The sequence below is a fragment of the Rhinatrema bivittatum genome, chromosome 16 (genome assembly GCF_901001135.1).
Source record: "Rhinatrema bivittatum chromosome 16, aRhiBiv1.1, whole genome shotgun sequence".
Lineage (NCBI taxonomy): Eukaryota > Metazoa > Chordata > Amphibia > Gymnophiona > Rhinatrematidae > Rhinatrema > Rhinatrema bivittatum.
Genome location: NC_042630.1, coordinates 39,076,948 through 39,362,418, shown reverse-complemented (window position 1 = coordinate 39,362,418; position 285,471 = coordinate 39,076,948). Strand labels below are relative to the sequence as shown.

The 285,471-nt window shown below is 49.6% G+C and overlaps 3 protein-coding genes across 15 annotated transcripts; 2 read left to right on the top strand and 1 right to left on the bottom strand.

Moving 5' to 3' along the window:
* Positions 1-82,804: 82,804 nt before the first annotated feature.
* On the top strand, positions 82,805-162,410 carry DUSP23 (dual specificity phosphatase 23). 7 transcript variants are annotated; one of them, XM_029580537.1, is made up of 4 exons: positions 82,805-82,878; positions 145,153-145,212; positions 159,806-160,091; positions 162,002-162,410. In XM_029580537.1, exons 3-4 carry the CDS (start codon positions 159,825-159,827, stop codon positions 162,191-162,193), a joined length of 459 nt encoding a protein of 152 aa, XP_029436397.1. In that variant the 5' UTR covers positions 82,805-82,878; positions 145,153-145,212; positions 159,806-159,824; the 3' UTR covers positions 162,194-162,410. The 7 variants fall into 7 exon arrangements, with proteins under 7 accessions (XP_029436397.1, XP_029436396.1, XP_029436395.1 ...); XM_029580536.1 differs by lacking the exon at positions 82,805-82,878 and adding an exon at positions 124,804-124,877; XM_029580535.1 differs by lacking the exons at positions 82,805-82,878; positions 145,153-145,212 and adding an exon at positions 145,453-145,609.
* Positions 84,931-118,972, bottom strand: LOC115078000 (serum amyloid P-component-like). 2 transcript variants are annotated; one of them, XM_029580530.1, is made up of 4 exons: positions 118,896-118,972; positions 118,655-118,752; positions 108,004-108,076; positions 84,931-87,563 (listed from the first exon to the last, which is right to left on the bottom strand). In XM_029580530.1, the coding sequence occupies exons 3-4, from the start codon at positions 108,065-108,067 to the stop codon at positions 86,899-86,901; spliced, it is 729 nt and encodes a 242-aa protein (XP_029436390.1). In that variant the 5' UTR covers positions 108,068-108,076; positions 118,655-118,752; positions 118,896-118,972; the 3' UTR covers positions 84,931-86,898. The 2 variants fall into 2 exon arrangements, with proteins under 2 accessions (XP_029436390.1, XP_029436389.1); XM_029580529.1 differs by lacking the exons at positions 118,655-118,752; positions 118,896-118,972 and adding an exon at positions 109,203-109,412.
* A 20,422-nt stretch (positions 162,411-182,832) lies between the features above and the next one.
* Positions 182,833-283,192, top strand: IGSF9 (immunoglobulin superfamily member 9). 6 transcript variants are annotated; one of them, XM_029580346.1, is made up of 21 exons: positions 182,833-183,099; positions 189,701-190,147; positions 192,749-192,943; positions 214,732-214,884; positions 220,059-220,210; positions 226,359-226,476; positions 234,687-234,828; positions 244,328-244,473; positions 247,644-247,786; positions 247,926-248,066; positions 252,431-252,547; positions 252,880-253,030; positions 253,605-253,716; positions 253,911-254,086; positions 255,671-255,924; positions 257,381-257,465; positions 258,364-258,534; positions 258,979-259,024; positions 260,050-261,630; positions 263,757-263,902; positions 281,285-283,192. In XM_029580346.1, exons 2-21 carry the CDS (start codon positions 190,090-190,092, stop codon positions 281,500-281,502), a joined length of 4,305 nt encoding a protein of 1,434 aa, XP_029436206.1. In that variant the 5' UTR covers positions 182,833-183,099; positions 189,701-190,089; the 3' UTR covers positions 281,503-283,192. The 6 variants fall into 6 exon arrangements, with proteins under 6 accessions (XP_029436206.1, XP_029436200.1, XP_029436205.1 ...); XM_029580340.1 differs by having other exon boundaries at positions 253,605-253,728; XM_029580345.1 differs by having other exon boundaries at positions 182,834-183,099; positions 192,752-192,943; positions 253,605-253,728.
* The last annotated feature ends 2,279 nt before the right edge of the window (positions 283,193-285,471 follow it).

Genomic DNA, 285,471 nt, shown 5'->3' with positions numbered 1-285,471 from the left:
CATCAGAGCCCCATGCAGGCATTGAACTGATACATGTAAAGCATGAATACAGCACGGAGGGCTGAAAAGGAGATCTCCATCAGAGCCTCATGCAGGCGTCACACTGATACACATAAAGAATGAATACAGTTCGGAGGGCTGAAGAGCGGATCTCCATCAGAGTATCATGCAGACGTCACACTGTCACACGTAGAGCATGAATACAGTACGGAGGGCTGAAAAGGAGATCTCCATCAGTGCCCCACACAGGTTTCGCACTGATACACATAAAGAATGAATACAGTACGGAGGGCTGAAAAGGCAATCTCCATCAATGCCCCACGCAGGCGTCGCACTGATACATGTAAAGCATGATTACGGATCCCCATGCAGGCATCACACTGATACACATATGGAATGAATACAGCACGGAGGGCTGAAGAGCAGATCCCCCTCAGAGCCCCATGCAGACGTCACACTGATGCACGTAAAGCATGAATACAGCACAGATCGCTGGAGAGTGGATCTCAGTCTAGAGGCTCGTGCAGGTTTCGTTCTTGGCGTTACTTGACGTATCATGTCCGTCTGACACCTTCTCTTATATTGTTTAAGGGGGTTTGGTATCCCTGGTGTCGTTCTCAGTTGGTTCATGTCGTTTTTATCTGAGCGGCCCCGGCAGGTAAGGATCATCAGTAAACACTCTCAGTGTACATCTGTTCCTGCAGGAGTCCTTCGAGGCTCCGCGTATCTGCCCTACTTTTTAACCCCCGTTTGCAGGTTGTTGGCAGGGCTGTGCCAGGGACAGAGAATGCACTGGATGATATTCAGTTCCTCATCCACATTCAGTCTGGTTGGTCTGACTCAGTAGAACTACTTGAGCCCTGTTTGTCTACCATCAGGCAATGGCTGTTTTCATAATAAGCTGTTGCTTAATGTTGCCAAGTAAGAGCTGATTGTTATTCAGCGCCCGTAGGCCGGTCCTCTGCCTTCATCAGTTACTATCGATGGTGTTACATTGCCTGCCCTTCCCTGCATGAAGAGTTTGGGGGAGCTTTAACGTTCTGGCACCACGTTAGATCAGTTGTTTGAGCTGGATTTTTCAAAGTTCGTGTTCTTCACGGTCTGCGGTGTTTGTTAGGCCGTGCTGGAAGCTGCAGTTCTTCCCTCACCGGACCCACCGTGATGCCCGTCTACATTGGACTCCCGGCAGCCTCCTTGAAAGCTTTTACCATTATGGCAGAGCTCTGCCGCGCGGTTGGTTTCCGGGGCGGTGCGACTGAGACCGCATCGCCCTGGTTTCGGGGGGAGGGGGCCTCCATTGGCGTTCCCCGTCCGACGCCGCGTCCGTTTCCTAATTGCAGTGACGATCTGTAAGCTGGTAAACTCTGACTCGTTGCCCTGGTCGAAGGGGGTCACTGCGTCTTTACAATCCTACACGAGCTCCCAGGTCTTCCCGGAGAGGCTTACTGGACATACCCTCTCCGCAAAGAGCGCCCCTGTGCTAGGAGTCCTCTTCCTGAATCCGTGCGTCTTAGGGAATCCTTAAAAACTTGTAAAGCTCTGCTAAAAACGTTTCTTTTAAAGCAGGCTTAGGTAACGTTTTCCCAGAGGATTCAGAACGTTTCTGTTTCATGCGATGTTTGCGTTTATCAGCAGAAATGGTTTTTAACCAGTTGAAGACGTTCAAGCAGCGTTATGGAATTGTATTTTTTTATTTTTTACTGTATTCTTGTGATAGTCATGCCCATGTTTGTTTTAACGTTTTAGTGTTCTGCGTATGTTGCTTGTAGATTAAGTATGTGAAGTTGTGCAACGTTTAGTGCCTCAGTGTAAGTGATTAATACATTTCAATAAGGTCTTGTACACGTAGAGCATGCATACGGCACGGGCAGCTGAAGCCTGGATCTTCATCAGAGCCCCATGCAGGATTTATATTGCTATGTGTAAAGCTTGAATACAGCACAGACAGCTGAAGAGTGGGCCTGTATAGCACCTTAAACAAGGATGCCACTCACAGGTATAATTCCTGCCCAGAAGAGCTTAAAATCTAAGTGGGTGCCTGCCGTGCAAGAAGTTAAGATGACTCGTCTGGGTCCCAGTAAGTGGCGGGAGCTGATCAGGCTGCCTTTGGACTTTCAGCTCAATCAGAGGCAAGCTTCAGTGGGGTGCTCCCTACATCCATCTAGCGCAGCTATCACAGCACTAAATCTGGCCACTTGTTGCCGGCTGTCGTGCAGCAGCCGGAATGCCCTCGCCTCCGTTCTCACCTCTCCTGCAAAGGCTCTGGACTCTGCCTCGCCGGCAGCATCTCCAGCCCTGGCTGGACCAAAGAACACAGGCCGGAGCTGACAGTCAAAGCCGGGTCTCCTGCATGCTGGCACGCAGCATGCAGGAGCCGGGTCTCCTGCATGCTGCACGCAGCATGCAGGAGGGCCCCTGGCTCTTACTCTAGGCCCAGGGCGTCTCCCTCTTTCTCCATAACACGAACCGTTGAAGAGTGGCCTAACCATGCTGAGAGGTGTGCTCTAGGGTGACAAAGAAAGGAGACCAAGGAATAAGACCAAACGGGGAGCCAGCCAAGCCAAGAACCAGGGAAGGTGCTGGTCCCGAAAAGGAGGCAGGAGGGAGAGGAGATGGAACTGGCCTTGAAGGGGTGGGAAGGGGGCTCCGTGGCTGTTGGGAAGTGACTGTCGACCTCAAGGAGGAGATTCCCAGGATGTCAGGAAATGGAAGGCTCATTACATAGGGAAAGGACTGTGGTGAACTCACATTACAGAAACAGCAAGGAAATGTAGAGAAGGCGAGGGAAAGAGAGGGAGAGAGGAGAGGTAGGGAGAGGGGCGACAGCAACTGAGAGGAAAGAGAGGGGGAGAGAGGAGAGGTAGGGAGAGGGGCGACAGCAACTGAGAGGAGGAAGGGTGGGGAAACAGGAAGGCGAAAGAGAAAGGGAGGGAGACCGTGATGGAGGGAGGAAGGGAGATGTAGGATGCGAGAAGATGGAAGAGAGCGAGAGAATGACAAAGGGAGGAAGAGAGGGAAGGAAGGAGAGAAAGATGGGGAGGGAGCCTTAGAGGGAAGTAGTAAGCACACAGAAAGTGGAAGGGGAAAGCCGGATGGGAAGAGAAACAAAGAGACAGAGAGAGGATGAGCAAGAGCAGCAGCGGGCACCCTAACAAAAGGGAGGGCAGAGAAGGAGCGAGAAATCTCGCTCAGCCTTCCCCAGCCGGGGATGAAATCGATCGCGGACAGGTGTAATTAATAGCTTTTCGGAAGTGCCATGATTAAATCCGGCCACCATTCCCAAGGAGCAGAGAGCTCCGTGTCCCGGACGCAGCCCACGGGATCGCTGCTCGGCCTCGGTTCAGCCCGGGCCTCCCCCCCCCCCCCTGTCCGTGCACCGGCAGGAGGTGGGGGGGGGGAGCTCATCCACGCCGGACCGCCGACCTTTTTATTGTGCAGACGGCCGGGAAAACTAAAGCGATGGCAGCAGAATTGCCCCGCTGAGCCCCGTCCCTCTGCCAGAGGCCACAGAACCAGCAGGAGAAGGGACAGAGCCAGCGGGAGACCCAAGAGAAAAGAGCAGGGAACCTGATAAAATCCTGGCAGGGAAAATGACAGTGGACACGACGAGTGCTAACGCGGGACAAATGCCATTCAATCGCTGCCTGGATGCCAAGAAATGACCTCCTGAGCAGCAAAAAAAAAAAAAAGACCACCTACTGGGTCAGAACCTATCAAAGGCCTGTCCTCAAAACAAAGATAGGTTTAATGCTATAATTCTTCACTCTCTGCTCGTCCCAAATAATATAATGGCAGCTCATTCAACCTAAAGAGGAAGGCCTTCCCCAATACGCGTCGTGCGTCGTCTAAACTGGCTCTTTCATACAGTTTGCTGCTGTGGTTGCCTGCTCTCTGCCTCATGCTTGATCGGGGGGAGGATTGCAGTCCATCTGCAAGCTTCTCCTAGCTGCCTCGGAGGCTGACTCTGGAAGTCACCGCAACCCACCTCGGGCCCGAGCTGCTCCCACCCCTCATTCCTCGAGCAGCTGGCCAGGTCGCAGGCCTCTCTTTATTTCCTGGGACTCCATTACATTCTCTCTTCCCGATGCTAATTCTCCCCCAATCTTCTTATTTCCTGCTGCAAACCACTGCCAACGCCAGATCCACCTTCCCCATTCCCTACGCTCTATATCTCACCTGCCCACCGGTTTCCTTCCTGTCATCCAGTCTCCCTGACAGTAACTCATCTCATCTCACCCTTGTTTCTGTCGTCACACCTACGTATTCTCCTGCTCCTCCTCCTCCTCTCAGCTGGGGATATCAACCACGGCACTGGCCCTCCTAGGCAGCTTGCACCCCCATCAGTGCATATCCCCCTGTTACCCCTCCAACCTGATCATTATTCCCTTTCTCCAGCTCCCTGTGGAAGGCCGGCTCTATTTCCCGCAAGCTTGCCTATATTCATGACCTCGCTAGCTCTCATACTCTTCATCTCCTTGCTGTGTCTGAGGCCTGGCTTTCCCCCGAGGACTCTGCTTCAGTTGCTGCTCTCTGCCCTGGACGTTAGCTTTTCTCCCATACATCTCGCATAGCAGGCTGCGGTGGTGGCGTTGGACCGCTGCTTCTCCCCCTCCTGTAGGTTTCAGTCCCTTTTTCCACTTCACTTGCACTCTCTCTCTTCCTTTGAGGCCCACTCCATCCCCCTATTCAATACCTCTCCGAGTAGCTTTCTTCTATTGACCCCCTGATAAATCCCCCTCATCCTTTCTCACAGACATAAACTCCTGGCTTTCCTCTTCCTTGACCCATCTTCCCCTTCCCTTATTCTTGGCAACTTTAACTTCCATTTTCATGACCCTTCTGACTCTTATCCCTCAAAATTCCTTTCCTTAATCTCCTCATTTGATCTCCAACTATTCTCTACCACCCCTTCTCACAAGCATGGCCACTCCAACTGCTGTCTCTCAGACGTCTTCACCTCACTTTTTCCTATCTCAGACCATCATCTTATAACGTTCACAATAAACCATCTTCCCCCATAGCCTCATCCAGGCGCCACCAACACCTTCAGGAATCTCCGAGCTGTCGACCCTGGTATCCTCTCCTTTCCTCCACTACGTTGTCTGGGTCACTTGACGAAGCAGTTTCTTCTTACAGCACTATACCCTCCTCTGCTTTGCACACTCTTGCCCCTCCCCTTATCCATGCCGTAAGGCACTTCAAACCCCCAGACTTGGCTCACCCCTAGAATTTGCTTCCTACGTTCCTGAACCCACTCTGAAGAACATCTCGAGCTAAAGTCCTATACCCATGCAAATTTTATACATTTCAAATTCATGCTGACCTTCCAGTCTGCTGTTGCACTTGCTAAGCAAGATTACTACATCCTTCTGACAAACTTTGCATCCAACCCTTGCCGTCCCTTTGCCACACTCACGTCCCTCCCCCCTTCACTCTCTGCCCAGGCTACTTCTATTGCAAAATTAGTCTCGAATTCTCAACCAGTTCAACCCTACCTCCATCTCCCCCACTTTTTCCCTTTACCCTTCTCCTGGCCTCCGGCACTCTCTTCTTCTTTTCTTAAGTCACAGTGCAGGACACTGCCCGTCTTGTTCCTCTGATCCTGTCCCCACCTGATTCCTCAGCTCCATCTCCACTGCAGTCATCTCTTCCATCTGTCACATCCTCAATCTATCACTCTCCACTGCTGCTGTTCCTGCTGCCTCCAGATGTGCTGTAATCATACCACTCCTTAAAAAAACCCTCACTGGATCCTACCTGTCCTGCCAACCATTGTCCCATCTCCCTTCTAACTCCAAACTACTTGAACGTGCTGTTCGCTGCTGCTGTGTTGAGTTTCGTCTTAAGCCGTTCTTGATCCACTCCAGTCCGGTTTTTTCCCTCTAATTTCAGCTGAAACAGCCCTTGCCAGAGTCTCCAATGACCTGTTAATGGCTAAAGCCAAAGGCCTTTACTCAGTCCTTATCCTCCTTGACCCATCTGCTGCTTATGATCATCACCTCCTCCTTGATACTCTGTCTTCACTTGGATTTCGGGACTCTGTCCTGTCTTCGCTCTCCTCTTACCTCTCCCATTGCACGTTTAGCGTTTCCTCTGGTGGTTCCTCCTCTACTGCCATTCCACTATCAATCGGTGTCCCTCAGAGCTCCATCCTGGGCCCTTTTCTCTCCTCACTATTTACTAATTCCCTTGGTGCTCTGATTTCCTCTCATGACTTTCAATACCATCTTTATGCTGATGACTCCCAGATCTACCTTTGTACACCAGAAATTTCACCTGAAATCCAGTCCCGGATCTCAGCCTGCTTCTCTGACATTGCTGCCTGGATGTCCCACCGCCGCCTTAAACTCAACATGGCCAAGCAGAGTTCCTTATCTTTTCCACCCCTCAAAGCCCACCTCTCCTCTTCCCCCTTTCTCTGTTTCTGTGGATAACATGGTCCCCTCAGCCTGTAACTTTGGAGTCTTCTTCGACTCCTCTCCTTGTCTACAAATTCTTGTAAAATGTGCCATTCCTTCCTCTATAACCGCCAAAATCCATCCCTTCCTTTCTGAATGCACTACCAGAACCCTTATCCACTCTCATCACCTCTCTCTTAAGACTATTGCAACCTGCTCCTCACAGGTTGCCCAGTGAGCCATCTCTCACCATTGCAGTCTGTCCAAAATTCAGCTGCGCAATTTATCTTTTGCCAAAGTTGCTATACCCATATAGCCTCTCTTCTCAAGTCACTGCATTGGCTTCCTATCTGCTCCTGCACACAGTTCAAGCTCCTCTTACTCCTCTTACTTGCACTGTGTAGGTCAAGTAGCACTATGGACATTTAAGTCGTACTAGTCCCAAAACACTGATGGAAACTTGATCTCTTTGATGATGTCACTATGCATGTTTCAGGGCAGGCAGGAGCAGTCATTTCTGTCACCATTGGCAACAATAGGGAGGATCTTTAAGATCCTGCATTTTGGATACTGACCACCTCTTGAGTTGCCAGCAACAGTCAGCTGTTTCCAAACCTTCAGATTTTTCCATCTTACTGGACAGAGGCAATTACCATCAACAGTAAAACAAAGAAAATATAAAAACTGACAGCTCTACCAACTGCAATACCACAGAGCCTACCAGATCTCCAGATTTTCTTCTCGCTTCCCCACCACCAAGGATTGTCCACTCCCAGGCTTTCTTGCATGTCCCCAGCACCTCCTCTGGGAGGATGTTTCCTCCACCCACCACTTTTCTCTGTAGAAACATTTCCTTGCATTACTCCTGAGTCTACTGACTTATTTTACTCCCCTGTCCTGTCTTTTTCAGTCTCCCTGGGCCTGATGTGACAGCCTTGCTGGCAATGCATTGTGGGCATTTGAAATGCTTGGAAACCAAGATGGCCGCCTTCCTGGTCCCCCATTTCATTGTTCTTTAAGTGTCCACACTTTTTTGTCAAACGAAGCACAATAGATGAGAAACCAAAAATAGAATGCAAGGAGGGGTTTTTTTTGTATTCTATGTTTTGCTGTTCGTGACACTTTTCCTTTCATTTTTTTTAAGAATATTTTGATTCGAAGTGACTGGAATTTTCTCAGCCAGCAGCATATCCCATAACTTAGCTTCTCTCAGCATGATGAATTTAAACCTCATTCTTTTTAATCTTAATGAGTGACCACCCACCCCCCACCCCCTGCGGTTCTTCTGTAAAGTAACTTTCACCGCACTGTGTGCTAACATCATATCCAGTGTGGGCCGCAGTCTCTGCTACTCTTACTAATTGGATTCCAGATGAATCTAATTCCATACTTAGGTAATCTGGAAGCTGATTAATTTTTTAATATATGGTAGGCAGGCGGCCCCAGTGTGCCACTGCTCAGCAAAGATCTGCACTTTAATAACATGCATTCCTTGGCCTCTTAGAATCATCCATCCATCATGTCAAGAGGCTGAAGCAATAGATCAAAGCATTAAAAGTTCTCCATGTCCTCCACCCAACCGCCAGCCAATCAGAGCCTGTGGCCTTTTCGCCTCTTCACTGTTCTAAAGTGATCTGGGCAGTCAACAGCCGCGAATGATCATGCCTGGGCTACATGGCCTTGAATGGAGATGGGGGAAGGACCAACCTGCACATTCTGAGGTGGAATGCCAGAATGGCCAAGGAGATGGATCATTGGCTGCGGCAAAGGCAGGCCGGAAACGAATGGGGCTCTCTATAGCAACAGCTGTGACCCAGTTGTGCTCCAGGCCTGGGTAGGAATTTACAGATCCTCTGCATTAAATTCCCTTCAACATAAAGTAGTTCATAGTAGCAAGGCCACCCTGGGCTTAGCTCTGTATAGCTCCTGTGTTATCTTCTGCACTTAATGCCATGTTCTGAGGTTATCAGGTGCAATGTCCATGTTCAGGGCTGGCCCTTGTAAGAAGGCCAGGACTCTTTGCAGTCGTGGTGCGGGGCGGCGGTATTCCGCTCCGTGGCAGGTCTGTGGAGATAAATCTACCGCCCTCTGAGGGGTTGACCAGCTGGCTCTGTTTCTTCAGGGTAGGTTGATCCATTCCTGGGTTTACCCCCCGTCACGTGCATAGCCCTATGGTTTAGTAATGGTGTGTCCCAGGAAGTGGGACCCCCCCCCCCCCCATGTGATTGAGTCCAATGTATGTCAGCAATTGGTTCCGGATTATTCATTCCTCTCGGGAATGGAGAGCGATCGGGAAGAAGAGAGTGGCGTGGGGGATGTGCAAGCTGTGGGCCATTGGCCTCAGAATGGGGCGGGCCCTAGCCCTACCGATTTTTATTGCGCCAGGTACCCCGGTCCTTCGGTCTCTCGGCCAACTTTGATCAGAGCGGCTGACGCCGGTACCTCGCAGGTAATGCTGCTCTGGCGCCGATCTCGCCGTCAAAGTTGCGTGAGCTGCGAGCGAGAGCAGCGAGACTTAGACTGCGAGAGCAGCACTGGAGTAGCGGCGCCGGTGCGGCTCGGAGACCCGCATGGCGCTGGCATCCGCTACTATGGGGATGGATGAGAAACAGCTGAAGGAAACCGAATGGGAGACCGGTGAGACGAAGAGTAGAGCTGGGAGGCAGGAGGAAGGCTGAAGGAATGACTTGGAGGCAGGTTGGCGGGGAATTCTCCAAGCCCTGGAACTTCTCCTTTCCTCTTCGTCCACATAGCTCATTCCAGATCCGCCATCCTCCCCAGCAACCATCTGCCCCTCTCTCCTCTCCCTTCTCCCCTATCCCTAGTCTTCTCCCTCCTCTTTTTCCTTATCCTCTCCCCCCTCCCGCCTTCATCTCCTGGTCATATCATCCTCTCTCTCTCCCCTCATCCCTGTTCCTCTGGTGGGGGCAGGGGAGGTGAAAGAGCGGGAAGCTGCACTCTGGGTCTGGAGGAAGGAAAGGGAGGGTATGCGGTGGTACTGGGCAGAGGGTGGGGAGTGGAGGGCAAAGTCGTGCCAGGGGTGCGGCTGCTTGTGTTGTGTTGGGGCTGTCATGCTCCCATCATGGTTGCTGGCATGTAGTCTTGCTTCTTGTGTTTTCCCAGTAGGAGGTGTATTGGTGACCTAGAACCCGATGCAATATTTGCAGTGCTGCCTTGCCCTAGATGGTGCTGTTGTTCGAGTACTGGGAGTTAATGCTGCTATGGCCTGCAGAGCTTGAGTTTATATTAGGTTTGCCTACCATGACAAGAAGGAACCTCACGTTTACGCGAGGGCTTGCTGGGGGTGAGCTCGGTCTCTCAGATTTACTGCTAGTGCCCTTCTTTATGCTTGCATTGTGCCAAACAGCCCCCTCCGAAGCTTGTGAAAAAGAATGACATTAACTGTAAACGTAAAGTATGGAGCTGGGGGTGGAGTCGGGGGTGGAGCTAGGGCGGAGCTTGGTTGGCCCCACCCTTCCCAACCAAAAAAAAGGCGCTCCAGGGCCCCTGCTGTGTGGCCGCACGGGTCACCTTGCACAAGGGGGCGCCCAGCTCCCGCGGTGCCAGGATGAAGAGGGGGCTAACGGGGGGGCATCGCGCTGTCGCCCCGGTGCTCAGCCATCCGAGTTGGGATCGCGCTGCTGCGTGGTTTTCCTTTTGGGAAGAAAGGCTCTGACAGGATTTGGAGACAGTTTCTCCCCGAGGAAGGTGGACGCTGCACCTCCCCTGCTGCCTGAGGTCCATATCCTCCCACCCACCCCCCCCACCCCTTTCTATCTGCCGGAGGCACTGTCGCAGGAACTTGCACAGGGCCTGTCACGATGCATTAGCTTGATTTCCCCCCCCCCCCCCCCCGAGGCCTTGCACGAAGCAGGGTTAAAACCAGGACTGGATCAGCCTGAAAAACACCGAGGCAAAGCACAATCCAGACCCCCACCTGCTGTGGTTCGGCACACGCCCCCCCCATCCCCCAACATGTCACCCTCACCCTGCAAAGCTCCTCTGCCCCTTCCACCACCACCACCGCCTAATCTCTCCCTCCCTGCACTGCTGCCCGCTCACTCTGTTACTTCCGCCATTCATCTTATTCCAAATTCACCTTTTCTTATTGCCCCAGTGGATTTTAGTTCTTATAGCTATTGTTTACATTAAAAAGGGAATCTGGGCCATAAACAAAGGTCTCCTCAGCTTCATATTTTGGGTGTTGCAGGACACTGCCCTATCCTCCGCACAGGTCCTGCAGCAGCTGTCCGTGCTGTATTCGTGGTAGTTGCAGCATAAACTTCTGGCATGTAGACAGCAGGCTAATTGCTTACTGGTTTGATTGGTCACTCAGGGTTGCAGCAGCCTTCGTGATTGGGTAAGCCAGATGCTAACACCCCAGCAGACGTGCTCCACCGCCACCCTCCGTAGCACAGGGGCACACAGCACTGGGCAGAATTTGGGCAGACTGGAAAAAACGTTTTCCAGACCTGGAGAAGAGCGGTTGGCGTCTTTATTATGCAGATTATGCAGAGAAGGCCCTGGCAGGCGCTGACCTGCTCTCGCATTTGCCGCTCTCATTATCAGAGCCAACATCTGCCTTCATTGTTTGCCTGTGAAATGATCACTTTGGTAGTCTGAGATAATTAAGGTTTCTTTCCAGGTTTGGAGGGTCCTTTTTATTTATTTATTTTTTTTCCCCCACTGTTAAATGTCACGGATTTCTCAGAACTCCCAATTCGCTTCCAGATGATTAACTCACTGAGGCCGGGGCTGACCGGCTGCTGCGTGCACATCTGGCATCCCCAGCGCCGGCTACGCGGAATGGCAAGGCATCGGGGTTATCTGGAGCCCGGCCCCTGGCAAGGGCAGCGGAGGAGCCCGAGGTAGTGGTAAAGGGGGAACCACAGGACAGAGGAGGGCAGGAGAAAGGAAAGGGGCATTGGAGCGCAGCCTCCTCCGCCCCCCTGGAATAATCCCAGAAGCCGGTTTCACAGTTTAGCCCTGAAGACTTATCGGTGAACTGCAGGAAAACCGTGACAAATGCAGGTCCTTAGAAAGGCACCAAGAGAGAGGCGCACAAAAGAGTTACTGTTTGTCTACTTTCTTGAAAAGATTTTTTTTTTTTTAATGAATTTAGTACGGGGGGGGGGGAGAGAGGGGAAATGTGCAACACTTGCGCACACTGCCCCACCACAGAATAAACACAGCATGGACAGCAGCGGTGCAAGCCTCCCGCCCTCCCCCCACACCGCGCCACCACAGGACACGGACAGCACAAGTGGCAGCAGTGCAAGCTTTCCACTCAGCACTGGGTCTCCGATTTGACGCTTAAGAGGCCACGGGGATGCACCATGTGTAACCACAGCCAATCTGTATTCTGCCCTCCAGCAGCCTTTAGGTTGCAGCAGCTTTTATGCTAGTTTATGCTCAAGTGCTGGATGCTCTCATCTATAACCCAGATCCCATTGCCAGATGGGGAGCTGACCAGGCGTTGCTGTCAACCAGTGCTAAAGAAGGCTGCGGCAGAAAAATGGTGACGCTTTATGGCTAAATAACAGAACAGCTTCCTTGCAAAGAGTTTAACCGTTCTTCCTGGGGGGAAGACTTAGGAGAGCAGGCCTTGTCTGAACCCTCTTGGATCCGAGCAGAGACACTGTGGACATGCGGCTCACACCTTACCCCGCCAAGCATCATATTGGATCAGACAGTATTTCTCTGGTACCTGGATGTACTAATGAGGCCCCCACTGCTGTGCTTCTGCACTGCCGAATAATTTTGCCTCTCCAGTAAGGCTGGAAGATCAGAAACGCAGGGAAATCACACCAGCCACGCATGGCTGAGGTTGCACTGCCACCGTGTGGACAACCCTGGGATTGCTGCGTGCCTGTAAGATGTCAATTACTGGAAAGCTCAGTCAGACCAAAGCATACATAAAAGCAGGAGCTGCTTTTGTCGATTGGCTGAGGGGGCGCTCAAGTGGATTTTCAGCCGCCTAAAATTGCGCACATAGGTTTGTAACAAGCACACACGTGGTTGCATTAAAAAAAAAACAGCAGCGTGGAAGGGAGGGAGGGGGCTCGTGCGGAATCCGCACACGAAGCTTACAGTTTTCAGAAAAGATGCGGGCATCCAGCCTATCGATAATGCGCAGAACTAACACCATCATTCTGAAAGGGGTAAAGTTAGGAGCACAGATCTGACGTCACGCTCACTCGACATTCAAGCGCAGTTTATCCCGGGGAGCTGGTGTTTGGCTCCTTCTTGGGTGCTTAAAAATCCACAGGGGCCTTTGCAGTTAGACGCGCCGCTGAAAACCCCTCTGATTCCATCTCGAGCGCAAGCTGTTCGCAGGAGAGGTCACCGGGATCAGACTGACCCAGTGCTGCTTCTCCCCTCACCCCCATCGCTGCACTCTGAATTCCCAAATTTCTTGAGTGATGCCAGTGGGCTTAGGGGGTGAACTGGGTCGGTGGCAGCCCTAGCGAAAGGGCAGGTCCTTAATTCACTCGCCCATGCACTAATGTGAACCCGATAATCATTGCTCAGACTTTTCTTGCTCGTGGCCCGTTGTACAGGCTCAGGCGGTCACAGCCCCGCCGCAGCCGGTGGCATTCTTTGGCAGGGCACCGCGGCGGTTTTGCCCCTGGGCCCTTCTACAGTCCCAGTTCTTGGGACTTTCCCTTTCCGGCCTTCCCCTCCCGCTGTGAGGCAGGGCTGAAGCTGCCTGGCTTTCCTGCAAGCTGCCGAGTTCAGGCTCGCCCAGGCCCGGCGCTGCTTGGGTTAATACTGGTTGTATCATAAAAAAAAACGTGACTCCCCCCTGAATGTGCTTCCCACACACTCAAAGTATCGGTTACCCTGCGAGTCTCACTCATGAACACTCGTCCGGTCTGCACTCCCTTTTCGGACGTTGTAACACTAGATTTTGGTTCATGAGGCTCCTCTCGATGTCCCATCCACAAACGTTCCCCTTAGGGATTGTAATTAAGGGAGAGATACAGTTTATATGATACCTGCCTATGACATGTAGCCCTGGTCTAACCTTGGAGACCGTAGATGTATCTTCATTGTGCTTGTGGCCTATACACACAGCCCCCCCCCCCCGTTCCCTGCGGCAGATTCCTCAAGATTCTGTGACACCTCTGTGGCAGATTTGCATAAATTTGCCTATAGATTCACCTCTCCCACGATGCAAGAACAGTGATTTAGAACATAAGGCTTTCTCTACTGGGTCAGACCAAGGGTCAATCAAGCCCAGCATCCTGTGTCCAGCAGTGGCCAATTGAGGTCGCAGGTACCTGGCAGGATCCCAAGGGGGAAGATAGAGTCCAAGCTGCTTATCCCAAGAATAAGCAGTGGGATTTCTGCGGCTCCACCTTAATAAGGATTAATGGACTTTTCCCCCAGGAGCTTCTTCAAACCTTTTATAAAGGCAGCTGCACTAGCAGTATCATATCTTTCCCTAAATATAAAGTTTTATATCTTTCAAGATGCAGACCAAAAAGTCAGTTTTTTTATTGAAAACATTCACATTAACCAATCTTTAAACTGTAAACAAATAAATGTTCCAAGTACAAAAATCATCTGTTTTCCAAGGCATGTCAGACTTTTAACTGTGAAAATTCAGGTTTGTTTTGAACTGTGATGCAGGGCAGCCGTCCTTCTTAGATTGTCCTGAGAAAGTCCTTGGTGTCTTTCTGAATCCGCAGGCTGAACGTTGCCCTGAGCGTCAGTAGTTGGTCCTGCTGGTAATTACGCAGAGCGATATGTGCGCGCAGAGTGGCGAATTTTCAAAACCAGGAACGTAAATGTCCACGCGCGCATTTCCGCCTGCTCGGGTGTTGCGCTTGTGCCTGCAGGGGTGCCTGCTGATTTTCAAGGTGGACTTTGCCCCGTCTGACCCAGCATCTTCCCTGACCGCCCGTTTCCCTAGAACCCGATAAGGAAAGCGAACCCTTTGAACGTGGGTTTTATTTTATGCGCCCCCTAGCTGGGATTACAGACGCAGTTCCCGAGGGTGCCAGCGTAAGGTGTGCGCGTACGCTGTCCTTTGGAACATCACGTGGTCTCTGTGCAGGTAAACGGATGCATGCTGTGTAATAGCGAATGCGCGTCTACCCCTGTGACATGTACACGTGTAGTAACTGAGAGCCTCACAGTCTCCCGACGAGGCGAAGACAGGCACAGTGAGGCTACATGTGTGGGGCCTTTACACTAGTCCTATAATATCTATATAACTCCATCACATGGTTAGTGTCCCTATCCAGGAGAGCTTACCTTCCAAGTTTAAGAGTAAGTGACTTGCTGGGGGTTACACGGCGAACGAACAAGAGGAGCCAGGGTCATTGTTCTGTGGCCTCCAGCAAGTACTGCCCGTATCCAGGATGGGGAGAGGGGAGAGCGAGCACGACCTGTCTGCATGGAGGCATGTCATAGGAGGGAAGGCAGAGGCTTCTGGAGAGAGGGTGGCTCTGTCTCTTTCATTCCTGAAATTGGGTGTACTTTAGAAAGTCTTGGGTGTGATTTCTGAAGGGCTTCTGAAGGGAGGATGGCTGTTTATTGTTACTCAAACTTAATCTACAGCCTAGATAAAGATCTAGATGGTTTACAATTAAAAAAAATACATAATTTCACAAATATACAAGCTAAAGGACACACTTCAAGACAAAGCAATTCACAAAAAGCATCGCTACTCATCCCTGCATTTCATTGAACAATAAACATACAACAGAATAGCCTTATTGTAGAAGGGCCTCTCCTAACTAATGCTTACAGAACTCATAGTGGACCCATTATTGATGGTCAAGACCTCAATAGCCACCAACAAAGATCAGCTTCATCACAGAACGCCTGAGAAAACATTCAAGGCTTAACTTCAGTTCATTCACTTCACTTTGGATATCCAAGGCTAAAGGCGTCCCAGAGCCAGGAAGCTCGGGAATGAAACCTTGACTGTCGTCATGTGTTCCAATCTAAATCTCTACTGGAGAAGGTACTCTTGACAGGTCTTCCTGCGAGGAACCCAGTGCCCTCTGGGACTGATGAGGAACCAGTAGACCGGCCATAGTACGGGAGACCTGAGCGTAAGCCTGTGAAGGCCGAGCACAGTAGCTTTCACCTGATTCTTGGGCGTGCAGGCGACCAGTGGAGGTCCTCCATTAACGGTGTGCTAGGGTCATACGTTTGCATGCCCCAACCATCGGCCTAGCAGCCGTGTTTTGGAGTAGCTGTAGTCTTTCCTCTAAGAGGAAAAATCCAAAATCCAAACCAAAAAAATATGCCCACCCTAATTCTTAGCAAAAAATGTTATTAAATATATTATCTGACCTTCTTAAAAAGGCTAAATCAGATAATGTGCATCATACACAACTTCTGTCCAATCAATGTGCCTTAAAGTTTAACCAGAGGTCATTCGGTATTCCTAGCCTTACCTGGAATTATGCAGTGTGTTTGTTTTTTAATCATAGGTTTGAAACACATTTTGCTGGAGGGAGCCCTGTTTTTTTTCCTTTTACGTCTTTGAACCCCTGAAGCAGAAATGGAAATTCCAAAGCGCTGATTCGGCGTCGGGGGACTCACAGCGGGTGTCTCCCGCGATGGCCACGGGCTTCCCTGCACCTGCTGATAGAACTTCAGTCTACGCCACAGAGACGTGAATTTTCAATTTGTGACTGATCCGCTTTTGCTAGAAGATATTTTGTATGCATTAAAAAAAAAAAAAAAGTGAAACCAAAAAGAATCTTCCCCTTGAATGACCTAAGAGGAAACTTTCAGGCATATCGATTGGACGGAAGCTGCGTACGATGAACGCAGTCCCAAGTCGGCCTTTTTATGATGGTCACTGTAATATATTGAAGAATATTTTTCGCTAAGAATTAGGGTGGATATATTTTTTGTTTGGCTTTTTAGCTGAGTCAGTGGAAGACCCAAGGACAAGCTATTATAATAATCAAGGCGGGATGCTATTAAAGCAAGCACCAATAGCTTTAAATCTTGCTTACACAGGAAAAGTGGAAGTCTTGTATCGTAAAACTTAAAATTCCCAGCTGCAGTTTGTGGGGCCATGGCCAAATCTGAGTCAGTCTGAGCCTCCAGGAGTGGGATTTCGGAGGAGGACATGGTTCAGTGCCCCTCCTGGGGACCCGGATCCCTCACGGGCAGCAGATGTAACTGCCAGTACAGATCTTGCTGATTAATTGCAGAAAGGAGGGATATTGGTTGCAGAACTGCCACGTGCTGTACGTGCATCAGTGTGATGCCTGTATGGGGCTGAAAATCCACTCTTCAGCTGTCCATGCTGTATTCATGCTTTACGTGCATCAGTGTGACGCCTGCACGGGGCTCTGATGGAAATCCACTCTTCAGCTGTCCATGCTGTATTCATGCTTTACGTGCATCAGTGTGATGCCTGTACGGGGCTGAAAATCCACTCTTCAGCTGTCCATGCTGTATTCATGCTTTACGTGCATCAGTGTGACGCCTGCACAGGGCTCTGATGAAAATCCACTCTTCAGCTGACCATGCTGTATTCATGCTTTACGTGCATCAGTGTGACGCCTGCACGGGGCTCTGATGGAAATCCACTCTTCAGCTGTCCATGCTGTATTCATGCTTTATGTGCATCAGTGTGACGCCTGCACGGGGCTCTGATGGAAATCCACTCTTCAGCTGTCCATGCTGTATTCATGCTTTACGTGCATCAGTGTGATGCCTGCACGGGGCTCTGATGAAAATCCACTCTTCAGCTGTCTGTGCTGTATTCATGCTTTACGTGTAGCAGTGTGACATCTGCACGGGACTCTGAGGGAGGTTCACTCTTTTGCTGTCCATGCTGTATTCATGCTTTACATGTATCAGTGTGACGGCGCTCTGATGGAGATCCATGCTTCAGCCGTCTGTGCTGTATTCATGCTTTACGTGTAGCAGTGTGACATCTGCACGGGACTCTGAGGGAGGTTCACTCTTTTGCTGTCCATGCTGTATTCATGCTTTACATGTATCAGTGTGACGGCGCTCTGATGGAGATCCATGCTTCAGCCGTCTGTGCTGTATTCATGTCTTACCTGTATCAGACATTGTGCTACCTGCATGGGGATCTGATGGAGATCCACTCTTCAGCTCTCCGTGCTGTGTGCATGCTTTATGTGGATTATTGTGACGCCTGGGTGGAATTCTGATGAAAATCTGCTCTTTTGCTGTCTGTGCTGTATTCATGCTTTACTTGTTTTAATGTGATGTCTATATGGAGCTTTGATGGACATCTCTCTTCACGTTGCTTGTGCTGTATTCACGATTTACCTATACCACTGTGATGCCTGTACAGGGCTCTGATGAAGATCTGTTCTTCAGCTGCCCGTGCCGTATTCAAAGCTGTATGTACATCAATTTGATTCCTGCACAGGACTCTGGTAATGATCTGCTTTTCAGCCGTCCGTGCTGCATTCATGCCTTACGCATATCAATGCAGTGCCTTCTTTTAGTTCTGATGATGATCAGCATCGCAGCACCCCAGTTCACACCTGTGGGAGTGGCTAAGCAGGAGAAGAATTGAATTTCTTTCATGGCTCCCCAGGATTTTATTCTGCCGGGTCTGCTTCAGTTATCCTTTGCCATGCACTGAAATGAGAGCCTGCGATCCTCCCATCCCTCGGCGCAGCTCACTGTGCTATTCCTGCTTGTTTGATCAGGGTGTTTGCAGAAGCTCTTCACAGAACTGGTGGAGCAGAAGCTCTCATCTTGCATTCGGTGTTTGCTCTGGGCTCCCACAACCCTCCCAAGCACTTCCTTATCCAAACAGGCTGGACACCAAAATCAACAGCCACACTTTCTCTCCGCCAGTCGCGCACAGCAAAGGGAAGCTAGTCTGGGAGGGAACGGGCCCTCCCGTGCTGGGCCGCGGCAGGGACTAGGCCACGCTGGGATCCGGCCTGCCGCCGGCGCACTCTGCGTTCCCCTGGACCTGGCGTGCCGGAGAAAAAGCTGCTGACCGTAGCTTTAATCCGCGCCCGAGTAAAGAGAATCCCTCGCCCTGAAAGCGGACATTCTCAGGGGGGGGGTCCCTGAGGAGCAGGGAGGCGACGGGATTTGGCCGAGATGACAGCGGACGTCGGTGGCCGAAGCAGAGCCCAGGCACGGGTCTCCTCATTCTCTCTGCCTCCCTGTCACTTTGTGGAGCGTCTCCGTCAGAAGCATCTTGTGGTCCGCCCAGTCAGTTACCTGAAAAAGAAGTACAGGTTTCTGCCTTTTCACGGAAACGGTGTAAACAAGCAGCACAGATTATGCTGGCGGGAAAGAAAGATATTCCGTTTTCAGCGACCACCCCCCCCAAGGTGAAGGCCTCCGTAGAGTTCCCAGGAAGTGCTGAGGCATAAGAAGGTATAATCCCGACCACAGCCGCTCAAAGACCTGCTGCCCAGTCTGAAATAAATCTCTCGGAATCCCCATCCCCTCTCTCGGGCTTCTCTAGTCCTGTGTGACAGGGTAAGTAGTCCCAGCTCCCATCCCACACATAACTTTATAACCCTCTGTCATGTCCTCTCCTCTCCAGGCTGGAGTCCGAACCTGCTTAGCCTTTCTTCATAGGAGAGCCCATCTATCCCATTCATCATTCTTGTTGCCCTTCTCTGTACTCTTTCTAGCCTTATGCTGTCTTTTCTTATGAGGCGTGGCACGCAGCGTTCAAGGCCCGGTCTTACCGTGCATCAGTACAGAGGCCTGATTATGTTCCTGGTTTTGCCTGATTATGTTCCCGGTTTTGTGCTCCATTCCTTTCTCATCTAATTCCTCACACTGTCTGCTTGCTTGGCCGCCGCACAGTGAGCTGAAGATCTCAGTCTGTTGGTCCACAGTGACCCCCAAGATCTTCTTTTTCCTGGGTGGCGACTCCCAATGTGGCACCCAGCATCGCGTACCCGTGGTTAGGATTAAGATCCCTGCGGGCATCGCACTGCCCTTGCCCACATTAAATTTCATCTGCCGTTGTAGGTGCCCCCAGTTTTCCGGTCTCGCGGGGTCCTCCGGCCACGCCTCACGATCAACTTGTGTTTTAACCACGTGGAATAATTTTGTGTCATCTGCAGATTTAATCACTTCACTCATTGCTATCTTTTCCACGTCATTGATAAACAGATTAAACAGTGCAGGTCCCTGGGGAACTCTACTATTGACCTTTCTTCGTTTGGAAAACTGACCATATAGTCCTACTCTCTGTTTCCTGTCTTTCAAACAATTACAAATCCAAAATAGAACACTGTCCTCTATCCCACGATTTTATTTTCCGAGGAGTCTCTCATGGGGGACTCTGTCAAACGCCTTCTGAAAGCTCAGGTACGCTATATTGACTGCCTCACCCTTATCCACATGACTTCCCTTTCCCAAAACCATGTTGGCCTTTTCCTGTTAAGCCGTGTCTATCCATATGCCTGCTAATTCTGTTCTTAGAGTTTTATTTCATTTTACCTGGCACCAAACTCAGGCTTGCTGGTCTGTAGTTTCTTGGCTCATCCCTAGAGTTGTTTTGTTTTGGGTTTTTTTAAAGATTGGCATTAAATTGGCAAGTCTCCTGTTTTTAAGTACAATGGCAGATTTTAATAATATGTTACAGATTAACAGGAGCAGATCTGCAATTTCATATCTGAGTTACCTCAGCACTCTGGGATAAAGGCAGCCATATGGTTCTCAATAGGCACCCATCATGCAGGTGCCTAGGGCAGCAAACATTTAGGGGTGGCAGTCTGACTAAGAGTTGCTGCTTTCCCATTCTGCTGAATCTCATTTAGCAAAGAACAGCCCCCTGCTACTCTGAAACAGAGGAGGGAGGGAGCACCAAAAGTGCTTGGAGACAGCAAAATCCGTCCCTAGGTGAATACCATCTGGTCCTGGTGATTTGTTCCCATTTAGCCTGTCATTTTGCTCTAATGCATCTTCCAGTTTCTGTGACTCATCACTTTTAGAAAGGTACTGGAATGGTTGTTTTCCCCAACATCCTTTTCAGTAAAGGTAGAAGCAAAGAGTTGACAATAAACAGAACAACAGTCACAATCTGAGGGGATAAAAGAGTCAGAGTATTTGTTTGACCTGGAATTGTCTTCAGCTGACTAATTGAAAGCTTAACAAGTCAACCAACGTTTTGGGCCTTATTTAAAATAAGTAATGATGACTCAATTGGAAGGGTGTCCAAACGTTTTGCACATCCCATGTTCACGGTTTTATTATTTTCAGTCAGCAAATGAATAGCAATTTTGTATTAAAAAATTGCAGAAAGGTATTGCTTTAAGAGGTTGTGGCAGCTTTTTGTTCACTTAGAGATTCATTGAAACGTATAGTTTGATCAGCGATGCCTAAACCATTTTGTAACCAGTGGGCAGGCATCCTCGCTGAGGCCTCCAAGGGCTTTCATTTCATGAGCTTAAGATGTCCTCTGCTTCCATACCTTCCATAAACTCCACTCTCTTCTGAGATTCCCTGTTGTGGGAGAGATGACTCTCCACCCGGAGCACTTTCTAACAGTCTCTGAAATAACCAGTACTAAGCACGCTGGATATAGTTCCAACACAACTTTATTGATAGTTGATATTAAAGTGAAGTGACTGACACGTTACAAGTCCTTGTTCACTACCGTCCATTGCATAATCCATTCCCAATAAATCCATGTCTCTGCAATGTTGATAATATCTGAATTTTCTTTCCATATCCCTTCCCAGTTTCAGAGGCAAAATGGTGGATATGATACTTGGTTTGGCCTAGATAACACAGTTCATACCTTAATCAAGATTTATTTATTATTAATTTTTATATACCAAAGTTTCATGAGAACATTATCACATCGGTTTACATTAGTTAACAAATATTCATTTAAAAATATTTGCATTTCCAAAATGAAATGAAGAGAAGCAAATACAAAGTTTCATAATAAACTAATAAATAAAATAGTAAAATAATTAATCATAAAATGTAAACAGTTAAAGAAGCAGAACAGTAAGAGCAGAGATAATACAATTAAATAAATATTTATATTAAAGGGGAATATAATCGTTAGGTTAAAGCTCTTGGAAGGCTTGATTGAACAGAACAGCCATGTTTTAATACCCTTTTTAAATATTTTAATGTCCGATTCCATCCTTAGTTCCTGGGGTAGAGAGTTTCACAGCTGGGGCCCTGCAATGGAAATAGCCCTTTCTCTGACATTATTTAAATGAGCAATTTTAGGAAAAGGTATTGGTAACATCCCTGTACCTGCTGATCTTGTAATTCTTGATGGGATATGAAAATGTAATGTTGAGGTTAACCATTCCATCTTTTCATTGTAGAGGGTTTTATGATTGAGCCCTGTATTTAACAGGCAACCAATGAAGGACCTTTAATATTGGCGTAATATGATCAGATCTTCTAGCTCCTGTCAAGATGTCTTGAGTAGACTTCTTTCTGATTCTCCAAACTCCTCCGTTTCCTTGGTGGTACCTGGATAGCACCTCCCAACTCCTCTCCAAAATAGCTTGTTGATATTTCAAGCGTAGAAACGAAAGGTATGCAGTGTCAGCGCGTAAACAATGTGTGTCCAAACTGGGTGCACGTTTTTTGAATGCGCGCCCATCCACCTGTCCTGGGTGCTTCATGCAATAGGCAAATGAGCTGCCGCGCTAAAAGGGACACGAAATAGGTAATTTGTGCGTCTCTAGCGCTCTGCATTGGGCGCCCAGGAGAAGTGATTGTGTGTCTAGAACAGCCTGGCCAGAGCTCCCTCCCCACCACCGGCAGGGCTATTCCCGATTGGTCCTTTTCACTGACACTTGTCAGTGAAAAGGACCAATCCCCTTTCAGGACAGCCTTCTGAAAGGGGATTGGAACTTTCACTGACCTGTGACAGCGAATGGACCAATCGGCAGGAAGTGAAGGAGTGAATAAATTAATATCAAGTATCCGACACTTAATATTAAGGAATTTACTCCTTCACTCCCTGCCGGCAGGGGTTCCGATTGGGCCAGGCCTTAGGGATGCTGCGTTCTCTGTTTCCCCTATGAGGACCCACAGAAAGCAGGATTTTTTTTTTTTGTTAAGCCTTTGAGCGGGACATAATTCTGCTTTCTGTGGTTCCTCCCATTTAGTATCGCTAGGATACTAATAGGAGGACTCACAGAAAGCAGGAGTTTTTGTCTTTTTTTCGTCAGCCCTTGAGCGCCGCATGTTCTAACGCCTGCTCCCGGGCAGGCGTTAAATTTGCAGTGTTAAAATGGGTGCCCTGGCCGCGTGGCAATTTTTTGCAGCGGTGGGTAACAGCTAATAGCCTCATCAGCATGAATTTACATGTGGAGTGCGCTATTAGCTACGCGCTGGTTTGGACGCGCGTTTTGGACGCACTGATCCCTTTATTGCATGAGGGGTTTCGGACGCGCGTCCAAAACGCACGTCCAGGATGTGTAAAGCGTGCCCTCAGCTGAGCGCACTATATTGCATCGGCCAGAATATATGACTTGCACTGAAACAGCAGTCTCCCGTATTCTTTCTAACATTTTATCTCTTCTCATGCAGATAAAATCACCTCATCTTTACCATCATTTATACTGTATTCATATGTAACCAACATTCGTTCATCACACATCCCCTACTGTGTTTCCTAGTAAAGCCTATTAAGGGATCTTGGTGAGGTCCCTCTAGCTTCAAATGCAAGGGGGAGATAAAATCTTTTCCAAACTGCTAGAAATTTTTAACATCTCTCTTGTTTCCCTTCATGGATGATTGTCAACATATCCATTTGCCTGAGTTCATACATGACTGAATAGCACAGTAGTTCATCCAGTAATTCTTTTTTATATCCATTTCATTAATGTGCACTGACTGAGGTCCCAACTGGGTCCAGGTTAATTGCTTATTGTTTTATATTAATGCTACTTAACCTCTACCGTGACATTCTATGGGTGATTGGTTCTGTAGTACAGGGCTGTAATTATCTGACTCTACATTTAAGAGAGTGTGATGTCGGAAGCAGCCTCTAGAGATTATAAATGCCCATGGGAACTTAGAATACATGGCATCATACGGGGATATAAATATGGTATGCTTTTCAGAGATGTGGTGGAAGGAGGCTAACCAGTGGGACACTGTGATACCAGGGTATAAATTATGTTGATGTGATAGGGCAGAGCGAATTGGTGGAGGGGATGCCACGGTATGTATAAGATGGCATAGAGTCAAGCCTGATAAAAATCCTGCAGGAAACAAATGCGGTGTGGAATCCTTATGGAGAGAAATTCCATGTGTGATGGGTAAGAGTATAGCAGTGGGTGTATACTACTGGCCGCCATGAAGAAACAAACTCTGAAATGCTATCCAAAATTTAAAAAGCAAATAACTTTGGCAATAGCATAATAATGGGAGATTGGCGCTCCCTGCCAATTTTGAAACTGTTCTGCATTCAGTGCCTTTTGATAATTCTGTTGCTCCCCCCCGATGCAGCCCTTGGCGAAACACGGGACCGTGTCGGGGGACGCGGTCTAAACTGTGGTGTGATTGCAAGTCAGTGGAGTTGCCGCTTGAAAAAATGAATAAAAATCATCGTGCTCCTTAGAGCTTTTTGAACTATCTTGTGGTTTGGACTAAATCCTTTCTGCACTCTTGTGTTTAGATTTCAGTTACCCCAGTATTGACTTGGTAAGCGTCTCATTGGGACCTAGTAGAAAGGTTAAGTTTCTAGATGCCATAAATGACTGCTTCATGAAGCAGCTGGTCCTAGAACGGATGGGAGGGGCAGCTGTTCCAGATCTAGTCCTCAGTGGAACGCACGATCTGGGCTGAGGGGTTACTGTGCAGGGCCACTAAGTAATAGTGATCAGAATGCAATCAAATTTGACCTAATCGCTGGAGGGTGAATATTAAGTAAAACTACGGCAGTAGCATATAGTGTTACAAGGGAAGACTAGAATGAGGAAATTAGTTAGAAAAAAACTAAAAGGAGAAACTTCAAGGGCTAAAAGTTTGCACGAGGGAAGGGTAATGTTTAAAAATACCGTTTTGGGAGGGAGCTGGTGTTGGCAGGAAGCGTGCAGAGTGCTGCAGGAAGATCTGCTGCTGCCCGGACTGAAGGAACGGGAGCTGGAGGTGAGGAGTCCTCCCACTGGTGTCTTCACTCTGGGACAGGATTCTCCACAAGGCCCATAGCCCTATGAGCCCCTTACGGGGAACCCTGGGGGCAACTGGAGCACTGACTAGCTGCAAGTACTGTGCACACTAGGACTGGGCTTGGAACAATTAGGGCCTGATTTTACAAAGCAATTGCACGCTTAAAATTCTCACTTTAGCCGTATAAGTGAGTTTATGAAAATTGTTGCAATATATGCCTTTGAATTGTCCATAGGATAGTCACGTGTAAGGGCGCTTTACGCACGTAAATGGCTTTTTAAAATTGTTACAATAGTATGTTACATTTACACATGCAATTCCTTTTAAAATTAGCTCCATAGTGAATAAGAAGCCCCTCCCTTTCATTAGATGGGCATCTATGGATTCCCAGGCCTTCACTACAGATCCTTTGAATTTTGGGGTGGATTCTTCTACTAGCCAAGGGCGGTTTTAGGAGATGTATCAGTAGTTGGAAGTACGGTGTTATCTTCTTTTTGCCATGAAATGCGTAATCCTCCTTTACCACCAATGCAAGCCGGGTCTCTCCCTGCAGACTTTGCTGCTTCTAGGCACTTTTGGTGTTTCACACCCCCACTTCCTATAAGGGTTTGTTACAAGGTAGCAGAAGGCTGTTCTCTGCTGAAGTAGATTCAGGAGTGTTGGAAGGTAGCAAGTCTTAGCCAGCCTGCTACCTCTAAAGCTTTGCCATCCCAGGCACAAACATGATGGGTCGAGGAAGATCTTGTTTACCATAAACTGGAAGACTGCAGGGGAATTGCGCAACCCCAAGGGCATCACTAGTGTCCGTCACAGGGGTTGAAGGCGGTCTTCCGCTCACCGCCCTCTCGGATTTTGATCAGGTTGTAGGCCCCCGAAGGTCCAGCTTGGTAAATATTTGCGAGCCCTGAAGGCGGTCAAAGAACTCAGAGATCAAGGGACAAGGGTAGCGATTCTTTTTGGTAATAGAGTTAAGGCCACGATCATCAATGTAGGGATATAATGTCACGTCCTTCTTCCCTACGAAAAAGAATCCAGTCCCTGCAGCTGAGGAAGAGGGGCAAATGAAGCCTCTGACCAGGTTCTGTATGGCACAATTGTAGGAATGATGAGGTGGCAGGATCTCCACCTGCTGTTTACTGAAAACATATGCAAATTTTCAGTATATTGGGGTGACAGACCCAGAAGCTCTGTGGTAACTGTCCAAACCATAGGCACTACAGGGGAAACTTTGGCAAGCCATTGTTCATGACAGCTAGGGTCCCCATCTGGCGATTTGCAACGTGGTCCTATCAGTGTGGGATTGATGTAGCAGGAACCATGGCAGAGCCAAAGTAACTATGTTGACAGCCTTGGGTAACACATAGAGACTGATCTACACTCTATGCAGGATCCCTGTTTGCAAGATCAGTGGTACTGTGGCTCTTGAGATATGTCCGACAAAGGTTCTCTGTAAACAGAGGAGATCGAAAGCGGAGTGTCCAAGGAAACCATCGATATATTGTACAGTTGGACCAGAGCCTCGTGTATAAAGCTGCCCCCAGCACTGGTATCCATGAAGGCAAAAGCACTGGCAAGGATGTTTCCAAGGGATAGGAGTATTGGCATTAACAGTTGTGTAGATGTGCATGGATGACCTAGGGTGGCCTGGCCCACCAGGTGTAGCTCCTTGAGTTTCCTGGTTTATTCAGGTAGTGGCTTGTGAAGTGCCCAGATGCAGAACAGTATAAAGGGCAGGTTCAGGATAGGGCATCTCTGCTTCTCTTCTGCATATAGCTTGAAGTGATCCACCTGCATGGCTTCCAATGTTGGAGGTCTCATTTCCAGAGGAGAGCGGGGGAATAAAGGACGCTGGAAATTTGAGGCAAGGCAAATGGGGCAACCAGCCACGCCTCTCTGTTTGGCCCATTCCTGGAACCTCAGGTCTAGCTGTATGGCTAGGCTAATCAGGCCTTCCAAGGTGTCCGGCAGGTCCCAGTCAGCCAGCTCGTCTTTAATGCGCTCCAAGAGTTCTTGTCTGAAAATCACAGTCGGGCTCTCACTGCCCTATCGAAGTTCAGAGGCCAGAGTGCGGAAGTGCATTGTGTACTCTCCCATAGACTGGGAACCTTGCCTAATTTGTAGGAGTTTAGATGCCTTGGAAGTCATATGTCCAGGCTCATTGAATATTTGCCATACTTCTTGCAGGAAGCAAGCCAGAATCACCAAGAGCAGGCCATCCCTTTCCAAAAGAGGTGAGGCCCAAGCCAGTGCATTGTTGCTCGACAAGGAGAGAACATAAGTAACTTTGATCCAGTCTCTCAGAAACAAGGGTGCCTGCACTTTAAATTGCATCTGACATTGGTTGAGAAAGCCTCTAAATTTTAATAGATCTCCATCGTACCTTGAGAGTGGAAGCAGGTGAAGCGTGGGAGTTGCAGGCCACAAGACAGATACTGGAGCTGGAGCAGGTCGGGCCACAATGCCCTGAAGGTATCCAGCCATAGTATTAAATTGATCCTGCTGCTGCTGGAACTGGTGTACTAAGCCGGCGATGAGGAGAGTCCGCCAAGCTCATGGACTCAGAAATCTGTGAAGGGTAGAGGATGTGTGAGCTCTTAGTGCTGTGGGGTAGTTGATGCAGCCTCTAGGGCAAACCCCTGAAGCCTTCATTGGCAGCTGCCGAGCCTGCCCTGTAGCGGGACAGTCTGGAGCTTCACCTGTACCAGCCACTTCCCCAGTGGGTTGAGCTCTTGGGTTCTGGTGGCCGGCAGGACTTAGGCAGGTCCCTAGGATGGTGAAGAGAACAACAGTCTTAAAGCACACTGGGGTCAGGGTAGGCAGCAGACCAACAGAGTCAGACAGCCACGGTTGGGACAGGCGGCCAGCAAGCATGGTCAGGTCCAAGCAAGGGGTCATAAGAACATTAGAACATGCCATATTGGGTCAGACTAAGGGTCCATCAAGCCCAGTATCCTGTTTCCAGCAGTGGCCAATGCAAGTCACATGTACCTGGCAAGTACTCAAACATTAGATAGATCACAAGCTACTATTGCTTATTAATTACCGTAATAGCAGTTTATGGATTTAACCTCTAGGAACTTATCCAAATCTTTTTTAAACCCAGAAACACTAACTGCTGAAACCACATCCCGTGGCAATGATGTCCAGAGTTTAACTATGTACTGAGTGAAAAAGAATTTTCTTCGATTTGTTTTAAATGAGCTATTTGCTAACTTCATGGAGTGCCCCCTGGTCCTTTTATCTGAGAGAATAAATAATCGATTTATCATAACTGGTTCAAGTCCTTTCATGATTTTGTAGACTTCTATCATACCCCCCTTCAGTCGTCTCTTCTCCAAACTGAACAGCACTAACATTTTTAGCCTTTCCTCATAAGGCAGCCATTCCATGCCCCATACGTTTTGGTCACCCTTCTCTGCACTTTCTCCAGTGCAGCTATTTCCTTTTTGAGATGCAGTGGCCAGAATTGTACACAGTATTCAAGGTGCGGATCTTGCAGAATTTCAGCCTTTTAAATGATTCAACATACTCAGAAATGTTCAGTGCATTTTGTGTTTATACTATTATAATTTACAGCTCTCGAAAGTCTTTTTGACATTTCAAAATGGCCGCCGAGGTTTTCTATCCTGTCAGGTAATTTTAGCTTTGAATATCATTACTACAGTTCTCTATCACGTCGGCCTTCTGATTGACAGCTTAGTCCTTTCAAAATGGCGAAACAATGGCAGTCTTTCCGCTGATACCGGAAACGAATGCCGCCAAGCCATTATGTTGTAAGCGGACAAATTGAGTGCATGAAAGTAAGTTTGTTCCAGACTTGTTTTAAAGTTTGATATTCTCTAAACATCATGAGTTATTTTAAAGTGAAGTGTTAAAAATACTTTTTTTCATGAATCACATCTGAACCTGTTTATATTTCAGTAAATGAGCTCTTGAAAAAGGATTGTTTCGACGTCCGAAACACAGTCCCGTGTCGGGCAGAATTTACTGGGCTATGTGAACAATGTGGCTTCCATTTACAAAGCTAAAAAACATGACTGTTAAGCTTCGGCATTGCGATTTATAAGAGCACATCACAGGTGGCATTCACATGAGGGAATTTGCTAGTTAAAAATATAACAAAAATTATACATCAGTATTGATCAATGATTAAATATAAGGTGGAGTGTGAAAGTGAAACTATGCTATGCGATGAAGCCTATTATGAAGGTCGATGAAGCCTAGTATGCATATTCACTTTAAAGGTTCTTGGTGAAGGAAATATTAATTTTGACACTTTTTGTCGTGAGTAAGCTGTTTAGTGGACCCTTGGGCCAACCTGTGTGAGACTGAGGAGAGGTGTACTATAGTCTCTAGTGATTGACAGGTCGGGAGGCGGATACCAGGCAAGAGCTGGACGTGAGCTTCACCCTGGAAGCCGGTACTCCCCCGGGAGGAGCCCGTAGGAGCCCGGCCGCTGGGACTTAGGCGATTCACCCTGGAAGCCGGTACTCCCCCGGGAGGAGCCTGTAGGAGCCCGGCCGCTGGGACTTAGGGGATCACGGAAGCTGGAGCTGGAACGGCAGGCAGGAAACAGAAGTCAGGCGGGAGCTGAAGCAGGCTGGGACTGGTTACTGGACCCAGACAGGAACTGAAGCAGGACTGGCTACTAGAACCAGACAGGAGCCGAAGCAGGACTGGCTACTGGAACCAGACAGGAGCTGAAGCAGGGCTGGCTACTGGAACCAGACAGGAGCTGAAGCAGGACTGGCTTCTGGAACCAAGCTGGAACTGAAGCAGAACAGGTTACTGCAAGCAAGCCAGACCGAAGCAAGACTTGGGCACAGAGTGAAACAAGTCTCAGGCAGGAACGGAGTTGCTAACGCAATAGCACACTCCGGGGCACGGCGCAACAGAGAACCGCAAGGAACCCTGTTGCAAGGCAAAGTCCTGGGCTCCGCGACGGCCTTACATAGGCCGCGGCGTCTGACGTCACGGATAGGGCGGAGCCTTCAGTGGTGGGAAAAAGCCTTCATAAGCGCGGCTTGCGCACGCACGCCTAGGGAGAAGGCGTCCAGGCAGGGCTTCTCGGTGGCGTCCCCCCTGCGGGGATGCCGCGAAACAGGCCGCAGACCCTCGGAGACGGGCCGGGACCACGGAGCTAAAGGCCTAGTCGCGGCTGCCGCGACTGGGACCGCAACACTTTTGGTATTCTTTGCAACTGTGGGTGAATATTTACCATTGGTCCTATTCAGAATTATCATTAATTCAAGGTCTGTGGTTTTAGTGTTGGTTTCCAGTAATTTTCCACGGATTTCTGTTGTTTCCATGATGTGGACAAATGTCTTCAGGTATTCGGAAGAACGTGTAACTCAAGCATTACAGGGGGCATTACTACTGGATGATACTCCATATAAAATAGACAACAAATCCTGGAAGCAACTAGCTGATCTTCAAAAGCGTTTAGTTCGGTCAGAACTTCAGTCTGCTATTCTATTACAATACATTAAAGATGAAAATTCCCAGAGGTTTACGCATTAATTTAGAGCCGTCTATTTATGCGGAGAATGAAGATTTCATGACCAGGTGGATTGTAATATTGAACAAATGTTCTTTGGACATTATGCTTCTCCTCATAAAAACCACCAATAAACTATCTGAGGCGGTTAAGATTTCGTGTGAAGAAATAACATCTTTTCTTCAGACTCAAGAATCACTGGAGGAGTTTAACAAAAAATTACACGAACATAGGCAGATGATTGAGAAGTTCCGTATTGATCTTAAACAGAGCAAAATAGCCAAATTAAAAAGAGATGAGAAGGATTATTCCACCGGTTACATCTATGCATGGCAACGTAGAACTATGAATAAACCTAGAACAGTGGCTTTCACCGGATCATCGGACGACTCATCAAATAGCTCTGACGAAGACCAAATGACAATGTCTGTTACCAACAACGCCTACAGAGGTTATGATAAGCGTCAAGGTAATTACTGCCCCTTTAATAGAAACCAAAGACGGAGACATTTTCGATACATTCGTCAACCACCATGGCCAGACCCAGACCAACGACCTCAGACGAGGGCACAAAGCCGACATCAAATGTGATTAATCTTTCGGGACATTTTTTGACAGCTACGCAGTTAGAGGTATTGGACAAAGGATTGTCATACATACCATACCATCATTATGATGCGTTTCAATGTCGCAGAGATCTTTTTCAGTTCGTTAGAAAACTGCAGATGACACTTTTTTCTTTTCAACACAAACTCCGTCATTAGATTGTTCGATTGTCCATCCCAAATCAAATTGGATCCCCCCTGGGGCAGTGGACCACCACATAAAAACATATATGGATTTAATTCTTGAAGAAGTCCGTTGAATAGAAATAGAAGTTCTCCATCATGTCGGCCTTCTGATTGACAGCTTAGTCCTTTAAAAATGGCGCAACAATGGCAGTCTTTCCGCTGATACCGGAAATGAACGCCGCCAAGCCATTATGTTGTAAGCGGACAAATTGAGTGCATAAAAGTAAGTTTGTTCTGGACTTGTTTTAAAGTTTGACATTCTCTAAACATCATGAGTTATTTTAAAGTGAAGTGTTAAAAATATTTTTTTTCATGAATCGCATCTGAACCTGTTTATATTTCAGTAAATGAGCCCTTGAAAAAGGATTGTTTCGACATCTGAAACACAGTCCCGTGTCGGGCAGAATTTACCGGGCTATGTGAACAATGTGGCTTCCATTTACAAAGCTAAGTAACATGACTGTTAAGATTCGGCATTGCGATTTATAAGAGCACACACATCACAGGTGGCATTCACATGAGAGAATTTGCAAGTTAAAAATATAACAAAAATTATACATCAGTATTGACCAATGATTAAATATAAGGCGGAGTGTGAAAGTGAAACTATGCGATGAAGCCTATTATGAAGGTCGATGAAGCCTAGTATGCATATTCACTTTAAAGGTTCTTGGTGAAGGAAATATTAATTTGGACACTTTTGGTATTCTTTGCGACTCCCAAAATATTGCCATCTGAGGCGGCTGCTGCATCCTGTCTCATTATAAAACCGCCCCTGGGTTTCAAAGGTAAAGTATCCCCATATGATATCCAGGGATTTGGCCTATCTCGTAGCAGCTGTGAGTAATTTTGAATTGCCTGTCTTTTAGTCTTGCACCTACTGGAATTCTTTGAGCCTGACTGAAAAACCGTTCTGTGTCTTGGAATGAAATCGTTACCCCTGCCGTCTCCTGCCAGTATCTTCAGCTGGAATCCGATATGTTCCAGTCCTGAAAACCTTTACACAGTCTGCACCAGACAAATAAGGAATGGAGCCTGTAGGACATCTTGTGGTCAAAAAAAGCAAATAGGATGTTAGGAATTGCTTGAAAAGAAATAGGGAATAAGAAGTGAGAGGACAGAAGAGTGGGCTGGGAAGAAGAGAAGACAGGGCCCAAATCCTGCAGGTGAGCCTTCTGACCTTGGGCAAGTCACTTTGCCCTTCAGGTGCAAACACAGGGAGTTATGTGCTAAGGGTTTTCTCCCACTATGGGAACAATGCTTAGTAAATAGATTGTAAACCCTCTGAGGACAGGGAAATACCTACAATACGGGAATGTAATCTGCTGTGAAATGTCTCAAAGGGCGGAACATAAGGCCTCTGTAGTGATCCATGCTGCAGCCACATCTTGAGTTTTGTGCACAGTTCTGGTCGCCCCCATCTCTGGAAAAGATACAGAGAAGGGCAACTAAAACAGAGGCTTGGGATCATCTCCCTTATGAAGCTACTGAGAGGGGATGTGATAGAGGTTTGTAAGATCATGAGTGGAGTGCAACAAGGCATTAAAAAAGGAATAACGCCCTGCATCCCAACCAATCAGATCGCTTGGAATCTAATGGCACATTCCTTACCCCTTAAACTGCAATGTGCAGTCGCCCAGGACGCGAGGTTGCATGATTTATGTAGAGCTGCACTTTTTAGACTCAGTTCTTCATTCAAAGACAGGGTGATCCTCGCTTTGAACTTTTTTTTGTTAAGCGATAGATTAACCTGACTCGTGACATAAAATGCCACACAATCTCAAAAGTGGTGCAAACACTATTAAAAAAAAAAAAAAAAAAATCCTAAATCAATCAGTTTCAAAAAACTTCCAGAGAAGCTGAGTGACAAATGGAAACCCTTGTCAAGTGCACTTCTGATTGCACTTGATTCATAACTTCAAAGTGACCTTTAGCTCATCCTCGTGTGCTGGGAAAAAGCACTCTGCCATACCTTCATAGTGTTTATACCTAAACCAACCAACTCTGCTTCCAAATGCAAAGCCTATCAATGGTTCTGACTGAATCATTTCATGATAAAATACAATATTGCCGGAATAAAAATAACTTAGACTACAATAATATTGGCTCATAGCTTACATTTTTTATTTTTTTTTTACCATATCCTAGACTATTTTACCAATGTTTCATTCTGTACATTCCCCTCGTTTCGGCACTGATGTGGCTTTACTAGGGGAAATGTATAAGAAAGCGTTACCTACATCTAAAACCTATTCACCTCTCTGATGTGATAGGAAGGGCAATAACACTGAAATGTCAACCAATCGGTGCCCGCTCACTCCCAAAATGTATCATTCTGACTAGAAAAAAGTAAACGAATAAAAATGTTGCAAACCAAAAGTACCAACCCCAAACAGCCCAACAGACTTCTAAACAAAAGGTACTTAATAACGACCCAGCGTATTTACCGGTCTTCTGTCAGATTACATATACACAGCCTTATGAACTGCTCGGACCAAGGGACATGTCATCTCCTAAACCGTTCATGTTGACCAAATGCGACTCATTTCAACAAGAACCCTGATACCACATGGTACACCACAACCAATCCAATACCAAAGCAAAACCAGTGCACACACAGTGCCACACATCGAAGGCCCCAAGTATGGAAAAGGAGACCGGATATGAACATGTTTCAAACCTTGCCAGCCCCCGATGTCGTGACTGACGGAGATAAGCAATGTGTGTCATTCGTTGTTATCAACTCACTGAAGATGCCAGCGCAATTTCCAAATTCAGTTCTCTCAACGTTAGGGTCTGCCATTTATAAATATAAGGGGGTAATTTTCAAAAGAAGTGATGCCATATGCCATTATGCGAGTAAAGCCTAGGGGCAATTCAATGGCCTATATTGTAGCAATTTTCAAAAGCCCACCTACTCGAGTAAATGCTTTTGAAAATCAGGCCCATCTTGTTGTTTTCTCTGTCTCAAAACTTGGGAGCTGTCACCCCTGTGTATACGATTATCTGGCAAATAAAAAAGCGTGATATCTTCGATTGCACGGTTATGTGACATCCAATGCTATGCTAACTGGGCTTGATGTTTCGATGCGTGAATGCAATTCCTGTCTTCTAATATTCGGTGCTTGACTACATGCTTGGTTTGTCCAATGTGCATCATATTGCATGGACAAAGAACAGCATATACTACTTAGGAAGAATTACAGTCAAAATGACCAGGGGTTATGTATGGCTTTTATTTTTCGGGACAATATTTAATTTCTTTTTGTATCTGCTATTATTGGAAGAACTGTTTTGGCATTATTGAACTGTTTTCTGCCTCCTGCATTGCAGAACTGCTTTATTCTGCCTATCCAGAAATTTTCATTCTTGTTTTGGCATGCCAACTGTTTTTTATTTAGTTTGATCCCCTGGGCCTCACAGGGTAGCCTGTCCCCCATAGCATTATTTATTTATTTATTTATTTTTCTATACCGACATTCGATTTGACATATCACATCGGATTACATATAACAAGATGTCTAAGGCCAGCCTTATAATGACATAATACAGTGTAACAGGTTAATTGAATAACTAGCTAAGTACATATAACTGTCCGTGTGACCCTTAGAAGCTGCAACGAGTTTGTGAGTACTCTGCAGTGTGGCACCCTATGAATGGGGGGAAAAGTAAGTTCATTATCAAAAGATACAATTTTTAAGGCACTTTGCTAAGCAATTTCTAATGGCTACTGACCTGTTTGCATGCTGTGTCTTGAGACTTAGCACTCTGTACTTATAAAATAGAGAGAATCTAACACCGAGGGATTCTACCTGCAGAGCTAATGCAGGATTGATGGGGGTAAAATGCTGCTGCTCTCTTCTCTCACTCCTTGGCTTTGTTCTTCTATTGTAAAAAAGCAATAGGGGTCATTCACTAACATGAGATTTGAAATAGCCCATTGCACCAACCTCCAATTCTAGAAAACATCTAGAAACACTAAACACCACGTATCTGAATTGCCTGGTGACCCTGGTGTATGCTGCCCATCACGCCAAATGGGAGGAAGCAGCAGGAGACCTCAGCTTCACTCATTCCAGCTGGAAGTGCCGGAGTTCAGCCCACCACCACGGAAGGAGCACAAAAAACCGGCTGTCCTAAACCAACTCCCAACCAACTCACCAGTTATGTGAGGCCAAGGCACCACTGAAAATGAACTTCTACTTCTTGGCCACTGGCTAAGATCCAAGCATAGTGTCTAAGCTAGGAGCCAAGAATGATTCCTTCTTGACTTGGGTTGAGAACCTGTATGATGGATTGAATTACTCATCTTTCCAAATTCGAGCTCACAATGAATTACAGTCAGGTACGATAAATAGTTCCCTGCCCCAGAGAGCTTACAATCTGACAGGGTCATTCATCAAATTGCGATGGGCCGTTATCGTGTGCGTTAGGGCGTTATCGCACATGAGAACTACTGCATCGCGATTTGAATATTTAAATTAGGGAAAGGGGAGGAGTTTGGGCAGGGATTAGGGAAATTAGGGGCCTGTAGCGCTGCAGACGATAATGTATCGCACATTAGCGCCCGCAGTAGCGCCGGAAATAGTTTATGGCTATTTCATTGGCGTAACAGGGGCGACAGTGTGCGGCGTGGCCACAACCGCTGCAGGCGAAAACGCCTGCTCGCTGTCACCCCAACCCCGCCCCTTTTTTTGTCACGGCGCATCATTCCGCTATATTTATAGCGGAATGATGAATCCAGGCCTAAGTCAGTACATGAGGCAATGAAGGGTAAGTGACTTGCCCAAAGTCACAAGTGGCAGCAGTGGGAGAAGTGGCATTTGAACACTGGCATTCCCTGGTTCTCCGCCTGCTGCTCTAACCACAAAGTCCCTCCTCCATTAGGAGGATGTGAGGAATGGCCACCTGACCCCATTGGGGACACAATTACATTATTGATCATGGCCAAAGCAGGAGAAGTAATCATCTTTGGTAGGTCTTCTTTCTCAGATACTAATCGTACTATACAATCAACACATATAATGGTGTTCAAGTTTATTCAGAATAGTTAAATCTCAAGCAGATTGTAAAAACGTACAGGAGGACCTTGTGAGACTGGAAAATTGGGCATACAAATGGCAGATGAAATTTAATGTGGACAAGTGCAAAGTGATGCATATAGGGAAAAATAACCCATGCAGTAGTTACATGATGTTAGGTTCTATCTTAGGAGTTACAACCCAGTAAAGATCTAGGCATATAGTGGATAATACTTTAAAATCGTCGGCTCAGCGTGCTGTGACATTCAAAAAAGCAAACAGAATGTTGGGAATTATTAGGAAGAGAATGGTGGAGATATGATACAGACCTTCAGTTACCTGAAAGGTTTTAATGATACACAATCGTCAAACCTTTTCCATTGGAAAGAAATCAGTAGAACTAGGGGTCATGAAATGAAACTTCAGGGTGGAATGACTCAGATCCAATGTCAGGAAATATTTCTTCACAGAGAGGGTGAAGACAAAAACAGTGAAAGAATTCAAAGGACACTGTAGATCACTAAAAACTAGAGGCTGGAAAGGAAGAAAAGAGTGCATGGGGGTGACTTGCTGGTGCGTCGGTTACTACCCTTAACCAATAAGCATTCATAATGCAACACAATCAGTGCTCTCTGCTTTATTAGCAGGGTCAAAAGGGAATGGGATTCAGACAGTAACTGAGGGCTCCAACGTTTACAGTTTGGGGAAACAAGCATAAGGGTAACTTGCTGGTGCGGTGGTTACTACCCTTAACCAATAAGCCTTCATACTGTTGATGCAACTCCATTACTGCTCTCTGCTTCCATGGCAAGGGGTGACAGGGAATTGGATTCAGACAGTAACCAAGAAGGCCCTGACTTTTACAGTTTGGGAAACTGATAAGTATGGGGGTAACCTGCAGGATGCGACAGATACTACCATAAGCTTGCTGGGCAAACTGGATGGACTATTTGGGCCTTTTCTGCCATCATTTCCATGTTTCTCTGCATCGCTCTATGGTGAGACCGCACCTTGAATACTGTGTACAGTTCTGGTCGCCGCATCTCAAAAAAGATATAATTGCGATGGAGAAGGTACAGAGAAGGGCGACCAAAATGATAAGGGAAATGGAACAACTCCCCTATGAGGAAAGGCTGAAGAGGTTAGGGCTGTTCAGCTTGGAGAAGAGACGACTGAGGGGGGATATGATAGAGGTGTTTAAAATCATGAGAGGTCTAGAACGGGTAGATGTGAATCGCTTATTTACTCTCTCAGATAATAGAAGGACTAGGGGGCACTCCATGAAGTTAGCAAGTAACTCATTTAAAACAAATTGGAGACAATGTAAGGAGAACGCTTAATTTGATTCATCTGAGCAAGAAAATACCTGGGGATACCATTCGTATGGCCCTAGATGCCGAAAAAGCTTTTGATCTTGTTGAATAGAGTTACCTGTTTTATGTTTTGCCAAAGTTTGGGTTTGGAGATCATTTTATATCCTGGAATAAAAGTTTATATTTTCACCGACAGGCACAAGTAAGTGTCAATGGATGTGTTTCTGCCGACTTTTCCTTAGAAAAAAGTATTAGACTGGGGGTGCCCACTTTCTGCACTCCTTTCTGCATTAGCTTTAAACCCCTAGCTGCTAAAATTAGGACTAATGAAGCCATTAAAGGGTTTGCTTCTTTAGATGGGAGAACACAAAATTGCACCATTTGCAGACAATATATTACTTTATGTGTGAGATCCTCTAACCTCTCTACCTATTATTTTGCAGTCTGTTGCTTGTTTTAGTTAAATTTCAGGATATAAGCTTCATCTGTCTAAAACTAAAATACCGGGATGAATGTTTGGAGTGATGCTAAGAAATCGTTAATGCAAAATTATCCTTTTCGTTGAGCATCTAAGGCAATTACTTATGTGGGAATTTATATTTCGGGGAACTTAGAAAATTTGTATTATCTTAATTTTGACCCCATGCTGAAGAATCTCAAACAAGACCTAATAAAGTGGTCCCCATATGCCATTTCGTGGCTGGGTCGTATAACTTCAATCAAAATGAATGTTTTCCCCAGAGTATTATTTTTATTAGAAATGCTGCCTATTAAAATTCCAAATGCCTTTTTTTCCCCTCCCTAAATGATAAGCTATCATGATTTATTTGCAAAGAGAAGACGCCAAGGTTATCTCGTTAACATATTGTGTGTTCCAAAGGATCGAGGGGGGGGTTTAATTGGCCAGATTTTAAATACAGCTAAAAAAATATGTTGTTATGGCCTTTGAATCCATTAGATCAACGATGGGCATCAATGGGAACCGCTTGGGCTAGAGCCCAGGGTTGGAGGCTGTCTGCTTAGATGTCCAGTAAAGCTTCGTCACGAACACGAGGGCTCCACCCTTTTAGTGGACCTATTTTATCTTTTTGGTATAAAATTTTAGAGACTGCTGGTGTTTCTTCATCTCTAGCACCTTTATCACCCTTCTGGAATAATCCAGATTTCCCTGGTCTCTTCAATTTAACGCATTTCTCTAAAGGGAATAACTTAGAATTTACATATGGGAGGCCAAGTTTTTTGATAAGGGGGAGATTACGATTTTACATTAATTGCAGGCTTCTGGGGGCGGGGATGCCCTTCCTATTTCCCAGTATTTACAGATAAAAGGCCTTTCGGCTCGCCCAACAGTAAAAGGTCTCTGTGGTCGAAAGTTGACCGTGTTTGAGCAATTGGCCACTGCCCCTTATCAGGGCCGAGGTCTTACTTCTAAGTCCTATAAATTATTGTTATCTGGGGAGAGTGAGGCCCTGCAGAGGATCAGATCTAAATGGGAAAAACTGGTGAATGAGAACATCTCAGATGAACAGTGGGGACACGTATTTTTCTCGATTATCAAAAGGTAGTCCTAGTTGTGTTGTCCACCAGGAGTCCGGTTATACGGTTTTGCATCACCGGTATTGCACTCCTCAAAGACTAAGAAAAAAAATTAGGTTTATTGGATTGTGAAGCTTGCGGGCGGGAGGATGCCCCAAAGTACAGATGTACCGGACTGAAGCCCTCTCCTCGATGTTCAAGTTCATAAGCATTCGTCTCCCCTTGGATCCTCTTGTGATTCTTTTAGGATCGCCCCATGGAAAATCATTGCATAAATAATCATGTGTTGGTGGCAGCGAGAAGGAATCTAGCCTGCCACTGGAGGTCTTCTTCTGTTCCCCCTACGGAAGAATGGATACGTCTGCTGCGGAGGGCATACACGAGGGAATCAATTACTTTCCAATTATGGGATTTCTATCCAAATGAACCAAAAATCTGGGAGCACTTTTTTGCTTAAGGTAGACCTGTTCCTTCAAGAAATGGATTGAATAACCGGCAGAATTTAATGCAGTCTGGTTAAGGGCTCAGGCTAATATTTAATTTATTCATGGTTTTTATTAGATATGTACCTTCAGCTCGCTCTGTGTCAGTGTGTACTTGGCAATGAGTTTGACTTTAAAAGGAGCAATGAGAGGATTAGAATACGGTGGAAGAAAGGTTAAGAGTTCTTGGGCTATGTTATTTATGATATGGCAATTGCTGAATTGTAAATATGAGCTAATCTGGCAAGCCTGTAAATTTTAATAATAAAAAATAAAATTAAACAATCACTCAGTGCATAGTTAAGCGCTGGAATTCATTGCCAGAGGATGTGGTTACAGCAGTTAATGTAACTGTGTTTAAACAAGGTTTGGATAAGTTCCTAGAGGATAAATCCATAAACTGCTATTAATTAATAAGCAACAGTAGCTTGAGATTTATCTAATGCTTGGGTACTTGCCAGGGACTTGAGATTGGATTGGCCACTGTTGGAGACAGGATGCTAGGCTTGATGGACCCTTGGTCTGACCCAGTATGACTTATGTTTTTATGTTCCTGTTCTTCCAGAGCCACCAAGATTAGAAATATAGAAATTCACTGTTTAAATTGAATAAATGTGGGGAGAGCATGCATCTTGGTCTTTCAAGGGATGTGAAAATAAAGAGAGGAGGTTTTTTCCTGCTGATGTTGTGTCTGTAACTGTTGACGCCAGTACACATTCATGGTTAACCTAATTTCATGTTTTGGAATCGCAGCTCTACACATTACTTGCACCAGTTTGCTATGATTTACTCTATCAAATGCCTTGTCATAATCAATAAAGCAAACAGATAGATTTTTCTTTTGAAGCATCCTCTCACCTATCATTCGCAATAAGTAAATACCATCCCTTGTTCCTCTTCCTCATCTAAATCCCCGTGGTCTCCATCTCTGGGCCGTTCAGCCATCAGCGTGAGTCTGATTTTTTTTGTGATCTGTCCATAACCCCGAGGTCACTGAGGACATTAGCTGCAGAGAGAAAGCAGCGCCACAGCAAACTGGGAGAGAAGGAGAATGGCCTAGCAGGGGGAGGGGCTGGCAGCAATGGGCAAGAGGGAGAGGAGCTGAGGGTTCTAGGGGTGCGGGGAGGATTTGGTTGGAGTTTGAAAAAAAGGGGAGGGGAAGAGAAGAAAGGTCCCCCCCTTACAGAAGAATTGGAAGAAGGAACTTTATGTCAGAGAAACTGTAAACCCAGGAGAAAAAGGAGTCATGGACACACTTTTAATCCCCCCATCCCAGTAATTCACAGCTCTCGCACTCATTGCACCTCAGGATCCATTGCTTGGGTCTGTGCCTTTTCCTCCTTCCTCTCCTCTGAGGCCCTGAAACTGAATAGCACAGGAGGGGCAAACTGCAGAGTTCTCAAAGCTGCCGGACAACCCTCAGCCACAGGCGGCCTCCGATCTCCCGTTACCAGCCACCTCCTTCTCAGAAGGGACCAGAGCCGTGAAGGAAGGAGGCCTCTTCTCCAGCCCTGAGGCAACCTGTTTCCATTTCAGTAGGAAGGGAAAGGGGAAAGAGGCTTCCATCCAAAAAGGAAAAAAAAAAAGGAGAATCAGCTCCCCCTCCTCCTTCGGTGAGCTCCCCGGTGATCTGCCTGCAGAGCTAATGCAGGAAAGAAAGGGGGTAAAACATCTCCAGGGTCTCATGGGCTCTCACAGATCTCCCCTCTCACTCTTTGGCTCTGCTCCTCGATTCCAGGACTCACTAGCATACGACTGGGAATGGCCCATTGCAGTAGCCTCCAGCCCTGTGCTGTGAAAAGAAGGTGGCATTCCCCGGGCTTGCTCTGCCCGGGATGTCCCTTCTACAGGGACAGGCAGCTTCCTAGGGACCCTTACACACTGACCTGGAGCCTCACAGAAGCAGGGGCCAAGGAAGCCCCCCCCCAGTCATTTATTGATTTTTATTTAAGCATTCTTCCATGTCTGCTTCCCCACTTAATATTAAACCACCCAGAGCAGTGCACATGGCCACAGCAGTGGCAAGTTAGAACATCAAACACAAAAAAACACCACCAGCAAAACATAAGAGTTAAAAATGAAACCCAGCATAAACACCAACCAAACAACCCACCAGCCCCCTTTCATTTCAGACATCAATATACACAAGATGAACAGAAACTCAACAACCCAATGTCCCCCTGGCTGACTCCATCCCTTCCACCTCAGCCTTCCCACAAGGTTGCCAGTTGTGCTCTGTCTTTTAAGAACTGTAGCGTTACAGCCTAGCACAGAGCTCGTAAGTATGAGGAAAAAAAAGTGTGAAAGCTTGCTGGGCAGACTGGATGGGCCGTTTGGTCTTCTTCTGCCGTCATTTCTATGTTTCTATGTCTCCAGCAGATGGTGCAGATGCATGGACTGGTGCTGAAGCTATGCGAAGTCCTCTTCCGGGAAGGATATAGGCCCAGATTCCCGGTGGAGCATATTGTATTGGACTGATTCTCCTCCCCTCCTTGAGAACTGACTCAGTTGGGGGATCTGAGTTCTTGCAGCAATGGGTCAAGCACTGGATGGTCCCTAATGACTTTTCCTTGGTTTCCAGCAGCAGGAGCTACTGACCGGGCTTCTAGGATAACAGTCTTTGGGCTGATTTCTCTAGTAGCATGCACTACTAGGTCATATGTCTTCAGGTTCATTTCAGGCTAATTGGTAGAGCAAGAATCTAAAAAGAAGGAAACAAAAGCTTGTACCACAGCATCTTCCTGAGCTGCCTCCCAGTCTCCTATGATGCTATGCCGGATTTGGACTCATTCAGGGGTTTGAAGGTTATCACCCTCCCCTCTGTCTCCCTCCACTAGCTTCCAGTTTTTGCTTGGAGGGGGGGGAGGGAGGTGAGGCACCACAGCTAAGTCATAGCAGCTTAGGTTATCAGCCATTGCATTCTGTGGAAGGTCAGCACAATGTCACAAGCAAAACTGGACAGGTTAGCCAGTTCAAGTCCTGGCCCCTGCTGGGGAGGGCAGCACTATGGTGCACATGGAACCGGCCCATTTTGGCAGGATTAGCAGCTATTTTACTTCCATTTTGAGCCAAAAAAAAAAAGATAAATCAATCAAGCATGCCAGGCTGTTTACCTCTCTCTTCCCTCCTATAGTTGAATGGAGAAGTTCCATAGGAGGCTACAGATTTACCATCAGGCACAGCAGATTTTCTGCACAACTCCAGTTTGCTATGGAAATATTATTGCAGCAGGTGACCTCCAAGCATGTTGGAGCTCTGTCCCACCTTTTCTGCTAGTTAAGCAACAGAAGGAATAATCTCTATAACCGACTCTTTACCCCTCCACCCTAAGGAGGCTCCTTAGAAGGGCTTTTAAGGCCAAATCAAGCTTGTTCTGCTGAAAATGACTGCAGCCTGTTTAAAAAAAAAAATCCTAGAGTGGTTCTGCTTGACCAGCACCTTTGGGTTCTTTCTCAAGTGCTTCCCAGGCATTATGCAAGTTCCCACATGGAAGAACCACAGACCAACCTCAGCGATGTTAGGGCTGCTAGATTGCTTCTTTAGCTGGAGAGTCCTAGGTAATCAGAAGAGGAGATAGATGTGTCCTCTCAGAAAGGGGGATAGTGCCTCAGTGGGGAGGCTATTCAGATAGGAGCTGGTGACCCTTAATTCCGGTTATCTCCTTCAGCTCTTGGAGGAGCAATGGGAGACAATGTGTAGGGGCATCCCATATTCTTGGTTGCTCGGAGGCTTCCCTCCCCACCCACACCAAGTGCTTCCTGTCTACATCTGATGGTTGGACATGGAATTTCTCGCTGTGGCACAGCTCATTCCAACCTTAAATTGGTCAAGACTATGAGGGATCTATATTCCTTCCCAGGGAAGAGAAAGATAGGGCTTTGGATCACTAGAGCAGAAGCTGCCCTCATCTTTTAAGACCACAATTGCTGGAGAAAAGCAAAATGTTGAGGGATCCCCATACTAGAAAAAAACAAGGCACGCTTAAAACATTTTTTCTCTATATGTTATGCGAGCCGGCCGTGGCAGACCCGCGGCTCGGCCCCTCACCTCTTTCAAAGTGATCCAGCACCCTGTCCCTCGTCTCTGGCAGCTGTGGGCCGCCGGCTCTGTCCTCGGGCTGCCCCTGGGGCCTCCGGCTCTGCTACAGCTCCTGATGCTCCGCGTCGGGCCTCTCAGTGTGGCCCGCGGAGAGACGCCGTCCCGACCAGTGCTGCGTCCCTCTCTAGGTGTGTGCACACACACAGCTAATCCTTTTATAGGGTCCATGGCGGGAACCTGGCCGCGCCCCGGATGATGATGTCGACTGAGCTCCGGTATATAAGCCCGGGCTCCGCTCTCTCAAATTGCCTTTGCAACAGGTCCCCTCACTAGTCGATTACGCGTTGCTTCTTCTGTTCCTGGTTCCCGATCCTGATTGCCTTCGTTCCTGTTTTCTTGTTCCTGTGTTCCTGTTCCTTCGTCTCTCCTCCGGATTGCTGACTTGGTTTGAACTCTGCATTGCCTGACAACGCAGTTACTTCTCTCCAGTCCTGGACTTCTGCTTCGTCTGACCATCCTTTGACTCTCTCCTCGTCCAGACCTCAGCCTTGCTTGCCAGTGCTTCCAGACTGCCACCAGCCCTGATCCCAGCTTGCTTCAAGACGCCTCTTCAGCCTTTGTCCTGGACGTGGTCCATTCAGGCTTCGGCCTGCTTTTGCTCGGACGCCCTCTATCAGACTGTGTTCCTATTGGCGCCCGGGTCTCCTGGACTCTGCCTCATCCAGAACAGACTGATACCTACACTAGTTGCTGCCTCTGGGCTGACTTCGATCCACCCATCGACGACAACTAACGGAGGCCACCTAAGTCCAGCCGGCTCTGGCACCCAAAGGCTCAACCCACAGGGAACGAGGGCTGGTATTGGTGAAGCGCCAGCCGGCCTCTGTCCGTCGGCCCTCTCTGCCTGGCGACGGTGGGGACCCGTAGGATCCCTCCTATGGGTAGCGTCAACCCCACCTTGGCCCAAGGGTCCACCTCCGGCGCAACATAGTCTCTCTCACCAGGCTGCTATTTACAATGTCTTTGTGACTCAAATCCTCTTATGCTGGTCCAACATCCCTCAGTGGGATGCCATGGTGACCTTTCTGACAGGTAATGGAGGGGTGAGGTCTTGAACATTCCTACACAGGGACCAACAGCTCCAGATGGATTCACAGCCGGTGAGTCTCACATGATGGAGATCAGTGATGCTTGGAATTCCTTTTGGTCAGACCCCTTATCTGGCCTGGCTAATGCTAGTTCAAATTTATGGCCATGCCTCTTAGGAACAACCCCACAGAGCAACTGCCATTACAATCTCATCTTTTTTGTCCTCTCTAAAAGAACTGTCTTTTGGTGTAGTCCTGGAAGTTTAGTGACCAAAGTTTAGAGGTCAACTCAGGGTGCTTAAAGGAAGCTCCTCTCCCCTCCCCCCCTCCCCAATCAATATTAATCCTAGTTTGGGGCCTTTTCAGAGTCTACGAGCAATCTGCTCGGGCAGCTCTCTCTTCCTCAAAAGTATTCCAGGTCAATAGATTTGGCTGGGGCAGTCGCCTTGTTGCAAGCTGCTGGGTCCTGGGCATGCTCCTTCATGGAAGGACTTGGAGTCTTCCGCACTGGGTGGTTGGTGGGAGACTTCCCTCTCCTCTTAGTTTAGTCCTCAAAGACAATAGTATTAGGCTGGTGTTGTCAGTCAGGTTTGGGGGCCCCATCACTTCCTTGAAAAAAGGTACTATTTATTTCAGGTCTCCTAGTTGATGGCGGTGAATTTTCCTAACCTTGTGGTCTCTATGGAGAATGACAGAACTTTTTCTTAGGTGATTCCCCACACAGATACACAGGGGCATTTCTTCTTTTTAGCTCCTGGGGTTATTACCAGATATTTCTCAGGTGCATTAAACAGGAGCCCTCACTGGCAGCTATGAGGCTCTTCCCTTGTGCTACCTGATGGTCAAGGAGTGGTAAAGGGATCCCTATGCATGAGGGAATCTTGTTCCTTTTTTAGTCAAACATCTGACTATTTAGGGCCGAGGTGCAGTAGGAAAGCCCAGGATTATGCAGGTGTAGAAACTCTGTTGACTGATAATTTATCTCGAATAGCAATTAGTCCTTCCCAGTCTCTGGGTATAAAGACGTCCTAATGTCTCCGAAGAAGAAAATCAGCCGTATGGCTTTGGAAATCATGGACTCAAGGCCTCACTCTCTGTGTTCAGTTCTTCCATTCTACATCCACCAAAAACATGGTCCGTTCTGCAGGTCCTAGGCTCTAGGAAAATGGACCTGAATGTAGTACCTTAGGTACAGACCCATGTGTATCTCACTCAATTCACTCTCCCCTCAAGGTGATATTCATTAGCCCAAGGTCAATAGACTATTTTCCCTCTCTTTAGAACGGTATAAGGAGCCTGAGCTGGTGGTTTTTCACAGTTGCTTCCTGAAGGGAATGAATCTTCAGTCTCCTTCATGGTTCTTTTCTATTGTAGACATGAACCTTATAGTTTGAGAGGGCCATTATGATCCAGGGTAACTGAAGCAGGAACAGGAATCCTAGTGGAGAGTCTCTAGTCCAGATCTAGGCAGAAGGCCAGATCCAACTATCTAGCATTCCAGAAATCCTGGCTTTTAGATCAGAAGGCAGCCCAGGCATAGCGGTCAATGTAAAGCCATTAGCTGATATGAGCAAATTGAAAGGAATAGTAGCTTTCAGGAACTCTGGTAAGCTAGTCAGATTTGGTCTAGGATGGAGTTCCCTTTCAAGACCTAGCAGCAGTTCATATGGCCAACGCTGTCATCATACCGACCAATGTTTTGAACTGACACTTTTGAGAGCCTGCAGTGTAAGGACCAGAAGAAGTGGCCTTTGCCCTGCATTGGGTCAATTGACACGGTTCCAGATCATCCCCATTAAGTTCCAAGATGAGAAAGATCTTCAATTGAAAAAGGAAAGCAGGAACAAGAGGGTTTGGATATCCTGGTAGAACCATGATCAGCATCCAGTCTGCAATGTGAGCGTTTGCCCGGACATTCTCTGGACTGAGTTCTGAAGGTGCAAGCAGGGATGCTCCTTCACCCTAGTCAGAGGATTCTTCCCTAGAAAATTCCTACCATTCTCATTTACAATCTTCACTGTTACAAGAACCAGGTTATATTGCAAGAATACTTAATGTCAGCAATTACAACCTTCGGTGACAAGAAAAGCCAGTTTACTAAAGAGAAAATATTTCCCATTGAGAAGTCCATTCCTTCAATCTTGTCTTTCCACCAGAGGAAATTGGGATGAAGACATAACTTGCAAATCTCACAGATGGCAGAGACTGGCTCTGGCTCTGGCTTTCTACAGGAGATGTACTCACAAAAACTCTTGCTACTCTCTCAGATTAGATACTTTCTTCTGAGGATTCAAGAATATAAGTCCCTCACTGCAGGAGGTCTTCTTGACTTGGAAATAAGCTTAGTTTTGAAGGGATTTGGCACCCTTCTTCTCGAGCTTCATAGGGTAGCACCTCTTTGAATTGTCTTGTTGAAGTCAGACTTCTTGGTGGCCTTTGATAATTTTAAAGGACTATGTATCTCTGCTCCTAAAACGCTCCATTTTAGAGGATAGTGTTTCACTTCTGTTGGAATCAGGCTTTTCTCACTTATGAAGGTGAGAAAATCAGGTGATGTAGGCCAGAACAGGGACAGTCACTTCAAGTCCATTGTAGGTCACCTTTGAGATGTTTGTAGGTAACCAGTTTCTTCTCGGCTAGGTCTTTGGTCTATTAATGTGTCTTGTTAAAGCACATTGGTCTACAAGGCATCAATTTCAGGAGTAATCGAGGACAGATGCATGTTGACTCACTCCAGCAAGAGTTTGCAAGTCTCAGAGGGCTAGTGACCTAGGGTACTGGAGTCCTCATAGGCAGAGTCAGAATATGTCTTTCCAGAAGATAATGGCAGGGCAGCGCCCATGCCTTCATTGCATCCCTACTTTAAGCACCTTAATGTGGGTGTGCAGGCCGAGAGAAGTTATGCCTTGGAAGCAGGAATCTAGAGAGCTATATTGACTTCCTTCTGCCCGGTATAGGTGGAGCTTTGATACGTCCCATTTGTCTGGGCTGGTCAGGAATGGATGATAAGAAAGGTGAAATTTAAACTTATCTGTTAATTTCCTTTCCTTTCATCCTGCCAAGCCATGCCAGATCCCACCCAGGGAAGCCACAGCAATCAAGGGATCTCAAGCTGATAAGTTCAGAAATCTAACAGTCAATTCATTGTTGGTTACTCTGAAGGCAGCTGGCCTAATTGTGAGCTTGGTGTGTAGATTTTCAGTGTGGAGATTCTTATTCCTGGGTTAATAACCAAGTTTGTTGACTGTACCAGGTTTTGGTTGTGATAATGATTTGGAAACCAAAATAAACAATTGCCTTGCCTTGGGTTGTCTGACATAGGATACTGAAGAGCTTGAAAGCAGCATTTAACGCCTGTTGGAGAAGTGGACCCTAGTGCCAAGGGGTGGTTGATACTGCTAGTGAGCAAGCCCACTAGGCCCACCCCATCAGCTGGTGGAGAAACCCTGTGGCAGGACCAACTGGAACTTCTCCTATACCAGCCCTGTTCCTCGCAGATTGAGCCCTTGGGTTCCAGGGGCCTGCAGGACAGGTGGGTTCCCAAGGCAATCCAAAAGAAGAATCCAAGCAGATGGCAGATAGTAGAACAGGTAACAAACCAGAGGCGAGGGCAGGCAGCAGAACAGGCTGTTGCAGAAGTGAACCCTTGAACCAAGGTGGAGTTGGCGCAACCCACAGGGAGGAGCCCTGTACGTCCCCACTGTCAGCAGGCGGAGCTGGCTGGAGCAGAAGCCCAATAGGAGCTTTACCAATACCAACCCTCATTCCCATTAGGTTGAGCCCTCGGGAGCCGGGGCCGGCTGGACAGGCGCGGGCCTCTGTGGAGATGTAGATCCGTCGCATAAAGAGTTTTACAGGCCAGCAGAAGAGAAGCGGAGTCAGTACAAGCATGGTCAGGGCAGGCGGCAGACAGCAGAGACTGGTGCAGGTTGTGGTCAGAGGCAGGCGAAGTTTGTGCAGCATCATGGTCCAGGCAGAGCTCAAGCAAGTGGATGAGCAGGCAGTGGTTGAAGGGCAGGTGGAAGTAAAGCAGCATCAAAATACAAACCAAAGTCAAAGCCAGGAGTCGAAACCAAAGTGCGAGGAGAAGAGGAACAGGAGGACAGGTAAGATGCTGAAAACAGACGAGAGAAGGCAGACCACAAAGACAAGAACTCAGGAGAAGATCAGACTTGCGAGGGGACCAGGAACAGGACACAGGAAGTCAAGATGATACATAATGGAAACAGTAACACAGAGGAAAGGATCAGGAACCAGGAACGTAGAGGCAAACACTACTCCCAATGAAGACAGCCTATTGCCGAAGCATCTGAAAGGCATCGGAGGGAGCCTTAAATAGGGAGCTGCTCCTAATGTCAGCAGAGGGCGCCACGGGGAATTTCCCACTGTGGTCCCTTTAAATGGCAGCATATTTGGTGCACACCTAAGGATGCCCAGGGCGGCTGGCAGCAGTGTTCCTCAGGCCAGCGCGTCTGGCCTATTCAGGCATGGTGGCCTACCGCGCTTCCGTATGGGGGGGGGGTCTGCCTCGAGGTCGGAGGATCCCACCCACAGCTCAGGGCTGGAGATAAGAATGGCTGATTGTGGGTCTGTCCCGCAACCATCCAAACGCAACACAAGCCAGAGGTCAAGGCAGACAGCAGAAGGAAGGAGGCCAGGAACAGGATCCAGGAAGTCAGTCCAAGACAGACAAGACAGACAGGACCAACAGAGCAAACAAGGAAGAAACAAGCACGAACTGGAATAAGAGCAGACAGACAAGGAACTGGACAACAAACAGCATAGAAGAGCAAGGGGCAAGGCAAGAAACTACAACAAGGAACACAGAACAAAATACAAGGCAGGAACAAGACAAGGATAGCGTCACGCACTGGAACACAAGGGCACAAGGAGACCTGTTGCTCAGGCACTGGCTGGTTGCAAGAGACTTCCATATTTACTCCTGGAAGATGTAACATCATCAGCCAGTGCCACAGGAAGTCCCAGCTAGGGGACCTATAAAGGCAATCCTGAGTTGGAGGAAGTTCTATCCTGGGTCCTTGGAACAGCAAGCTGCTGGAGGCAGAGGTGAGAGGCATAACAGGCCTCAGGCTTTTTGGGAATTTTTTTGTTGAAGTCCTTTAAGAGTTGGGGTGCTTGGAAGTTGGAGGCAGGCTCCCATGTATTCTCTACGGGCCCATAGCCCTTCCAAGCAATGAGATATTGTAGGTCTTTGCGGAACCTCCGAGACGCAAGGATTTCCTGCACCTTGAAGTGGGTGTCCTCTTCAATGAGAAGTTCAGGTTTTTGAGGCAGTGCTCGACCTGGCCAGGAGAGGACTGCAGGTTTCACCAGGGAACCTTGGAAGATGCTGTGTATGCGAATAGATAGGTGGGCCCAGTTGCGATAGGTGAGCCTATATGCAACTGGGCCCACCTATCGCACATTGGGAAAAGGTCCCACAAATTGAGGGTTAAATTTCAGAGGGTATTTTCAGCCAACCAGGAGGGGAAGTCAGGGGCAGGGTGCCTTTTCTTGTCTGTTTGAATTTTGGCTTGGTGAGCAGCTAGGTCCAGGAATTGCTGGATCTTAACCCATAGGTCTTACAGGGTGGCTGCTGGACAGGTATCTGATGTGGGGATTGGTATGCAGATGGCTTCCAAAGATAATGTAAAATGTTGAGGATCCAGTGGCACTGCTGATGTGGTTATTATGGGCGAACTCCGCCCAGGGAAGCAATGAGGCCCAATTATCTTGTCTCTGGTTAACGTAGGAGCAAAGAAATGACTTGAGGCCCTGGTTGACTCATTCGGTCTGGCCATTACTTTGGAGGTGGTAAGCTGAGGTGAAATCAAAGATGATATTGAACTTCCGGCATAGGCCATTCCAGTATTTAGCTGTGAATTGGACCCCCCCCCCCCCAGTCTGAGAGTATGTGGTGAGGGAGTCCATGAAGTTGAAATACGTGCTGTACAAAAAGCTTGACAAATTCAGGGGCTGACAGGAGTTCAGGCAATCTGTCGACAATCACCCATATAGTGGTGTGGCTGCTGGAGAGGGGCAGGTCACAGACAAAACTCTGTGGCCACATGAGTCCAACGTTCTGTGGGAGACGGCAGTGGTTGTAACAGCCTCTAAGGCCATGCACAGTCAGGCTTCTGCATAATGCCTGTGGAGCAGGAACTCACATAACGCTGTACATCGGTCTTCAAGTGAGGTCACCAATAGTGACACAAGATCAATTCCACAATGCGGGCAATGCCGGGATTTCCAGGTAGGCAGGAGGCATGAGCCAATTCGAGAACCTTTTGCTACAAGCACAGAGGCACCTTCTTCTTACCGGGCAGTGAGGGTGGCTACCACTACAATCTTAGCTGGGTCAATAATAGGTTATAAGGGTTACGGTGCCCCTTCTGTATTGAATGACCAGGAAGATGCATCAGCCCAGCAGTTCTTTTCAGCGGGACTGTATCATAACTTGAAATCAAACCAATGGAAAAACAGAGGCCAGCAGGCTTGTGTGGGATTCAATCTCTAGGCCTGTGCAAGATGCACAAGGTTTTTGTGGTCCATACAGATGGTAACAGAGTGCTGGGCACCTTTCAACAAGTGCCGCCATCCTTTGAGGGCTAGCTTAACTGCCAGCAGTTCTCAATCTCCTATAGTATATTTTTGTTCTGCTGGGGAGAACTTTCTAGAGAAGAAAGAGCAAGACAAAAGAACATTGTTTTTGTTATGTTGTAAGAGGACAGTGCCTACCTTGAAGGTCGACTCATCTACCTCCAGAATAAAAGATCTGATCGAATCAGAATGATGAAGGCACGGACCTCGAGTGAATTCCATCTTAAGTTGCTCAAAAGCTCAAGTGGCTTCTTTGGGCCAGATCTTGCTGTCGGAACCTTTCCTTGTTAAAGTGGTCAGAGGGACTACCAAGGAGAAGTAGTTGGGAATAAATTGTTTGTAATAGTTGGCGAATCCCAGAAAACATTGCAAGGCCTTGAAAGCAACGGGATGGGGCCACTCCACAAAGGCCTTTACTTTGGCAGGTCCATTTTGAGCCCTTGGCAAGAGATAATATACCCTAAAAAGGAGAAATCCTCTTTCTCAAATTCACATTTTTCTAGATTGGCATAGAGGTGGTGATTGTGCAGTCTCTGCAGAACTTGTTTCACATGGTCGTGGTGAGCAGAATGCGTCTTGGAGAAAATGAGGATGTCGTTCAAGTATACAACCATTTGGGAGTAGAGAAGGTCCCTGAAGATTTCATTGACCATTGATTGGAACATCGGGAAGCATTGGCCAAGCCAAAGGGCATCACCAGGTATATGTAATGCACGTCATGGGTAATCAATGCTGTCTTCCACTTGTCCTCTTCTCGAATCCGGATCAGGTTGTAAGCTCCTCTGAGATCGAACTTGGTAAAGACTTGTGCGCCCTGCAGGTGGTCAAAGAATTTTGGAATCAAGGGTAGCGGGTAGCAGTTTTTCCTTATAATGGCATTGTGGCCGCAGTAATCTATACAAGGATGAAGGGACCGTCCTTTTTGTCAACAAAAAAGAATCTAGCCCAGCAGGAGACAAAGAAGGGTGGATAAATCTCCTATCCAGGTTTTCTTGAATATATTTAGACATGGCTTCCGTTTCAGGTGCCAACAGCAGATAAACATCCGCTGGGTAGCAATTTACCAGGAAGCAGGTCTATAGGACAATCATAAATTTGGTGTGGAGGTAACGTCTCAGCATGTTTTTTGCAGAAAACATCCTGGAAGTCAGAGTAAGAGCTCGGTAGGCTGGGCGTCTGGGCCAGGGTCACCTGGCCTAAAAGTTCCTTCGGTCTAACCAGAGTGAGACAAGAAGTGCCCCATTGGGATATCTTTAGGTTGCCCCAATCAATGACTGGTTGATGCTGCCTTAACCAAGGTACACCCAATATAACTTGATTAAGCGCACTCAGGAGGACATAAAGGTGGATTTCCTCATGATGGAGCAGGCCAGTTTGCATTTGTAGGGCTACCATAGAGCAGGTCACATGGCTGAATAGGACCTCCCCTGTGACAGAGGACACTATAAGCAGTTTAGCCATAGGATCCATCGAGATATGGTGATGGCGTACGATGTCCGCAGCATTGAAGCTTTCAACCGCACTAGGATCCAGAAAGGCTTGCAGCTGGATACAGGATCCTTCCCATATGAGGGTAATGGGAGCTAGCATCTGTGGGGAGGAGCTGGAACAACCTAGATTGGCTTTGTTGTAATTAGTGAGGTTTGGGTGGACCCTTGGACACTGTGGCAGCTGACCACACCCACGGGGGGAAGTCCCGTGAGGGGCCACAGGTCAGGCTCAGCTCTGGACACACAAACACAGATGTTTCTTTATTTAGACAGTTTGAGAAGCCACCAGAGGCAGTAGTGAGTAGAAGATGTAGCCCGGCTGGGCTAGTATTCCCCAGGGCGCTGGAACAGCGGTTCCTCCGGTAGCAGTGCTGTAGAGGAGAGAACTGAGAAAGTGAGTACAATAGAACATTCACAGAGTCCCAAATATGGAGAAGCCCCGAGATAGGGAGAGCTGGCCCTCGAGGAGCGAGTACCAGATCCCTGGGAGCAGAGAGACTCGTTGGCAAAGTACTCACACAGCAGTTCCATGTAGGAGATGGCACTGGCGCTGGAACGGAGGCAGGCCCTTGAGGAGCGAGTACCTGGTTCCAGGGAGACAGCTCTGAGGAGTGGGTGATAGTAGTACTCACTGATGGTGTCTGTAGTGCTGAATGAGAGAAAATAGGACAATTGCGTGAGATAGATGTGCTGAATGTGGGAACATGGGAGCAGGTGAATGGGACAGGTGCTCTGAATGTGGGAATATGTGGCAGGTGTGTATGACAGGTGCACTGAATGAGGGAACATGGGGCAGGTGTTGGGACAGGTGTGCTGAAGGTGGGAACATAGGGCAGGTGCATGGGACAGGTGCACTGAATGAGGGGGACATGGGGCAGGTGTTGTGACAGGTATGTTGTATGAGGGAACATGGAACAAGTGCTGAATGGAAATAGGGGGCAGGTGCATGGGACAGGTGTGCTGAAGGTGGGAACATAGAGCAGGTGCATGGGACAGGTGTGCTGAAGGTGGGAACATAGGGCAGGTGCATGGGACAGGTGTGCTGAAGGTGGGAACATAGGGCAGGTGCATGGGACAGGTGTGCTGAAGATGGGAACATAGGGCAATGGGACAGGTGTGCTGAATGAGGGAACATGGGACAAGTGTGCTGAATGGAAATAAGGGGCAGGTGCATGGGACAAGTGTGCTGAAGGTGGGAACATAGGGCAGGTGCATGGGACAGGTGTGCTGAAGGTGGGAACATGGGACAAGTGTGCTGAATGGAAATAAGGGGCAGGTGCCTGAGACAGGTGCACTGAATAAGGGCACATGGAGCAGGTGCATGGGACAGGTGTGCTGAAGGTGGGAACATAGGGCAGGTGTGCTGAATGAAGGATAGACAGCAGGTCCTTGGAAGTCCTGTCTCCCTTCCTGCGTGCGTTGCCTAGAATAACCTCTGCCTCTGGTTTGATTTTTCCCACGGTATTGCATTCTGCTGCATCACACTCTGACAGATCCTCCACATCTGTACAAAACAGGGCCCCTGGGTCAGGAGAAGGACAGGAGAGCCAGAATGGTGGCTCCATAGAGGGCTGTAGAGAATAATTGCAAAGCCTTGCTGCTTAATAACAGCCGCAGAGACCATGAACAAAGCTGCGCTGGTTAGAAAAGAAAGTCAAGCCCCCGTGAGAATTTACCTTCTGCTTTTATTAACTACTGTCTCATCGGAGCCTGGGGACACTCCAGTCTCCAGCATATTATTACCCCTGTGCCAGAGGATCTTCTGCTCCCCTGCTAAAACTACCTTCCTAATCAAATGCTGGCTTTTGATTACTCTCTAATTATGATCAGAAAGTGTACAGACTCTTGTGCTAACAAGACCCTAGTGAGGGCTGGCACCCTCTCCAGGCTCATTAACTTGCAGGAGGTCTATTCCCTGTGTGTCTGTGTTTCTGTGCACCTGAGATTCATTTGTAAAAGTTAAACTTTGCAAACTGCCAGCCTTTTCCTGCAGCATTCAGCAGGGGGTATGTATTTATTTTATTTATTTGTAAGTTTTTATATACCGAGGTTTGGCGAGAGCCTTCACTCCGGTTTACAGTTAAAACAACGTTTTACATTAAACATTCGTTACAGAGAAAAGGCAGTAGATAAACCTTTGAATTCTGAACATTAAGTTCAAATACAGTGGTATTTACATGGAGAATCAGCAAGTGCAGTAAATAAGCATTTGAATTCTGTACATTAAGTTCTAAACATAAATAAAGTGGGGTTTAAGTTCTATACATAAATAAAGTGGTATATACGTTAAAAATTAGGAGCGTACTGAGGAATCGTGTTTATATTGCTTATAGTGGACTGGGTGATTTCCTATATAATGAGATACTATAGGGATTACGCTATCTTGGGAGGGTTAGGCGTTTCTAGAGGGATGATAATATAATATGATTCTCTGCATGGGGTTGACGGGGGATTCTCGACAGGGAATCATGATGGAAGATAGTATAATATGATTCTCAGAATAGGGTGCACCAGGAGGGGTATGATTATGATGTAGAGTGAGGGTGTGTTTATTATTTCGTATGTGGTTGGTGGTTTCAGAGGTGCTTGGTGAAATATTTGGGCTTATTGATGTGGTGTATCGTGGACCGTGTTGATTATCCAATTCCATCTTTGTATCATGGGGCCGTGTTGATTATCCAATTCCATCTTTGTAGGTTTGTTTAAATAGCCATGTTTTTAGTAGTTTTTTGAACATTTTTGTATTGCTTTGCAGTCTTAGATTTTCTGGAAGGGTATTCCACAGTTGGGGTCCAGCTATTTAAAAGGCTCTCTGTCTTATAGTGGTGAGTTTGGCAAGTGTGACTGGGGGGATCAGAAATAGGGCTTTATCTGTTGATCTGGTATTTCGTTGCGATTTATGTTTTTGTAGAATGTTATCCAGGCAGTTGACTTCATTATTGTGCATTGATTTGTGCAGGATGGTTAGTGTTTTGTACTCTAATCCGTTTTTCGATGGGTAGCCAGTGAAGTTCTTTTAGTATTGGTGTGATATGATCCATTTTTTTATGTCCTGTGAGTATTCTGGCAGTGGCGTTTTGTAATATTTGGAGTGGTCGTGTGGTTGTTTGGGGAGGCCTAGTAGTAAGGAATTGCAGTAATCGAAGCTAGTGAAGATTAGGGATTGAAGTATGGTTCTGAAATCTGGTGGGTTGAGGAGATGTTTTAGGTGTTTAAGGATAAGTAGTTTGTGGAAGCCTTCATTAATTTTCATCGCTATGTGGTGTTTGAGGTTCAATTCGGGGTCGATCCATATGCCTAGATCCCTGATGTTTTCTTTGGGCTTGATGGTGGTGTTTTCTATTAGTATGGTTTTGCAGAAGATTTCTCTGGTTTGTTTGTTTTTTTCGAGCAGGATGAATTCAGTCTTGTCCATGTTGAGGCGGAGTCTCATTTGAGTTAGGAGGGTTTTTATGTTGTTTAGATATGTAGCTGATAGTTTGAGAGAATTTTCTACGTTATTCGATACAGGGATGACTAGCTGGACGTCGTCGGCATACATAAAGTATGTGATTCCGATACTTGAGAATAATTGGCATAACGGGAGGAGGTAAATATTGAAAAGGGTGGCAGATAGGGCTGATCCTTGAGGCACTTCGGTTTCTAGAGACATTGTTTCTGAGTTGGTGTTGTTGATGTTGACTTGGTATGATCTGTTATGTAGGAAGGATGTAAACCATTTCAGGGTTTTGTCAGCCAGGCCAATTTCGTGTAATCGGTTTAGTAGGTTTTTGTGATCGACAGTGTCGAAGGTAGTGGATAAGTCTAGTAAAATTAGTATGTAGCGTTGTCCGTTATCGAAACCTCTTAGGATTGTGTCTGAGAGAGAAAGTAGTAAGGTTTCCGTGCTGTAATGTTTTCGGAATCCATGTTGTGTTGGTTGTAGGATGTTATTTTGTTCTAGGTGTTCATTTAGTTGTTTGAGAACTACCTTTTCAGCTAGTTTTGCTAGAAAGGGTAAGATTGAAATGGGTCGGTAGTTGTTTAGGTCATTTGGGTCCAGGTTTTTATTTTTCATAATTGGTTTGATTGTGGCCATTTTTAGGCTGTCTGGGATTTCTCCTTCCTCAAGTGATTTGTTAATGATTGCCATGACAGTTGGGTTGATGATTTGAGCTATTTCTTTTAGGGTTCGAGTAGGTATTTTGTCCAGTTCATGGCTGGCTGGGTTTAGTGTTTTTAGTAGTAGCTCAATCTCTTTGGAAGATGTAGGTTCGAATGTGGAGCATGTAGTTGTTTCATTATTGCTTAGGTTTATGTTGATTTTCTTGTTATTATTAAAGTTTTCTGTTACTGTGCAAATTTTGTTTTTGAGGAAATTTGCTAGATCTTGGCTAAGGTTGACGTTTTGTTGCGTGTTGTTATTGTTGCAGTCTGAGGTTAAGTTTTTCACTATGTTGAATAGGGCTTTTGGATTGTTTGAGAAATTTTGGATCTTATTGCTGTAGTATTCACGTTTTGTTTTGTTTATCATATTTTTTTAGACTGCGAGATGTGTTCGATATCTTGCTAGTGGTAATGGGCACTTATTCTTGTGCCATTCTTTTTCTTTTTTGCTTAAGGTGGCTTTGGTGTCTTTCAGTTTTTTTTTGAACCATGGGTTTGTATTTCTTTTTTTATTATCAGATTTCTTTGTTCGTTCAGGGTTTATGCTGTTGGCAACTTCTGATGTTATTTGCAGCCATGATTGTGATGCATTGTTGATATTTGAAAGATCAATGTTCTTTTGTTGCACTTCGAGTTTTTCCTGTAGGCGGTCGAGTGGAAATGGAGGTCTGTATTTGAAGTAGGTGGGGTTATTGTTTTTTTACTTTATAATTTGTGTTTAGTGATGTTTGGCATTGTATGAGATAGTGGTCTGACCATGAAATTGGCGAGCAGGAGAGGGGTTTGAGGTGAATTTATCATTCATGAAGATGAGGTCGAGAGTGTGGCCAGCTTTAAGTGTTGCTTCGTTAATTATTTGAGTGAAGTTGAAGGCCGATAATACATCAATCAGAATTTGGTTGGAGTGTGTGTGAAGCTTGCTGGGCAGACTGGATGGGCCATTTGGTCTTCTTCTGCCGTCATTTCTATGTTTCTATGTTTCTATGTTTCTGTGATGGTGGTGTTACATCAGTGTGGAGATTGAAGTCTCCGAGAATGACTAAGGGCTTTTTGTGGCTTATTTTTGATGTGAAGAATTCTAATAGGGGGGAGATGTCATTGTCGAGTAGTTTAGGCGGGCAAATCTGTAGGTTCTTTGAGTCGAATAGAGCTACTTCATACTGTTGGAGTGAGTGCGGGATTGTTTCATGGCAAATTGTTTTTTAATAATTAACATTAGACCTCCGCCTCTATTTGCATTTCTGGTTATGGAGAATTTATAATATGCACTGTTGGATATTTGATTAGATATAACTTGGTCTGTTTTTTTTAGCCATGTTTCAGTTATGGATAAGAAGTCTGGTTTGTGATCTTGTAGGATGTCGGATAACAGTATGAATTTCTTTGATATTGATTGGGCATTTATGAGGAGGAAGACTAGGAAAAACATGTTTATTAGAGAGTCATTGATCTTTATATTTATCAAGTGTCATTGTTTTTCAGGTTGGCGTTTTGTGGTTATACGATGCATTTTGGTTGTTTTTGGTTGGGACTGATGGAGGTCTCGGTCTTCTTGTTAGAGAGTTGATTAGGGTTGGAATACCCTGGTAGAGTCAGAGGCGTTGCTTGACTGTGCTGCTTGAAGGGGTCTCCTTCGGTGCGCAAATCCAGGTGCATGGCGCCTGCTGCCTGGTTTTAAGGCCTTTGGTCGAGACACTTACATGGGCGAATGAGGAGGTCTGGAGGCGGGATAGAGAGGGAGAACCATGTTATGGATTATGGATTAGAACTGAGGCCCCAGGAGACCAAGGGACTCACCCAAAAGATTGCACGAAGTCAGCTGCAGAGCCAGGATTAGGAGATTCAAAGGGCAGTTCTTACCTTCAGTTTATGCACAGTAAGGCTCTGTTTAGTTGGTTTTGCCTTTTAAAGTTTGGAGTGAAAGAAGTGGCCTGCTCTGTTTATGAGTAAGGACCGAGTTAAGCTATCTGTTTAAAGAGACAGAACACATCCGAAACATTTCCCAGGGATGCAATGATTACATTCCCCTTAGTACAGTTCTCCCATTTTCACATCATTAGACACTCCTTCTTTTCCATATCTCAATCCACCCCAACCACAAGGGACAGGTAGCATACTCCCAGATTCCTCTACATTGATAACACCAGTCTCAAACTCCTGTGGGGAATGAGATTCACCCCCATCAGGATCTACTCACGACTCCCTCTTCGACACTTCATTCCTAGTTCTCCATTCCTCCACGCCAGCCATGTGCGGGTCTTCCCGATAGCCTTCATGCCCTGGGTCCTTCAGGGCGTACTCCTCAGCTCAGAACAACTCCTTTCTCCTTCCTGTAGGCTTTTTCCTTGAGGGATGGAATCACCTCATCTCCAGGACATTTCCTCAGGGGGAGGAAATCTTTCTTTCACGCCACGGGGCCCCTCTCCGTGCCAGGTTGGTCTCCAGGCCCACAGGCTGGCTACTTCATGCCACTGCATCCTGGAAGTCCCTCACACACCAGCTCCAACCTGGGAAAAGGCAGACTTTAGCCATATGTATAACCTCCCACTAAAGCAACTTCCACCAATCATGGACATCCACAGTCTTGAGGGCACCAACAAACCACCCCTTAAACCCAGCAGCATCAACTCATCACATTCTCAGTTCTCACAGAATGCCATCCAGTGGACATTCAACATTGTTACAAGTGCAACATATAATATGTTAGAGAAAACATTAAACAATAACCTCCCCAGTCTCCCTCACTCAGACCCCTGTTCTGCTAAAATAAAGCATGATACACTTTAAAGGGGGTCCCCCCTACATTCTGAATAGTGAGGAGGCAGAATGGATCCTGAGGGTGAAGGAGCAGGAGCTATTGTAATGGTCAAGTTTGTCCAAGCCAGCTTAGATACCAGCGTACATGCTGGGCCGATAATTGTTCCCGGGAGGTTCCCGTGGAACCAATCCCTTTGGACTTTTGCAGCCTGGAGGAAGCCCAGCCCCAGAAGTGCGGGATGTCCTTCAGGGGTGTCCAGCGGGCAAGTCAGTAACAGCAGGTGCACAGGAGTAGAGGAAGTCCCAGGGAAGTGGGGCTAAGATGAAACTGATTGCGGAGAAGCAGATTTCGCTTTTCTTTTGTGCTTAGAAGAATTTCACCCCCGTATTGTACCTCTCCCTTGGGTTTTTGTACTTTATGGTCTCTTTATTTTGCCATTGGTGAAGGTATGTCTGTTCTGCATGTGTGACCAAAGTGCGGTATTCTGCAAGTGTGTAGTGTCTCATAGGGATGAATCACAGTCCAGTTGTTCTCTTTTCCTAGTAGGAGATGTATTGGTGTTCTGTGGTGTGGTACAATAATTGTGGTGTTGGCATTTCATAGGTAGGGTTGTTAAAGTTTGAGTGGAAGGTTTTCTATATGCTAATTCAGTTTAAGCATGGCTTTCTGAGGGCCTGCCCATACCCAATGTGCATTACAATAGACCTAATACCAAACAGCAGGGTGGCCAATTCCGGTCCTTAAGAGCCACAAACAGGTCTTGGTTTCAGGTTATCTACAATGAATATGCATGAGTGTTGGCGAAGTGGACCCTTGGGCCAAGGGGGAGTTGGCGCTACCTGCGGGGAGGAACTCCACAGGTCCCTCTGTCGGCAGGCGGAGCTAACTGAGGCAGAGGCCCAACTGGCACTTCACTAATACCAGTCCACATTCCCCTTAGGTTGAGCCTTTGGGTGCCAGGGCTAGCTGGTATTAGGTGCAGGCCTCTGGGTGGAGACAAAGCAGAGACGAAGAGTGGAGACCAGCTTAGAGTAGCCAGATGGTTGGACGCAAGGCCAGGCTGAGGTCTCAGGGTGGTGATCTAGGAGAATGGAGATACTCAATGTCTTGATAGAGGCCAAGGTCGGAGGTGGGCGGAGAAGCTCAGTGTCAAGATCTGGGCAGAGGATCAGTGGCAGGCAGAGAGCAGGGTGCGTCAGGGTTTGAAGACAGGGTCAAGCCGGAGGTCCAATCCAGAGAGACAGAGAGAATGGAGACCCCATGGAGGATGCAGGCGACTGACTATGATGGAAAGGAGACCAGACTGCTAATACTGGAACACAGACCCAGGAGAGCAGGAACGCTGGAACACAGAGACAGGAACACTGGAACACAAGAACAGTGCAGAAGCAACTAGAGCTACCTATGAAGATAGATTTGCATGCACTGACTCTTCTTATGCAAATATACCTCTCGAATATTCAGTGTGGAGATTTTAAAAAAGAGACTTGTTTGTGACTCTTGAGGATCAGTGAGGGCCTGCCCTGCCATATGGGTTCCAAGTGTCTTTTTAACAGGGTTTTCTGGTTGGCACTAAGACAGTACATGGAAGTGTGCTATTTTGTTTTTACCTCAGAAGACTGTATTCTGTTCTTTTATATGTACAATCTGTTTATATGTGCATAATCTTTAATTGTGTGTGGGGACAAGATGGTGGGTATGGTTGTATGGTTCACTAATACCCTTGAACCAGCCCTCGCTGCACTGTGAAAGCAGGATTCTATCTAGAACTGTTCTGCTTGGGGTCAGTGGCTCTCCCCAGTAATGTCTGCAGTCTCAGCCAGAGCTTAATTTTCTTTTTTTTTTTAAGCCCAGTGGAAGCCAGTGGCATGGATCACTTCTAGTCTCCCTTTCTCTGTAGTAGGTAGGCAGAGCCGAGCCTGGGGAACCATAAAGGCAGCAGACTCTGTAGCACACGGTCAGTGGGAATGCACCGGAGTGAGAGGGGCAAGAGTGGCCGGAGAAGTGGAGGAAAGCTATAGTGACCGAAAGGGTGGGAGGGAGCTAGGAGGAAGTGCCTGTGCAGCGTTAACGAGGCTTCTGCCTGAGCTTAGCTGAGCTGAGCTCTGAGAGGGGGCAGTTGTTGTGAAAGGGAGTGAGTGTGGAGAATGGGAATGGGGAAATGGCTGCTGCAGGCTGGGGAAGAGCTGACAGCAAGCAAGAACTTTACATAATGATGCAACAGTGCTGGGATGGGGGGGGGCACTGGCAGAGTGAGCACATGAGCGGCAGCACAACAGCAGAATGTGCGTGTTGGAGAAGTTTTGTGAGGCGTCTGCAAAAGTGTGTGCATGTGTCTTAGCCTCTGGCTGGCAGTCAGGTTGCCTCATCATTTGGCAACTGGTTCAAGAGCTGACTGGTTGGCAAGAGACTAACTCCAGGCCAGGAATCCAGGCTATATATATGAGAGGTTTAACAAACTTGGGGGGGCGGGTGCCAACCAACTGAATGGATGGAAAGGTGACTGCAGCTCAGTTTGCTCAGCCCTGGTCTGAGGTGTCCTCTTCTCATTTATGTAGGAAAAATGTGAAATTTATTTTGGAGATATTTTGGCTTGGTCCTGCCAGGTTCCAGGTCACATGATGTACCTCTGGATCGGCATGCTTTTGGGAGCTGCTGCAGCGTGTGCAGCACGGAAAGGGCACGAGGGAGCCAGACCGGTACCCAGTGGGCCAGTTTTGAAAAAAATCCCCTAGGCTGATATTTTCCTGCAATCCCCCCCTGGACCAGAGTGTAATGGCATGAGCTGTTGCCTCCCTGGAAAGGGCAGTAGTTTTGGCTCTGAAGTCATGCACTTTCCTCACCATGGAGCTATTAATGGCACTTAAGGTCCTGCAGGTTTTGCACCATTTTCTGAAAACCAGCTATGGCAGGTGGAAGTTACAAGGCCTAATCGGGGCTCGGGTGGAGCCAGATGGGGCTGCAGCGGGTGCTGTGCTCCTCCTTTTCTTCTTCCTCCTCTTACTCCTCTGCCGCCACCACCACCTGTGAAGATGTCGCTGAATGAGAAGAAAAGACAAAGGCATCTGTGAGTGCTGACAATAGAATATCCTGTCACGTATGAAAGAGACTGAACACACTACAGCAGAGGCCTGTAGGTATGGACAATGAAGCCACACTGATTAAACCTGTTTCTCCCAAGGCAGCCGTAGTATGCTGGCTCCATAGGTGCCTACCGTGAACTGGCTTAGAGAAAATCCCCGATCCCTGCCAAAGCCCCTGTGTATCAGCATATGCTCAACACCAGAGTATGTGTGCAGGGTTTTTCTCATTACCGTGCAAAATCTCTTGGTACAGTTGGGCCTCTCCTGCCGCACACACTTATGAGTTGATGTGCTGGTGGACTCTTGGACCGAGGGGGAAGTAGGGAGGAGCCCCACAGGTCCCCACCATCGGTAGGCGGAGCTGGTGGAAGCAGAGGCCCTGCTGGAGCTTCACCAATACCAGCCCACGCTCCCCTTAGGTTGAGCCCTCGGGTGCCGGGGTCGGCTGTTCTTAGGTGGGGCCTCCGCGGTGGTGGAGGACCAGGTAGTCGGGAATGTTGCGGGGCAGCACGTCGCGGGTCAGCAGAGGAACAGGCTGGGGTCCAGAGAAGCAAGCGAAGCAAGTACACAGGCCAAGGTCAGGGGCAGACAGTGAAGCTCGAGGTCAGAGTCCGGGCAATGGTCGAGGCAGGCAGTGAGAAGTCCAGTCCAGAGTCAAGCCAAGATCAATCTGAAGGAAAAGGAGAGGGAAGGCGAGGACCACGGAAGGCAGAAACTAACTGAAGAGCCAAGGAACTCAGGAACCCGGCAAAAACTACTCCAAGAGGAGATGACCTATTGCCAAGGCCAGGATTGAAGGCAGGAGCGGCCTTAAGTAATCCCGGGGAGATGAGGTCATCAGTAGGTGTCGGGACCCATATCCTGCCACTGGCCCTTTAAGAAGGGCATGATCGGGCTCGTGCGTGCGTAGGAGTGCTGTGCACTGGGGCCGGAGAGATTGCAAACAGGAGACTGGTTCCGTTTGGTGCTCCCGCGCGGCGGCCAGACTTCCCCCAACGTCGGGGCCCGCCGAGCTGAGTGCGGTGGCTCGCAGGATGCCGGTGCCGCCAAACGCAACATGAGTACAGTTTGACAAAGGTTATGCATGGAAAATTAGCATATACGCATGTAAATAGCCTGGATTCACATACAGTACATGCTATTTTAGAAACATCAAAAGCATATGCTTATTTTTGGTTGCTCGCTCTCATTTACTGGCACAAAGAAAAGAGGTGGTCCAGGGACGCTCTGGTGAAGAGCTACACATGTAAGTTGCTATTTTATGAGATTTACGCTAATATTAGCAAACTTATTTGGGCACTTTTACCCCTGTTAATTGATTTGGACAAGTAAAATTGATCTTGTCTGTTGTCTGATATTTTTGGATGAAAAGTTTGGGTGAACAAGGGGGGAGGGGGAGTTGACAGTAAAGCACAAGGAAGGTGTCAGTGAACTGGAGATAGACTGGGTGAACTGGCGGAGGTAGCAGCAAACTGGTGATTTCAAGTTTGTGCACACGGTCATGGGTCGGGGTTAGTGAGCCCTTGGGCCACTGTTAAATTAATATAACCTGACCTGTGCGGGCACAAGATAGGAGGCAGCTGACACGCCACGAGACTAGATCTTTTGCCTGACTAGCCCTTTGGGTTGGGTCCGCAGGTGCTGGAGGCTGGGCAGGACTTCCCAGGAAGGTGGAAATAAGCAAGGTCAGTGTCTGGGCAGAGGTCAAGGAAGGCAGAGAATAAAGCGAAGTCGAGGCGCAGGCTGAGGTCAGGGCAGGTGGAGAGCAAAGCGAAGTCAAGACCCAGGTTGTGGTCGGCAACACGATGTCAGTCCAGGGGAGGAGAGACACAACAGGACAGACAGGAGTGGGCAAGGCAGACTAGACACAGAGGAGGCGGGTAGGAAGTGCAAGGCAGGATCCAAGGCGGGAGCATGCTGTCACAACTAGCACTGCTGGACGAGCAGGTGACCTATTGCAGAGGCACAGGGTGGTAGCTCTGAGCTTCCTTTATACTAGGCAGGATGTGATGTCATTATTTTGTGTCACAGGAAGTCCAGGCAGCAGGGCCTATAAAAGGGCTTAGTAGCTGCAGGAAGTTCAGCCAGGGTCCTTGGGGTGGAGCATGATGCCGGAGGCGCTTCAGACTAAGCCGATGGGGACCACACACATATTTTAAAATAAGCCTGCCTCCATGTATAAAGCAGGGGTTTATGCGTACATGCTATATTTACATTTCCACACACAAAATATATGAGTGGAAAAGAAGAAGAGAAAGGACGGGCTTTCTTCACGTTGGAAATCTTTGCACATACCGAGGCAGAGCAGAAATACGCGGTGTTTTATAAAACTGAGCAGCTCCTGCCACACGGTTTGTTAGGTATTAGGGTAAATCTCTCCGCCTCCGTTTACGTTCCTAAATGCTCTTCCACAAATAGGTTTCGAAAGTTATCCCCCCACCCCCTGGTGAGTAGTGACTGTACGCTCTGCAGAAGTAGCACTCATAGATGGAATGTAATAGCCATAACCTATATTGCATGTGTTTGCAGCTTGAGGTGAAACACACAAACGGGCGGATTTTCAAAGCCCTGCTCGCGTAAATCCACCCGGATTTACGCGAGCAGGGCCTTGCGCGCCGGCGGCCTATTTTCTATAGGCCGCCGGCGCGTGCAGAACCCCGGGACGCACGTAGGTCCCGGGGTTTTCGGAAGGGGGCGTGTCGGGGGGCGGGACCCGATGACGCAGCGTTTCGGGGGTGGGGCGTGGCGTTTCGGGGGCAGGACTGGGGGCGTGTCGCTGGCCTGGGGGCGTGGTCCAGGCCTTCGGACCTGCCCCCGGGTCGGAGCACGGCACGCCAGCAGTTCGCTGGCGCCCATAGATTTACGTCTGCTTCTCGCAGGCGTAAATCTATGGACAAAGGTAAGGGGGGGTTTAGATAGGGCCGGGGGGATGGGTTAGGTAGAGGAAGGGAGGGGAAGGTGAGGGGAGGGCGAAAGAGAGTTCCCTCCGAGGCCACTCCGATTTCGGAGCGGCCTCGGAGGGAACGGTGACAGGCTGCGCGGCTCGGCGTGCGCCGGCTGCCCAAAATCGGCAGCCTTGCGCGCGCCGATCCAGGATTTTAGAACATACGCGCGGCTATGCGCGTATCTTATAAAATCCAGCGTACTTTTGTTTGCGCTTGGTGCGCAAACAAAAGTATGTGAACGCGCTTTTTTAAAAAATCTACCCCAAAAAGCACAAGTGGTGACTGGGAAGAACAGCATTTCAAGCTGTTACCTGTAGGATCCCTACCTACAGTCCAAACTGGGGAAGAGTCAGGTTGCCTACATATGGCCAGGCTGCGGAAAGCAAAGCAGCTCGGAATTGAAACTTTGTCTGCTTTATTCTGAAATCCACACCTGGCCTCTCTGCAAGGGGCGAACATGCTCATTGGTTTCTTGGTTGGACTTTGAGCAGCAGTTCTTGCCCTTGGGTATGAAAGAAAGTTTAGTGAAACAGTCTTAAGCTTTTGTTTCACCAACTTGCAAGTACGGGTGTCTTACAAGTACGCGCGGTGTTTAGGGATCTGTCAGGCAACGCGCGCTGTCCGATCGGCACAAAGAGGGTTCTTGGAGATTCCATCTCTGTGACCGACCCATTTGACAAAGGCGTGGCCTAGGGCCTTTTCCGTCACGGGACTGCTTACCGAAAACTGTGCTGTTTAAAACGGCATTTGAAAATGAGGTATTAGAGGTGAAATAATGTAGAGAGGCATAGCTAGGCGGGCCTTAGGGGATTTTTAGGCTATATCGATGTTTCACCTCGGGCCAGACACGTTGCGTTTGTTGTATTCTGTCTGGTTTTGTTTATTTGACGGTTTTATGAACGTGATTTTTGTAACCAGCCTCGATTCTTTATAACGTGCAGGATTAAAAATAATTTGAAAGAAATAAACCTGTCTCAGCTTTTTTTGGAGTAGCATTTTGCAGGGCCCTAATTGGTCATGTCAAGGTTTATTTCTGGATGCTGCATTGATTTCTGTAGGTCCGTGGCTGGAGGGAATTGTTTTCTCTCCACTCATGACACGTACAGTGCAGACTTGGAAACTTCTCTTAGCAGAGTACATCAACTTTCTGGCGCCCTTTCCGAGTACTACCAGTTAATGTAGGGCACCCCCCCCCCCCTCAGGTAACACAGCTCAACTGCCGCCAAGGGAAGGGGGTTATTCTGCAAAAGTACCCCACCTGCACCTGTGAACAAAAGCAGGCAGAGTGGGGCTTGCGGGTAACTATGTAGCTACTGGGATGGATGAGGCCTGCACCCCCTGTTCAACCTCCCCTATTTTTTCAACAGGACCCTCTACCCCAACCCTTGTAACAGAGCGCGGAAAACACTGAATGCAGGTATGAAAGGGCGGGGGCCGGATAATAAAGCCTAAGTCAGAAGGAAAAACAACAATCGGAAATGTACACTGCAGCAAAATGTACAAATGGCGCTGAAGGTAATATTGTAGGCCAGTTAGGTCAGGCCGCGGAAGAGAGTCTGTAAACTTTTAACAGACCTCAGCTAGGACTTAGGAAATGAACGCACCTTATTATTCCAGTCACTGCCTGTGTGCACAAAACAAGAAACCAAAAACCGGTGGGTCCCAGACTGGCCTATGAGAATGCAAAAGGCAGGAAACCCGATGACCGCCACAGATTCCCGAAGTTTCGTTTCTTTTCCCCCACGCAAACATCCCACTTGGCAGTGGGGAAACCCCCTCACTGGTTTGAATAAGAACATAAGAAATTGCCATGCTGGGTCAGACCAAGGGTCCATCAAGCCCAGCATCCTGTTTCCAACAGAGGCCAAACCAGGCCACAAGAACCTGGAGCGATACAGAGGCATGATGACATTTTCCGTTGTATTAACCATTCCCTTCCTAATAATTCCTAACATTCTGTTTGCTTTTTTGACTGCTGCAGCACATTGAGCCGACGATTATAAAATATTATCCACCTTGATGTATACTCTTTCCTTGCCCTCCCCTGATTACAGGAACCTGACACTCCCATACTTTCAGCTGTGCTTTTAACCAGCTGTAGAGACAGTCCCCTCTGGTTTCATCGTCACTTATCTTTCAACACGTGGACAGAGGTCCTGGGCTGCACTCCAGCTCTAGCTCGCCTCGGGTCTGTCTGCCAGCCGTGCCACCACCAGTCTCCATCCCAGCTTCCACCAGCTTTGCTGCTCTCCCCTGTCCCGGTGGCAGCCGGTTTGTGTCCCCAGGAAGTTGCTGGACAGCTCTCATGAGTTCCCGAAGGTCATGGGGTCTCTTCACTCTGTAAGGTGCCTGCTTAACCATAAGAAAATGCCATACTGGGTCAGACCAAGGGTCCATCAAGCCCAGCATCCTGCTTCCAACAGTGGCCATGTAGGTGCTGGTTCTCCATGTGTGTGAAAGTGTTTATTTACTTATCTACATGTGTGTCCAGGCTTGCCTATGTGATCGGTGTGGTTTGCTCTCACCAGAGCATGCTCAGCCCGTTTTTACTTTTTCCTCTGAATTTTTACGCTGTGAAGGTACTACACCCGTATTTGTAGCCTCTGTTATAACCGGGCAAAGCGGACATATTGACCAAAACAGCCTGCCTACAGCTCCAGCTTATTCCGTAAGCCTGCTCATTTGTGACTTGCTTCCTTAGCCCTGTGACCCCCCCAGGCTCACTGCCAGCTCCAGATTCCTGGATCAGTCTGCCCCACTGTGAGCTCCCATGCCCGGGGCTGAGCCCTGGACGTTACCTGAAGGTTTTTAATTGGTATTCTTTCCAAGGGTTTCTTAAAGTCTATGCAGTTCTGGTCTTTGCAAAGGCCTTTTCTTTTTTAACAAGTTCTTATTAAACGCTAACCACTGCCTGATCTGATAAAGGCTGTGTCTTCAATCTCCTGGCTCGCCACCTTAGATAAAAACGTCTCTGTATACATTGTGAGCAAGTGAATAACATGTATGATTATTCTCATGTACGTTAAGTCTCCAGACATCAAATAAATTTAGTAGCTTGTAAAGTAAGTTGACAATTATATTTTACTGATACGTTTCTGGTACTGTAGCAGTTTTACAGTCAGTTGTTATTATTTGTTTGAATTAATCGCAGTATCATACAGTGTAGTCAAAGCAATGTACCTTTATAATCATATTAAAATTATGTACTGAAATACAAGCTATGGATCTGCAGCTAGCACTTAAATTTCCTCCCACTATCAACTTGTAATCTGGATCTTGTGCCAGCTCAGCTATAATTATAGAGAGAAAATCTCTGTGAACATTGACTGGGAGCACAGCTGTTGGATAATAACACATTTTATCCTCATAAACTGCCCATAATTACGAAATATCATCCCTTGGGGGGGGGGGGGGGTGTCAGACATTTGTTTTGTAATGTTTAAAGGCGTTTCTTCATTAATCAAAATGGCCACTCCCCTTTGCTTCCCTATTAAAAGAGAAAATGTCCGCACCAGCCCGCTTGTTCTCTCCTGAGCTTAATGTGTTTGGCATTCTCCGCTTCTAAGCTTTCTTACTTTGGAAAGCCTTTTGGACTACTTTTGAAATGAAAATAAGTGTCCTTGTTATGGTTTTGTAAACTGTTTACGGCTGAAGATACCCTGTTAATCCCCTGTAAAAATAAAATAAAAAGGGGGCGCTATGCTCCCGTGGAAGGATCGGACGTGTAACTGTCGAGCTCCTGACTCTGAGAGCGATTCCCCCCGCTTAAAATTCAACAAAATTAGAAAAAACAGGTACCTCAGCGTGTGCTTCATTCGTGATGGCCACGAAACCAAAACAGCCGATTTGAAGCACTTTGGCTTCAGCAAACAACCCACCTCCAGAGGCCGCGCAGGCCCCGGAGCAGGCAGAAATCCTAACCGAGGGAGTGTTTGAGAAATGACTTTAAATGTTGCCATCTCAATGATTAAGCCAGATATTAAAAATCTTACCCTACACAATAGGTAGGGTGGGCAAGATACTGACAGCTAAGCAAGCTTTAATTGTATCAGTACTTAAACAGGAATATTAAAAGATTAATTTTGAAGGGCCTAAGTAAGGTTCAGTACAACAGGAACTTAAATTGTGGTGGAAGAACCCACAAGCTAGAAGGAGCAGTGTTCAAACCTTATATGGAGAATAAGCATAAATAAATGGCTAACGGTCAGTATGCCTACCCCGGTCTTTCCGCATGGGCAAGACGGTTAAACTGACAGGAAAAATGTCGTTACAAAATATTCCTCAATATTCTCCTACTTTGTTAAGGCTTGAAAAGGGGAAGTAACTTTTAGATGATTAAACACTGCCATCTAATGGAGTTGACCTTTTTAGGTCAGTAACACTTTCATTATTGCCTAGTGTAATAAGCAATGCTAGAAGCCCCTCTCCTCCACCCCTCCCTTACCTGCTTCCAGAAAGTACCAAAGTTCCTCAATACCTCTCCCTCCCCTTCCTTTTGCAAGATTGAAACCCGGAACAAGAGGGGTATAAAAAGACCTCCTGTTCCCCAGCAAGCTCATGCCTACTACATGTATGTCACCCCATTTGCAAATGGTCATGTAAAGATCTTTTATAATGATTTTACTGAATTATGCTCACTAATAAATAACTATTCCCAGAGAAGGGAGTTGTCTGATTTTTGTTTCCAACAAGTGGAGACCCCCTCCGGAACAGTGGAGCTGCAACTATGTGTCCTCCCCAGCAGAGAAGAGATGCGGGGCTGGTTAGTGGATTTGGGGGCGGATATGAAGCAACAAAATTCAGATGTCCTGGCATCGATAGCCGAAATTCGAGAAGATCTGGCGGCGATGGGAAATCGAGTTGACGAACTCGATGTGCGGATGGAAGGCCATGCGGCCAATATGGTGGACCTGACGGCGCATTACCATCAATTGGAGAAGGCTAGTCAGATGGTTGCCGACAAATTGGAAGACTTTGAAAACAGGTCTAGATGCAATAATCTGCGTATCCGAGGTGTCCCGGAGACTGATAACTACAAAGATGTCATGACTGTGGCGAAACAAATTTGTGAGTATGTTTTGGCGCAGGTCTCTCCGGATGCTATTCCTCACTTAGAGACACAGGACAAAGTAGTAAAAATCGAGCAGGCCCATCGAACCCTCAGCCCACGCTCTGATAATAAGCCTCGGGACATAGTCCTTTGCTTAAGTAGCTTCTATTTGAAGTCTAAAATTTATGAGGTTACCAGGAGCCAAATGAAGTAGCTCTGGGAGAATTTCAAAATTTCTGTTTTCCAGGATTTGGCTCCCACTACTCTCCGCAAGCATTTCGGGCTGAAGGAAGCCCCGAGAGCTCTCCACGCTGCCCAAATTAAATACCGGTGGACTTTTCCCTTTGGCCTCCTTTTTTCTCACCAGGGGACCTCCTACCGCGTGCAAACGTTAGCGGACGCGGCTGCGGCTTTCAAAACAGCGGGCCTGCCGGTGGAATTTGCTGTGATGCCCAAGTCGGTCCCACTACCAAAGCGCGACCAATTTCCAAGATGGCAATGGGTAACTATTGGCCGGCGGCGGCTTCAGCGACAATCTGGAGAACTCCACGCCTAACTCTCAGCAAGACTGAATGGTACAATTCATGCTTTGCTATCTGAAGTATTCCCTTGCTAGAGATTAAGGCTAGCAGCTGTTCCGTATGCTTAATATATGTTGCTACTGTATTTCTGTAAGTGTTACTTAGATGCTGAGGTTTGAATATGTCACTCTGCAGACTTGATTTTGATTATTATGTATTACTATCAATGGTTAAGCAAAACGCCAAAGATCTTATTGTAGGTGTTGAGGTAGTGTGATTAGGTTTGAATAGGGAACAACATTTGTTAATCAAGGGAGCTGTGAGTCACTCAGGCTGACTAACTAAAGTTAGACTGTTTGTAATTCCCAACCCTCCCACCCCTCGCCCACCCACCCCAAGCTCATCCCTTAATTTATAGGCAGGTGCCACTTGCACAAAAAAAAACCCAAAAAAAAAAAAAAACAAAAAAACAAAACAAAACAAAAAAAAAAAAAAAAAAACCCCATCAACAAAAACTTTATTGAGAATTCGATCAGACCCCAGTAGGCCACTACCAGACATATAGTGAATTCACTAATACATTTAAAGGAACTTAGACACATTCCTAATCCCATAGCAACCTAAAACTTAACTAGGAACTGATCAAAATTGAGATGAAGGCAGCAGTCCAGCAGCAAGAGGGGGGCTTCCCAGTCTTTTGCATCGAGTGTCACATGTATGATTTTTTACCCACCGGTGAGAAGTTGTACATGTGCACGCGATGCAAAGAGCTCCTGGCTCTCAGAGAACGAGTCCGATCTCTGGAGGCTAGAGTGGCAGACCTGGAGGAGCTGAGGGAGACAGAGAGGTATATAGATGAGACCTTCAGGGACATAGTAGTCCAGTCCCAACTTCAGACTGGCAGCCCTGGTGCTGCCTTGGAGGAAGAAGGTCTCATAATGGGAGAGCACCAACCAGATGTAGCAGGAAAGGATCCTGTAGCAAGGACCTGCTCTCTAGGTGATGCATTGTCCTTTCGCACTGAGGATATCTCCCCAAGGCCTACTGCCCAGGAGGGAAGGGTTAGGTCGGCCGTCATAGTTGGTGATTCGATTATTAGGAATGTAGATAGCTGGGTGGCTGGTGGGCGTGAGGATCGCCTGGTAACATGCCTACCTGGTGCGAAGGTGGCGGACCTCACGCGTCACCTAGATAGGATTTTAGACAGTGCTGGGGAGGAGCCGGCTGTCGTGGTACACGTGGGCACCAACGACATAGGAAAATGTGGGAGGGAGGTTCTGGAAGCCAAATTTAGGCTCTTAGGTAGAAAGATTAAATCCAGAACCTCCAGGGTAGCATTCTCTGAAATGCTCCCTGTTCCACGCGCAGGTCACCAGAGGCAGGCAGAGCTCCGGAGTCTCAATGCGTGGATGAGACGATGGTGCAAGGAAGAGGGATTCAGTTTTGTTAGGAACTGGGGAACCTTTTGGGGAAGGGGGAGTCTCTTCCGAAGGGATGGGCTCCACCTTAACCAGGATGGAACCAGACTGCTGGCGCTAACCCTTAAAAAGGAGATAGAGCAGCTTTTAAACTAGAACAAAGGGGAAAGCCGACAGTCGCTCAGCAGCGCATGGTTCGGAGAGATGTATCTTTAAAGGATACTAATGATGCACTAGAATTAGGGCATCCCGACAGTGAGGTTCCAATAATTAGAAAAGTAGTCCAAATGCCTGTAACTAAAAACTCACCTGAGCTAAAAAATTCTAACTTATCCCTATCAATTAAAAAGCAGAATAAAAATACAATCAAAAAACAAACTTTGAAATGTTTGTATGCTAATGCCAGAAGTCTAAGAAGTAAGATGGGAGAATTAGAATGTATAGCAGTAAATGATGACATAGACTTAATTGGCATCTCAGAGACATGGTGGAAAGAGGATAACCAATGGGACAGTGCTATACCGGGGTACAAATTATATCGCAATGACAGAGAGGAGCAGTCGGGAGGAGGTGTGGCGCTTTATGTCCGGGATGGCATAGAGTCCAACAGGATAAACATCCTGCATGAGACTAAATACAAAATTGAATCTTTATGGGTAGAAATCCCTTGTGTATCAGGGAAGACTACAGTGATAGGGGTATACTACCGTCCACCTGGTCAAGATGGTGAGATGGACAGTGAAATGCTAAGAGAAATTAGGGAAGCCAACCAAATTGGTAGTGCAGTAATAATGGGAGACTTCAATTACCCCAATATAGACTGGGTAAATGTATCATCGGGTCACGCTAGAGAGATAACGTTCCTGGATGGAATAAATGATAGCTTTATGGAGCAAATGGTTCAGGAACCGACGAGAGAGGGAGCAATTTTAGATCTAATTCTCAGTGGAGCACAGGACTTGGTGAGAGAGGTAACGGTGGTGGGGCCGCTTGGCAATAGTGATCATAATATGATCAGATTTGATTTAATGACTGGAAAAGGAACAGTGTGCAAATCCAAAGCTCTCGTGCTAAACTTTCAAAAGGGAAACTTTGATAAAATGAGAAAAATTGTTAGAAAAAAACTGAAAGGAGCAGCTACAAAAGTAAAAAATGTCCAAGAGGCGTGGTCATTGTTAAAAAATACCATTCTAGAAGCACAGTCCAGATGTATTCCACACATTAAGAAAGGTGGAAAGAAGGCAAAACGATTACCGGCATGGTTAAAAGGGGAGGTGAAAGAAGCTATTTTAGCCAAAAGATCTTCATTCAAAAATTGGAAGAAGGATCCAACAGAAGAAAATAGGATAAAGCATAAACATTGGCAAGTTAAATGTAAGACATTGATAAGACAGGCTAAGAGAGAATTTGAAAAGAAGTTGGCTGTAGAGGCAAAAACTCACAGTAAAAACTTTTTTAAATATATCCGAAGCAGAAAGCCTGTGAGGGAGTCAGTTGGACCTTTAGATGATCGAGGGGTTAAAGGGGCACTTAGAGAAGATAAGGCCATCGCGGAAAGATTAAATGATTTCTTTGCCTCGGTGTTTACTGAAGAGGATGTTGGGGAGGTACCCGTAATGGAGAAGGTTTTCATGGGAAATGATTCAGATGGACTGAATCAAATCACGGTGAACCTAGAAGATGTGGTAGGCCTGATTGACAAACTGAAGAGTAGTAAATCACCTGGACCGGATGGTATACACCCCAGAGTTCTGAAGGAACTAAAAAATGAAATTTCAGACCTATTAGTAAAAATTTGTAACTTATCATTAAAATCATCCATTGTACCTGAAGACTGGAGGATAGCAAATGTAACCCCAATATTTAAAAAGGGCTCCAGGGGCGATCCGGGAAACTACAGACCGGTTAGCCTGACTTCAGTGCCAGGAAAAATAGTGGAAAGTGTTCTAAACATCAAAATCACAGAACATATAGAAAGACATGGTTTAATGGAACAAAGTCAGCATGGCTTTACCCAGGGCAAGTCTTGCCTCACAAATCTGCTTCACTTTTTTGAAGGAGTTAATAAACATGTGGATAAAGGTGAACCGGTAGATATAGTATACTTGGATTTTCAGAAGGCGTTTGACAAAGTTCCTCATGAGAGGCTTCTAGGAAAAGTAAAAAGTCATGGGATAGGTGGCGATGTCCTTTCGTGGATTGCAAACTGGCTAAAAGACAGGAAACAGAGAGTAGGATTAAATGGGCAATTTTCTCAGTGGAAGGGAGTGGACAGTGGAGTGCCTCAGGGATCTGTATTGGGACCCTTACTGTTCAATATATTTATAAATGATCTGGAAAGAAATACGACGAGTGAGATAATCAAATTTGCAGATGACACAAAATTGTGCAGAGTAGTTAAATCACAAGCAGATTGTGATAAATTGCAGGAAGACCTTGTGAGACTGGAAAATTGGGCATCCAAATGGCAGATGAAATTTAATGTGGAAAAGTGCAAGGTGATGCATATAGGGAAAAATAACCCATGCTATAATTACACGATGTTGGGTTCCATATTAGGTGCTACAACCCAAGAAAGAGATCTAGGTGTCATAGTGGATAACACATTGAAATCGTCGGTTCAGTGTGCTGCGGCAGTCAAAAAAGCAAACAGAATGTTGGGAATTATTAGAAAAGGAATGATGAATAAAACGGAAAATGTCATAATGCCTCTGTATCGCTCCATGGTGAGACCGCACCTTGAATACTGTGTACAATTCTGGTCGCCGCATCTCAAAAAAGATATAATTGCGATGGAGAAGGTACAGAGAAGGGCTACCAAAATGATAAGGGGAATGGAACAACTCCCCTATGAGGAAAGACTAAAGAGATTAGGACTTTTCAGCTTGGAGAAGAGACGACTGAGGGGGGATATGATAGAGGTGTTTAAAATCATGAGAGGTCTAGAACGGGTAGATGTGAATCGGTTATTTACTCTTTCAGATAGTAGAAGGACTAGGGGACACTCCATGAAGTTAGCATGGGGCACATTTAAAACTAATCGGAGAAAGTTCTTTTTTACTCAACGCACAATTAAACTCTGGAATTTGTTGCCAGAGAATGTGGTTCGTGCAGGTAGTATAGCTGTGTTTAAAAAAGGATTGGATAAGTTCTTGGAGGAGAAGTCCATTACCTGCTATTAGGTTCACTTAGAGAATAGCCACTGCCATTAGCAATGGTTACATGGAATAGACTTAGTTTTTGGGTACTTGCCAGGTTCTTATGGCCTGGATTGGCCACTGTTGGAAACAGGATGCTGGGCTTGATGGACCCTTGGTCTGACCCAGTATGGCATTTTCTTATGTTCTTATGTTCTTATGTTCTTATTATCTGGGATGATTAGCACACATAACTGGGGCGGGGGGGGGGGGGGAAGGGACTCTAGGGTTCGGACTTAGGCCGTGGGTCTGACTTCTCAGCAGGTAGCATTCCCCAACATGGGATGGATCTGTTCTGTTGTTGCGGCAGATACTTGGGATTACCAACTTTATAGGGGGGGAACACAACAGGCTTTACAGCAGTGGTCTATGATGCCTGCTTCACATGGTCCTCACACTTGGTATGAGGTACTTATGGCACACCTTTACATAATTCAAGATTATACATGATTTCCTTTCTTACTTTAAATGCAAAGGGTCTCAATTCCTCTCGCAAGCGAAAGCTACTGTTCCAAGAGTTACAGCGACAAAACACTACAATAGCCTTTATTCAAGAAACACATCTGAAGGCTAGATACGAAAGGCTGCTCTCTAACAAAATGTACCCGGCGCAATACTTTGCTCCCAGTACGGTTAGCTCCAAATATACCGGAGTAGCTATACTGATCTCCGCCCACTGTAATATCCAAATATGCTGAGCCTTTAGGACGTTTATTAATGCTTACTATTCGCATTGGGGCGGATGTATTGACACTGCTCAATGTTTATTTTCCCAATACGCAGCAGCAATTGTTTATTCAGACTATAGGGAACGCTCTGACTCAATATACCAAAGGCTCTTTAATTGTGGGGGGAGATCTCAATATTACACTGAAACCGGCTCTTGATAATTTGGGCTCTACTACTCACGGGTTAGGAGATACCAGGAGATGCCTCCACACACTCCTAAACACTTGGAATTTAGTTGATATCTGGCACCAGCGACACCCTCAATCGAGGCAATACACCTTCTACTCCCATGCCCATAACACATATTCTTGCATAGACTTATTTCTAGTAGATAAATTATTGCAAAATCAAGTGTGTAAAACTGAGATAGAGTCATTAACCTGGTTGGACCATGCCCCCACCTGGATGGAAATAGCTATAGTGGGTTTGGATGGTGGTACCAGGTATTGGCGCTTAAACGATAGTTTACTTGATGATCTCGACTTCACAGACCGCCTTGCTAAATTAATGCTAGAATATTTTAAGCTACAGACTACTAGCTCCACGGACCCTTCCATTATTTGGGAATGCTCTAAAGCATATGCAAGGGGTCATTGTATTTCATGGGCCACATATTGTAAGAAACAACGTAATGCTTTGCGCTTGAGCCTCTTAACTGAGCTAGATGATGTCACTCACCAGCATATGCTCAACCCAAATTCACAGCTTTATACGTGGCTAAATGCTATAAACAAGAAAATACAAGAGATGGACAATAACCAGATCGCTTACCATCTCAATATAGTTAAACAACAATACTTTGAAGTGGGTAATAAAGCGTTCCTCTTGGGGGGTTTGAACAGGCCAAGACTACAAACGAGCCATAAAGCTGGAACCATCCATACAATGTGAAGGCTCCCCTTCTGCAGAACTGTGCAGGGAGTTTGAAAATGGAGACCTCAAGGGGGGGGGTCTAAGAAAACATCTACAAGGCGTTTCTTAAGCTGGTTGGCAAGGGCTTAACAGCCACACAGAGATATTACCAAAACTTAAAGAAGCACCAGGTTATACTGCAAAGGGGCTCCACTTTCTTTCTATTTTTCCTATAATTGGCACAATTGAATACAGCCAAAGAGACGATGCTTGGCTTTCAAACAAAGGGGGTTAATTTTTCCACAGGGAGGTCACCTCTCCTGGCTATACTAACGTTATCAATTATCAAAGGTGTCGCAAACAGGAGGGAAGAAGAAAACAAGAAGAGGAGAGAGAGAAGAAAGGATCCGACGTGGAGAAACCACGCTCACCTCGCTGTGAGTACGCCACGCCCCTGAAAAGCACCAGGCCAATCAGAGGGCAGCCTGAGGCCCTTTAAACCAGCGAGCCGGGCGTCGCACATCTGAAAGGGCGTGACCTAAGGGGCCTGCCCCTTAGTGCGCCCCTTTGTGAGCCCCAGGACCGGGGCCTCTACCATCTGCTGACAGACTTGCTCTAGCTCTGCTACTCGCTCTAACTATTGCTATTAGCGTTCCAATACCAACATCCATCCAGCCTCCTGCACTCATCCAGCACTCAATCCAGCTGCCCCCTGCACTCATACAGCCGCCTCCAGCATTCATCCTGCCTCCACCAGCACTCACCCAGCATTCATCCAGCCTCCTCCAGCAATCATCCAGCCGCCTCCAGCATTCATCCAGCCGCCTCCAGTAGTCAACACCATCCTTTCCATTACAACAAGATCACAATGCTTCTGGGCCTCCAAATCCCGAATCTTCATTACAGTCTCATCATCACTAGAAAAGCAATAATGCAACCTCAACCTCGCACCGCCAAGACCCTTATCCCAATCATGATTTCACCTCTTACTCAACTCCTGGGCTTCACTCTATTCTCACTTACACTATTCAACGCTCAATCCATCACTAAGAAATCACTGATCCTTAACGATTATCTCCTAGACACAAAACCAGACATCTGCGCCATAACAGAAACATGGCTTAAACCAACAGATATACCACTAATAAATAACTCCCCACCCAGCTTTACGACTTCTTTTCCCTTCCTCGGCAAAAGAAAAGAGGCGGGGGCATTCTTCTAGCAGCCAAAAAAGAGCTAAGATTTTCCCAACTCCCAGCAAAATCTGACTCAAAGCTAGAAATATGCCTCTTCAAAGCAAACCAACTCCAAATCCTCCTCGTTTACGCTCCGCCAGGACTTCTCGATTCAGACTCCTCCTCCTTAGTAGAAATTATCGCAAAATACATGAACCTAGACTCCCCTGCTATGATCTTAGGAGATTTCAACCTCCATGTCGACAGTACCACACTTACATCCAACTGTGAGGTTTTTCTCACCACCCTCTCAGCTATGGGCTTCAAGCAGATCATCAATATGCCCACCCACAAAGCGGGCCACACCCTGGACCTTATTTTCATTAACTCTGGCATTACACACTCATCCCCTCCTGTATGCACCCAGGTCCCCTGGTCGGATCACTCATTAATCTCATTCACCTTCAGAATGACAGAAACCCCCAACACCTATCCCGCCCAATCTTCGTTTCTCTACAGAAGATCCTGCCCCTCCAAAGACCTCAGCAGTCATTTGGCGAAAGAACTGCAGCGCATTGACCTGTCATATCCCAACGCCGCCCTACTTTCCTGGAGCAACATCACAGAGTCAGTAGCAAATAAATTATGTCCACTCTCATCAAAAAAACTTAACCCCGATTCCTCAAAAAGACAACCGTGGTTCACCAACGAACTCCAAAAACTCAAACAAACCCTCAGAAAGAAAGAAATCAAATGGTGGAAAGCACCTTGCCCCAGCACTCTATCCGCACACAAATTCGCTCTCCACCACTACAGGAACTCTACCTTAAGATCAAAAAGAGATTTCTACGCTTACAAGATCCACGACCTTATTTTCGACGCCAAAGCATTATTCTCATACGTATCCGAACTCACACAAACCAATGCCCCAACGATCAGGCACAATCCAAAGCCAACGAACTGGCACTCTTCTTCCAAAACAAAATTTCCAACCTTTTAACTCTGCTGCCTCCCAGCTCCTCTTCTACTACCAGCTCCTACCATCTACCAAACAAAAAAATCTCTCTTGAATCATTTGAACCCACCACTGCTTCAGAGATCCAATCTCTATTAAACAAAATGAAGCCTTCCTCCCATCCTTTCGACCAAATCCCTACAAAACTTCTCCTGCTAATACCTGACACCATCTACAAACCCCTGGCTGATATCATAAACTGTTCTTTAGCTCGGGGAATCTTCTGAGATGCCCTAAAACTAGCATCTCTTAAACCTCTTCTAAAGAAACCAAATTTGGATCCAAAAGACCCCAACAACTTCCGCCCTATTTCCAATCTTCCTTTTATAGCCAAGATAATGGAAAAATTAGTCAACTCGCAACTCTCCGATTACCTAGAAGATCACAAAATACTGCTCCCTACCCAATACAGGTTCCGCAAGGCATTAAGTACCGAATCCCTTCTCATTTCACTGACTGACCACCTCATCATGGGCCTGGACAAAGGACAATCCTTCTTACTAATCCTCCTGGACCTGTCTGCAGCTTTCGACACCGTCAACCATTCCATCCTCCTTAACAGGCTGACGGACATCGGAATAACAGGAACGGCATTTACTTGGTTCAAATTCTTCCTTAGTAACAGAGGTTACAAGGTCAAAATTAACAATAAAGAATCCCCTCGCTGCAATTCCTCACTAGGAGTTCCGCAAGGTTCCTCTCTTTCCCCCACCCTCTTCAACATCTACTTACTTCCTCTATGCCAGCTGTTAACCAACTTTCAACATGCCGACGACATGCAAATTTTGACCCCCATCAAAGAATCAATTACAAAAACACTCGAGTACTGGGAAATTTGCTGACAAGAAATCAACTGCCTCCTCTCTAGTTTAAACCTGATTCTAAATTCAGCGAAAACTGAACTCCTCCTCATTTCCCCGAAAAACAGCAATACTACACAAAGTACACCATCCAACATCTTTGTCACCCAAGCAAGAGACCTAGGAGTCATAATCGACCACCACTTAAGTTTAAAAACATTCATCAACCGTACTACCAAGGACGGCTTCTATAAACTACAGGTACTAAAAAGAATTTAACCACTCCTTCACTTTCATGACTTCAGAACTGTCCTCCAAGCTGTAATATTCTCTAAGGTAGACTACTGCAACTCTATCTTGTTAGGTCTACCTTCTTCTTCCATTCAACCTCTCCAGATGCTACAAAACGCGGCGGCCAGAATTCTGACAAACATCAGAAGAAGAGATCACATCTCCCCATTCTAAAAAATTTACACTGGCTCCCAATACACTTCAGAATTCTCCACAAGTCCATCACCATCATTCATAAAACCATCTATTCACAAGCCCCTCTTAGCCTTAAAATTCCGCTCAGACTACACTCCTCATCCAGACCCACCAGAGAAGCATACAGAGGATCCCTTCACGTCCCCCAAACAAAAGCTACACACCATCAAGCATTCAGAGAACGGGCCTTCTCTACAGCGGGACCCTCTATATGGAATGCCATTCCTCCTGACCTCAGACAGGAACCATGCTTACCAACATTCAAGAAAAGACTTAAGACATGGCTACCTTCAGCTCACAGAGGCAGGGATTTCAGCCAGCAATGCTATAATTACCTCTGAATCTCCTGGGAGAGATTTGAATGTTGCATTTACTGACAATGCACAGTAATGTTAGGAAGCTGTGATCTCTCCCTGTAAATGTCTTTATTCCTGTAAATAAGCAGGCCTTTATTCTGAACCACCACTACTTCCTACAGCCTACCTTTACTATCTGGAATATGGCTCATCAGCAAGGAATAGAGAGTTCTTATCGTTTCCTAAATAAAATTCAACTCTGTTTCCAGAAAGGAGAACTGCTACCATTCCACAGCGGGGCCTGTTCAGGCCTGGGCAATGCCAGTGAGTGAACCACGCCAGAACCAGCACAATTAACGTGGCAGGGTATTATCATTCAATTCCCTGCCCCCTTGAGCTTGTATTTGCGTGGGGCTTGGGCCGTGCATGGACAATGTGTGCTACTGAACGGCTGTACTGCACCTCAGATTATCTAATAAAGTTGGGCATCACAATCTGCTGGCAGTCCCCGCTAGAAGGAAAAAAAAACCCCAAAAGGAACTGCCTGCGGAGTGCTTCTATCTCTTCAGAACTGAGGAGCAGGAAGCCTCCCCACCCATCCTGATACTGACATATAGTAAAGCTGACAGAAGAGACTGCCTGACTGGCTAGAGCCAATCAGGGCTCACTGGAACCAGGAAGCTCGTACAGGATGGTTGGTTTATGGTGTGTGGTGGGGGAAAAAAGAGCCAGGGATTTTGCAGATGGTGTGGCTGAACTCAGGGAGAAAGAGAGAGCAAGCAGCAGCAAAGGAGCAAGAGAAATGCAGAAGCTGGCTAACTTTAAAAATCTAACCAGCCGTGTTTGAATATAGCCGGTTAGGTTTTAAAGTTAGCTGGTCTTGTGCAGCCACATAACTTGCTACTTATCCAGGTATCTTTAAAATATATAATCTAAATGGCTATTGTATATGAACCTCGCTGTGTCCCGAGCTGTGTTGTCCCTGCCAGGGCCACAGCCTGAAGTTGCAAAAGAGACAGCCGGGCTTCCAGAAGCTGCAAAACAGGGCTGAGGAGACCCAACAAGAGGGAGAGTGGGGCTGTGCCAGCTTCTGGATGGTTTCCAGGGAAGCCCTCTCCTAGAAACTGAGAGACTGAAGTTCGGCAGAGAGCCTGAGATAAGTGGACACTGGTGGGCAGAGAGATATCCCGAGGAGAGGAGACCTTTCCAGGGGGCCTCCCCATTTATAGCCTGCTAGCCCTGGCAGACGGTGCCCAGCTGGCTGAAGGCAAATCCTGTGGAGAGGGCGTCTGGAACAAAAGCTCAGCACGGCAGAACTGTTTGGAGTGACGGTAAAGGCCGGGCGGCCCTCCCAGTGCTACTCGGTATGAAAACCGTGTCATGGACCAGTGCAGGGCACCGTCCACTGTGCTGGATCAGCTTCTGACAGGTTCAAAGTGAAGAGCGGAGAGAAGGGGGGGGGGGGGGGCGGTTTGGGTTTGTCCTGGCTCCCTCGCTCTTTGGGATACTTTAGCGCATTTTGTGAAATTAAAAATAGTGCTTATGGTTTTCAGTTTTTCTCTCTGTCCGTCCACCCGTAACACTAACACCACACAGGCAGGGAGTATAAGGTGGGGGCCTGCTCCCCTCACCGTTTGGTTTCTTGGAAGGTGGGCCCTGACGTCCGTGCCCTGCCAGTGGGATTTCCTTTGGTCTGGAGCGGATGCCTGGTTTTTTTTGTTTTAATGAGGGCCCCATTCCCCGAGTTGAAAGCCAGGACCCTGAAACTGTGGGACTCTGCCCAGGAGCAAGGCAGACCTGCAAGCCAAGCTGGTTTCTGTTCCCCTTCATGTGGCTTTCGATTTTGACAGCGAAAGTATCGGTTTTTAGACACGTGGGAGGGGTTTCGTCCACCCTGGGATGTAGGGCTGCCAGGGCCGGCTTTTTTTTTTTTGTATCAGACCATCCCTCCCAGAAGGTCACCTCAAACAGAAGGAGAACAGGAGCAGGAACTTCTGCAGAGTCTCCATCAGGGTCTTCACCCTGGGTTCCAGAGATGGAGGGTTTGGGCTAAGGTAGGATTTGTTTTTTTCAGTGTCCCATCACCCCTAGGATTTTCCCTGAACTTCTGGGACAGTTCATTCTTTTGGGGGGGGGGGGGGGTGGCAGTGTTACAAGGATCTACAGACCCTTGTGTGATAAATAGCAATGTGTTGCTATCACAGTAATAAAATTGTTTAAAAAGGGTTTTTAAGGGAGCCTGATGCCCTGCTCTATACTGACAAGGGGGCAAGACACTACACCTAAGCTAGCTTTATATTTTATACTTAACTGTTATATAGAATTAAAAAGATGCAAGCAAACAGAGACATTAAAGATCAATTTGTGCCTGAGCTCAGTAACAGGAACTTAGCTTGGGACAGATGGTGAAAGTAAACCGCAAGCTAGACAAAAAAGTGTAACTGTCTGAAATTGAACCTATTTTGGAAAACAGTACATAAAAAGCCCCTTCTTAGGTAAACAACTGGCCAACGGCCAGTGAGATAAGCAGATCTAAGCTGTACTCCACCTAGCTTTCCACAGTCTGCTCCTGTAGAGAACTGATAAGGTGTACTCTGAAGAAAAGTGCTGTTGCAAATATATTTCGAAGTATCTTGTTTTCCTTGGTCAATGCAGCAACAAGCTAAGGCAAGGTTTGAAAAGGGGAAGTAACTCTTATATAGTAAAATACTGTCATCTAACGGTACTAAATAATATGTGCAACCCCTCACAAATAAAAAGCAAAGCTAAAAGCATTTCGCTCCCCTTCCCCCTCCCTACCTGCTTCCAGAAAGTTCTAAAACTTTCTTACTATCTCTCTCTTCCAATTTAAAATGCTTGTAAATCATAAGCCTATCAACTAGTAGCAGGAAAACCACAAGGTGTAACCAGGAACAAGAGGGGTATAAAAAGACCTCCTGTTGCCCAGTTAGCTCGTGCATACATTACTGACACCTGCTGGTGTTGGCTTTGTGTGCATCCATTTGCAAATGTTACAATAAAGACTTCGTTTCGCTGAATTTGTTCACTGTTTTATCTTTCCCGCAAGGGAAAAGTGTGTTTGTTTCCCACACTTGCGCCCTAGGCAGACCAATGTAACACCACTTCCCCCCCCCCCCCCCTCCCCCAAACCCCACCCCGAGTTGAAAGTGCCCCTCTTACAGTGGGAGACATATAGCGTGCCAGATTCTCGCTCTCATGCCTCTGGCCCCAAAATCTCAAGTACTCCTTGGTCCCCACCCCTTTTCTGTATCCTTATTCTTAACTCGCATACTTCCCAGCTTCTTAAAATTTGCGTTGTGCGTGCGCGACCCACATGCACACGTATGTGGCCCTTTTGGTAGGAGCAAGGGAAGAAATAGTAAAGCTCCATGCCAGGCACACGAGAGACAGGCCACATACCCAGAGAAAGAGAAACATCTGTAAGCAACACAGCTGTAATCTCACCATTTGCATTGATTTAACTTTTTTTTTTTTAACATTTCATTTTGAACACCCAGCAAACTGTCCAGGCTGTGGTGTTTCAGCATCTCACCCCTTGAGATCGGCAAATAAATGCAGACATTCAGGAAATCACGCTGCATCACCTGGGCCACAGAGGACTACCTTGACCCCCCCACAGAAAGAATCCACCCCCCCTGGGAGCTGGGGAGAAGGGGAAAACGTGTGTGGAATCAGCCCCCCAGCAAATAAATACTTTTTTATGCTGGAAAAAGGGTTACACACTCATACCCCAGATCACTGTGACTTAAATCTCCCTCCCCGGCATTAACACAATTAACCAAAAACCCCTTTCTTTTCATAAACGCGCTCTTTACGTTCTCACACAGTTCGAGGGGTTCTGTATGGTTGCAGCTTAGTGGGCGCCCGGTCCATGATTAAATACACAGCGCATGTTTAGGCATCTTGACGGTGCGCGGAGGATGAGCTCAGCCGTTCAGTGTCAGGCTGCGCCTCTAACCCGCTCCCCTTCTTAAACGTCCAACAGCAGGCGTCCAACTCTTCCGTCCACACTTCCACTTGCGCCTTTGAAAACTCCTTGGGTTACTTCCCGCTTCCTGCTACAGACCCGCACCTCGCACACAAACTGTTTTTTTATTATGCTGCATCTTTTATTGGATTGGTAAGAATAGCACCAGATCAGTTCAGTGTAGTACAACTTAGCAGCTACGATCTGCAAAGGAAAGGCTGAAGTACAGTAAGAGATCACCAGATAATACACATTTATATCTATTGAAGAAACCGATGAGAAAACTTGCCAGAATCAGCAACCACGCTACGTTGTACTTATTAACAGAAAGAGAAAAGTAAATCTCAGACATCACCCCACGTACCCCATTATATCAGCAAACAGCCCAGCAATCAGAGCCTGGGATCTGCTAACCCAGCCCCTCCACACACAATTCCCCAAGACGCATCTCCAGTCTGGGAAGGGCTTCAGACTTATGAATATTTATATTTGCATTCATTTCTCCACGAGCTTTTGAACATTTTATTGCAGGAAGATTTCTTTTGGCCATTTTAGGTAAATGGGAAAATCTGCACAGAAGTTGGAGCAAAAACCAGGCCAGGACGCAGGTTATTTTATTCTCATTATGGGACAAACTGTCACCTCCTCCCTCTGTGAGTGTTGGACTGCCAGACAGGAACGCTCCAATCTGGTTTGTAGATCGGGAATCCCACGACTGCCTCCCTCCCGGTCCTGCGGGGCAGTATTGCGACTGTTACCTCACCAACATCCATGGCTCTTCCCTTTCTCTTCCCTCTATTTCCCAATCGACTTTTTGCTTTTCTTTTCACTCTTATGCCAGAAAGCAATGTGAAAACTGTAAACTCCTACGTCAGGCCACTTTGGTCACCATCTGATATTTAAACAGAAAAGAAATGAAAATCCTTTCCCTGTTTCATCCGCTCATAAGAGGCCCAGCAGTTTCCTCCTCAGAACCGGCCTCTATTGGGCTTCAGCGCCTGAGCCTTTATTCGCAATTAGCTGGCTTTTTTTCTCCTATTTTCAGACTTTCCTCCCATCCTGGCGGCAGACTTCCCCTCCAGACCCTGGTTAATGTAGTTGCTAAGTCCGGCCACTAGGGATCGCTTTTAAACAATGGCTAAGACTCCCTCACCCCCACCCCAAGACTGAATGCTACCCCGGCAGTATCCCCAGCTCCTGCCCCTGCCCCAGGGAGAAGAGTCCCGGCCTGGGAATCATAGCCAAGTCCCTCCACAAGGCAGTGCACGGCCCTTGCACTAACCCACTGGGCTGACCCAGTAGCGACTTTTTCAATTTGATTATTAAAATTGATTGTTAGCGATCTCTTGAAATGTATTTATCTTTGAATTATGTTTGTAATGTAAAATGAATAATTTCTGTGGAAGCTACTGGCACTGGTCATATCTGTTCTTCTGTGAAAAATTGCAGTCTTAGCCTTCACTAAGAAATAAAATGTGGTATTTACTCCTATCCCAATTACTACCCAGCACTGCATTTCCTAATCACTCCAGCCCATTTATAGAGATGAGATCCAATTTCTGTGCAGTGGGCGCAGATCAGGATGCCAGGGGGCACAGGAGGAAGTTTCACTTTTGGTTGGTAAATCTCAGTAGCTGTTATACCCTGATAGAAACACAATCCCAGCAGGGTGCTCACGGGAGCAGCCATCTTCTCTACCCACCTTCCTGTGTGCCTGTGTCATCACTTCCTCCTCACTTTAGCTCAGTCAAATGCATGAGCTCATCAGACGGGAAGTGACAAGTCAACAACACAGGAAGTTTATTTATTTAGAGTTTTTATATACCGAAAATCATTTGGAACATCTAATCGGTTTACAGACAACGTAATGTAGCAACAGGCTTTACAAAAAAACATCGAACATTGGATGATACTATAAATGCGAGAAGAACAAGAGCAAGGAGGAGATTTAACTATGGGTAAAATTATAATCATAGATAACCAAAGGAGCCAAGGTTAGGATCAGAGAATGATTGCAAGTGAGATTTAAATAATGCAGTGGTGCTCTGTGACCTCCCTTCTGTGCCCCTCCACCCCTGACTGCTTGTTAACATTTGCTTTCAGTTTGCCGTCTGCATGTGCCATCACACTGATAGTAACTGCTGTGCTCCAACTTGCGCTGGATGATGACATCATCTTTGAGCTCATAGTACATTGACTTCCAATCGATGATGGTGCCACAGAGCCAGTTATCATTGGCCAGGGCCAGCTGTACATCACTGGGTGACAACACAGAGTCCCACATGTTGACGTCCGTTATTTCACCTACAAATGACTGATTTATATCAAATCCTCCCCCATAGGAATCCTGCTCTTGCCCCAGTATGATTATCGGTTGTGCATTCACAGAGTACCCTTTCTTCATGGTTTTTCTGGGTAGAGATTTCCCATTGATCCACAGCGTCACCACTCCAGTGGAAGAGTCCCAGCTGGCACAAAGGTGCTCCCAGTCAGGGGTGTCATCTGTACCTCTGAAGGTCACTGATTCATCACCCACAAACACTTTATAATGTGTGGTATTCTCTTTGGAAATAAGAATATCATTAAATGTTTTTGAGGTGGCAGAAGAGAACAGAGAGCAATAACGAGTCAGTTCCTTACGATAGCGGAAAGAGACTGTGAAGCTAGAGAGTGGAGATGTCGTCTTTGGAGTCAGAATCACATAGGAGGTGGCGGACTCTTTAGGGAAAAGGAACACGTTCCCCTCCATGTCTGTGGGAAAAGAAGACACAGAGATGAGAGCAAGGTAACCCCCCTCCTGTACAGCACCTCCCATTCCACCAGGGCTACTTACTCCCTCCTCTCCACCTCATCACTCCCCCTCCCCGCCCCCTCAATGCACAGCAGTTCTTTTCTGGGGGGCTACTTCCTCTCCATACACAATTACCCCCTCTTCCCACCCATTCTGAGGAGTGATGGCAAACTCCAGAGGTTATCTGCATAATAGGTGCGGCGAGGTCAGTGACAACGTAACCACAGAGGAGGGTGGCTGGTGCGGCTGGATCAGCCCCTTTGAAAATGTAGCGCTGCCTGGTGCCGCTAGGCAGCTAAACTTAGTTCCTCAAATTCTGGGAGGTCCTGGGAACACGGTCGAATCAGGGGAACTCCCTGAGCAGGTTAGCTCGAATTTTCAGCACCAGCTATTTCCTAAGCAGCACTTAATGTACATTAAAAACATGTTAACGTGCATTATTGGTAACGCTTGCACAAGAGTTACTGGTAACCCTTAAAATAATTTAGCAGAATGGGTGGCAAAGATTTACAGGCCTAACGCAGACTGTGAGAAACGGAGATCATCGGAAGGATAACGTGCCTGCCCCCCATCATTACTGGGGCAGTAATTCCTCCTTCCACCGCCCCCTCGCCATGACTTCCCCCAATCACTCCCCCCTGGAGCCAGCCCCTGCTCCCTCCCTCCCAAGGTTTATGGAGGCTTTGATCCCAGATGTCGTGTGTCCGTCCCCCCCCCAAGCATCAAGAGGGAGCTGTGAGCTCCCAGATCCCCCTTTCCCTCCCAGACCCTGTGAAGATTCCCAGTTGCTCCTGCCCCTCCGGTACCGAATTGTAAATGGTGCCAGCTGCCCTACAGCTCCCCTTTCCTCCTCACATGCGGGGCAAAGGAACACCTCGGGGCAACTGGCACCATTTTGAATTTAGTCGCCAGCGGGACGGGCACAGCGGGGGATTGCTCCTGCCCCGGATACCTGCAGTACTCTTCCTAGGGTAAGGGGTATCTGGGGGCTCAGACTCCTGCCTAGAAGCTTGAAGCGGGGGTGTCAAGGGTGGAGAGCGAGTTCAGCCCTCACATTCTTGGTTATGGTCTCAGGGGAAAAAAAGAGCCGGGAAGTCAGAAACATGCGATCCTGTAGCCAGGAATGCACGCTCATTACCAGTCGGAGCAGTAGCAGAAAATGCTTGGAATATGCCGGAACCCCAGAGGCAGCACTAAACGCGCAGTCCTCTCGAGACAGATTTGTTTTTTATTTTATGTGCAAAGCAAAAGATACATTTAAAAAGAGAAGCATTAAGTTGGAGGCCCTATTATTACAGCTGGGAAACTCAGGAAAACTCAGGGATAATTCCTATTCACTTTTTTGCACTTTTTAAAATGTTATTGGTTATGCATTCATTTTGTGGGTCAGTTCACACATTATCTCCCAAACTATTCAACCTACAGCAACCAAATTTTAAGGTCATGTAGAGACCTACTTATTTATTTGATTTATTTAAAACTTATATATACTGCAAATCATAATTTATAAGCAGTTAATAATAAAACATTCATCAGATCCATTACATATAAAACAAAACAAATCGCACAGACTAATCGATACATCTAGCACACCGACAAATAACTCAGTTTTATTTAGCATAGTTGTCTACTCATATCATAGATATCCGTCTCAATACTTTGACTTTTACAAAAAAATGTTCCTAAGTCGTGTGGCTTCGCAGCCACAAATACCGTTTTAATGGCTGCTGATTTTTCTATTCAATTATGCACTACTCTGAAAAAGCCTGGGAAAACAAGAAGATCTTTAACATGTCCTAAATTTCAAAAGGGAAGATTCTTCCTTTAAACCTTGAGGTAGGGTATTCCATAGTTCAGGGCCCTGAGCATAACCAGTCTTTCAAGTTTCATTCAAACGGAGGATTTTAAATGACGGAACATTCAAAAGATTCTGACTCAAAGATCTCAGGGTTCTTACTGGGCCAACAGAGCTTTAAGGCAGTATCGATTCAACCCCTTGAAAACTAACATTAAAATCTTATTATTCCTATTTGATAGGAAGCCAATGTAACTTCATCAGAATGGATGATATATGTTCGTGAATCAGGATCCCAGCTACTATCCTAGTGGCTTTATATTTTGTACAGATTGCAAAGCTTTTAAAGATTTCTGCAGCAGGCCAGTGAAAACAATGCTAAAGAGTATACTACAGTTCTTAAAAGACTCACTTAAAAAGTGTTGCAATCTTCGCAACAAGTGTAGTTTGAAGTAGGCCCCTTTCACTAATTTTAATAAATGTGGTTTGAAAGACAAAGTTGAGTCCATAACAATTCCAAGGTTTCTTGCCTCTGTCACTATTGGTAGCCCTACTCCAATTATAGTCAAAGATTTAGGGATATCTGGATTGGGACATCTTGATAAATAGAGAATTTCTGTTTTCAACATATTTAGAAGCAATTTATTATTTGTTAACCATTCCTTGAGAGTAATCAAGCAATCGGTAACCTTCTTAAGAGAACAATCAGTTGAACCTATGATAGGCCCAAAAATTTGAGATCATCGGCAAAAAGACGATATCCTACATCCAATTGGGACAAAATGCAACATATTGGAGCAATGTCAATATTAAATGAAGAAGCTGAAAGGGCAGAACCTTGAAGGACCCCTGTACTCAACTGAAACTCGCCAGATTTTTTCCTGAGATATAGATTAATTGCGTTTGATCCTTTAAGAAAGAAGAAAACCACTTCAAAACAGTATTTCTTATCCCAATGTTGGATAAACGTTTAAGTAAAATAGAGTGGTCAATAGCTAGAAACTAGAATAATATTCCATGAAAAAGCAGAGATGCCTACCTGTATCAAGTGTTCTCCAAGGACAGCAGGATGTTAGTCCACACACATGGGTGACATCATCAGATGGAATCCGGTGTGAAGAACTTATGTCAAATTTTCTGGAAGCTTTGACTAGGCACACTGAGCATGCTTAGCATGCCCTATACCATGTGTCCATATGGGGCCTCTCTTCAGTCTCGTAAGAAATAATTACGAGGAGAAACCCAACTCTACAGGGTGGCGGGTGGGTTTCATGAGGACTAACATCCTGCTGTCCTTGGAAAACACCTATTACAGGTAAGCAACTCTGTTTTCTCCAGGGACATGCAGGATGATAGTCCTCATACATGGGTGAACCTTTGCTACAGGTTGCTCCCCAACACAAAAGGAGACCAACAGAAACCTAACCAGGTGCCAAGGGTGCAGATTTACATTTCTTGATTTCAATGTTTGAATTTTTTTTCTTTATTTATCAATTTTATACATTATATAATCAAGTACCTCCTGATATATAACATCATATGGTTTAACAGAAATAATTCTTAATTACATACATTTAAAATGGAGAAATTACTTACCTGATAATTTCGTTTTCCTTAGTGTAGACAGATGGACTCAGAACCAATGGGTATAGTGTACTCCTGCTAGCAGTTTGGAGACGGATCAGATTTCAATCTGACGTCAGCCCCTAGTACATATACCCCTGCAGGAAGTGCAGCTCCTCAGTATTCTCCTCGAAAAGCATTGTGGATATATGTGGACTGACTGATTGGTTAACTTAATAACTTGATTAACATGGTTAACTTCATAAACTTGGTTACATGTTAACTGATTAACTTGATTAACTTATTGAACTGGTTGACTATAGCTGGAGACCGCCAGAGTACTCAGACCTTGCTTAGTGGCAGCCGAGGGTGGGATGCTGAGTCCATCTGTCTACACTAAGGAAAACAAAATTATCAGGTAAGTAATTTCTCCATTTCCTAGCGTGTAGCAGATGGACTCAGGACCAATGGGATGTATAAAAGCTACTCCCGAACCGAGTGGGAGGCTGCCCATGACCCACTTAGTACTGCCCTTGCAAATGTCGTGTCCTCCTGAGCCTGAACATCCAGGCGGTAGAATCTGGAGAAGGTATGGATGAAGGACCATGTCGCCGCCCTGCAGATCTCGGCGGGCGACAGCATTCTAGTTTCTGATGTGATGTTGTCTTTCCCGGCGATGTGTACCGCAGAGATCTCCTGGAGGTTTGCTTCTACCCACGCCATCAGGGGGTCTATTTCTAGGGACACCTGTTGACTTCTGATTCCTCCCTGTCGGTTGATGTAGGCCACTGTTGTGGCGTTGTCTGACATTACTCTGACCGCTTTGCTTCGAAGTCTGTGAGCGAACCGCAGGCAGGCTAGTCTGACTGCCCGAGCTTCTAGGCGATTGATGTTCCATCCTGCCTCTTCTGCGTTCCACCGTCCCTGGGCGGTTAACTCCTCGCAGTGTGCTCCCTATTCTTGTAGACTGGCATCCGTGGTGAGAAGGATCCAGGTAGGGGAGGATAGTCTTGATCCCTTGTTCATGTGGTTGGTCTGCAGCCACCACTGTAGCTGGGTCCGGACTCTGCTCGAGAGTGACAGCCGTATGGTGTAGTTCTGGGACCGTGGACTCCACCGTGATAGGAGTGAGCGCTGTAGTGGTCTCATGTGGGCTCACGCCCATGGCACAACTTCCAGTGTGGATGCCATCAGTCCGAGAACTTGCAGGTAATCCCATACTGTGGGACAAGGGTCGTTCATCAGGGTATGCAGCGGACTCCACAGTTTTGATCTCCTTGTGGGGGTCAGACTGACTCTGTCCTCCCTGGTGTTGAAAAGGACTCCTAGGTATTCCAAGGACTGTGAGGGCTGTAGGAAACTCTTGTTCGTGTTGACCACCCAACCTAAGCTCTCCAGTAGCGTGATGACTCTGCTGGTTGCTTGGTGGCTTTCCTCCGGTGACTTGGCCCTGATCAGCCAATCGTCTAGGTAAGGATGAACTAGGATGCCTTCCTTCCTCAATGTTGCCGCCACCACTACTATTACTTTGGTGAACGTCCGGGGTGCTGTAGCTAGCCCGAAGGGTAATGCCCGGAACTGGTAGTGGCGGTCCAGGACTTTGAAGCGTAGGTAGCGCTGGTGGTCCTGATGAATTGGGATGTGTAGGTAGGCTTCCGAAAGATCCAGGGATGTGAGAAACTCTCCCGGCTGAATGGCCCTTATTATGGATCATAGGGTTTCCATGCGGAAGCAGGGGATCCTTAGGTGGCGGTTGATGGATTTGAGGTCCAGGATTGGCCTGAAAGTTCCCTCTTTCTTGGGGATGATAAAGTAGATGGAATATTGCCCAGAATTTGTTTCCTGTGGAGGAACTGGGGTTATAGCCTCGAGAGCTAGAAGTCTGGCTAGTGTAGCTTCCACTGCCGCCCTCTTGGAGGGGTCGTGGCAGGGGGATTCCACGAACTTGTCCGGAGGGGTTCTCAGGAAATCCAGGTAGTACCCCTCCCGTATGATGGCTTGGACCCACTTGTCCGAAGTTATCTCGACCCATCTGCGGTAGAATAGGGTTAGTCTGCCCCCTATGGCTTCTTCCCTTGGACGGGTCGGCTGAATCTCATTGTGGGGTGCAGCCGGGGCCTGAACCCGAGCTGGCTCCCCTCTTGGTATGCTTGTTCTGAAAGGACTGGTTTCTACTCGTGGAGCGGGGCACTTGATAGTTGCTCCTGTAAGGATTGAAGCGCTGTGAGCTCCTGCCCCTGGAGGACCCGGAGAAGGGGCGATGGCTCCTCTTCGCCTTATCCTCAGGTAGGCGTGGCAATGGGGACACTCCCCATTTGTCCACCAGTTTCTCTAGCTCACTGCCGAATAGGAGGGATCCTTTGAAGGGCATCCTCGTGAGACGTGTTTTGGAGGAGGCGTCGGCTGACCAGCTTCAGAGCCAGAGTTGCGTTCTGGCCGCCACTGCAGAAGATACTCCTCTGGCCGCTGTGCGCACTAGGTTGGAGGCAGCGTCCGCGAGGAACGATACCGCTGGTTCCATGACTTCTCCTGGGGTGTTATTCCTGGTTTGGGATAAGCAGGCACGTGTTAATACGGTGCAGCAGGCCGCAATTTGTAGAGACATAGCGGCTACGTCAAAGAACTGTTTGAGGATGGATTCCAAGCGTCGGTCGTGTGCATCCTTGAGCGCTGCTCCTCCCTCCACTGGGATAGTGGTGCGCTTAGTGATCCCGCAGACCATGGCATCAACTCTTGGGCATGCGAGGAGATCTTTGGTTTCCGGGTCCAGGGGGTACATGGCTGTCAAGGCTCGTCCCCCTTTGAATGTAGACTCTGGGGCATTCCATTCCAGGTCAATCAGCTGTTGTGCTGCTTGCAGCATAGGAAAATGACGGGATGTCTGGCGAATGCCCTCCAGCAGGGGGTTCATTTTGGGTTCCCCCGAAGGGCTTGGTCCCGGGATAGCGATTTCCGAGAGGCATTGGTTGACCAGGTCCGGTAGCTCTTCCTTTGTGAAGAAGCGTCTCATGGCTCGGTGAGGTTCTGTCCCTGAGGGGAGCTCCCCTTCTTCCAGGAGTCCGGATTCCTCTTCCGAGATGTCCGTGTCCTCGGCGGTGGGGCTTCTGGGAGGCAGATTCCTATGCCTAGGTCTTGAAGGGCCTGGTGTGTGAGGGTCCTCCAGCGGAGCATATGGTTGCCCGTGTGGGGGTTCGGTTTGCATCTGAACAAAGGCGTGGACTCCTTTGAAGAAGTCCACCCAAGAAATGGAGGCTGGATCAAAGTTGAGGGGCACTAGAGTCCCGGAGGTTCCCATCTGTGGGGAGGTTCCCCTGGGCTCTGCTAGGTCGGGGGCACCCCCTGACGAGCTGGAACTCGGCCCTGGGAGGGGCTGGCCATGCCCTGGAACTCCCAGGGCCTCCTCACATTGTGTGCAGAGGGCGTCGGCCTCCTCGCTTTGTGCGGCCCTGAGGTGGCATGCTGGGCAGAGGCCTTGTGCTTTTATGCCTGATTCTGGCGATGCCATCGTTGGCGCATAACTCACATACATAGGAGCTATGCGCGCAAATGTGCGTTCAACCGTAGATGTGCGCGCAAGTCGTTACGCGTGCAGGACGCGCTTAACTTTGTGCGTGCGTCTCTTGTGCGCGCAACCTATATGCCCAAAGGTTGTGCGCATAAACTATGCACACATGTGTTTTTGTGCGCATAGCTTGGGTTGTGCGCTCGGACGGAGCAGCGAGCGGTGCGGCGCACAGGCCCAAGATGGCGATGGCGAGCAAGCGAGCAATATGGCGACCCACTCGGGTGGTCTCCACGTGGGTAGACCTTCGGGATGGCCGGGGCCTGGCCCTACTAGGGCGGATCAACCCGGTGGCGCCGGTCTCGTTCGGTGACCTGCGCTTCTCCTCGATCTTCGGAGACCAGATAAGTGAAGATTTCTACCTTACCTTGTCTTCGACACTTCCCGGTTTCGTCCCGGGCGGTCTCCGGCTGCGGGAGGAAAGGGCAAATACCTTCACCACCGTGCTCGAGGGTGCACTCGCTGCCTCTCAGCCGCGCCCGAGTATCGGGGGCTAGGTCCTCGCCGCGATTCGGCCGTCAGAACGAGGCTCACCTCCGAGGGACCATGGAAATCACCTCGGGAATCTCGACTGGGGGAGGGACCTTAGGGTATCACCGCAGGAGAGCGGGGCTCGTTTTCAGGTAGGTTTCTCCTTTAAATTTGGATTCTCTTCTTTGAGTTTGTTCTAACGCTGTGAGAGTGTGCAGATAGCTCCTAACTGCTATGGAGACGGAAAATACTGAAGAGCTGCACTTCCTGCAGGGGTATATGTACTAGGGGCTGACGTCAGATTGAAATCTGATCCGTCTCCAAACTGCTAGGAGGAGTACACTATACCCATTGGTCCTGAGTCCATCTGCTACACGCTAGGAAATTGGAAAACTTTTTTATTTTGACCATTATTTCCAAAGTTCCTCAAATAGAAGGAGTTTACCTTAAATCACTTGAAGGTTATTTAATGCCTATACGAAAAATTAAGGAAATGAGTACCTTCCTAACTAGGGAGTTACTTTATTATTTGGAGAACTATCCGTAACTCTCTAAGGGGCTGTTATAACCAAGCCTTCATCCTTAATTCTATCTACAATGAATTTTGTCAACTGCGAAGGCTGAAAGAAACAATACCTAATGTTTTGATAGAATATGCAACATTTACATGGAAACCTTAATTTAAACAAGGCTCCCATCTGTAAAAGTTTTGGTCTCATTAGTAAGAATTGCTTTCTTCTTGTTTGTGGTTCTTTAGTGCCATCTGGAAAAATTCTCACATTTAACTGGTAGAATTTTTCCTTAATATTTCTAAAATGTAGCCTTAAGACCCAATCTCTATCCGTGTTTAGAAGAAAGGAAATACGGTAATCATTGTAGCCGGTTGGGCCTCCCCTATATTAGATGATTCTAGAAAATCTGATACATTCAAAGGAGAAATCTCTTGAAAATCTTGATCCTTTTCCTTCTCCTTCTTCCACGAAGGAAGATAGTAAATTTGATTCAATGGAGGCAAAGTTTGCTGAGGAATTTTTTAAAAATTCCAATGCAAATTTATTCCTCATTTATTTCGCGGAAATTTCTGGTAACTTAGGGAAGTTTACCAACTTTAAATTTTTATTACGGATCCGGTTTTCAAGATTCTCCATTTTCCTTACAACATACTGTGTTAGGATCGTGGATCCTTGGGCCGGCTGAGACGGCAGGTGTCGTGCTGTGGAACCCCACACTGGGTGTCGCAGCCGGGAGGCGACGCTGAGGAGAGACTTCGAAGAGAGCTTCACCACTGGAAGCCTGAGGTCCCCACAGGAGGAGCCCGTAGGGACCCGGGCCTCTTGGTCTTAGGTGGATCCTATGCGACTAAGGATCAGAAGAGCAGCCTGTCTAGGTATTCGACGATGACAGGGCGCCCAGGAGGTCAGGAGAGACTTCACCTTTGGAAGCCCGCGGTCCCCTGGGAGGAGCCCGCGAGGGCCCGAGCCGCTGGGGCTTAGGAGAAACCTACGGGCGAGTGAAGAAGTACCTGCAGCAGTGGAGAGAGACAAAGCCAAAGTCCAGAACAAGCCAAGGTCGGGAGCCAGAAGTCAGATGTCGGAGGCCAAAACCAGGGACAGAAGCTGAAGCCGGAGTCGAAGAACAAAGCAAGGTCAGGAGCCAGGAATCAGATGTCGGATGCCAAAACCAGGGACGGAAGCTGAAGCCGGAGTCGAAGAATGAAGCAAGGTCAGGAGCCAGGAATCAGACGACAGGAACTGGGAAGCAGGAAGCACAACTAGCTACTCCGAAGAGTGAACCTCATTGCAAGGCGAGGGTTAGCTGTGACTGCCTGGTTTAAATAACCCAGCAGCGTCCGACGTCACAAGGAGGCTGTCTTCAGGTTTCCCACGCTGGCCCCTTTAAATCTGGAGCCCCTGTGCGAACGCCTAGGGGGCAGGGCCAGCAGCGGATCGGCATCAGCATCTCCCTCGTAGGGAGGACGCCGCGGTAGGCCGCGTCTTGGGCCTGGATGGCCGGAGGGGAGCTCCCGAGGCCGGGGCAGGCCGCGTGGTGAGTGGGGATCCCGGGGCACGGCCCGGGATCGCAACATACTGATTTTCTTTTATTAGCAATGTATTTTGTTCAACCAATTTCTTTAGCTCTACCTTAGTTGACTCTATTACCTGGTCTCTTTTAATGTTATCAGCTATTATATTATTTACTCTAGCATCAACATTTTCTATTCTTTTTACCAATGGTCTTAAAGATAAAGTGAAATTTTTATTTAACACTACTAAAGTTTCCCATATGGTTTCCCATACAGAGTCAGGAAGCTGCAGAAAGAGGTGAGCAATAGTGGTCGCAGCCGTCTGCGACTGACGGGCAAAACAGTCGCAACCTTGCAGATCTCCTCCACAGGAACTGTTCATAAGTGGGCCACCAATGCTTCCATGGCTCTGACAGAATGAGCCTTGACATGACCCCCAAGATGCAGTCCCGCCTGGGCATAACAGAAGGAGATGCAATCTACTAGCCAATTGAATAGTGTCTGCTTGGCAACAGCAATGCCTAACCTATTCTTATCAAAAGAAACAAAAAGTTGGGTAGACTGTCAATGGACTTCTATCCATGCCAGTTAGAAGGCTAAGGCTATTTTCCTCATTTTATCAAAGTTTCCCTTTTGAAAGTTTTGTGTTAGAGCTACAGATTTACTTATTGTCCCCCTTTCAGTTGTTAGTTTAAATTTGATCATGTTATGATCACTATTGCCAAGTGGCCCCACCACCGTTACCTCTCTTACCAAATCCTGCGTTCCACTAAGAATTAAATCTAAAATAGTTCCCTCTCTTGTTGGTTCCTGAACCAATTGCTCCATGAAGCAGTCATTTATTACATCCAGGAACTTTATGTCTCTAGCGAATCCTGATGTAACATTTACCCAATCAATATTGGGGTAATTGAAATCTCCCATTATTATCGCACTGCCAAATTGGTTAGCTTCCCTGATTTCTCTTAGCATTTCATCATCTGTCTGACCATTTTGTCCAGGTGGACGGTAGTATACTCCTATCACTATACCCTTGTCCAACACATATGGGATTTCTACCCATATAGATTCTACTGAGCATTTAGTCGCTTGTATGATCTTTATCCTGTTGGACTCTATACCCTCCTGGACATAAAGTGCCACACCCCCACCAAGTTGATCCTCCCTATCACTGCGATATCTGCTGGCTCTGTTGAACCTCTGCCACGATGGCTGCTATTGAGACAGCCCTCTGGCACGGCAGAAAGGCCTTGTCCTAAGCTGTGTATAGTAGGGCTCCGATGAAGTCCAATTGATATGATGGAGTGAGATGGGACTCTGGGTAGTTGAAAATGAACCCTAGTGACTTTAAGAACCAAATGCTCAAGCGCATAGATCTGGCTACCCCTGCTCGAAACATTCTCTTGATCAGCCAACCATCCAGATAGGGAAAACACGCACTCCCAGTCTGTGGAGTGCATTTTGTGAATATCCGTGGGATAGATACGAGCCTGAAAAGCAACACCCAGTACTGGAAGTGCTGATTTCCCACCATGAATCAGAGATACTTCCCGTGACCGATGAAGATCTCGATAAGAGTGTATGCGTCCTTTAGGTCAAGGGAGCATAGCCAGTCCCCTTTTTGCAAAAGGGGGATCAATATGCCTAGGGAAACCATCTTGAACTTTTCTTTTTTTTAGAAATTTGTTTGAGGCCATCAGGACTAGGATGGGATGAAGTCTTCCTGTTCTCTTTGGAATCAGGAAGTACCTGGAGTAAAATCCCCACCTTCTTTGCTGTAGTGGAAAGGGCTCGACCGCTCTGGCTGTTAAGAGGGAGAAGAACTCTGCTAGCAGTACTTCCTGATGCACTACTGGCCCCCAAGATGGACACAGAAGGCAATTTGGTGGGACACCTAATAGATTTAATTGGTACCCCAGATGGACGATGGACAGAACCCACTAGTTTGAGATTACACTGGGCCACTGGCTCACGAAGAACTGCAGCCTACCCCCGACTGGAGGGTCCATCACCTTGGGTAGAGGCGGCCAGCAGATATTCCCTGCAGCCTAGTCAAAACCCCATCCCTGGTTTTGACTGAGGAGCTGGCTTAGGCTTGGTAGCTCTCTGCTGCCTGGGATGGCCACGAGAGCTCTGATGTTGAGGACGGGATCGAGGAGGTGGAGAATAGTACTTTCTTTGGCGAAAGAAGGACTTCCATGGCCCCTGCCTCGATTGCCTCCTAGAAGAGGAGGACGGGTACAGAGTGCTGGCGGAGAGTTGTTGGAGGGTCTCAAGATATTCCAGAAATTGGGGCACAGCATCCCTCACCCTATCTCCAAAGAGATTCTCTCCCCTCTCATGTACATGGCACATCAGCAAGTCCTTCCTGTACCTCCAGTCGGAGATCAGAAGCCCACAGCCATGCCATTCTGCGGGCACCAATTCCCACTGCAAAGACTCTTGATGCCATCTCGAAACTCAAAACACTTGTGCACCAGTGACATGAAGGTTGCTTGCTGCTTTTGAGGCAGCTGCTCAGCCACCTCCTGCACCTGTTTCCAGATTTCGCAGATATTGGCTCATGTAAAGCTGGTAGGCAGCGATGTGGGCAATAAGCATGGTGCCTTGGACTACCTTCCTCCCAAGAGCATCCATCGCTCTGTGGTCCTTCCCCGGGGGCGCCAAAGAGTGAGTCCGAGTGCTTGGCCCTTTTGAGGGCCGATTCAACCACCACCGACTGGCAGGGCAACTGACGCTTATCAAATCTGACAGCCTTCTGGACCAGATAAACCCTGTCCGCCTTCGTATTGACAGGAGATACTGTGAGGGGTTCCTCAGCAGGAACTCCAAAAGAATCTCATGCACTGGAACCACCGTGATCTCCTTAGGAGCCTCCACAAATTGAAGGATCTCAAGCATCTTGTGTTACGGATGTGGACCTTTGAGTCGGCTGAGACAGATGGTGATGCACTGTGGGGAACCACAGTGGATGTCACAGCCGGGAGGCGGCACTGAGGAGAAGGCCCTGGAAGACTTCACCCTTGGAAGCTCGCAATCCCCCCGGGAGGAGCCTGTGAGAACTCAAGCCGCTGAGACTTAGGTGAGGCCTCCTGGTGGGCGAAGAACTGGACGCCTGAGGATGAAGAGAAGCCAGAAGCTGGAGTCCAGACAGGGGCGGAAACTGAAGCCAGAATTCGGTGGACAAGCCAAGGTCGGAAGCCAGGAGTCAGAAGCTGAAGACAAGGCCAGGGACGGAAGCTAAAGCCGGAGTTAGTGGACGAGCCAAGGTAGGAAGCCATGAGTCAGAAGTCGAAGACAAAGCCAGGGACGGAAGCTGAAGCCAGAGTCAGTAGACGGAGCCGGAGTCAAGATCCAGAAGACCAAGACCGAAGAGAAGATCAGGGATCCAGATGCAGCAACTAGTAACTCTGAGGAAGAGTGAACCTCATTGCAAGGCGAGGTTTAGCCCAAGCTGCAGGGTTTAAATACCCCAACAATTTGTAAATGATTCCTGAAAATAGAGGAGCGGTGGGAAGCTCATGGAGACCTCATATATTGAATGCCCAAAAGTAAGGCTAATCAAAGCTCATAATAGCGTAAGCTTGTCTTTATTTATAATCATCGGTCTCGATGAGTGTTTGGGGGGGCGCCATAAAAAGTATAGCTGCCCCAATTATGCACTTAGAGTCAATTGTACTATTTATACTTGCGAATTTTAATCTCCGGCACTCCGGAGAGTGCCGGAGATTGCCGGAGAGTGCCGGAGATTGCGAATTTTAATCTCCGGCCTCCGGGTTTAAATACCCTGCAGCATCTGACGTCATCCAAGGGCTGTCCTCCCTTTTCCTGCGCTGGCCCCTCTAAATGTTTGAGCCCCTGCGCGTGCGCCTAGGGGGCGGGGCCAAGCACGTCGGATCGGCGGCATCTCCCTCGTGAAGGGAGAGCCGCGGCAGGAGCCAGATCGGGCCCAGGCGGCCGAAGAGGAGTTCCTGCGGCCTGGGCCGGCCTCGAGGTAGGTGGAGGGACCGGGGCACGGCATCATCCTTTTTTTTTTTTTTTTTTAATTTTTTCAGATGTAATTTCCTTTCAGTTTCTGCTTGTTACACTGTAAACCGATGTGATGTGAAAACTAATGTCGATATACAAAAGCGATAAATAAATAAATCCTACCATCAACCTCACAAAACCTGTGAAGGTTAAGTCCTCAGGCAGAGACTTCCTTTGCTTCTCTGGAGGAGAAGGGTGTGACAGGAGTTCATCCGAGTCCTCGGAGGAAAATACCGTCTGATCATCCCCCCAGGGGTCATAGGGTCCCTCATCTTCACTGTATGTCTCAGGGGATGGGGTCCTATGTGCTCTGCCACTATCCAGATGTGCAGAAACTGATGGAACTAGACAGGGGGCTACAGCCTTGGCGATTCCGCCGGCCCTGATGGAGCTTCCTCCTCCTCGGAACCGGCAACAACCACTGTATTGGTCGGAGGAGCCCCTGGTGCCCCGGTAGGCACCAATGCCGGTCCGGGGAATCAACACCAGCTAGGTCTGTAAGGCATCTATGTGCACACTGAGCTTCTCCAGAAGCAATACAAGAACGGGTGGTACTGGCTCCGATTCTGTCGGTGACACAGGACCGTGGCTCTGCAGCGCCTGCTCCACCACCATCTGGACTCGATGCTCCAGCTTCTCCTCGAACGTTGCTGATGCCAACCTAACTGGGAAGAAGGAGATATGGCCAGATCTTCCTCGAGGGGGATCGTCAACTGGCACTTGGACCAGTGGAGACCATCGCGGATGGGTCAGACTTCTTCAACCGAAGAGGTGCTCCATCTTGTCAAATCGAAGCTGACCTTCCTTCAGGGTCATGTGATGCCACCAGGTAGAGGATGCAGTCTTCATGCAGACCGGTAATCAACATGGTCCATGGGAACTGGGGGCATCGGCGAAAACAGGACTTGGCCATGACAGAGCGAAACAAAAGGGCCGAAGAATGGAATAGTGGCAGTGGGCAGTGATGGCCAGCGGGCACATAGGCACCGTCACCATGGGGGAATCGACCATAAAAGTAAACCTACCCGAGAATGTCGAAAAACCTGACTGGGGACACTACAGGAAGGCACCGAGAAGGACCCGGCGACGAAACAGAGAGAAAATAAATGGCAAAACGTGAAAAAGTAGTTTCCCAGATAAAACTCAAGCCGGATAACTTGGAGGCGTTTCTGGGAGGACTTAAGTTAGCCAATATAAAGTTATTTGCCGTCTTTAAGATAGTTTGGTATACTGGACAGTTTAGCTGTGCTATTGAATTTTCTGCCAGAGTTATATAACGTATAATAAATAACAACAGATAAAAAACAAAATGACTCATCTAATCTGCAGTGGCGTATTGTCTATTTTGGGCAGATGTGCATACAAATTCGCACATGGAAGCCACTGTCAGCTTCCTCTTCCTCCATGTGCCTTTTAGGGCTGTAAGTGCTGCTCCATGCAGATCCCCCATGCCTTCCAGGAAGCACGATGCACTGATACCCGTGCTGTTTTAGGCTTTAACTGCCACTCCCTGCAGGTTACCCCAGTACTTCATTACTATCCTCTTGCTACCTTTGTTGGCTGAAAATGGATCCCCAAATGATTTCATATCTGCCCCAGACTCGCTTTAAGAAGATAAGGGCTATTAGTCTCTAACAACCTGAGCAAAATTTTTATCTCGAGCCCAGGAGCACAAGATTCCTCTGAGCCCTCCAGTCCTAGAGGTGACAGGCTCTGTATCCCTGCGCCCATCCCCTGAGCCCTCCAGTCCTAGAGGTGACAGGCTCTGTATCCCTGCGCCCATCCCCTGAGCCCTCCAGTCCTAGAGGTGACAGGCTCTGTATCCCTGCGCCCATCCCCTGAGCCCTCCAGTCCTAGAGGTGACAGGCTCTGTATCCCTGCTCCCATCCCCTGAGCCCTCCAGTCCTAGAGGTGACAGGCTCTATCCCTGCGCCCATCCCCTGAGCCCTCCAGTCCTAGAGGTGACAGGCTCTGTATCCCTGCGCCCATCCCCTGAGCCCTCCAGTCCTAGAGGTGACAGGCTCTGTATCCCTGCTCCCATCCCCTGAGCCCTCCAGTCCTAGAGGTGACAGGTTCTGTATCCCTGCGCCCATCCCCTGATCCCTCCAGTCCTAGAGGTGACTGGTTCTGAATCCTTGCTCCCATCCCCTGAACCCTCCAGTCCTAGAGGTGGCAGGCTCTGTATCCCTGCACCCATCCCCTGAGCCCTCCATTCCTAGAGGTGACAGGCTCTGTATCTCTGTGCCCTCCAGTCCTAGAGGTGACAGGCTCTGTATCTCTGCACCCATCCCCTGAGCCCTGCAGTCCTAGAGGTGACAGGCTCTGTATCCCTGCTCCCATCCCCTGAGCCCTCCAGTCCTAGAGGTGACAGGCTCTGTATCCCTGCGCCCATCCCCTGAGCCCTCCAGTCCCAGAGGTGACAGGCTCTGTATCCCTGCTCCCATCCCCTGAGCCCTCCAGTCCTAGAGGTGACGGGCTCTGTATCCCTGCACCCATCCCCTGAGCCCTCCAGTCCTAGAGGTTACAGGCTCTGTATCCCTGTGCCCATCCCCTGAGCCCTCCAGTCCTAGAGGTGACAGGCTCTGTATCCCTGCCCCATCCCCTGAGCCCTCCAGTCCTAGAGGTGACAGGCTCTGTATCCCTGCTCCCATCCCCTGAGCCCTCCAGTCCTAGAGGTGACAGGCTCTGTATCCCTGTGCCCTCCAGTCCTAGAGGTGACAGGCTCTGTATCCCTGCACCATCCCCTGAGCCCTCCAGTCCTAGAGGTGACAGGCTCTGTATCTCTTTGTCCATCCCCTGAGCCCTCCAGTCCTAGAGGTGACAGGCTCTGTATCCCTGCTCCCATCCCCTGAGCCCTCCAGTCCTAGAGGTGACAGGCTCTGTATCCCTGTGCGCATCCCCTGAGCCCTCCAGTCCTAGAGGTGACAGGCTCTGTATCCCTGCACCTATCCTGTGTCCTCCATTCCTAGAGGTGACAGGCTCTGTATCCCTGCTCCCATCCCCTGAGCCCTCCAGTCCTAGAGGTGACAGGCTCTGTATCCCTGCTCCCATCCCCTGAGCCCTCCAGTCCTAGAGGTGACAGGCTCTGTATCCCTGCTCCCATCCCTGATCCCTCCAGTCCTAGAGGTGACAGGCTCTGTATCCCTGCACCTATCCTGTGTCCTCCATTCCTAGAGGTGACAGGCTCTGTATCCCTGCTCCCATCCCCTGATCCCTCCAGTCCTAGAGGTGACAGGCTCTGTATCCCTGCGTCCATCCCCTGAGCCCTCCAGTCCTAGAGGTGACAGGCTCTGTACCCCTGCTCCCATCCCCTGAGCCCTCCAGTCCTAGAGGTGACAGGCTCTGTATCCCTGTGTCCATCCCCTGAGCCCTCCAGTCCTAGAGGTGACAGGCTCTGTATCCCTGCGCGCATCCCCTGAGCCCTCCAGTCCTAGAGGTTACAGGCTCTGTATCCCTGCCCCCATCCTCTGAGCCCTCCAGTCCTAGAGGTGACAGGCTCTGTATCCCTGCTCCCATCCCCTGAGGCCTCCAGTCCTAGAGGTGACAGGCTCTGTATCCCTGTGCCCTCCAGTCCTAGAGGTGACAGGCTCTGTATCCCTGTGCCCAGTCCTAGAGGTGACAGGCTCTGTATCCCTGTGCCCATCCCCTGAGCCCTCCGGTCTGAGAGGTGACAGGCTCTGTATCCCTGTGCCCTTCAGTCCTAGAGGTGACAGGCTCTGTATCCCTGTGCCCATCCCCTGAGCCCTCCGGTCTGAGAGGTGACAGGCTCTGTATCCCTGTGCCCATCCCCTGAGCCCTCCGGTCTGAGAGGTGACAGTCTCTTTATCCCTGCTCCCATCCCCTGAGCCCTCCAGTCCTAGAGGTGACCGGCTCTGTATCCCTGTGCCCATCCCCTGAGCCCTCCAGTCTGAGAGGTGAGTAACTGCCATGATGACAATTTGCCATCAAGCTTATAATGATTGGTGGATTGTGGCTGTCAAGGACAGGCAGTTAAACACAGATAATCTACAGAGTCGGAGTCCTGGTTAGGCATGGACTGCAGAAAAATATCAGCCTAGGGGATTTTTCAAAAGTAGCCTATGAGTATCTGACTCTCTCAAGCACTGTGCCTGCGATGTGTATTTCAACAGCTCCCAAAAACTCAACAAACTGACCCTTGAGAGGTACATCCTGTGTCCTGGAGCCTGCCAAAAACTCTCCAACATAAATTTCACATTTTTTTTTATTTCAAATAATTAAGTAGTAGAGCAGACCCTAGATCAGGGATGAGCATATAGCTCATTCCCCCTCTATCCGTGCAATTGCTTGGGCCTACCCCACCAGTTTGGTTGTATCTCATGTATATATACTAGGCGCTGACCCCTTCTCGCTTCATTTGCCAGACCCGCCAGTGGGCGCTCTGCTCTGGATTTCATGTTTGTGCCTGGGTGGAGAATGCAAGCTGCGTTGGGCAGGAGACTTTAATGACAGGAAGGGCGGTGAGAGAGCTGTAGAATTTTTCACCCCTCCCCCTCCATTGACTGAGTGTGCGTGGATGTTAAGAGAAACACCCCCCCCCAAAAAAAAAAAAAAAAGAGAAAGTGATAATTGCATGGCAATGTTAAAAAGCGAGTTTTATGACTCCATCAGCTGGATGTGTACATTATGAGTGTCTTGCACGTGCTCTGTTGTGGGTGGAGGAATGGGGCTAGGTGTCTGTGTTGGGGGGGGGGGGGCAGCATTCAGTGGCAAAGGGTGTAGGTTAGAAGAGGGGGTGGTGTAGATGTTGTTGGGTTGGTCTGGGCGTGCATTCTCCCCCCTTTTCCTCTCCTCTCCGCTAGGAACAGTGTTTATGTGTTGTGAGCAGTGGATGTATAAGTGGTGAGTGGAGTATGTGTGGGTAGGTGTTGGTAGGGCGACCCTCTCCTCCCCCTGGGTGTGTAGAGGGTGGATTGTGTGTATATGGTATGGGGTTGGTGTGAGTGCCTGGTGTGTGTCAGGGAATAACTGAACACGTGTGTGCCCATGCCAAGTTGTGGCTGATCATGTGTGTGTGGTGGGGAGTTGGGTGGTGGGGAAAGTTGTGTGTGTGTGTGTGTGTGTGTGGGGAGTTGGGTGGCGGGGAAAGTTGGTGTGTGTGTGGGGGGGGGGGAGTTGGGTGGTGGGGAAAGTTGGTGTGTGTGTGTGTGTAGGGGGAGTTGGGTGGTGGGGAAAGTTGGTGTGTGTGTGGGGGGGGAGTTGGGTGGTGGGGAAAGTTGGTGTGTGTGTGTGGGGGGGGGGGAGTTGGGTGGTGGGGAAAGTTGGTGTGTGTGTGTGTGTGTAGGGGGAGTTGGGTGGTGGGGAAAGTTGGTGTGTGTGTGGGGGGGGGGGGGTTGGGTGGTGGGGAAAGTTGGTGTGTGTGTGTAGGGGGAGTTGGGTGGTGGGGAAAGTTGGTGTGTGTGTGTGTGTAGGGGGAGTTGGGTGGTGGGGAAAGTTGGTGTGTGTGTGTTAGGAGTGGAGATGTGGGTGCATGCATGTGTGGAGGGTTGGAGTATGCCCGTGTGGGGAATGGGTTTTGCGTGTGTGTTGGGTCGGTGGTGTAGGAGGTGTGTGCATGGGGACCATTGGAGGTGTCATGGGTGGGGGGGGTGCACGCTCCTCCCCACCCCACCACTGCCCCTCTCTTTCCTCACTCTCCACTGCTCCCCTCCTCCAGCCCCCTTCCCCTCTCACTCTCCCACTCCTCTCCCTCCTTATTCTCCCTACTCTGGCCTGCCCCTTTCCTAGTTCCCTCCCACTTGGGCTCTGACATCATCAGCAGCTGTTGGGGCCTACAGCGTTTGTCTTTCTGTGCTTTGCTGCTGGCCCTTGGGAAACCCCGCCAGTTCTTCCTCTGCCAGTGAATCTGGATCTTTTGGGGTTTCTTGCTTCATTTTGCTGGTAGGGCCAGGAGACCCCCACCAGCTATTCTGCTGTCTGAGCTGGAACCCGGGAATCCCCCCTGCCTTTCCTGTGCTGGCGTGGCCCCGTGGCTGCACTTGCTGTGCCCTGCGCTCCCCCCTCGCTGCCTGAAGCTCCTCCCTCTGCTCCAGGTGAGGTCATTGGCATTGCACACGTGCAGATGTGACCCAACGATTGCCTGGAGCCCCTAACATTTTTATAATATAGAGAGAGAGATGGGGCTGTTACTGCACTGCCCGGAGCCCCTGAACCTCACCCCCCCCCCCCCCCCTCCTGCCAGGCTGATCCGGGGTCCCTGTCTATCTGAAATGTCATCTCTAAGGGACTATATAACCAGCCAGATGAGCCGCTCGTGCGGCGAGCCAGATAGGCTTCCCTAAGTCAGCTCTTTGGGAGGAGGCAAATTCTGGGCAAATTCAGTAGGTTAGGTAGTGGTAAATTATCCAGCTAACTTGTGCTGTATATTCAGTAGGATAAATGTCCGCTGAATATACTCACCTAAAGTTATCTGAGTACATGTCGTTGGATAACTAAAAATCCTTACTGGCTATGTTTGAATATAGCCGTTTAGATTTTTTAGTTATCCAGCCTGGTGTGGCCCGATTACTTGCTACTTATTCAGAAGTCTCCAAAAGATATCTGGCTAAGTAATGCCATCAAACCAAAAATGAAATACAATGGCCAGTGGCCTGATCCCCCCTCCTTCCCCCTCATAAGTTACAGCAGGCCCTGTCGGTCCATGCTTCCCGCACCTGTAAATGTGCCCGTGTTTGGTAGACGGGCACCTGCCATGGTTTTGGTTTTTTTTTACGAGGGAGAGCGGCCTGTCCCCTTCAGTTTCCCTGCCGGGAGCGAGGAACCTACGGCCTCTGCTCCTGGAGCCTCCAGCTTACCAAGGCAGCCCCGGAAACAGAAGCTTCTCGATTCCCTGGTTCTTTTTTATCTAACTTGGGCAGTGCCATGCAGTTTATTCTTTCCGACCGGACTTTCCTCGGTCAGGGTTACGATGTCTTTGGTCCTCTAAGAGCCAGCACCCACCTGTTGCAGCCAGGGCCCCGGACATGCTCATGAGGAAGAGACAACTCAGCAAGATTCCCTCCATCTTCTCTGGCTGATTCCGGAAGAAAACAAAGAATGAAATGTTACCATGCAGGTCTTCATGGAGATCCCAGGACCACAGCCTGAAGTTTCATTTTAAAGAGCAAGGCAACCTCGCGACACCCCCGATAACACTCTGTGCAGTCTACTGAACTTCAAACTCTCCACCCAGTAACGCTATGTGCTCTCCCCCAGTAATACTCTGTGCCATGCCTCTTTGCTGAGACCTCACCTCCAGTAACATCCTGTTTCACTAAGCGAGTCCCCCTTCCCTCCAATAGCTCCCTGCGATGTCTCTTATTACTGAGCAAGACGCTCCCCCATTAACTGCTTCTGCAGCCTCTTTTTACTCAGTGAGACATCCCCGCACTCAGTAACTCCCTGCCATGTCTCTTATTACTGAGCCAGACACTCCCCCAGTAACATCTTGTGTGGTCTTTGTGAGTGAAACAGTCTCCCCCACATCTGCAGCTTTCCTTACTGAACTAGGCACTCTCCCTCCTCCTCCCCCCCCCCCCCCCAAGTACCACCCTGCACAGACTCGCTCTACTGAGCGAGACGCTCTCCCACCCTGGTAAACACGCTGTGCAATCTCTCCTTGCTGCACTAGGTGCTCTGCCCCGGGTCACACCCTGCAGTCTCTCTTTACTGAGCTGGGCATGCACTCTCACTTGCATTGCCTGAAGCCCTTTCGCCTGAGGAAAGTATGCTAAATCCCCAGGAACATCCTGTGCAGTCTCGCTTTACTGGCAGCCCGGGATGTTTCTGAAAAGAGGGTGCATGCAGCTTAGGAACAAGAGAGTGCAGAGTGCATCCTCGGCCCTTCCAGGCCTACCTCAGGAAGAAGTGACTCACTTTTTTTTGGTTTGGTGTCCTCTTCACACCAACTTATCAGAACCAGTTGGGGGAGACAGGAGGACTCTGAAATGTGTGTGTGTGTGGGGGGGGGGGATCTTTTGGATCCCCTGCGAGGCTGAGGATTGCTCTGCATCCTGACTCTTTCAGTTCTGGTTGGAACGTCTCTTGCTCCACCTCCTCTGGATCAGGCTGGGCAGTCTCTTTTGTTGCACCCAGTATGAATGCGGTCTCCCCCCCCCCTGAAAGCACCAACCCATCATGTTTGGAACGATCACTCTTACCCGAGATCTCCTCTCCGCAGATCAGGTCCTGTGCGTCTAGAGAGGAGAGCTGGGGGTGCTGGGATTATATAGCATCTTAAGTGCCCGCAAAAAGAAGCAACAAGTTGTTATTGTCTTCTTTTTTCCTTGAAAAAATTTCACAGGATTACGAGGGACTTTCCCAGCCTGGCCCAGATCTTCCTTATTTGCTGTCCATCCTTCCTTCCTTCCTTCCTTCCTTCCTCCTCAAGGCAGGACAAATTTTGAAAGCAGCTGGCAGGTTGTGCTGGAGCTGGGATGAGGAACGGGTGTGAGACTGGGGAAGGGATTGGCTGAGAAGAAAGGGCGTACATTGTGGGCTGCCTGCTCCGAAAACAACAAATTATTTTAATCATTTGAGCTGTCTATTATCTTTTTTCTTTTCTTTTAGCTGTTAAATGTGTATTGGTAACAGCTAAAGAAAAGCAGACTCAAATGCATTGCACATGAAATTCGTGATGTCATTTCAAGGGCCAGTTCCTCCATTTTGCACTTATTGAGAGGATTGTTTTGGGTTCTTTTCACCAATTTCTTGCACAATTATCACAGTGCACTTTGGCTCCTAAAACACCGTACTGGGGGCCCAATGGTAATGGAAGTTTGGCATTGAGACTTCAGCCTTTAGCACTCCAGTAGTGATCACTGAGCCATTTCAAGCACACGTGGGCACCCACGACATTGGAAGGCGGGTTCTGGATTTTAGGTAGGGAGCTGAAATCCAGAACCTCCAGGGTGTGGCATTCTCTGAAATGCTCCCCTGTTCCACGCGCAGGTCCTCAGAGGCAGGCGTGGATGAGATGCTGGTGCAGGGAAGAGGGCTTTAAATTTGTTGGCAACCCTTTTGGGAAGGGGGAGCCTATTACAAAAGTACGCGCTCCATTTGAACCAGGGTGGAAGCAGGCTGCTTGGTGCTTTTAAAAAGGAGAAAGAGCGGCTTTTAAAGTAGGACACGGGGGAAAGCCAACAGTCGCTCAGCAGCGCATGGTTCAGAGGGAGGTATCTTTGATAGATACCAATGAAATAGGGGAGTTAGAGCACCCCGATAGAGAGGTTCCAATAAAAGCAATAGTAACCCATGTGCCTATAAGCAAAGAAGAAACTGAGTTAGACTCCAAATTAACCCTGTCCACTGATAAGCAGATTATTAATACAAATAGAAAAGACACTATCAAATGTTTGTATGTTAAATGCCAGAAGTCTAAAACATAAGGTGGGAGAGTTAGAAAGTATAGCACTGAATGAAAAAATAGATACAATTGCATCTAAGGGACCTGGTAGAAGGAGGGTAAGCAATGGGCAGTGCTATATCAGGGTACAAATTATATCACAATGATAGGGAGGATCCACTGGTTTATGGGCTTTTCTTCCAGGAATTTGTCCAAACCTTTTTTAAACCCAGTTACACTAACAGCTTTTACCACATCCTCCAGCAACAATTTCCAGAATGTATGCGTAGAGTAAAAAAAATATTTTCTCCTATTAGTCTTAAATTTATTACCTTTTAACTTCATTGTTTGACCCCTAATCTTTGCACTTTTTGAAAGAGTCAACAACTGTTTCATGTTTCTCTGAGGATAAGCAGAATGTTAGTCCTCACATTTGGGTGACATCATCAGATGGAGCCCCCGATGCGGAAAACTTATGTCCAAATTTCTATCACGTTGACTAGGCACAGTGAGGGTCCTTCTCCAGTCTCTCTTTTTCCGCGGAGCTGTAAGCCTCGTGGTGTGAATGAGCTCACTTTGGCTATCTTTGGCCTTGTGGAAAACTTTGGATTTTCTCACGGTTTTTCCTCATTGTCCTGGCGTCGGGTCCTTCTTGCTGCCCTCCTGTAGTGTGTCCTAGTCGGTGTTTTCGGTGATTCGGTTACATTTCTTTTCGCGGTCGATTTTCCCCATGGCAGCAGTGCATCGATGCCAGCTGTCCGTTGACACCCCCGCTGCCATCGCCTTCGGTTTGTGCCCCTTTTGCTTCGACCGTCATGGCCACGTCTGGCTTTCGTCGATATCCAGGCCGGCGCAACACTCTGTGCACTTGCACAGGGTGGCGGCGGCCTCAGAGCCGTGACAGAGTTAAGCGAGTTGCTGGCGCCACCCTGCCGCAAGGAAGAGGAGAAGACGCAGGGCCGCAGCAGCGAAGAGGAGAGAGTCGCAGGGCTCCCCGTGGCAGTTCCTAACCCGCCACGCAGCGAAAATGCAGTGGCGGAGGGCCATGTGGCAAAGAGAAGGAGGAGCCATAGTGCCACGCGGCGCACAAAAGCAGCCCTAGGACCGCGTGATGAGATGATCGATGTGCGTCGAAGAAAAGGGGGAGCCGTAAGGCCAAGTGTCAGTTCCCAACCTGCTGAGCTGTGAAGGTGAGTTGCAGAGACACAAGGTCAAGATGAGGAGCTGCAGTGCAGCCAGAACTAAAAAACAAGCCACCAGGCAGCTCCCAATCTGTCCCACGGAAGAAGAGAAGGGCCAGAGCTGCTGGGAGGTGGCCCTTAGTGTATGTATGAGCAAGAGGAAACCTGTGTGGGTTTAAGGTTGTGTGTGTCTGAGCATGTGTGTGTGTGTGTGTGGGCATGCGTGACTGATCATGTATGTATGTGTGGGTGTCTGAGCAAAAGTGGAGTGTCTGAGCATGTGCGTGTGAGAGGAGGCGTGTGTGAAAGAGGAGCATGTGTGTTTGTGTGAGAGAGGGAGCACCGAGATAGATGCAAGCTCTAGGGATGATGGAATAAGAGGTCTAAATAGTAGTAGGTTCTTTTCGGGCAGTAAATTCTTCAATTTATATCAGGTATTGAAACATAGGGTGTACTCTTCATGTGTGTGTGTGAGCATGTATATGTGAGAAAGAGAGGGATCTTGTGTGTGTGTTTATGTGCATGTATGAGGGAGAGGGCATGTGTATGTATATGTATGGATAGATATATATCCATGAGAGAGAGGAGGAAGTTTATGCGTCTCTCTCGCACTAATCCACGACAATTTGAGTGACTAGAAATCAAAAGGTTTCAGGGATGGAGAGTGTGAATTATTTTATCCTTATTAGTTTTAATTTTTGGATGCTGTTTGAGTCTTTTATTGGTGTTTAAGAAATTCAAAATTTTGTTTATGAGTTTTTAATTATTGGATCCTCCATTCACCGGTTGTTTTAAAATATTCTTTTTATTAGTACATTTATAATATTATGATTCGTGTTTTTATTATATCTCTTGATTTTATTGTTTAGTGTCTGAGGATTGGTGATTTCTGTTTTTCTATTGTTGCACTGCATAGAATCTGACTTGTTGCGGTTTTCCTGTTCAGTTTTTGCCTGCATGTTTCTATTTATGCTTTATGGTTTCTTTTTCCTGTATTTGGTGAGGGTCTGCCTATATTCTGCATGTGTGATCAAGGAGGGGTCTTCTAGCATGCAGAAATCTATAGCAGCTTGGCTTCTTCTGTTTTCCTAACAGGAGGTGTTTTGGTGTTTTAGGGCCTGGTGTAGGGTTGTTACTTCTTTTAATTATATTTTTTCATGAATTACATATTAACACAAGAATCCCCTGTACCAGAAATAGAGATTGTGAAGTATTAGATAATGCACAAGGAAAACCTTATAAGCAAAAAAAAATACTACTACATCCACACAATCTTCTAATAAAAAGGAAAGGGAAAAGACCAAGGGAGAAAAGGAGCGACTACATATCCATGAATAAAGAAGAAAAAGAAATAATGAGAAGCCAGTTGCCACTATATATCAATTTGGTTGACTCTGCAGAGAGTAACTTCTAGGTGTGTCAGGCCAGGAATGACCGAAGTTGTGAAGGTTCGAAAAATACATAACATTGAGATGGTTCACTAAACACTTACAGGGATATTGCAAAGTAAATTGTGCTCCCTTTGACAAAACCTCAGATCTCATAGACAGAAATCTTTTCCTGCGATCATGGGTCACTCTAGTAATATCCGAGTAAAATCCACAATTTCTGTCCATAAAAAAATAAGTAATCTATTATGAGGAAAAAAACCTAAGTACTGTCGGTCAAAAAGGCAAAAGATACCAGCAATGTCCCTCTTTTTGTAATCTCGTGATGATTCAAGAATAGTCGTCAAAGCCGATGATGATGAATCCTGTTGCTGATTTCCATCAGCTGCTTCCTCACTATGTGGTACATAATATGCCTTCTCCATCGCAACTATATCTTTTTTGAGATGCGGCGACCAGAATTGTACACAGTACTCAAGGTGCGGTCTCACCATGGAGCGATACAGAGGCATTATGACATTTTCCGTTTTATTCACCATTCCTCTTCTAATAATTCCCAACATTCTGTTTGCTTTTTTGACTGCTGCAGCACACTGAGCCAACAATTACAACGTATTATCCACTATGATGCCTAGAAGACCCTGGAGAAGGACTGTGGCTGGTTGAAAAGACCGTAGATGGGGGTGGAGTAGTCACAACTCCATTTGCAGAAGAGAATGTATGGGACGAGCTAGGCAAACTGAAAGTGGAGAAGGCCATGGGGCCTGATGAGGTTCATCCCAGGATACTGGGGGAGCTCAAAGATGTGCTGGCAGCTCCGCTGAAGGACCTTGTTCAATAGATCCCTGGAAACAGGACTGGTGCCACGACGTGGGAGAAGAGCAGTTGTGGTACCTCTTCAGATACCTGAAAGTGGGAGCAGAGAGGAGGCTGGAAACTCAGGCCGCTTAGCCTCACCTCGGTGGTGGGAAAATTAATGGAGACTCTGCTGAAGGAAAGGATAATGAACTCTCTACAATCTGGTGGGTTGCTGAATCTGAAGTAGCATGGATTCACCAGGGGAAGGGCCTGTCAGACAAATCTGATTTTTTTTTGATTGGGTGATTAGAGAATTGGATCAAGGAAGAGTATTTGATGTCATTCACTTGGATTTCAACAAAGCTTTTGATACAGTCCCACATATGAGGCTCATGAATAAAATGAGAAGCTTGGGAGTGTGTGCCAAGGTTTATGGCATGGCTTATGAAATGTAAAAGTTAAACCAACAGAGACTGTATGTGTCTCAGAATTAAAAGCTTTTATTCTTATGCACATAAGGAAGTCTGCTCTCAAAGTTGCAGAGTCCGACCTGCTTATGTATCCAATTGACGTCACGTAAATACTCTTTCTTCCAGGATGTTATTATAAACACTTCTTTTGAATAAAGATTACATTTGCAAACATTCGCATTCTTAACTGACCTGGGAATTCTAACCTAACGGTGAAGACGTACATTTTACAATCCTGGAGCTACTAAGAGATACATGTCTTTCATTATCTAGTGTGAGAAAGATTCCAGACCACAGTAATGTCCCCTGGGCCTCACACCTTTCTACTGGTGTTTTTTCCATTGAAAAGATGCCTCTAATAAATGTTATTATCTCAATTACAAACTGGTTTACTGACAGCGGGTAATGGTAAATGGAACCTCCTCTGAAGAGAGAACAGAATTTAAGTGGAGGGCCACAGATTGGTTTTGGGACTGGTTCTGTTCAATATCTTTGTGAGTGACATTGTGGAAGGGATGATACTAAGATCTGCAACAGAGTGGAAATGCCTAAAGGAGTAGGGATAATGAAAAGTGATTTAAGAAAGCTTGAAGACTGGTTGAGGATTTGGCAGCTGGGATTCAATGTCACGAAGTGCGGAGTCCTGCATTTAGGGCACAGTTATCCAAAAGAGCTGTATGTGATGGGGGGGTGAGGGCTGTTGTGCACAGACTGGGAGAGGGACCTTGGGGAGAAAGTGTCTGGGGATCTGAAGATGGTGAAGCAATGTGACAAGGTGATAGCTAAAGCCAGAAGAATGCTGGGCTGCATAGAGAGAGGAATAACCAGTAAGAAAAAGGAGGTGATAATGTCCTTGTACAGGGCCTTGGCAAGGCCTCTCCTGGAGTATTGCTTTCAGTTCTGGAGCCCGTATCTCAAAAAGGATAGAGACAGGATGGAGGCGCTCCAGAAAAGGGCAACCAAAATGGTGGTGGGTCTCCATCAAACGACTTATGAGGACAGGCTGAAGGACCTAAATATGTACAGCCTGGAGGAGAAGAGGTGCAGGGGATACAGATCTTCAGATACCTGAAAGGTTTTAATAATGCACAAAATGTGAACCTTATCCTTTGGAAAGAAAACAGTAAAACTAGGGGCCACGAAATGAAACTCCAGGGGGGAAGAACCAACATCAGGAAATATTTCTTTACAGAGAGGGTGGTGAATGTCTGGAGTGTCCTTTCGGAAGAGGTGGTGAAGAGGAAAAGAGTAAGTGAATTCAAAAGGGCATGGGATAATCAGTGTGGATCCCGAAAGACTTGAGATTGGAAATGAAGGAAAGGGTGCATGGGGGTAACCTGCACAGAGCGGCAGTTACATAAGAAACTTGCTGGGCAGACTGAATGGACCATTTGGTCCTTTTCTGCCACTGGGGTACCAGGGTTCCACCGGTGGGGGGGAGGACAAGTGTCCGGGGCCCTTGGTGCATGTGGAGTGGGGGGGGGGGGGGGGGGAATCAGTGCACAATCTTTCCAGTCTTTCAAGCACCAGTCATTCTTCCTCAAAGTAGCACTCGCTCCTGTGGATCTTAGCTGTCTACTTCTTGAATGTAGAAGAGAGCAGGCAAGAAACATTGAGTAGTGTTGCACTGTAACCTAAAAAAAATTACAATCCAGGCCAAAATAGCAAAAATCATAAGAATACAAAGAAGACTGAAAATTTGACAGAATTTTTAAAGTTTTACATCAGGCTTTCCCAGGGGGCAGAGTTCTGTCTGGAACTCTCTGCTGTTTCTCCTTTCCCTCAAAGGTGGAGTCAGGGGAGGTTCAGGGAGGAAGGAAGAAGAAGAGGTGGTGGAGGATGGGAACCCTTAAGTCCAGTGGATCCTTTCTGGACTTAAGGGTTCTAGGGGAGTGTGGCAATTAGGATGGACTGGAGGAAGTAGAGAGTCCCCCTAAAGTGGAGGTCAGTACTGCTATAGTGCATCTCTTTTCTTTGACTTCATGTGTTTAATATTGCTGAGGAGAAAGGTGAGGAGGGCCCCAGGCTGACCAAGGACCCTGTTATGACTAGTACCCGAAACCCTTCTAAATCCTTCCCTTTGCTTGAATCACTCAAAGGTATGATTGCCTTAGAATGGGATTCTCCTGTGGTCAATTTTTGGGCTTTTTGGAAAGTTGTATCCACTTGTTGCTCAGGAAAAGAGAGAAGTTAAGGATACCTTGGGCTGTATCAAAGGGGATTACAGTTCCGGTACAGGGAGGCACTGTTCTCAAGGATGCGCAAGACAGGAATATAGAAGCGGTACTGAAGCGGACCTTGAGATTGCGAGTCTGATGCTTCAGGTGTCAGTTGGCAGTGGTGTTGTGGCGAGGACAAGCTTACGTTTGTCACAGCATGTAAAGGAAGGTTTGTTGGTAGGTGGTAGTTCCATTCTGGATAGAAGAAGCCAGAGTTGCCTTCTTGACCTTTGATCTGGTGGGCACGTATGTGAAAAATATGGCCTCTGTTGTGGCAGCCAGATGTCTACTTTGCTCTGTATCTAGTCAGTGAACTCAGTGTCCAAGACTAGATTGGCCAAGCTTCCTTTTAAAGAGAGCTATTTGGAGAAGGTCTTGTGAAGAGAGCAAAGGTTTAGGGGGTGCCAAAAGCGTCAAGGGTGCCGGAGGATATGCAACGAGAGCCGTCGCACCAGAACTATTTCAAAATCGGTTTTGAAGCTCGAAGAGAAACTTGCAGGGGAGACCTTCTGGTGGTCAGAGAGCTAGACTTTTTAATAAGTTTCAGTCCTTTTGGAACTCCAGGAGAGGAGGTAAGAATTGGAGGTTCTGAGCCAGCAGGAACCTTCCAGAGCTCTCAGTGATTCAGTGAATTTTCCCAGACCAATGGGTTTTTGAGGTCGTAAGGGTCGGTTATACCTTGGAGTTTCCCATCCTGTTTCAGATGTTTCCCCTTCTTGGGTCCGTACTAAAGAGAGAGACTGTACAGACAACGCCCGATACTTTCCTGTACGTAGTGATTGGTAATTCCCAGACCAGGGTCAGTAACCGAATTACTTTGCGGTCCCCAGAAAGGAGGGACCTGTTATCAAATTCTGGATCTGAAGTTGAAAGTCGGTCACAGCGATGGCGAGAAGTGGGAATTCTTAACATCCTTGGCTATGACCAAGGCGTATCTTCATATCCCCATGAAGGAACGCTATCAGAAGTATTTCAGCCATAGTTAGAATAGAGGGCTGGAGAGCAAAGAATCAGGGGGAGAAATGGTTAAAGACAGTTTCAAAATGGTGGCGTCTGCACTACTACCAAAGGCAGCGATGCTACCATGTGAACCCCATGTCCACAAGGAAAGGCTGAGCCACTCCTGCCCTTACCCCCACTTCATGCATGGACTTCTATGTCCTGCTCGTCTTCGGGGGGGGAGGGATGAGAACTACAAATCCGTGCATTCAGTGGGGTAAAACCAGGACTGGATCAAACTGTCCAGAGTGGATCCAGTTAGGAGACAACACTAGCATTTGAGGATTCCCCCATGTTGCAGCCTCCACATCCACAATTTTGGAAATCCACCATTCTGAAATTGCCTTTAACCATTTCTTCCCCTGATTCTTTGCTCTGTCCATTTTAACTTGTCTGGCTTCGTGCTGCTACCATTGCGCAGGGAAGCCCCGGCAGAGGAGGAAGAAGCTAGGTAAGCGCTGCTCAGGTTTTCGCCAGCTCCAGGAGATGGGGGGGGGGGGGAGGACGGGAAAGAAGCAGCAGCTGGATGTGCCAAGGGGGGGGGGAGAAGGAAAGATGAATGTGCTACATGCCTTTGGGGAAGAGGGAAGGGAAGGTGATAATGTCAGGGGGTGGGAGAGAGGGAAGGGATGGTGGTGGTTTGAGGCAGGAGGGAAGGGAGGGAGGTAATGATGTTGGGGGAGGGGGAGACAGTTGTAAGGGAGAAGGAAGGGAAGGTGATGATGTCAGGGGGTGGGAGAGAGGGAAAGGATGGTGGTGGTTTGAGGCAGGAGGGAAGGGAGGGAGGTAATGATGTTGGGGGAGGGGGAGGCAGTGGTAAGGGAGAAGGAAGGGAAGGTGATGATGTCAGGGGGTGGGAGAGAGGGAAGGGATGGTGGTGGTTTGAGGCAGGAGGGAAGGGAGGGAGGTAATGATGTTGGGGGGGAGGCAGTGGTAAGGGAGAAGGAAGGGAAGGTGATAATGTCAGGGGGTGGGAGAGAGGGAAGGGATGGTGGTGGTTTGTGGCAGGAGGGAAGGGAGGGAGGTAATGATGTTGGGGGGGGCAGTGGTAAGGGAGAAGGAAGAGAAGGTGATGATTGCAGGGGTGAAGATGACAGAGAGGCTGGGTGAAGGGAGAAGGAAGGTGAGGATACCCCAGGCGGGTAGAGGGAGTGGTGCTGATGATGCCCCTGTGGGGTGTGATGACTGCTGTTGAGGCTGAGGTGGGAGTTACCTGCGTGACCCAGGGCAGCGAGTTCTCAGATGTTGTCCCACCAGGACTGTAATTTGGTGCCTTCCTTCCCGCTGCGTCTCCTGCCAGGGACCCACAACCTAATCAGGGAGGGGAAGTACAAAATATACAATGATTTTTTTCAATTAAAGAAAACAAGGCATTTCACAAACAATTTTCTTTTCCGCACTAGTAGTAAACCTTTTTCTTTTAAACGTATTCTAAAGCAATTGTATCACTTTACGTTTTCTTGCCAGGGTCCACCTGTTCCCAGGACTGCCTAGGACCTCTTGCTCTGGCTCAGCGCAGTCCGTTGGATCAGATAAGCCTTCTTCCATAAACATTTGTAGAAACATAGAAACATAGAAATGACGGCAGAAGAAGACCAACCGGTCCATCCAGTCTGCCCAGCAAGCTTCACACATTTGTTCTCATACTTAACTGTTTCTCTTGGCTCTTAGTAACCTTATGTTCTAATTCCCTTTTCACCCCCACCATTAATGTAGAGAGCAGTGCTGGAGCTGCTTCCAAGTGAAATATTAAGTTTGATTAGTTGGGTAAGCGGCAGCATAGCTCTCTGCCATGAAGCAGAGGGCAATGCTGGAAATGTGTGAAGTATCAGTTTTTCTTTTCCCCTGTCATTGAAGCAAGGAGTCATGCCGGACATGCACCGAAAGTGAAGAATGCCTTGAAAGTCACATTAACTATCATCAAATATTGAAAAGCCTAATAATTGGTAATACCTATAAGCCCATGAACCCATCCCTGTTTTTTTTTCTTTTTTTCTTTTCTTTTTTTAATTGGGAGATGGATGCCCTTCATCCTTCTACTCTGTGAAGGTGGACACCTACCACCGGCCACTGGCATCCCGCTCCGTTAATGCCTCTGTGGCTACTGCCGCTCCATGCAGTGTTTTACTACCTGCTCTTTATATGCGTCCTCTAGAACTGATGGATCCCATCCCTGGGTTTTTTTATTATTTATTTAATTGGGAGATGACAGCCCTCCATCCTTCCGCTCCGTGAAGGTGGACACCTACCACTGGCCACTGGCATCCCGCTCCGTGAATGCCTCTGTGGCTACTGCCGCTCTGTGCAGTATTTTACTACCTGCTCTTTATATGGACACCTACCACTGGCCACTGGCATCCCGCTCCGTGAATGCCTCTGTGGCTACTGCCGCTCCGTGCAGTATTTTACTACCTGCTCTTTATATGTGTCCTCTAGACCTGATGGATCCCATCCCTGTTTTGTTTTTTGTTTTTGTTTTTTATTTAATTGGGAGATGACAGCCCTACATCCTTCCGCTCCATGAAGGTGGACACCTACCACTGGCCACTGGCATCCCGCTCCGTGAATGCCTCTGTGGCTACTGCCGCTCCGTGCAGTATTTTACTACCTGCTCTTTATATGCGTCCTCTGGACCTGATGGATCCACAATATTTATCCCATGCCCCTTTGAAGTGCTTCACAGTTTTGGACTTCACCACTTCCTCCGGAAGGGCATTCCAGGCATCCACCACTCTCTCCGTGAAGAAATTCTTCCTGACATTGGTTCTTAGTCTTCCTCCTTGGAGCCTCAGCTCGTGACCTCTGGTTCTGCTGATTTTTTTCTGTTGGAAAAGGTTTGTCATTGTCTTTGGATCGTTAAAGTTTTTCAAGTATCTGAAAGTTTGAATCATATCACCCCTGCTCCTCCTTTCCTCCAGGGTGTACATATTTAGATTCTTCAATCTCTCCTCGTATGTCAACCGATGAAGACCCTCCACCTTCCTGGTCGCCCTTCTCTGTACCGCCTCCAACTTGTCCTTGTCTCTTTGTAGATACGGTCTCCAGAACTGAACACAGTACTCCAGGTGAGGCCTCACCAAGGACCTGTACAAGGGGATTATCACTTCCCTTTTCTTACTCGATATTCCTCTCTCTATGCATCCCAGCATTCTTCTGGCTTTTGCAATCGCCTTGTCGCATTGTTTCGCCGACTTCATATCATTAGACACTATCACCCCAAGGTCTCTCTCCTGCTCCGTGCACATCAGCCTTTCCCCCCCCATCGAATACAGTTCATTCGGATTTCCACTCCCCAAATGCATGACTTTGCACTTCTTGGCATTGAATTTCAGCTGCCATATCTTCGACCACTCTTCCAGCTTCCTTAAATCCCGTCTCATTCTCTCCACTCCTTCCGGCGTGTCCACTCTGTTGCAGATCTTAGTGTCGTCCGCAAAAAGACAAACCTTACCTTCTATCCCGTCCGCAATGTCGCTCACAAAGATATTGAACAGGACCGGTCCCAACACCGATCCTTGCGGTACACCACTTAAAACCGCTCTCTCTTCAGAGAAAGTTCCATTTACCATCACGCATTGTCTTCTGTCCGTCAACCAGTTTGCAATCCAGGTCACCACTTCGGCACTCACTCCCAAGCTTTTTGTTTTATTCACCAGTCTCCTGTGCGGAACCGTATCAAAAGCTTTGCTGAAATCCAAGTAGATGACATCTAGCGCTCTTCCTTGATCCAATTCCTTGGTTACCCAGTCGAAAAAGTCAATCAGATTTGTCTGACAGGATCTTCCCCTGGTGAATCCATGCTGCCTCTGGTCCATCAATTCTCCGGACTGTAGATATTTCACTATTCTCTCTTTCAACAGTGACTCCATTACTTTTCCCACCACCGAAGTGAGGCTAACCGGTCTGTAGTTACCAGCCTCTTCTCTGTTCCCACTCTTGTGAAGCGGGACCACCACCGCTCTTCTCCAATCACTCGGCACCACTCCCGTTTCTAGGGATCTATTGAACAGGTCACACAGCGGACCCGCCAGCACATCTCTGAGCTCCCTCAGAATCCTTGGATGAATCCCATCAGGCCCCATGGCTTTGTCCACTTTCAGATTCTTTAGCTCTTCCCATACATTTTCTACTGTAAAATGATTTTCATCTATTCCACTACCCTCCAGCTTCTTGTGTAGAAATGGTCCTTCTCCAGGGTCTTCTTTAGTGAATACAGAGCTGAAGTATTCATTTAATATTTCTGCCATTTCTTCGTCTCTCTCCACACATTGATCATTTCCACCTTTCAATTTCACTATACCACTATGGACTTTTCTCTTTTCGCTGATGTATCTGAAAAATGTTTTGTCACCATTTTTTATCTCCTTGGCAATCCTCTCTTCCGCTTGACTTTTTGCCAACTTGATTAATTTCTTCGTCTCCCTCAGTTGAATCAAATATTCTTCTTTGTGCTCCTCCCTTTGGGATCTTTTATATTTTTTGAATGCTGTTCTTTTAGCTTTAATTTTGTCAGCCACCTCGTTTGAGAACCAGATAGGTTTCATTTTCCTTTTGCTTTTCTTTACATTTCTAACATAAAGAGTAGTTGCCTTGGTGATTGCTCCTTTTAGATTGATCCACTGCTGATCCACATCTCTCTCATTCTCCCATCCATTTAGTTCTTCCTCTAGGTACTTCCCCATTTCCTCAAAGTCTGTGTTTTTGAATTGTAAAACTCGGGTCTTTGTGGTTCTTTTCCCTATTCTTTTAGTGATATTAAACCATATTGTTTGATGATCACTGGTGCTGAGGTGGGTGCCCACCTCGACATCAGAGACATTATCTGCATTAGTGAGCACTAAGTCGAGTATATTTCCTTCTCTCGTGGGTTCTAATACCATTTGTTTGAACAAAGCTACTTGCATGGCATCCACTATTGCTCTACTATTTTTAGATTCTGCAGATGGGATTTTCCAGTCTACATCTGGCATATTAAAGTCACCCACGATCACCACTTCTCCCTTCTTACCTATCTTATGGATGTCTTCAACCAGGTCTCTGTCCAGCTCTTCCTTTTGGTTCGGGGGCCTGTAAACCACTCCAATATAAATTGATGCTCCATCATCTGTTTTTAGGTCTACCCATAGTGCTTCTTCCTTGCCCCAACTTCCTTGTAGCTCAGATGCTTGGATATTGTTTCTGACATAAAGAGCCACACCTCCCCCTTTTCTATCCACTCTGTCCTTCCTTAACAAGTTATAGCCTGGTATTGCCGTATCCCAATCATGAGATTCTGGTATTGCCGTATCCCAATCATGAGATTCTGTGAACCATGTCTCTGTGATAGCAACAATGTCCACTTCTGCCTCTATCATTAGGGCCTGCAGATCTGGTATTTTATTTCCCAAACTATGAGCATTTGTGGTCATAGCTTTCCAGGTACTCTCTTTAAGATTATTGCTTTTCCTGTACTCCTTATGAGACTTTAGTTGAGATTTGTTATTCACTTCACTCTTTCCTTTTGCAGTTGTGCCACTGATGCCAGAGTTATCCATCTCAATTTGCTTTTTCTTTTGGTTATGTATCTTGAAATTCTGCATGCATTGGTTTTCTCTCTTTTCTGGTAACACTTCAATGTTTTTCTCTAGGACTTCAGTTTTTAATATAGGGAAGGCTTTTTGTTCTTGTTGCATTTGATACTGTGTGTGTCTCCTAGTAACTGGTCCAATTCTACCAGAGCCCACTGTAATCCTGGTTTTTAATGATTTACTTAATGACCTGCTTGAGTGGGGGGGTATACTTGTTGGCTGCAAATCTGTCACGAATGGGTGACTATGGGACACATGTGTAATCCTACCTGAGCCTACTGTATTTCTTTTTCTTGACTCCTGGTTATTCTTTGGTATTGGGGAATTATTTTCTGAGTAATGCAATGTGGGTGTATTTTTTGTAATTAAAGCTAATTGAGCTTTAACCTCAGTCAGCTCCTTTTTCATAGAAGAGAGTTGTGCACAGATTGGGCAAGTTCTACGTTTCCAGATGTTTTATGTTCTCAGTAGCTGTATCAGGTCCATAAGAATTGAGTCTTCGTGGCTCCCTTCTGTCTTTCAGTTCCCTGATGGGAGCTTCCTCTCTTGCCCAAGTTATATAACTGTTGCTTGTTTTCTAAATTATATTTCTGTTCTCTTTTCCTTGTGATTCCTTTCGAAAAGCTTCCTTACTTTTTCTTTACGTGTTCTCTCTCTATGTTTATGGTTTTTTTTTGGGGGGGGGGGGGGGTTTTAAAGCTCGGGCCTGGCTATTTTTTTTTTATATTTGGTGCACACTTAGCTGTGGTTCTTGAAGCAAAGTTTGCCGGCTGGCTGGCGCTGTCGTCTCTCGGAGTATCTTCTCTCCTACCATCCTTAGCCTCAGAAAAAGCGTCTGTCTCCCTTTCACTGCATCTCTTCCAGTAGCTAAGACATGCAACGTGTTCCCTCGGTGTGACGTCCACGCAGACTTGTTGTATCCCTAGCTAATAAGCAAAATGATATTTAAGTAAACCTTAACTTCGGAGAAGGAACAAGCTCAGTAATCATTTGTTCTCAGGTTGGTCTCCACCTGGAACTTGTAACTTTTGTATCAGGTTCAAGCTTTTGTTTCTTTTTTTCTCTTTCTTTTTCTCAGTTAAGGGTTTCTTTCTTACAGGTTTGTTTGTTTTTATCTGGCAAATCTCTTTCCTTAGCTCTGTCCTTTGCTTAAGCTTTAATTGAGGGCACAGCCAGGGTGGGATGAGGCTGTAGATTTCAAAAGGGTAAGTGTTGGTTGTCCATGCTGATGGACTGTTTTAGATATATATATATATATTATATCTATATACATAATGCAGCCAGGGATCAGCTCCAATGAGCCGTCGCTCGTGTTCCTGCTTCTTTGACGCAGGTAGCCTGTGCGCTGTTCAAACAGGGAGCCACTTCTGTGGTTCACCTGCACCTCTTCTGCCACGTTGGAGTGAACAGAGCTCAGAGAATTTAGCCACGGACACAGAATTGAAGGACCCCCACGGCACGGCTGTATCCCCTTTACCTTGACTGTATCCTACTCTTCCTCTTACCTTGACAGGAACCTTGGCTCTAAACACCCAAGTACAGACTTCCCAGTCATTCTCTAGTTCTCTTTTTTTTATGCTTTTAATACTTTTACTAGGCCTGAGGAGCCGAGCACTACATCAGCGCACCCGCTCTTAACAACAGTCAGGCTTCTCTCTCCAAAGCCCAAGTGTCCGTAGCTTTGCTAAGCATGCTGGGACCTCAGCTTGCAACGACATCATAGTGCCAGGAACCCTGTGCCTGCCGGACACCGCTCCGTATACACCAGAGACCTCCCCGTCAGGCCTTCACTGGCTGGCCTACTCCTGCCCTGCCGGACTCCTGACCCAGGGAACCTTTTCTCCTCTTTTGGACACCCTGTTTACACAGGTAAGAAGGAAGAGAAGGTGGTGGTGATGCCAGAGGGGTGGAGGGAGAGGGAAGAAGGTGGTGGTGATGCCAGAGGGGTAGAGGGAGAGGGAAGAAGGTGGTGATGATGCCAGAGGGGTGGAGGGAGAGGGAAGAGAAGGTGGTGGTGATGCCAGAGGGGTGGAGGGAGAGGGAAGAGAAGGTGGTGATGATGCCAGAGGGGTGGAGGGAAGGGGAAGGAGGTGGTGATGATGCCAGAGGGGTGGAGGGAGAGGGAAGGTGGTGGTGATGCCAGAGGGTTGGAAGGAGAGGGGGAGGGAAGGGGTGATAATGCTAGAAGGAAGAGAAGGTGGTGGTGATGCCAGTAGGGTGGAGGGAGAGAGAGGGTGATGATTCCAGGGGGTGGGGAAGAGAGAAGGGAAGAGAAAGAGATGATTTCAGGGGAAAGGAAGAGAAGGTGATGATGCCAGGGGTGGGGGAGAAGAGGGATGAGAAGGGGATGGTACCAGGGGTGGAGGAAAGGAAAGGAATCGCTGCTTTACTCTATTCCTCCTTCGGCTCTTTGCGTCGCCCCTGCCCTTTCCCCTGCCTTCTGCGAGGGCAATTCCGGGCCTCACCTCATCTTCTCGACGTTTATATCTCCCGAGGCAGACTTTCTGTCAGAATCAGATCTCCCCAGGAGATTTCAGACACTCTGGGAAATTATAAATTCTGTAAAGGAGTTTTAAAACTCCGGGAAAAAAAGACTTCAGGCACCACAGCGCAAGTATTTCAGCAGAATCATTAATCAGAAAAACCTCCAAATTATTTTTAGGCTTGCAATGTGCTCGCAGATTTGATTGAAAATTAAAAAAAAAAAAATGCACTGAAGCCCCCTTAATATGAACTGCAAGCCCATTAAACATCGGTCGTGGTGTGCAATTCGCCAAATTGACTGCGTCAGGGAGATTTCGTGTCCATGAAAAGAGTTCCCTCATATCCTAGAAGAAACAGAGAGGAAACAGTAAAATACTTTTTACCACCATTTTACAGCCTACGCATGCTATAAAAGCAGGGGTGAATTTTAAAAGCGTCGCTCGCGTTAAAAGGCTCACGTACGTGAGAGTGACGCGTAGTTTAAAAGCCACGAATTACTTGCATATTGGTACATGTGCGACTTAAGAAAAGGGGTGGAGTTGAGGCGTGACGAAAGGCGTTCCAGGGCAGGGCCAAAAGTTACGCACATAGGATCCGTATTTTAATTCCGGCAGCCGCCATGCTTGCTGCGGCTCCTGATGAGGTGTAAGCCTGCGGAAATCTCTATTTAGGCCTAAATCACCTGGGTGAGGTGTCTGGGTCAACCGTGGGGGGGAGCGCAGGCTGAAAGACCAGAGGGGTCTGGGTGACTGGGCAAGCCGGTGGACTTAATGGTAAAACTGGAAATGGCCTTCACGCCAGCGTGCTTTAAGATCTGCTTCCCTGCGCGTGATAAAGCCGACAAAGTCCTGAGAAAGACCTGCGAAATATGTTTGCTCGAATAACCGCTTAAAATTAGGAGCACACATAGGCACGGTAGGCGTATTTTAAATCATACGGGTACAATTGCATCCGTGATTTAAAATTCCTGCGGATGAGCACTCACGCGCCCATACGCTTGTGTATGGACGCCTGCACGCTCGTTTTAAAGTTACCATTCCTAAGAAGGTGTACTTATCATCAGCTCTACGTGATACTGTGGTGCACAGCCTACATGCAGTGTTCTAAAATGGCACAACTGCACTGTGTAATGCATTTGACATGAAATCTGTCCAATCAGAAATTACACCTGCTCTGATTGGTTGCAAGAATTTATCCCAATTAAAAAAAAGAATGCAAATTTTAAATGCAGTGTCACAGAGTACGAGTCCTGGGGCTGCGGTGGAGTTGACAGTACTCAGCTTTTGGAGCACAGGCTGGGTGCACACTGGCAGCAGGCAGACACATTACTAGCTGGGACGGAGGAGGCAGCTTCACCTATAACCAGCCTCTTCCCCCATGGATTGGGCCTTTGGGTTCTGAGGCTAGCAAGGCATAGGCGATAGTCCACAGCGAGGAGAGTGATTCAAGGTCAGGGCAGGCAGTGGACAGACACGTGCTGGAGTCCAAGCAGAGGGTCGAGGCAATGAGAGATCAGTCAGAGGGGGAACAAGGAGAAACAGAAGACATATACAAGCAGACAGACAAGACAAGACAGAGACTAGGACAAGGCAGGGAGCTGGAGCAAGGCAACAAGGAGGACAAGGCAGAGCCTCAAACAAGGCAACGAGGAGGAAAAGGCAGGGGCTGGAACGAGGCAGGCAGGATCCAGAGGTCAACGAACACCAGCTAACACAGGAGGACCTGTTGCTGAGGTATCGATCAGCTGTCTTGCCAGCGTTTAAATACCCTGAGCGGGTGAGGTCATCGTAGTGTGCCGCGGAGCCTGTTCCTGCTGTGGGCCCTAGAAGAACTGGACATGAGCGCGCCCATGCCTTAGGGAGGAGCTGTTACGATTCTGCTCATGGGCCTAGCCGCGAGCAGCCTCTCACCTCCAGCCAGTTCTGCTCCCCGATGCCGTCTGCCACTGTCTTCATCCCTGTGGCCAGGAGGCTGCTGCCGGTGTTTTCCCACGGTCCGGAGACCACCCATGCTCTGCTCCTGCATGGCGGGCCTTGCCACCGTGCATCCATGCGGCCTGGAGCCGCCTCCATCATCCTGCCTTTGTGGCAGGAGCCGCCGATGCCCTGCTTCCTCCCTTGCGGCCAGGAAGCCGTAAACAACATCCTCTTCTGCGGCCAGGAGGCCACTCCGGAGCTCCTTTTCATGCAGCCTGGAGGCCGCCATCATCTTTTTTCTCCTGCAGCAGGAGCCGCCTCCAATGCTTCGGGCCTGCTTCCTCTTCACAGCATGGCTGCTGTCCCTGGTCCTGCCTCCTTAGGCACGAGGCCGCGCCTCTCCCCGGATTTAAAGGGTCAGTCCTTCTGGCGGCTCCTCCTCGTGATGTCATCCTGGCTTTCCTCTTCAGCCCTACAAAAAGACTCAGCCTTCAGTTCCTCTTTGCCTTTGCAAGGAGTCAGTCATGGAGCTGGACTGCTCCTGGATCCTCCGTTCCAGCTCTTCGGTCCAGGAGTCTCCAATGATGTCCTCCACTTCTTCAAGGCACTCTGTTCTTTGTGGAAATCCCTTGTCTTCCTTCCTTGCCTTCCTGATCCTTCATCTACATCTTCGTTCCATGTTTGGTCTCTCGCCGGATCCTAAGCTCTTGTGTTCAGATGTCTTCATCGTCTGACCCTCCTGATGTCCTCACCTTCAGATCTTCCTGAAGTCCTTGCCTTCTGATGTCCTGAAGTCCATCCTCCTGTTGTTCTGCCTTTAGGAGCCTCCTCGATGCTCTTGGTTGAGTGACCTGGGGGTCCTGTCCAGATGTGCAGCTTCTCAGATGTCTTGTTCTCCAGTTCACTTGACACCTCCATGATGCTCTTGATTGAGTGCCTGGGGGGTTGAAGTCCAGATGTCCTGACGTTCCAGACATCTTTGTGTCAAGTTGCCTTCGTCTTTGGATCCTTTTGATGTCCTTGTCTTCAGATCTTCGCTGTCAAGCATTCAGACCCTTTTGGCTTCTTCATCAAGGAAGCCTTCAGACTCTTTGGCTCCCTCGTCAGGGTAGCCGTCTTCTCAGATATCCTGGTTCCGGATCTTACTTCCTAGTGGACTGCTGTCCTTTGTCCAACCGGGATGACCTCTGATTCGTCTTCCACGCTGGGTCTGAAGCCGCCGCTTCTTCAGGTTCGCCTGCACCAATCACGCCTGGTCGCCGAAGCTCTGTCCAGTATGGTTGCTGCTACGAGTCTTGGCTGGATTCCTTCATACTAAGTTTTAACTCTTCTGTCGTCTATCCACTCAGCAAGTGTCTTCATCAGTGTTCCTGATGTTCTTTTCTTCAGCCTTGCCTCATCCTTATCCAGTATCTTTTGACCTTGTCTTCAAGAGTCCTCATGTAATTGTGTCTTCAGTCTTCAAGTCTTGTTCCAGTTCCATTGTCTGCCTTCGACCTCTGTCCATCCTGGCGCATTTGCTGTTCCCGTACGGCAGGTCTGAAAGGGCTATCGAGTGGCCGGAGGGCTACCCCAGAGACCAGCATTGCGATGTTGGGACTCTACTGATGCGTCAGGTTCGGCGGAGGTCCGAGCCCCTGGTCTTCTACCTGTCCACCTATGCTTGGACACATCTCACCTGCCTCAGCGCTTCCACGGAGCTCCTCTCTGCAGGGAGTGCTAGGGATCGCTCCCTAGCACTCCCATAACTGGAGCAGGGTAACGGCTGAGTCAGTGTCGGAGCAACAGCATTGGAGGGGCTGCAGCCCAGCCTGGAATCCAGGGCGAGTGACAGATGGCTGTGGCAGGCATGCCGTCATCTGCCAAACTTCATACACAGACCCCGTTCTCCTTTAGGGCTAGATTCATCATTCCCTGCGGAATGATGAGCTGTGGCAATAAAAGGGGGCGGGGGGGGGGGGAGTTAGTGTGCAACCGGCCACATTACGGCGGTGCAGTTTCACCTGCCGTGCACCTGTGACCTGAAGTACCTGACCTGGAAGGTCATATTTTTGGTGGCAGTCACCCCACAGGTAGATTTTAAAAGCATTGCTCGCACAAAAATGGCCCAGTGTCCTGTTTCCAACCATGGCCTATCCAAGTCCCAAGTACCTGGCAAGTATCCAAACATTAAATTAATAGATCCCGGGCTACTAATCCTTATTGATTAATAGCAGTTTATGGACTTCAGCTCTAGGAACTTATCCAAACTTTTTTTAAACCCAGCTACACTAACTGCTGTAATCACATCCTCTGGCAATGAATTCCAGAGCTTAATTGTGCATTGAGCGAAAAATAATTTTCTCCAATTTGTTTTAAATGAGCTACTTGCTTGCTTCACAACCAGATCTTTTAATTTGTTCTTTTTTAAAATTTCCTTATTTACAATTAAATAATAGATTCATGAACCAAATATGATCATAAGAAGAAAACAGATAACAAAAGGTATTATTCATAATTTGGCATGATCAAGCCTAATTATTACTAGAGAATGGGGAAGATGATGATATGAATAACACTTGTTAATGCCAGCAGATCCAGTTCAATTCAATTCAGTTGCCCTCCTTTTAAATCAATTCCCAGGAGTCTTATCATGCAAAAAAAGAATGTAAGTGAAGTAGATGTGAGAATGCAAAATTATTATTATTATGGTAGGTAATGAAGCATTTGCAGGGGAATTTCAAGTAGAACTTAGTTCCAGTATGCAATACTCACTGCTCCAGTAACAGAAACTGCTTCCTGCGAGCCTGAGCTGCTCGGGAGACGTCGGGGAATAGTTGAATTCTCTGCCCACAAAAAAAAAAAAAAAGGACATTTTTAGAGGCAAAATACTTTTTTATAAAACGGGTCCTTATCATTGTCTAGGCAAAAAGTTACTAATAATGTAGCTCTAGCAGGAATCTCCTGCAGAGAGGCTTCGAGAAATGTAGCTACACCAGGGCTTTGGAGCTGGAGAATATCTGTCCCCTGAAAGAGGTCTCTTTGGCAAGTAATCGATTTCAGAAAGCAGTGGAATTGTGTCCTCAGGGACGGAAAGGTATTTCGTGAAGATACTTTTTTAAATAGATCCAGTGGTGACAGCAGCCTTGCAACTGTTGCTGGGAAGCTAAGGAAGCGCGGGTCCCATGATCCCTACCCTTAATTAACAAGACCTTAGAAGATTTGGAAAATTGTCGCCCGGGATGCCATTCCAGCCACCTGTTCGCCAGCCCAAGGACTCTCTCTGGTCCCGCTCAGCCAGTTTGGACCCGATGTCCAGAGAATACCAACAAAACCGCTGGACCGATCGAGACAGGGTTTGGTCCATTTTGGCAAATTAACCTCCACGGGTCCATCAAGGATCCGCCGGTTCCTCAACCGTCCCCAGCTCTTCACAATCTGGGGAGATCATGTTTGGGAAGGGGGGGAGAGGGGGGTGGGCGGTCACAGTGGTTAAGTGAGAAGAGCTTGCTGGCACAATAATACTAGTCCCAGCGGGAGAAACGGATGCAGCATCCCCATCCCTTGGACTGGCAGAGTTAGGGCCAGTAACAGCAGCGGCAGCAGCAGCCGAGGGCATGTCTGCCCCCAATGTGGCTAAAATAGACTGACCAGCTGGCTGTGGAGGTGGCTGGCCTTGACCTGGACTCCCTGAAACACCGGAGCAGCAACGCTGCCCAAAACGAACTCAGTCTTCAGAGGACCAAATAAAGCGAATATAAATGGGATTCGCAATCATTTTTTTTTTTCTCGTGTATTAAAATACAAAATCTTGTGGTATGTTTGCAGTATGGAGATACAAAGCTGCATAAATACAATAGTAAATAAATATTGAAACTCCCTCCCTCAGCACATTATACACGGAAGGGCATTCTGGCATTACTCCTAGTCCAATTGGGAATAGTTCTGACTATGAAAAATTAATTGTGAATCCTGAGACAGCAACAGAACCCCTCAGCAGCTCAGTTTATTTTTTACCAGTGTTTAGAGAGAGGGCAGGAGCGAGAGAGACGGGGGAAGGTTGGTGAGAGAAAGCAATAAAGCAACAATAGGGACTCTACATCCCCCCAACGTAACACCTCTACCAGTATCCTTTCTCCCTGCACAATGTGCCTAACACTCTCCTCATCTCTCCCACCCCCAGCATCTCACCCCTGCTCCCCTCCGTCCAGCTCTATCAGGTGTGATTTTCGGGCACTTGGGGGGGGAGGGCGTTGACAGTGGAATGCAGAGTCGTCATCGGTCTAAAGCAGGGCCTACAGGCAGCGGTCGGTACCTTCAGTCCAACAGGTCTGATAGCGGTGGTGAGCCAGCTTTTATTGTTCATTTTACTGGTTATGCAGTGTATAAATTTGTTAAATAAAGGGTGCTGGAGCTGATGTCATCTTCTGAAGAGTACCACCAAGCTTTAGGTCAGGGGCATGAAATCCAACAGATTTAAGACACGCCCACGTATGTGGAGCAATAATACGTGGACCCCAGCAGCATTATTTTTTGTCCTGGTTCCACGCTGCTGCTGCTGATCACCTCTGCACAGCCATTAGTGAGGTGGAGAGCAGTAGGGGGCAGAGTCACCATGACAGTGAGATGACTTGAATTCCTCCCGTGGCAAGGCAAGAGGACGTGGCTGAGGCAAAATCTGGCTGCTCGGTACTGCTGGGGTCTGTTCTGGTTTTTTTTTCCCCTGCTAGTGTAGGGTTCCTGGAGTGCCCACGTTGTTCTTGCAGGACCTACTTCCAGGACAACAAGAACCCATACATTAAGTGGGTCAAACTTCTCGCTACTGTGGGTTTCCTGCGGCAGAACAAGGAGGAGGGGTAGCACCCAAATGAGTGCTGGGAGGCAGTGTACCAATGAATCCCATCTGTGAGTGAGAGAGAGGGAAAGTATGTGTATATGTGCATGAGTGGGAGAGTGTGTGTATATGTGAGAGCACAGGAGTGAGTGGGAGAGTGTGTGTATATGTGAGAGCACAGGAGTGAGTGGGAGAGTGTGTGTATATGTGCATGAGTGGCAGTGTGTATATGTGAGAGCACAGGAGTGAGTGGGAGAGTGTGTGTATATGTGCATGAGTGGGAGAGTGTGTGTATATGTGAGAGCACAGGAGTGAGTGGGAGAGTGTGTGTATATGTGCATGAGTGGGAGAGTGTGTGTATATGTGAGAGCACATGAGTGAGTGGGAGAGATGGGCCAAGCTTGTGAGGGAGAGTGCATGAGAAAGAGACAGAGAAGGCGTAAGGGAGAGCCCATGAGTGAGTTAGTTTCCCTGTTTCACTATTTGCAGTCTTGCAGGTACTTCAGTTTTTAAAAGATCATGAAATTTAACCTTAAAATCTTAACCTTCCTCAAACAAGTGTAGCTTATAGCAATGAGCACCTCTGGAATGAGCACTTACTGCCAGTCTTTATGGTGGCTTAGGGCCTACAGTGGCTCCCAACCAGGATATGAACCACCAGTAAATATTGTGTTTGGAACGGCTTAGTAAAAAGATTATAAAGGTTAAGGAGACCTTTGTCTCGGTGTAAAAGGGGATGGTGGATGGAGGAAGCAGGACCAAATATCTCATGATGCCCAGGCAGTCAAGTGCCAGGAACCAAGTGTAACCCCCTCTCTGGCTTAGGGGCACACGAGGGTCCTGGGGCCAATCCTTCAACACAGTCCAGGGGCCCCGGGACAGGGTTCTTTTCCCCATGGGGGGAGGACTAAATCTTCCAGGGCCCGAGATGGCTGGGGTGACTCTCTTTTCGTTGCCTGGAGAGGAGGTAACAGGTGCCTGTCAGGTTCAAGGGAAGGGAAAGTGCCACAATAGTCTCTGAAGGCTCAGCTTCAGTGTCCAAAATTAAATCTTTGCTCTCAAGAGTTCTTAAATGTTTAGAAATGGCACTTTCACAGCAGTTCTTGGCTTGATAAGATGAAACTTACAGTTCTGCAATTTATCTGTGCCAGCGTCTCAGTATTAGGCAGGAAAAGCTCTCACTCTCTATGGCTTAGGCAAGCAGGATTCCCAGTCGGGAAGGGTGACCTTAGATGGGATGGGAAACCCCTTACGAAATTACTGATGGGCAAAAAGAATTACAGTCTCCGCACCGTCTCCCTTCAGTTTCTCTCTCCCAGGGCGATGTCTCCGTTGGGTGCCCTCAGAATAGAAGTGTAGGTCTTACAGTTCGCTTCTTCATTGGTCTCAATAGGATTTTTCTTAGGAAAAGCCCAGTAGCAGGGAACACAGCATCTCTCTACAGATATTCCCTCTTCAGGCTGGAAGGGTGGCCGAAAACCTCCTCCTGGAAACTCAGAAAAAAAATCTTCACACAAAGGCAGAAAAATCTGGAATCTTCCTGCAGCGGGTCAGCGTTAGGTATCTTCCCCTACCTCCTGATCTAACCTAGCCGGCGGATTCCCCGAATTCCTCCAGCCAGCGGGTACCAGGACTCTCACAGCAGGAAACCCAAAAAGGCAAAAAGATTCAAAAATCTTAATCAGAACCAGCACCCAGGCAGGCTCTGATCCCCCTTCCCACTGGGGGATTGGCCCAGGCTGTGTAACCCAGTACCCAAGCAGGGGAAGAACTCAAGGAAAACGTTCCCGCGCCTCTCTAAACCAAAATGGCACACCTACAGGCCGATGCAATGCCGTGCAGTATAAAATCAGAGGAACCACAGAAAGCAGCAACATGAAAAGAAAAAAAAAAGTCGCCTTGCCAGCGATCAGGTTAAGAAAACGGACGCTCAGTTTATGAGCGTCCGTTTTCCTAACCCGTGGCTGTGCACAGGTTAGGAAAACAGACACTTGTAAAATTGAGCGTCTGTTTTCCGAACCTGTGCACAGCCACTTCTCCTGGGCGCCCAATGCCATGGACGTGCTAGGGATGCATAATTTATTTATAATTTTAGCGGTACGGCTCATTTGCCTTTTGCATCGAGCGCCCAGGAAAGGGGATTGTGAGTGCATTAAAAAAAAAGTGCATCCAGTCGGGATGCACATTTTTAGCGCGTCTGTATTGCTAGATTTGCTGTAGCCTGCTTTTATAAGCAGCAGGGGGCTGGCCATCCCGGCAACCTCAGTGAGGGAGCTGTTCACAAAGCCAGCACTCCTCCCTCCACTACGTTTCCTATCCTAATTCACAGCGTGCAAGACTAGGGCCTTATCGTGATGATCCCAAAGAGGTAGATCTTCAAAAGTACGCTGGATTTTATAAGACACGCGTGTAGCCGCGCATCTTATAAAATCCGGGGTCGGCGCGCGCAAGGGGTGCACATTTGTGCAACCTGCGCGCGCCAAGCCCAGCGCGCGCTGCCTGTTCCCTCCAAGTCCTCGGAGGGAACTTTTCTTCGCCCTCCCTTCCCCTACCTAACCCACCCCCCCCACCACCTTTGTCGGCAAAGTTACGCCTGCTGAAAGCAGGCGTAACTTTGCGCGCGTCGCTGGCAGCCCCGCTCCGTCCTCCGGTCTCAGGGGCTGGTCTGGAGGCCTCGACCACGCCCCCGGGCCGGCACCACGCCCCCCCGGGCCCGCCCCCGAAACGCCGCGTCGTTTCGGGGACGCCCCCTCCCGCCCCTTTTCGAAAGCCCCGGGACTTACGCTCGTCCCGGGGCTTTACGCGCGCCGGCGGCCTATACAAAATGGGGCGGATTTTAAAACCCCTGTGCGCGCCGGCGCACGTAAAGCCCCGGGATGCGCGTAAGTCCCAGGGCTTTCGAAACGGGGAGGGAGGGGGCGTGTCCGGGGGCGTTCCCGAAACGATGCGGCGTTTCAGGGGCGGGCCTGGGGGCATGGTGCCGGCCCGGGGGCGTGGTCGAGGCCTCTGGACTACGCCCCCGGGACCGGAGGACGGAGTGGGGCTGCCGGCGACGCACGCAAAGTTACGCCTGCTGAAAGCAGGCGTAACTTTGCCGACAAAGGTAAGGGGGGGGTTTAGATAGGGCCGGGGGGGTGGGTTAGGTAGGGGAAGGGAGGGGAAGGTGGGGGGAGGGCACGCGCAGGTTGCACAAATGTGCAGGTAGGGGAAGGGAGGGGAAGGTGGGGGGAGGGCGCGCGCAGGTTGCACAAATGTGCACCCCCTTGCGTGCGCCGACCCCGGATTTTATAAGATACGCGCGGCCACGCGCGTATCTTATAAAATCTGGTGTACTTTTGTTCGCGCCAGTGGCGCGAACAAATGTACCGGCACACGTATTTTAAAATCCGCCCCAAAGGATTCATCACACAAGGCTGGCCTAGCGTCTCTCTGCAGGAAGCAGGGGTCACTTGGCGGCCCTGTGTATGGCAACTCCTGCATCGCTGCGGTTGGTTTCGGGGGTGGAGTTCAATAACCCAGTTTTACTTTGGAGAGGGGGAGGCAGAGATACCCAGTCAGTTTGTACATGGTGTAACCCTAGTAGCACTCTAAAAATTAATATTATTATTATTGCTTGATTTTGCAATCATTTTCTTTCTTTAAAATTGAATTCTTGTTTGCAGTTTAATCATTAACCTGAATTAAAGCTCAGGAAAAGAAGGGCCTACAAACAAAAGAAATGAATAAGCTTAATTGACATTATGTTGAAATATAGCAAAATCATCTCAAATCCCCATGAAGGAGGGTAGAGCTCTGTGCTTCGGAAAGGCACCATATTCAGCTTTTCCGCCTCAAAGGGAACATTTCAAAAGCTGCCGTTGCCATAGGATGCTCAGGCGGAGTGATTTTGCTTATGCTACATATTTTAATGGAGTAGCTTTTATTTGCAAAGAAAATGTTTAAAAAAATTATTCTTAAGATCCTTCGAGTGCTTACTGGGGACCAATGATTAGGATTATGGGGTTTTACTATGCTTAGAAGTGCATGCAAAGCAGATCATGGTTTAAGCTTATGCCCTGCCTATGATGGTCCTTTAAACTTGGCGTACGCTTGTTCTTTTGAGATATTTCTACGTGAGAAATCTTCAGTGTACACTATTGGCATATTGTGGTGATATCCTGGTGCCCATGGCAGTGCCCATAATTTGTAGGTAGATGTCATTATTAAAGTTGAAGTAGTTAGTGCAGGATGAATCTGATAAACAGGCCGATACAGTACAGTGTGCTCCGATGTAGCGTACTGTTAGCCTGCTCTTGGACGCGCATTTTCCCTTACCCCTTATTCAGTAAGGGGAGGAAAACGCACGTTGATGGCCCTATTAGGTATGGGTGCGGGATACAGAAAGTAAAATGTGCAGCCAAGCCGCACATTTTACTTTCAGAAATTAATTTCTCTCGGCACCGGGAATGGGCACAGAAAAGCAGTAAAAACTGCTTTTCTGTGCACCTTCCGACTTAATATCATGGCGATATTAAGTCGGAGGTCCCGAAGAGTTAAAAAAGTTTATAAAAAAAAATTTGAATTCGGCCCGCAGCTGTTGGGCCGAAAACTGGACGCTCAATTTTGCTGGCGTCCGGTTTCCGAGCCCATGGCTGTCAGCGGGCTCGAGAACCGACGCCAGCAAAATTGAGCGTCGGCTGTCAAACCCGCTGACAGCCATCGCTCCGGGCTAAAAGGAGGCGCTAGGGACGCGCTAGTGTCCCTAGCGCCTCCTTTTGCCTGATTCTACCGCACCACCTCATTTGAATACTGTATCACGTGCACCGGCCACTCGCTGGTGCGCGCGCCGGAAGAGCGGGCGTTCGTCCGCTCTCCCGCGTTTTTTACTGAATCGGCCTGTAAGTTTGTAATCATTTCCGGTGTGCATTGGTGTTCCAAGGTGGATGTCTTTAGAAATGTTTCATATGCAGTTATGACTAACCAAAAGGCACCACCTGTAGATAAGTCTTTTTACCGTGGCTCTAAATATACCAAACGAATCCAAAGGATATAGCAATGTGTATATCAATAAATACACTGTTTTTTTAAGATGCCGCATCAGCAAGCCTGGCAACGTATTCAACCATCCAAAGTTGAACCGTCCGGTCTGATAATCATCTGCGGCTCTTAACGGCTGTGAAGCCTGTAAAGAATTGTTTGAAAATACCCAACTGGAAACATTTTTATAGTCAGTCTGAAACAGTTACAAAGCCTGTAGAAGGTGTATATATATAGTGTAGAATGGCTCTAAGGCCTGCAGTAATATTAAACAGATGTTTTGTCTGTCCCGACTGTACAGGATCTGTCTCTAAACCTGACAACGGCTGGTGTTTCGCTGCAGGATTGCAGCTTCATCAGGGGTAATTAACCTTGGGAACAAACGAAAGAAACGGGTTCAGACGTGAAATCAAAAATTAAATCACTTAACCTAGTGAGGTAGAAGAGCCAACCTCCTTCTTGTGGATGCTGAGCCTCACAGCAATTCTTCAATAGAAGCGGGACCGAGACCGCTTCAACCAGGTTGTGAAAATTAAATAGCCCGCGTGAATTCAGGAGTAATGACGTCATGACGTTTCATTGTCAAGGCAACCATATCAACAAACAACGTGTCGCTTTAAAACAATTTATCATAGGAAAACCTGTAGTTCAAGAGCAGAATTGAGGCCAGTAGGATGCACAGTATTCAGTAGATAAATCCAACGTTCTTCTTGGAACAGGGCTGTATTGAAATCTCCACCGCACCAGGATGGGAAGAGTTGTTCCAAAACGCATACTCGTAGTGAATCAAAATCATGAGAGTGCTCCAAACAATGAGATACCAAAGGTGCTATAATGCGTGTTTTGTTCAAACAGGATCTGTGTTCTATCATCCTGGTTTTAAGCGGGCGTCTTGACTTGCCCACGTACCAGAGATTACAAGGGCATTGTATGAGATAGACAACTCCAGCAGATGTACAGTCCGTCTGATGTTTTAATGAAAGAGTAAAATGAAGTCTAGAGAAAAAGATAACAGATGTGACCCTGTAGGGGTAGTACGCTGTTGAATACCAGAGTCAGAGTGGACTAGCTGGTCTTGCAGGTTAGTCCCACGAGTGTAAGTGATCCGTGGAACTTGTTGAAATTCTGGATGAAGCTGGAGAATGTGCCAATTGTTACAGATGATGTTTTTCATTTTGTGTATCATAGAGGAAAACGGAAGTACGCAGGTAAGAATATCCACATCATCACCTGATTTAGGTAAAAATAGCCTCTGTGAGAGAATTTCGCTCTGGTATAGGCTCTTTTCATACAAAGTGCAGGATCACCTCTCACCTGGAATCTGGCGCTTAAGGAACGTGCTCGGAGTTTGAAATCAGTAACAGTGGTACATAACCGTCGTATTCGGAAAAAATTGGCTGACCGGCAAATTTTCTTTTAAAGTGCGGGGGTGAGCACTTGAAAAATGTAAAAAAAAGTATTGCTGGAGACCGGTTTCCGGTACATTGTAGTGATGAAATTACCAGAGGTCTTAATGATGGTAATGTCTAAAAAATGAATTCTTTCCATCTGAATATCTGCCGTGAAATGCAGATGGGCATTACAGCCATTTAACCAGTTCAAGAAAAGAAAAAAGGTTTCAATAGTATCTGACCATAAAAGAAAAATGTCCTGCAGCGAAACACCGGCCGTTGTCGGGTTTAGAGACAGATCCTGTACAGTCGGGAAGACGGAACATCTGTTTAATATTACTGCAGGCCTTAGAGCTGTCCTACACGGACTATAAATATACCTTCTACAGGCTTTTCAGCTGTTTCAGATGGACTTCTACACAGACTATAAATATACCCTTTACAGGCTTTGTAGCTATCTCAGATGATTATCAGACCGGACGGTTCAACTTTGGATGGTTGAACACGTCGCCGGGCTTGCTATTGCGGCATCTTAAAAAACAGTGTATTTATTGACATACACATTGCTATATCCTTTGGATTTGTTTGGTATATTTAAAGCCACGGTAAAAAAGACTTATCTACAGGTGGTGCCTTTTGGTTATTCATTTTTGATACACAGGACCAATCCATGATTTGTCATATGCAGTTATGCCATCTGCATGGGGAATGTTACTGAATAATGAGTCTATATCTCCGACACAGATTTGTCGGCGACATACAGTTCCTCATAGAACTGTGTGAAATGCCGACTCATGCCCCCCTCCCCCATCCTACAAAAACTTCCCCGTTCTATCCTTGATTTTGGTGATATGATTTTGCCTTAGCCTCTCCTTTAAACGTCCAGATGTGTTTCCAAACTCAAAATGGTTCTGTTTCACGAGGTCCAACGGAAAAGAACACTGATGCCAAATCCAGAGCCTGTAATTCCCTCCTGGCCGATTCTAACTTTGCCTCTGTCTTTGGAGCTGGAGACCTCTTGCGGCGTAACTCAAGTTTTGCAATCTTTTGGACAACTTGCAGATGTGTGGCCTTCTGTTTTTTTTCCTTTAGAAACGAGGCTCTTGCTATTAATTTGCCTCTCGCCACTACCTTCAGGCACTCCATAAGGTACCCGGGCTAATCCCCTCAGTGTCACTGAGTTTCAGATATTCCCTGATTGCCTCCGACAGACTTTCATTCTAAGAGTGGTCGCAGGGTGTGTTATCATTCAGCCGCCGGTGGGATGAGGTCCACTGGCGGCGTGAACCTCGGGGGCGTCCCCCGAAGATGATGTCACCCGCGACGGATATTTAAGGTCTTGGAATTTGCTAACACATCGAGTTAGCAAGGGTTTCGTTACCTGAGCAACTCTGCCTCCTCGGACTTACCAGAGGTACCCGCTCCTCGGGGGCCTCGCTCTCTCCTTTGTTTTTCAGGTGACAGTCTAGAACCGGTACTCGCTCCTCGAGGGCCCTGATCCCAGACTCGCTTCATATACTCTTCTGCCTGGAAGTCTTCACTACCAACTATCTCAGCTACATCAGTGAGTTACCATCGTTCTCTCTGAGCTTTCCCTGGAACCAGGTACTCGCTCCTGGAGGGCCTATACATTCCAGCTCCTGGGCTTCTATGAGACATTGTGTGAGTGTTACCTTCTGCATACCCTGCCTACTCACTATATCTCAGTCTCTCTTCAGCTCAGCCTCCAGGGATCGCTGTTCCAGTATCTGAGGGACTACAGCCCAGCCGGGCATTCCAGCTCACTACTGCCACCTCTGGTGGTTCAGTATACTGTCTAATAAAAGAACTAATGTGTGTCTGTCTCCTAACTCTGAGCCTGACCGGTGGTCCTTCTCGGGATCTTCCCCCGGGTGTGTGGTCATCTGCCACCGGTCCAAGGATCCACCCTCAACTCTCATATATAATAACAGATTGCGAACTCCCTAGCAGACTGCCAACTCAGTCGATAACAGTAAGAGCATGTGTGTGTGTGGGGGGGGGGGGGGGGGGGGGGGGGAAAGAGAGGGTCTGATACCCCGAGAGTGTGTCAGTGTCTGTGAGAGGTTGTGGGTCAGTATCTGTGAGAGAGGTTATGATGGGTATAAGAGCATGTATGTATGTGTGTGCATGTGACAGTGTATGTGTGAGAGAGAATGGACATGTGAGTATTTGTGAGAGAGAGAGGATAAAGTTTGTGTGTCCCCCTAACCCCCTAATCCTTGATAATCTCAGGGTGACTGGAAATCAAGAACTCCCAGGTATGGACAGCAGGGGCTTTTTTAAAACCCTTATTAGTGTTAATTAATGGGTGTTATTTGATATATGGGCTGTTTGAAATATTTTATTGGTATTTGGGAAATTTTTTAAAAAATGTATATGATTTTAATTAATAGAAGTTATTCTTATTTGTCAGTAGTTTTAAAATATTCTTTTATTAGTATGGTTTTACTATTATCATTGATGCTTTATATTTCCTGATTTTATTTGTTTTAGGAGGAATAGTGGTTCTGTTTTTCCATTGTTACACACAGAGTCTGGCTTCTTGGGGTTTCCATTTCAGTTTGTCTAATTTATGATCCTTTATTCTGTATTTGGTGAGGGTCTCTGCTCTGTGCACCTGACCATGATGAGAGATTCTGCTAGCGTGCAGTGTCTGTGTAGGGATCTATAGCAATCGGGTTTGTTTTCTTTCCCCAGTAGGTGGCGTATTGGTATTCTGGGACCCAGTGTAATATTTACCTGTGCTTTTTCACAGATAGGGTTATTGTTAGAATCCTCGGTGTTACTGCTGTTACGTTACAGTAGGTTTATATAGATTTTGAGTGTCTTTTTTGCAGGGTTTTGTGTTAGTTCACAACGTGTCTGGCAGTGGAAGGTGATTGTGAGGTGACACTAGAATTTGAAAATATCTTTTTGTATGATGAGCTGTAAGGGAAATTCATGCTCCATTGTTGGGGGAATTTCTGTGGATGCACAGAGAGTTACAGAACTGGAGGTGAAGGATTTATATTGACATTCTGTCCCTTCCTGTATACATTCCAGACTTCACTTTCATAGCCATAGAGAATTAATTGAATGAGGCTATCAAATAATTTTAATAGTAGTTTTACTAGAAGTGTGAAACTCACAAACTTTTTAAAATTACGCAGAAGACACTTTGGACTTTATTAAGACTTTTTTTTAGCCAATTTTAAAGCAGGGGGCCATGCTATGGAGGTGGGTGTGATGAGGAAATGTCATTTTGACTTCCCCCCACCCCAAATTCTTCTGTCTAGAGATGCCACTGATTTTCTGTGACCTTAAGCAGTAGTACAAGAAGGATTGGGATGGCGTGTGCTGGAGAGGTGCACAAATGCATTGGCCCCCGGGTACCGGAGACCCTCGGTAGGCCACCGCTGGAAGATCTTGATTTTGTGGTCTTTCCAGGGTACTGAGCCCAACTTCCGTGCTTGATTTCTCTTTCACAACAAAGCTATAAAAGTACCCCACAATATCTCGGCACGTTGCTCCGCGGTGATCCCAAAGTCCGGTGAGCTCTCTCCAGTTTAACCGCAGGAACTTCTGCCTCGTCGTTATCTGATCCCAGCAGGGCCGTGCATATACTACTCACAACTTCAAAGCAGTCCCCGTACTCAGGCACCTTCTTACCCCTCTGAAACGCAGATTCGTTCTGCGGGCCTTGTTTTCCATATCCTTAATACGTTCACCGAGCTCTGTATTAGCCATTGCCAATTGTCACGTGTTTTCTGCAACCGCGCCACGTCCGAGGCCTGATCGTCCATCCTCATTTCTGCCTCATCGACCCCTCTCCCCAGATCCAGCAGGTCATTATGTAATTCGGTTACAATCTCCATGATTTCCTTTTTTATCCCCACCTTGTCGCTCCGTGTGGGTCGGCGCTTCCCCGGCGTGACTCATGTTCAGACCTTGGCCTACCTCTGGTGTCGTCGGCGCCATTGCTGCACCGGTTAGCCTGACTTCAGTGCCAGGAAAAATAGTGGAAAGTGTTCTAAACATCAAAATCTCAGAACATATAGAAAGACATGGTTTAATGGAACAAAGTCAGCATGGCTTTACCCAAGGCAAGTCTTGCCTCACAAATCTGCTTCACTTTTTTGAAGGAGTTAATAAACATGTGGATAAAGGTAAACCAGTAGATGTAGTGTACTTGGATTTTCAGAAGGCGTTTGACAAAGTTCCTCATGAGAGGCTTCTAGGAAAAGTAAAAAGTCATGGGATAGGTGGCGATGTCCTTTCGTGGATTGCAAACTGGCTAAAAGACAGGAAACAGAGAGTAGGATTAATGGACAATTTTCTCAGTGGAAGGGAGTGGACAGTGGAGTGCCTCAGGGATCTGTATTGGGACCCTTACTGTTCATATATTTATAAATGATCTGGAAAGAATACGACGAGTGAGATAATCAAATTTGCAGATGACACAAAATTGTGCAGAGTAGTTAAATCACAAGCAGATTGTGATAAATTGCAGGAAGACCTTGTGAGACTGGAAAATTGGGCATCCAAATGGCAGATGAAATTTAATGTGGATAAGTGCAAGGTGATGCATATAGGGAAAAATAACCCATGCTATAATTAGGTGCTACAACCCAAGAAAGAGATCTAGGTGTCATAGTGGATAACACATTGAAATCGTCGGTTCAGTGTGCTGCGGCAGTCAAAAAAGCAAACAGAATGTTGGGAATTATTAGAAAAGGAATGATGAACAAAACGGAAAATGTCATAATGCCTCTGTATCGCTCCATGGTGAGACCGCACCTTGAATACTGTGTACAATTCTGGTCGCCACATCTCAAAGAAGATATAATTGCGATGGAGAAGGTACAGAGAAGGGCTACCAAAATGATAAGGGGAATGGAACAACTCCCCTATGAGGAAAGACTAAAGAGGTTAGGACTTTTCAGCTTGGAGAAGAGACGACTGAGGGGGGATATGATAGAGGTGTTTAAAATCATGAGAGGTCTAGAACGGGTAGATGTGAATCGGTTATTTACTCTTTCGGATAGTAGAAAGACTAGGGGGCACTCCATGAAGTTAGCATGGGGCACATTTAAAACTAATCGGAGAAAAGTTCTTTTTACTCAACGCACAATTAAACTCTGGAATTTGTTGCCAGAGGATGTGGTTAGTGGCAGTTAGTATAGCTGTGTTTAAAAAAGGATTGGATAAGTTCTTGGAGGAGAAGTCCATTACCTGCTATTAAGTTCACTTAGAGAATAGCCACTGCCATTAGCAATGGTTACATGGAATAGACTTAGTTTTTGGGTACTTGCCAGGTTCTTATGGCCTGGATTGGCCACTGTTGGAAACAGGATGCTGGGCTTGATGGACCCTTGGTCTGACCCAGTATGGCATTTTCTTATGTTCTTATGTTCATCTCCGGCCTCCACCCCACTCATCACCGCAACTCCCACATAAGAGAAGTGTTTTTAAATCAAAATTTTCTCCCTCTGCGAGGCTGTTCACCTATGTTCGGGATGCTCCGGCATGAATAGGCAACATTTTTAGCCTGCGGTGCTCTGCTAGGCAGGGGATGTTAGAGGATTCAGGTTGGGAGCCACGGTTTCAGGCCACCATCCTTTGCGATGATGTCCCTTCCTCCCCAAGAGGAAAGCCTTCTAGTGTTGCTGGCTGTTGGAAGGAGCACTTCCTGACCTGTTCACTCCAGCCACTATGTCAGAAAGCCACCAGAGGTTGAAGGGAAGGTTTATGTAAAGAGATGGGATGTTGGCTGTTTGGGGAGACCAGAGGAGGAAATGTATGGGAGAGAGACATTGGGAAGAGAGGGAGAAGGGGGACGGGCAAAGAATGAGAGAGATGCTGAGTAGGGAGGGGGAATGTTGGGGAGAAAGAGAGATTGGACACCTTAGGCAGAGGGAAAGGGAGGCACAGGTCAGAGGGGGAGAAAGGAGGATGAGGCGAGAGAGAGACATGGGGCAGGGCGAAAGAAAGAGGGAGCCTATGACACGGGGCAGAGGGGGAAAGGAAGGGGAACACAGTGGAAAGGGGAGAAGATACAAAGCAGATGGGGGAGAGAGAAAAGGACACTGAGTGGTGGGGGGGGAGGAGACACAGGGCAGAAGAGGTGGGTGAGATTAGAAGGGGATGTGGTCATGCTGGACAGATGAAGTGAGGGGGAAGCTGGCAGAGGGGGAAAAAGAGAAGGCAGAAAGGGAAGGAGATGGGAAGAGAGAGGACAGCCAGTGCAGGGGGAAGAGAAAGTCATGCCATGTCCGGCCCTCATCAAAAGGGGGGAAGAAGAACCCAAGAATGGGAGGCAGGGCAGATCCGTGGGTTTGGATTGGAGCCACCAAGCCCCTCCTGTACAGCATTAGACTGTGAGCCCTCTGGGGACAGGGAAATACCTACAGTACCCGATTGCAGAATATAAAATGAAGACGCAGAGTCGCTCTTGTGTTAGGAGAGGGTGGGGTGGGGATGTTATGTTGCTGCTAAGCCCCCTCCCGTCCTTATTCTTTTGTCAGGTTGGAGCCACCGAGCCCCTGTCGTGTTTGTGTGCAGGAAGGAAGTGCTGAAGATGCCAGGTACAGTCCTTTGTTTTCAATGTAAACCAGTTTTCACCGATACATTCCCAGGTTTTTTTGTGAAGGTGACAATCAGCCTCTCCTCCGCCAGAGAACCGAAAGCGGGGCACCCACAGGACCTGGGCTGGGGGTGGGGGGGCACGCACATGCAGCCCCAAAGTGCGGGAGCGGAATGCGCCTGCGCGCTGCCCCGAAGGAGGAAGGCCAGAGCCGACCCCACAGCCGCCGCTGAGGCTGAGGTGGGAGGCACAGGGAACAGCTTGGAGCCGCTTGGCAGTTCTGTGCTGCTTCCTGTCAAGCGATGAACTGGTGTTAGGAATCAGTAATTTGGACACGGTCCCTTACGGGTCTTGTAATTTGGAGACGCTCCCTTGGCAGTCGCCTTTGACCCGCTCTGGTAAGTGACGTTGGGGTTGGGAGCGTCTCTTTCAGGCAGGTATCGAGAGGGGGCCCTCCCCTCGCTAAGGCAGGGCCAGGACCTACCAGCGATTGAGTGTCAGACAGCAGGGAGGATCCTGCGAAGAGGCTCCTGCAAAATGCAGAGAGCGCGGGGATGAAAATACCAGGAGAGACTCCTGCAAAGCGCAGAGAGCACAAGAACTGGAAATACCGGGGGTGGGGGAGAGACTCCTGCAAAGCGCAGAGAGCGCAGGGGCTGGAAATACCAGGGGAGACTTCTGCAAAATGCAGAGAGCGCAGGGGCTGGAAATTCTGGGGGGAGACTCCATCAAAATGCAGAGAGCGCAGAGGCTGGAAATACCGGGGGGGGGGGGGGGAGAGACTCTATCAAAATGCAGAGAGCGCAGGGGCTGGAAATACCCGGGGGGGAGACTATCAAAATACAGAGAGCGCAAGGGTTGAAAGTGCTGGGGGTATAGGAGTATATGCAGCTGACAAAGCCTTGACTGTGTGAGCTTTAATACCAGATGACGGCAAGACCCAGCTCCAAATCAACCCTGAATCTTCTCCGTGATTCTGGTTTTGTGATTATTTAAGGCTGGACTTGAATTTCCAGTTTCCTCAGGAGAATGAAGTGGTTGGTCTTTTTTTCAATGGTGTGGGCTTTTCAGAGTGGATAAATCATTCCACACCCTCTGATCTTGTGTCAGAAGTCCCTCCGAAAGAGCATCTCTAACCCTCACCCTTCCCTCTGGAGTTCACTCAGCCCTGCTTGGCGAGGTTCAGACATTTGGTGCATGTTTTGGTTGCCTCTGGTATGCCGGCTTTAGGGAGCTCAACTTTTTACATTTCTTTAAATGATCCTTCCAAACCTGAGCTCAAGGCGAGTTGCATTCAGGAGCAGTAGATAGGTCCCTGCCCCAGAGAGCCCTCAATCTTAAATTTGTACCTGAGGCAATAGAGGGTGACGTGAAGGTCGCAAAGAGAATCAGCGTACCGGGATTTGAACCCCAGCTTCCGCTGCTTTGACGCTAAGTTACTCCTCCACTCTTATCTGATGCTGCAGGAAAAATGTGGACTGTCATAACACTATTTTGTGGGCAGGCTGATGCAGTTCTGATTTTACCGCTTTGCATGTATGATTTCGTAGTTTGGATTTCCCTTGGCTCTGACTTCCGGCAGGCCATGGCAGAAGCAAAATCCGGACTGGATCTGCCTGTCCTGCTAAAATGGAGCCCCCCCCAACGAGAACCTGTGCAAGTGCGCATCCCCTGCCCATGGAGTCTGCCACGGGTGATCAGCCATGCACGGCGCTGTGCACCCGCGGAGGGAGCAGGGTCTCCAGAGCTGAGGACACTGCTCAGATCCGCCCATGTGACGTGTTTCGATTTGCAGGATCCCAGAAGTCAAGCTCCGCCGGGGTCGTAGGAAGCCAGCGCCGCAAGGTACTTCACCTGGGAAGCGTCGGGTCCATTGGCCCATTCCCTTCCTCGGCGATGCCCAGCCAGTCTGGTTTTCAGGATATCCGCAATGAATATGCATGAAATAAATCTGCATATCCTGGGTCTCCGATATTTGCAGCTGGATCTCGTGCGTATTCATTGTGGATATCCCGAAAACTCGATAGGCTGGGTAGGTCTCTGACCACAGGTTTGGGAACCTCTAGTATTCGCTGGCAGGTTACCCTCCCCAACTTCCTGGTTTTTTTTTTCTCTCCTCGCGGCTGTTTACTGCAAGGACACTGCCACTCATCTGCACAAAGTGACCTCAGTTCCCTTGTGTGCCAGTAAGGGGTTGTCAGTGGCAGGGATCTGAGCCTTCCTCTGCCTGCAGGAGCTTTTCTCCCTGTGTGCTGGGTACCTGTGTACGGTGTGACTGGGACACACGCTTATTGTGGTTGAAATCTAAGGATGCTGCAAACCACCTTCAGCAGCATTTGACAGGGCTGGCAAAAAAAAATCCCCACATTCTAAAATTATTCTTATGAAATGATCACCTAGACCTGAATTCAGTTTCTGGTACAGGCTTCGCCCTGTCTGATGTGACCCTGGTGTTAGATGGTAACAATAGGTTTAAATGACTGGAGGCAGGCGGCACCTTCCAAACTAACCAATTTATTGAGGCAGTGAGCAGGTTTATCTACCGTGGAAAGCTTGGCCATACCGTGAACCCAGAAATCCCAGGTCTGCCCAGATGGCATGGGGCCATGCTAGTAGCGCTTCTCTGCCCCCAGGAAGCTTCAGTGCCTCTATGCCCATTATACTGACACCTTGTGGCTGCTACTGGTACTGCAGCCGCTAATTATTTCCTTTCATTGGCCCCCATGGCAGTTGATGGTACTGCAGCCTCTGAGCAGTTATACTGACACCTTGTGGCTGCTACTGGTACTGCAGCCTCTGAGCAGTTATACTGACACCTTGTGGCTGCAACTGGTACTGCAGCCGCTAATTATTTCCTTTCATTGGCCCCCATGGCAGTTGATGGTACTGCAGCCTCTGAGCAGTTATACTAACCCCTTGTGGCTGCTACTGATTATTTCCTTTCCTTTCACTGGCCCCCGTGGCAGCTGCTGGTACTGCAGTCTTATTTGTTATTCCCCCTGATAATAGCTATTTTTTTTCTAGAACCCCAAAAAATAAACAGATAGGTTTAGTAAGTGCTATTCATTTGTACTATGATGAAAAGGAAGCATAGAATATAATGTGACAAATAAGGATGATAAGGCCCATCTAGTCTGTCTAGTTTCAATACTAGCGCTGTGCCAAAGACCTGAACTAATCTTTGTCTTTCCCCTCATAACTAGGGATCTCCTGTACTTATCCCAGGCGTTCCCCTCATAACTAGGGATCCTCTGTACTTATCCCAGGCGTTCTCCTCATAACTAGGGAACCTCTGTGCTTATCCCAGGCTTTCCCCTCATAACTGGGGATCCTCTGTACTTATCCCAGGCTTTCCCCTCATAACTGGGGATCCTCTGTGCTTATCCCAGGCGTTCCCCTCATAACTGGGGATCCTCTGTGCTTATCCCAGGCGTTCCCCTCATAACTAGGGATCCTCTGTACTTATCCCAGGCTTTCCCCTCATAACTAGGGATCCTCTGTGCTTATCCCAGGCGTTTCCCCTCATAACTAGGGGATCCTCTGTGCTTATTCCCAGGCTTTCCCCTCATAACTAGGGATCCTCTGTGCTTATCCCAGGCGTTCCCCTCATAACTAGGGATCCTCTGTGCTTATCCCAGGCGTTCCCCTCATAACTAGGGGATCCTCTGTGCTTATCCCAGGCGTTCCCCTCATAACTAGGGATCCTCTGTGCTTATCCCAGGCGTTCCCCTCATAACTAGGGATCCTCTGTGCTTATCCCAGGCGTTCCCCTCATAACTAGGGATCCTCTGTGCTTATCCCAGGCGTTCCCCTCATAACTAGGGATCCTCTGTGCTTATCCCAGGCGTTCCCCTCATAACTAGGGGATCCTCTGTGCTTATCCCAGGCGTTCCCCTCATAACTAGGGATCCTCTGTGCTTATCCCAGGCGTTCCCCTCATAACTGGGGATCCTCTGTGCTTATCCCAGGCGTTCCCCTCATAACTAGGGATCCTCTGTGCTTATCCCAGGCGTTCCCCTCATAACTAGGGATCCTCTGTGCTTATCCCAGGCGTTCCCCTCATAACTAGGGATCCTCTGTGCTTATCCCAGGCGTTCCCCTCATAACTAGGGATCCTCTGTGCTTATCCCAGGCGTTCCCCTCATAACTAGGGATCCTCTGTGCTTATCCCAGGCTTTCCCCTCATAACTAGGGATCCTCTGTGCTTATCCCAGGCTTTCCCCTCATAACTAGGGATCCTCTGTGCTTATCCCAGGCGTTCCCCTCATAACTAGGGATCCTCTGTGCTTATCCCAGGCGTTCCCCTCATAACTAGGGATCCTCTGTGCTTATCCCAGGCGTTCCCCTCATAACTAGGGATCCTCTGTGCTTATCCCAGGCGTTCCCCTCATAACTAGGGATCCTCTGTGCTTATTCCGAGTTTCCCCTCATAACTAGGGATCCTCTGTTGCTATCCAGGCGTTCCCCTCATAACTAGGGATCCTCTGTGCTTATCCCAGGCGTTCCCTCATAACTAGGGATCCTCTGTGCTTATCCCAGGCGTTCCCCTCATAACTAGGGATCCTCTGTGCTTATCCCAGGCTTTCCCCTCATAACTAGGGATCCTCTGTGCTTATCCCAGGCGTTCCCCTCATAACTAGGGATCCTCTGTGCTTATCCCAGGCGTTCCCCTCATAACTAGGGATCCTCTGTGCTTATCCCAGGCTTCCCCTCATAACTAGGGATCCTCTGTGCTTATCCCAGGCTTTCCCCTCATAACTAGGGATCCTCTGTGCTTATCCCAGGCGTTCCCCTCATAACTGGGGATCCTCTGTACTTATCCCAGGCTTTCCCCTCATAACTAGGGATCCTCTGTGCTTATCCCAGGCTTTCCCCTCATAACTAGGGATCCTCTGTGCTTATCCCAGGCTTTCCCCTCATAACTAGAGATCCTCTGTACTTATCCCAGGCTTTCCCCTCATAACTAGAGATCCTCTGTACTTATCCCAGGCTTTCCCCTCATAACTAGGGATCCTCTGTGCTTATCCCAGGCGTTCCCCTCATAACTAGAGATCCTCTGTACTTATCCCAGGCGTTCCCCTCATAACTAGGGATCCTCTGTGCTTATCCCAGGCTTTCCCCTCATAACTAGAGATCCTCTGTACTTATCCCAGGCTTTCCCCTCATAACTAGAGATCCTCTGTACTTATCCCAGGCTTTCCCCTCATAACTAGGGATCCTCTGTGCTTATCCCAGGCGTTCCCCTCATAACTAGGGATCCTCTGTGCTTATCCCAGGCGTTCCCCTCATAACTAGGGATCCTCTGTACTTATCCCAGGCTTTCCCCTCATAACTAGGGATCCTCTGTACTTATCCCAGGCGTTCCCCTCATAACTAGAGATCCTCTGTGCTTATCCCAGGCGTTCCCCTCATAACTAGAGATCCTCTGTGCTTATCCCAGGCGTTCCCCTCATAACTAGGGATCCTCTGTGCTTATCCCAGGCTTTCCCCTCATAACTAGAGATCCTCTGTGCTTATCCCAGGCGTTCCCCTCATAACTAGGGATCCTCTGTGCTTATCCCAGGCTTTCCCCTCATAACTGGGGATCCTCTGTGCTTATCCCAGGCGTTCCCCTCATAACTAGGGATCCTCTGTGCTTATCCCAGGCGTTCCCCTCATAACTAGGGATCCTCTGTGCTTATCCCAGGCGTTCCCCTCATAACTAGGGATCCTCTGTACTTATCCCAGGCTTTCCCCTCATAACTGGGGATCCTCTGTGCTTATCCCAGGCGTTCCCCTCATAACTGGGGATCCTCTGTGCTTATCCCAGGCTTTCCCCTCATAACTGGGGATCCTCTGTGCTATCCCAGGCGTTCCCCTCATAACTGGGGATCCTCTGTGCTTATCCCAGGCGTTCCCCTCATAACTGGGGATCCTCTGTGCTTATCCCAGGCGTTCCCCTCATAACTAGGGATCCTCTGTGCTTATCCCAGGCGTTCCCCTCATAACTATGGATCCTCTGTGCTTATCCCAGGCGTTCCCCTCATAACTAGGGATCCTCTGTACTTATCCCAGGCTTTCCCCTCATAACTGGGGATCCTCTGTGCTTATCCCAGGCGTTCCCCTCATAACTGGGGATCCTCTGTGCTTATCCCAGGCGTTCCCCTCATAACTGGGGAACCTCTGTGCTTATCCCAGGCGTTCCCCTCATAACTGGGGATCCTCTGTGCTTATCCCAGGCGTTCCCCTCATAACTAGGGATCCTCTGTGCTTATCCCAGGCGTTCCCCTCATAACTGGGGATCCTCTGTGCTTATCCCAGGCGTTCCCCTCATAACTAGGGATCCTCTGTGCTTATCCCAGGCGTTCCCCTCATAACTATGGATACTCTGTACTTATCCCAGGCGTTCCCCTCATAACTAGGGAACCTCTGTGCTTATCCCAGGCGTTCCCCTCATAACTGGGGATCCTCTGTGCTTATCCCAGGCGTTCCCCTCATAACTGGGGATCCTCTGTACTTATCCCAGGCTTTCCCCTCATAACTGGGGATCCTCTGTGCTTATCCCAGGCGTTCCCCTCATAACTGGGGATCCTCTGTGCTTATCCCAGGCGTTCCCCTCATAACTAGGGATCCTCTGTGCTTATCCCAGGCGTTCCCCTCATAACTGGGGATCCTCTGTACTTATCCCAGGCGTTCCCCTCATAACTGGGGATCCTCTGTACTTATCCCAGGCGTTCCCCTCATAACTAGAGATCCTCTGTGCTTATCCCAGGCGTTCCCCTCATAACTAGGGATCCTCTGTGCTTATCCCAGGCTTTCCCCTCATAACTAGGGATCCTCTGTGCTTATCCCAGGCGTTCCCCTCATAACTAGGGATCCTCTGTGCTTATCCCAGGCGTTCCCCTCATAACTAGGGATCCTCTGTGCTTATCCCAGGCTTTCCCCTCATAACTAGAGATCCTCTGTGCTTATCCCAGGCTTTCCCCTCATAACTAGGGATCCTCTGTGCTTATCCCAGGCGTTCCCCTCATAACTAGGGATCCTCTGTGCTTATCCCAGGCTTTCCCCTCATAACTAGGGATCCTCTGTGCTTATCCCAGGCTTTCCCCTCATAACTAGGGATCCTCTGTACTTATCCCAGGCTTTCCCCTCATAACTAGGGATCCTCTGTGCTTATCCCAGGCGTTCCCCTCATAACTAGGGATCCTCTGTGCTTATCCCAGGCGTTCCCCTCATAACTAGAGATCCTCTGTACTTATCCCAGGCTTTCCCCTCATAACTAGGGATCCTCTGTGCTTATCCCAGGCTTTCCCCTCATAACTAGAGATCCTCTGTACTTATCCCAGGCTTTCCCCTCATAACTAGAGATCCTCTGTACTTATCCCAGGCTTTCCCCTCATAACTAGGGATCCTCTGTGCTTATCCCAGGCGTTCCCCTCATAACTAGGGATCCTCTGTGCTTATCCCAGGCGTTCCCCTCATAACTAGGGATCCTCTGTGCTTATCCCAGGCTTTCCCCTCATAACTAGGGATCCTCTGTGCTTATCCCAGGCGTTCCCCTCATAACTAGGGATCCTCTGTGCTTATCCCAGGCTTTCCCCTCATAACTAGAGATCCTCTGTACTTATCCCAGGCTTTCCCCTCATAACTAGGGATCCTCTGTGCTTATCCCAGGCGTTCCCCTCATAACTAGGGATCCTCTGTGCTTATCCCAGGCGTTCCCCTCATAACTAGGGATCCTCTGTGCTTATCCCAGGCTTTCCCCTCATAACTAGAGATCCTCTGTGCTTATCCCAGGCTTTCCCCTCATAACTAGGGATCCTCTGTGCTTATCCCAGGCGTTCCCCTCATAACTAGGGATCCTCTGTGCTTATCCCAGGCTTTCCCCTCATAACTAGAGATCCTCTGTGCTTATCCCAGGCGTTCCCCTCATAACTAGAGATCCTCTGTGCTTATCCCAGGCTTTCCCCTCATAACTAGGGATCCTCTGTGCTTATCCCAGGCTTTCCCCTCATAACTAGGGATCCTCTGTGCTTATCCCAGGCGTTCCCCTCATAACTAGGGATCCTCTGTGCTTATCCCAGGCGTTCCCCTCATAACTAGGGATCCTCTGTGCTTATCCCAGGCGTTCCCCTCATAACTAGGGATCCTCTGTACTTATCCCAGGCTTTCCCCTCATAACTAGGGATCCTCTGTGCTTATCCCAGGCGTTCCCCTCATAACTAGGGATCCTCTGTGCTTATCCCAGGCGTTCCCCTCATAACTAGGGATCCTCTGTGCTTATCCCAGGCGTTCCCCTCATAACTAGAGATCCTCTGTGCTTATCCCAGGCGTTCCCCTCATAACTAGAGATCCTCTGTGCTTATCCCAGGCGTTCCCCTCATAACTAGGGATCCTCTGTGCTTATCCCAGGCGTTCCCCTCATAACTAGGGATCCTCTGTGCTTATCCCAGGCGTTCCCCTCATAACTAGGGATCCTCTGTGCTTATCCCAGGCGTTCCCCTCATAACTAGGGATCCTCTGTGCTTATCCCAGGCTTTCCCCTCATAACTAGGGATCCTCTGTTCTTATCCCAGGCTTTCCCCTCATAACTAGGGATCCTCTGTGCTTATCCCAGGCTTTCCCCTCATAACTAGGGATCCTCTGTGCTTATCCCAGGCTTTCCCCTCATAACTAGGGATCCTCTGTGCTTATCCCAGGCGTTCCCCTCATAACTAGAGATCCTCTGTGCTTATCCCAGGCGTTCCCCTCATAACTAGAGATCCTCTGTGCTTATCCCAGGCGTTCCCCTCATAACTAGGGATCCTCTGTGCTTATCCCAGGCGTTCCCCTCATAACTAGGGATCCTCTGTGCTTATCCCAGGCGTTCTCCTCATAACTAGGGATCCTCTGTGCTTATCCCAGGCTTTCCCCTCATAACTAGGGATCCTCTGTGCTTATCCCAGGCGTTCCCCTCATAACTAGGGATCCTCTGTGCTTATCCCAGGCGTTCCCCTCATAACTAGAGATCCTCTGTGCTTATCCCAGGCGTTCCCCTCATAACTAGGGATCCTCTGTGCTTATCCCAGGCGTTCCCCTCATAACTAGGGATCCTCTGTGCTTATCCCAGGCGTTCCCCTCATAACTAGGGATCCTCTGTGCTTATCCCAGGCTTTCCCCTCATAACTAGGGATCCTCTTTGCTTATCCCAGGTGTTCTCCTCATAACTAGGGATCCTCTGTGCTTATCCCAGGCGTTCCCCTCATAACTGGGGATCCTCTGTGCTTATCCCAGGTGTTCTCCTCATAACTAGGGATCCTCTGTGCTTATCCCAGGCGTTCCCCTCATAACTAGGGATCCTCTTTGCTTATCCCAGGCGTTCTCCTCATAACTAGGGATCCTCTGTGCTTATCCCAGGCGTTCCCCTCATAACTAGGGATCCTCTGTGCTTATCCCAGGCGTTCCCCTCATAACTAGGGATCCTCTGTGCTTATCCCAGGCGTTCCCCTCATAACTAGAGATCCTCTGTGCTTATCCCAGGCGTTCCCCTCATAACTAGAGATCCTCTGTGCTTATCCCAGGCGTTCCCCTCATAACTAGGGATCCTCTGTGCTTATCCCAGGCGTTCCCCTCATAACTAGGGATCCTCTGTGCTTATCCCAGGCGTTCTCCTCATAACTAGGGATCCTCTGTGCTTATCCCAGGCGTTCCCCTCATAACTAGGGATCCTCTGTGCTTATCCCAGGCTTTCCCCTCATAACTAGGGATCCTCTGTGCTTATCCCAGGCGTTCCCCTCATAACTAGGGATCCTCTGTGCTTATCCCAGGCGTTCCCCTCATAACTAGAGATCCTCTGTGCTTATCCCAGGCGTTCCCCTCATAACTAGGGATCCTCTGTGCTTATCCCAGGCGTTCCCCTCATAACTAGGGATCCTCTGTGCTTATCCCAGGCGTTCCCCTCATAACTAGGGATCCTCTGTGCTTATCCCAGGCTTTCCCCTCATAACTAGGGATCCTCTTTGCTTATCCCAGGTGTTCTCCTCATAACTAGGGATCCTCTGTGCTTATCCCAGGCGTTCCCCTCATAACTAGGGATCCTCTGTGCTTATCCCAGGCTTTCCCCTCATAACTAGGGAACCTCTGTGCTTATCCCAGGCTTTCCCCTCATAACTAGGGATCCTCTTTGCTTATCCCAGGTGTTCTCCTCATAACTAGGGATCCTCTTTGCTTATCCCAGGTGTTCTCCTCATAACTAGGGATCCTCTGTGCTTATCCCAGGCGTTCCCCTCATAACTAGGGATCCTCTGTACTTATCCCAGGTGTTCTCCTCATAACTAGGGATCCTCTGTGCTTATCCCAGGCTTTCCCCTCATAACTAGGGATCCTCTTTGCTTATCCCAGGTGTTCTCCTCATAACTAGGGATCCTCTGTGCTTATCCCAGGCGTTCCCCTCATAACTAGGGATCCTCTGTGCTTATTCCGAGTTTCCCCTCATTACTAGGGATCCTCTGTGCTTATTCCGAGTTTCCCCTCATAACTGGGGATCCTCGGTGCTTGTCACAGGCTTTCTTGAATTCTCTTACTGTTTTTTCCTCCCTCACCACCTTCCTTGGGAGGCTGCTCCGTGCATCCACCACTCTTTCCAAGAAGAAATATTTTCTGATATTGCTCTTGAGTATATCCTCTTGCAGTCTCATACCGGGATGGCTTGTTCTAAAGCATACTTTCTTCTTTGAAAGGTTTGTTTCTTGTATATTGTTTATACACTGGAAGTATTTGAATGTCTGTATTACATCCCCTTTCTTGCCTCCCCTCCAGGGTGTACTCGTTTTGGTCCTTCAGTCTCATCTTGCATGTCTTGGAGCCATTTGGTGGCCTTTCCTGGTCTGCTTCCACCCGTTCTATATTCTTTTGGAGGGGTGACCTCCAGAATTGGGCAGGATACTCTGGGGGAAATCTCACCAAGGACCTGTGAAGAGGCGTTATCAGCTCCTTTCTTCTACTAATTGCTCTTCTCTCTGTGCTCCCCCCAGCAACCCTCTGGCACTGGCCACCACCTTATCCAGCTCTTCTGCTGCCTTGAGATCATTAGACACAAACACCCCAAGGTCTCTCCTCATCAATGCACATCAGTTTCTTACTCCCCCAGTTTGGCTTCCCGTACCCCCAGGTTTATGACGCTGCACTTTCTTGCACTGAATCTCATCTGACAATCGCATGACTGCTTTCCAGGCTTCCTTAAATGCTTTCTAACTCCTCTCTCAAGGATGGTCCACTCTGTTGCAGGTCTTAGTGATATCTTCACAAAATGCAAACTTTTCCCCCTAAACCCTTCCGCCGGTATCACTCACAAAGATACTGAACAGAGCTGGCGTCGGAAGCAACCCCGGAGGCGCTCCACTGATGACCTCTCTCTCCTCAGAGTGAATTCCGTTTACCACCACCCTCTGTATCTCAGCCAGGTTTGGGTCCTGATCCCTGGCTACTCAGTTTGTTTGCGAACCTCCTATGTGGGACAGTATCAAACATGTCCATAACTAGAGTTGAGCAAGAGGGGCAGTGTCCTTCCCCCCCTCCAGGGCGCAAATTCAATGAGGGGGAGGGAGGAAATGACTGAAAAGCATGTGTGGACAGGCAACAGTAACTTATCAAAACTAAACCATGTTCTAGCGCACGCCCTTGGTTCAATTCTCTAGTCACCTTATTGAAGAAATCGGTCAGATTTGTCTGACCCAAGTCTCCCTCTGGTAAATGCGTGCTGCTTTGGATCCTGATGCAAGTTCCTTCCCTTCAGGAGTCTCCATTAATTGACCCACCGCCTCCCTCGTGCCCCTTTTAAGAAGCGGGATGACATCTGCCCTTCTCCGGAATCGCTCACGTCTCCAGAAATCTATTCGCTAGATCCTTCAGCCAACCCACCAGAACCTGAGACCTCTTAATATCCTAGAATGTCTCCCATCCCACCGCACAGCTCTGGCTACTTGTAGTTTCCCTAATTCCATGCCAACAGTCTGTTCTGTAAACGGTGCAGCATCTGCCCTTACTGCCATGCGTCTACCTCTCCATCTATCTGTGATCCTCGTCCAGGCATTTCTTTTCTCCTCTCAGATTCCTACCTCTGTCCTTCCTCATTTCACTGATGAACCTAGTAAAAAAAAAAAAAAAAAGGCTTTTTGCCTCGCGTTCCGGTCTTGGCTGTCCGTCCTGCCGCATTCACCATCCTGACCACCTTCCCTGCTACTCTTAGCTCTTCCAGGTATGTTTTCTGAGATCCCTGCTCATCTGCTAGAAATCTGCTCGGTGCCATTCCGCTAGTTGCCCTGTGGAGATCCATCATTAAACACAATTTTTGCAAAAAAAAAAAAAGAAAAACCAAAACAGGGAGCCTGAATGAATGTCCAGCCACGACGTCTGCATCCCTTGCAAAGCAGAAGGAAAAAACTCTATTTCGTCCCGTAAAATGGACACATTGCGACGTGCCTGTGGAACCAACCATTTCAAAAGAAATCTTCTCTTGATTCCTTGTTTGAGCAGCAGCGATGTGGTCGCTCAAGCCTGTCTGGCTCGTTCTTTTCATCTGAGCAGACTCGAGCGTCGTAATAACACAGTAAATGACGACAGATAACATAGAAACCTAGCAATGACGGCAGAAGAAAACCATACGGCCCATCCAGTCCGCCCAGCAAGCTTTCACACTTATTTTTCTCATACTTATCTGTTACTCTTGGCCCTTATTAGTAACTTTTTGATTCTAGTTACCTTCCACCCCTGCAAAGCACAGAGAAGAAGGAACACTTAAGTTCAGCGCCTTAGACCACTCGGCCATGAAGGCAACTGATAAAGACCAAAATGGCCCATGCGATCTATCCAGTTGCGATTCATCCAGTTTGGGTTGATGCAGATACGACCCTTATGCAACCCTGATCACCAACTCCCCTCTCCCCCCACCGTGCTCTCAGCCTTTTTCCCATTGTTGCCCGTCCACGCATGCCACGGAATTTGCCACGGTAATGGCCTCCGATTCCTCTGCTAGTAGGCCATTTCAGGCCTTGCTGTCTTCGCCTTTGCTTCTTACCAAACCAGTATGTAAGCCAACACCCGGGCCCCCCTTCTCTGTCTTATTGCCAAGTTTTGTGATAATCCCCCACACCCACCCTGATTAGTGATGCCTGGAGGGGGGGCAGTAAATAGAGATCCAGGCTGTTTGGGTTGTAATCATGGTCCCTCTGTGTGGATCGCCCCAGTCTTCTTGGAGGTGTTGTGCCCCTGCTGTTCAAGGCTATAACCGCCGCTTTCTTTAAGTTACACCAGTGCCTTTTTTTTTGAGGTCTGATGCAATCATGTCCTTGCCGTTTAGGGTTGTAGTAGCTGCTCCGTGCGGGTTACCCCTGGTGAGGTGCATGCTGGGACAGGGCTTGCACTGGTGCGACACCTGCTGGGATGGGTGGTGGTGCTAGTGAGGAGCATGCTGGGTCCGCGCTCGCCCATGAAAAGTGCAAGCTGAGACGAGAGTTTGGTGAGGTGCATGCTGGGATGCTGGTTCTGCTGGTGAGGGGCATGCTGGGTCAGGGTTTGCTCTGGCGAGATGCATGCCGGGATCATGCTTGCTCTTTTGCTTTGGCGATTAACGGTTTTAGGCTGTCGGATTCTTCATCTCTCTGCTCGATACCGTGAAACTGATGCCACGGCAGGCGTCCATAGAGGTCATCACTGCATGCGTTGTAGCAGAAGGAAATTCTCCTCCTAGCTCATGCCTTGCCGGAAGACTCTGCTGGGCCCCCTCCTCCCTGGTTCAGGTATTTCTGCACCGCACCTGTAAGGTTTTTGCTTCTTGACAGGGGCTTAACAGTGTGTTAGTCATGCCGTTCAAAACCACCCTGGGTGGAGCCACTTCACCCCTCCTCCCAGGCTTAAAAGCAAATACAGGAAGCAACTTAAAAAAAAATATGAACCCAAAAGAGGCACAGCAAGGAGACAGGTGAGCAGAGGGAGTGAGGGGAGGGGAGGGGAGAGTGACAGCGCAGCAGGGGCTTAAAGGTTTGGGACTACGACCTCAGGGAAGTTCTGTCCCCAGCCTTTTTATAGGGAGAGGGATAATTCCTGGGTTATAGAGTGAGCGGCATCGGCAGTCTGTCCCCAGGCATTACCCCCAGCAACTGCAGCACTACCACACTCGTCTGGCATCCGCTTCCTGCCCCTGTGTTGCTAAAATGTGCGGGATTTGAATGGATTCCTTTTAATTTGCCTAAGCTCGGGCCCAGTCACTGCCTGGCGGGGGTATTCGGCTGGCTCTGGATGGCAGGTTTCGCTTGCTAGAAATCTCCCTCCTGTGGTATAAGTAAGATGTACAGATCTGTCCCTGACCCAGGAAGCGCGCAGTGTGTTAGCCACTGACTTGCCTTCTGTCTGATGACGTCCACTCCGGGGTGGCGGTAGGGGAGGAGATTTCACGCTCTCTCTGCAGTAACAGAGTTGGAGGGAAGGAGGAATTTTATCCTCCAAACTGCACAGGCCTGAGCTTGGGAGTCACAGCTCGGTCATGCGGGGAGCAAGACGAGAGCAGTGGTGTGGATTGTTATTAATGTTGTTAATCACTGTTGGGTCTGTGGCTCACAGCAGTTGTTGGTTGGTTCCAGCGCTCCAGGCGGGGGAGCCATGCCTCCAGTGCCTCCCCACAACTTCTCCTGGGTGACGCCGCGGCTGGCGGGGATGGCCATGCCGAGGCTGCCGGCCCACTACCAGTACCTGCACCAGAACGGCATCCGCCACCTGGTGAGCCTGTGCGAGGGGAAGCCCCCTTACCACGACACCTGCCCCGGCGTCCGGCTGCACCACATCCGCATCGCGGACTTCTGCCCCCCCAGCCTCCAGCAGATCGAACGCTTCCTGCAGATCGTGGAGGACGCCAGCGCCAAGGCAGAGGTGCGTGCGGAAGTGAATGAGTAGTTTTTGCATTCATAGGGCGGGGGGGGGCGGAAACGGATCCACCTGGGATGGTTCGGGGAGAGAGGATCCTGCCTGGAGTTAAGAGGATGGACTGGGTGACTCCTCAGAGTCCTCTCCAGCTCCGCCTGCACCTGCGAGGCAAAGGAAGGTTATAAATAAATAAATAAATAAATATGAATGTGTGTGAAGATGTGATCAGGCTCTGGGTATTGGGGGGGGGGGGGGGGGAGAGAGAAATAGTGACTCTGGGCTTTTAAGACGATCGCCCTACATGTGGGTTGGGAAGGAATATTTTGGAGCATTGTGAGACCGGTTTCAATAGCACAGGGGTTTGTTTGGGCAGGTTTTGACTCCCCCCCCCCCCCTTGGGTTACCGGGAAGAGAGGAGATGTGCAATTAAATGAAGTTTGGCCTTCGTGGTCCTTGCGTCCTCTTTTTAACCTAAAACAAACAGAACTGTGAGAAAAGGCATCCGTCCCGCAGCCTCTGGGGTGGGTGGCTTGGGCTAGGTGCAAGCTTCTGTGGGCATCGGGCTCGGTATTTTCCCTGGCCTGACGGTGAGGCAGCAGGAGGCGAGGTGACCTGGCCAGGGTCACCCGGCAGTCTCCTGAATCCCCGATGCGATGCTGCCAAGCGGCAGTGCTGGCAGCTGGGGCTCCCGGCTCCGGTTATCCCCACCCCCCATCCCGAAGATGACAAGTTCCTAATCCCTGCTGAGGAGGAGGAGGCATCGAGACGGAGAGATCCTCAGGATTACAAAGACGCAGGATCTCAGACTCTCTGCCTCACGCCCTGGCAACCGTTGCCAGCGATAGAGCAGCCCAGGCGTGAGGGGGAAAAGGTTAGCGGGAGCCTCGGAGTCCTGACTGGGTGCTGTGCAGGGAAATTACATAGCGTGGTCCCTGTGCCAAAGAGCTTACATTCTCAATGTTACCTAATTACAGCACTGAGAGACAAAGTGAGTAGCCAAAGGTCACACAGAGAGTCTGGAAGAGCAGGGTTTAAAGCTCAGGCACAGGGAGATTAATTAGGATTTCACTTCCGCTGTTTCATTGGTGGCTCGAGGTGAGTTTTCCCCATTCCTCCAGGGGCTTACGGTCTACGTTTGGACCCGAGGCAATGGAGGGGGAAGTGACTTGCCCACGAGGAGCAGCGGTGGGATTTGAACCCTGGTTCTCAGGAACCCATCTGCTCTAACCGCTAGACCCCCTGCTCCAGTCCCCAGTCCCCCGGCTCACGCACAGAGTCCACAGCAGAGCAGGGATTAGAACTGAAGTGCCAGGGCATAGGCTCGTCCCAAGGCCACACGGAGCTGGGATTAGCTCTCCTCGGCTGGCTTGAGACGCAGCCTGGCTTGTTGTCTCCTCCTCCATGTGAGGTGTTGCTTCATGTGGCAGGAGCAAGGCAGTGCCTCCCTATAAGAAGATGAGACTGGAGAGCCGCAGGGTTTTTTTCTTGAGAGGGATGGCTATTTTTCCTTTTTTCGATTTTTGACACGGCCTTTTCCTCCTGCTTCCAGCGCAGTCTGGACCAGGGCTGGGATCCGGCACCAGGAGCCATCGGTCATTACCGCTACCTGGGGAATTTCTCCTGGACCAGGGGCTCCTCCCAGAACCCTGCACTGGAGGGCTCTGAATCCGGCCACCAGGTGTCACCCTCGAGTCACAGGCTCCCTCCTCCTCCGCCTCCCCAGCCCCAGCTACCTGGGGTAGGATAGGCAGAAAGGTTCATTGAAAAGCCAAGCCCCATGAGTCGGGGAGGGGGGGGGAATTACCATAAACACGGAGGGTGGCTCCTCGCTGTGAGCTGCGTGTGGGGCACAAACTGTAACTGCACTATGAGCTGTAACCACAAAATGACCTCCCTCCTCCCTATGCTTTCCGCAGGGTGTGGGCGTCCACTGCCTGCACGGCTACGGCAGGTCCGGCACCATGCTCGCCTGCTACCTGGTGAAAGCCCAGAAAATTACCGGTGTGGACGCCATCCAGGAGATCCGACGGCTGCGGCCAGGCTCCATCGAAACGTCGGAGCAGGAAAAAGCCATCATCCAGTTCCACCACCACATCAAGGGACGCTGAGGCGCGATGCCTCACTTTCACCCTGAGACTGTGGGGATAAGTTCTCCCCGGCTCAGCGCCCTGATGAGGGCAGTCTTTTTTCCCTCCTGCCTTACCCAAAGAGTTCCTTATTATTCTTAGAGAACGCATGGTGCTCCTGTGCTGTTTGTCATGACTTTCATTCCACAGAGAGGACACAGTAATGGTATGCGTGCAGAATAAACCTTATTTGGCTTTATTATTTCTGCGCCTGACTTTTGTGAGGACTCGCAGAGCCCTTGAACGGTTTTCTGGCAGAAGCTGGAAATATGATGGTTAATTATGTTGTGGATTCACTTGCAATAAAAAATTAATTACAAAAAAAAAAAAAAAGCTGGAAATATGACAGTTTCGGAGCTCCCATCTCTCAAACCCCATCAAACAAAGTGAAATAACGTGGAACAGTAAGTTTAGTTTATACCTCAACATTTGAGTTTGGTTCAATGTAGGAATAAGTGAGGTTAAAAAAAAAAAAATGTAACAAAACACTGGGTTTTAGCTCTTTTCTGATGGCTGGGGCTGGTCCGAGCTTCCTGGGGCGAGTGCTCCTCGTTGTGTAGGGTAACCCCATAGCTCTCTACAGTCAGAGACCCCTTTAGGGTAGTTTTCAGCCGCTGAGGCAGATTGTATATATATAAATTATATATAAATACCACTACCACTTACCATGCCTGTAGCACTGCTCGATGTACACAGCGCTGTACAAATACATAGATGAGACGGTCCCTACCTCTTAGAGCTTACAGTCTAGTCAAGACAGGCAAACAGGCCAAATAAGCGACTTAGGAAGTTCCATTTATTAGGGAAAAGGTTAAAGCCAGCCAGGGGTATGATCAGGAGAACCAGGGCTTAAGATTTTAAGAGCAGCCTGCGAAAGGTGAGTTCGTAGGCTGGATTTGAATGAGGTCAGCGTGGTAGCACCGACGCCATGACCCTGCTGCAGGCACCCGGCGCGCCGCGGCGGGAAGCTTGGAGTTGGGGGGTGGGGGGCCTGGAAAAGAGCGACGTGCCCAGTGAGCGGAGTTCATGACTGGGGTAGGGAGGAGGGTGGCAGACTGAAGGCACTTGTAGGGCAAGTAAAAGAAGCTTGGGATGGATAGGGAGCCAATGTAGTGGCTTAAAAGAGGGGTTATAGGGGTGTAGCAACTCAGGCGGAAAGTAAGTCGCACAGATGAATTTAGAATATATTGAAGTGGAGGGAGAGGGCTCGGTGGGAGAGCCATGAGGAGCAGGTTGCAGGAAGGGGCTGGTGATGAGAGTGTAGGTAAGGGTTTTAGCAGAAACATATGGGGCGCTGCGGGATCAAAGCAAGTGGCCGTCGAGTCCATTATCCTGCCTCCGAAAGTGGCCAGTCCGGCATCGCTAAGGAAGTACCCAGCGCATCCCAAAGAGTAAATCCATGTCTTCTTGTCCACTCCTAGGATTAAGCGGAGGCATTTTCCCCAAGTCTGCCTGCTTAATAATTGTTTATAGACTTTTCTTCCCTGAAATTGCCCAAATCGCTTTTAAGCTAGAAGCCTAGACCATATCTTCCGGCAATAAACTCCGTTGCTTAGATGTGTGTTGAGTGAAAAAAAAAACTTTCTACCATTTTTTTTTTTTTTAAATCTGCCAGCAGTTTCATGGAGTGTCCCCCTAGCCTTGTGTTATTTGCAAAAATAAATAACCGTTGCCTGTTTACCTGTTCCACCCCACTTGTGGTCTTATAAAGTGACTGTAAAGAAGCATTGAAAAAGTCAGCCAGAGTCGCTGCGGAGCTTCCCTAAGTTCCCTTAATACCCTCAGATGTGTCTCGGCTGGCCCCATGGCTTCATCTGCTTCTAGTTTTGCTAGCGCCTTGCGAACAGATCTCTGAAAATTGCTTTAAGCTCTACCTCACTTCCGTTCTTGTTTGTGGAAGCCTTCTGTGGTCCTTCTGCAAGCCCTTCCTCCGTGAACACTGAGCAGAAGGATTTTTTACGCAGTTCTGCTTTCTCCTTGCAACCTCTGCATATTCCCCCCTTAACCTTCGAATCTTACACTCCTATTTTTTTGCACTTCCTGATGTCACTAAAACATCTAAAAAAAAATGTTTATCCCCTGCCTTTTACCATATTTGCTATTTTTTTCTTCCTTGTGCATCTTTGCTCCTCCTGACTGCTTTCCCAGCTCCTCTTACCTTTCCCAGATACTGTCGCCTGCCTTCCTCTTTCTGCGATCTCTTGTGGTTTATGAACGCTAAGCTCTTCTCCTTTAACTTTTCAACCACTTCTTTAGAAAACCATGGCGACCTCTGTTTCCTCTTCCCGTTGTTTATTTTCCTAAGAAAAAGGTTAGTTGCAATATCTCCTCTTGGTTTTAGCCACAACTCTTCTGCTTCCCCTAGTTTATTCCATCCAGTTAATACCTCCCCCCATCTTAGCAAAATGAGGGCCCTATTTACTGAGCAGTTTTCCGGTGGGCACACAGGGGGAGAAAACCTTAGAAAACCAGGCCTCTTAAGTTTCCTGGAGTCCAGGAGCTCTCGCCTTTGAATGATCCACCCCTTGCCTGCGCTCTAATACTGAGTCACGCCATCCGGTGATCCCCCCCACCATGACGTCAGAAACGCCCTTCCCCATTTGTAAGCCCCAGGTCCAGTACTGTTCCCCTCACACGGCCAGGACTGTTATCCGGAACAGATCTTTCCTGCTGAAAATCCGGGGTCTCCCTGCTTTTAAACGACGCTATAACAGGATGTCCCAGTCAACATCCGGCACCCCTAGCACTAGCACCTTCCCCTTTCATAGCAATTTTGAAAATATCTTCAATTAAATCTCTGCTCGTTTCTTCCTCCTGCGAAGGAGGTCTGTGTGTCGCACCAATGCAAGTGGATGTTTCTTTCACTCGTTCCAGATTAGCTCTCAGTGCCTCCTCCTTACCTCATAAGCCCTGCAGTTCTGCTGAGTTAATCTTGGTTTTGAAATACAGCACCTCTCCTCCTTTTCTTCATACCCTGCCCTTTCTGACTAGATTATAGTTTGATAAACTACATCTCCGGCACGGTTGTCTGTGTACCACATCTCCGAGACTCTTCCGTGACTGCCTGTGGTTCTGGGACTTTATAAGCATTAGTGCACATGGCTTCCCAGATGTTGGCCTTTTTTCCAATTTCTCTGTAAGGGTTCAGTGTTTTACTTACCTTAGGGCTTTGTCCACCCATTCCAGGTGATCCTAGTTTAAATCCCTCCTCAGTAGGTTTGCCAGTCTGCGATGTAAGACGCTGAAGCCCTCTCCGAGAGGAGGACCCCAGCTGTTCTCGGCAGTCCTTGATACAATATCCCATGGCCCAGGAATCCAAAACGCTCTCATGAATGCCATCTGTGCATCCACTCCTGCATCTCTAGGATATCCTTAATCGGCAGGACTGAGGGGAATACCAAGTGTGCACTTATCTGGCTCACTTTCTCTCCCAGATCCATGAGGTCACATTGATACGTTCTGTGCAGTACCCAGCAGTATCATTTGTGCCATCGTGGATGAGAAGCTGTCACGGTTTCACCTGATGTGCCAAGGTTCAGCCTGCTGTGCAGCTTTCCCTCCTCCAGGAGTCCTCAACAAGCCTTGCTCACTACCTTGGTAGTTACCTCCTCACTGATCCTACTACACCGAGCCTCAGGCCTACTGAACCCAGCCTGCTCAATGCAACAGTCACTGGCTCTCTGACCTGGCCACTCTTACCTTGCTAACCTTGCCTAGCCTTGTAGCCTCCAGGCCCTCTGCCTTGCCAAGCCTTCTGACCTCTGGGCCTTCTGCCTTGCCTAACTTTGGCCCTTGTGTCTTACCTAAGCCTGTGGCCTTCTGTCTTGTCCAGCAGCCTCCAGGCCCTCTCTGTTTTCTGTTCTGTCTTGTCCTTGCCCTGCCTCGTGCCCTGTTGGGTTTTCTTGTTCCTGGATACTGTCTACTCCAGTCCTGTCCTTGCCCTGCCCAGGCCAGTTCAGTCTATTTCCCAGGCCTTGCCCTGTCTTTTGCCTCCGATCGAGTCCCAGCCCTCAGTCAGTACCCGTATCCAGTTCCCAGCCTGTGCCTGCCCTCAGCTTTCAGCCTGGTCCAGCTTGCCTTGCCTTGCCTTGTTTAGCCTTTGCCTGACCTCAGCTCCCAGTCAGTGCCCTGATCTTCTATAGAAGACAAGTCCTACCGGCCCCCAGAACCCAAGGGCTCAGCCTATAGGGGAGGGGGTTTGTTAGGCAGAAGACCAGCTCCAGTCCTGTACTGCCTCTGTGGGTGCTCCCTGGCTCCAGCCAGCCAGTCCATGACAGAAACAGAGGATAGGTATCAGAGCAGGTAGGATCTAGGGAGGGTTTTTGAGACCTGGTGGGATCACAGCCTATAGTTTGTCAGATGGGCATAGTAGTCTTGCTTGGTGAGTCTGGAATCGCAGACCGGAAGGCGGTCAGCGTGAATTTGAAATGTATGAAGTCGGCATGGGATTTCAGCCAGTGGTGAGCCGAGGCTGAAGCTGGGTACATGGGGAAGAGCAAAAGCAACCAAAACAAAAGAAACTACAACACGGAGACAATGAGGAGGATGCAGGGGGCAATAGCCTGGAGTTTCCGAAATGTGCTGGTGGTCACTGAACAAGGCTGTAGGGGAGTCGGTTAAGTATGAAAGTTATCAGATGATGGTCAGAGTGGAGAAGAAATGAGGTGGAGTTGGAGAAGAACTGAGGTGGAGTTTGAGAGAGAGAGAGAAAGCTATTGGAAGAAAGGGCTTGGGCCAGAGTAATGATTAAGGACGGTGGAGGTCAAGTGAGATGAAAGCAAGGAGCTTTGAGGCATAAGACTCGGAGGGGTTTGGCATAGAATTTAAATTCCCCAAGGTTGATGGAATGGGAAGATGGGTCAAGGAAGAAGAAACGCCAGTAGCTGAAATAGGAGAGGAAGAAGGGCGAGGAGTGGAGGGGGGGGGGGCACTTAGGGGTAGAGAAATGACAGCTACCTGGAGAAACATCTGACCTGAGGTACCGGGTATGGTACGCGCCTTCTGCGGAGGCGCTGAAAGGAGCACGGGGATCAGCAGCCCAAAGCCAGGTGGTTTGTGGCAGATTCAGCAGTAAATACAGGAATATACATCCATAAACGTTCCTGTATTAGGCACTTTTTAGGGGGTCACGGTGGGGCGGGGAGTCTTCCTCACAGAGGGCTGCTGGTAGTGCAGGATGCCTGGGAATTGCCCCCCCCGCAGAGGCGACACAGATACAGGGATAAGAGCAAGAGGGCGGGAACTTAGCGGAGCCTGAGCAGGGTCTGCGGTGACTCGGGGGGGCCGGGGGCACCTGCTGGACTGCGCACATTAGAATCATTGACCTATTAAGGCTGGCTTTCATTTTATTGGGCACGGCAGGACGGAGCATACTGGGATTGGAACCCAGGATGCCCAGCTCTGCCCGGCACAGCCCAAACCTGCTTTCTCCCCTCTCCTGGCTGAAAACGTGGAAGGGCTGGCAGCCATAAATTTACTGCCGTCCCAAATCAAGCAGCGTCCTAATGCGCCGTGGGAATTATAAGCACTTCCAAAACAGTATGTGCAGCCACCTCTGGGGTGCAAGGCTCTGCAGCTCATTTAGTAACTGGACACCTTAAAAGTGATCTTGGTTAGGGTTGGAAAGGACGAGGGATTAAATTAAGGATGGGTCACGGCCATAATAAAAAGGGGCATTGTGTCCAATGCCTGCAGGGCTAAAAGCCAAACTAGTTACTAAAACCTATGAAAGAAGAACAAGAAGAGCTGAAATGGGACCCATCAACAAAGCAGCAGACAGAGGTTGAGTTGAGGAGTGGGGAAGATGAAAGTCTGAGAAAGAAAGTGATAATTCTCCTTTCACAGTAATATAAGAGCCGCGAGAGCCAGCAGTAGGGCCCGGGCGGTCCGCACTGCATGTACCGCTTCTGCTCCAGCAGAGAACCACCTGTAGGGGGCTGCGGGTGCCAATCCAGACACCAGCCTTGCTTGGACAGAGAAAAAGTATATCTCAGAGGGGTCTGCGGAGTGATATTTGGTTACAGGTCAACAGACAGATGAGAGAGAGTCCCAGATGTCTTGGGCGGCACTGGCCCGGTTAGGAAAAAAACTTCCCAGTGCACCTTGATGTGTCGCCTGCACGTATGATAACCTATGACCTCCAGCAGGAGGCTCTCGCTCTCTGGGGGAACGAGATCGTAGCCAAACCAAGAAGTAGGCGAGACTTTATTGGGCTAACTTCATGCATTTGTGAGGAGCTTTTCAGAGCTGGGCCCAGAATGGACGGAGTTGCTGTGTTAATCAAACGATCCACTGGGGGGCAGCACAGCATGCGCTTTAATCTCACTCGCACACATGAAACCGGGAGAGGGAGGGCTGAGGGCAGAGGCGTCGCTAAGCGGTGAAAAGGATTTGGGGCTTGTGCCCACCAGCCAGCCTCCCCCTCCCCCTCCCCCCAGATCAGGGCAATAAACTCAGCAATCAGTGCCAGCACCCTGCCTGTCGGGTGGACCGTCTTCATGGAAAGTTGTAGTCATCTGCCCTCAGACTATTCCTTGAGGTTTTCTTGCCACAAATTATTAACAACACAGAGGTGTAAGGCTGGCAGGCATGTCCTGCACCGGAAGAAGCCAAATCCGCCAACGCAATCCCAGCGGGTAAATTCGGCCTGGGAGAGAGGTGCAGGTGAGAGGCCCTGAGCTGGATCCCAGGTCCCACGAGTTACCAGTGTCCAAGTGTCCAGAGTTTGCTGTGGCTGGGCTTCTGTTTGGGTTCTCATTCTCTGCTCCTCTCTCTGTTGTTTTCCTTCTCGCTTGCTCTCTCGGGTGGCCTCCTTCCTTTACTCAATCTTACCTCCTCCTGCAGCACTGGAGATCTGACTACTTCCTCCTCCTCCTCTCTTTTTGCTCCCTTCTCCTCCTCTCTTCCCTTCCTCCCCACGCCCTCCTTTTCCTATCATTCCCCCATTCCTCCTCCCCTTCCTCCCAAATTATTCCCCCCTGGATTCCTTCCTTCCCTCCCTCCACCCAACCCCCAAAAATCCACAGTGCTCTCTCTCTCTTTCTACTCCCATTCTTCATCAAGGGACTTTTTTTTACCTTTACTTCCACCCAGTATCGTCCTTTCCTCCCTCGCCCAATCCCCGGTACCCTCTGCCCTCCCTTTCCCTTTTGTTTCCTTCTCTCTTCCCTCCATTAAGACATCGTCTCACTCCTCCCTAGCTTTTCCTATACCTTTCAGCTTCCTCTCACCTACCCCTTCCCTCCGGGTTCCTCTCTCCTCCACTTCCACTTCCTTTTCCTATTTCTTTAACTCCATATAACTCTCCCCCCCCCCCAAGCTTGAGCGCATCCCTCCCATGACCCAGCCCCAGCCCCACCGGTGGCTTTGGACAGGAACCGTGAGCTCAGGCCTCCAGCACCCGCGCTCTGCTTTCTGGGCAGCTCTTCAAATGTACAGCTTCAGTTCACTTTCACGAATATGGGGAGGGGGAGGGGGTGCAACTGAAGCCTCTGGGGGGGGATGATGGGGGGGGGCATGGAGGGAAGGCCCCTTACTGTGAGCTTCACTCGGGGCATTGATCAGCATTGCAAAGACTGAGGCAGGTCCGGGGGCGTCCGCCTCACACTGCCTGCCCCGGCTGAGGGACGCTGCGGGGGGGGGGGGGCACCATCTCGCCCCTCGCCTCACTCGGCGGATTGCCTTGAGTCGCCCCCCGAGCAGGGCTGTGAGGCTTTTCTCTTCGCATACAGCTGCTGATGCCCTTCTGCTGACTCTGCTGTGCCGTTGTGTCCTGGTTGCCCCCCCCCCCCGAATAATCCCCGCTGTAAACCCCAACGAGCTGCGTCTTGTTATCCCCTGGCCTTGCAGATGGGGCTTCCACTGGGGCTCCTGCTAGCAGTTGTGTCATCCTAGACCTGGGCAGCAGGCGATGATCGGAAGGTAGCAGAAGGCCTGGGTACCTTTGACATAACATTTGACTAAATGACTACCTGTTGGGGACATGATTAACTCATGGGCCTTCTATTTGCTTCTGCCCATACAGGAATTTTGCATACAGCATGCATGTTACATGTTCCAATTACATGGCTCAATTATTTCCGTGCTTGTTCTTGAAAATAAAAATGTGCTAGGCACCCTGCATGTCTTTTACACCTTGATTAAATAGACGGATATAGCAGAAATTCAAAGGTATGGCCTCTCATCAGTGAAGATCAAAGGCTGAGGTCAGGGGCATGAGCTGAGGGCAGCCTCTTCTTGGCCTTTTGGCAGATATTAGGGGACCTGTATAACACCCTGCTACCCAGCCCCCACTGGGGAACCAAATACATTTGATCCCTGTTCAAACAAGGGAAGATAAAACCTCTATACAAAGAGAGAGCCAAAGATATCCTGAATCCAAATCTTGGCTTTTGCAGTCTATAATCAGCATAAGCACATAAATAACATTTTCTGATGCTCTTGTTTAATTACTACCTAATTTATTTATATTACAGAAAGATTTAACCTTCACAGTAGACACCCAGTGAAACATGTCCGTATTAGCCCCAAAGAAAAGAAGAGGGATGCACTCCAGTTGTCTTATAATGTAATTAGAGGGTGCTTGGGGAAACCTTCAGGTCCTGGGGGTTCTGATGATTAAGCTTTTATTTTCCTAGTGAATGTTATTCTTGTAAAGACTGCAGCATTGACAGCACAGGAAAACAACATTTTAACTAATCCGCAAAACGGGCACAGCATGGACAGCAGTAGTGCAAGTTACACACACCACACACACCGTTCACACGCACCGTGCTCACACCACAGAACAGATAGAGTGCAAGCAGCAGCAGTGCAAGCTACACACACACACACACACACACACACTGTTCATGTGCATTGTGCTCACACCACAGAACAGATACCGTGCAAGCAGCAGCAGTGCAAGTTACACACATACACACACACACACCACAACCGTTCGCATGCACCATGCTCACACCACAGAACAGATACAGTGCAAGCAGCAGCAGTGCAAGTTACACACACACACCACAACCGTTCGCATGCACCGTGCTCACACCACAGAACAGATAGAGTGCAAGCAGCAGCAGTGCAAGTTACACAAACACCACACACACCGTTCGCGCGCACCGTGCTCACACCACAGAACAGATACAGTGCAAGCAGCAGCAGTGCACGTTACACACACACACACACACCACAACCGTTCGCATGCACCATGCTCACACCACAGAACAGATACAGTGCAAGCAGCAGCAGTGCACGTTACACACACACACACACACACACACCGTTCATGTGCACCGTGCTCACACCACAGAACAGATACAGCACAAGCAGTAGCAGTGCAAGTTACACACACACACACCGTTCGCGCGCACCGTGCTCACACCACAGAACAGATACAGTGCAAGCAGCAGCAGTGCACGTTACACACACACAAACACACTGCGGGAAAATACATCTGGGAATCACATCATAAGGCCCTGATTTCAATGAGGCTTATCCAATTATTAACCAGTTAGACAATTTTAAACCAAAACTTAGCTGGAAAGACTCCATACTGACTCTAAGACAGATTTGCAGAAGCTGCTGCTTCTGTTCTATTTCAGCGCTCACCTCAGAGGCAAAGATATCTCTTCCCAACCCTGCATCATTTCCATCCATAGACTTCAATGGCTTCACTCACTTCCCCGTGTCATTCACCTCCATATTCAATGGGATCACTCTCTTAAATATCTCTTCCTCACGTTATTCACCTTTATAGACTTCAATTGTCTCACCCTCTTAAATATCTCTTCCCCATGTCATTAACTTTCATAGACTTCAATGGTGTCATTCTCTTAAATATCTGTTCCCCACTTCATTCACCTCCATATTCAATGGGATCATCCTTTTAAATATCTCTTCCCCATGTCATTCACCTCCAGAGGGTTCAATAGCCCTTCCATATTTCAGAAATGGTCCGTTAAAGCCATACATTTTGAGCTTCCCCATGGCCGCTCTGTGGCTCAGGGTATTGTGGGGCTGTAGACGTGAGTTTGCGTTTCCCGTCCAAAGCAGCCAGTTGGGCTTGGGCGTGTCAGAGAGGGGGTGCACTTGAACAACAGAGGTGGAGAGAAGCAGTTGCCACTACTGCAGTGACCCCTGATGGCAGAAGAGCAGCACTGAGGGGTCTCCAATGAGGCTCCCCTTCCAACCATTGACTAGTAAGGGGTCACCCACACAGGGGGAAGGAGGAGTTTGCAAAATGTGAAAAATTAGGATAAATAAAAGGTGTGAGGGTCCTTAAAGCTCCCATGAAAAGTTCAATCAATAAGGTCATTGCCAAGCAATTCCATCTTTTATCGCACGTGATATTAGCGTGAAACAGATTTTGGTATTTCATGACACCCCCCCCCCCCCCCCCCAATATAAGGGACTCCCACTCTCTCCACCCTTGTAACCATATTTGTATGACTTTCTTTATTGAATTTACAATAAAACAGTGCAAAAGCAAAATAAACAGCAACCAGATGGCAGTGCAATGACTGTAAGTACAATCCAGTCTGCATGACACAAAGCCACAAACCGCCAGAACTAACCTTTTATCCAGCTTGCTCTGAGCAAAAGGCTAAGGGCCAGATGTACAAAGGATGTTCTCCCATTGTACGGCTGGGTGGAGGTGAAAGGGGGAACAGTACACATGGACCTAAGTTACAAGATCATGACTGCCAAATCTTTTTATTTGCCTTCCCACCCTCTAGGACTGAAGTGTGTTATGGACATCCCCCAACCTATTCGATATTCATTGAAGGCAAGGCCTCTTTCCATGTCGGTGCTCTAATGCTGTCCTCCTTCTGAGGAGAGGGCAGGAACCATCCTTATAAGTAATCTTTCCGAAAACACCTCAGTACGGAATCCCTACTCCTCTCCCTTACAGATACCATCATCAAAGGATTGGATGCTGGTAACTCCTATCTCATTGCCATGCTAGATATTTCCGCCGCTTTCGACACCGTAAATCACAACATCCTCATCAACACTCTCATCAGTATAGGAATTTCAGGTACTGCTCTTTCTTGGATAAAGTCCTTCCTCCAAAACCGTACTTACACAGTCCTCACCGACAACTTTACATCCCCCCCTGTTAATCTCGACTGTGGCGTTCCCCAAGGATCCTCCCTCTCTTCCACCCTATTTAACATTTATATGCTCCCCCTTACAAACCTCCTCTCCAACCTCAGTATTACACACTTCATCTATGCAGATGATGTGCAAATCCTCATTCCCTTCACAAACTCTGTACTCACTGCTCTCCAAAACTGGAACACCATTCTCGCCTCCATAAACCAGCTCCTCACTGACATGCACCTAGCCCTCAATCCTCAAAAAACTGAACTCCTCCTCATCTCATCTAAACATGCATCCATACCCATTCCCTCCACTCTCCATTCCTCCAACTTTATCTCCGACACAAGAAACCTGGGTGTTATACTTGATAACTAGCTAACCTTCAAACCATATATCAAATCTATCCTTAGCAGCTGCTATTTCAAACTACAAACCCTCAAAAAACTCAAGCCCCTTCTCTATTTCTCTGATTTCCGTACAGTACTCCAATCTATAATTTTTTCAAAAATTGACTACTGTAACGCTCTCCTACTTGGTCTCCCTGCTACCCACATCAAACCTCTACAACTCCTTCAAAACGCTACTGCACGCATTCTCACCAATGTCAATAAGAAAGACCACATTACTCCCACCCTCATTGATCTCCATTGGCTCCCCATTCACTCACGAATTATCTACAAGACCCTTACCCTCATCCACAAAAGTATTACCAACGAACATTACAACTGGCTAAACCCACCTTTCCTCCCTCGTACCTCCACAAGACCCATCTGTTCCTCTCTCCATGGAACTCTTATTCCTCCTTCCATAAAATCCACGAGACTCATCTCCACCACCAATAGAGCCCTTTCCCTCGCAGGCCCCTCCCTCTGGAACTCTATGCCTCTTGACCTACGCACCGAAACCTCCACACCCACTTTCAAAAAGAAACTCAAAACCTGGCTTTTCCTCCAAGCATACCCCCAATCATCATCATCACCTACTAACTACTAACACCCTAGCCCGACCATCATCTCTCACCAACACCCCCCCTTCAGGACCTACACCCAACACCTTCCCCCTCTAAGGAATTATACAATTTTGTATATAACCAGTGTACATATTAATTGTTCCTCGAATCCCTGTTCATATCTTATCCTTATGTATCTGTTTGCACCCTCCCCCCGCCCCCTCCTTTGTCTCGACTACTCCCCTCCATCCCTCCCCCAGTTATTTATTTACTTGCTATGTTACTGCGTTTATGTTACATACTGTTTTCTGTAAAGGCTTTGCCTATATATCTCCTGGTTGTAAGTTACTTGTAAACCGGCACGATGTGCAAACGGTTGCCGGTATATAAAATTAAATAAATAAAAATAATAATAATCTTCAACATACCCCTCACATCCGACCCTCTTCTACATCCTGATAGTCACAGGTTAGGGTTCGTTCTGAATGGTTTGTTGATAAACTTCCCAGTAAATGTAATAAGCTCCCTGCAGAACAGTTGGTATAACTCACATTGCTATGTCCCATGCATGAATGAGTCCTTCGGTTTGCTGCATCTTAGGAGGATGGAGGAATCTAGATTAACCCATTCTAAATCATCTCTGTCGAGTGAAACACACACTGTGTAGTGAACCATATTAAAATGACCGAGTCTGAGGAAGCCATTCTTCGTTGGTGAGCTGCAACCTGTCTGTCTCTCACTTTGCGCCCTCAGCTTGTGACAGGAGAGATCTTGATAGCTATTTATTTATTTATTTAACAGTTTTATATACCGAAGTTCTGGTAACAAAGTTACTAATCACTTCGGTTTACATTACAACAATTAAATTGACAGTATATAGAATAATGTCTTACAATGAACAAGGAAAATTGAAGCCATGTAAAACATTCACAAGGTTTGGACACCAGCTTAACGTTAGATAGGGTTACAGGGGGGCAACGTGTTATCAGGGTCAAGCTGAGATAGTCCTGGTTTCAGCAACCCCTAACCCCCATGGTATGGCTCAGCTTGAACCCGATGACCCGAGGCCATCTGAACCTTAGTCCTGTGCGCTGCATAGTAATATAGTAGACGATGGATGAAAAAGACCAATCGGTCCATCCAGCCTACCCACTTGTCACTGTGCACACGGCTAATGATACATCCCAGCTACCAGCCATGAAGCCTAACTACTTGTACGCTCTGTCTCCTTCTCCAGGACAGGTTTTGCTGTCTCCCTCGTTTGTGCTCCACTGTCTTAGACAGATAAGCATACAGGATCTCTCACCAAGTTCACACCCCCTCCCTTCCCATGCCTAACAACAAGGCTTTGTGATATTCTAAATGGCTACCAATACTGTCAATAGCCGTGGCCTAAATATTTGGTCTCCTGTGTGCCCTGCATAGTCTGAGCAGACAGACCCAGCTACACGCCTGCTCGGACCTCTAGTTGTTCCAGCCTGCCAGACAGATGCTCTTCCAGAGAGCAGGACTCGGGGATACTTTTCCCACCCACGGTAGATAGCAATGCGCAGGCTGCAATTGAAGATACTTGGAAAAACTGAGTAGATGGGACTTCATATTCCACCTTTAGCTCTGGAAAAAGATGTAAGTGATATGGCCATATGCAGCTGAGCCGGAGTTTCGTATCTGCCTTGCCTCAGATATACCAATATTGATGTTTTTGGAGCTGTTCTTGTTTATTTGTAGTTAACTGGTCCTACTTCGTCTTGGAGAGCCATTGTAAAGGGAAATAAGACATTTAAATAAATAAATGCCTTTTTCTGTCCCATAATTCGCAAACCTTCAAGCATAGACAAATCTGGCCAACCTCTCATCCTTCCATAACGACATTAACAGTGGAGAAAATGCCCCTCCTGCCCATGTGAGCATACGCTTTCCTCCAGATGGAAATGGATGATTTAACGGTGGCTGGGACCCTGGCCGTGGCATACGCACCCCACTGTGACAGATCCTTTAAGGTCAATAGGGATGGCCCCCGGCACCTGCTCCAAACTGTTCCTCAAACCATGGAACAGCTCGGGCCAGTGGCAATTAGGATACCCATTCTCACCCTCCTTGCTTCTGTGCCACCCGCAGTCCACCAAGCTGCCCGCCTAAAGTCCCAGGAGATCCTTGCAAGACATTTTTTTAAAAAGCAGGTGGAATGTCAACCGGGGTATTCTGAGAGAGATGTGAAAGCTTTGGAAGTATCGCCATTATTAAGTGGTGAAAGGAAGTGAGGATAATCTGCCTAAATCTTCTTCAAGCTTTAATAATAATAATAGATCTATACATTGTGCTGATAGAAATTATTCAGATTTTTATCTACCCATATATCCTGCTATCTGAACTTAGAAATGTATGATTTTTATAGGGGAACTGAAAGATATCTAATAGATTTGTAAGGCAAGACTCCTCTTTGCTAAATCCATGTTGGCTGTGACCTATTAATCTATCCAGTTGGTCAGTAATTTTGTTTTTTTCATAATGGCTTCTACTATTTTTCCTGGCACTAACATTACGCTCACTGGTCTGTAGTTTCTTGGATTATCTTGGAGCCCTTTTTAAAAATGGATATTACATTGGCTACTTTCGAATCCTCAGCTACCATAGCTGATTTAAATGAGAAGTTGGAGATTACTAATAATAAATCTTAAATTTAATGTTTTTTAATTCTTTCAGAACTCTGGAATGTTTACCATCTGGTCCTGGGGATTTGTTACTCTTTAGTTTGCCACTTTGCTCTATTACACCTTCCCGGTTCACCATGACTTGATTCAATTCCTCTGAATCAGCAGCCTAGCATCCTCCTGAGTAAAGACTGAGAAAAAGAATGAATGTAGTTTTTCTTCTATGGCCTTGTTTTCCCTGAGTGCCCCTTTTACCTGGCGGTCATCTAGTAGTCCAGCTGGCTCCCTCATAGGCTTCCTACTTCAAATATACTTGAAAATGTTTTTATTCTGAGTTTTTGCCTCACTGGCAAATTTCAAATTCTCTTTTGACCTGCCTTCTTTTTAATGTTTTACTTCTAACTGACCAGTGCTTATGCTTTTTCCTATTTTCTTTATTTGGATCCACCTTCCAGTTCTTGAATGACATCCTTTGGCCTTTAATAGTCTCCTTCACCTCACCATTTAACCATGCTGGCAGTCGTTTGGTCTTCTTTCTACCGTTTTTAATACATGGAGTAGAGGAAGCAGCAGGCTAAGAACCAGGGAAGCTCAGGGTTCAAATCCCACTGACACTCTTCTAACCTTGAGCAAGTCACTTCATTGCCTCAAGGACAAACTTGGGGCCTGATTTACTAAGGCTTTTCTCCTTTTCTGAGTCTATGGGAAAACTTATTAAATGAGGCCCTTAGATTGTGAGCTCTTTGGGGATAGGGAAGTGCCCACGGTACCTGGACATAATCGGTTTGAAGTGTCACACAAGGTGGAATATGAATAAAAACAAATCTAGTTCTGAGTTTGCAAGATGGTGCCTTTAAGAGTTGTCCATGCCGCAAGCAAACTCCTGCGCAATGCTCTTTTTAGGTTTTTTTCTTAACTAATTTCCTCCTTCTATCATAGTCTCCCTTTTGAAAGTTAAACGTTCCTATATTATTATGTAAATGCTATGGCAGTGGTTTTTATTAGTGCCCTCCCTTCAGTGATTATGTTAAATCTGCATTAGGAGCACCATGGCCAAGCGGCTTCACCACTGTTACCTCTCGCACTCAATCTGGAGCAGTCCCCCGATCATGGCGGCTCCAGGACCCGCTGCTCCATGAAGCTGTCATTTACCTGCCTGGCATGTCCCCAGGAGGCATTCCCCCAGTCATTATTGGAGTAATGGAAATCTCCCATTATTGCAGGCTTTCCTGATTTCTGTTAGCAATTCACAGTCTGTCTCTTCGTCCTGGGCAGGGTGGAAGATAGTGTACCCCCACCATAAGACCATCACCTAATCAACTGGGAATAGCCACATTTTTTGTTTCTTGCAGAAGTCCACAGGACTTCCATAAGATGGGGGTGGCTCCTACCTTTATGCCACTCCCTTAATGAAGACACAATTAACTGAGCTTCCTGGCTTGATCATAGCTTCCCTCCGTGGTCTCTACCAGCCAAATTTGTCGGACAGATAGTCTGCTTTTTTCCCCACTCTGAGCGGGATAACCACACAAGCCACGTCACTCGTGCGAGGCTCCCATTCCCCGAGTGACCACCTGAACGGAAGATGGGCGTGACGATCGCACGGCAGAGCCTGGGCGACCGGGCAGCCGGCGCCCACGCGGAGAGGGCGCGGCGTCGCCATCGGGGCATGCTACTAGCGGAGCAAAGTGAAAAAATAAAATCCCACGAGCAAGGGTCTTTATTTCTGAAAGTGAGAAACAAGCCCCAGCTAACAGATCCAAGCAGACAGTTTTAAAATCCTGGCAAAAATCTGCATAACGAGCCAGTGGCTGGGTTTGGGAGGGGACCCTATGTTGAAAAACCAGGACAAATCAGAACCCCCACCCCCAGGAAAACCTATTACACAAGCTTAATCCCTACCTAAAAGCAAGCTAGGAACCACCCTATTACTGCTTAGACAGAGAGGGTAAGGGGGCAGATAGGAGAACTCACTCCCTGATGATGGAGCTTCCCTCACAATAAAACAAAATCATTCTTCATGGCGTCTAACCAGACCCGCATCTGAGAACCCTGTCTCTCCTCACCTCCGCACCCAACCCATTGACCCAATACACCTGTCCCACTGCACAGTCCCTTCCCCATATCAGATGTCTCTGAATCCAGAAAAATATAGGGGAGGTGCCTTTAGGGGATGGGTGGGGGGGATGTTTGCTCGGCCTGGTTGCAGTATGGTCCTCCTCTATCCTTTTCCCTTAGCCTGCGGTTACATTGATTGTCAGATGTACACAGCAGGAAGCAGCTGCGGCCGTGAGATCCAGGGGGGGTTCATGAAAAACAGCAGCTCAGGTGTCAGCCCCGAGGGCACTTATCCTGCTCCCCTCCCCTAAACCCCCCTATCTCTCCGCCCTCACAGGTGAGCACGTCTGCCCTGCTGCACCGGAGCCATCTTGGGGTGATAGTGTCTGGCGATCTGAAGATGGTGAGGCAATGTGACAAGGCGATAGCTAAAGCCAGAAGAATGCTGGGCTGCATAGAGAGAGGAATAACCAGTAAGAGAAAGGAGGTGGTGATGCCCTTGTACAGGTCCTTGGTGAGGCCTCACCCTCAGTACTGTGTTACAGTACTGGAGCCCGTATCTCAAACATAGAAACATAGAAATGACGGCAGAAGAAGACCAAACGGCCCATCCAGTCTGCCCAGCAAGTTTCACACTTTTTTTTTTTTTCTTACTAACCTTTTGGTTCTATTTCCCTTCCACTCCCACCATTAATGTAGAGAGCAGTGTTGGAGCTGCATCTAAGTGAAATATCTAGCACAGGATGGAGGCAGTCCAGAGAAGGGCGACCAAAATGATGGGTGGTGGCCATCAAATGACTTGTGAGGAGAGGCTGAAGGACCTAAATATGTACAGCCTGGAGGAGAGGAGGTGCAGGGGAGATATGACACAGACCTTCAGATACATGAAAGGTTTTAATGATGCATAATCAACAACAAACCTTCTCCGTTGGAAAGAAATCAGTAGAACTAGGGGTCATGAAATGAAACTCCAGGGAGGATGACTCAGAACCAATGTCAGGAAATATTTCTTCACAGAGGGTGGTGGATGCCTGGAATGCTCTTCTGGAGGAGGTGGTGAAGACAAAAACAGTGGAAGATTTCAAAGGGGCATGGGATAAACACTGTGGATCCCTAAAGACGAGGATGGAATTGAAGAAAACAGTGCATGGGGGTAACTTGCTGATGCGGTGGTTACTACCCTTAACCAGTAAGCCTCATACTGTTGATGCAACTCCATCATTGCTCTCTGCCTTAATGGCAGGGGGAATGAGGAAAAGGGGAATTAGATTCAGACAGCAACCAACAAGGACATTAAATTTTACGGTCTGGGAAAACAAATAAGCATGGGGGGAAAACAAATAAGCACGGGAGTAACTTGCTGATGCGGCTGTTACTATCCTTAACCAATAAGCTTAATACTTCTGATGCAACTCCAGCATTGCTCTCTGCTTTAGTGGCAGGGGGGATGAGGAAAAGGGGAATTAGATTCAGACAGCAACCAACAAGGACATTAAATTTTACATACTGGGAAAACAAATAAGCATGGGGGTAACTTGCTGATGTGGCTGTTACTACCCTTAACCAATAAGCCTGTTACTTTGGTTGCAACTCCATCGCTCTCTGCTTCAACAGCAAGAGGTAACGGGGAATTGGACTCAAACAGCAACCAACAAGGGCCCTGACTTTGACAGTCTGGGGAACTAAATATGGGGATGGCCTGTATGGCACAGCAGATACTACCCTAAGAAGCTTGCTGGGCAGACTGGATGTCCCATTTGGTCCTTTTCTGCCATCATTTCTATGTTTCAAAAGCAGCAGGCCTGGAGGCTTTAAAATATCAAATTCCTGGTGACCTCACCGGCCTCCTCCGTCCCTCTGTAATAAGATCTGGTGACAGGCCCTAGAGGTTGGGGGGTTCATGAACACCAAAACCTGAATCACCACTAGAGATTTTTTTCTTTTTAAATTGTTCATTGTTTGAGCCAGATCTAAGGACTGGGTGAAAGGTTGTGCAGAGAGAGAGAGAGAGAGAGATATCCATGGGTGTGTTTTGTACAAGAACTGAATTTTATGATTGGGCTGAAGTTCACAGCTTGCAGATCAGAAAACTCCTGTGAAAAGTGGCTGAAGGAAATAGCCACCATCCACAAACGTGGCACATTTGGACAAGGAGAAATGCACCTACTGGGCCGAATGGAAAAATCCAGCCCTGGACCACATTTCCGTGCATGCAATGGGGGCAAAATCAGGGCTGGATCAGTGTCTTCACATTGACTCGGGTGAGTCAGAACAACACAGACCAGGCCAGGGAGGACTGCCTGGTGCACAGTCAGAACTGGGACACTCTAGCAGCACTCACCTTTATAGCAAGAACAAGGAAGTACAGAGTTCCAGCCTGGAGCTGTCCCAATAAAATCAGGACAAAACAAAACCCCACTACACAAACACGTTGTTGATCAGAACAACTGAACTAAGACAACTGCCTTGTCTTTATAACTGCCTCACTTTATTTCTCCCTCTGTCTGGGAGAAATAAAGTGAGCCGCCCAAGGTCACAGGGAGTGCAGCAGAACCAGGATCAGATCTGAGGCACAGGGAGGTAAAGTAACTCACCCCCAGAATCACACTGAAAGTCAGTGGCAGGGCTGGGATTAGAACTGAAGCACAGGGAGATAAAGTGACTCACACAAGGGTCAAACAAAGAGTGAGTGGCAGAGCTGGGATTGGACCTGAGGCACAGGAAGGTAATATGATTCACCCCAGAGTCACACAGAGAGTCAATAGCAGAGCTGGGATTACACCAGATGCACAGGGAGATGAAGTGACGCACTCAGGGTCCCGGAGTCTATGGCAGGGTTGGGATTAGAACTGAGGCACAGGGAGGTAAAGTGACTCACCCCAGGGTCACAGGGAGAGTCTGTGGCAGAGCTGGCATTAGAATTGAAGCACAGAGTCACACCGAGGCAATGGCAGAGACGGGAGAGCCTTGGAATGTCTTTTCAGTCGTAGTTATAGTAATTCAATCCTATTCCAGTACAGTCTGACTTCTTAGCCATAAGGTAACCGGACCCTGGATACACTAACACACAGTAGAGTTTGCACAAAGGATTTCACACCAGCAGGGAGAGGCACAACTGATACTGCCAGTGCTCTGGTTACATTTAGCTTTAATCTATCTTTGTCTGATCGCTCTTCTGCCCTCCTCCCCTCCCCCACACTTTTTTCCTGGTAATTGTATATTTTTATATCCAGACATTGAAGAACGCAATCAAGATGTAGCTTTTCCCTGCGGTGATGAGAGCTCTCACGTTTGTCACAATTCTGCTGCTTCCAGATAACAAAGCGACCTCTGGACCTCCTCCATCAGAGGTCGCCGAGCCAGAGAAAACTACAACTCCCAGTAGCCTCCTACCCCCCTCCTTGCTTCTGATTGGGGGGAAGGGGCGGGGACCTGGGGCCCTTGGACCAGGATTGGCTGTCGCCATGGAAACAAGGGGCGCTTGAGGAGGGGTGGGGCGGTGGAGGGAAATCTCTCCCGCTCCTCCTCAGGACTGGCTGGAAGTGGGGGGAGGACGGCTGTGTGTTCCAACTCCTCCTCTTCTGCTCTGATCGGGAGGGCAATAAGATCCTGCAGGGGGTGTCAGTGTGTTAGTATCTCCAGCAGTCCCATTATTAGTTTAGACGTCCAAGCTTGGGATCCCACCCCCCCCCCTCCACTCTCTAGGGAGGGAAAAAGCGTGCGAGGACTGTCTGCGGTCACTGAACAGCAGCTATCCAGGAGCAGGAAGCAGCCTTTCGGATCCTGGGGACTGCAACAGTTGGATGATGGGGAAAGACTGAGGTTGACCGGGGTGGGGGGGGGGGGGGGAAGGAGGGAGGAGATTGCACGAAGAGCCACCTGCAAAAAAAAAACAAACACACCCCAGCCTGGAACTCCGTGACGATTTAAAGCGCCTGCATGCAGCAGCTGCGAGTCGGGGGGCTTGCCGGTCCCTGAGCCAGCATCTCCCGGGGGTGGGGGGCAGCTGAAAAGTTGCTGCTGGCTTCGGAGCGGAGCCCGATCCTGCTCTGTGGCAACAGGACTGGCCGGCTTGTGAGCGCAAAGCCCCGCCTCTGTCCAGCGGCAGGAAGAGACCATGGCCCCTGCACCCTAAGGTAGGTTGTGAGAAGGGGGGGGTACACAGAGCATGGAGGGGGGGCCACGGCACCCAGGGCTTTATTGCCTGGGCGAGCTGCAGAATGTGGCAGGCGAGTCAGGTTTGGGCAAAGATGGCTCTGGTGCCTGACGTCCCTGCCGGGGATCGTTTCCCACTCCCCTCAACCCCCTAAGAAACCTGGGCCAGAGTTCTTGCGCGTATTTTTTGTTGTGAACCTGGAAGCCGCCCGAGACCTAAAGGCAGGTCCCTGTCCCAGAGGAGGCGTTCAGCACACGGATGAAAGGGGCCGAGCAGGGAGCCCGATCGATCTGGCAATCTGCTCTCGTTGCTCTGCTTTTCCTGCTCCTCATTAAGCTTTTGGAACAGAATGCGCGGTTTGAAAAGCTTTCGGAGCGGTCATGCACAGATCAGAAAACTTCAGAGGAAAACTCCCCCTTTGCAGCATGGGTCCCAGGGAAAAGGCTAAGAGAGGATGCCAGCAGCGGTACCCGATCCTGGAGTAAATTGCATTCAGTGCAGGCTAAGAAGGATTGGCCAGGGCCGTCTTTAGGGGAGAACGAATAAAGGCAAGCACCTTGGGCCATTCACTTTGTGGAGGGGCGGGCTCCGTCCCCATCACTATAATTTCAGCATTCCAGGGCCCCCGCTGGGGTTAATTCGCCCAAGGCCCTGCACCCTCCTAAGGTTTGCCCTGGGATCAGCCAAGCGGTTATCCACGGGCTGAGAACCAGGGAAGCCAGGGTTCAAATCCCCCCCCCCCATTGGCACTCTTTGTGACCTTTAACAAGTCCCTTAATTTCCCCATGACTCGGGTACCCATTAAGAGTGTAAGCTCTTTGAGGCAGGGGCTTACTGCACCTGCGTTTTAATAATGCTGTAAGCTGCCTCGAGCCTCATTTGGAAGGACGGGCTAAAAATAATAATAAAAAAAAAAGATTATTCTTGGACTAACAAGAGAGAATCCTCCCAGAGATGCCGCGGAATCGGACTCCGAGGCTGCGTGGGATCCCTTCTTCAGGCAGGGACCGTGGTGCTCTCAAAATGCGGACTGACGGGCATCGTCTCTGTCCGTTCAAAGGTCCGCTGCCCGCGAAGAACCCGTTTGCGCCAGTTCACAAAGGCAGGGCCCCGGCGGGGTCCCCTCTCCTCCGTCCTTCTCCCGCGGAGGGGCCCCACACAAGCTCCGCCCCCTTTCCCCCTCCCGCCAAGGACGCTGCGTGCTTGCCCCCTGCCCTGCCTTCTCCCGGCTGTGGCGGTTTGCAGGGGTTGGGGGGACAGGGGGGCGGAGTTGAAGTGATTTGAAGGACGCCAGGGGTCTGTGGTTGGAGGACTGGAAGCAGTGGGGGGGGGTGAGAGCCTGTGCTCGATCGATCGCTCTCTTCCTAAGTCTGTTCCTGGCCTTCGCTGCGGCCCTTGCCAGCGCTCTGATCATGGCCACCTTTGCCCCCGCCTACCTAGCTGCCCTCCCATTTCTTATGTGGTCCTCGCATAAATTGGCACCTCGAGCACATAACGCTGAATCCAGTCCTGGCCCCTGCGCTTGTGTAGTGCATCGGGCGCTAGCCCCCAGGTGTCTCGCGCTATCTGGCTGCCAAGCTCTCTGTTTTCTGAATTCCTTACTCCCGAGGTAAAGCTCCTGCATCCTTACCCTTGATAATTAAAATTGCAAGCCCACACTTAACGCTCAACCCCAAAGCCTGCTTTGAGAGTTGAGCTTGAAACGGCAGGGATTTATCATCTGGGCAGGAATGCAGGCGGAGGAAGAGGGATTAAGGGAGGCGCTTGGCGGTGTGTGGGCTACAGTTTACATTTGAGGTTTATGTAGGCGGGCATTAATTATAGGAAGGGAAGGAGCTCCGGGCGGAGGATCCCGAGCAGTAACCACCGCCTGGTTAGCATTGCACAGTCTGGGGTTTAAATGGGGGCAGAGGATATTCTGACATGGGTTAGATTGTTTCGGTGCAGGGAAATACAGGAGGTGCTCAGGGATCAGGTAGATGGCACTTCGGTTGCCCGGTGTACTAAAGAATTTTTCTCATTTTTTTTTTTTGACTGTGGCCCGGGAAAAATTCTGAGCACATAGGGAGCTTAATAACTCATCAGGAAATAGAATAGTAACTGGGACGTTGGGTCCCTACTGGCTCAGAGGACCTGTGTCCCCTAACACCGTACTGGGTCGCTGCTTGGAGGGGAGCAGGCCCTCTACCCAGCTCCCAGCATCACTTCCTGCGTACCTGGTGCCCCAGAAGGACTTCAGGTCCTGGCCGGAGCTGAGCCGTCGTACAGCTTCTGCAGCCTCTCAGAACCAGAGCCCAAGGGGCTATGAAACTGGGAAGCGCAGGGCTTAACTCAGACAGAAAGCACACTGCCTGCCCTATAGGGATGAGTGAGGGCAGAAAGAGAGCAAAAAGAAGATGAGAAGGTTGGGGGTAGCCAAGGAAAAGAGACGTGTGCAACCATGTTTCCAACATGCAATTGCGTGCCGTAAAGCGTGTTTTGAGTGAGTACCGCCTTTCTGTGTGTGTGTGGGGGGGGGGGGGGTTCTGCCCCTTACAGTTAACAATCTGGCTTCCAGGGTGGGTATGGCATTGATTTTATGTAAAAGGCCATGGATAAAGCATCGGGCCTCTCATTTTGAGGGAGGGGTGCCCGATCAGAACAGAACATTTGCCGTGCGCGGTCGGCCACGGAGGCCGTCGACCCCCAGCATCCTGGCTCCGGTTGCCAAGCTGGCAGATCCCACAGCACTGATCCATTCCTTGTGGTTTAGACCCAGGGAGAAGCGCTGGTTTTCCCATGTCCACCTGGCTAATAAGGGTTTATGGACTTTTCCCCACTATGCCAGATGCCTCGACCACATTCCCTCCAGACGTAGCAGGTGATGGTCTCCACGCCTGCATGGCTCATAATTGTTAATGGACCTGTCCTGGCCAAATCCAGCTAACACTATTAACCTTCACCACATCCTCCTGCAGCAAATTCCACAGATTAATTATGCGTTAACTGGAAAAATACTTTCTTAGATTTGTCTTGCATCTGCTGCCTGATTATTTAGTTCTTCATTCTTGTAGGTCATGTACTCAGGATACATTCCTAGTCGGTGCAGTGTACCACAAAAATCCACAGAGACAAATACAGCATAATTAATTAAAAAAAAACATGCAATGCAATAAAACATCAACTAAAAATGCAATTTTACATGAAAACAAAATGAAAACCAACATGAAATCGAATAAACAATCTCTCTTGCCTAACAAAGACTGCCCCAGCTACTACAACTGTAATGCTTGCCATAAGGCTGGAATGGAAACAGCCAGCTTTCCACCTTCTTAAGACGGAGCAGATAACGGGGCTTCCGCCACAATTCGCTTGATGCGAAATTCCACAATTCTGGGCCCATTATGGAAATTATTTTCCGAACAGTGCTTTCACCTACCTCCCTGACCCACGGCTCTGTCCATTACTTTCAGGGCCTGTCCCCTAATCTTTGTGCTACCTGAAAGGAGAAATAACCGCTCCCTATTTCTCTTCCACCACTCTGGTGATTTTTAAAATCCTCTTTCATGTCCACTCGGCCGTCTCTTCTGCAAGCTGATGAGCCTTAACCTGTTCATCCTTTCTTCTTAGGGGGCGCGTTCCATCCCCTTTAACATTTTGGCCGCCCTTCTCTGTGCCTTTTCTAATTCTGCTATATTTTTTTGAGATGCGGTGACCAGAACTGAACACAGCACTCAAGGTGAGGTCGCACCGTGGAGCGATACAGAGGCGTTATAACATTCTCTGTTTTTTTTTTTCTCCTTTCCTTTCCTAATAACCCCGAGCATTCTGTTTGCTTTCTTGGCTGCTGCTGCACACCGAGCAGAGGATTTCAACGAATTGTCCGCCATGATTTCTGAGGTCCTTTTCCTAGGTGTTGCCACCTAATTCAGAGCCCAGCTTTGGGTACCTGTAGCTTGGGATTATTTTTCCCTATGGGCATCACTTTGCACCGGTCCACATTAAATTTAATCTGCCATTTAGATGCCCAGTTAGGGCCACTCCCATGAGCAGGTGTGGGGGATTGACCTCCCCCTGGATTTCTCGAGGGTGTAAAGTTAAGACACGGAGGATGGGCCCTCCCTGAGGGGCGGCAAGGCCGGGAGTGAAACCGGAGCCCTCAGGTAAATGAAGACAGAGCTGAAAGCTGCCCCTTGCAAGTTCTGATTGGTTTAAGCACGGTTTCCCAATGCCAAAATTGTGTGCTCTGCAGGGGCTGTTGTCTTATTGTCTGGCTCTCATCAGGGAGTCGTCCTGCATGACCCCTCTCCTTACTCCTCTTTCTGGCTCTTGTCGGGGGAACAGTCATGTATAACCTCCCTCCCCTTGCTCCTTCCCCTCTGCCTCTCCTTAGGGAGCCACCCTGCACGACCTCTCTCCCTTTCTCTTTCTCCTCTGGCTGTCATCAGGGAGCCATCACACAAACCCCCTCTATCTCTCATCAGGTAGTCATCGTGCATGGCCTCTCACCTTGTTGCTCCCCTCCCCCCCTTCTTCCAAGCTGGACCTCATCAGGGACTCAGCCTAAGGAGCGGGAGGCCTGTGCCAGGAATGGAACCCAATCTGGGCTATGGGATGGTGGCAGAGCCCCTCTCCGCTCTCCTGTCCCACTGTTGTAGGGGAAGAGATGCGTGTGTGTGTGATTACGGGGAATTCCACAGCAATAGCATTGTAGGAAGTCCTCCAACCTTCAGGCTCACGCTTTTAATAAGCAGCCACCCTGAACTGATAATTGCCATGAGATCCTGCAGCAGGAAAGGAAAGCTTGCAGTGCTTTTGTCTGTGGTGTGCAGGGTGTGGGGCTCTCCCTGTGCAGAGCCCTCCTGGTGCATCCAGGGGGCTGCTAATGAGAGCATCAGCCTTCTGGTAATTAAGGCGCAGACAAGCATCTGCAGCCTGGGGCAGCAAGTCTGGTTTGTGTCCCCAGTGAGAAGGGGCATCCCTGAGGCTTTCTAATAATGCAGTATAGTTTATAATGCCCCGGCAGCATATGCAGCCACAGAGCAGGGATTCTTATTTATAAAGCATTGTCAGTGTACATAGCACTGTACAGCCACAGAGCAGGGATTCTTATTTATAAAGCATTGTCAGCGTACGCAGCACTGTACAGCCACAGAGCAGGGATTCTTATTTATAAAGCATTGTCAGCGTACGCAGCACTGTACAGCCACAGAGCAGGGATTCTTATTTATAAAGCATTGTCAGCGTACGCAGCACTGTACAGCCACAGAGCAGGGATTCTTATTTATAAAGCATTGTCAGCGTACGCAGCACTGTACAGCCACAGAGCAGGGATTCTTATTTATAAAGCATTGTCAGCGTACATAGCACTGTACAGTCTCAGAGCAGGGATTCTTATTTATAAAGCATTGTCAGCGTACGCAGCACTGTACAGCCACAGAGCAGGGATTCTTATTTATTAAGCATTGTCAGCGTACGCAGCACTGTACAGCCACAGAGCAGGGATTCTTATTTATTAAGCATTGTCAGCGTACGCAGCACTGTACAGCCACAGAGCAGGGATTCTTATTTATAAAGCATTGTCAGTGTACACAGCACTGTACAGCCACAGAGCAGGGATTCTTATTTATAAAGCATTGTCAGCCTACGCAGCACTGTACAGCCACAGAGCAGGGATTCTTATTTATAAAGCATGGTCAGTGTACATAGCACTGTACAGCCACACAGCAGGGATTCTTATTTATAAAGCATTGTCAGCGTACACAGCACTGTACAGCCAGAGCAGGGATTCTTATTTATAAAGCATTGTCAGCATACGCAGCACTGTACAGCCACAGAGCAGGGATTCTTATTTATAAAGCATTGTCAGCGTACACAGCACTGTACAGCCAGAGCAGGGATTCTTATTTATAAAGCATTGTCAGCGTACACAGCACTGTACAGCCAGAGCAGGGATTCTTATTTATAAAGCATGGTCAGCATACACAGCACTGTACAGCCAGAGCAGGGATTCTTATTTATAAAGCATTGTCAGCGTACACAGCACTGTACAGCCAGAGCAGGGATTCTTATTTATAAAGCATGGTCAGCATACACAGCACTGTATAATCACTTTATATACAGTAACTATGTGTTTCTCAGCGTCCCAGCAGTGTTAAGACACAGAGGGACTAGCTGAGGGGAGTGGGGAGGGGGAGCAAACACAGAGAAGCAGGGGTAATAACCAGAAATACAGGACATGCCGGGAGGAGGGGACAGATGAAGGAGGGGCCTCTGTCTGCACGGAGAAAGACAAAGTGCCTTATAAAACGGCAGACCTGTTTTTTCCCTAAGTGTGGCCCAGGGACGCCCTCCCGCTGTCCTGGCTAGGGAGAGTGGTTAGAGCCATAAATCTGTGTGGAATGGGAGGCGAAACGGAATGGCTCTTTAATAACATGTTTGTGTCTGCCCAGGTCATCTCTAGTAGTGTGGGCTTGTGCTGTGCAAGTGACAGAAAAGAAAAGCAATTGTGATTTCCGTTATACATCACGCAAACTGAGCAGACCTCTTCCAGGGAGAGCTAATGCCCAGGACTCTGACTGATTTACTCTTCTGATTGACAGGATTGGTCGCAATCTTATGTCACCCAAGAGTCCACAGGCCTGGCTGGTGAGGAAATCCTGAAGACCCGGATCCGGGCTGCATTCACAGTCTCGCTTTACCCTGGGGGCTCGGTGCCTCCTTGAGTCCTCGCTGCCCGGAGCAGGATAAGCAGAGCATCTTGTGGCCTCCTTCTCTGCTGCCACACCGTGAGGGATTGCCACCCATGCCGGTAGGACTTCTGATTCAAGAGACGGCCTTCTGTCGCTCCACAGGAACAGGACCCTTTCACTTTGAAACATTTATTCACTCCACTTTCAGCCACGTTGTGGCCCAGCATCTGTAGAAGGAGACAAACGCGAGAAGAAACTTTGGCCAACTGCCCTGTGGTGTTCACGGGGGGATCTGTGCTATGAATTGGTGCTTATGGATTACCTCTCTCAGCCTCTTCTACAGCAGCATTACTGAAGGTAGGAGATCCTTCTATGGTCTACACAGACTGTCACCTCTAGGACTGGAGGGCTCAGGGGATGGGAGCAGGGATACAGAGCCTGTCACCTCTAGGACTGGAGGGCTCAGGGGATGGGAGCAGGGATACAGAGCCTGTCACCTCTAGGACTGGAGGGATCAGGGGATGGGTGCAGGGATACAGAGCCTGTCACCTCTAGGACTGGAGGGCTCAGGGGATGGGAGCAGGGATACAGAGCCTGTCACCTCTAGGACTGGAGGGCTCAGGCGATGGGAGCAGGGATACAGAGCCTGTCACCTCTAGGACTGGAGGGCTCAGGGGTTGGGAGCAGGGATACAGAGCCTGTCACCTCTAGGACTGGAGGGCTCAGGGGTTGGGTACAGGGATACAGAGCCTGTCACCTCTAGGACTGGAGGGCTCGGGGGATGGGAGCAGGGATACAGAGCCTGTCACCTCTAGGACTGGAGAGCTCAGGGGATGGGAGCAGGGATACAGAGCCTGTCACCTCTAGGACTGGAGGGCTCAGAAGGATGGGAGCAGGGATACAGAGCCTGTCACCTCTAGGACTGGAGGGCTCAGGGGATGGGAGCAGGGATACAGAGCCTGTCACCTCTAGGACTGGAGGGCTCAGGGGATGGGAGCAGGGATACAGAGCCTGTCACCTCTAGGACTGGAGGGCTCAGGGGATGGGAGCAGGGATACAGAGCCTGTCACCTCTAGGACTGGAGGGCTATGAGGATGGTGCAGGGATACAGAGCCTGTCACCTCTAGGACTGGAGGGCTCAGGGGATGGGAGCAGGGATACAGAGCCTGTCACCTCTAGGACTGGAGGGCTCAGAAGGATGGGAGCAGGGATACAGAGCCTGTCACCTCTAGGACTGGAGGGCTCAGGGGATGGGAGCAGGGATACAGAGCCTGTCACCTCTAGGACTGGAGGGCTCAGAAGGATGGGAGCAGGGATACAGAGCCTGTCACCTCTAGGACTGGAGGGCTCAGAAGGATGGGAGCAGGGATACAGAGCCTGTCACCTCTAGGACTGGAGGGCTCAGGGGATGGGCGCAGGGATACAGAGCCTGTCACCTCTAGGACTGGAGGGCTCAGGGGATGGGAGCAGGGATACAGAGCCTGTCACCTCTAGGACTGGAGGGCTCAGGGGTTGGGAGCAGGGATACAGAGCCTGTGACCTCTAGGACTGGAGGGCTCAGGGGTTGGGTACAGGGATACAGAGCCTGTCACTTCTAGGACTGGAGAGCTCAGGGGATGGGAGCAGGGATACAGAGCCTGTCACCTCTAGGACTGGAGGGCTCAGAAGGATGGGAGCAGGGATACAGAGCCTGTCACCTCTAGGACTGGAGGGCTCAGGGGATGGGAGCAGGGATACAGAGCCTGTCACCTCTAGGACTGGAGGGCTCAGGGGATGGGAGCAGGGATACAGAGCCTGTCACCTCTAGGACTGGAGGGCTCAGGGGATGGGAGCAGGGATACAGAGCCTGTCACCTCTAGGACTGGAGGGCTCAGAAGGATGGGAGCAGGGATACAGAGCCTGTCACCTCTAGGACTGGAGGGCTCAGGGGATGGGAGCAGGGATACAGAGCCTGTCACCTCTAGGACTGGAGGGCTCAGGGGTTGGGAGCAGGGATACAGAGCCTGTCACCTCTAGGACTGGAGGGCTCAGGGGATGGGAGCAGGGATACAGAGCCTGTCACCTCTAGGACTGGAGGACTCAGGAGATGGGAGCAGGGATACAGAGCCTGTCACCTCTAGGACTGGAGGGCTCAGGGGATGGATGCAGGGATACAGAGCCTGTCACCTCTAGGACTGGAGGACTCAGGAGATGGGAGCAGGGATACAGAGCCTGTCACCTCTAGGACTGGAGGGCACAGGGGATGGACGCAGGGATACAGAGCCTGTCACCTCTAGGACTGGAGGGCTCAGGGGATGGACACAGGGATACAGAGCCTGTCACCTCTAGGACTGGAGGGTACAGGGGATGGGCACAGGGATACAGAGCCTGTCTCCTCTGGACCTGGAGGGATCAGGGGATGGGCGCAGGGATACAGAGCCTGTCACCTCTAGGACTGGAGAGCTCAGGGGATGGGAGCAGGGATACAGAGCCTGTCACCTCTAGGACTGGAGGGCTCAGGGGATGGGAGCAGGGATACAGAGCCTGTCACCTCTAGGACTGGAGGGCTCAGGGGATGGACGCAGGGATACAGAGCCTGTCACCTCTAGGACTGGAGGGCTCAGGGGATGGGAGCAGGGATACAGAGCCTGTCACCTCTAGGACTGGAGGGCTCAGGGGATGGACGCAGGGATACAGAGCCTGTCACCTCTAGGACTGGAGGGCTCAGGGGATGGGAGCAGGGATACAGAGCCTGTCACCTCTAGGACTGGAGGGTACAGGGGATGGGCACAGGGATACAGAGCCTGTCACCTCTAGGACTGGAGGGCTCAGGGGATGGGCACAGGGATACAGAGCCTGTCACCTCTAGGATTGGGTGGCTGAGGGAATGCTGGCGGGAGCAATCTTGCACTGCTGGGACACAGTCAGGAAGGATTTCCTGAGAGATTGGTGCAGGGATTTATCGCTCTGTTTCCCTAGCAGGACGCAGCAGCGTGGATTCTCAGGCTTTGATTGGCCGTGTTGGAGAGAGTGTGGTCCTGGGCTGTGATCTTGTTTACCACAACGAGAGCCGACTTCCTGTTTATGTTATTGAGTGGGTGCGCTTTGGATTCCTCCTCCCCATCTTTATCAAATTTGGTCTCTACTCACCTCGTGTGGACCCCGAATATCTGGGTGAGTCTCATTTTATTTACACAGAATCAAATGGTGCTCAGAATGATCTGATAATCTCCCTGCTTTCGAGTTATGCAGACTCACTGCATGGGGCTCTGATACTGGGAATGGTGTGAGAGTGAGAGAGAAGCTCCCTGCCTCTGAGGCGTGCAGACTCACTGCATGGGGCTCTGATACTGGGAATGGTGTGTGAGTGAGAGAGAAGCTCCCTGCCTCTGAGGTGTGCAGACACACTGCATGGGGCTCTGATACTGGGAATGGTGTGTGAGTGAGGGAGAAGCTCCCTGTCTCTGAGGGGTGCAGACACCCTGCATGGGGCTCTGATACTGGGAATGGTGTGTGAGTGAGAGAGAAGCTCCCTGCCTCTGAGGGGTGCAGACTTACTGCATAGGGCTCTGATACTGGGAATGGTGCGTGAGTGAGAGAGAAGCTCCCTGCCTCTGAGGGGTGCAGACTTACTGCATGGGGCTCTGATACTGGGAATGGTGTGTGAGTGAGAGAGAAGCTCCCTGCCTCTGAGGGGTGCAGACACCCTGCATGGGGCTCTGATACTGGGAATGGTGTGTGAGTGAGGGAGAAGCTCCCTGTCTCTGAGGGGTGCAGACACCCTGCATGGGGCTCTGATACTGGGAATGGTGTGTGAGTGAGAGAGAAGCTCCCTGCCTCTGAGGGGTGCAGACTTACTGCATGGGGCTCTGATACTGGGAATGGTGTGTGAGTGAGAGAGAAGCTCCCTGCCTCTGAGGGGTGCAGACACACTGCATGGGGCTCTGATACTGGGAATGGTGTGTGAGTGAGAGAGAAGCTCCCTGCCTCTGAGGGGTGCAGACACTCTGCATGGGGCTCTGATACTGGGAATGGTGTGTATGAGAGAGAGAAGCTCCCTGCCTCTGAGGTGTGCAGACACACTGCATGGGGCTCTGATACTGGGAATGGTGTGTGAGTGAGAGAGAAGCTCCCTGCCTCTGAGAGGTGTAGACAGATTGCATGGGGCTCTGATACTGGGAATGGTGTGTGAGTGAGAGAGAAGCTCCCTGCCTCTGAGGTGTGCAGACTCACTGCATGGGGCTCTGCTTTGCCTCTGCGGTGTGGGGACAATGCACCCTTTTGGGTGGACACACTGATTGCTTCGACTTCCCAAAACTCCCAAGCTATGTCCAAGATTCCTCTTGGTCTCCTTCCATACGGTAGCTCGAAAGAGGAAAACCCCATTGAGCTCTATGATCCTTTGCGAATTGCGAACAGGATGTAGGGTAGCAATGTGTCCCAGTTCTTGCCGTCTTCATCCTCAAATTTCCTCAACATTTCTTTGAACTTCCTGTGTATCACTTGCAGGCCGATGTCCTTGTCTAGCGCTTCAATCAAAGTATGCAGTTTGTACCTTGAGCAAGGTGCAAGGTTGTTTCATTACCTTGGACAAAAACGGGGTTCCCTGATCTGTCAGGATCTCCCTGGGGGAGCCCAAGTCGTGAAAAAACCTCCGTTAGGGCAGTTGCCACCTTCAGGATGTTCATATTCTGTAGCCTCCAGATATCTTGTGGCATAATCCAGAATGACGAGGATGCACTTATTTCCTCCAGTAAATCTCTCTAGTGGCCCCACAAAGGTGCCTGCCCACCGTTTCAAGAGGAGTCTGGATTATGGGCGTTGGTATGAGAGGTGCCGCCTGCACGTGGGAAGGCTTTGTGAGTTGGCAGGTAGGGCAGAACCGACAGTACAACCGGACCTGTTTGTTTATGTAGGCCCAGCCAGTAGGACTGTGACAGGATTTTCTCTCAGATCTTTTCCTCGCCCAGGTGAACCCCTAGAAGGTGGCTGTGTGCTAGTGGCATGACCTTCTGACGAGAGGGTTTGGGAAGTAGGAGTTTGTTCGATCCATCCCCTCCACACTTCCCTATCTGACCCAGTAAAATAAGGGCGAATAGGGTCTGTAACCTGTGCTCCAGGGAGTAGCTTTCCATCCACCCTCTGTATGTGCTCCCGGGTCCACTTAAAGGACTCGTCCTCCCTCTGGGCCTGCCAGAAGCTCCCCAGGTCACCCCCCTTTTTCCCACTCAAAAGGATCAAGAAAGACCTTCTGAGTGGGTTGTTCTTCCCTTGACTCCAACCCTTCCTCCCCTCTAAATTAGCAGCATAACCGTGTTTGTCCTGGTGGCGTTGCCTCCGGGATTTAAGAGTCTTAATGACACAGATCTGGATCCTCCAACGGGAAGAGTTCTGGAAACTCCAGTTTGTCATTGTTGGGGCTGAAGGAACCCGTTGTGAGCTCGTTCCAGAAGTGAGCTCGTGAAGTTTGGAGGGTTCCGTCCTACCAGCGTAGGGTGGCGTAGCCAAGGAAGAATTCTTGGCTAACCAGGGGTCTTTAGTTGTAGCCGGTTTGCTGGATACCGCTGTTGGCCCCTGTGGATGCATGCCAGGGTCACCACTCTGTCACAGTCAATCCAGACTTGCTTCAGTAACTCTCTTCATACCAGCATTGTATGAAGAGAGTCCACTAATGCCTGGCTTGGAACACCATCCAGCTCAACTGCAATCAGAAAAGTAGAGACTCCCTGGTTGGGGACATCCACAAAATGAATAAAAGTGTGGGGCCACGGCGTTAACGTCCATTGGTTCCTCTTCCCTGCTGGGACAGTCTCTGGCAAACTGGCCCTTTTCTCCACAGCTGTAACATGGCGGCCCGGCCGAGGTTTGCGGTTGAAGTGCAAAGTCCAGCTGGGTCTGCCCTGCTGGTTGTCTGCCCTCTGGCTCTTAGGACTCTGTCGTCCTCTATCCGGGTCAAGTGGCTTCTCTGGGGTGACTCAGGCATGGTCTGATCCTGGGAATAGGCCAACACCACTTCCAGCGCCTTTTCCAGCAGACCCACTGACGCAGGAGCCCTTCCGTGCGGTCTGCTTTGGTACTTCCATTCCAGGCTTCACTTCTGGGCCTAGCCTCTTCCAAGCGGTATCCTTGAGTCTGTGGCACCGGTTTCCTTGGGTTTTCCCCAGCTTGAAGAGCTCCCCGCCAAAATAAGGAAGCAGATTCTGGCTATTTCCTTAGGGGCGATTTATTTGCAGTAAGAAAGCCAAAATCGAACAAATAATGCCGCTCACCTTAACGTCAGGTAACACACGGTCCCCAAACGTAGCAGGTGTTTGCGTAGACTGGTTCTCTGTCTGCTCCCCGGGGCCCGTCTCACCCTTCTGGGCCCTGCCTTTTTATTCTAGACTGAAGAAACCTTCCCTGGGCTGAGTCCCTTGCTGGGTTGGGACTTAAGTAGACCGGGACACACAGCTGTGGCCACTCGCTTAAGGCGGCCTGAGGGAGTTTCCTGTAGCCTCCTTCTGGCATTTGGCATGTCTGTGCAAATCAGATCCCCAGGCAGTCCTGATCTGTAAGCCCTTGGCTAGCTTTGATCATGGGATGAGTTATAAATCTAGTCTTGCCTACGAGTGGGTGGAGACTGCAGGCGTTTGCGATGTGATCCACTGCCTGCCGTAGATGACCAAGATCACACTTTGGACCGTCTTTGAGTTTCCTTTTGTAGGAGAAGGCGAGCGCAAAGGTCGGCGATGTTCTAAAGCGATTTATGGAGCACCGACTCTTTCTTGGGAGGTTGGAGCCACGTGGTTCTCTTTGTAGGATCCTCGGTGAGGGGGACGCCTCTGCCCGGACCTCACTCACGCTCTCCCTTAATGCGAGTGATAAAAAGCCTCACGGATGTCTGCGTCCCAAACGCAGGATTCAGCACGTTTTGTAGACCATGAAGCTCATTTTCCAAACCATTGACTGTTCCTTTTCAAATTCCCCTTTCAGGGTTTTTTTTTCCCCTCTAAGTCTTGGCATGTCTGCTCGGTTACAAAGGTTGGGATCTGCTGCGAGGATCTGCATTTTCCCCCCCATCTCATCCTCGGCAATGTCGCCAGTGAAGATACCGCAAAGAATCAGTCTTAGTAGGGAGCCCTGGAGCACCGCACTGGCCACGCGGCCTTCACCAGAACGCCCTCATCTACCTCCCAGTTCTCAGCTTTCAGGCCTGCTCTCGTGCCATCCAGCCAGCGTTCTGGTCTCCTGTAGTGGAGCTGGCGTTGAAAGCCTTGCTGAGGTCCAGAGAAGGCAACGCCTACCGTGCCTTGCCCCATCCGTCACCTAGGTCGCCTCCGTTGAGACCCCCCCATTTAGGTCTGTGTGAGGGGATCTTCTCGTTGTGAGCCCCTGCCATCCTGCTTCAGTGGGCTGCACCATCTTTTTAGCTGCCCGCCTCCCCCCCCCGTCAGCGCTCCTCCAGTCCCTCGGTACCTCCCCCCTCCCCCATTTCCTAGGCAAACTGAGCTGCGAAAGTGGGGCAAATGCTTCATCTTTCTCTTCTTGGTTTCCATCTCTGAGCCCTTCATTTGCCACCTCTTCTCATGCCCCCTGTAGCTTTTCCTGCATCTTCTCACCTACCCCTCACTCCCTCTCCCCTCCCCTTCCATCCCATTTCATGGTTGCTTGAGTCCCATCCTCTCCATCTCCTCCTCCTCCTCCTCCTCTCTACTTCCTCTTCATCTCTCACCCCTACAATGCCTCCTTCCCCTTCACCAATCCTTCCCCTCTTCCCTGGGCACCCCTCAGCCTCCCTCAGTTTCCATTCCAGTAAAGGGGGTTTCCAACCCCCCTCCTGCTCGCTGCGTCCTGTCTTGCACGCAGGGCTCCGAGGACCGTGAGGAACATCCCTGGAGGGGCTGGAGACACTGATGATTGGTCTCTGTTGGATGTCGTCCACCTTTTTCTCTTCTCCTTTGTACGTGTCCTTTCCTCTGCCATGCCATCCCTCCAGCCCCCTCTTCTAACGTGGCAGCTCCTCGCCCCAGCTCTGAGGAGGGTCTCCTCCGGCCTTGGCTCCAGCTTCTTAGCCCCGGTCAAAGCGGCAGTGCCACGGTGGTGGCCTCCCAGTCCCTGGGCACGGTTTCTCGGCCCTGGAGGCATCCTCCACATTTCAGATACCTGCTTGACCTCGCGCCAGGGCCGGATTTAGGTCCTGGCGCGAGGCCTAGGCCTAGGGCTCCAAATTCTGAAGGCACCCAAAACCCAGGATCTGTGCCTCGCTGTGGGGAACCCCCCCCCCCAGGTCCCTCTCTCCACACCATCCCCCGGTCTCCGGCAGGCTCCGAGTGCTCTGCCTGTGGGCGCTATAATCTTAAATCTTGCCTTGTCTGTCGCCTGGGATTTTTCCAGCCCTGTAGACAGGATAAAGCAGGCTTCAGAGCCTTTAGTGGGGAAGGGGGTGTCTGGTTTTGGCAGGGGGCCTGCAGTGGTGCACAAGAAAGGTCCCAAGCACAGGGTTGCTGGCTGCACTGACAGTTGGGGGGGGGGGGGGAGTTGATAGGCGAGAGAGAAGGTGGGAAATGGCTCCTTCTGACAGAGCAGGGGTGAAGCTCATTCATTGAGCCTGCAGGGAGACTGAGGTTGCTTGTGCAGTGTGCGCAGTGTGTGCAGTGTGTGCAGTGTGTGTGTGTCTGTGTGTGTGTGTGTGCGTGTGTGTGTCTGTGCGTGAAACTTGTACTGCTGCCGCCTGTGCCTCAGATGTATTTCTTTGTGCTTGTTTTCATTAAATTTCGTTGCCCGTTCATGTAAAATAATTATATCTTCCGTACAGATTGCAAGTTGTTTACAGTGCGACAATTAGGTGTTTATCTGCAAACCAGCTATCTTGTACAAATTCCTGTGTGCCTGTAGCCTCTTGGGGGTCTGTCTCCTCCCCCCCCCCCTTGCTGTAACACTAGAGGGGTTCCCCCATGCCAGGGCTCTACTCCCCTCTTACCCCCTACCCTGTAGCACTAGGATCCTGTGTGGGTAAGAGGGGAAGGCTGCAGGTGAACGAGGGGGAGGGGTTCTGCGACGGGAAGAGACATCCTTGTCTCTCTCTGACCCAGGCGTTTGGATGCGAGGAGCAGTACAGGGCACAGTGCAACCTCGCCCTAACACAAAGAAACCTTTCATACCAAGGGGGCGGGAGGAAGGTCCGGTTACTGTACGGGGAGGCCTGCCTTATTCTGGCATCTACCTTTTATTGTTCTGTTGCTCTATGGCCTCATTGGCCCCCTCAGCTGAGAACTGGGCCAGGCCCTGCCTCCCCCTGCCGGACACCTAGAAGGGGAGTCTATGGGAGCAGCCGGCTTTTATTATGCCAAGGGTAAATCGTGCAGGGACCATCCCCTGGGTGGCGAGATGGCTCTCAGGGTGTGGCTCCTGTGGCAGGTGCACCTGCCTGGTAACCCTACACCAGGGCTGCGGTCACCCCCGCCTGCTCCTCTCAGGGCCGCTCCTTCTGAGCACATCTCCAGCAGCTTTCCGCAGGTGCTGCCCTCAGAGTTTCACACAGATCTGTTCTGGGGTTTTTTTGTGACTTTTTTAAAATTCGGGTCAATCTAGTGTACCTTATTGCTATTGGGATCCTGATCTCCTGAGTCTTACCCGCACCTTGGTCCTGCCCTGCAGGACTCCACAATCCCATCCCTGTGCGGCGCCGTACGGATACCCGTACAGGAGATGGTCCCTGCCCCGTGGAGCTTACACTCCAGTCAAGACAGACAAGAGTCTGTGCAATGTGCATTTAATGTAGAGAAGTACTTAAGGATTTGAATACGGCCAGAGAGGGAGCATGACCCAGGGACTGAGGAAGTCTCTTCCAGTCCTAGGGCACTGCAGGGTGGGGGGTGGAGGAGATGGGCACAGATAAGAGCAACTCGCCCAGTGAATGGAGTTCATGAGGAAGGGTATGGGGGGTGGGGGGGAGAGAAGAGAGGAGAGGTCATGAGAAGTTGCAGAGTGAATGCCTTTCCAGGCAGGGAAGCGGACGGATGGGGAGGGGATTACACGGTCCTGGCCACCCTGAAGGAGGAGAGGTCCTGCAGCTGAATTGTGAATAGATTGCAGCGGGGGAGCAAGTGGCAGTAATCTAAGTGAGAGGCGATTAAGAGAGTGCAGGAGCGTTTTGGTGGCTCGGAAAGGAAGGGACAGATTTTAGGAAGAATAGACCCACTGTAGCAGTGCTTTGGATGTGCATAGAGAAGGAGAGAGAGGCCTCGAAGATGACCCCCAGGGTTACGGGATGAGAGCGCCAGCACAGAGACAGGGGAGAGGGGAAGCGAGGTGGAAGGGGGTGAGGGTGGGAAGTCCCATCTTGTCTGTGTTAACCCTAAGGTGCTGGCAGGACACCCGGGCAGCGATGTCAGACAAGCAGGCTGAGATTTTGGACTGGATTTGTGATGAGATTTCTGGGGTAGAGAGGTACACCTGGGAGCCATCGGCAGAAAAGTGGCACTGAAAGCCATGGGAAGAGATCAGAGCACGGAGGGAAGAAGTGGAAATAGAGAAGAGGATCCAGGACAGAGCCGAGACGTAGACCGACCGACAGAGGGATAACCGTGGCGGAATAACCTCCAGAGGGTACAGGAATAGTACGATGGGAGAAGCACTTAACCTCCCATGTACTATTCCAGCACTGAGACCCTCACATTCAGCTCTCTGCACCTCAGTCCTGCAGCTCCCCCTGCTAGTCCAGCACTGAGACCTAGGCACACAGCTGGGCCAGTGCACTTAAGCTTTTCTGAAAAACATTAAAGGCAAAAAAATCTCCACCAGTCATTTTTATTTGCGATACCCCTGGCTTATGTAAAGACTAATCTGTATATTATGTCATTGGATAATTAAATGTGTATTATGTCATTGGTTAGTGAAGGGTGGAGGGATACATTGTGATGTCATTGGTTAGTGAAGAGTGGAGGGATACATTGTGATGTCATTGGTTAGTGAAGGGTGGAAGGATGCATTGTGATGTCATTGGTTAGTGAAGGGTGGAAGGATGCTTTGTGATGTCATTGGTTAGTGAAGGGTGGAAGGATGCTTTGTGATGTCATTGGTTAGTGAAGGGTGGAAGGATGCTTTGTGATGTCATTGGTTAGTGAAGGGTGGAGGGATGCTTTGTGATGTCATTGGTTAGTGAAGGTGGAAGGATGCTTTGTGATGTCATTGGTTAGTGAAGGGTGGAAGGATGCATTGTGATGTCATTGGTTAGTGAAGAGTGGAAGGATACATTGTGAAGTCACTGGGCAGGGGAGGGATGCGCATGACATCTCTGGTTCGTGAAGGGCGGAGGGATACATGTAACGCCCCCGGTCAATGAAGGGCGGAGGGATATGTGTGCTGTCTCTGATCCCCGAAGGATGGAGGAGTATGTATAATGTCAGGCATCATGCATAGACAGAGGCTGGTGCTCTCATGTTGAGTTGAGGAGATACAGTCTTAGGTTCAGTTCATCTTTAAGCACTTTGGAAGTCAAATAAATTGCACATGAGAGGTCCGGCCTCCTGGCAGCACTGCATGCTGACATGGTGGAGACCTGGCTGCAGCTCCCCTGGGCTTCCTCCTCCCTGGGCCGGTGGGGGGGATGGAGACAGGGAGAGGCGAGTGGGGTCGCAGGAGGCCCAGTTTAGTTACTTCCAGCCTTGTGCTTCCCATCCCCCTTTCCTCTGCCTGGAAAATAATTCAGAAAGAAGTGCCGGTTGCCATGGCAGCAGTGTCTGTATTTTCAGGGAGGAGGGGGAGGGGAGGGTTCCTGCCAGTGCACTTCCAAAGGGGAGGATGGGCTTTGGATGGAGGGTGAGGAGTGGTGGTGGTGAGGGCTCTGATTGGATCCCGCTTGGATTTAAATCCCATTGCCGTGGTTACCAGGTGGGCCAGGAAGGAGGGGGGACGAGAGGCGCATTTTTCAAATGGACAAAGCTATTGTGGGAGGGTTCTTGGCTGTGTGAGGGTTTGAAGCTGGCGAGATGTTTCAGGCCTTAGGAGGGGGACCCCTGTGCTACACAACCCCCACTCCCCCTTACCTCCCACAACCCCTACAGTGGTGTCCTCCCTCACACCAGGGCCAAAAAACTCAAAAGCAAGCCAGCAGGGCAGAGAGAGGTTGCCTCCGTTGCAGTGCCTGGCATTCTCTGTTTCTGCGTGGCCGGGCCAGCGCCCTCCAGACTTTTAAAGAGCTAAGTGTTTTATTTAATAAATAACTGAGTGCATTGTATTGAAAAACAAAAAAAACCACAAAAAAAAAAAAAAAAAAAAACCCAACAAAAAAGTAGCCAGAAGCTAGAAATAAGCTAGGAGCAGTATATACCAAAGTAAAAAAGTTGAATATTTCAGCTCAGTTACTCACCTTGGAAAGGTGTTGAGGTAGTGTGATTAGGTTTGAATAGGGAACAACATTTGTTAATCAAGGGAGCTGTGAGTCACTCAGGCTGACTAACTAAAGTTAGACTGTTTGTAATTCCCAACCCTCCCACCCCTTGCCCACCCACCCCAAGCTCATCCCTTAATTTATAGGCAGGTGCCACTTGCACAAAAAAAAAAACCCAAAAAAAAAAAAAAAACCCCATCAACAAAAACTTTATTGAGAATTCGATCAGACCCCAGTAGGCCACTACCAGACATATAGTGAATTCACTAATACATTTAAAGGAACTTAGACACATTCCTAATCCCATAGCAACCTAAAACTTAACTAGGAACTGATCAAAATTGAGATGAAGGCAGCAGTCCAGCAGCAAGAGGGGGGCTTCCCAGTCTTTTGCATCGAGTGTCACATGTATGATTTTTTACCCACCGGTGAGAAGTTGTACATGTGCACGCGATGCAAAGAGCTCCTGGCTCTCAGAGAACGAGTCCGATCTCTGGAGGCTAGAGTGGCAGACCTGGAGGAGCTGAGGGAGACAGAGAGGTATATAGATGAGACCTTCAGGGACATAGTAGTCCAGTCCCAACTTCAGACTGGCAGCCCTGGTGCTGCCTTGGAGGAAGAAGGTCTCATAATGGGAGAGCACCAACCAGATGTAGCAGGAAAGGATCCTGTAGCAAGGACCTGCTCTCTAGGTGATGCATTGTCCTTTCGCACTGAGGATATCTCCCCAAGGCCTACTGCCCAGGAGGGAAGGGTTAGGTCGGCCGTCATAGTTGGTGATTCGATTATTAGGAATATAGATAGCTGGGTGGCTGGTGGGCGTGAGGATCGCCTGGTAACATGCCTACCTGGTGCGAAGGTGGCGGACCTCACGCGTCACCTAGATAGGATTTTAGACAGTGCTGGGGAGGAGCCGGCTGTCGTGGTACACGTGGGCACCAACGACATAGGAAAATGTGGGAGGGAGGTTCTGGAAGCCAAATTTAGGCTCTTAGGTAGAAAGATTAAATCCAGAACCTCCAGGGTAGCATTCTCTGAAATGCTCCCTGTTCCACGCGCAGGTCACCAGAGGCAGGCAGAGCTCCGGAGTCTCAATGCGTGGATGAGACGATGGTGCAAGGAAGAGGGATTCAGTTTTGTTAGGAACTGGGGAACCTTTTGGGGAAGGGGGAGTCTCTTCCGAAGGGATGGGCTCCACCTTAACCAGGATGGAACCAGACTGCTGGCGCTAACCCTTAAAAAGGAGATAGAGCAGCTTTTAAACTAGAACAAAGGGGAAAGCCGACAGTCGCTCAGCAGCGCATGGTTCGGAGAGATGTATCTTTAAAGGATACTAATGATGCACTAGAATTAGGGCATCCCGACAGTGAGGTTCCAATAATTAGAAAAGTAGTCCAAATGCCTGTAACTAAAAACTCACCTGAGCTAAAAAATTCTAACTTATCCCTATCAATTAAAAAGCAGAATAAAAATACAATCAAAAAACAAACTTTGAAATGTTTGTATGCTAATGCCAGAAGTCTAAGAAGTAAGATGGGAGAATTAGAATGTATAGCAGTAAATGATGACATAGACTTAATTGGCATCTCAGAGACATGGTGGAAAGAGGATAACCAATGGGACAGTGCTATACCGGGGTACAAATTATATCGCAATGACAGAGAGGAGCAGTCGGGAGGAGGTGTGGCGCTTTATGTCCGGGATGGCATAGAGTCCAACAGGATAAACATCCTGCATGAGACTAAATACAAAATTGAATCTTTATGGGTAGAAATCCCTTGTGTATCAGGGAAGACTACAGTGATAGGGGTATACTACCGTCCACCTGGTCAAGATGGTGAGATGGACAGTGAAATGCTAAGAGAAATTAGGGAAGCCAACCAAATTGGTAGTGCAGTAATAATGGGAGACTTCAATTACCCCAATATAGACTGGGTAAATGTATCATCGGGTCACGCTAGAGAGATAACGTTCCTGGATGGAATAAATGATAGCTTTATGGAGCAAATGGTTCAGGAACCGACGAGAGAGGGAGCAATTTTAGATCTAATTCTCAGTGGAGCACAGGACTTGGTGAGAGAGGTAACGGTGGTGGGGCCGCTTGGCAATAGTGATCATAAAATGATCAGATTTGATTTAATGACTGGAAAAGGAACAGTGTGCAAATCCAAAGCTCTCGTGCTAAACTTTCAAAAGGGAAACTTTGATAAAATGAGAAAAATTGTTAGAAAAAAACTGAAAGGAGCAGCTACAAAAGTAAAAATGTCCAAGAGGCGTGGTCATTGTTAAAAAATACCATTCTAGAAGCACAGTCCAGATGTATTCCACACATTAAGAAAGGTGGAAAGAAGGCAAAACGATTACCGGCATGGTTAAAAGGGGAGGTGAAAGAAGCTATTTTAGCCAAAAGATCTTCATTCAAAAATTGGAAGAAGGATCCAACAGAAGAAAATAGGATAAAGCATAAACATTGGCAAGTTAAATGTAGACATTGATAAGACAGGCTAAGAGAGAATTTGAAAAGAAGTTGGCTGTAGAGGCAAAAACTCACAGTAAAAACTTTTTAAATATATCCGAAGCAGAAAGCCTGTGAGGGAGTCAGTTGGACCTTTAGATGATCGAGGGGTTAAAGGGGCACTTAGAGAAGATAAGGCCATCGCGGAAAGATTAAACGATTTCTTTGCTTCGGTGTTTACTGAAGAGGATGTTGGGGAGGTACCCGTAATGGAGAAGGTTTTCATGGGTAATGATTCAGATGGACTGAATCAAATCACGGTGAACCTAGAAGATGTGGTAGGCCTGATTGACAAACTGAAGAGTAGTAAATCACCTGGACCGGATGGTATACACCCCAGAGTTCTGAAGGAACTAAAAAATGAAATTTCAGACCTATTAGTAAAAATTTGTAACTTATCATTAAAATCATCCATTGTACCTGAAGACTGGAGGATAGCAAATGTAACCCCAATATTTAAAAAGGGCTCCAGGGGCGATCCGGGAAACTACAGACCGGTTAGCCTGACTTCAGTGCCAGGAAAAATAGTGGAAAGTGTTCTAAACATCAAAATCACAGAACATATAGAAAGACATGGTTTAATGGAACAAAGTCAGCATGGCTTTACCCAGGGCAAGTCTTGCCTCACAAATCTGCTTCACTTTTTTGAAGGAGTTAATAAACATGTGGATAAAGGTGAACCGGTAGATATAGTATACTTGGATTTTCAGAAGGCGTTTGACAAAGTTCCTCATGAGAGGCTTCTAGGAAAAGTAAAAAGTCATGGGATAGGTGGCGATGTCCTTTCGTGGATTGCAAACTGGCTAAAAGACAGGAAACAGAGAGTAGGATTAAATGGGCAATTTTCTCAGTGGAAGGGAGTGGACAGTGGAGTGCCTCAGGGATCTGTATTGGGACCCTTACTGTTCAATATATTTATAAATGATCTGGAAAGAAATACGACGAGTGAGATAATCAAATTTGCAGATGACACAAAATTGTGCAGAGTAGTTAAATCACAAGCAGATTGTGATAAATTGCAGGAAGACCTTGTGAGACTGGAAAATTGGGCATCCAAATGGCAGATGAAATTTAATGTGGAAAAGTGCAAGGTGATGCATATAGGGAAAAATAACCCATGCTATAATTACACGATGTTGGGTTCCATATTAGGTGCTACAACCCAAGAAAGAGATCTAGGTGTCATAGTGGATAACACATTGAAATCGTCGGTTCAGTGTGCTGCGGCAGTCAAAAAAGCAAACAGAATGTTGGGAATTATTAGAAAAGGAATGATGAATAAAACGGAAAATGTCATAATGCCTCTGTATCGCTCCATGGTGAGACCGCACCTTGAATACTGTGTACAATTCTGGTCGCCGCATCTCAAAAAAGATATAATTGCGATGGAGAAGGTACAGAGAAGGGCTACCAAAATGATAAGGGGAATGGAACAACTCCCCTATGAGGAAAGACTAAAGAGATTAGGACTTTTCAGCTTGGAGAAGAGACGACTGAGGGGGGATATGATAGAGGTGTTTAAAATCATGAGAGGTCTAGAACGGGTAGATGTGAATCGGTTATTTACTCTTTCAGATAGTAGAAGGACTAGGGGACACTCCATGAAGTTAGCATGGGGCACATTTAAAACTAATCGGAGAAAGTTCTTTTTACTCAACGCACAATTAAACTCTGGAATTTGTTGCCAGAGAATGTGGTTCGTGCAGGTAGTATAGCTGTGTTTAAAAAAGGATTGGATAAGTTCTTGGAGGAGAAGTCCATTACCTGCTATTAGGTTCACTTAGAGAATAGCCACTGCCATTAGCAATGGTTACATGGAATAGACTTAGTTTTTGGGTACTTGCCAGGTTCTTATGGCCTGGATTGGCCACTGTTGGAAACAGGATGCTGGGCTTGATGGACCCTTGGTCTGACCCAGTATGGCATTTTCTTATGTTCTTATGTTCTCTGATACGGGCAAGGATAGGCCCACGAACCAGGCATGGGCGAGGCATTTTCATTGGACTGGCCACGCTGGGAAGGCTTTGCGGTGTGCCAGCAGTACCCGCTGGGGGGGTGGGGGGTCGACGAACCTGCCGAGAAGCATTGCTCCTTTCATGGCCCCCCCCCCCCCCCCCCTCGTGGAAGCCACCTTGACCCCTGAGAGTGGAGTTGCTAATTTCAGGACCTCGTTCGCTCAGTCTGCGCGCTTGCGTTTCCAGCCCCTTGTCCTGGAGGGCCCCCGGCTCCTTGGCCAGCAGGAGGCACGCCCGGAGCGGGCAGGGTGCCGGGCGAGAGCGGGCTTAACCCGACCCGTCGGAAACGTGCTTCTGATTTTGGACGGCTTGGTCAGGTGTCGGGCGCGCGTGTGGCGGCCTCCCGTGGGAGTGGGTGCAGTAGAGTTGGTGGTCGCAGGTGCGCTGTACGCAGTAAGCAGTCATTGGTCCGAGTCTGGCTTGCAGAAGGCAGCCGAAGCGGCTGCTGCTAGCCACAGCCCTGCACTGTGACCCCCTTCTCCACGCTTACATGTAAAACTTAACATTTTATAGCAGTCCTGGGGGTGCACGGCACTGTGCGACGGTGTTAGGTGTTCAGGTATTTATTTATTTATTTTGTGGTTTTCTATGCCGGCATTCGCGAGAGGTATCACATCGTGCCGGTTTACAATTAACAAAGGGGGTGTCAAATACAATAAGAATATTAACAGGTGCGAACGAAAAACGTTGCAGTTACAATAAAACAGGGAAATACACAACTGGGATCAGTGAAGAGTCGATAGGAGATTAACAGCAAGAACAAATTTACAAATTTATGGAATTTACTAGTTAAAGGAGTTTCGCAATAAGGTCCCTGCCCCAAGAGCTTACAGTGGGTACCGGAGGCAACAGGAGAGGAAAGGACTTGCCGAAGGTCACGAGGAGCGGTGGGATTTGAACGCTCCTAGCCCATCCGTCGGTACTGATGCCCGCAGGGCTCTGGACTGGGGAAGGCCGCATTCTCCGGGTTTTTCCTCGGAGACAGGGCGCCAGCTCTCGTGCGGGGTTTTTTCTCCGTGGACTGAGGCGCTCGCTGGGATCCGTCGAGTTAGGGGTTTCGGGGGGGGGGGGGGGCAGCAGGTAGGATAAAGCCGTGTCTAGCCTGGAGAGCCTGTGGCAGGGAGCAGGTCGGGTAAGCTCCGGCCACTCCTACTTATTGCATAAGTAATGTGGGGGGTTCTTTTCATAACAAAAGCCGCTTTTCAAAATTTAAAAAAAAATGCCCATCGCTACCTGCCCCTTCCCCCTCCCTCTCCCTTGTGGCATTTGCTATGCTGTCTTCAGTTGCTCCACCCCTCCCAGCACCCTTTCTCCCCCTCCCCCTCCTCCTTCCTTGTTTTCCCATGAGAGAGAGAGACAGACAGAGGTCAGAACAGACGCCCTGCCTGTGGGAAACCCATTTTTCCTCTCCGCTGGGTTCTCTCTGGCCGGGGGGGTTTGAAAACAACGCGCGCACACACAGCGCGGTGCAGCCTCTGCCTCCGTCTATCCATCTGTCACTTAAGCTTCTCCTTAGCCTGATTCTCCTGCAGCTCCCCGGGCAGCAGCTGCCATGGTGGATGGGGGGGAGGGCATGGAGGATCACCTTGGTAGAGAGGACTGTGAGGGGACAGGGCAACCCACCGGTTGGAATAAATGGCCGAGGCTGGGGCCGGCTGGGTGGCAGCATTCGCAGCCCCCTGGGGCAAGGCAGCCGTCGTTTTAAGGGGGTGCAGCTGGCGGAGCGGGATTTGGCACCCACGATAGGAGGAGAGGGCTGGCGCACGGCTCCTGGCCTCAGGGCCCTCGCTGCCGGTGACCTGTCTAGAAATAGCGGGGGAGGCTGGGCCAGTTAAAAACAAATTTATAAATAAACACATACGGGCCGATACAGTCCAGTGCGCTCCAATGGAGTGCACTGTTAGCCGGCATTTGGACACGCACTTTCGACGCACTAGCTTTACCCCTTATTCAGTAAGGGGTAATAGTGCGTCCAAAACGCGCGTCCAACCCCCCCGAACCTAATAGCGCCCGCAACATGCAAATGCATGTTGCGGGCGCTATTAGTTATTCCCACGTGATTCAGTAAGTAAAATGTTGCAGCCAAGCCGCACATTTTACTTTCAGAAATTAATGCCTGCCCAAAGGTAGGCGCTAATTTCTCCGGGCACCGGGAAAGTGCACAGAAAAGCAGTAGAAACTGCTTTTCTGGGCACCCTCCGACGTAATATCATGGCGATATTAAGTCGGAGGTCCCGAAAGTTTAAAAAAGTAAAAAAAAAAAAAAAATAGGCCCGCGGCTCGCAGGTTGAAAACCGGATGCTCAATTTTGCCGGTTTCCGAGCCCGTGGCTGTCAGCGGGCTCGAGAACCGACGCTGGCAAAATTGAGCGGCGGCTGTCAAACCCGCTGACAGCCGCCGCTCCTGTCCGAAAAGAGGCGCTAGGGACGCGCTAGGGACACTAGCGCTAGGGACGCTTCGTTCACTAGCGCTTGTGAACGAAGGCCGTTGGTGCCGGTTCCGACTGAACTGCAGGGAAAAAAGGAGAGCGGAGGAAAACTGCCGAGGCAAAAACTATTTTTTGAATTAACCAACCAAGGTTCAAATCCAGCTTCTGTAACTGGTGCTCGCTGTGACCTGGGGCAGGCCGCCTCATTTCCCCCATTGCCTCGGGTGGGGAGCTAGGGGACGGGGCAAAAGTCGTCCGGCTACCTCTAGGGCTACCTCGGGAGCGGTTGGGATGGGCCGGGCCCGGGGCCGATGCGACCTGGGCCCCCCCCCGCGCGTGTGGCAGACGGCCGTTCTCCCGGCCTAGTCCCGTCTTATTCTCCTTTGAAGCGGCCTGGCCCCCGACGGCTCGCCGAGCGCCAGCGCCGATGAGGGGAGCCAGAGGAGCGTCCATGGGCCGCCTTCCCAGAAAGCCTCTTTGTGTTGCTTTGAAACGCCGGTTGCTAAGCAGTGGCTACGGTTGCCGAGGACGGCGATGTTTCCTTACTGAAAAAAAAAAAGTCTTGGCTGAATGAATGGATGAGGAGGAGGAGAGAGGATTATGGGAAGAATGTATAGGGCGCGTCGTTTTTTTAACTTCATTTGATTTCGCTTTTGTAGTTGCTTTCTAATCTTCCACCAGCTCTGGCCTTGAGGTTTGGGAGTTGTGGCGCTTCGCCGTGGGGCAGGCCCCGATGCAACAGAAGCGACGAAAACCACCCCAGTTTCCTCTCACAGGGAACACCGCAGGTTTTCAAAACCCCCCCCCCCCCCCAAATAATCCGTAACCCACCATGTCCGAGGTGTCCCGACTAAAAGCCATGGGCCGTCCCTTGAAGCTTATGTTCTTTGGGAACTGACAGTGTTTCCCAGTCTTTCAGGCATCTTGCACCAAAACTTCCAGTTATGTTCGGTAGGGAAATCCCAAAATTTGGTGCTTGTTCTCTGGGTGAGGGGCTCTCCTTCTTCTCGAGGTCTCCCAACCTGGTTTCCGCGCTCCTCCCGCATTCCCGGCGCTGGTGGGGGTGGTGTGGAGTCCTTTTTTTTTTTTTTTTTTGTTTTGTTTTGTTTTTGGGAGAGCGAGAAAGACAGAGGAGAAATAACCATGGTAAAACTGAGAGATAGCTGAAAGACCTTTTCCATTTCTGCTTAGACTTATATATCCCCTTCCTTCCGTTTAAAAAAGGGAACCCAAGGGAGCGATCAAGCACCCGTACAGGTCCTTGGTGAGGCCTCACCCTCAGTACTGCGTTCAGTACTGGAGCCCGTATCTCAAAAGGAGACAGGGATAGGATGGAGGCTGTCAACAGAAGGGCGACCAAAATGGTGTGGGGGTCTGTTATCGGAAGACTTCATGAGGAGAGGCTGAAGGATCTGAATATGTACAGCCTGGAGGAGAGGAGGTGCAGGGGAGACAGGGTACAGACCTTCAGATACCTGAAAGGAATCGATGATGCACAAAAATCAAATCTTTTCCGCTGGAAAGGAAGCTGTAAAACTAGGGGTCACAAAATGAAACTCCAAGGAGAAAGACTCAGGGAGTTTTTCTTCATGGGGGGGGGGGGGGTGGATGCCTGGAATGCCCTCCTGGAAGAGGCGGTGAAGATGAGAGAACGGTTGCAGAATGCAAAAGGGCCTGGGAGAAACGCGGAGGGTCCCTGCTGGCTAGAGAATGGCGATGAAGAAGTGGGGATAACTTTTCTATTACACCGTGGGGTAGCCTGCACGGAGCAGCAATTGCTACTGCACCCCCTCCCCCCCCCCCCCCCCTTGCTGGGCAGACTGGTCACTCTCTAGGTCACTGTGTTACTGTGTTTGCAGTTTAGAAAACAAGGTACTAAGAACATAACATAAGGTTTGCCTTGCTGAGTCAGGCCGAGGGTCCATCAAGCCCAGTGTCCTGTTTCCAACAGAGGCCAAACCAGGTCACAAGCACCTGGCAGGATCCCAAAAGGTCCATCGATTCCATGCTGCCTATCCCAGGGATAAGAAGTGGAATTCCCCAGCTCCACCTTTTAAATGGTTTATGGTCTTTTCCTCCAGGAACTTGTCCGAAACATTTTTTTTTTTAAATGTAGCTAAATATTAACTTTTATTGCTACAGTATTTATATATTTTATGTTCACACCTTTTCAGCGGTAGGTTAAGGCAAGTTACATTCAGGAGCAGTAGGTATTTCCCAAGGGTTCATGATCTGAGTTTGTACCTCAGGCAATGGAGGGTGATGTGACCTGCCCAAGATCACAAGGAGAGGTGGTGGGATTTAATCCCTAGTGCTCTGGGTCCTAGTCTGCTGCTTTAACCATAACACTACTCCTCCACTTCATGAGCTGTGTGCTGCTGGGGGCAGTGGTGAGAGTGCCACAGGGTGCTGAGTGCTCTGCAGTTGTGAGAGTGCTGCTCGCAGTTGAGCGCGTGCTGAAGAGTTTTGCAGGGCAGTGGTGAGAGCACTGCAGAGTGCTGAGTGCTCTGCAGTGTGGTGAGAGTGTTGCAGTGTGGTGAGAACACTGCAGGGTGCTGAGTGTGCTGCAGTGTGGTGAGGGTGTTGCAGTGAGGTGAGAGTGCTGCAGGGTGCTGAGTGCTCTGCAGGGTGCTGAGTGTGTTGCAGTGAGGTGAGAGTGCTGCAGGGTGCTGAGTGCTCTGCAATGTGGTGAGAGTGTTGCAGTGAGGTGAGAGTGCTGCAGGGTGCTGAGTGCTCTGCAGTGTGGTGAGAGTGTTGCAGTGTGGCGAGAGCACTGCTGAGTGGCTGCAGGGCAGTAGTGAGAGTGCTGCAGGGTGCTGAGTGCTCTGCAGTGTGGTGAGAGTGCTGCAGGGTTCTGAGTGCTTTGCAGTGTGGTGAGAGTGTTGCAATGTAGCAAGAGTGCTGCAGGGTGCTGAGTGCTCTGCAGTGTGGTGAGAGTGCTGCAGGGTGCTGAGTGTTCTGCAATGTGGTGAGAGTGTTGCAGTGAGGTGAGAGTGCTGCAGGGTGCTGAGTGCTCTGCAATGTGGTGAGAGTGTTGCAGTGAGGTGAGAGTGCTGCAGGGTGCTGAGTGCTCTGCAGCGTGGTGAGTGTGTTGCAGTGAGGTGAGAGTGCTGCAGGGTGCTGAGTGCTCTGCAGCGTGGTGAGTGTGTTGCAGTGAGGTGAGAGTGCTGCAGGGTGCTGAGTGCTCTGCAGTGTGGTGAGTGTGTTGCAGTGTGGTGAGAGTGCTGCAGGGTACTGAGTGCTCTGCAGCGTGGTGAGAGTGTTGCAGTGAGGTGAGAGTGCTGCAGGGTGCTGAGTGCTCTGCAGCGTGGTGAGGGTGTTGCAGTAAGGTGAGAGTGCTGCAGGGTGCTGAGTGCTCTGCAGCGTGGCGAGGGTGTTGCAGTGAGGTGAGAGTGCTGCAGGGTGCTGAGTGCTCTGCAGCATAGTGAGGGTGTTGCAGTGAGGTGAGAGCTGCAGGGTGCTGAGTGCTCTGCAGCGTGGTGAGGGTGTTGCAGTGAGGTGAGAGTGCTGCAGGGTGCTGAGTGCTCTGCAGTGTGGTGAGAGTGTTGCAGTGAGGTGAGAGTGTTGCAGGGTGCTGAATGCTCTGCAGCGTGGTGAGGGCGCTGCTGGGGACTGCACAAGTGCTCTCCGTTTCTCAGGATGCCAGTGACTGGCCTCACCCTGCAGGGACCAACCCTGGGTTTTAATGAATTGAAATTTGGCTAATGTTATTGTAAGCGGATTAAAGAGACTGCAATAACACCGGGGTCATTAAGCAGATTGTTTGTTTCTTTCCTGAGCCCTTTCACCCCTCCCCCCATTAAAAAAAAAAGAAAGACCCAGCACTAGCATTTATGGCTGTCACCATATTCAGCGCTCTCCCTGCCCTCCTATCCTCTCTCTCCCCTCCCATTGCCCCTGCTTTCCTCCGGCTCCTCCCTCCTGTCGTCCTCCCACTCCTCCCAACTTTTTCCCCTCCACTCCCACAGCTTCCCTCCTCTCCCCCCCCCCCCCCTTTCAGTTTTTTTTCCTGAATTGACATCGCACCCATTGGGACTTCGAAAACGTGATCTGGATTCACCTTCACTGTCCAGTGCGTGTCCTGCCTGCAGCCCCTATAGAATGCATAGGGACCAGCAGCCTTCGGGCTGTTACGTCCTCTGCTAACACCCTGCGTGCAGTGCATGGGGACAGTCGGCCGTCACCTGTGCATCCTCCCCTGCCGCATGCGCAGAGAGAGGGCCCGGCCGGGCACGACGACACGCGGTGCTACCCCCCCCCATAGGATAAAGAGGGGCGGCCGGCTCTAGCACGGGGGGGGGGGGTCCCCCGCACGCCAGGAGCCCTTCCCGCCGGCCGCCCGAGGGACGGGAGTCGCGGGGAATGTGGAAGCGAGGTCCTCGCCCCCAAAATGAGGATTTTTTTTTACTTTTGCGATGAAATGGAAATTGGCAGCGTCCAGGGGGGGACGGTGAAGGTCACTTGGGAAGGTTAGAAATATTTACGCAGCACTGCCCTTTGCCTGTTTTGGAGTGGGGGGTTGTTTACTGTTCGATTTTATTTTGGGGTAAGGAACAGAAACTGCTGCACATTTTGGTTTCTTTTTCCCCCTTCTCTCCCCCTGTTGCATATTCCTTCCCTTCCCTCTGGCTCTCCCTCTGCCTCAATCTTGCTGTTTCCTCTTTCTCTCTCCTGCTTGCTCTGCCGCATCCCTTCTTTTGTATCTCTCCGCCCCTCACTTGCCCTGACAGACAGGAAAAGAATTGATGTGGCAGTAAATGCTCCCCCCTGAGTGACCTTTTGGGCCTGTGGCTTTATCTCCCCTCCTATTGTTTCACCCCTGCTTCCCAGCCTCTCCCTAAGGAGGGGAGGCGAGGGGAGAGTGGCCAGTGACAGCTCAGGCCTAGTTCATGGTAGCTCAGGGCCCAAATGGGTCAGAGGGTGTGGTGGGCCTGGGGCAGAGGTGAGATTAGGGAGTTTTCACACCGGGGGTGGGGGGGGAGAGGAGTGGGTTTATGTAGAGGGGTTTCGGGATGACCCGCACCTTTTGTATGGGCCCAGGCTGCGCCCGCGTCGGGTGCTGCGCCGTCCTCCCTGGTGAGGCCCTTCCTGTTTCTGTGAGAGGCCTGTGCCGGGGATCGCCGGGGCTGGATGGGCAGGACTCAGAAAAAAAAATGGAAAAACCTTCCTTCCCCACACACAACTTGACTTGGGCCCACGTCTCTTACCCGAGCTCCCTGGGCACGGGAACTGGTCCGCCCCCCGTTGGCGTGGGCTGCGCTAAGGCCTTCGGTTTCTTCCTTGTTTCTTTTCCTTGGGTCCAGTGAATGTGTCAGCCCCCCCTGTCAGAACTCCTCGGTTGGCAGCGGCGGTCCAGGGAGTCTCTGGAGCTGGAGGCGGTCGCCCTGCAGGTCTCTGCTGTGGAGTCCTGCGCCCTGTTTTCCCTCCCAGAGAAGGGGGGGGCGCCTTTGTTTGTTTATTTACATTTGTATTGTGCCTACTTCCACTGGAACCCAGGGCCGTGTACAGCACACAAAATATTCTGGCGTTTGTCAGTTCAGTTACCCCCACTGCAGGCAGTAACTGGATCAGTGACGGGGCTGGGCCTTGTACCATGCATAGGGACTGATTTTTTTTTTTGCTCTCTCCCTGCAGGCCGTACGCGGATCGAGGAAGGCGCCTCCCTCCGCATAGACGCCCTGCGCTCGGAGGACCAGGGCTGGTACGAGTGTCGGGTGTTCTTCCTGGATCGGCACCACGTGGACAGGGAGTTCCAAAACGGGACCTGGATTCACCTCACCGTCAACTGTACGTCCCTCTGCTCGTACTCCCTACAAAATGATGCATGGGGTGAACAAGCCGTCAACTGTCCATCCTCTGCTGTCACCCTCAATCACTGCCTCTCCCTGTGTATTCTAGAAATTGTACATCTTCTGCTAGCGTCCCCTATAGAATACATAGGGAGAGTCAGCCTTCAGCTGTATTCCAGCCGGCCATCAAATGTATATCCTCTGCTAGCACCCCCTACAGAATACAATCGGCCATCTGCAGTATATCCTTTCCTGCTGTCTACTATAGAATAGATAGGGTCAACCAGTCATCAACTGTATGCTGCGCTGGCATCCTGTATGGAAAGCATAGGGACAACCAGCAGTCAACCGTACGCTCTGCACTGGTACACGAAACATAGGGACAAGCGACTGTGAACCCTATGGTCTGCACTAGCATCCCTACAGAATGCATAGGGAGAACATGTATGTTCTGTGCTGTCTCCCCCGTGCAATACGTAGGGATAAGGCCCCTTCAGCTGTATCAACCCCTCCTAGAAGGGGAAGGGCAAAGCACCTCGTGCACAGCAGTAAGAAGACCCTGAGCAGGTCCATGACAAGGGGTTTGCAAGAGGGGTGACGACCCCCGGGGGACGCCACACCGCCCTCTTGAGTCCATCTCCAAATCTGTCAGCACACAAGCCCGGAAGGGGGAAAGAGGGCGCCGAAGGCATCCCTTGCCTGGGATGCCAATTTGTGTCCAATGACCGCCCTGCCTCCTACGTGCCCGACGCGATCGCGGTTCAGCCCTATCCCTGATCTGAGAGGTGCCGACTGCCTGGCTCGATGACCTTCGCCCCCGCTGGAGCATGTGCCATTCCTTCAGGGCTGGGCTAGAACAGGCCCAGACCAGGGTCCTATCCATCTGATGCCTTTTTTTTTGTGTTCCTCAAAGTCCCTTTCAGGTGGCTTTGCTTCTGCCTGATACAAAGAAGTTGCCAGGAGGACACTGTCCGAGTGAGAAGCTTTTTCTCCCTTCCTTCTGAAGCCAGGGGCCTGAGTACCTTGCATGCCCTGCGCCAGCCATCCCCTCTCGTAGATTACGACGGGCTCTGCCCGGCTTCTCCTCCTGTTGCAATGCTGTAGGCTCCCTGTCCACCTCCGGCTTTTCGCCTTGCTTCGCCTCAGCTGGCGATCCTTCTCCGCTCGCGCCGGGATTTCTCGAATGCCGTCGCTGGCTGCGTTTCCACCGAGGCCCGTTTCATGCATCCACCACCCTTTCCCGTGAAGAAACTATTTTTTTGTAAAAGCCGAGGCCTGTGGGCTGGTGGCGTTTTGCATTTATTTATTTTTGTAATAAAGGGCGAGCGTTATCTTTATCATTGTTGTTACAGGCCAGGGCGTGATGGCTCTGAAGAGGGGAGGAGGCACGGGAGGAGGAAGCAGGGGATGTCATAACCTCAGGTTGGAAAAAAGAGGACAAGAGCTGGGGAAAATTTGGCTGCCTGCGAATTTGAAAAAAGCCAGGGCTGGCTCTCCTGTCTCTTTTACCCTCCTCCTCCTCCTGATGAGATGTCAGAAACGGAATTGCCAGGGCAACGCACCCCAGAGGTGGCTGTGCCAGGGGGTTTCCAATGCAAGGTCGCGGAGGAAGCTGGGGCCTTTGCGTTGGTCTCAGCTGGACCCCTCCCCCGCTCCCCATCCCGAGGGCTTCCTGGTGACAGATGGGGGCCGGGGGTCTCTCTGCACTGTGACAGATCAAAGGCGCAGATGAAAGGGGAAACCCAAGGCCCCCTCCCCCTCTGCTAATTGAATCAGATATGGAGTTCAGATTACCCTGCCCTCTGACCTGCCCCAAGCCCCCCTCCCCCACCCCCACCCCCCAGGCTGCCTTATATCCTCTCCTTTCAGGGCCGGGCGGAGGCTGCAGGTAATGGCCGGGCCGCAGCTCCCCTACCCGTTTACCACCGGTATAACCGGTTCAGTTTCGGTTCTCTTTCTTGCACGCCGCAAACTCCAACTAGCGGGGGTGCAGTCCATGAAGCCACGTTCCGCTTAGCGAACGCACAGAGCGGGTACCGTCTCCCAGTAAACAGCCCAGACTTGGCTGAGGCCTTCTCCGCTCCTGCGGCTGAAGACCGTGCCAGGGGATTGAGAAGCAGAAGCTTAACTTCAGAAGCCGGGATCTCAGCTGGTGCCCGAAAGGGAGAGGCCCCCCCCCCCCCCCCCCAGGGCCAGACGAAGTCCTTTTTGGCGATCGCATTGCACGAGCAAAGCGCTTCGTATCCACTTCAGGGCGGCCGCAACCATCCCGGAGGGCCGCGCGTGAGGCTTGCTGGTGGGTTAAGCCTCAGAACTGGTGGTACCGGTGCAGGCGAGTCCAACAAATGCGGCCGCCGTGTCGCTCCCCTTGGAGACGTGGAAATAAAAGGTCACAGACATCTTGGGGGCGAGGATTTTATTATTTTTTTAATTGGACTAACTCGGTACATGCGTGACCGCTTTTAGAGTACCAGGTGCCCTTCATTCGGTCAGTCCAGGGCGTGTGACTCCTGGAAGCTCATGACAAAATGCATTGCATTAGTCTGATAGGAATAGATCGCCGTCCTTACAGAGTATGTACTGAGCCTTACTTCTGCTAGAAATGAAGAAAAGGAGGAGGCAGGTCTCCTTTAATGCTGCATGCACTCATTTCAGCCTGGAGGAGAAGGCAGGTGTCCTTTAATGCTGCACACACATACTCCAGCCTGGAGGAGAAAGGCAGGTCTCCCTTAATGCTGCACACACTGACTCCAGCGTGGAGGAGAAAGTCAGGTCTCCCATAACACTGCTCACACTGACACCAGCCTGGAGGAGAAAGGCAGGTCTCCCTTAATGCTGCACACACTGACTCCAGCTGGAGGAGAAAGGCAGGTCTCTCTTAATGCTGCTCACACTGACTCCAGCTGGAGGAGAAAGGCAGGTCTCCTTTAATGCTGCTCACACTGACTCCAGCCTGGAGGAGAAAGGCAGGTCTCTCTTAATGCTGCTCACACTGACTCCAGCCTGGAGGAGAAAGGCAGGTCTCTCTTAATGCTGCTCACACTGACTCCAGCCTGGAGGAGAAAGGCAGGTCTCCCTTAATGCTATTCACACTGGCTCCAGCCTGGAGGAGAAAGGCAGGTCTCCCTTAAGTTGGCCCTACGCAGGGTCACAAAGCTTCTTTCCTATTTCTTTTCCCCTGTAGGTTTTGCTCCTCTATTTTCCACATTTGCTGGAGTGTCACATTCCCTTACACATTACAGTAATCAGGCCACAGGGAGGAGCCAGGGGATGAAGAGACCGATCCCATCCCTAACGCATGGACAGAAGAAGCTCCTGTGGTTTGTGACTGGAGCCCCAATCCCGCGATCTCTTGGAGCAACGAGTGCTCTCTCACTGCCTGTCTGTCTCCTCCTGCCCAGCCCAGGGATTAAAGAAGAAAGCGGAGGGTCGAGGCAGGTCAGCTCAGCTGTGCCGCCCCATTTGTAAAGACAATCCATCCTGCTGGTAACCAAACTCCCAGCCGTCCCTTATTACTCGTAAAAAGTCTGAAGGTTACAGCCCTTTCCCAGTTTAGGAACACAGACAGCGTGTATGCCAGTCACAGCACCGGCAGGGGTCCCTGTCTCTGTGCGAGGGACCCTCACTGTGCATCTGTCAGGAGCCTCGCCTGCCAGGGATGAGGTGGATGTACGTTCTGAGGTTTTGGTTCAAACCGGTTTCAAAATTATTCAGAAATCGAGTCAGGATTCCAAAGCATCTAATCCAAGCTGGATCTGGAGGCAAGATATAGACTTTTACAAAACCACAGCTTTCCACTGACTGTGACTTTAGAGCGAGTCACTTTATCTCCCTGTGCCTCCGCTCTAATCCCTGCTCTGCCACTGTGACCTTGGAGCGTGTCACTTTATTTTCCTGTGCCTTAGCTCTAATCTCAGCTGGGCCACTGACTGCGTGATCTCAGAGTGCGTCACTTTATCTCCCTGTGTCTCAGCTCTAATCCCGGCTCTGCCACTGACTGTGTGATCTCATAGTGCTTCACTTTATCTCCTTGTGTCTCAGCTCTAATCCCTGCTCTGCCACTGACTGTGTTCTCAGAGTGCTTCACTTTATCTCCCTGTGTCTCAGCTCTAATCCCTGCTCTGCCACTTACTGTGATCTCAGAGTGCTTCACTTTATCTCCTTGTGTCTCAGCTCTAATCCCTGCTCTGCCACTGACTGTGTTCTCAGAGTGCTTCACTTTATCTCCCTGTGCCTCAGCTCTAATCCCTGCTCTGCCACTGACTGTGTGATCTCAGAGTGCTTCACTTTATCTCCTTGTGTCTCAGCTCTAATCCCTGCTCTGCCACTGACTGTGTTCTCAGAGTGCTTCACTTTATCTCCCTGTGCCTCAGCTCTAATCCCTGCTCTGCCACTGACTGTGTGATCTCAGAGTGCGTCACTTTATCTCCTTGAGGCTCAGCTCTAATCCCGGCTCTGCCACTGACTGTGTGATCTCAGAGTGCGTCACTTTATCTCCCTGTGCCTCAGCTGTAATCCCGGCTCTGCCACTGACTGTGATCTCAGAGTGCTTCACTTTATCTCCTTGTGTTTCAGCTCTAATCCCTGCTCTGCCACTGACTGTGTGATCTCAGAGTGCGTCACTTTATCTCCTTGAGGCTCAGCTCTAATCCCGGCTCTGCCACTGACTGTGCGACCTTGGAGCGAGTCACTTTATCTCCCTGTACCTTAGTTCTGATCCCAGCTCTGCCACTGACTGTGGGTGACCTCAGAGTGCATCAGCTTATCTCCCTGGGCCTCAGCTCTATTCCTAGCCCCGTCACTGATTCTGGCTGACCTTAGGGCAGTTCCCTGTATGTACCCGGATCAGTCCAGATGGAGACAGAGAAAGTTTTGTAAGCACTGCCTCTTAACCCAGTGTGCCACCTGCATCTCCTCAGTATTTCTCTTTTCTGTGTGTGCAGCTGTACCCTGTGTACAGGTGTAAAGTGTGTGCATGGATAATCTTTCAGCAACTAGTGATGGAAGTAAATGAAGCTCCAGAGAAGGCTAGCCCAACAAAGTTTTGACAGAATACAGCAGGGCATTGGGACGCACCATTTTCTGTTGTTCACATGAACTCTTGAATTCTCTCAGTGGCTGGACCACAGGTGATGAACCTCTGTGCTTGTCTCCCCCTCTGCTCACCTGTAGCTCCACCTGCTTTCCACGAGACTCCGCCTGCCTTCGTGGAGGTGCGCGGCGGGGATTCGCTGACCCTCACCTGCGTGGCCTATGGGAATCCGCAGCCGGTCATTACCTGGAAGAGAAATGACGTCCTCGTAATCGACGGAGACAAGATCCAGGTGAGTCTGCCGTATTCTGGGGTAGGATGGCAGAGGCGCCCCTAAGTCTCCAAAATCGAATCGGACTTTTGAGCTCCTTCCTCATGAAAAGGGTGCTTAATGCCGCTGTTTCAGGGTGCGCGCGTGTCGTGACAGCGGCAGCAGGGCGGTCTGTGTGGCCATCGTATGCCCATGCTGCCACCCGTATGCTTCTGTCTCTGTGTGACCTTGGGCAAATCACTTTATTTCCCCATGACTTTCACTGGTTAATAACAATAACAACATTGTTCCTTTCCTGTAAATCAGGTGCTGGCGATGGCTGCACGTGTGTTGTTTCTGAAGTGCTGTACCGAGAACCACTTGTCTTGAACGAATTGTAAATGCAAATTAGGAGTGTTATTAGTACTGAGGGAGCCGTGCTGAGCATTTGTACTTATTTACTTATTAACTCCTTTCTGGATCCCGTTGTTCTAACTGGCACTTGAAGTGGCTCACGTCAACATCAGTAATGCAATTGGAAAATAAGAAGCGGCAACTCTTCCCAGGCAGTGTCTCCAAATGGGGTTTGTTCGGCGGGTTCCTTGACAGAAACGAATCTCCTTCGTAAGCCAGGGCATGTTGGGGATGATACTCAATCTCTCAGCTTCACTGCTAATGCCCTTCTTAATACTTGCATGGTGCCAAAGAGCGCCTCCTTCTGGAGCTCACAGGGTGCAGTTTTTAAAGGCAGCATATCGAAGTGCACTTGCAGATTCTTCTTAATCGGACCAGTAGCACCCAATACGACTGGGACGATTTCTGTATCTTTCTGCCACCTTTTCTTGGTCTCTGGTTGCATCTCTTGGTCCTTAAGGATCTTCGCTTTCACCATACGATCCACAGGACGGTTGCTGTGTCTGGTACCTCTGTCAGTTCTTCTCCTTCACCACAATATCTGGGTTTCTAGCATCAATCTTCCTGTCAGTGGGAATAGGAATGCCCCTGGTGATCACAACTTCCCGGTACGTACCAGGATCAGTCCAGACGGTGGGTTATGTCCCCCGTCCAGCAGATGGAGTCAGAACAAAACTCTGAGGGTGCTGCCCTATAAGCCAGTGCACCCTCAGTATCCTCTCAGTATTCTTCTGACTCCAGCAGACAGGAGTTGGGCTCCTCTATTCTTTTAGAGTGGGGCTCCCAGTGTCTGTTTGGTACATTGATGTTGTCATGTTTACACAGTTTCCAATGAATAAGCCTTGTTGTGCCTTTATGTGTACAGAGACATTGTGAGATTGAAGGTGAATGGGGAGGAATAAGTAGAAGCTGATGAGGAAAAAGCAAAATTGCTTAACAAATATTTCTGTTCGGTGTTCGCTGTGGAATATATTGAAAATTACGGATCCCTGAGGCACTCCACTACCCCCCCCCCCCCCCACTGAGAAAATTGTCCTTTTAATCCTACTCTCTGTTTCCTGTTTTTTAGCCAGGACACCACCACCTATCCCATGACTTTAATTTTCCTAGAAGCCTTTCATGAGGATCTTTGTCAAACGCCTTCTGAAAATCCAAGTATACTATATCTACCGGTTCACCTTTATCCACATGTTTATTAACCCCTTCCCACATGTTCGATGTAATTTCTAACTTTAGTTCTCTGTAAACCCACGCAATATGTACTATTACATGAACATCGGTTTATAAAAGCCTTTAAATAAATAAATAAATAAATAAATAAATTGCAGGAAGACCTTGTGAGACTGGAAAATTGGGCTTCAAAATGGAAGATGAAATTTAATGTGAATAAGTGCAAGGTGATGCATATAGGGAAAAATTATCCATGCTATAGTTACACAATGTTAGGTTCCATATTAGGAGCTACCACCCAAGAAAGAGATCTAGGCGTCATAGTGGATAATACTTTAAAATCGTCGGCTCAGTGTGCTGCGGCAGTCAAAAAAGCAAACAGAATGTTAGGAATTATTAGAAAGGGAATGGTGAATAAAACGGAGAATGTCATAATGCCTCTGTATCGCTCCATGGTGAGACCGCACCTTGAATACTGTGTACAATTCTGGTCGCCGCATCTCAAAAAAGATATAGTTGCGATGGAGAAGGTACAGAGAAGGGCGACCAAAATGATAAAGAGAATGGAACAGCTCCCCTATGAGGAAAGACTAAAGAGGTTAGGACTTTTCAACTTGGAGAAGAGATGCCTGAGAGGGGGATATGATAGAGATGTTTAAAATCATGAGAGGTCTAGAACAGGTAGATGTGAATCGGTTATTTACTTTTTCGAATAATAGAAAGACTAGGGGGCACTCCATGAAGTTAGCATATGGCACATTTAAAACTAATCGGAGAAAGTTCTTTTTTACTCAACGCACAATTAAACTCTGGAATTTGTTGCCAGAGGATGTGGTTAGTGCAGTTAGTGTGGCTGTGTTTAAAAAAGGATTGGATAAGTTTTTGGAGGAGAAGTCCATTACCTGCTATTAAATTCACTTAGAGAATAGCCACTGCCATTAGCAATGGTTACATGGAATAGACTTAGTTTTTGGGTACTTGCCAGATTCTTATGGCCTGGATTGGCCACTGTTGGAAACAGGATGCTGGGCTTGATGGACCCTTGGTCTGACCCAGTATGGCATGTTCTTATATTCACCAAGGTGATGGTGGTGGTGGCAGCAGCACTCCGGAAGGAGGGAGTTCTGGTGCATCCCTATCTGAACGACAGGCTTATCAGGGCCAAGTCTGAAGTCCTCGTTGCCAGTCGGTACAAAGGGTTCTCGATCTACTGCAGTCACTCTGTTGGGTGGTGAATGTAGCAGAGTCATCTGGCACCGACGCAGTCCCTGGAGTATCTGGGGACTCGATTCAACACCCTAGTTGACAAGGTGTACCTCTCAGAGGAACATGTGTTGAAGCTGCAGGGGCAGATTCGGCGGTTTTTGCAGTTACGGGTGCCCTAGGTATGGGATTATTTGCAAGTGCTGGGCTCTATGGCCTCAACTCTAGTATTAGTGCCGTGGGCTTTTGCTCACCCGAGACCATTGAAGACAGCGCTTCTGTCGCGATGGCTCCCGGTATCGGAGAAGTTTCAGCTTCCATTGCCCCTCGAGGGCGTCGACGGGAGAGTCTTTCCTGGTGGTTTCTACCCTCCAATCTGGCCCGGGGTGTGGATCTAGAAGTCCTGGCTTGGGTGGTAGTTACTACCGATGCCAGTCTTTCTGGTTGGGGAGCAGTATGTCAGCAACAGTCAGCTCAGGGTTGCTGGTCCAGGAAAGAGTCTGTCTGGTCTATCAACCGCCTAGAGACCAGAGCAGTCTGCTTGGCCTTGCAGGACTTTCTTCCTTTGGTGAGTTGCTTATATCAATCAGAAGGACGGAACCAAGAGTCAAGGGGTAGCCGGGGAGGCACAGAATTTGATTCATTGGGCAGAACAACACCTGGAGCCTATAGAGGCACCCCGCATCGCCAGGGTAGACAATGTTCAGGCAGACTTCTTGAGTCAGACTGTATTAGATCCAGGCGAATGGGCGTTGTCGGAGTCGGCGATGCATCTCAATTGAGAGCGTTGGGGCTCTCCCCATATAGACCTAATGGCGTCTCGTCGGAAAGCCAAAGCGCCTCGGTTTTTCAGTCGGAAGCGAGAGCACAGAGCAGAGGGGGTCGATGCCCTCGCAATTCCTTGGCTGAGAGACGTGCCACTTTATGTATTTCCTCCCTGACCTCTCATGGGAAAGGTGTTGCATCGCATAGAAAAACAACAGGGAGAAGTGGACTTGGTGGCACCGGAGTGGCCACGCCCTCCGTGGTTCATGGATTTGATCAATTTGGCGGTAGACAGACCAATTTGCTTGGGTCATCTGGAGGGCCTTCTCCGGCAGGGACCCATATTTTCTGACCAGGATGCTCGTTTTTGTCTAGTGGCCTGGCTTTTGAGAGGCGACGGTTAAGACATAGGGGTTACCCAGAGGCGGCTATTGCTACTTAGTTGCAGGCCAGAAGAAAGTCTACTAATCTTTCTTATGTACGGGTCTGGAAAGTTTTCGAGTCCTGGTGTACCACCAGCGAAGTTCGCCCTGTCAGGACGCCAGTCGCTGACATTTTATCTTTCCTGCAGGAGGGCTTCTCCAAAGGATTGTCTCTTAGCTCTCTTAAGGTGCAAGTAACGGCTTTTAGGGGCCAGATTGATGGTGTATCCGGACATCCTTTGTTTTCTCAAGGGGCGAAGAATTTGCGTCCTGCACTTTGATGAGTGTGTCCTTCCTGGAATCTTAATCTGGTTCCCAGGGGCTTATGTGAGAGGCTCCTTATGAACTACTCTGGAGAGCGACTTGGAAGGACTTGACTCTAAAGGATTTACGAATTACAGGCGCTGTCGTGTCAGGATCCTTTCCTTCAGATTTCGCAGTCAGGAGTTTCTTTGGGAACTGTCCCTTCTTTTTGTTACCAAAAGTGGTTTCCGCGTTCCACGTCAATCAGACTGAGGAACTTCCGGCCTTTCCCAGGCTGGATCCCTCTACTCCTCATGCGAGGGAACTCAGGTTGTTAGATGTCAGAAGGGCTTTGTTGATTTACCTTAAGATAACGAATGACTTTAGGAGGGTCAGAGGAAGGGACTTTAGGCTTCTAAGGCTACCATTGCTCGTTGGCTTAAGGAGGCTATTGGTTCCACTTATATTCTTCAAGGTCGACCGTTCTGGAGGGGTTACATGCTCATTCCACAAGTTCTCGGGCGGCCTTGTGGGCGGAAGATCAGCTGGTTTCTCCCCAAGAGATTTGCAGAGCAGCGACTTGGAAGTCTCTACATACTTTTGCTAGATACTGTCGTCTGGATGTGGCGATTAGAACTCCTCATCATTTGGCGAAAGTGTTCTGTGAGTGGGATTCTCCAGGTCCCACCCTGACTAGGAAGCTTTGGTACATCCCAGGAGTCTGGACTGATCTGGGTATGTACAGGGAAAGAAAAATTGGTTCTTGCTCCTGTAGTACCTGGCAGTGTTTGGCTTAGGTATAGACAAATTCTGAGGAACTGCAGGTAGCACATGTGGTTAAGTAGCAGTGTCAGTAAAACTTTCTCTGTCTCCATCTGCTGGAAGGGAGGCATAAACCCAGGAGTCTGGACTGATCTGTGGTATTCCAGGAACGAAAATTAGCAGGTAAGAACCAATTTTCCTTTCCTTTATATTGTAATCTTCCTCTGAAGACGTAGCAGTATTTGAGGAGGAGTTAGATAGGATGTTGAAGGAAGGGAAAGAGAGAAAGCAAAGAGACAGAAGGAAGAGGGAGGAGGATAGAGAGACCAGGTAGAGATGGGAAAGCAGAATAAGAGGTAGTGGCAGGTAGATTGGGCTTTCTGGTATTAAGGTATATCCTGGTGGGCCGGTAAGGCCATGGTGAACCTGCGGCCTTAAAGGCACAGCATTTTTCAGACTACTGGGAGGGAGGAGGAGCTGGCACTCTTTCCTCATTGACCTAGTACATCCTTGGATGTGATTGCCCCTGCTTCCTCCAGCTCCCCAGGCCGATATTTATTTTCCTACAATTCACTTCTCTTGGTAGTGGCATACATCTGACTGGATGACTTAAAACCATCTCCCCCTCCACCCTGGGCTCTTCAAGGTTTACAATAAATAGTTCCATGATTGATTACCTTTTTTGTAATTTAATTTTCAACTTGTGAAATCCCTTTACAATAAACTGTGACTTTTCACCCTCCCATCCTCCAGCCCTCCATCCCTCCACAGTGTGGCACAGCCAGACCAGCAGTGTGTGTGTGGGGGGGGGGAGATAGTAATTCCTGACTCAGACTCCTGCAGGCCTTGCCCTTTGCTCCTCGCAGGGGATTGTGACCCAGGCTGGGATGGTGAGGAGCATGCCTGGAGGAATTACAGAAGAGCCACGGGATCTGGAGCAGAGACTCCCGGTGTCTTAGCTCAGAGCTTCATTCCTGTGGTAAGCGGCAGACAGGGAGGTTCCCAAGGGGGTATGAGGAAACTCCAGCTCAAAGAAAAAGAGAATCAAAACAAGAGACTGGCATTAGAGGTAAATTTATTGCCAGGCATGGCTGAGCCCCTGGCCCGAGAGTTTGCTGACATCTAGTGGCCGGCTTCTGTACTGCTGTGCCCTGGTAGATGAGCCGTTCTGTGCTTTACACATCGGTGGATGTTTGTCTCTCTCACACCAGGTGAACAATGGCTCCTTGAGGATCATCAACGTGGAACGCGGCAGCACAGGGGTGTACACCTGCCACGCCTCCAGCCCGGAGGGGGAGATCATTCACACCAGCCGCCTGCTTGTCCAGGGTAATGGGGTGGGGAGGGCAGTGCATGGGGCACTGGGTAAGATGGTGGTGGGGGGAGGGGGGGGCAGTGCATGGGGCAGGGGGTGAGGCACAGGGAAGGCACTGCACAAGTTAGGGGGTGAAACATGGGGGGAGGGCAGTGCATGAGATGGTGGGTTGGGGAGTGTGTGAAGCAGGGAGGTAAACCACAGAGGGCAGTGAATGGAGCACTGGATGAGACCTTGGAGGAGGGGGCAAGGGGGCAAAGCACAAAGCAGGGGCTAAGAGGAAGACATTTGAGAGAGTTCTGAACTCAAGGTGATGGGGGTGCAGATATTTCATTTTATTTTTCTTACTTGTCTTGACGAATGCTTAAAACGAGTTACAAATAATAGTGTATTTGTAAGTCCCAACTGATAGTATGCAACAATGTAAACTCTCCAGCAGAATACATACAGCACAGAGCTATAATCAGATAGCACTCAAGCAAACCATAAACTGCACCCTTCCCCACAGCATCAAATAAACCTCTAAATCCACTATACAGTTACTATCCTCAAAAGAACTGCATCAAGCAGCCCAAAAGGAAGTTCTCAACCTCCAGCTCGTGACACTCTCTAGCCTTCAGATTTGGCTGCTCACTAACAAACCCATCCTATCTGTCCTCCTGCTGAAGGGACTGCTTCCATGCAAACCCTGCATCCAAAAGTTGTCCTCAGTGCATTTGATTTTAGCTGACGATGAAAGGGCAATAACTTATCCACAATTTTCCTAGAATGCAGCCAGATGGACTCGGGACTAATGGGTCATTTATTTATTTATTTATTTATATTTTTATATTCCACTTTGTTCAGCACTTCAAAGCGGAGTACATCCAGGTACTGTAGGTATTTCCCTATCCCCTGCCAGCAGATGGAGGCGGAGTTAGATTTCAAAACTGTCATCACCCTAGATAACACCCCTGCAGTGACCTCAGCCCTTCGGTATTTCTCCATCTCCAGCAGATGTTGGATGTAGCTCTCCCTAGGGGGATTGCTGTACTTTTTGGAAGGAGAAATTCTACATTTAAATTGGAGAAAAAAATTGAGCCCCGCTCTCCTGCGGGGATACCAAAAGGTCCCTCCCCCAGTTGAGAATCCCTGAGGTGATTTCTGAGATCCCTCAGAGGCGTGCCTGGGTCCGGTAGCCGGCTCCTGGCGTGGACTTTGCTGCTTAAGCAGCTGAAAGGCAGTGGGTGGAGGAAGCCGAGCGCGGCTGTGATGGCCAAAGCCCTCTCCCCCCGCAGCCAGAGATGGTCTCTGTACTCAGGTGGTAAGCGCTGAACCCAGTTAAGTAAAAAAAAAAAAGATTTACCTCCCGATTCAGAGACGTTTGGAGGGGTTTCGGTAAGACTTCCTCCGGTCTCCTTGCTCGGCGTGCCATACCGACGTCATTCCCGATCCCGTTGGGGTAAGGGGAAGTGGGCTTCCGAGTGGGTTGAGCGCCCCCCCCCTCTCCGGAGGGTTAGGCCTCACTTTAGGCTTGGTTGGTGTGTTAGGTCGCAGCGGCGCCACCTTGCTCGTGTCTTTGTGCGTGCCCGTATTGCCCTCCATAGAATGTCGGGATGCGCAGTGCATCAGCTCTCTTCACACCCACTGTGCGCATAACGTCGTGTGCATTCATACATGCACAACCTACTGAGCGCAGAATACAAATAAAGTCGGGTGCACGGGCTGTGCATGCAACTCGCCACGTCCCGCCTAGGCCGACAGAACACACAGTTACCCAGGCGCTCTATCATTTACCTCCTACTGATTTCCTGGCGGGCAGTCAAATGCTTCATTTTCTCCGGTCCCCCAGAATGAAAGACTCCATACATAGGGGCAAATCTCAGTTTGAACACCTTTGTGTAGCAGTTGACAAAACTACAGGGATGATATCCAAACTTTATACTCTATTGGCGGGACTTGATGAGCGACCTTTTCCCCATACGGGAGCCTGGGAACAGGATCTGGGCCTAACGTTTACAAAAAAGGATTGGCTCAACATTTACAATCAGGCCCGTCGATGCTCAGTCTCCGCCCTCTACCAGGAAAATTGCTATAAAATGATAACCCGCTGGTATCTCACTCCTCATCTCTTACACCGCCGGTATCCTCAATTGGACGCACAGTGTTGGCGGAACTGCGGCCACCCGGGGACTTTCTTCCACATTTGGTGGCAATGTCCGAAAGTGACGGGGCTATGGACTGCAGTAGCGGCATGGCTGGAACGCATTTTGGGAGTATCTGGAATATACAGGGCAAGCTTTATGCTTCTACATCATCCGCCCATCACCCTACGAAAGAATCACATACTCTTATGCCATCAAGTCTTTATTGCCACCAGATTGACAATTGCACAAGCATGGAAACAAACAGAAGCGCCATCGCTGACGATGGTGCAGCATAAAGTTCATCTCTCTTGTAAGCTAGCGGCGATCACGGTGGATCTTCACGCGGACGTTGCCAAGTTCCAGGCTGTTTGGTCCCCATACCTAAATTGGGAACGACAACAAACGCTACCTTCACTCAGCTAGTAGCCTGAGATCCATTTGTTTTCTTGCTAACCATCATTTGTTTTCTTTCTTCCTTTCGATGTTGCCACATTTCATTGTACTGATATGATTTCTGGACCTTGCACATTGTACTTTCAGGGCACATGGATGACGGGTGGGGGGGGGGGGGGTGACGTTGGGGGGGGGGGGGGGGGTAAGCAGCACTGAATTTCTATTTCGTATGTTCTGTTGTTGTGATCTGTCGTGCTCTATATCTTGTATTCTTTGGATAATTCAATAAAAATTATTAGTAAAAAAAAAAAAAGAACACACAGTTACCACCACCAAGGGCTCCGGCAGCCAATAAACATAAGCGTCTTTCTCACTGCACTGCTTGTCATATTAGGGCTTCACAGTCTGACCGGGGTTCCAGCTTATGTCAGCACTGTGAGGAAGCCCAGGGAGAGCTGGCCTCCCCAGACTCTTCTAAGCCTGACTCCTCCCATTCAGAGGATGGGTCGGCCACAGCCTTAACTGGAAGTACCCTGGGTCTGGGTCATCCATGGGAGAGGGAAATTCAGCTGCACCTACCCCAGTACCTCCTGGGCTAGGCATGGACCCAGCTGCCTTCTCGTGGGTGGAATTTTTCCAGGGCCTTCGTACGGGCGCAGTCTGTTACCTCACTTGCCCCTGTCCGGACGGAACCTCAGCCAGTAAGCCCTCCCTCTCCCAGTCCTATCGGCAGACCTCGAGGCATCCCTCACCTCACCAGGGGTATCCCTGGCAGGGACCCGGACAGCATGGACAAAGAGGATACGGGTTCCTTGGAAGATGGGGAAATCCCGCCTCTGGTTTAGAACCATATTGGACTGTTTTGGTTTTTCCATAGAGAGTATTTGCTGGCCCTGGTTTCCCAGACCCTGAAGATGCTGGGAGTTCCTGGGGAGGACTTTATGACGGAACCAAGGAAGAATCCGATTCTAATTTACATAAGGAAAGCCTCTTGCTGCTTTCCAGTACTGGAAGCCATCCAGGAGTTGAGAGACCTGGAATGGGATGCCCCAGAAGCAAGTTTTAAAGGGGGACGAGGGTTTGAAGCTGTATACCTGCTGGATCCAGCAGCGAGAGAGCGTTTGCGTTTCCCTAAAGTAGACGCACTGGTCTGTGCTGTCTCTAAACGAACAGCTATCCCAGTGGAGGGAGGAGCGGCCTTAAAGGATGTGCACAGTAGACAAATGGACTCCATCCTAACAGGCCGATACTTTACAGTGCGCTACAGTGGAGCGCACTGTTAACCTGCATTTGGTCGCGCGTTTTCGACTCGCTAGCTCTACCCCTTATTCAGTCCAACCCCCCCCCCCCCTAAAACTAATAGCGCCCGCAACATGCAAATGCACGTTGATGGCCCTATTAGTTATTCCCACGCGATTCAGTAAGTAAATATGCAGCCAAGCTGCACATTTTACTTTCAGAAATTAGCGCCTACCCAAAGGTAGGCGTTAATTTCTGCCGGCGCTGGGGAAGTGCACAGAAAAGCAGTAAAAACTGCTTTTCTGTACACCCTCTGACTTAATATCATGGCGATACTAAGTCGGAGGTCCTAAAAGTTTAAAATAATAATATAAAAAAAATTTTTAAATCGGCCCGCGGCTCGTGGGTTGAAAACTGGACGCTCAATTTTGCCGGCGTCTGGTTTCCGAACCCGTGGCTGTCAGCGGGTTTGAGAACTGACACCGGCAAAATTGAGCATCGGCTGTCAAACTCGCTGACAGCCGCCGCTTCCGTCAAAAAAGAGGCGCTAGCTCTACCCCTTAGAGGGTAGAGCTAGCGGGAGAGCGGGCGAGCCTGTGGCTCGCCCGCTCTCCCGCGACCTTTACTGTATTGGCCTGTTAATCAGGCCCTTGACGTAGTAGCAATGACCTTACAGATTGCATCTTGTGCTCTGTTAGCTCATTCGTACCTACTCCTCTCTCAGGAGGTGGATGTCTTGGGGGGAATTCCAGAGCAGTTCACCGCTGCCTTTTTAGCTGATGCAGGTTCGGATCTAGTCCCAACTTTGGCCAGAGGAGTGGCCTCAGAGGTGGTGGCCAGAAGACAGCTATGGCTGCGGAATTGGTCAGCAGATGCAACTTCCAAGGCAAATCTTACAAAGATGCCCCTTAAAGGATCACGCCTTTTCGGAAACGAATTGGAAAAGCTGGCCAGTAAATGGGGAAAATCTCCAGTTCCCCTGATACCAGAAGATAACAGAAAGCAGTTAACACACTCCTCACCTATGAGGGGTCGATCCAAGGGCTCCCAATGCTTTTGACTGTACAGAACTCGACATTTCAGAGGTTTCGGCCCCTTGGAAGGTCTCAGTCCTTTCGTAGTCAACAGCCCAAGAGAGGGGCAGGCTCAGGTTCGTCCTGATCCCTCCCAATGAAATTTTGCCGACCCACCCTTGGAACGAGGAGATAGGGAATCGACTGTCCCTCTTCTACTGGAATTTCACAGCACTTCTCAGGACATATTCATGATGTCTCCTTGCCACTCCCAGCACAAGAAGCAGGCAGTGGAGACTACTCTTTTAAGGCTCCTCAGGTTGAGGGCTATAATCCCCAGTACCTGCACCCCAGGAAAATACGGGACGTTATTCCATCTATTTCATCGTACCCAAGAAGGAAGGTTCTTTTCGCTGCATTCTGGACCTCAAGAGCATCAACCGACATCTATGAGGGAATCATTTCCATATGGAAACCCTTTGCTCCGTGATAATGGCTGTACAATCGGGAAAGTTATGAATCTCCCTGGACCTATCCGAGGCCTACCTACATATTCCAATCCGTCAAGAATACCAACGTTTCCTACGCTTTGCGCTAGTGGTACGCCATTATCAGTTCTGGGCACTGCTCTTTGGTCTAGCCACTACCCCCAGAACATTTTCCAAGGTTATGGTGGTCATAGAGCAGCATTGAGAAAAGAGGGAATCCTGATGCACTTGTACTTGGATGACTGGTTAAAATGGGTCAAGTCTGTGGAAGAGAGTCTCCAGGAAACCAACAGGGTGACCTCCTTGCTTCAGGAACTCGACTGGGTCGTAAACCTGGACAAAAGCAGTCTCAAGTCCTCCCAGTCCTTGGAATATCTGGGAATCTGGTTCAGCACCAAGCAGGGCAAGGTCTTCCTTCCAACCACACGGATAAGGAAGTTGATGTCCCAAGTGCATCAGTTGATGAGCAGAGCTATCTCCAAATTCTCAGTTTGATGGCAGCACCCATGGAAGTAGTGCCCTGGATGAGGGCACACATGCGTCCACTTCAATGCTCACTACTGTCATGTTGGAACCCGCAGTCTCAAGACTATTTGATTCGCCTCGGAACTGATGGCCCAGGGACGTTGGACTGAGGAAGAGGTCCTCTGGAACATCAACTGCCTATAAGCCCAGGCAGTCAGAGTGTTGTATCTACAATTCAGCCACATACTCCAGGGTCAAGCGATCCACATAATGTCGACAAACCAACAACGGTAGCCTACATCAACCGTAAGGGTGGAGCCAAAAGCCAGCAGGTGTCAGAGGAGATAGATCTCCTTATGGATTGGGTGGAAATACATCTACAGATGATCTCAGCCTCTCACACTTAGAAAGTCTGCTCTGACAGTGTCAGAGCAGACTTTCTAAGCAGGGAGGGTCTGGATCCAGGAGAGTGGGCATTGTCAGCCAAAGCCTCTCAGCTGATAGTAGATCGCTGGGGTCTCTCGTCCATCGACCTGCTGGCCGCATCCCACAATGCAAAGGTTCCCTGATTCTTCAGTCACAGAACAGAGGTCCCTGGGGATCAACGCTCTCTTTCAGACCTGTCCGGAAGAAGAATTGCTATATACCTTCCCTCCACTTCTGGGCAGGGTCATTCGCAGAATCGGGCACCACAGGGGATTAGTCCTACTAATAGCTCCAGATTGGCCCAGATGTCCTTGGTGTGCGGACATGCGGAGACTCCTGGCGGAGACCCCCCCCCTGTGCCACCCACCACACAGGGGCCTGTTTCAGCAGAGACCAGTCCTTCACAAGGATCCGACTTGATTCTGTCTTATGGTCTGGCCCTTGAGAGGGCTCGCCTGATGAAGCGAGGATATTCTGCGGCAGCAATTGCCACTTTACTCCGCGCGCAGAATTTCTCTACGTCCCTAGCATATGTGCGGGTCTGGAGAGTATTTGAGGCCTGTTGCGAGGAACGAGGTGTTTCCCCTCAGATGGTCAAAATCCCACTAATTCTGGAATTTTTGCAGGATGGCTTTGAAGGTCCAGGTAGCGGCGCTCTCCTGTTTCAGGGACGAAGTGAACGGGACCTGCCTGTCCGCTCATCCAGATGTGGCCCGTTTTCTGAAAGGGGAGAAGCACTTCCGACCCCCCCCCCTCCTACGGGGGGCCGGTTCCCTTGTGGAATCTTAATCTAGTATTGGAATTTTTGGCAGGGCCCTGCTTTCGGCCACTGCGCAGTCTTTCCTTGCGTTTATTAACCCTGGAAACGGTGTTCCTGGTAGCTGTATGCTCGGTACGTCGCATCTCTGAACTGCAGGCATTGTCGTGTCAGGAACCGTTCCTCCGGATGACTCCAGGAGCGTTACAGCTTCGTACCATTCCGTTCTTCTTGCCCAAGTAGTCTCAGAGTTTAATTTTAATCAGTCCATTCCCTGTACGTACCAGGATCAGTCCAGACGGTGGGTTATGTCCCCCGTCCAGCAGAGGGAGTCAGACAAAACTTCGAAGGTCTATCCCTAGATAAGCACAAGGACATGGAAGAGTCCCACCGCCTCCTCCGTCATTTGAATGTCAGTAGACTTTTGGTGCAGTATCTGGAAGTTTCAGAACCGTTCCGAAAGACGGACCATCTGTTTGTCCTTCACGGTGGAAGGAAGCGGGGCGAACTAGCTTCGCGGGCTACCATAGCTCGCTGGATTAAGGAGGTGGTCACTGGAGCCTATGGAGGCAGGAAAGCTATTACCCCTTCAGGTTAAAGCTCATTCCATTAGGACTCAGGTGGTCTCATGGGCGGAAGCTAGACTGCTGTCTCCTGTCGAGCGGTGACGTGCTCCTCCTTGAACGCCTCTCCAGGTTCTATCGCCTGGATGTACAGACCCAAGAGGACACAGCCTTTGCAAGGGCAGTGTTAACTGGACCGCAGGCAGCCTCCCGCCCCGATCGGGAGTAGCTTTTGTACATCCCATTGGTCCTGAGTGCATCCGACTACACGCTAGGAAATGGAGTGACTTTTTTTTTTTTTTTGCATAGCGAGAGCTGTGAAACTTTATATATAAAATTGTCACAATTGCTGCAAAATTTTAAAAACTGTGCCACAGGAAACGGGGGGGGGGGGGCTGTGTCTCCGAGGGTTTCCAGCAGTGCCTCGCCCTCCCTAATAACGTGTGGTACTGTGGTGAGGCTCTGGGTTTAGCACATTGCCTGGTGTGGTATTCCTGTGGTCAGGCTCTGGCTTTGGCAAACTATAATGCGGTTCCCCGTGGTAGCGTTCTGGATTTGCCACTCCACCCGAGGCTATTTCAGCGGAGAACACCTAACCCTGCCCCTGCAGCTCCGCTTAAATAGATGGGCCTGTGTGGGAAGCGTGTGCGCACGTGATGCGTGTGCGTGATGGGGAGGGAGAGAGTGAACGTGACCAGCATGCTTACACACTTGCCGCTCTGTGTTTGTTGTTTTTTTTTTCATCCTACGTCAGGGCCGCCGGTGATTGTGGTTCCTCCGGAGGACGTGACTGTAAACGTGTCCCAGGATGCCTTTCTGGCCTGCCAGGCCGAGGCGTACCCAGCGAACCTCACGTACAGCTGGTTTCAGTGGAGCAGCAACGTCTTCCACCTCAGGTAACACACGTGGGCCGCCCTGCTGAGATAAGCCCACGAATGGTGCCAGGGTCCGGAAACAGAAGTCCCATTCCTAGGCATGCTGGGATCTCCAGTTTCATAGGAAAAGGGGAAGACAGCAGGATGAGTGGGCCCAAACTCCGTGATAGCATGGCTCCATGATTAGAGCATGAGTTTATAATTCCGTGGCTAAGAGTAAAGTCTGCTTCAAGACTTGTACATGCAGACCGGATGCCCACATTTTCCAGGTGAACTTAAGTGCTCAAGTTTGCTGTGAAAATGTTCAGGTAATTGGCTGGCTATGCACGTAAGATTACCTCGTATAAAGTTGCACCTTCTCTTCGGAGAGCAGAACTTGTAATTGGTTAACTTGCATGCAGTCATTTAATAATTGAAAACTGTGTCAGCTTGAAATCTACCCCCTAGAACAGCCTTCTGCAGTTTCGCCGAAAAGTATGCGCATTCGTTTTCCCTTAAAAACTTCTTTGCCTCTTAGAATTCATAAAAATGGAGGATATGGCGGCAGATTTTCCTTTCCACATGTGGCACTGCAGACCCAACCTAACCTCTGGTTTAAACCTCCCTTCCTCCTACCCCCCCCCCCCCCCCCCAACACACACACACACACACACACACACACACATCCTGCTTCCCCTGCTCTTCAGGGCCCTCTGTTGGGCAATCCACAGCAGCGCACCCAACTGCAAAATCCTGCGTGGGCTTTTAAAAGCGCGTGAAAGAAATCGACCTGCAAACACGAGGTCCCCGCGTAAATTTGGGTTTGTTTGACTGTTGGGTTGCTGCCCGCGCTTACATTTACCTGCTGGGAAAATGATGGTGGAAGTTTTGCGCGTTGCCAGCAAGAGCGTGGTCGCATATCATGGACCTTGTTTTTTCCTCTGGAAAAAAGATTTGCTGCTTCTGCCTGATTTATTCCTTTGAGTCTCTTATCATATCCTCCTGTCCCTCTTCTCTAGGGTAGGCCTTCCAGTTTTAAATGTACCTGAGAATTCGGCATGCGGTATCCTGTCACGGGCATAGGCGTCTTTTAGATCCAGAAACCAGAACCGGTCTCTTGGCTGCAGCGGGGGGAGGGTTTCTGACTGACGACACCATTTTGAACTTCTCTTTGCTGTGAAATCTGTTGAGGGCTCAAAGGACGAAAATGAGGCCGCAGGCCGCTTTCCTCATTCTCCCCCCCCCCCCCGAAGCAGGGACTTGCCCTTTCTCCCTCACCTTCAGAAGGGGGTGAAATCTCCCACTGCAAAGGGGTCCTGTCCTGACTTCCTGTCGGGCAGGGTCTGGGTGAGCGACGTGGAGGAAGCGCGGCCGGTGACTCCTCCACTGATGATGCGTAGCCAGGACCGTTGTGACTTCCCGTAGATCCCGCCCCCCCTCTCAGCTCAAGCTGGTTCCAGGGCACTGATGCTGACCCTCTGTAGGGAGTCACAAAGTTTGTTTTGGCTGGGAGAGTAGATTTGGCCCCTTTTGGCTTTCTGTCTCTTTGCCTCACTTTCAGCTGCTGTTGGGGGCCATGCTCGCCCCCGTGAGGCAGATACCCCCCCTTTGTGGGAGGGGGTGCGGATTGCTTGATAGTTGGCGGATCCTCTGGGGTCACCGTCCACAGCGTGGAGCAGTTATCTCTAATCAGACCCACCGACTCCTTTATCTTGGTACCGAAGAGGTCTTCCCCCTGTGCAAGGGCCAGAAGCCTGTAGCCCAGCCATTCATCTGGCTCCCTGGATGGGGTACGAGAACTTCCGTATGCTGATCCGATAAGATGCATCCCACTCTCGTCTCTGTCCGCAAGGAGGGGAAGTGCAGGTACTGCACCATGAGGCGCTGATACGCTGGGATGCAGCCAGACAGCATTCTGGGAAAACATTTTCTGGCAAAAAGATCTAGGGCTAACGGGTCACTACTTGGAGGTACTGAAGCAAGTGACCTGGATCTCTGTAAAGCAGGTTTAACCACTACAGGGTGGTGCGGCCCCACCAAGGCCCGGAGCAGGTTGTACCTTATGCTTGACCATGCACCCACTGACTCGCCGGAGGAGTAGTGAGGGGCACATGCCGGGCCTGCATCAACAGATCCTTGGCTATTTGATGGATCAGAATAGCTGAGCTTTGCTTGGGAACATTATCTGAGAAACTCCAGCAGGAGGGCTCTGGCTTCTGTTTCCTCTTGTGCCCCTGGGTCATCTTCCTGATGATCATCAGGTAGGAGCGTTTCTCTGGAGATGAGTTGACGGAGGTGGATCCAGCATAAGACTGAGGGAGTCCTCGAGGTCCAGGCCCATGATGCCCGAGTTGCCCTCTAGCTCCCAGCCGTGCTCAGACTCAGGCTCCCGAAGGAGGAAATGACTTTGAGAATCCGCCTGCTCCGAGGCAGATCTATTGTGATAGTCACTCTCCTACCTGACAGAAAATGGGGTCTGTTCTGCACTGACTCCATATATTCTGGAGAGGGTGCCGGAGGTGGCTGCGCTGTGACATACCTGAGGTGAGACAGGGTTAGACTGAAGGCTTGCCATTTGCTGCACTAGTAAGTCTTGAATCATGTTACTGAGATCCTCCTGAATGAGCATGCGACCTGATGGTACCAGAGGGGATAGGCAGTCCTCCTGGGCAACCAATAGAGATCCATGTTCTGAGGTCCCTGGAGAAGGCAGGAGGGGGGTTTGCATACCATGCCCGACTGCAAAGGGCAGCGGTGGCACTGAGCGTCGACATCATGCGCATCAACACCCAAGGGGGCAAGGTCACGTACCAGGAGAGCCTCCGCAGATGCGGGCATTGATGCCTCTGGCACCGAGCGGCTTGCCACAGTGCACTGGGCACCCAGCTTCAGGTGCTCGGAAGGACCTCGCTCCTCGGCCCCAAAGGACTGCACGGCTGCAAAGACTCGGAGGATCAGAGCCTTCACTTCTGCGTTAGACTGTGCTCTGCAGAGGTGGGGAGATCTCCCTGGAAGCTGAGCGGCATAGGGGCTGCTGACCAGCAAAGCTGCTTCAGGGTAACCTCGTCTCCCCAAATATCTCAGAACCTATCGGATTTTTTTTCCATTGTGATGTACTCCTTTATCTGTGATGCACAGTTTCGTGTCATTGTCAGTGGACTCTGCAGCTCTTACTGTCATTGATAATGGGACAAAAGGAATCTGTCAAATTGAAGAACCAGGTTTTCTCCCTGAAGAGGACAGCAGCCTGCCAGAGCGCACAAGGGACACGGCAGAGAAGTAGGGAAAACACAGAGAGATTAAAGTGAAAAGGCCTGCGTTTCCCGAGGGAACTTTGTGACCAAATGGTCAGAGCACTGCAGGGCCTGTCCTGCTCAGTCCATGGGAGAAACAAAAGTCAGAGGGGATCCTCCGTCCCCCTGGGCATGTGCGGCAGACCCTATGTGCTCAAAGATTTCACTTCAGAGCTGTCTGTGGCCCTTCTGCCGTCGGTCGGCATCTCCCCACAAGGCAGACTGACTTTCCATGAAGAAGACCTATTTTTTAAATCAAGACATTTAGATTGCAGCAGATAGCCCAGTTGGAACTGAGACATGAGGTCACCGGCCTCATTTGTCCCTGATACGTTAGTGGCCACTACGGGCTGAACTGAACGCTGTGGAATTGTCTGCCATCTCTCATCAGATGGATTTAGTGAAACGGGAGGTATTACACATTTGGAAATGAAGAGAGTAGGGTGTCAGCTAGAAGATTGAAAGAGATGAGAACACAAAACTCACATTTTGAGAAGTAAAGGCAGATGGTAAACCAGCTCCTGAAGCCAGGTGCCTAAGTGAGTGTTTTACCCAATGGTATGTCTGCTATAGACCGGGTGACTCTGTCTCACAGGACATGATAGAAGCTTATTTGGAAAAAGTGATCATTCCGGTGCTACCTGCAGAAGGAAAAGCTATGTTAAGTAGAGAGATTACAGAATTGGAAGTAGGCTGTATAATAAAAGAACTTAAATTGGATAAGGCACCTGGAATAGAGAGGTTGGTTCTCTGCAAAATTCTGTAAAGCAATGAACCCAATCATTTTGTAACCCTGAGTGTCTATGGATGGATTCTAATAGGGAAGGTAACACGATGCTGAGAAAAGGGGTCAGAGACCCTACTTCCTGCAGCTCTCATCGTCCAATATCTCTTATTAATAATGGATTTGAAAATGTTGGTGCAAGTGTTGACCTTGAAGCTGGGGAAAGTAGCCTCCGCCTTTGATACATGACGATCAATCGGGCTTTGTGCCGGGGAGGATGGCTTCAGATAACGTGCACAGAGTACTGAATTTAATACAATGGGCCCCAATACAAACATATTCCTTTGGTCTTGCTTGCCATGGACGCCGAAAAGGCATGCGACACAGTGTACCGGCCATTTTTATTTTGGGTACTGGAAAAAGATGGCTATAGGCGGGGACTGGATTAAAAAAAACTGTATGATAAGCCTTCGGCTTGCATTAAAATGAATGGGGATTATTCCGTGTCCTTTCCGGTGGGCAGAGGTCCCCGGCAAGGTTGTCCCTTTGTCAACACTCCTGTTTGGAACCATTTGCAGAGAGAGTTCGAAGAGATTGTGGGATACCGGGGGGGGGGGGGTAAGGATGGAGAATGATTTGTATAAGAGATCTCTCTTTGCTGATGATCTCCTGTTCACAATGACGGATCCAGAGCACTCCCTGAGAATGTTATTGTTAGAGATAGAAAGTTTTGGTAGGGTGTCTGGGTTTAAAATGAATGAAGATAAAGCCGAAAGTTTGAGTATATCAGTCCCTGAGGATTTGACTGCGGCCATAAAAAAAAAAATTGCTACTGATTTAAATGGGCTAAAGAAGGAGTTTGCTGCTTAGGGATGTGTACTGGGGCTTCCTGGGATCGGGTATTTGATATGAATTATGTGCCATTATTGAAAACAGTGTTTCAGGATCTCAACTGCTGGGCTAGATTTAAACTTTCCTGGATGGGGAGAACAGCGGTGATTAAAACAAACATCGTAACCTTGCTTAAGTTAAGTTTTCCAAACGTTGCCTACATCCCTACTAGAGGGGACGTTGAAACAATGGCAGAGGAAATTGTTTAGCTGTATCTGGAGAAGGAGGCCTCCGAGAGTAGCAAAGCGGGTTTGTACCAACCTAAGGCTAGAAGGGGTTTGGAAGTACCGCAGCTATGGTGGTTTATTATGTGGCAGCCCTGGTGAGGACTGTGCTAGATTGGCAGAGGAAGGTAGAGACAAAGTAGTAGGTTTGGATAGGGAGAAGAGCCCCCGCCATTGGAGTGGATACCGCCTAAAGCATGATTTTCCGCATAAGGGGTGTCCCTGATCTCTACATTGACAATGGGGTGGTATAGGATAAATGGAAACCCACACTGGTAGGGGAAAGGGACTGTTATCATAGTTCGGCATTTCATTAGAAGAAGGACTTCCAAGCAGGCTCTCCCACGAACGCATTTGTGTGATGGAGGGAAGTGGAGCTAACGAGAGTGGAGCAGGTGCGATTTCTTTTGTGGATCTGCAACAAACGTTTTCTTTTCCCCCTGGGGATCTAGATCCCTACGTACAGCTCGAACACCTCATGCAACTGAAAGAGCTGGGGGGAGATCTCGCGAAGGGGAAGACTTTATTCTAGGGATTCTGTGATTTGGTGGAGAAGTCATCCGGAGGTATCTCTGATCATGCCGTATTGAATGCAGAATCACCCCTGAAGCCAGCTCGTGTGGTGGCACGGGAGAGAGATCTGGGACATCATCTGGAGGAGACAACGTGGGATTATTGCTTTCCTGCAAACGGGAAAGTGCTCTTTCTCGTCTGCCATTGTTGAGAAGAGCTGTAAAGTGCTATAGGCTGGTACTTGACACCAGAACGCAGGCATGAGAGCTACCCAACGATGGGCGATCAATGGTGGAGAAGGTGTGAGCGAAAGGGCATCATTTTCCATATCTGGTGGGAATGTCCCAGGCATCCTGGGTATCTTTTATTCAATATTCCAATTCCTGATGTGGACTCTCATTATTGCAGCCAGGGTGTGAGCGGGTGAGCTGGTGGAAAAAAAAAAGCCTTACTCCTGAAAAGGAGCACATGGGTTCACAAATTGACAGAATAAACTAGATGGAGAAAGCTCACTGTGATCAGACGAGATGCTTTTCAGAAATTTGATAAAATATGGGCTGCCTTTGTGAGGGGGAGATCAACCAAGATAGCTTCTGTTTTTATTATCTTTATTCTACATTACTATCCTATTTCCTTTTCCTTTTTGAGGTTCCTTATGGAGAAGGAGAGTCCGTAGCTGCTGTCTTAGGGGGACAAGCTCCAGGGTTAAGAGGAAGGGGGTGCATGGGAGAGAGAATGAATGGGAGAGGGGTTGGAAGCTGCAGGGTTGACCTTTTTGTCAGTCACCCTTAATTGTCTCCGTGACAGGCCGATACAGTATAACCCGCGATTGGACCCGCGTTTTCGACACGCTAGCTTTACCCCTTATTCAATAAAGGGTAATAGCGCGTCGAAAATGCGCATCCAATCCCCCTTCCGAACCTAATAGCGCCCGCAACATGCAAATGCATGTTGATGGCCCTATTAGGTATTCCCGCGTGATACAGAAAGCAAAATGTGCAGCCAAGCCGCACATTTTACTTTCAGAAATTAGTGCCTATCCAAAGGAAGGCGCTAATTCCTCCGGACACCGGGAAAGTGCACAGAAAAGCAGTAAAGACTGCTTTTCTGTGCACCCTCCGACTTAATATCATGGCGATATTAAGTCGGAGGACCCGAAAGTTTAAAAAAAGTTAAAAAAAAAAAAAAAAAACATTTGAAATTGACTCGCGGGTTGAAAATCGGACGCTCAATTTTGCCGGCGTCCGGTTTCCGAGCCCATGGCTGTCAGCGGGTTTGAGAACCAACGCCGGCAAAATTGAGCATCGGCTGTCAAACCCGCTGACAGCCGCCGCTCTTTTTACCACGGGCCCTCATTTAAATACAGAATCACGCGCACAGGAGAGAGGGCGTTCGCCCGCTCTCCCACGACTTTACCTGTATCAGCCTGTGTGGGAGCTCTATTTAGTGCGGCTTGAAGTTTGATAAGATAAGCACAGTTAGATGTGTGTTGATGATGTTGTCCATGGATGATAAGGAGCACCGTCCCGTGCTAGGGAACACCATGCCACTCAAAATAAGGCTGCAGAGAAATTTGAAACTATTCAAATCTAACCTAAAAACCTGGCTCTTTAAACAAGCGTTTTATAAAGATAAAGAGAATGAGAAAACAGTTGATTGATAAGGAAGCACCAAGCAAACAGATGATGTTTTTAACCTACAAGTGCATTTTAATGTTAAATTTGAACCGCTTAATAATCTCCTAGCAAACAGATAAGCTTAAACACATAGTTTATTGTACTAAATGTTACCGTAGTATGATGGCACATATTTAAATTTGTAATCTATACCACTCATATTTTTTCTTTATCGTGCCTTTCTGTAAACCGTTGTGAAGGTTATCTAGCTTAATGACGGTATAGAAGAGTTTTTAAATTAAAATTAAATTGTTGACATCATGATAGTGCATATAACTATGAATGGCAGCACATTGATGTCACAACTGTATTTGTTTAAAAAAAAAAAAAGGTTAATAAAGTTCAACTTACAAAAAAAAAAGAAATGTAGGTGTTTATTTTCTAGCTAATTAGTGGATTCTGAGAGAGAACAAAAAAAAAAAATCTGTAGTTTGGTGTTTTCGTGGCACAGGCGCTGTTCGTGTTTCCATAATACGAATGTACTGCCAGAACAAAACGATACTCGCGCTTCTCCCCCCCCTTCAAGCAATCATCACTAGGACACGCACATAGCGCCTGCTGCCCCAGCCCCGCCGTTCTCTCTGCTCGCCAGCCTGTGTCCTCGGTGTCTGCCCCGCTCCTGTCATACTCCCCTCCCCCCCCTCCCCCCGGCTTATTCTGTCCTCTTACCACCAGCTCTGGCGCTGCCAGCTGTGCAGCGAAGCTGGGGGCAGGAGTGGGGGGGGGGGAGGAGAGTGGAGGCCCATGGCCTGGAAAAAAAAACCTGTGCGGAGCGGAAAAGGCAGAAAAACAAAGGCAGGCAAGGGGAGGGGTGAGAGAGCATTAGGCGAAGTGGTGTTTATCCAGTGAACACCTATCTTTTTTTTTTTTTTTTTGCATCAGGGTTTGGTTTTTTTTCATCCATGTTTATCAGTTAAAACCTAAAACCAGAAGCCCTAGATACATATTGACTGCTGTAAGAGTCATCTCCCAGGGCTCTTGGTGTAGTCTGTATCCTTTTGGCAGGAATGGCCTCCAGAACTGTGCGTTGTAGTCTGGGCGAAGTCTCGCCAACAACCCAGGCAGAGGAATCTCATCCCCTTTTCTTGTCTTTCTCTGGCTCTGACCCGACTGTTGCGCAACTGGGTTTTCATTTTAAATGCAAAACTTCAGTACGGATGAGGAATTGCTTTCTTGGGGGATCTCCAAGCTGACTGCGCACTCCTCAGAGAAACAGCGAGCCCCTCTGTCAGTCCCGTCCCCCCCTCACTACTGTATCTCCCCGTGCTGTCTGTAGGATTTGAGGTGACTCGCCCCAGTGACACCGCCGGTTAGCAGAACCTCCCTCCCCCCCGCCGTGCACCCTGAATCGTACCCGCACAGGCGCAGGCCCACCTTACGCGCGCTTTCCACGCTCTCCCTCTGCTCCGCGCTTCGGAGACTTGGCTTTAGGGAAGGGAGGATGTGTTCGCGTCCTTCCCGTCGCCGCCGCAGAAGCCTCCGGGATCTCACAGGGCCACTGGGCCCTATCGCACGCACGGAGCACGGACGCTGCCCACCCCCCATGCTCTCTGCATCCCCCGGTCTGTAAGGTTTGTGTAGCACTAGGGGTGCTGCCGGCGGGGGGGGGGGGGGGGGAGGGTGGTGTCTGGGGTGAGAGGGATGAAGGGAAGAGTACTGCAGGGGCGGGAGGAGGAGAAATGTGGAGGGTGAGGGATTCCTCTGCCCTGAAGCCCTCACACGCCCTTGGGGTTGGCCCTGGCAGAGGGAGACGGTCCCCAGGGGAGCAGTAGGACTTTGTGCTGGCTGCTGATTTTTGTGCTTTCTTTATCTAAATCTGGGGGGAGGGGCAGGTAAGCAGAGCACGGGCCGGAGCCCAAATCACTAAAGCCCCCAGCAATGCCTCTGCACCCTAGGCAGGGCAGTGGTGTGTGGGGGTAACTCCTGGGACCCGAAGGGGGCTTTCTTTCCCCCCCAGCCCTGCCCCAGAGCTGAGACCCGGCTTCCGAATAAACCAGCGCGAGCGTGAAGCCGCCAGCCCTCGCCGCTGCCTCCCTCGCTGTCGTTTAGGCCGGGACAGGCACCCTCTTACAGTATAAGAACGGCGCTCCTTCCTCCGGTTCGCTGCGCTGGCTTTGGGCAACGCTGGTATCCCATAAGCGATTTGAAAATACCCTCCCAAGTGAGGGGAGGGGGGGCGAGATTTTAACCCCTGGTTTAGTGCCTTTGCTTATTTTTCAGCTTCTTGCAGTCCCGGGTTCGTGTCTTGGTAGATGGAAGTCTGCTGCTCCAGCAGGCTGCCCCGGAGGACTCTGGGAAGTACACCTGCGTCCCCAGCAATGGCTTGTGGAAGGCCCCGTCTGCCTCGGCCTACCTCACCGTGCTGTGTAAGTTGTTGGCGGAGCTGTCTCTCCTTGCCCCCTCTTTTCCCTCACTTCTTCGTCGCGCCTCCAGCTCCCCATCCGGTCCCCTCACTCTCCCTCTCTTTCCCCCTTCGGTTCATTTTTTTTTTTTTTTTTGGTTGGCATAATCGGTGCCGTTTTATTACAAAGCGATGGACTCGGCCTGCAAAGCTGCGATTTCAGGGCACCCACCAGTAGATCACGCAAGTAAAGGCAGCTTGCCTTTCGCTCTCCACCACTTAAACACTTAAGCAGTTGTCGAAGCATTTTGGGCCTGTATGTGGGAGCATGAAACAGGGAGGGACTGGAAACCGTCCCAGCTTAGGCTAGTTTTGGTTCCTGAATCACATAATTAAACCTTCCCTCCTCACCGCCTTCATTATTTCCCTCCTGCTCCTCCTCCTCTTGTCTCTCCTCTTTCCTTTTCTCCTTTCTCTTCCACTGGCTCCTGTTTATATTCCCTCCCTTTCTTCCCTTCTGACTGCTCCTGATTTTTCTTTTTTTTTCCTTCCCTCCCTCTCTGTCTCTCTCCTGGCAACTTTCTGTCTTCCTCTTCATCCAGCCAGACCAGTCCAGACGCACGGCTTCTGACTACCAACCAGCAGATGGCGACAGAGGTTAACCGGCTCGCTGACATCGCACCGTATAGGCTTCCGTGCTGATCTCAGCCTGTTAATGTTCTGTGTCTCCAGCAGATAACAGGCTGCGAGCTGAGGCCTAGTACACTCGTTTGCATGCAATATTGCGCTAATTCGCTCGTTTGCATGCAATATGCATGCCGCGGGCGGAAGGGGTTGCCCGGGGAATTTAGGACGCGGTAGGAGTAGGTTAAAGGGGATTCGGGATCGCAGGAAGGGCTAACGCGGCCGAAAACGAAGTTAAAAACGGCTTAGGAGCAGGGTAAACGCGGCCGCACTTTACAGGATAGGCCTGTAGGTGAGGAAAATTAGAGAGAGGTCAGCTGCCATGTTGAAAGCCTTGTGCTCCCTCCCTTATTTGAGCAGTGTCCTAGACCAGGGGGCTTCTATGTTTTGGTGTAGGGCTTCAGATTAGGTCTGTAGTACCTCCTCCTCCCCTTCTCTCTCTCTAAGCTCCTGTCTAGTGATTCTTCGGTAATGGATAAAGTAAGAAAAAAAGAAAGCATATTGCAAAGGAAGAGCAGAATGGCTGAAGGAACCCTTCGGTAGTGCCTTTGGTTGACAGGGCTGTTTTTTTTCCCTTTGGATCCTCGATAAATGCAGTTTCTCTTCTGGGCGGGTTTCCTTTACAGCCTCAGTTTGTTTCCAGAACCATGTCAGCTTCTTTTGCATCCTGACCTGTGCTGAGGGCACGGGACATGGAGGGGAGAGCCGGGGCAGAAGGGCAGTGAATGGCTGGAGGGGAACCGCGTCGGCTGTTTCCCACTGCCTTAAGCGATACCGTGGTGGGAATGGCGGCCATTTTGGGTGCACGGCGAGCAAGCAGTGATTGGACTCCACCCTTCTTAATGGCTCCCTGTTAGCTGCAGGCCTCAAAGGAGCATCCCTCTCCTGCATGGAGGCAGTCGCTGCTTCAGCCTGGCCTGTTTCTGTCAGAATTTCTGAAATATCTTCACCAGGCATTTTGACTGGGGCAAATCCTTCTCCCAGGGAAATAAAGTTGGGACTACAGGGCACAATACAGCAAGAAAGGAAGATTTGGGAGATGGCGGATCCCCCAGATCCGAAAATTCTCTTCCTGACGAGGGGGGAGTCTTAAAGAGAGTGACAGTGAGGGGTAAATAAGAAGGAGAGTATTCCCCTGAGCTGGAAGACAGATCTACCATAGTGAGATGTTTCATACAGAGGAACTTTCATCTTTAATTCCTCCTGCGTTGTTTGTTCTGCCCTGTCCCTGTTCGACGAAGGACCCTCTTCTGGTTAGTTTGCGCAAGCCCACCAGAGCTTTGCCTTATCACAGGTTGTTCGAGGATTTCATTGGCTTGGAGTGGGAGTCTCCAGAGGCCAAGGAGCATGGCCTTTGGCAAAGATGTGTCCGCTCTTTGCTCAGGAAATTGAGCGGCTCAGCTTCCCGAGAGCGGATGCGCTGGCGTGCTCCGTAGTGACGAAGACCACCATTCCGGAGGAGGATGGGGTAGCGCTGAAAGACGCTCGGGCTAGAAAGACCGAGGTGGCCCTTAAGCAAGCCTTTGAGGCCTGCTAGTACAGTCTCTCTTCAAGGGCAGCGTGCTTCTGCATTGGAGCAAGAGCCGGGCTGCGCGTGTCTCAGAGGAGGCGGGAGAGTGATGGCCCAGATCAGGCAGCACAGGTGGAACTGGGAGCTGCTGTCATAGTAGATGGTTTAGTTCGGACGTTGGTGAGAAATGTGGCTTTCCTGGCGTGTGGCCAGGTGGACTCAGAACCAATGGGTTACGTGCAGATGGAGATGGGAGTCAGGTTTCAAAGCTGGTCATCCTTACCCTTTGGATGTTCAGGCCAGGGAGCACGTCTCCTTTGGAAGTTTTTGAAAGCGGGTTTGACAGCTCCCGCCCACTAGAGGGTTAACTTGGGAACATCTCATGCATCTGGTCTGGTTGGATGAAGGAGAAGGAGAAATGAATTCTTACCTTATCATTTATTTTCTTTGAGTCCAGTCAGACTAGTCCAGGACCCTCCCTGTCTGCCAAACATATGAATTCTGAAAATATTTTCTACTTAAGAGAAATGAGTTTGATTTATAGTCCAACTGGTGTTTAAAAAAAAGAAAAGACATGAGAGAGAATTAATAGGTTGGTAGTTTGTACTATTTCCTTTCTTCATGTTTTTCTCCGTAAGGAAGCCCTCTGGTGGGGGATAGGGAGTGTTAGTTTATTTTTAGCTTGTTACAGGAATACTGGCAGGCTAAGATCAGCATGGGAGCCTATAAGGTGAGGCATCAGCATGCCTGTTATTCTCTGTCTCCATCTGCTGGTTGGAGGTCATAATTCAGGCATTTAGACTGGTCTGGCTGGACTCAAGGAAAGGACATTTTTAGGTAAGAAAACGTTTCTCCTTTCTCTCCTTCCGGCCTCCCCCTTTCTTATCACCCCTCTCTCTCTCCTTATTCCTTCCGTCCTCTCTTAGTCTTGGCACACTGCTATGCACACTGCTATACACTTTCAGATTTTTACCTTGTATGTCTCCCCCGACTCTCAACAGACCCAGCTCAAGTGATTGACATGCCACTGGAAACCCACCTGCCAGTGGGAATGGAGGGAGTGATAAAGTGTCCGGTGAGAGCCAACCCGCCTCTGCTCTTTGTCAACTGGACCAAAGATGGCCGCCCTCTGGAGCTAGACAAGGTGATGAGAGCCTCGAACTGGAATGTTCCTGTTCAATCATCTCTCTCTGTTTGTGGCCTCTTACTTTCTCTTCCATCCCAGCATTGCAAGCGTCATGGGCAGATTAACACAAAGCTCTGTCTTTCTCTTCCTCCCAAAGTTCCCTGGTTGGTATTTGGATGCCAATGGCTCGGTTGTCATAGCAACGGGAAATGACGACGCACTGGGCCTGTATGCCTGTACCCCTTACAACAGCTATGGCACAACTGGGGAGTCTGTTCCCACCCAGGTCCTGCTGAAGGTAAGTCGGCAACAGGGCAATGGAAGGCTCCCGGAGAAAAGGCAGGAAGCCTGGGACTAAGTCTGATGAGCGCTGTGTTATTTTTTTCCCCCACAGGATGGTATGTTTCAGCTTCTCCTGCAGCACCTCTGAGCTGTGTATCGGGATAAGCCGTGCACTTATCTACTAAACAGATATTCTGAAAACAGGGGTGCACTGTCCTATAGCACGTTGCCTGCTTCGCCGAATCTGAGAGAGGCCTCTGTGCTGTGGATCTATCTAACGCCTGCCACTGGATGGCAGCAGCAGCTCTCCGTGCGCAAACAGCTGTGCACAGCTGTTTCTGCATTCACAGAAGCTGCAGCCTGAGCCGCTTTATAACTCAGTGCGCACCGCTGACAGCGCCTCTCTCAGGACAGGGTGAGCGGTGGAGTCGCGCCGATGGGTGATGTCATCCGGCAGCAGGGACACGGAACGCTTTCCCAGGCAAAACGTGAAGGCCCCTCTGGGCGTGTGCGGCAGTTCCCGGATCTCCACAGCCCCGCAGCGTGCTTCGGTTCCTCGTTTTCCGCCAAGCGCGGCGAATGCGTTATTCACGGACCGCTGCAGTAAAGTGCTACGATGGTATTTTTAAGAGCAGTTCTTTCTCTTTTTTTAGGCAAAAGTGTGTCTGTGTTTTCTCCTTTTCCTCTTAGTTTTCTTGGCTTAAAAGCATTAACATAAGATCTGCCCTACTGAATGAGACCAAAGAACCATCAAGCCCAGTGCCCTGTCTGTGACCGAGCGCATAACTGCAAGCACAACCGGCCACTCAGAGTTACGCGCGCCGAGGCGGGCCTGTGCGCGCTCGAGAGGCACTATCCAGCTGAACGCACAAACTATAGAGCATTATGGCCCCGGCACCAAAGAAGCCCAAACGACACTCCCTTTGTGCTGCCTGCCATATTGGGGCTGCGCAGCCTGACCCGGAATCCCTCCTGTGTCAGCACCGTGAGGAAGCCCAGGGAGGGCTGGACTCTCAGAACTTTTCCTCAGCCACGACCTTATCTGGCAGCCCCCTGCACCTGAGCAATTCCGGGACGGTGCCCCTCCCCCGGGAGAGGGCAGTTCAGCGGCCCCTACCCCAGCTGCTCCTGAGCTAAATATGGAGCCATCGGCCTCCTCTTAGTTTGGAATTCTTTCAGGGCCTTGAAGGCCTTTGTTTGGGTGCAGTCGGCGACTGCCCCTGCCCGGCCAGAGCCCCAGCCGGCAGCCTCGCCCTATCAGCACGCCTCGCCTCTCCAAGACGATCCCTGACAGGGACCCGGACGCCACGGACGACGATGGGGATGCGGATTCGTTGGAGGATGGGGAAATCCCTCCGGGCCTGGAGCCATACCGGACCATGCTTCGATTTTTCCACCGAGATGAATTTCCGTCCCTGGTCTCCCAGACCCCGAAGACCCTGGGAGTTCCTGGCACAGACCCTATGTCGGAACCAAAGAGGAAATCCCATCCTGGCGTCTCTACGGAAGGCCTCTTGCTATTTCCCGATGCTGGAAGTTATCCAGGAGTTGACTGACCTGGAGTGGGACGCCCCGGAAGCCGGTTTTAAAGGAGGTCGGGCCCTGGAGGCCTTATACCCTCTGGACCTGTTGGCCAAAGAACGCCTGTGTTTCCCGAAAGTGGACGCCCTGGTCTGCGGCTGTCTCGAGGCGAACAACTATCCCAGTAGAGGGAGGAGCGGCCTTGAAGGATGCACAAGATAGGCAGTTGGAGTCCATCGTTAAGCAGGCCTTTGACGCGACAGCAATGACACTGCAGATCGCTTCCTGTTGTGCCCTGGTGGCTCGTTCATGTCTGCTTCTCTCGAGAGAAGCAGATAGCTCAGGAGCGCATACCAGAGAGATGATCGAGCCCACCGCGGCCTTCCTAGCGGATGCAAGCTCGGGCCTAGTACGCACCTCGGCCACAGGAGTAGCCTCAGCGGTGGCAGCCAGAAGGCAGCTATGGTTACGAAATTGAGCAGCGGACACAACCTCTAAAACAAATCTCACCAAGATGCCCTTTAAGGGATCCCTCCTATTCGGTAGCGAGTTGGAAAAGCTGGCCAGTAAGTGGGGTGAATCTCCAGTGCCTCGGCTACCGGAGGATAAGAAAAAGAGGTCGCAGCGCCCCTCTCCCCTGAGGGGTCTGGCCAGGGGCTCCCAGTGCTTCCGGCCCTACAGAAACTCGTCATTTCAGCCATCTCGGCCCTCGGGAAGGCCTCAGTCCTTTCGGAACCGACAACTAAAAAGAGGAACGGGTTCGGGCACAGGGACCTGTCCTTCATGAGGATCCAACTCAATTCTGCCTTACGGTCTGGCCCTTGAGAGAGAGCGAGGATATTCGGTGGCAGTAACTGCGCGCGGGGAAGTTCTCTGCGTCCCTAGCGTGTGTGTGGGGCTGGAGAGTATTTGAGGCCTGGTGCGAGGAACGCGGTGTTTCCCCTCCGTCGGTCCAAATCCCACTAATTCTGGGATCTCTGCAGGATGGCTTGAATAAAGGTTTGACCCTTAACTCCTTGAAGGTCCAGGTCTCCTGTTTCAGGGGCAAGGTGAACGGAACCTGCCTGTCGGCTCATCCAGGCATGGCCCGTTTTCTGAAAGGGGTGAAGCATCTCTGGCCACCCCTATGGTGTCTGGTTCCCTTGTGGAATCTTAATCTATATATCATATAGATATATCTTCCATCCAGTTGGTGAGATTGTTCCTCTGACGTTTTTTTTCTTATTTAGAGAGTTTAAGCAGTGTGACTAGTTGATTCACCTTATCTTCAAAGTTGCTTACCTGTAACAGGTGTTCTCTGAATAACAGGGGAATCACAAGCCACACATATCCTCCCTCCTCACCTTCCTGAGTTAGGTTCATTAGCTTACTAACAGACCTGAGGCAAGACGTGGGAGCTGCAGAGCATGCTCAGAAGGATCTTCAGATTTTTCCGGAAAGCTCTGGAAACGTGTTCCCTGTCAGCGCTGTTGGATAACATCACCCACCAGTGTGGCTGGTGATTCCCCTGGCTAATGGCATCCGCACTCTTGCATTCATGATCTTGGTGGCTAAATGTGAGCACGGTGATGCTTTTATATCATAAGAGGCACCATCAAGTGCCCACATTGCTGTTTTTTTTATAAAGCAACAACCTACAGTCTCTGCCAGTGGCCCCATGCCTCCTTTGTAGAGAGAGGCCCCGTGTGCTCTGGGCCAGTCCTAGAAAGAGAGAGACACTGCTCGGTCAGTCCTAGAGAGAGAGAGACACCTCACATGTTGGGTCAGTCCTAGAGAGAGAGAGACACCTCACATGCTGGGTCAGTCCTAGAGAGAGAGAGACACCTCACATGCTGGGTCAGTCCTGGAGAGAGAGAGAGAGACACACCCCATATACTGGGTCAGTCCTGGAGAGAGAGAGACACCCCACATACTGGGTCAGTCCTGGAGAGGGAGAGAAAGACACCCCACATACTGAGTCAGTCCTGGAGAGGGAGAGAGAGATACCCTACATACTGAGTCAGTCCTGGAGAGGGAGCGAGAGACACCCCACATACTGTGTCAGTCCTGGAGAGGGAGAGAGAGACACCCTACATACTGAGTCAGTCCTGGAGAGAGAGAGACACCCTACATACTGAGTCAGTCCTGGAGAGAGAGAGAGAGACACCCTACATACTGAGTCAGTCCTGGAGAGAGAGAGAGAGAGACACACACCCCACATACTGGGTCAGTCCTGGAGAGGGAGAGAGAGACACCCCACATACTGGGTCAGTCCTGGAGAGGGAGAGAGAGACACCCCACATACTGGGTCAGTCCTGGAGAGAGAGAGACACCCTACATACTGAGTCAGTCCTGGAGAAAGAGAGGGAGAGAGACACACACCCCACATACTGGGTCAGTCCTGGAGAGAGAGAGAAGGGGAGAGAGACACCCCATATACTGGGACAGTCCTGGAGAGAGAGAGACACCCCACATACTGGGTCAGTCCTGGAGAGACCCTGTGCTCCAGGTGAACCCTGGAGAGAGACAGACCCCATGTGCTGAGTCAGCCCACCAGGTCCCCAGACTGATTTCCGGGGAGGGCTCTGCAGTGGGAACAGAAACCGGCTTAGCAGGTGTCAAACTGATGTAACTAATGCGGGCAGGGAATTTGCATGACCTGGCTCGGAGATGATTTACTGGTTCTGTTACCTCTAGTGAAGAATCTCTTTCTTTTCCTTTCCCTCACTCTGTTTCTCAGTCTGCCCCCCCCCCCCTCACCTCCCCTTCCTTTCCATCTGTCTGTCTGTCCCCCCCCCCCTCTCTCTCTCTCCCTCTCCCCTCTCCCCCCTCCCAAGTGTGATCCACAGCATGACAGCCCCCTGACAATGTTTGTTTCAGGATCCTCCGGTCTTCCTGGACGTCCCCCGGGAGGAGTACCTGCAGGAGGTGGGCAGGGAGCTGCTCATCCTCTGCTCGGCGGCAGGGGACCCTCCGCCCGCCGTCACGTGGAGAAAGGTGAGCGGCCGGCGCACGACAGAGGGGGGGAGGGCTCAGGAGGGGGATGAACGCCAAAGGCCACCAACCTAGCGGAAGAGCTTTTTTACGTTTTCTCTGTCTCTGCTCCTGGGCTTGCGGGGCCTCCTTTTCCCGCCTCTCGAGTTTCTTCTCCTGGCTTTCTCTTTCTGTCTTCGTTTCTCTTGAGCCGGATGGAATGGGTTTCAGAAACGGCCGGGCCAGGACACAAGCTCTCCCGCCCGAGTCGCCCTCCGCCCCCCCCCCCCCCGTAACATCCTTGCTCCCCCAGTGAGGGACCGGCTGATTTATTTTTTTTTCCCTTTGCCACACAGCTGGAAAATGCAGGGAAGAGCCGTGCCCGGACAGACAGGAACAGCAGCCTGGTCTTCAGGCCCCTGACCAAAGAGGACCACGGCGCCTGGGAGTGCTCGGCGGCCAATCGCGTGGCCAGGATCAGCGCTCTGACCTTGGTCTACGTCCTGGGTAATGCTTCTTCGCCTGCGCCGCTACGGCCTTCCTTCCAGCTGTGCCCAGGGCGCCCGGTGGCCCTCTGCTGTCGAGAGAGGGGCTTGTGGTACAGGATTGACTCTGGGCGGGGAGGGTGACATTTCTGGTCGGTTTAGAAGACCCCTGTAAACATGTCCTGCCTTTCAGTTGCTGCTGGAGTCATCCTTCATCGTCTCAATGTCTTGTTTCTTTCATCCCTAGTACCGTGATCCCTGCAGTGGGCTTCCCAAACAGCAGGAGATGCTCACTGTGCAATCAACTATTACCCTGCGTCCCCCTTGTTGCCCTGTGCAATGACTCTTACCTTGTGTGGCTGTTGTGACTCTCTGTGCGATCACTGTTCCCCTACGTGTGTGTGTTGGTGTGCGTGGTGTTGCCCTGCGCGATCGTTATTACCTGCGCGGGTGCCGACGCCGTTCGCTCCAGGTCGGCACTGCCACCCTGGAGTGCTGGCTGAGGCCGGTGCGGCGCTGGTCTGCCCAGCCCCTCGCTGCAGGACGCGTTCTCCGCATGTCGCGCCGTCCCCCCCCTGACGTCTCTGTCTCTGCAGGTACCAGCCCTCACGCGGCGACCGGCGTCTCGGCGGTGCCCCTGCTGGCTGCGGTCAATGTCTCCTGGGTGCCAGGCTTCGACGGCGGTTCCGTTCAGAGGTTCAGCGTTTGGTACGCGCCTGTGTGAGTCTTCGCCACTGCGACTTTCCTGTCTAAGGCTGTCTTGGTCATCGGGTTCCTTTCTTTTCACCTTACTGTCATGTTTTGTTTTGCCTGTTTTTACCTCTTAGTTTTTCTCTGCTTGTGTCTCTGTGTCTGTCTCTCTGTTCTGTCCGTTTCTTACACACACATACTCTGCACCGTAGGGTGAAGCGTCTGAACCGTGGACATCACAACTGGATCACTCTGACTGTGCCCATGGGAGACAGGCACCTCCTGGTAGAGAACCTACAACCCGACGTTGGCTACCAATTCAGTGTTCTGTCCCAGAATAAGCTGGGGAGTGGCCCCTTCAGTGAGATAGTGACTGCCTACCCTCTTAGTAAGTCCTGCACGTTATCAGAAAAATACTGACCGATCCCTCCAGTCCTAGAGGTGACAGGCTCTGTATCCCTGCTCCCATCCCCTGAGCCCTCCAGTCCTAGAGGTGACAGGCTCTGTATCCCTGCTCCCATCCCCTGAGCCTTCCAGTCCTAGAGGTGACAGGCTCTGTATCCCTGCTCCCATCCCCTGATCCCTCCAGTCTTAGAGGTGACAGGCTCTGTATCCCTGCTCCCATCCCCTGAGCCCTCCAGTCCTAGAGGTGACAGGCTCTGTATCCCTGCATCCACCCCCTGAGCCCTCCAGTCCTAGAGGTGACAGGCTCTGTACCCCTGTGCCCATCCCCTGAGCCTTCCAGTCCTAGAGGTGACAGGCTCTGTATCCCTGCTCCCATCCCCTGATCCCTCCAGTCTTAGAGGTGACAGGCTCTGTATCCCTGCTCCCATCCCCTGATCCCTCCAGTCCTAGAGGTGACAGGCTCTGTATCCCTGCTCCCATCCCCTGAGCCCTCCAGTCCTAGAGGTGACAGGCTCTGTATCCCTGCTCCCATCCCCTGATCCCTCCAGTCCTAGAGGTGACAGGCTCTGTATCCCTGCTCCCATCCCTGATCCCTCCAGTCCTAGAGGTGACAGGCTCTGTATCCCTGCTCCCATCCCTGATCCCTCCAGTCCTAGAGGTGACAGGCTCTGTATCCCTGCTCCCATCCCTGATCCCTCCAGTCCTAGAGGTGACAGGCTCTGTATCCCTGCATCCATCCCGAGCCCTCCAGTCCTAGAGGTGACGGGCTCTGTATCCCTGCACCCATCCCCTGATCCCTCCAGTCCTAGAGGTGACGGGCTCTGTATCCCTGCACCCAACCCCTGAGCCCTCCAGTCCTAGAGGTGACGGGCTCTGTATCCCTGCACCCAACCCCTGAGCCCTCCAGTCCTAGAGGTGACGGGCTCTGTATCCCTGCTCCCAACCCCTGAGCCCTCCAGTCCTAGAGGTGACGGGCTCTGTATCCCTGCTCCCATCCCCTGAGCCCTCCAGTCCTAGAGGTGACGGGCTCTGTATCCCTGCTCCATCCCCTGAGCCCTCCAGTCCTAGAGGTGACGGGCTCTGTATCCCTGCTCCCATCCCCTGAGCCCTCCAGTCCTAGAGGTGACGGGCTCTGTATCCCTGCTCCCATCCCCTGAGCCCTCCAGTCCTAGAGGTGACGGGCTCTGTATCCCTGCTCCCATCCCCTGAGCCCTCCAGTCCTAGAGGTGACAGGCTCTGTATCCCTGCTCCCATCCTCTGATCCCTCCAGTCCTAGAGGTGACAGGCTCTGTATCCCTGCGCCCATCCCCTGAGCCCTCCAGTCCTAGAGGTGACAGGCTCTGTATCCCTGCTCCCATCCCCTGAGCCCTCCAGTCCTAGAGGTGACAGGCTCTGTATCCCTGCTCCCATCCCCTGAGCCCTCCAGTCCTAGAGGTGACAGGCTCTGTATCCCTGTGTCTTTCCCCTGGTGTCTCTTCAGCTGGAGACGTAGCTCTTCATCTTGGCTCTATTTTATAAGAAGTATTTCCACCTTTTTTCACTGTTTCTGTTTTATTTCTGGATCAAGCAGGTGTTCTGGCGAGCACCGTGCTCTCAGGAATGTCCAACGCTGACCCTCGTAACATCCTTTCTCCCCCTCGATTTCTAACTGCCAACGAGACCTCCCGAGGGGTAATCCTGCGCTGGGAGCCACCTCTGCGACGGCCCGGGACCCTCACCGGCTATGCCGTGGAGTTTCATCAGGCTGGGAGGAGCTGGGAACAGCTGGGAGACTCCATCCCCGGGACCACTACCCAGCTCCTCGTGCCTGGCCTCATCAAGGTGAGACCGTCCCGGCGGGCATTAGGCAGTCACCCCTGCACGGACTGGGCAGGCACTGGCAGCCAATGCTCTTCCCAAAGGAACCGAATGCCCCTGGCAAAAAAAACCCCAAAAAAAATCCTGAGGCTCTGGTTGCCCACAGCTGCCCCACTCCGAGAGGGATGATTGCTAGACTGCCAGGGGCAGGCGAAAGCAGGGCTGCGATTGGACAGAAGAGATCATGTGACCACGCACCGCACTCCCACGTTCTCTCCCCGTGATGCAGGAACCCTGCATCTGGAAGGTTTTTATTAGTAGGTGTTGGGGGCTTGTGCACGGCTTCCCAGACCTGTCCAACGGGCCCCACAGCCAGTCGGATTTGCAGGATATCCACACTGAATATATGCACGAGCTGGATGTGCGTACACTTCGTCTCCGTGGGATGCAAATGTGTCTCGTGCTTCTGCGTTGTGCGTCTCCAGAAAACCCGACTGGCTGCGGGGTCAGAGCAGAGGTCCCTCCGGCCCGGTGCAGCGCAGTTCACGTCCCCAGGTCTGGAAGAAGCTGCGGGTTCTTTTCCCCGCGCTCGGTGCATGTCCACAGAGAAAACCTGCGCGGGGCTCCCTTTTTGAGAGAGAGCTCGGAGGGCCTCCGGGGACCGAACGCTCCTCGCAGGCTTTAAGAATTGCACTAAAAAGTTGTTCAAATAAAAGGAGAGCGTGCTGACAGCCTTTTAAAGCAAGTGGCAGCCGCTCGCTCACTCGCTGGCAGGAGCAGGCACAGGATTTAGTAAGGGAACCTTTAGCTATGAAATAGTTTGGGGTTTTTTTCTGGGAGGGGAGGGGGTGGAAATATAGCAAAAGAAGGGGTTCCATTAATCCTGAGCATAAGCAGTTATCACACAACAGTTTCTAGACTCCAGTAATAAGCAGGAGGTATTTTATCACCCCCGGGGTGTAACTGTTGGAGGAGTTCCACTTTCCCCTGTGACTGTAATCAACAGCTCCGTGGCTTAGGTGGCGGCATTGTGATGCGGGAGATTCGGGTTCAGATTCCACCCCAGCTTCTGGGACGTGCTGTGGTGATGGTGAAGCCTGGAAAGAGGGCATGCAGCTGCTGGCTAACAGGTAGCACTGGGGGAGAGAGCGCCCCCTCCAGGGTCTCCTGACCCATTGGAGTACGCTGCCCGAGGAAGGGGGAGCAAAGATGGGAGACTCCATCCCCGGGATGAAAAAGAGAAAAAAAGTGTAACAAAGAACCCGGGTAACCTCCTTAGGTTATCCCCTGATAATCCTCCCAGTAACAGGAGACAAAAGACATTATCCAACCTCTTTCCATGCAGTGACGCCTCTCTCTCCCTCTTCTCCTCCTCCTCTTCCTTTCCCTCTGTCTCCTTATTCCAACCCCCCTTTTGCTCTTTCCCCCTTCCCTTCTCCTCTGTCTTACACTCTCCCTTTCCCCGCCCTCCGGTCTGCAGGATTCCTCCTACGAGTTTCGCCTCGTGGCCTTCTCCAGCGATTACATCAGTGACCCCAGCAACTCCGTGAACATCTCCACCAGCGGTGAGGAATCTGCGATCCCCCCTGCCCACCTAGATGTCACAGGGCGGGGGAGGGGAGGGGGGAGGTGCCAGGGCGCATGTAACAATTGGTGACTTGTCGCTTGTTGGAAATGCTTGCTAGGCCCTGATTGGCTGCCACATGTGATGAGTGAATGGGGGTGTATCACTATAGAGGTGTGTATGTGTGTGTGGAGGTGAGCGTGTGTGTGTATGTGGAGGTGAGCGTGTGTGTGGGTGGGTGGGTGGAGGTGAGCGTGTGTGTGAATGGAGGTGAGCGTGTGTGTGGGTGGGTGGGTGGAGGTGAGCGTGTGTGTGTGTATGTGGAGGTGAGCGTGTGTATGTGGAGGTGAGTATGTGTGTGGGTGGGTGGGTGTGGAGGTGAGTATGTGTGTGGGTGGGTGGGTGTGGAGGTGAGTATGTGTGTGGGTGGGTGGGTGGAGGTGAGTCATGGGTGGGATCATGGGTGCGGGGAGTCGCTCATGGAATCCTCACGTGCATCCTAGACCACAGCGAAGTCTTTGGCCAGTCCGATGCTTTCACTTGGCAGCCAAAGTGAGTCCCCCTCTGGTGGCAAGAGTGACTACCCCCCTTACCCCAGCAGGAGGTCCTCGCTCTCCTTCGGGGGGGGGGAAGAGCTGAGCTGCCAGCTTTAGAGCGGTCACCGGGTCTAGGCCCAGCTGAGATGTTCCCTTTGCTGGTTAGATGCTGCCTCTGGGCAGGGCTCCGTTCCTAATTTGGATGCCCAGCGGTCATGCCCAGCTTTTTACATTTCGCCTTGTGCCTAATAGAGTGGTGGTGGTGTCTCGGTCTTGGGGTGGGGGTCCTGGCTCTTCTGGAGGCAGGGGTGAGGGGGGGGGGTGGATTGTATTCACTCCCCAGTCTCCCTTCCTGTCCCCCAGGTATGGAAGTATACCCGTCCCGAATCGAGCTCCCTGAAGCCTTCCCGCAGCCGGTGCTGGCGGGCCTCATCGCTGGGGTCTGCTTCCTTGGCATGGCCGTGGTCGCCAGCACGGTGGCAGCCTGCGTCATGAACCACCGGAGGACGACCAGGAACCGAAAGCGCCAGCAAGGTAGCCCAGCACCCCAGGGACCCTTGGGAAGATCCCTCCCCCCATCAATTTTCCTGGTTTAGGGATCATGACTTTTTTTTTTTGTATAATTTCTAGAAGATCCCTCAGTCTTCTTGCCCCATCCTGGCTCTTCAGCCAGTAGGAGCTCACATCTCATTATGCAGGAGGAAAGAAGGCGTGGCCATATTTAAAGGGGATCCCGAAAAACTATTCTCCCACTGATTTTGCAGAGATGGTGGCGGGGAGGGCTGAAAGACTTGTGGGATGGAGAGCAGGGCTTGAGGGATCCCCTGTGTGGCTCGCAGAGACTTTACTCAGGCAGCGCTTCGCTAGGATCTCTGGGATAGGTCCCAGCCCCCTTGGGTTCTTTCTTTATTTTTTTGTCTCTTATTTTAAGTTGCCCTCCATGTGATTTCCCCCTTTTGTGTTCTCACGACCTTCCAGATCCACCCATCGCCTTCCCCCCCAGCAAGAAGCCGTCACCGTCACAGTAAGTGTCTTCCATTTCCATGACCTTGCCTCCTGTGTCGGTAATCTCTTCTTGGATTTTTCTCATCCTCCTTCTTTCTGCCTTCTTTGTTGCTAACGCACAGTTTACTATGATGATAGTCCCCGTCCCCCCCCCTCCCCCCGCTGACAGCTCACAGGAAGTTGCTATTTTTCTGTACTTTTATGAGATTGCTCTGCCTTGGGTTCACGTCTCCCCTAAGGAGGGGACCTGGGTTTGAATGGTGCCAGCGCTGGGATATCAACACCCGTTACATAGACAGACCTTGTTCCAGATGTTTGAGGGTCCCGCTCTTTGTTTTACAAACGAGTTAAGAGTTGGAGTGGAGGAGGGGGGGGCTAGTGGTTAGAGCAGCAGACTGAGAACGAGGGAAGCCAGGGTTCAAATCCCACTGTGACCTCGGGCAAGTCACTACACCACGTCATTGCCTAAGGTACCAAGTTAGATTGTGAGCCCTCTGGAGACAGGGAAAATACCTTCACTACCTGAATGTAATGTGCCTTGAGCTACCAATGAAAAGGCACAAGTTCAATAAGGAGTTAGAGATTATGGCTGTAAGGCTGGAGGGTGGAGTCTGGCTTCCTGGGGTTTTGTAAATGCACTCAACCCAGGCAGGACCTGGGGGAGTGCAGGAGCTACCAGGGCCTGGAGCAAGATGGGGAAGTTTGTGGAGGGAGTGAGAGTGAGAGGGCTGTGGTGGAGAGGAAGAAGGAGAAGAGTTGATAGCATGAGGGGGGGGAGAGTGCGGAGGGAGAAAAGGCTGCAGAGGGAGAGGTCTGGGTTGGGGAAGGACTTGTGGCATGCAGGAGGAGAATTGGATTGATTCAGGGTGGGATAGGAGGAGATAGTATGGAGGTTAGGGTGGAGGGAAGATTAATAAGTGCAACTGAAAGCTGCTATCTCTCCAAAAATAAATAAATAAATAAAACAAGGCAAATTGGTTTTGGAAATGTAAATCAGTTCTTTAATGCCTATTCCTCTTATTTTTTTTTTCCTCCCCATCCAAGAAATTCTAACAGCTCTGGTAGCGCCGACAGTCTCATGAAGATAAAACTTTGCTCCTCCCCTTACCAAAGCTTCCGGAAGGCCCCGCCCTGGGGGGAGAAGGCCAAGTCCAGCGCGGACCCCGCTGCCAGCGACAGGAGCACCTCCAGGTACACCGTGTACGAGAGCCACATCGGGGAGTCCATGGCGCTGGAGCGGATCACCCGCGGGCCGGACGGCCGCTTCATGGTGGAGCCGGAGACTCGGCCCCGGCCGGGCCTGACGGAAGGCTTCCCTTACGCCAGGGAGACGGAGTTCTATCCGGAGTTCTGCAGCCGGGGCTCGCTGGACCTCAGCCGCCCCCCCTCCGAGGGCGGGCAGGAGTCGTACCTGCAGATCCACCCGGAGGCGGGAGCAGCAGGGGCCTGGCGGGAGGGGGTGACGCTGAGGCCCAGGGCCACGGGCCAGGCTCGCCGAGAAGCCCAGGCCTCCGGACGCCGCCAGGGCAGGTACTTCGGGTGCGGCGGCAGCTGCAGCAGCCCCAGGGAGCGGTCCAAGCCCCTGTGCATCGTGGACGTCAGCCCGGTAGCCTCTGCGGGGACCTTGCCCTACAGCAGGATCGAGGAGGGGAGGAGAGGGGCCAGCTCGAGCGAGGAGAACTTCGACAGGACGGTGTCGGCCCTCAAGGACTCTGAACGCAAGGGGTGTTCTTCCCTGAGTGGCCTGGCCAGCACCCCCTCCTTGCACGGACAGAGGGAGCCAGGATTTCAGAGCCAAGCCAGCCAGCCGCGGCTGAGCGCCTCGGCCCAGAGTGGCATTCTCCAGTACCTCAGCCTCCCCTTCTTCAAAGAGATGAGCGTGGACGGCGACTGGCCGCCTGAGGAGAACCCTTCGCCGCGGGAGAACCCCTCGCGGCTGCAGGCCCAGCGTAGCCAGACGCGTCTCAGCGCGGAGGAGGACGGGACTTTGGTTGCCGGCGACAAACTGGCAGGCAGCCAAGAGCTGGAGAAGCCCAGCTCCTGCTGTCGGACGCCCTGTCCCGATTACATGGACACCGGGGCCAACCAGGAGGCCCCGGAGCAGCTGGCACCGGCCTATTCTTTCCTCAGATCCCCAGAACCGAACCTGGGGCCCTTGAAGGCAGCCCCGCCTGGCATCCGTCGGTGGACTACTCTCGTCAGCGAGGGCTCCAGTCAGCACCCGGCGAGGCACGCCCAGTGGGGCAGCGACCGGCCGCACCCAGCGCTTCCCGTGGACAGCAGGGCCGAGCCAGCCTTCCCGGCAGACCCGCCCAGTCAGGAGGGGCCATTCCATGCACTTACAGAACTGAGGACACTCGAGAAGCAGAGGGCCCCGGGGGCCCCGTTCCTACGCGGCTCCCCTTCCGAAAAGGCCCTCAGGAGCAGCCTGACAAGCCAGAGCAGCGGCAGGGGAAGCGTGTCCTTCCTCCGGCCGCCCTCCCTGGCCCAGTCTCTCGGGGGCAGCTATTTTGGTTCGCCCTTGGGAGAGACGGGGAGCTGGCACAGCGGGGGAGGTTCACAGGGCTCTGGAGCTGAGGAGAGCCAGCCGAAGACGGAGCCCTCCATAGCCATCATCAGCAAACGGTGAGTTGGAGCTTCCCCTGTTCGGGTGGAGGGTAAAAAATTAACAGGGACATCACGCCTAAATTGTAATGGGAGTAGTTCTGCTAGTGCCAGGTAATGCCAAATAAAATTATTTAATGTATTAATGGAGTGGAATTTTGCAAGTAGTCAGCAGCTGCTATCCTAGCTGGGCTTGTCCGCAGCAGCTGCAGGGCTCCTTTCACATTATACCGGCGCCGCTCCCCTGGCTGCTGCTGGTACTGCAGCCTCTCGCTCACCAGCCTTTTTGGGAGCAAGTTAGCTGGCCAACACAAGCGTAAGTTAGAACAGTAAATCCGCTTTTAAAATTATCCCACCAAACCTACCTGCACCATTTAATGCCAGCTAAAACGCATGCACAGATTTTTTTTTTCCCCTGCTAAAAATGTACACACAGCAAATCCCCGGCCCTGCGCTGATGAAATTTACACCTGAACGTGATGTACAGTGGGCGGACGATTTTACAGGAGACCACTTTGGATGTGTAAAAAGTTCCTTTATTTATTTATTTTTTTTGTTTTACCTGCATGGGTCCCTCTGTGTGCTTCTACAATATTTACTGATTTCACAAGAGATTTCCGTATGGTGTCCCTGAACGTCAGGTCGAAGCAGCTGAGAATTTATTACCGCCAAGCTGAACAAATGACACAAAACGCTCTGACCACGTTTCCAGATTTCCTGAAATACTCTGGAGGCTTAATATTTTTCAGCTGCCGTGGTCTCGTAGCTGCCGTTTTTCCACAGCTGGATAACTCTAGGAGGGAGCTTTGCTTCCGGTTAGCAGGGATAAGTCCAAGGATAGTAAAACATCTGTCAGGCAGAAAGAATAACAATTTGCACAGACATAAAGATTAACAAAGTGAAAATAAATGATTGAAAGGAATGTAGTTAAAATGGTCTGGTGCTTTTGGGACCGGTGAGAAAGGATTAAAGATATAAAACTTGACTCCCTCTAACACCTCAGCCACCTCCCTACTCCCCCTTCTCGCCATCTTTTGGACTACAGTTTGCCATTCGTTCATATTTTCTGCTCAAATGTCACCCTTTGCTCTGAGCTGCTCATTTCGTTTGGTCCTATTGAAGGGAGAATATTGCCCGAAAGCTAGTTGAGGAAACAGTTCAGGTTAGTCCAAGAAGAAAGGATGGCCTTGTAATATTTTGTGTGTGTGTGAGTTCGTTGACCTTTGTTTCCGTGCGCTCAAGTGGACGAACCCGGCGGCCACACAACTTTCTCCAAATAACAATGTGAAATGCACGCTGACCTTGGGCGTTAAGTTTATCCTTAACCCTACCTCATTACCCTAAATTTCCTTAGATTGTTAGAGAAAGATGACGCGGGTGAGGGCGTTAGAATCAACATTTTATTATCTTCCCGAGTACTGGCTGTGGAGATTTTTACCAGTGTCCAGAATTCCCTGTGAGCAGTAAAATACATCTCAGGTGAGGAATGTGGACAACTAAACCTGCAATGATTTGCTCCAAAAAAAACCCCACCCCAGACCACTGAAGAGATATTTTCAGGGAGGCCAGAGGCCTGCAGGCAAAAAAACAACAAAGGGACTACCTTACTACCTTTTTTTTTGCCTTGGCTACGTGGGACCGCCTTCCGATTTGCTTTATCAGAGGCCTGCAGGGCCTGTAAAATGGCAACGACTGTGCCGGTAATCCTTTGGCTACCGGCCTTCACTGCAAGAAAAACCTCCTCTTCTCCCCTGCCACCCCTCAAGAGCTTTCTTTCATCCTCCCCTCGGACCTTTTCTAAGCAGCAGGGCCTGGTTCCTAGGCCTGAGGCGGAGGCGCACAGGTGGGGACCAAGCCAGTGCCTGCTCTGCTCCCCGGGGCCTGTAGCGGCCCTCATCCTCTCCCAGCTTCTCTACAGGAAGGGGGCGAGACAGGGTTTGGACGGTCAGTAATGCTGCCTCCACTGCTAGGCCCTACCACCAGGCACCGCCGCTTTGAAGAAGGTCAGTGGGGGAGGGCCTGGCCATTGTTTCTAATTTCTAAAGCTTGGCATCCCTGACCCTGTCCCACCTCAGTTTCCTGCAGGGCTTCCCTCCCCGTCTCCCACAGTTTTGTGCTCTTAGCATTCTGACCTGTGACCCCCGCAGGAGGAACACTTCGGTGGATGAGAACTACGAGTGGGACTCGGAGCTCCCGGTGGAGTCGGACATTCTGGATGCCCTGCAGCTGTACCGCAGTGGGAACCCCAAGAGGCCCATGTCCAGCATGGCCGTGCAGGATCTGCAGCGGCAAGGTACGGCATCGTTGGGCGCTGGATTGGGGGGGGGGGCGGAAGAGGGGCAGAAAGAGTGAAAGTGATAATCGTCAGAGGGCTTTCTGACTACAGCCGATCGTGGTTCCTGGGTGGCAGAAGGCAGAGAAGCCAGGCGTAATGGCTCCCTGATGAGACCCACGTGGGAGCATGCAATGAGGGAGGCCGTGCAAGATGAGTGCAGGTTGAGAGCATGATGTGACTGGGGGGGGGGGGGGGGCAAAAATTGGGAGGGAATAAACCGAGGAGGATTATTCTGGAAACGAATGCCTTAGGCCAGAAGCCTGGGTTCTTGGTCCCGTGCGTACCACACGTGTGTGTGCTGTGGAGTAAGCCCCTGCCCGTCCCTGTGTGCGACACACAGCCTGGATGTGGCCTTCCTCCAGCCGAGCCCCCGACCAGATGCACTGAGCTGATAGTCAGGAGAGCGGATGTCAGGCTTTGCCTAACGAGGGGCTGTTTCCTTCCCTAATGATCTCTGTGTAATTACTGCAGAGCTGGTCCAACTTTCACTGCCAAGCAAGCTTCCCCCATTCCCATTCCCTGCACACCTCTCCCCATCCCCTGCACACCTCTCCCCATCCCCTGCACCCCTCCCCCACACTGCTGCAGCCTCCTCTCCTCATCCCCTGCACCCCTCCCCCACACTGCTGCAGCCTCCTTTCCTCATCCCCTGCACCCCTCCCCCACACTGCTGCAGCCTCCTCTCCCATCCCCTGCACCCCTCCCCCACACTGCTGCAGCCTCCTCTCCTCATCCCCTGCACCCCTCCCCCACACTGCTGCAGCCTCCTCTCCCCATATCCGTTCCCTGCTGAATACAGCTGACTCCAGGCTGCTGCTTTTTCTCCCTCATACACTTTCCCTGCAAGGTTCTGTTTCTTGTCCTCTGGTTGCAGCCTGGTTTTCTAACCCACTTTTTCTTCATGCCACCCAAAAGTCATTCCCATGACCTGCTTACATTTTTATCCCCCCCCCCCCCCCCCCCCCGGCACCAAGTGGTTTGGGTTCTCCTGGAGTGATGTCTTTCTGGTCCAGGTGCCTTTGGCCAGCACTGGTTGTCTAATCCCCTGGGCTGGTTTCAGTAGTCTGGGTTCCCTTGGTGATGTCGGTGCTCCAGTTCCCCTGGATGGCATTGCTGATCCTGTCCTCCAGGTGGCAGTAGTGGATTCCTCTCCATTCAGGCAGGCTAATCCCCCACAAGTGAGTTGTGCACCTCTACCCGCAGATGGAGCCGGAGTAAAAGCTGACCTCACTGACATATAGCCCTGCCCAACATCAGCCCACCAGTATTCTCCAGCTCCAGCAGATGGTGGACATGCCTTTCTGCGAGGACAAGCAGGAAGGTAGTCCTCACGCGTGGGTGACTTCATGTGATAGAGTCCCCATGGGGAAAACATGTGACTAGGCACACTGAGGATGCCCAGCATGCCCTATACCACCCGTCCACGCGGGGTCCCTCTCCAGTGTCTCTTGCTGTGGAGCTGTGAGCATCGCAGTGTGAGTAAGCTCGTTTCCTGTTCATACCCCGGATCAATCCAGACGAGTGGGTTTATTATATCTCCCTACCAGCAGATGGAGGCAGAGAACAAAGCCTTGAGGCACTGCTGCATAACCGAGAGTGCCACCTGCAGTCCCCCAGTATTTCTCTGTCTCCAGCAGATGGGAGAGATGCAGACCTGCAGACTGGAGTTTGCTAAAAAAAAAAAAAAGAAGGAAAGACAGAAGATTCCTGGAAGGCTCAGATGCTAGAGTGTTTCGGCATACAATTCGACGCAGAGCTGGGCAGAGTATTTCTCCGGAAGAAATTAGTTGCTCAGGTTCAGGCCTTGAGGAGGACTACTAGTTTGACGGTGTGGTCGTATCTTCAGGTCCTGGAGTTGATAGGTCCTGGCCACTTTGGATATTGTCCCTTATGTGAGGACACTCCTGCAGCCCCTTCAACGTACGTTGCTACCTAGTGACATCCGCAGTCACAGGAGTGCATGGTGTGATTTAATTTGCCCTTGGCAGTGCACGTTCAGTTGCGCTGGTGGCTAAAGGTGGATCATCTCAGGAAGGGGATTTCTCTGGAGGCACTGGGCTGGTTGGTTCTCAGGACAGATGAAAGTCTTTTGAGTTGGGGGATTCACAGCAGTTGGAAGCATGAATAGTTCCACTAACATGTTGGTGGTTTGCTGAGTGACTGGAAGCTTGTATGGAAGCTGTTGGTCAATGCATCGACAGTGGTCTGCAAACTCTACATCAGTCTTCAAGGCGGAATCAGAAGCTTTTCAGCTTATGGTATCGCTCTGGGGGAGTCTGTTTCGAGTTTTGCGGGCATCCTCTGCCAACACAGAGGCACCACAGTTCTTCAGTCGTCGTAGAGATCAGAGAGCACAAAAATTCAATGCTGTCGTTCGGATATGACTGCAAGACAGGATGGTATATGCCTTCCCGCCAAGACTACTGCTAGGTAAGATCGTTCAGAAGATTGCCAGTCAGACCCAAACCATCCTTCTGAAGGCTCTGGATTGATTCCTGAGACCATAATAGGCTGTTCTGCAGAGGCTGCCAGTGGGCAGTCCTCTAAGGCTGCCACGCAGGTTGTGTCAGGGACCCGTTCCACATGACGATCCAGGTTGTTTTTCTCGTATGGTTTGGCCCATTGAAAGGGCTGGGGTGTTGAAACATGATTATTCTTTTGCAGTGATTCCACTTTGCTCTGGACAGAGAGCTTTTTTTTCTACGACTCTGGCTTTTGTTATAGTCAGAGAGTTTACAGGCCTGGTGTGAAGAGCAAAGTTGTCAGCCTCTCAAGGGGAAAGTCCTTTAATTTTGGAATTTCCGCCCGAAGATTTGCTTAAAGACTTGGCCTTTACCACCCTGAAGATTCTAGTAGTAGTAGTAGTAGTAGTAGTACTAGTACTACACATTTCTATAGCACTACACAACATACACAGCGCTGTACAAATATACAAAAAAACCAGTCCCTGCTCATTGGAGCTTACAGTCTATTAAGACAAACATACAGGACAACAGACTTGGTTAAAAGAAAAGAAAGTTGGAGGTTTGCAAGTGAAAGAGACACGGGTGAGAATTATTTGCCCTGTGAACATTTTCTCTAACAATTTACCTTTGGGAGCTTCATTTTGAAAACTTTACCAGCGATTCTTGCCATCTGCCACTGATGTCATTGGAGGAGGGGCCAGTAAGGGTCAAAACCGGAACCCCCCACGGCGCACTGTCGACGTCGGCTCGCTGCCGAAGCCGCGCACGCCAAAGGGGCGCGCGGCTTTGTCAGGAAAAGAAGTTTTTGAGCTTAGTCTTTTTCTTCTTCGAATCTCAGAAAATATGATTGTAAGTACAATTTAATCTTTTTCCCTTCAAACCTCCACTTAAGACATTGAATCAGGTAACTGTGACATAAAAGTTGGCAAGTATTTCATGAGTATGCCTCATACCAAGCGGAAGGCCCGCATAAGGGAGGAGGTAGCCTCGTCTCCCATGCAGGGTCAATCCCAGCCACAAATAACTACGTTTTTTATATCAGCAACAGGATTGAACCTGGAGGACAGGGCCATTGGAGAGACCGATCTGGAGCAAGAATCAGTCTCTCCGGCCGAAGCCATCTCGTTGAGCCCCGGGGCTCCCAGTATACCTACTCCATCTGTTTCATCTAAAGGGAAGGATGCCTCTTTGGCCCTTGAGCCAATTGACATTATCAACCCGGGAGTGGAGATAAAGGACATAACTGCAAAAGGGAGTGAGGAGGTTAAGCCCAAAACAGATGTGATTATATCTTCCTCTGTCTCTGAAGTAACAATGGATGTTATCTGGGCTGCTATTAAAACTTTAGAGAAAGCGATAATTAAATTAACAGCAATATATGAGGATAGTCAGCAAAAAGCTATAGAGATGGGAAAATTAGTGAATATTAATAAAGAAAAAGTGGAAAAACAAGAAGGAAGAATATCTAAGATTGAAGAAATTCAAAAAAATTTAATTAAATCAGAGAGTTTGAATGAAAAACGGTATGAATATATGGAAAATAATTTAAGGTATTCAAACCTGAGAATATTAAATTTTCCCTTTCAAAGTGTTATAGCCCCTAAAGAAATGTTTAATGAATATCTAAAGCAAATACTAAAGATACCAGAACAGGCTATACCTGCCATTGGTAAAATTTACTATATTCCCAGTAAAAAATCTAAGAGGGATAGTCAGCCAGAACCAATCCATGAATCTGTCAGGTATTATAGAAATGTCATCTGAGACAGAGATATTAGAGAGAGAAACTTTATTTGTCTCCTTCATATTTCCTCCAGAAAGGGATACAATACTGAGGTTATTTTTACGCAATAGAGATCAGAAATTTCATGGTCAGCAAATTTGGTTATACCCCGATTTATCAAGAGCAACACAATTAAGGCAGAAAGAATTTCTTGCTTTAAAAAGTGAGTGCTTGTTAAGGGGGATAAAGTATTATCTTCGATACCCGTGTAAGTGCGAAATATGGCATGAAGACAAAAAATTCCTTTTCTATGAAGTCACAGCGTTGCAGGCTTTTCTGAAATCACACCCTGTAAAAGGCAGTTAATGTGGGAGATTAATTAGTATAAACTGTTGCATGTATTTCTTTATCTTTTTTCTTGTAACACTCGCTCAATAATGGAATTCAATGTCTTATAATTTCTTATGTAGTTTTTCTATATACTGATTGAAAAAGTAATTATAGAGTAATTGTAATACTAGATAATATGATGATAAATACTTCAGTATGATACATTTTGTATTATAATTAGTAATAAGTTATAAATAAAAAAAAGAAAGTTAATCAAGACTAAAAGCAGACAATCAGGCATAAGATTTAAAAGGAGTTTCAAAAAGGTGGGGCTTTAGATGGGATTCAAACATGGCAAGAGAGGGAGCAGGACGCACCAGCTCAGGAAACCTACCCCAAGCCCACGGCACAGCCAGGTGGGAAGCAAGGAGTGGGGAATTGGCGGTAGAGGAATAAGGGCACAGATAGGAGGGACTCCCGCTTGTTGTAGGGGGTGAGTCAATGGCGGGCCATCGTCTTCTCATCCAGACGTGTTCCAGTTCTTGAGCGGTCCCCACCTTTCGTCCACCTCGTGGTATTTCCTTTCAGCTATTTACCTTGAAGATCATTTTTTTCTCTCGTGGCAATCTGTTCAGTGCGTCGGATTTTCGAGCCGCACGATTTCGGTGTGTGTGACTTCCTTTCCTTGCCGATAGTGGTTTGGGGAGTTTCACTTGGATCACTCTTTTTCCCTGTCCGCACTGGGCAGGGACAGTGCTGGGCCTGAGTATCGTCTCTTGCGGGCCTCGGAGGTCAAGCAGCGTCTGAGGTGCTTGACATTGTCTTAAGTCTTTCAGGAAGTAGGATCGGCGGTTGGGGGCTCCACGGTGGGGGTAAACCGGGGGAACTGGCAACCCGGGCAACTGTAGCGCCTTGCAAAAACGATGCCATCACGGCCGCCCGTGTGGATGCCGACCTTCCTTTCCCTAGGCGCGTCGGGGCGCGTTCCGCTAGAACTCCGGCGCTATCGTGGGCGGAGCCTTGGGTATTGCCTCCGGCCGAGTTTTCCCGAGCAGCGATGCGGTCTTCCTTGCCTATTTTCCCAAGCATTACCGCTTGGGCATTTTGGGCTCCGGGTAAGCAGCCTTCACGCGTGCTGCGTTAACTGGACCCCGGGCAGCCTCCCACCCTCTTCGGGAGTGGTTTTGTGGGGATTGGCCTGCCTGAGCGCAGAGGAAGGAGAAATTACCGCCTACCTGATAATTCCCTTTCCTCTAAGGGAACGCCACCCAGTCCCCGACCTGCCCTCAGCTGCGGATTTTTTTTGCCTTTTGGTTTGCCCTTTTAGGAGCGGACGCTGCAGAATGCTGTTCCCGCTGTTCGTTGGAAGGACTGGTAAGTGGCTTAATCAGCCCCTTAGTTTAGTGAATGTTAATTCTTTTGTCTGAGCTCAGTGTTCCCCATTGGTTGGAAGCGTGAGTGGTTGAGTGTTAACAGTCCTGTTCAGTTATAATGATGTTGTCCACAGTTTGGCTTCTCCAGAGAACCCTGGCGGGCTGATGTCTGGGCAGGGCTATATATATCTGTGAAGTCAGCTTTTACTCTGTCTCCATCTGCTGGTAGAGGTGCACAAACTCACTCGTGGGAATTGGCCTGCCTTCAGTAACTTCTCCTTGATTCTCTCTGGGTGATATCGGTGAAGGAATCCCTGTCCCAGACCTTTCATAAAGCCCAGTGCTAAGCCAGTCCTTGCACTGGTGATTTTATTGTGCCCTCTCCCCTGTTCGGGTCATTGCTTCTCATTCCCACCACACGGGTCCCTCTGCTTACCCAGGACATGGGGGGTCACCCCCTTCCTCCACCATCACCCCAGGGCTACATCTGCAGTTTCCCCAGTGTTGTGCCAATCTCAGCTCGGCGCGGAGGCAAGTCACACTGCGACGCTGTGTGACTTGTGAGCAGATCTCCTCCCCTGAGTCTGTTCTTCAGCTGTCTGTGCTGTGCTCGTGCTTTATGTGGCTCAGTGTGATCCCTGCATGGGGGGGCAGGTCTGCGGTCCGTGCTATATTGCTGTATCCACGCTTTGATGCGTGTTAGTGCGACGGCCTGCACAAGGACTCTGAAGACGATCCACAGTTCAGCTGTCTGTGCTGTATCTGTGCAGGCTCTTCAACTATCCGTGCTGTATTCATGCTTTTGTGTGTGCCGGTGCAATGCACAGCAGCATTCCCCTGCTTCGCTCTTAAATACTAATCACTCTCAGAAATCAAATAAGAGACTGGCACAGTAAAAAGGCTCACATTAATCATTTTGTTGTGTTTTTAACTCCGTTCTAAGTTAGCCAACGTTGTGTTTTGCTCTGGTGCTTTAAAACAGGGGTTCCCAACCCAGTCCTCGGGACACACCCAGCCAGTCGAGTTGTCGGACTATCCACAATGAATATGCAGGAGAGAGAATTGCACGTATCACCTCCAGTGTATGCAGATTTATCTTGTGCATATTCTCTGCGGATATCCTGAAAATCTGATTGGCAGGGTGTGTCCCGAGGACGGGCTGAGAACCCCTGCCTTGGAAGAATATATATTTGTCATAGTCTCCCTGTTCTGTTTATTCTGGGTATTTGCTCAGCTTAGTGCAGCGTTGATCTCAGCAGGTCCCCGAGCTGGGACTCTCTTGATTATTGTTGTTATTGGCGTGGATGGTTGTAAGAAACCATTGGTGATTAGTGGGGGTGGAGGGAGAGGCAAACAGATTCTCCGTCTCACAGGCATGGGGTGTACAAGGCTCTTCATCCCCCACCTGCAAGGGAAACCGGAGCTGCTGTCTCGGAGGGGCGAGCAGGTCTGTCTGAAACATCGGTGCCTTCAGCCGTGGTTCAAGGGAGCCGCAGCTACCTCCTGTCACCTATTGTTCTCCCCCCGTCACGTGTAAGCGACCGGCCCAAAGCCACCCCAGCGTGTCAGCGGCAGAGCCAGGATTAGAACCCGGTGGCTTGCTGGACGCGAGCAAGTGGGTGCCAGAGCTGGGGCTGCACCTAGGTTCACAGTACATCCCCCTGACCCACGCATAGAGCATGCTTTGCAGTGCAAGGAGTAAGCCTGTCACAGCTCCCCCTTCCTCAGTGTCCCCCGGAGCTGGAGAAATCCCGGGGGGGTGCAACTTGATTCAGAGAATAAGGTCCTCCATCCCCCCCCCCCTTCAGCCTGTGACAGAGGTTCCCACCATCTGCGCTGCTGCATTCTCTGGGCAGAAGGGGCGTGGGAACACCCTGACCCCTGGCATGGAAGGGTCAGATATACAAAATAAAGTGAAAAGCACCACAGTCATGAAACTTTTTCTCTGCTGTCCCAGCTCTCAGAGTGGCAGCTCTTTCAAGCCCGAGCCTGCGTCGGCCGCTACATCGTCTTATCGCAGTGGCCTCGGAGGGTTTCCTGCGGGGGCGACCCAGAGAACGCTGAAAAGGGGGCAGTTCCTGAACATACCCAGATCAGTCCAGAGACGTGGGTTGTGTATCCCTACCAGCAGGTGGAGTCAGAGAGCAAAGAACTTCGGGCACTGCCACATGTACGAGAAAGCCACCTGCAGTCCCTCATTATTTCTCTGACTCCAGCAGATGGTAGAGATGCACCTGCAGTCTTAGTTAGGTTTTTCAGTTTAGATAGATATTTTTTTACTTTTCCTTAGGTTGTCTTCCTGAGGTGTTAGGCACCTTCGTGGGCCATCCCTCAGTGGAAGCCAGGCATCCGGGAAGGGGGGGGGGGTTTGGATACCCCTGTCTGGGTTTCGCCCGTCCCCACTCGGTGTGTGAAGGCCAGGGGCTCCTGGCTACTCACCTCCGAAGCTGCTCCCTCGACCCCTGCATAGGTTGCCTCCATTAAGTTTAGTTTAAAAAAAAAAAAAAAAAGTAAAGCCCTGAGCTTCTCCGGCGTCTTTCTCTTCTGAGGTAAGGAGTCGGTGCCAAGGGGGGCGGCCTTTGCGGCTGATCGGGGAGTGTGACAGCTTCTTTCCTTGGCTTCCCTCAGCTCCCAGGGCTCCGGGTGGCTTGAGGAGGGAGGGGGTAAGTGTTGCTTGGCCGGCTATGTTTTCGGCGCAATCGGCAGTGCGGCAGGTGCAGGGCAGGCCTGACTGAATCTTTTTCTCGCGGCTGTTGAAAGCGCATGTCTTTTTTGCTGATTTCAGCCCTACCCCCTCTCAACTTAGAGACCGCGTGGCTGCGCGGTACCTGCATATTTTCTCACGCCGCCAGCAGCGCACCTTTCCCTGACTTCGGCGCTACCCCCCCCCCCCCCTCAGCTTACAGACCGCGTGGCTGCGTGGTGATTAATGTGGCCCCGATCCAAATTGGCAGCCTGCCGCATGGGCAGGCATTGGATTCAGCCTCCCTCTGTTCAAACTGCTCCTCGGGGCTGGTGTCCCCCCTCCCCCATGGGGGGGGGGCTGCCTCTCGCCGAGGGTTGCGGGAGGAAGATTCCCCTCCCGTTTTAGCCCCCGTGGGGGAGGATATCTCATTGGGGGCAGGCGATCTGGTGCCTCAGGACCCCTCGGAGGGAGATGGGGACCCGGATGGGTTTTCACCTGAGTTTATTTTGCTTATGCACCAGGCCTTCCTAGCCAGGAAGCCGGCGGTGCTCAAAAGGCCCGGCCAGCCGGATGTCCTCTCCGAACCACCTTTCAAGAAGGGTCGGTCCAATGACCAACGGTCTCGCCTGATGGGAAACAGAACCCAGGGGCCACAGGACCCAGTCCCGAGTTCAGGAACAGTGCCAGACCCGGGGGCGGATCCGATTCCTGATCTGGGGGACATCGATCAGGATGACACAGATGGGGACGCGCCTGCTGAGGGAGACGATCCCAGCGTGGTCCGCCTTCTTAAGCGTGACGAATCCGATAATGAAGGGGTTAATCCGGTTCTCGATGGGATACGTGGGCGGACCACGTCTTTCCCACTGCCGAAGGTCAGCAAGCTGGTGACCCGCGAGTGGGACTCTCCGGATGCGGGGCTGAAGGCGGGCAGAGCTGTGGCAAAACTTTATCCCCTTTCGGCTGATGTTTTGGACCTGCTGAAGATTCCGGAAGTGGGATGCGGTGGTTTCTGCGGTAACAAAGAAGACCACTATCCCGGTGGCTGGAGCTACCGCTTTGAAAGATAGGCAGGACGGTTGCCAGTTCTGGGACCAGCGGTGATGGTGCACTGCAGGCCGCCCTCTTGGAGGCGGGCATTGCATATGTGGCGGATGCGCTTTACGACCTGGTGCGGACCTCGGCACGCGGCATGGTTTCCGTGGTGGCGGCACGACGACTTCTCTGGCTGCGGAATTGGGCAGCAGATTTGTCCTCAAAATCTCAGCTGTGTAAGCTTCTTTTCGGGAAGGACCTTGATCAGCTGGTTAAACTGCTCGGAGAGTCCAAGGGCAATAAGTTGCCAGAAGATAGAAGATCTACCAGGAAAGTTTTTCCTTCTCGGAATCGTTGTCGAGATTCTCGCCATTTTCGAGCAGGCCGATATTCCACGCCTTCTGCGACTAAGCAGACTCCAGGACGCCAGCAGTCCTTTCGCAGCAGTCGCCGCTCCGGTAGGGACTCTGGACACCTTGCTGCAGGAAGCAGTAAGCCCGCCCAATGAAGCCACAAGTACCCATTCCGTCGTCGAAGCTGTCGGAGGCAGATTATCCAACTTTTACACGGAATGGGCAAAGATTACCTCGGACCGCTGGGTTTTGGAGGTGATCAGAGACGGCTACGCTCTAGAGTTCTCACGTCCGGTTCGGGAGGTGTTTGTGGAGTCCCGCGTGGCCTCACGCGGCAAGCAAGAGGCGGTGCGGGAGACCCTGCGACGGCTGTTCGAGCTCAAGGCCATTGACCCAGTTCCGGTGGCAGAGCAGGGACGGGGCCCGTGCTCGGTTTACTTCGTGGTCCCTAAGAAGGAAGGCACTATTCGTCCCATCCTCGATCTGCAGAAGGTAAACCGTTGTCTTCGGATTCCACGTTTCCGGATGGAAACCGTGAGGACGGTATTGGCGGCGGTACGGAAAGGAGAGTTTCTTGCGTCTCTGGATCTCACGGAAGCGTATCTGCATATACCAATCCGATTAAGCCACCAGCGGTTTCTGCGCTTCAAGGTCTTGGGGCAGCATTTCCAGTTTCGAGCCCTCCCTTTCGGTCTCGCAGCGGCTCCTCGTCCGTTCATCGAAGTTATGGTGGTGGTAGCAGCCTTCCTTCACAAGCAAGGAACTTTAGTCCATCCGTATCTGGCCGACTGGTTGATTCAAGCGAAGTCCCGGGAGGACTGTGAGAGATCCATCCGGAGAGTGAGCGTTCACGTTGCAGTCGCTCGGGTGGATAATAAATATGCAGAAGAGGCACCTGAAACCCACCCAGGAGCTGGTTTACTTGGGAGTGCTGTTCGATACCTTTCGCGGCAAGGTGTTTCTGGCGGCAGGCAGGGTGACGAAGTTGCAAGCTCAGATCTGCGCCCTTCTTCGGAGGAAGACTCCCACAGTCTGGCATCATTTACAGGTCCTGGGATCCATGGCTTCCACCTTGGATTTGGTTCCCTGGACGTTCGCTCACTTACGGCCGTGACAGCGTGCGCTATTAGCACGCTGGAGTCCAGTGTCGGAACAGTTCCACCTGCCCATGCCGCTGCTACCAGAGTCCAGAGCCAGTCTGCCGTGGTGGCTGTCGAGCAGCAGTCTGAACCGGGGTGTGGATCTCGATCCTCCGGATTGGGGGATCATCTCCACAGATGCCAGTCTGTCCGGTTGGGGAGCAGTGTGTGCAGACAGGAGGGAACCTGGTCCATCAATCGTTTCGAGGCGAGAGTTGTTCGGCTGACGCTGCAAGCATTCCTTCCCTGGATCAAGGGCAAAATGGTATAAGTGTTCCCCGACAATGCGACGACGGTGGACAAGAAGTCCTGCGGTGGCACTCAAAGCGCGGCTCTTGTTCGCCTGGGCGGAGCGTCATCTTCGGGGAATTGCCGCATCGTATGTCGCAGGGGTAGAGAACGTGCAAGCGGACTTCCTCAGCAGACAGCAGCTCGATCCCAGGGAACTGTCCCCCGAAGCGTGGAACCTCATTTGCGCCGGATGGGGGTTTCCTCAGTTAGATCTGATAGCTACTCGGGACAATGCAAAGACAGAACGCTTCTTCAGCCATCTTCGACAGCAGGGATCTGTGGGTCTCGACGCCCTGGTGTGTCCTTGCCCCATGGGAATTCTGCTTTATGCCTTGCCTCCCTGGCCGCTCATCGGTCGCCTTCTCCGTCGCATAGAGCTTCACCCCGGCAGGGTTGTGCTGGTGGTGCCGGAGTGGCCGCGTCACCCGTGGTTCGCGAACTTGGTTCACTTGGCTCTCGAGGGTCCCTTGCAGCTAGCTCATCTTCCGCGCTTGCTTCGACAGGGAACCATATTTTTGGATCAGGAGGATCACTTCTCTCTCGCAGCTTGGCTTTTGAGAGGCGACGTTTACGCTACGTCTCTGGCCTTATGTTTATTTTATTTATTTATTTAACATTTTTATATACCGGGATTCATGCAGAATTTGCATATCATCTCGGTTTACATTGTAACTGAAAAAGACAAGCATGAGAAATGCAAGTTATATAGAACAGGGTATTAAACTTGGAACAGATTACATGGGTAAAATAACATGGGTAAAATAACTTAGTACATAATAGAGGATGGAGAAACTGAAAATTATCTTATTGTAATATTTTATATTTTAAGCTTGGTTTGAGGGTCTTTTGATGGACTATTTGCTAGTGAGTAGGCGTTGATGTATCTTATTATCATGATTGGAACGCTTGTTCGAATAGCCAGGTTTTTAGTCTCTTTTTGAAGTTGATTGGGCAATGTTCTGTCCAGAGAAAAGAAGGTAGGGAGTTCCAAATTGATGGACCTGCTGAAGACAGTGCGCGTTTGCTTAGCGAAGTTTTGACGTGTGTTGTTCAGAGAGTGTTTTTGTAAGCTGTTCTCGTTGGTCTAGTTGGAAGATGAAATTGAAGTGGAAAGTTGAGTTCAAGAGGAATGCCCTTGTGTATGGTTTTGTGAATGATTGATAGTGTTTTGTATAAGATTCTGTACTTTATTGGGAGCCAATGTAGGTCCCTCAAAATGGGGGTGATATGATCTCTCCTGCTGGTCTTAGTCAGTATCCTGGCTGCGGCGTTCTGCAGCATTTGAAGGGGTTTAAGGGTGTTAGCTGGAATGCCGATTAGCAACGAATTGCAATAATCGATTTTAGAGAATATGATTGCTTGGAGTACTGATCGGTAGTCTTGGAAGTGCAGTAGTGGTCTGAGACGTTTAAGGACTTGTAATTTAAAAAAGCTCTCCTTAGCAGTGTTATTGACGAATCTCTTTAAGTTTAGTTGATCGTCCATGATGACTCCTAGGTTTCTCACTTGGGCAGCAAAGGATGGTTGATTTATTTGGTTTGCGTTTGGCCTGGTGTAGTTACCGTCTTGAGAGATAAGGAGTATTTCCGTTTTATTGGAATTGAGAATTAGATTAAGGCTTGAGAGCAATTTGTTAATGGAAGATAGGCAGGAGTTCCAGAATTCTAGTGTTTTTTGAAGGGATTCTTTAATTGGAATAAAAATGTGTACGTCGTCTGCGTAAATGAAATGTTTAAGATTGAGTTTGGATAGGAGCTGGCATAACGGTAACATGTATATGTTGAAAAGAGTCGGAGATAATGAGGAGCCTTGAGGGACTCCCATAGAGGAGTCGACGGGGTGGGATTCATTGTTGTTGATTCTAACTTTGTAAAATCTGCTTTGTAGAAATGACTTAAACCAATTTAGTGCGGTGTCTTTGATTCCAATGTCGGCTAGACATTCCAAGAGAAGGGAGTGTTTCACCGTGTCGAATGCGGCTGATAGATCGAGGAGTATGAGTAAGCAGGATTGTTTTTTTTCAAGATTCAGGAGTATTGTGTCAGTTAAAGAGATTAAGAGAGTTTCAGTGCTCCGTTCTTTGTGAAAACCAAATTGAGATGATGCTAGAATTTTGTTGTCATCAAGGTATTCCGTCAGTTGTCTGTTTACTATTTTTTCCAGGATTTTAGAGATGAAGGGGAGATTTGCAATAGGTCGGAAGTTGGCTGGGTCATCTGGAGAAAGGTTAGGTTTTTTCAGGAGTGGTTTGAGGATTGCGAGTTTCAGCAGGTTTGAATTAGTGAACAATTGATAATGTCTGCGATAGGTTTGGCAACTGTTTTAGGGATGGCTATAAGTAAATTAGAAGGGATCGCATCAGTGGGGTGTGAGGAGGGTTTAAGTTTTTTTAGGACTGTTTCGATCTCTAAGGAGGAAATAAGTTCAAATTTGGTCAGAGTTGTGTTCTGTTGGAAATGTACTGAGTAGAGAGGCTAGAGCTGGAGGCTTTTTGAGACGTGGTGTCTCCAGCACTCCGTTACTTGTAGATGTTCCTCAGGTGTTGGATTTCCGGCAACAGGGACTCGCTAAGCTTTCAATTCCCTTCGCATGCAGGTTGCGGCTCTTGGTGCCTTGCGGGGGAAGATTTAACGGCTGTTCGCTAGTAGCTCACCTGGATATTGCTCGGTTTCTCAAGGGGGTCAAGCATTTGCGTCCTCCCGTCTGTGCGGTCTGCCCGGATTGGAGTTTGAATCTTGTGCTTCGTGTGCTCTGTGGAGCCCCCTTTGAGCTTCTCCGCAGGGCGTCGCTTAAAGACCTGACTTTAAAGACAGTGTTCTTGGTGGCCGTTTGTTCGGCTCGTTGGATTTCGGAGTTGCAGGCGTTGTCATGTCACGACCCCTTGCTGAGGATTTACGACGAAAAGGTGTCGTCGCGCACAGTTCCGGCCTTCGTTCCTAAGGTTGTCTCGGCCTTTCACGTCAATCAGACGGTGGAACTTCCGGGGTTCCCATGGAGGTCTTGGCTTTCCTCTCACGAGAAGGATCTTAATCTTTTGGACGTGCGACGCGCCTTATTGCGCTATCTTGAAGTTGCCAATGATGTCTGTCATTCCGATCATTTGTTCATTCTCTTCGGTTGTCCAACAAAGGGGTCAAAGCCTCTAAGGCAACCATCTCCCATTGGATTAAAGAAGCTATCTGCTCGTCCTCCATAGCCCGAGGGCGTCAGGTACCTTTGGGTCTCAGAGCTCATTCCACCCGGGCCCAGGCTACTTCCTGGGCAGAGTGTCAGCTTCTGTCGCCCCAGGAAATCTGTAGGGCGGCTGTGTGGTCGTCTCTACACACTTTCACTAAGCATTATCGCCTGGACGTTAATGCTGCTGAAGAATCCTCCTTCGGTGCGAGTGTCCTGCATGTGGGTCTTTCGGGTTCCCGCCCAGTGTAGGGTGGCTTGGGTACATCCCACTACTCTGGACTGATCTGGGTATGTTCAGGAAATGACAGTGCTGGCTTCTGCCTGCTGCTGTGATGAACTCCACGGATGGGTGGAGCGGGACGCAGCACCGGAGTTTGCCCCCAGGACCTGCGGGGGGCAATGCCCACCTTTCTGCCCTGCGCCCCCCACCCCCGAATGCCTCAGGGCAGGTTCTGGTCCTCATGTTGCACTCTCTCTCAGCTGTAAATGCAGCCGGCTTCAGAAAGCTCCTGGCTAGCTGAATCTTTTAGTATGGCAGGCCTCTGTCGATCTGCCCTATAAAGGAACACCGTCTGAGTAAGGATGCATTCTCTGGTTTTTGTGGGGGGGTTTTTTGTGACTGGGAGGAGTCCCTGGTCATTGGGCAGTGGCGGCACCTAGTGGCCACGCTTGGGATCCACATTAACCGGGCTCTGGAGGGAGCCAGAATTTGTGGCTGCTCACCCAGGATTGTCTCTGCCGTGGCTGGGGCTGATATTTGGGACGCGATTGTAAAAAATAGAGAGACATTCCCAGCTGCTTGCAAGTGAAGGCTGTTGGCACCGTAGCCCAACAGCATTCTGACCGAGCCAAAGGCTAAAGGAGGTGAAGTGACAACAACATTTTTGAGAATTCCTTTGTGCTAAAGATAACAAGAGCATTAAAAGTTCCCATCTGAATTCAGAATTTTTTAGTTCATAGCTGTGGAGATTTCATTTAATCTTGTCTGATTTTGCACTGCTCTATCCTTTTATCCCTATTATGAATCTAAGTCCGGGGGCCCGGGGTTGAAGGTGTTGCTGTGCTGCTTGTCATCAAGGCACCTTGCAGTGTCTTGCTGAAGTGTAAAGCATGAATACAGCACGGACAGTTGAAGAGCCCCATGTAGGCCTCATGCTGATATAACATAACAGCATAGTAATGATGTCAGAATAAGGCAAAATGGTCCCATCCATGTGTGAAGCACGAACACAGCACGGACAGCTGAAAATTAGATCTTCATTTAGCACCCTATGCAGGCATGTCGCTGCTTCTCCTAAGGCATGAATACAGCACGGACAGCTAAACGGTGGCTCTTCATCAGAGCCCCATGCAGACGTCACACTGACACAGGAATACTGAAGCGGATGATGCCACTGATGTGTGTGGAGGTGAAAAATGTGATTTAGGAGGCTGGCAGCCTGCCCGTGCTGCCCTCATCCTCAGGTGGGAGTGTGCTGGGAGTGTGGGTATCGTACACTAACCTACTTTGATGCTGGTGAGCTGTGTGGTGCCACTTCCTGTTCTCCTTTTTTTCTTAGTTCAGGCTAAAAAATGTGACTCATCTCTTACGACCGCGGGTCCTCTGAGGCGTGACCTTGTTAGTACTGGAAATCCAAGTGCTGCCTGTCGTCCCCTCAGGGACCTATGTGGTCCTAAGAACATAAGAACTGCCCTGCTGAGTCAGACCAAGGTCCATGGAGCCCAGCCTCCCGTCTCCGACAGTGGCCAATCCAGGTCGCAAGCACCCGGCAGGTCCCATAAAGCAGATCTAATTCCTCCTACTCACTCCCAGGGAGAGCAGTGGCTTTGTATAGTCTGCCTGGCTAATAACGTGTTCTGGACTTTTCCTCCAGGAACACGGTCCAATCTCTTTTAAACTCCGCTGCGCCGGTCACCCTGATCACGGCCTCTGGCAGCAGACTGCACAGCCTGACAGTGCGCTGAGTGAGGAAGCACTTTCTCTGATCCATTTTTAATCTCCTGGCTGTTAGATTCGTGGAGCTGCCCCTTGTTCATATTATCCGAAAGGGTAAATCACCATCCTCTGTTTACCCGTTCCACCTCACTTGCTGCTTGCTCTCCTCTTCCTCCCCTGCACCCAGCAGGAAGGGGAACAGGATGTGGTTTGTGTAAGCTGGGCTTGTAACTTCCTCCTGCAGGAAGCTGCAACCAGCGACTCCCGGGCAGAGGCAGAAGGCAGCGTTTGTACTCCAGGATCTACGTTTTTTTGCTCGCTGCACTTTTTTTAACCACCGAGTTAATGCAGTCCTGGTTTTACTCCCCTGCATGCCCTGCCGTTCTCTGGAAGCCCGGTATTTACGAGCCCGTGCAATGCAAGCGGAGTAAGGCCCTGTCCGTTAACGAGGACCCCAGCTAGCTGGCAGCCCTCCTTCCACTTCGGGGGGGTGGGGGGGCCCGAGCATTTGCAAAGCCCATCTGGGACCTGGCAAGAGCAGACTCGGGGAATGGAACCTAACCTGAGTGTCTGAACTTGTGCACCGCTCGCCTGGCGTGCGTATTCCTCACCAGATCATGTTAGAGCCATGGATAGGAGATGGGGTGCATCAGCAGAAATAGGGGGGGGGGGATGCATGTTGTTTTCTTATCTAAAAGTTCCTGGGGAATAAATGGGATACAATTTGAAGAACCACATCTCCCCCCTCCCCCCTCCCTTAGGGAAGCTCAGAGAGCCCCTCCCAATGCCTGTTATCACATCCTCTGCTTCCTCTGCTTCCATCTTGTTGCAGGCTTGAAAATGAGAGAAGTTGGTGGGTCCCCGACCAACTCCAGCTCTGTGGACGCCTTGGCCTTCTCTTGCGCACAGACCGTGTCCAGCCCCGAGGCTCGCTGCGCAGCTCTGAGAGAGGAGTTCCTAGCATACCAGAGGCACAAGGAGGAGACCCGGCAGGGCCACATGGGCAGCAGAGACTACGACGAACTCTACGAGCAGGCCACGCTTCTCTGACGGAGCCTCCCTCCGCCTGCTGAGGCCCCTCCTCCTCCTCCTGTGGCCGGCGGCAGCGGGCATCCTGCAGGCACGTGCCAACACACGCCTTCTGTCCATCCTCCCGTTGTGCCACTCCGGGGCTGCGCTGGCCGGCCGGCTCGGATCTTAAGCACTAGAGGTCAAAGAACGGGACGATGCGCCGGTGAGAGGCAAGGACGATCCGGCGTGCAGCCGCGGCTGTTGAGCCTGGAGACCACGACGGAGCGCACATTACGTCAGCTTGCCCATGGATATCTGTCGCGGGCGGTAAATGCACGTAACAGTCACACACACTGATTAGCCATATCCTGAAATCCAGAATGGTTTTTGGCCCTGGGCACTCAGAGGTGGACGGCGCTGTCCTAGAAGAAGAGATTGTAATATCCGTCTCAAAAGTGCAACATTAGAAAATATGTCTCCATGGAAAGGGTGGAGAATGTATGGAAGAGGCCTCCTGGGGCGGTGATGAAGATAAGACCCATAACAGAATTCAAGAAAGCCCGGGATAGGCACAGAAGACCCTTAGCTGCAGGGCCGTCTTGGTGCTTGTGACCTATATGGCCACGCAGGGTGCCATTTTATTGAGGGGGTGCCACCCCTGCTGTCACTCCCCTCCCCCCCCTTACCCTTTCACATCATGGAGGTAGAGGGAATAATGCTGCTGAGGGGAAGAGAAGGGGATGCCGGGTAAGAGAGACAGAAAGGGGATGCCGTGCTGGAGCCACTGCCTGGAGCGAAGGAGGGAGCACTGGGCCAGAGCTGCCGCCAACCATGGAGGGAAGAGAGAGAGGTGCCAATTTCACTTTTCGCACAGGGCACCGGTTAGCTGCAAAGAAAAGAGGAGAAAACCAGAGATCAACTGGGATCAATGGCACTGCACCAGGAATTAAATGTTTGGTAGTTTATGCTCATAAATATCATTTTACATGCATAAGTTGAATTTTGTGAACATAAAAATTGTCATGCACAAACTGCAGAAATGAATACAAATGAATACATATGCCCAGCTCCCAACCCAGTCCTGGAGGCACCACTAATGGGTCTGGTTGCTTAGACTATTTGTAATGAAGATGCAGGAGATCTGTTTGTAGATATTGGACAGCCGCTGTTTGCAAATCCTGTCTCAGCCACAAAGAATACGTATAATCAGTTAGTGGTGCCTCCAGGACTGGGTCGAGAAACACTGTCCTGAAAACCCGACCTGTTTGGACCCCTGAGGCAAAAGGAGGCAGAAAAAAATAATATATATAGCACCCAGTGCACAGCCAGATCTCTTCATATGGTCACGCACCTCAGGCTCACAACTCACAAGAAAACGATTATTTTTACACCTATGTGATAAAAAGACCCCAGTTTCCCTCTTAGGATAGACGTTCATTGTTGTTCTCAGATCGTCTCGGCACTGCCAGATGGATGCAGGTCATTGGGGAGATGCAGCGTCGGTCATGTTTTAACCCTTCCCCGTGATGTGTCAATGGACTTGCAGCTCTGAAGCAAGAGAGGTCCATGCGCACAGACTGGTCCTGCCTGTTCGCTGATGAGCTACGCTAAGGAACATGTTTCTGTTCTCTTTGGCTATCCCTGGTTCTCGGGAGGAAGGTCTGCATACTTCCTGCTTCTCTTTCTGTTGTACAGTGTAAATATATAAATAAACTGTATATAATTTGCACATATGGGTGGAGCCTGCTTCTAGGATATCTCCGTATTGCTGTTTTTCCTGAATATATATCCCATAATGTCATGGGGTCTGTGTCATTCTTCCTTGGATGGTGCTTTGAGAGAGAGGTGCTTGACTGTGGCTTACCTTCATTCCCCCTACATGCCTCCCCTCCATCCTGGCTTCCCTGGGGGTTATCCTTGTCCCAAAGCATTCTGGAGCATGTAGTCCTGCTTCCAGAAATAGAACTGCATATCCCAGAATTCTTTGGGGTGGGCATGAGTTAAATTAAAAGGAAGGTTAAAAACGAGAGAGAGAGTCCTAGCCAGCAATGAGCTGTTTGTTTTTCCCCTATGAGATGTTATGGTTCTCTGTTACCCTGGGCATCTTGATTTCTACAATGTTTTGTCCTGTTAATTAGCAGTCAGGAGTACAGTACAGGTCAGCAACGACCCCGCTGCAGGAGTTACCGTCCAGATCCCGAATCCCCCAGGCCACTGCTGCTCGGTTCCAAGGCCATGGCCCAAGAAGGTCTGTGCCCCTCACATGAGGGAGTGATTTGTTGAGCCAGCCACGACCATCCCAACAAAACCCTCGCCTAGGTCAAGGGTTGCCCCACCCTGACCCAGTGCCACCACGCCTTAGGAGCTGATGAGGAGCGGCAGTGACTCAGCGGTTTGCACAGCAAGAGCCACGCAATCCACGGGTAAGGTCGGGATTTAATCGCTCGTCTTTCCAAACCTAAGCTGAAGGCGAGCCGCAGTCAGGTGTAGTAAAGTGGGTTCCTGCCCCAGAGAGGGCTCACAGTCTAAATTGGTACCTGGGGCAGTGGAGGGGAAAGTGACTTAGCCGAGGTCACGAGGAGGATCAGTGGTAGAAGTGGGATAAGACCCCTGATTTCCCTGCTTGACTCAGCTTGCTGCTCTAACCACTAGGACACTCCAGTCTCATGCATCTAGAAACTTCTTGCTGTGGATGTTTACCCCTTTGACCTTTTCTTCATCCTGACCATGAAAAGGGCCAATCAGTGATTTTCTTTCCATTCAGAAAAAGTGCCCCCTGATCTTGACCTCTCAAGACAGCGCACACCATTGTTCTTCAGCCCTGGACGTGGAGGACCGCAGACCAGTTAGGTTTTCTGGGAATATGCAAACAGATCGAAGTGTGTATTTGATGACTATTCATTGCTGAAGGCCTGGAGATTGGATCAGTCTGCAGCCGAGGAAGATTCCTGGGGTTCCCAGCCACTCTGTAAAAGGGAGCTGCAGGGGAGGAAAGCAGGAATTGGCAAGGTGCATGGGCTGCCTTGGAAGGGGGAGCCCTTAGAAGGAAGAAGGTTGGGTTCTTGACCAAGTAATAGAAAAGATGAAGCTGAGCCTTGATGACCTGGGAATAAGAGTGCATTGTGATGGGGTGAGGTGCTTTACCAACTGGATCCTCCAATCCAAGGCAGGCAATTTTCTGCCCACGTAGAGTCGATCTTGTTTGTTTTCACGCGTGCAGAAGTCTCTTCCTTGTGTCTCCATCGGTAGGGAAAGCGGAGACGATGTTGCGTCGTACCATGGATACATGCATTTGGGTGTGCGCTGCGCTGTTCCCTGTATGTACCCAGATCAGTCCAGACTCCTGGGTTTTGCCTCCCTTCCAAGAGATGGAGACAGAGAGAGTTTTTCTGACACTGGCACGTAACCTGATGTGCCACCTGCAGTCCCTCAGGATTTCTCTGTCTCCAGTAGATGGTGGTGGTGCAAAACCTGCAGTCTGCGAATTAGTTAAAAAAAAAAAAAAAAGTTAAAGTTGGTTAGGAGTGAAGAGAACCTTCCAGAAGGTTGGCAGGTCCTGGTGGGACCATCCCTTCTGGTTTTGAGGTGGACGAGCAGGGGGTGGGGACCCTATTTGGCTGGGTCCTTTTCGCCATTGGGGGTGGACGACTGATGGTGCCAGCTTCCTCCCTCCCATGAGGATGTCCGAAGCCTGCTACCACAGCTTCAGAGATGTGCTCTTTTTGTTAAAGTTTTAAGTTGGATAAAAAAAAAAAAGCTGTTTCTGTTTTCTTTACCTGTTTTCTTTGCTTGTCCTTCGTAGCGCATGGTTTGCACGGTGGGGCAAGGCTCAGGCAGCCCAGCAAGGGACCCACATTGGTTTTTCGGCATCCTCACAGCGGCGGTACCAGACATATCTTGTTAAGAAGGCTGCAGTTCACTGCCTTTCCGGGCACGAGGGGCCGCAGGATCCGTGTCCTTCCAGGACCTGAGTTAGCCTATGCATGCAGGCGAGCCCTTGGGAGAGTC

Coding starts and splice junctions, on each gene's coding strand:
- LOC115078000 (XM_029580530.1), bottom strand. CDS start 108,067: ATGGAGGGAATCTTGCTGAGTTGTCTCTTCCTCATGAGCATGTCCGGG. Junction 87,564..108,003: donor CGGGGCCCTGGCTGCAACAG/GTGGGTGCTGGC, acceptor CTTTTCCCACAG/ACATGGAGGGGAACGTGTTC.
- DUSP23 (XM_029580531.1), top strand. CDS start 159,029: ATGCCGTTCAAAACCACCCTGGGTGGAGCCACTTCACCCCTCCTCCCA. Junction 159,148..159,805: donor GAGGCACAGCAAGGAGACAG/GTGAGCAGAGGG, acceptor GGTTGGTTCCAG/CGCTCCAGGCGGGGGAGCCA. Junction 160,092..162,001: donor ACGCCAGCGCCAAGGCAGAG/GTGCGTGCGGAA, acceptor TGCTTTCCGCAG/GGTGTGGGCGTCCACTGCCT.
- IGSF9 (XM_029580340.1), top strand. CDS start 190,090: ATGAATTGGTGCTTATGGATTACCTCTCTCAGCCTCTTCTACAGCAGC. Junction 220,211..226,358: donor TCGACGGAGACAAGATCCAG/GTGAGTCTGCCG, acceptor CTCTCACACCAG/GTGAACAATGGCTCCTTGAG. Junction 255,925..257,380: donor TCGTGCCTGGCCTCATCAAG/GTGAGACCGTCC, acceptor TCCGGTCTGCAG/GATTCCTCCTACGAGTTTCG.